This window comes from Thalassophryne amazonica, chromosome 4, assembly GCF_902500255.1.
Source record: "Thalassophryne amazonica chromosome 4, fThaAma1.1, whole genome shotgun sequence".
Lineage (NCBI taxonomy): Eukaryota > Metazoa > Chordata > Actinopteri > Batrachoidiformes > Batrachoididae > Thalassophryne > Thalassophryne amazonica.
Window position 1 is genome coordinate 43,527,279 of NC_047106.1, and position 288,358 is coordinate 43,815,636.

Below are 288,358 nucleotides of genomic sequence, written 5' to 3' on the forward strand. Positions count from 1 at the left end.
TGCCTAAGGGAAGCATATATAAAGTGAATAAAATTGGTCCTAGCACAGAACCTTGTGGAACTCCATAATTAACTTTAGTCTGTGAAGAAGATTCCCCATTTACATGAACAAATTGTAATCTATTAGACAAATATGATTCAAACCACCGCAGCGCAGTGCCTTTAATACCTATGGCATGCTCTAATCTCTGTAATAAAATTTTATGGTCAACAGTATCAAAAGCAGCACTGAGGTCTAACAGAACAAGCACAGAGATGAGTCCACTGTCCGAGGCCATAAGAAGATCATTTGTAACCTTCACTAATGCTGTTTCTGTACTATGATGAATTCTAAAACCTGACTGAAACTCTTCAAATAGACCATTCCTCTGCAGATGATCAGTTAGCTGTTTTACAACTACCCTTTCAAGAATTTTTGAGAGAAAAGGAAGGTTGGAGATTGGCCTATAATTAGCTAAGATAGCTGGGTCAAGTGATGGCTTTTTAAGTAATGGTTTAATTACTGCCACCTTAAAAGCCTGTGGTACATAGCCAACTAACAAAGATAGATTGATCATATTTAAGATCGAAGCATTAAATAATGGTAGGGCTTCCTTGAGCAGCCTGGTAGGAATGGGGTCTAATAAACATGTTGATGGTTTGGATGAAGTAACTAATGAAAATAACTCAGACAGAACAATCGGAGAGAAAGAGTCCAACCAAACACCGGCATCACTGAAAGCAGCCAAAGATAACGACACGTCCCTGGGATGGTTATGAGCAATTTTTTCTCTAATAGTTAAAATTTTGTTAGCAAAGAAAGTCATGAAGTCATTACTAGTTAAAGTTAATGGAATACTCAGCTCAATAGAGCTCTGACTCTTTGTCAGCCTGGCTACAGTGCTGAAAAGAAACCTGGGGTTGTTCTTATTTTCTTCAATTAGTGATGAGTAGAAAGATGTCCTAGCTTTACGGAGGGCTTTTTTATAGAGCAACAGACTCTTTTTCCAGGCTAAGTGAAGATCTTCTAAATTAGTGAGACGCCATTTCCTCTCCAACTTACGGGTTATCTGCTTTAAGCTACGAGTTTGAGAGTTATACCATGGAGTCAGACACTTCTGATTTAAAGCTCTCTTTTTCAGAGGAGCTACAGCATCCAAAGTTGTCTTCAATGAGGATGTAAAACTATTGACGAGATACTCTATCTCCCTTACAGAGTTTAGGTAGCTACTCTGCACTGTGTTGTTATATGGCATTAGAGAACATAAAGAAGGAATCATATCCTTAAACCTAGTTACAGCGCTTTCTGAAAGACTTCTAGTGTAATGAAACTTATTCCCTACTGCTGGGTAGTCCATCAGAGTAAATGTAAATGTTATTAAAAAATGATCAGACAGAAGGGAGTTTTCAGGGAATACTGTTAAGTCTTCTATTTCCATACCATAAGTCAGAACAAGATCTAAGATATGATTAAAGTGGTGGGTGGACTCATTTACTTTTTGAGCAAAGCCAATAGAGTCTAATAATAGATTAAATGCAGTGTTGAGGCTGTCATTCTCAGCATCTGTGTGGATGTTAAAATCGCCCACTATAATTATCTTATCTGAGCTAAGCACTAAGTCAGACAAAAGGTCTGAAAATTCACAGAGAAACTCACAGTAACGACCAGGTGGACGATAGATAATAAATAAAACTGGTTTTTGGGACTTCCAATTTGGATGGACAAGACTAAGAGACAAGCTTTCAAATGAATTAAAGCTCTGTCTGGGTTTTTGATTAATTAATAAGCTGGAATGGAAGATTGCTGCTAATCCACCGCCCCGGCCCGTGCTACGAGCGTTCTGACAGTTAGTGTGACTCGGGGGTGTTGACTCATTTAAACTAACATATTCATCCTGCTGTAACCAGGTTTCTGTTAGGCAGAATAAATCAATATGTTGATCAATTATTATATCATTTACCAACAGGGACTTAGAAGAGAGAGACCTAATGTTTAATAGACCACATTTAACTGTTTTAGTCTGTGGTGCAGTTGAAGGTGCTATATTATTTTTTCTTTTTGAATTTTTATGCTTAAATAGATTTTTGCTGGTTATTGGTAGTCTGGGAGCAGGCACCGTCTCTACGGGGATGGGGTAATGAGGGGATGGCAGGGGGAGAGAAGCTGCAGAGAGGTGTGTAAGACTACAACTCTGCTTCCTGGTCCCAACCCTGGATAGTCACGGTTTGGAGGATTTAAGAAAATTAGCCAGATTTCTAGAAATGAGAGCTGCTCCATCCAAAGTGGGATGGATGCCGTCTCTCCTAACAAGACCAGGTTTTCCCCAGAAGCTTTGCCAATTATCTATGAAGCCCACCTCATTTTTTGGACACCACTCAGACAGCCAGCAATTCAAGGAGAACATGCGGCTAAACATGTCACTCCCGGTCTGATTGGGGAGGGGCCCAGAGAAAACTACAGAGTCCGACATTGTTTTTGCAAAGTTACACACCGATTTAATGTTAATTTTAGTGACCTCCGATTGGCGTAACCGGGTGTCATTACTGCCGACGTGAATTACAATCTTACCAAATTTACGCTTAGCCTTAGCCAGCAGTTTCAAATTTCCTTCAATGTCGCCTGCTCTGGCCCCCGGAAGACAATTGACTATGGTTGCTGGTGTCGCTAACTTCACATTTCTCAAAACAGAGTCGCCAATAACCAGAGTTTGATCCTCGGCGGGTGTGTCGTCGAGTGGGGAAAAACGGTTAGAAATGTGAACGGGTTGGCGGTGTACACGGGGCTTCTGTTTAGGGCTACGCTTCCTCCTCACAGTCACCCAGTCAGCCTGCTTTCCCGGCTGCTCGGGATCTGCCAGGGGGGAACTAACGGCGGCTAAGCTACCTTGGTCCGCACCGACTACAGGGGCCTGGCTAGCTGTAGAATTTTCCACGGTGCGGAGCCGAGTCTCCAGTTCGCCCAGCCTGGCCTCCAAAGCTACGAATAAGCTACACTTATTACAAGTACCATTACTGCTAAAGGAGGCCGAGGAATAACTAAACATTTCACACCCAGAGCAGAAAAGTGCGGGAGAGACAGGAGAAGCCGCCATGCTAAATCGGCTAAGAGCTAGTAGCTACGCTAAGCTAGCGGATTCCTAAAAACACGCAAAGTGAATAATGTGTAAATAATTTAGAGGTGATTCAGCAGAAGGAGTGCTTTAGTTAAGGCACGTAAAGATTACACTGGGAAACAATTCGTAATCTAGATAACTAGATCAATCTAACTGCGCAGATTAAACAGCTAACAGATACAGAAAAACACCGCTGTGCTCCGGAACAGGAAGTGATACAATACCGCAGTGAGAGCCAACCACCAGTAGAGTGGCTACTGGTGGTTGGCTACCATATGCGGCTAAAGGTCTGGCAAGGCTTCAAAAATCATCCGTACATTGTCTGTATCTTCAGTGAACCTCGGTCCATACCTTTAGCAGTCCCGCAGAAGATATGGATGTACGTACCCGTAGCCACTTCGAAAATAGTAACCATAACTTCTGTGGATTATGGCGTAAGTGTTATGTGTTACTGACAGAGAAAATGGATCAATATTCGGCAAAGCAACACAATCATGTATCACTGAATCACAAAGAATTGATTTGCATTATTTCTGTCGAAATAATGTGCTTAGATTAATTAATTATTGAAAAAATAAAACATTGATTCATCATGCTCCCTGTTTACAGAAACTACATAAAACACACACACACACAAAGAAAATTACTCTGTTCACTGTCTACAGTCTGGAATTTTCATACAATTGGAGTTTTTCAAGCCTGAAATCTCACATCTACTCAAAAGACTGAGGAGCAAGCTAAGAGTTAGCACACCTGATGCTATCAGCTCTCCACCAGGCCTGTGGACTGAACCCACCTGAGAGTGTGGCATGGCTTTATGAATTCAATAATATTCTGAAATCTTTACGGCGGTCGGATACTGGCGTGAAGTTAGACAGTAGATAGTAGTTCATTATTCAGACAGTAATTTGCGATAAAGCAGTTCTGGTTGTATTATGGGCAAAAAATGTTTTTAAAATGGAAATAAACGTGCCCTGTTGAATTCTACTTTTAAAATATCCAAAATAAAACAATAATTTAGCCACAACTTTAGTGAAAAAAAATGCTGCAAAAACAATTATGAAAAGAGCTTATAGTTACACATCAAAAAACGAGAAATAAAAGAATGACAAAAACAATTTAAAAATAAAAAAAACTGTCAAGATAAGTGACTACTGTACAAATAATATTTTGAAAATTCAGATTTTCTGTCCTGAATAACTGTCCACACTTAAGCAGTAATAGCTTAAGTGTGGACCCCTCAATTTCACTGTATTTAATGATATGATGAACTACTGTCTGGAAAATGAATCACTGTCCAGAATCTGAATAACTGTCCACACTTAAGCAGTAATAGCTTTTACATGGGCAAGTGCATTTTGGCGCCACATGCCCAGATATGTTGAGTGCCCTTGCCCCATGCCCACCAAACTTCATTTCACCCCCTCACACCCCCTCAATTTCACTGTATTTACTGCTTAAGTGTGGACAGTTATTCAGATTCTGGACAGTGATTCAAATTACAGACAGTAGTTCGTCATATCATTAAATACAGTGAAATTGAGGGGTGGGAGGGGGTGAAATGGAGGTTGGTGGGCATGGGGCAAGGGCACTCGACATATCTGGGCAGGTGGCGCCAAAATGCACTTGCCCATGTAAAATCTATTACTGCGTAATTGTGGACCATTATTCAGATTCTGGACAGTGATTCAAATTCCAGACAGTAGTTCATCATATCATTAAATACAGTGAAATTGAGGGGTGGGAGGGGGTAAAATGGAGTTTGGTGGGCATGGGGCAAGGGCACTCAACATATCTGGGCATGTGGCGCCAAAATGCACTTGTCCATGTAAAACCTATTACTGCTTAAGTGTGGACAGTTATTCAGTGCAGAAAATCTGAATTTTCGAAATACAGTATTATTTTTTACAGTAGTCACTTGTCATCTTGACTATTTTTTATTTTTAAATTGTTTTTGTCATTATTTTATTTCTTGTTGTTTTTGATTTGTAACTATAAGCTCTTTTCATAATTGTTTTTGCAGCACTTTTTTTTTCACTAAAGTTGTGACTAAATTATTTTTTATGTTGGATATTTTAAAGGTAGAATTCAACAGGGCACGTTTATTTCCATTTTTAAAAACATTTTTTTTTTTTTTTTTGCCCACAATACAACCAGAACTGCTTCATCGCGAATTACTGTCTGAATAATGAACTGTCTACTGTCTAACTTCACGCTCGTCGGCTATCCTCAGACTCCTGAAGCTTTGGGGGCTGTCAGCAAGGGAAACTGCAGCGGTTAGTAACTTTTTTATGTTTTGCTGGAATAAGAGCAAATAACTTAATAACTGCAAAATCAAACAAAAAACCCCAGAGCTCCAAACTGTAACTCTTTCAACTATTTCGATGTATTGTTGCATTGCATTGTGGGTAACGACAAAACGCAGAAAGAAGTAGGCTACCGGGGGCATAGACATTATGACCGGGGGTATTTTATTTTGAAAATTGCTTGAGCTGCTGCCCCCGCGACCCGACTTCGGATAAAGCGGAACTGCCACGAAATTGACTTCCTGTCTCGCTCCTCTGCTCTGTGTACTTTAGGCTAAGTGCAACAGATTGCTTTTCGCAACAAAAAAAGTTGTGCACGCAATTAATTTAGATTAATTAATCACAAAGTATGTCATAATTTAGCTTCATTATTTATGGCTAACAGCCCTAATTTGCATAACTTGGGTCAGTGTTGAACGTGCGCTAACCCCTTGTTAGGAAACTGTCCATTAGTTTTAAATAGATAATATTAATGTATTAATATCAGTCACATTCCTCTGCACACAGAAAAACCTCTTTGCACAACCAGCAGTGGTTAAAATCTTAAATACTTGTCACTGTTATTGGTACAGTCGTTGTCAAATCATAACTTAATTATTTTGTGTAGTTTAACAACACTCACCACAGCTCACAAACGCGCGCCCCCTCCTCCTCATTCATCTTTACTGTCAGAATAACCCGCAGATAGAAGATAAATCCAGTCCTGACTCGACTCTTCAGCAAAACAGAAAGTGAAATTAAGTCTAAGTTATATGGCGCCTCTGTCAGCAGGTGGCGCCAAAGTTGCGTTACTATGACGACAGCTTTGAAGTTTAGTGTTGTGAAGTTTGGTCACCTGAACGAGTAAATATGGTTCTAGTTATTATCATTTAAACTGTATCAAAAAGAAAGAAATAAACAAGAAAACATGTCATACATCCTTAAGTTGGTCAAATGTATCTTCCCACTTAGGTGTTTAGTACAAATATGTAGGACCAAGGTCACCATTCTTTATTTTAACTTTAAGCGATGCAATATAAAAGCCACAAAGAAGGTTAGGCTATGATAAGAGATGAACTTTTTAATAAAAAAAGTGTAAAATGGCGCTGACTGATATTGATACATATTCTGAACTGTCCAATAGGTGGCAGCACAACACATGATGTCGTGTCTTTCTTTTCATTTGGACTGTGGAACAATTGTCCAAAACATGGGTGCTTCCAAGTAGTGATGGCAATTTCGAAGCCTCATGAACCAATGAGCCACTGCAACACAACTGGCTGAAAATCGACACACTGCTTCGACGTGTTTGATACAGTTTGAAGGGTGACATCTGCTGGTTAAAGCAGTGGGCTTTTGACTAGAAGATCCTCTGTTCATATCACCATCAGGCTAGAAAATCACTAAGAGCCATTGAACAAGGTCCTTAATCTGTAAATTGCACCTGGTCTGCAGCTGAGCATCATTGTAAAGCACTTTGACTATGAACATGCAACATAACTTCAGTCCATAGATTTTTGAGTAGATTGATCAAAGGACAAGTCAAAGAGAACATGGTCTGATAAATACATTTTTTGTTTATCTCTCAACAACCAAGAAGCCTACAAGGATTATCTTAAAGCACTGTACTGGTCCTTCACGGTAAAGAAGGAGCTGAGCTGGAAGGCGAGGCTCTCAATTTACCAGTTGATTTACACTCCTATCTTCACCTATGGTTATGAGCTTTGGGTAATGACTTAAAAAACAAGATCATGGATACAAGAGGCTTACACTCCTAGAGAAGCTCAATTAAGCTCGGAGTAGAGCCACTACTTTCTCGCATCAAATGGAGCCAGTTGAGGTGGTTTGGGCATCTGGTAAGGATGCTCCCTGGTCATCTCCCTCAGGAGGTCTTCCAGGTATGTCCAACCAGGAGGAGGCCCTGGGGAAGACTCAGGACATGCTGGAGAGATTATATTTCCCAACTGGCTTGGCAACCCTTGGGATCACCCTGGAAGGGTTAGAGGACTTGGTCGAGCATATGGAAGTGTGGGATAAGCTGCTTGCTCTGCTGCCACTGCGACCTGGATAAGTGGTTGAAAATTAATGAATGAATATACTAATCAGCATAATATTTGTGATTGAGTGGTATGAATGACTTCATAATGAAGTTACACCAAAATCATATGGTGAAGTTATACAGTCAAAAACACCATTACAGACAGATGCATATTTAGTTGTACATTTATATTGTGGCGTGTAGAGTGTGCAGGGTATGCAACAGCCTTCTGATACCTTCAACAGCTTGAATACTGACAATTTTAAAAGTCAGAAACTTTCAAATAAATGATTGATGCCTCTGACAGGTTGAAGAAATCATGCAGCAGCAGAAATGCATTAAAGGTTTCATACTGTTCATATTTATGCAGAAAATGTGTTTGACAGCAAACACACCTCTGTATTGACCCAAAACAGTCAATAACAGCCAAAGTAGCATTGTAATGATCACACTCACCGTTTTAAGACAGACAGCTTTGAGTAGCTGGAAAAAAAAAAACTCAAAAAATTTCATGTGTGCTTGGAATAATATGAGTTGTCTGTAGGATATGCAGAAGATTTGAGGTGTTGTTGCAGGAATGAGGAGCACAACAGCTTCATGTCAAGAATTAGTGTTGGATGCTGCTGCTGTCATACCCCAAATGCATTTGTGTAATGCACTTTAGACTGTGCACTGTCACAAGTCGCGATAGTGGTCTAGGTTTGTAACATTCACATTTTTAATACAAATTGATCAAATGAACAAAAATGCATGAATCACATGAAATTAAAGCAGCAGTTATGAAAGGAAATGTCAGTGAAATGCACATGCACAGTAATAAAAACTAAGGACGTGTTTTTCTGTTTTTCAGTAGCAATGATTTAAAAAAAAAATCACTGGCAAAATTTTGACAGTTTTTGATTGCGGATGAAGTTTGAACTTGGGATGGGAGTTAATTTCTTACTTTTGTGATGACTCATGCAGAATATGTTCACTTGTAAGTAGGAAGCATTTAAATATGGATGAAGTATCTTTGAATCCATGTTTGTGCAACAGCCCACAAAGTGCACTGGGATTCAACCTCCTGACTGTAACACTTTGAAACCAGTGAAGCAGAGTGCAGAGCAAAAGTGAGACCTTTTTGTCTGTGATCATGTGTAAACATTTATTTAATCTCCTGCATTTTGGAGCCTTGATTTGGAATGTTCCATTTGTAATGGCTAGACTCTTACAACCCCAATTCCATTGAAGATGGGATGTTGTGTAAAAAGAGAATACAATGATTTGCAAATCCTCTTCAACCTATATTCAGTTGAATACACCACAAAGACAAGATATTTAATGTTCAAACTGATAAACTTTATTGTTTTTGTGCAAATATTTGCTCATTTTGAAATGGATGCCTGCAACACATTTCAAAAAAGCTGGGACAGTGGCATGTTTACCACTGTGTTACATCACCTTTCCTTCTAACAACACTCAATAAGCGTTTTGGAACTGAGGACACTAATTGTTGAAGCTTTGTAGGTGGAATTCTTTCCCATTCTTGCTTGATGTACGACTTCAGTTGTTCAACAGTCCGGGTCTCTGTTGCCATATTTTGCACTTCATAATGCGCCACACATTTTCAATGGGCGATAGGTCTAGACTGCAGGCAGGCCAGTCTAGTACCCGCACTCTTTTACTACGAAGCCACACTGTAGTAACACGTGCAGAATGTGGCTTGGCATTGTCTTGCTGAAATAAGCAGGGACATCCCTGAAAAAGACATTGCTTGGATGGCAGCATGTGTTGCTCCAAAACCTGGATATACCTTTCAGCATTGATGCTGCCGTCACAGATGTGTAAGATGCCCATGCCATGGGCACTAATACACCCCCATACCATCACAAACTGGCTTTTGAACTTTGTGCTGGTAACAATTTGGATGGTCTTTTTCCTCTTTTGTCCGGAGGACACGATGTACATGATTTCCAAAAACAATTTGAAATGTGGACTCATCAGACCACAGCACACTTTTCCTCTTTGTGTCTGTCCATTTCAAATGAGCTCAGGCCCAGAGAAGGCGGCGGTGTTTCTGGATGTTGTTGATGTATGGCTTTCGCTTTGCATGGTAGAGTTTTAACTTGCACTTGTAGATGTAGTGAGGAACTGTGTTAACTGACAATGATTTTCTGAAGTGTTCCTGAGCCCACGTGGTAAAATCCTTTACACAATGATGTTGGTTTTTAATGCTGTGCCGCCTGTGGGGTCTAAGGTCACGGGCATTATTACAGAGATTAGAGCATGTCATAGGTATTAAAGGCATTGCGCTGCAGTGGTTTGAATCATATTTGTCTAATAGATTACAGTTTGTTCATGTAAATGGGGAATCTTCTTCACAGACTAAAGTTAATTATGGAGTTCCACAAGGTTCTGTGCTAGGACCAATTTTATTCACTTTATACATGCTTCCCTTGGGCAGTATTATTAGACGGTATTGCTTAAATTTTCATTGTTACGCAGATGATACCCAGCTTTATCTATCCATGAAGCCAGAGGATACGCACCAATTAGCTAAACTGCAGGATTGTCTTACAGACATAAAGACATGGATGACCTCTAATTTCCTGCTTTTAAACTCAGATAAAACTGAAGTTATTGTACTTGGCCCCACAAATCTTAGAAGCATGGTGTCTAACCAGATCGTTACTCTGGATGGCATTTCCCTGATCTCTAGTAATACTGTGAGAAATCTTGGAGTTATTTTTGATCAGGATATGTCATTCAAAGCGCATATTAAACAAATATGTAGGACTGCCTTTTTGCATTTACGCAATATCTCTAAAATCAGAAAGGTCTTGTCTCAGAGTGATGCTGAAAAACTAATTCATGCATTTGTTTCCTCTAGGCTGGACTATTGTAATTCATTATTATCAGGTTGTCCTAAAAGTTCCCTAAAAAGCCTTCAGTTGGTTCAGAATGCTGCAGCTAGAGTACTGACGGGGACTAGCAGGAGAGAGCATATCTCACCCGTGTTGGCCTCCCTTCATTGGCTTCCTGTTAATGCTAGAATAGAATTTAAAATTCTTCTTCTTACTTATAAGGTTTTGAATAATCAGGTCCCATCTTATCTTAGGGACCTCGTAGTACCATATTACCCCATTAGAGCGCTTCGCTCTCAGACTGCGGGCTTACTTGTAGTTCCTAGGGTTTGTAAGAGTAGAATGGGAGGCAGAGCCTTCAGCTTTCAGGCTCCTCTCCTGTGGAACCAGCTCCCAATTCAGATCAGGGAGACAGATACCCTCTCTACTTTTAAGATTAGGCTTAAAACTTTCCTTTTCGCTAAGGCTTATAGTTAGGGCTGGATCGGGTGACCCTGGACCATCCCTTGGTTATGTTGCTTTAGACGTAGACTGTGTTTCATAATTATTGTATGGCCTTGCCTTGCAATGTGGAGCGCCTTGGGGCAACTGTTTGTTGTGATTTGGCGCTATACAAGAAAAAAGTTGATTGATTGATTCAATGTGGGTTTTTGGCCTTGCCGCTTACGTGTAGAAAGTTCTCCAGATTCTCTGAATCTTCTGATTATATTATGGACTGTAGATGATGGAATCCCTAAATTCCTTGCAATTGAATGTTTCTGGATGTTGTTGATGTATGGCTTTCGCTTTGCATGGTAGAGTTTTAACTTGCACTTGTAGATGTAGTGACAAACTGTGTTAACTGACAATGATTTTCTGAAGTGTTCCTGAGCCCACGTGGTAAAATCCTTTACACAATGATGTCGGTTTTTAATGCAGTGCCGCCTGAGGGGTCGAAGGTCAGGGGCATTTAATGTGGGTTTTTGGCCTTGCCGCTTACGTGTAGAAAGTTAGACAAAGTGACAAAGTTTTTTTATTCGGCACACAAAATATTCAAATAGAAAAAAATGAACAATTCCACAAACAAACACAGACAAAACTAGTGAGTCCGAAAGGGTGTGGGCTGAAGCAAAGCTTATTAGCGCCCACCCCTGCTAGTACAAGTCCAACAATTCTAATCAGTCATATTTACATAAATACAAATTCACTACTACATGTCGACACACAGACATACACATCAATATATTATTCACTTATATTTATATAGTACCAGATCACAAGAAAATCGAATCAAGGCACTTTACGCCAGTAAGGACTAACCTTACCAAGTTAGTAAGTTCTCCAGATTCTCTGAATCTTCTGATTATATTATGGACTGTAGATGATGGAATCCCTAAATTCCTTGCAATTGAATGTTGAGAAACATTGTTCTTAAACTGTTTTTTCACGCAGTTATTCACAAAGTGGTTATCCTTGCCCCATCTTTGCTTATGAACGGCTGAGACTTTTGGGAATGATCCTTTAATACCCAATCATGACACTCGCAATTAGTGTCCTCAGTTCCCCAACACTTATTGAGTGTTGTTAGAAGGAAAGGTGATGTAACACAGAGGTAAACATACCACTGTCCCAGCTTTTTTGAAACGTGTTGCAGGCATCCATTTCAAATGAGCAAATATTTGCACAAAAAACAATAAAGTTTATCAGTTTGAACATTAAATCTCTTGTCTTTGTGGTGTATTCAATTGAATATAGGTTGAAGAGGATCTGCAAATCATTGCATTCTGTTTTTCTTTACATTTCACACAACATCCCAACTTCATTGGAATTGGTGTTGTACATTATTGCGTAGTACTGCAGGAACATACTCGGCTTTGTATGTGCATGCTGCCTGCTGCTTTTCAAACAGATGGGATTTTAGGTTTTAAAAAACACAAGGATTTTTGATATGATGTTCCTATATCCATGGTCCGTATATTAGTCTGGAAGTCTAGAGGTTGGAAGGCTTGGAACCAAAGGATCCTGGGTTTGAGTCCCCATCAGCAAGAAAAATCTCTAAGGTCACTTGGGCAAGGCCCTTTTCCTTAGAATGCTCCCAACATACAGGTAAGCACCTTGCATGGCAGTGTGTGTGTGTGTTGTGCTTCGAACAGTGACTGTAAAGGACTTTGAGCATGTGCATCAGATGGAAAAGTGCAATAGAAATGCAGTCCGTTTCCCAATGCAAGAATATTTCACCTCAAGGAGCTTTGGCGGCTGCTCATCGCTCTCATACTCATTAACTCACTGGAAAACCTCTTGATTGAGTCTGCTGATTAATTGTGCCAGGCTTGGTTTAAATTATACTGTGTCCAGAACACAATCATGACTTATTAAACAAAGGCAAAATCCAATCCCTTTGCATCGTGTCCCTACTTTGTGCTCAGATTGTGGACCATGCAGATTGCAACCTGGAACTGGACACACCCAAAATGTACTTGCACTATACACTTTAGATCATGTGTATTGATCATAAAGACAGGGCCCTCAGCCTGACACATATTCCGGTGCAGTTTGACCCCTTCAAATTTTTGCCTCTTATTTGGATTTTTTTCCTGTCCATCCTTCAATTACCTTGACTCCTTCCTTCTCCCAAAGTTTATTTCTGTTACAAATCTCCTTGCACAAGAGAGCAAACACATCAGACGTCTCATCGTGAAGGATAGACGACGCGCCTTTACCCTCTGACCATGAACGCATCAGTGTTACTCTCATGTGACCCTGATTGTCAGTGTTGACACTTTATGTTGGAACCTCGAGGAGCGCTTACTCTTGCACAAGTGAATAACATCCTTCAGACTGCCGAGCAGCAGTAAGAAAACAGGAACTTGACCATAAATAATAGTTCACAGAATTCAGGAAATTATAGTTTTCCTCGAGGCTTATAGATCATCTGTAAAACACAGGCAGCAGTTTGTGCAGCACAGTGGCGATCACATTTAACCGGTTTATTATTTAACTCTCAGCTCTAAATGTACTTCTGGCTCAGTGTTTTTTTCTTGAGGTTTTGTGTGATTCTTGAATATTTTCAGCTACACTGTGAAGATTTTCTTCATCACGTGAGGGTTTTTTTTTTTTTAACTGAAATCTGAAGTGACGATTTCAAATGGGAGCAAGGTTCAGTGAAACCTTTTGTGATCATCAATGACTTCAGAAAACGTTCAGGTATCCTGTGCTGATCATACAGGTTATCCCAATCAGGAACACACTTCTTACACATCCAGTCAGATCAAACTGGCTTTTTTTTTAATTTTGGCTTCCTCCATCCCCTCCTGGGATTTGATTTATGGAGTTGAACACGATGGACGCAGTTGAACTGTAGCAAAGCCACTTATCAAAGAAATGAGGCACATACATGAAGATGGCAAACTTCATAATGCTGCTGTCTGGGGATTTCTTCAAGCAGACTATCACAGAAGAAATTTAACGTTACGAGCCAATCCCATAATGCAAAGTGTACTTTGTGAGCCTGTTGGGATAAAGTGAAGAGCAGCTGCTCGATGACTTTAAAACGATTATAGTGTGGTGCTCTCTGAGGTACCAAAATATGTTTGACTATTGAACTTCACCTTTAAAAATGACACTATATATTATACAAATAATGAATGTTTATGAGTGCAATGGTAAGAATATTTCATGAGATGAAAGATGGAATGTTTCATTCAACTCCATCTTTCTCCTCATGAAATACAACCCCAATTCCAATAAAGTTGGAATGTTGTGTAAAATGTAAATAACAGAATACAATTATTTGCAAATCCTCTTCAACCTATATTCAATTAAATACACCACAAAGACAAGATATTTAATGTTCAAACTGATAGACTTTATTGTTTTTGTGCAAATATTTGCTTATTTGGAAATGGATCCCTGCAACACGTTTCAAAAAAGTTGGGACAGTGGTATATTTACCACTGTGTTACATCACCTTTCCTTCTAACAACACTCAATAAGTGTTTGGGAACTGAGGACAATAATTGCGAGTGTCACGATTGGGTATTAAAGGATCATTCCCAAAAGTTGCATTTGGGAACTGAGGACACTAATTGTTGAAGCTTTGTAGGTGGAATTCTTTCTCATTCTTGCTTGATGTACGACTTCAGTTGATGAACAGTCCGGGATTTCCGTTGTTGTATTTTGTGCTTCATAATGCGCCACACATTTTCAATGGGTGACAGGCCTGGACTGCAGGCAAGCCAGTCTAGTACCCGTACTCTTTTACTACAAAGCCACGCTGTTGTAACACGTGCAGAATGTGGCTTGGCATTGTCTTGCTGAAATAAGCAGGGAATGTCCCTGACAAAGACGTTGCTTGGATGGCAGCATGTGTTGCTCCAAAACTTGGATGTACCTTTCAATCAATCAATCAATCAACTTTTTTTTTATATAGCGCCAAATCACAACAAACAGTTGCCCCAAGGTGCTTTATATTGTAAGGCAAGGCCATACAATAATTATGAAAACCCCAACGGTCAAAACGACCCCCTGTGAGCAAGCACTTGGCTACAGTGGGAAGGAAAAACTCCCTTTTAACAGGAAGAAACCTCCAGCAGAACCAAGCTCAGGGAGGGGCAGTCTTCTGCTGAGACTGGTTGGGGCTGAGGGAAAGAACCAGGAAAAAGACATGCTGTGGAAGGGGGCAGAGATCGATCACTAATGATTAAATGCGGAGTGATGCATACAGAGCAAAAAGAGAAAGAAACAGTGCATCATGGGAACCCCCCACAGTCTACGTCTAAAGCAGCATAACCAAGGGATAGTCCAGGGTCACCTGATCCAGCCCTAACTATAAGCCTTAGCGAAAAGGAAAGTTTTAAGCCTAATCTTAAAAGTAGAGAGGGTATCTGTCTCCCTGATCTGAATTGGGAGCTGGTTCCACAGGAGAGGAGCCTGAAAGCTGAAGGCTCTGCCTCCCATTCTACTCTTACAAACCCTAGGAACTACAAGTAAGCCTGCAGTCTGAGAGCGAAGCGCTCTAATGGGGTAATATGGTACTACGAGGTCCCTAAGATAAGATGGGACCTGATTATTCAAAACCTTATAAGTAAGAAGAAGAATTTTAAATTCTATTCTAGAATTAACAGGAAGCCAATGAAGAGAGGCCAACACGGGTGAGATATGCTCTCTCCTGCTAGTCCCCGTCAGTACTCTAGCTGCAGCATTTTGAATTAACTGAAGGCTTTTTAGGGAACTTTTAGGACAACCTGATAATAATGAATTACAATAGTCCAGCCTAGAGGAAATAAATGCATGAATTAGTTTTTCAGCATCACTCTGAGACAAGACCTTTCTGATATTAGAGATATTGCGTAAATGCAAAAAGGCAGTCCTACATATTTGTTTAATATGCGCTTTGAATGACATATCCTGATCAAAAATGACTCCAAGATTTCTCACAGTATTACTAGAGGTCAGGGAAATGCCATCCAGAGTAAAGATCTGGTTAGAGACCATGCTTCTAAGATTTGTGGGGCCAAGTACAATAACTTCAGTTTTAGCATTGATGGTGCCATCACAGATGTGTAAGTTGCCCATGCCACGGGCATTAACACACTCCCATACAAGCCCGGCGCCAGAAAAAAATATTAAGGGGGCGATGAGTTTATCACAGGGGGCGGGGTCGCACCCCCCTCCAAAAAAGTGCGCACCGGAGGGGACGTGCCTCTGAGCGTGCGTAATGAATTGGGTGCGCTCCTGGAAAGCTCATGTATTTAGGCTACACCGTTGTAAGAGACTGACTGAGTAAAGCCCAGGTTACACATAGATGGTTTTGTCGGCGTGCAGTACGTAGACCGAAGTTCACGGTAGTTCCGGCTGTTTTCGCAGTGGAAAGGGGCGGAGCATTTCGTTGCGTTTTGAGCGCCGTACTAGCCGCAAATGCGCGGATAAAATGCCGCTAAATCCGCAGAATAAAGCGGCGTTTTGACGCCATAGCATCCAGCACACGTCAGGCAACCGGGATTAATACCCAGTTCTATCCTTTACAATCGCAGGTTAAGACGCGCGTGAGAACGGCGGTGTTCTGCTGCCGCCAGTAATGCCCTGTGTACTGCTGGATTTATCCAGGCAAATCCTGCGTTACTCCAGGAACTTTTGCATATAGGCACCGCCCCCAGACTATAATAGGCTGAAGCAGCTGTCACTGCAGGGGGAGGGAGCTCATCTCTCAGCCTTTTATTCTCCTTTCCTTTTCTCCTCCTCAACGTGTTGCTCGTCTCCACTACAGGGCTCTCCTCTCTTCTGAACCAGACCTCTTGGTAAGTCCTTGCCGCTGCCAATTTTCTTTTAGGAGGCATACTGGAGCTTCTCTGCAAAAATATCTGGGGCTGGCCATGAGTGAGAGGCCTGCATGCAGCACGCTAGCGTTTTTATATTGACCGCCGACTATCGGCCGTTTGGAATGCCGTTAACTGGGAGGTGGCGTTTAGAACGACGTACTGTCCGCTAGCGCCGCCGTTTTGTCTGCCTCTGTCGCCGGTTAAAACGCCTTTGAGGATGCCGATGTGGGCTCTCTCACCGTTTTACACGCCGTTGGTTAGGGATACAACGCCGGCCGCCAATTACGGCGGTGTAAACTGCGGCACTACAGGAAGGGGCAGGATGACACAGTGATTAAAAAGTATCAAACGCACTACAGGAAGGGGCAGGATGACACAGCGATTTAAAAAGTATCAAACGTCATTGTTCACGTTGTCTCCATTGTCACGCGAATTCTCCGGGAGCGTTCCCGGAATTATTCGACATGTTGAATAATTTTTGTTTTTGACGATTCCCGGTAAAGCCGGAACTAAGCCACGCCCCCTAGTGCCGGCGTTGACAACAACGTTTGATCCTTAAGACGGCCAAAAACTCTTCCGGGATGCTTCCGGGAGCTCTTACCGTCTATGTGTAAACGGGGCTTTAGAGTAAAGAGTGATGACAGTATTTTTTTAATTATTATTTGAACGTATAGACCCTCGGTCAAGTGATCTCCTGCATACCACAAAACCAAACCAACAACTGATCTGAGAAACGACACAAGACAGTAGATTAACCCCACATACAGCCCTCCATCACAAGCGCAATTGGGCATGTGCACCACTCCGTGACTTGTCGTCGTTAGCAGCATTAACACCCTCCCCAAGTGAGTCGTGCTGCGTGATCTGCCTTTTGCTTGGTGGACTTGACGAATCCCAGGAACTCCAGCTCTGACACTGCTTGAATAAATCGAGCATGCTTTAATTTGTCCACCTTGCCATAATCGCTGGACTCAGGATCCTTGCCCTCTGCCGCAGACAAGCGCAACCCTCAACCTATCAAATCGCTTGAACACAGACACACGCCATATCCTTTTGTTTTAAAATGAATTACTTTAGTTAATTAATTTGGTTTATTTGTTAAATACATGATATTATTGAATAACTAATATTTTCTATATTTTCCAGTATTTCTTTTTCTGTCTTTTTTATTTTTAGTTTTTGATAACTCTCATATCCGAGGGCACCGGGTCTGCTCCCATACCATCACAGATGAACTTTGTGCTAGTAACAGTGTAGCGCATGGCCTCGATTTGCCCTAATTAAAAATACATTAATGCTGTCTCAACAAAAACCTGAGTTTTGAAATACAGACAAAGACTGTGTTTTTCCTCTCAGCTGAGAAATTCCTAAGTCATCTGGAGATCTTAAGATAAGCTTGGAGACATCCCCCATGGGCCAACACTGGAATTCACAGCAAAACAAAACTGTAATTCAAAGTTCTTCAGTGGGGAGCCCTTGCCTTTTTATCATTGAATTTTCGGTCATTATGAATGACATGGCATTATAATGACTTCACCTCAGAATCTGTGTTTCTCCAGGCCAGGAGAACCCAAATTTTATGACCTCACGCCAAGGCCAGACCCTGTCAAGACTGCAAGACGATATCACTTCCACAACACAGGGCCATAAAACTTTGTCTTGATAACAGTTATTATTTTTAGGTCTAACTGAAGAGAGACAGTCTTTTAAAATAACAGAATCGCATCAGTATTCTTTGATTCACATATATAAAATCTTCTAATGGTGTTTGTATTGATTAATCAAACAAAATGCTTTGCATATAATCATTCCATTTAAGTGATATGTGTTCCTTAACTGATGTGTGATCTTTCTGCATTATCAATATTGTTGATGGTGAAATATTCTGGTTTATCCAAAGGATGTGTTTAAGTGACGATTAATAATGTGTAACCATTCGAGTGTCTTAGGCCAAATAGTATTTCAAAATAGTTAATGTGTTTAAATAGTTGAATCATTTCTGTCTGCCCTTTTTTGAAGACATGAAGCTTTCTGTAAAGTTACATACCCTAAATGGGTGTAGTTTGGTGATGTCAGTCCCCCTTAAAAGTTAGAACAGAGTGCTGCTCGCACCTTCTCCCTGTTCTCCTCTTCTCTCTTCCTTTCTTAAACACTTAATTTTTATTCTTGGGCCAAGGCCCATTGCTAAGCTAAGCTAAGCTAAGCTAATGGTACCAAGTGGCATTCATTCTTTGTTCATTTTTGATAATTTTTAACAAAGTTTTAACCTGACGCTTTAAGGTGGAGTCAAGTCTTTTGAATTTTTAAGAGAACGTCCGAGCTGAACTTTTCAAACTAATAGCGAATTTACAGATAAGCGACTCTCCTTTTCTGTCGGCCACTTTGTTTTTTTTCACAAATTCACAAAGATTTTTAATCTGGCTCCAACAAATTTTTAAAAGCTACCAGAAACCATTTTCAACAAACACCTTCCACCTCTGGGCTCCTGCAAGCTGACGACGGTGCTGATTTAAAACCATCAACCAACCTGCCGGTAAAGTCAGCCACAAGCCTTTGGGATTGCCTGGGGAGATCGCCGAGTTAACCCCTTAACCCAAGTGAGCATGACGGACGGACGGACGGATCCATCCAAAACACCTTTCCAACGGACCAGCTAAGTGACCCAGTTAAAGGTTCCAGAAAAAGGGTTTGTTGTCAATGGATACAAAGTGGCTCCTCCTCATTATTATTTTTCCTTTTAAGCATATCCATGTTTGTTTAATATTTTTCTTAATAATTGGCTTCAAATTTCATCTCTAAATTCTAATCAGATTTATTGACTTAAAGTCTTTAAGCTTCATTTCTCTTTTGTTCACGTCTCATGAGTAAGAAAATTGTTTCCATGAATAAACTTATTTAATCACTGTCCACGAAAATACCACTAAACTGTTCATTATTTGTAAATAAATTGTAAATATTTCTGCTGTGGTTCATTTTGTGTTCAGAAAGAAACCTTTGGGTCAATCGTATTGTGAATTCAGACGTTCAGATCAGAGACTGATTTAATTAAATAGAGACTGATTAATTCGAGACTGATAAATTAATGAATGTTTAAATTAAAGTACCTATGCTATAAATAGGCGGTGCCCCGAGTAATAATTAAATAAGTATTAAACCCTAAATTGTTAATTATTTTGGTGACTCATCAGATGGGGCCTAATCCGATCTAATTCAAATTCGGAGTTTAACTGCTTATTCACTACATTCTTATGGTGCTTGCGTGTGACGTTTTATTTAATAATTTGGTTACAATCTTTATGGTCCCCCGTTGCGAGGCTTTGTAATTTTGTTACATCATTTGGTGCGTCTGTGTGAGGCCTGAATCTTTGTAAATTATATTACAACAGTCAGGATGGTCTTCTTCCTCTTTTGTCCGGAGGACATGACGTCCATGATTTCCAAAAACGATTTGAAATGTGGACTCATCAGACCACAGCACACTTTTCCACTTTGCGTCTGTCCATTTCGCATGAGCCCGAGCTCATGCGAAATGGATAGATATTATTCATTGAATATTATCTGTTCTGTGAATAAACTGTATGTTAAATGAAAAGTACTGTTTAATTTCATTTGTTCATTTAATTATTTATGTACATCTTGATAGCCATATGATCTTGACATGCTATCATTGGAAAGCTCCATGATTACACTTCAACAGATTAGCTTTAACTCTAGTTTTTTCAGGGTTTTAGAGGCAAAAAAAAAAGATGAAAAAAGCCAATGCTAAACTCATATAATACAAGTTAGCGGTAGTGCCAGCCAGGGGCACTGCCAGGGATTTTGGGCCCCATAAAAATAAATCTTACTGCCCCCCCCACACACACACAAGTATTTTGTCAGTAAAATTGTATTAGGTGCCTCTCTGGGCCCCTGACAATCATGGGCCCCCAGAATCCTTATCCTTTTTCTCCCCTTTTCAGCAACCCTGGTGCCAGCTAAATGCTTTAGCGTTCTATTGGTTTAGCATTATCACAGTGAATCCCCCGTCACACATAGCAAGAATTTGCAGGAACCATGGCTGACACGGCAAATATTGCCATAATCCGACACAGTTAGGAGGAAAAGAGGCATGGCCAGCTATGTCAGAATGCATCCGGAGGACCTCATCCACACCTACATGATGGCATCCAAAGTGCATGTAGACAACAGGCAGATGACACAGACTGCCGTCAGACGGCCATAAAAGGTGCTGAAGACTGGTTGATGTCCAAATGTTTGGATGGCAAACAAGGGACCGGACTGGGAGTGAGCACTGCATTCCTCATGTGCTGGTGCACGTGAGTATGTGGTGTGCACATGGGCTGCAATTATCACTCAGCCATGTGTATGTGCATTGGCGGCGCCAGGACATTTTTGTTGGGGGGGCTGAGGGAGAGCTGGGGTAAAAGTTGGAGGGGCTCCACAAAATGTCGTCCAAATGAACAATATATAGTAAATTGCTTTATAAATACCAAGGTATATGTTTTAGTCACCCGTGTTTCTCTAAAATGTGGTATCAATGCACACACACATCACTTAGAATGATTGCAAGTTCAGTAAACTTGCACATAGGTATATAAACTGAATTCATTGAAATGGTGCTCAAGACAATGCATGGAATCAACCTTACACAAATCGTCTATCAAAGATCTATTGCCAATTTAACACTGAGGTTTTGGCCGAACAACGATAAACAGCTTCTGTATATTCTGTGTTAGTGCGCGGCTGTGGCTGACGTGCTTGATGAATTCCTGCGCAAAAAGTAGTTCCCAGATAATTGTGATATATTCCTGTGAGATAATAAGTATATCTCATCTAAATCAGTTCTAACATTATACAAGAGTATATTTAGGAAACCTAAATTTTTGGAGTATGGAGTTAAATTTGTCTTGATATCCTTTGATTTGTACATCTGCTTTGTGATCCGCAAACACAAATTTCTGATTTGTAACTTGTGTGTGGGTTTTTACAAATAAATGTTTATTTGCAAAACTGAAAATTCTGCTTGTGAACGGTGATTCAGCATTGGTGGATCACCGAACACACATTCAATCATCACTTTGCTCAGTTATGCAATATTGAGACATTCTCAGCGCAAAACTGCAGTTGAGATCTACAGATATGTCAGTCGCTATTCACATTATTGGCAGAATTATTGGGGGGCTTAAGCCCCCCCAAGCCCCCCCTTGGCGCCGCCACTGTGTGTGTGTATGTATGTATGTATGTATGCATAACGCTGCATGAGCCACTAAGCATGCAGACTGAACCTTTCCAGGGAACTTTCTTTTTTCTTTTTTGCTCACTTCGGAACACAACTCTGGACATCGCGAAAGTTGGATTATCAGGTGGAATTAATTTTTTGATTTTGGGTGAGAGGATCTTAACCACAGGCTGCGGTCCCGGCTTCATGTCCAGGTCCGCACTATGAAACACCTCTGGACCACTGTTGGAGGTGAGATTCATGTTTATTTATGCTGTCACGGACTGGCACAACAGTTCCATGTCATATCTCCTACAGAGTTAGAAGGTGATCATTTATTACAGTGTGAGATCCGTCCAGCTCCGAGCCTGACGCGTGCAATGACACGTTACTGCGCATGAGACCATGGAGAGGCACAGCTGCCCGTGTTATGATGGAGACAATAGTTCACATTATTTAAGTTGCCCATGGGAAGGAATGGACAAATATCTGTACTGCAAGGTCTATTGTGGTATAACAGCCTGTTCAGATTTGTACCTGTTCCCATACATTTCAACAGTTCTTTTGCACTCCAGGGGGGTGGGGGGTGGATATTATTATACGTGGCACGTACAGGTCATACCTGCAGGCTTTACTGTGCCAGCTCTATCTCGAGGTTCCCTCGTATGCGCTCAAATCATTTTGGATCCCGTTTTGCCGCCATCAGAATATGTAAATTGCAATCAGATGGTGCTCAGATTGCACATGGACCACCGTCGGATAGGTGTCTCATCTCGGCAGTGCCCGGAGGGTTTTGAATATGTGCATCACACTCCGGGTCGCCAGCCAATTTTGACCAACTGTGTGGACTCTCGCAGATGGCTGTCAGAGTATTTTGGAACTGAAATCCGACACTTTTTGGATGTGCATCAATTCATCATTCTGATGCCATTCTGCTTGACTCTGGCTATGTGTGATGGGGATATTAACATTGCAGTTAGCAGATTAGTGGTTATTGAAGCTAACATTTATGTTTGTTGTGCCCTTCACTAATTGTAGACTACTTTTATCAACATGGTTAACACTTTCCACAAATGCCAACGAACAAACGCCTGAGTACCCGTTTACAATGGGGTACTCAGGTCAAAGCAGTTTGTCTTTTGTTCAAGGTAATGAGTTGTTCACGTTGTCAGGAGAGTCGTCAGGACAGGCGTCAGTCCCATCGTTAGGAGGGACAGCTGCCCTGTCATTAGGAGGGTGCTAACTAGAGCACAATAGGTGCTAATTAGAGCAACTGTTTAGTCACTAGCCTATAGCAGTCTGCCTCTCAGTAGGAGGGGTCTGATTAGGTTTAAAACTCCAGCTTTTGCTAGCTTCTGTTATTCTTCTCTACAAGAGTCAAGACAGAAGTCAGACTACCAGAGCAAGAATTTAGCTGAGGAAGCTTCTGCGATTAGAAGCGAAACATCCTCGCATCAAGCAACCCAGTCCAGTCAAAGATTCAAGCTTCTCTACTATGGAAACCATCTGGACAACTGAGAGCCTTCACAGAAACCTTCCACAAAGAATCTCTAATTAGCCAATAGCTCATTTTACTTGGCTTATTCTGTTTACTTTTGCAGACTGTTAGCAAAAAGGAGGCAGAACTAGAGAGGTGGACCTCTATGGTTCAACATGGGGAGGCTGAGAGCTTCACTGGAGGGCATGAGTGTGTGAATAAGTGTGTGAGCACATGACACGATAACCGAGACATGAACACGTAACAGCGAGTGATCTGGATTTATTTAAACATGAAAGTGTGAGCAGCAGGGAAGGAGGGACAGCAACCACGGGTCAGCTAGCAGCTACAGAGTCAGACAGGTTAGTTTTAATGTGTGTGACGTGGATCCATCAGAACTGTGTTGGTCAGTTTTAGAGACGAGAGAGGGGAGCATGCACTCTCAGCAAAACAACCTGTACAACATAACATCTGATACCCACAGCCACTATACAAAGAGATTTTTTTTTTTTAAATACAAAAGTACTCTTAAATAACACTGTATACAAATGTATGATTTCCAGCCATCAAAGATGTACCTTTTATACACAGAGTGCTGGTTGGTAAACTGATTAACATCATCAGGAAACACAGCGATGTCAATAATTCATCAGAAATTCTTTGAGTTCCAAGAAAAAAGGTGCAGTTTCTGCTGCAAACTCCAATGAGGGGAGGAAAAAACAACAAAGTCCCAAACCGATCTCCTTAATATCAGCTGTGGTTTCTTTGAATGGTAGAAACTTCTGGTATGCTGAAGAGGTGAATGTGAAGATCATCTCCTCCTTTTGGTGCTGCACTACAAATCCTGAGAAAAACTTCACCATGAGTCTGCATCCCCCCGACACCCCATCCCCCTAAATTAATGACTTAAACAACATACAAGCACAGTAACAAGACCAGTGCAGGCAAACAATACCACAGTCATGATAACATGATGATTGCACGGTGACTTCTGTTACGTTTTGTCACAAGGGTGCAGCATCGCCACACTAATCGGCAAACTCGATTTACCGACTCAGAAACAAACCACAGCTTTGTGACTGACGCTGCTGCTGATTGCAGTTCATCTGAAACTGGTCCTTGTCCACATTACATTCAGGAGTAGAATCATAATTTGTTTAATAATGTTAAATTTTACTTGATTATTTTTTATAGTTGATGCTACAAAGAAGAGAACAAAAGAGGAAATATGCTGCTGAAAAAAAAAAACAAGTAGTTTGTGAATCTGTGATATATCTGATATATGCTAAAATACAAAAATAGATGATTTTGAAAACAAAATGCAAATTTAAATATATAAAAATATATAATTAAATGTTATATGTACATGATCAATGGTTGTGTGTGTGGCCCATGGTTTCTGGATATTTTGCTGTTAAAAATGACACTTGCATAAACTTCCTCAGCTGACGAAATCCTTGCACCGATGTTGGGTAGATTTCCATCCGGAGCAAGCTGTGCTCTGCCGACAATTCGCTCTGTTAGCTCTGACGAATGAGACGTGGCACAGGTCGGGTCTGTAGCTGTGCAGGTCAGCCGGAGGTTAACGAGTTACCATACGGAGCATTTGTCCACAGGGTGCATTGGGGAACCTCTGGGACAGTGGAACACACGGGCGAACTCGTCAAACTGAGAAACGCTGCCGATCACTCTGCAAGGAGGCAAATGGAAGTGTGAGGTAATTCTAATGTTTGCAGGTATGTGATGATTACAACAGCTTCATATTGTTGACCCAATCTCCTGCACCCAATCCTCAAATGTAAATGCAACACCTGAATATGATCAAAAATTCTTGTTCCAAAAAGTAATTGTTCTTAGAAATTGTGGAGCTCATATTGACACACTGGTGCATGTATGCATGCATTATACCTGTAGTGTTCTGGCGCATGTTTGTCCGTTAGCAGCTGCAAGTAGATTGACTGAGATCTTCTCTTCATACACCAGTTCTGTAAAGGCACCACAAAATGTCAATGCAGTAACACTGAGCCAGTGACTGTGTCTCACCTCAGGGGTTGCGCATCATTCTAATGCCGCGTTCACACCGGACGACGCATGACGCCACAAATTTGCATCCCTCGTCTGGTGATGGACGCGCCACCATCGCCCGGTGTGTTGCTCTGCTTTCGCTGTGAAAATTCGCCCCAATGCGTCATCAAATAGGAAGAGCTTCCATTCCGCTTGCCGTCAAGTCAACATGCCGGACCGTGATCACACGGAGCAAGCTGCTGTGCTCTATTTGTTGTGGAAAGCTGACAAACATCGCCAGCTGTGCTGTCCCTGGGTTCACAACACCCTCATGAGACGTTCCCAATTCGGGGAGTTTCATTATTTGCTGCAGGAGCTGCGTCTGGTTGATGGCCGCTTTCAGCAGTACTTCCACTTTCCAGGACCCAGTTTGAGGACCTCCTGTCCCGTTCGCACGCACATGTGAACAATTAAAAAATAACTTTCTGCCACTGCAGTTCCTCGCTCTCCCCTTCAACTCTGTCAGAATTGTGTTATAAACCAGTCACCATTTGTTTTATTATACATCTGTGTAGTTAATAAAATTATCTTCACGGACGATTCGTTCGCGTGCGCACATGAAAAAAACTGGCTACTGCCGCTGCTGCGGTGCTGCTGCTCGCTCTCCCCTCAAACTCTGTCAATTGTGAAATAAAGGACAAAAGGGACATAAGTCCTGCTCACAGGCTGGCTGCCAGAGACAGGACATGTCCACATCAAGTATAAACTCCAGACATCTCCACGTCACTACATATTCAGTCCCTGATTAGTCATCGCGACACGACAAGATGAAAAAGTTCAGATTTTTCAACTTGGGGAGGAGGGCAATGCGACACAATATCATGCCACAAACGGACCAATCGCTCAAAATCGCTTCATTCGCGTCCATTGCGTCGCATGCTGTGGCTTGGACTTTTGTGGCGCCACAGTGCTTCCTTCCATAGGGATTACATGGCAATCTGTCGCCACCGTCACTCCTGTGTCGTCCAGTGTGAACGCGGCATAAGGCTGTGGACTATGAAGATCTGGCCTTCCGACACAGTGAGGCCGAACCAACTATTCTAATTAGCCAGTATAGCCCACGGAAAATTTTGCTATTGCATTATAAGTGGTTCATGCCCTAGCAACCTTGACAACTGCCTGTGACAAGCTAGCGTAGTGGGCGTAATCTGCATTTTAAACATTTTTCAAAATATTTTTACACTTTATTCAAACATTATTTATTTATATTTGTACATATCAAGTCTGAAATTGTATTTTTTATTTTTATTTTTTTTTACTAATTTAGTCTTGGTGAGGGGTGGAAATCTCACAAAGAATATACCTGTTGTACCATTAACTTTTGGGCAAGAGAAAGCTGCATTCAGCAGCCGCATTCCAAGAAGCCTTTGAAGTGGCTCAGCTATGCCGCGGCACCATGATGAATTCAGCCCCTGAACTGAGAGACAGCCAGTGTCAATACAAACTGATTGTAGGATTTCTCCACAGTCTGGCCAAAAGCAGGCATACACAACTGGACAAAAAGAGTTTTTATGGACAAAAATGGTCACAGTTAGTCTCAATGTGATGCTCACTGTGTTTTATTTTTAGTTTTTTAGACTTAAAAAACAAAACTGAGGAATTGGATGCTTTTGGGCAGCACGGTTGCCTTACAACAAGAAGGTTCTGGGATTACTTCCAATCTGGGCCTTTCTGTGTGGAGTTTGTATGTTCTCCCTGTGTTCACTTGAGTTCCATCCAAGTGCTCCAGCTTTCCCCCCACACTTCCAAATTTATTTATTTATTTGTTTGTCTGTCTGTTAGCAGGATTACATCATAACTACTGCATGGATTTTGGCAAATTCTTCACCACAGATCGATATTAGGCCATGGAAGACTCCATTAAATTTTGGAGGTGATCCGGATCCGGATTCTACATCAAGATTTCACTTTATATTAGCTTTTAAGGATTACGTCAAAACTACTTCACAGATTCTCACCAAATTTGCACCACAGATAGATATTAGGGCATGGAATAATCCACTGAATTTTGGAGATGATCTGGAGTGTGATACTGGATCAGGATTTCAATTTGTATGCTTCACTTTGTCAGATTTTGAGGATTACATCAAAACTACTTAACTGATTTTCACCACACACTAGTGTTATGCCTTGGAAGACTCCATTAAATTTCTGGATCTGGATCCGGATGCTGGATTTCACTTTGTAGACTTTTAAGGATTACGTCAAAACTACTTCATGGATACCACGCAACCACCACAACAAATAACTAAAGTGCTGTTTGTATTAAATACCTCTTTACTTCTAAAATATACACCTGGACATAGTGGCCACACAACACAATCTTTGTCACATCGGACCATGAAACATTCCTCAATGCTTTATTGTCTCTTGGGTCAGCTGCAAACTTTATTTGAGCTTCAGCGTTTTGAATTTGAAGCAGCAGCTTCTTTCGTGCATGGCACTCTCTCTTTATGATCATAAAGTATATCTCACTTAAGGGTAGATGATGGCATCATTGTTCCAGTAGCTTCCAGTTCATGCCAGGCCTGTGCCTTGTTGATTGGAATGTGACAGTTTGGGTTTCTTCCAGACCTCAGCACAGCGGCTACACTTCCCAATAACATGTACTTGCAAACAGTTGTTTTGAACTGATGATGCTGGAATCTGTAGTTGTTTCGAGATGGTTCCAAGAAACATTCTTGGCTTGTGTAAATCTACTTCTTCCTCAGATCTGAGTTCCCTTTGTGCTGTGCTCTGAGTGGTGTCAAACCCTTTTTGTGTTGGCACAGAAAACCTACCAGCTGCAGTCAGTCACGATCAATAATAAGAATTTAAGTGATCTTGGCATATTAACAGACACCTTTGAACTTTCAGCAACACTGAATTAATAATCTAAGCAGGTGTAAATTATATTTGTGACCTTGTATGTATAATTTTGACTGATTTCAGAAAAGCCAAAATACATGACAACTTGTGCTCCAACTTATTGCTTTTTATCTATTAAAGAGATATATTGTACAATCATTCTGCCCTAGAAAAGAGAACAGTGAAAAGGAATCTTTACAACTCCAGCATTTCCATGATCTTCCTGGAAAAAAGAGCCTTAGCTTTTGCATTTTGTATGAAAATTTCAGTGATTGTTGTAATGATCTTGCAGTCATTAATATTCTGCTTTATAAAAGCCATCCATTGACTAACGTGTCCTTCAGTTAATAAAATATTCCAAGTAATATTTCCAACACAACCCTCTTTATGGACATCGTATTCTTGCATATTGAGCATAACTTGTTGTAAGTTCACTGCTAATACTAGCCATTAGAAAATTAAGGTAATTTTGCACAGTCTGTTTTTCATATTCACAAACATCAAGTGTAGGAGTGCTGGATCAACAAAAGCGATCAGTTTTTTTGAAATCAGCTTTCTGCAGGCTGGTTTGAATGTGGTGATGTCTTCTGCTTTGTGTGGCTCCAGCCCCTATGGTGTCATAGAGGCTGGAGGTGGATATAAAGGTTGAGATTGCTGTTAAATCCCTTCTTTGATTTGGATGTATAACTGTATCATCAATAGAATTTGTGTCAAGATGACGCAAATTGTATTATATGTAGGACCTATACGCCGGATATTAATTAATCAGGCTTGAAAATGAGGGGCCAAAGAGCACAACAAAGAGTGTGAGGGAACCAGTAAATTGTACGCATTGTGAAATTTACCAGAAGGACTTTGTTGATACTAAGCGAGTTGTTGAGCAGTCATAATACTACGGAGCCCTGGAAGTGTCATCGCAAAATGTTTTGCATGTGGAGAGAATGTGCACACGTTTTATTATACGTATTGTGCGCTCATTTTATTATATTGTGTGCACGTTTTATTATATTGTGCGCTCATTTTATTATATTGTGCGCTTGTTTTATAATAATGTGCACACGTTATTATATTGTGTACACATTTTATTATATTGTGCGCTTGTTTTATAATATTGTGCACATTTTATTATATTGTGTGCATGTTTTATTATATTGTGCACACGTTTTATTATATTGTACACTCATTTTATTAAATTGTGTGCACAGCTCTTTAGTTTGGGATTTTTGTGCATTGTTGTCATTCACCCTAGTGACGTTTCAAATCCTGTGAAACTTTGAAGAGGCTGCCGTGCTGCAAGATCTCAGTAACATTGAGAACTGCATTGAGACGCTCTGATCGGGCTTCACTTTAACCGCTGCACATGGACAACACCATTAACATTGCAACATAAAACTATTTTTATATTGTAAGATAAGATAAGAAAGCCTTTATTCATCCCTCAATGGGGAAATTTCAGAGTCACATCACAGCATAGAACAGTAGGAACAGAAGGGCATGCAATAAAACAGACAAGTATCTCTTAAAAACAAGAACTAAAAAAAGCACTGAGTGCCGGGTAACGCTAAGGCTACCATTGTTCAGTTCAATGCTGCACTGCCAGGATGATATACACTGTCGGGATGTAAAAGTGATCAGATAAAGTGTGAAGCGTGAAATGTATGGCTGGTGCCCACGATGTGTATTGGGAATGAAGCAGTCTGTGGCAGCGGTGTGAGCGGAAGTGTAAGGAGCGGGGATACTGGGCAGAGGCGCTGAAGACAGAGCAGGGGGAGGAGGAGGAGGGGTTGTGTAGAACCTCAGGAAGTGCTTGTTGAGGTCATTAGCCCATTGATGGTCACCTTCCGCCTGTTTGGGAGGGGGTTTGAACCCAGAGATGGTCTTCAAGCTGCTCCACACCCCCCGGATGTTCTGGTGTTGGAACTGCTCCTCCAGCTTCCTCTTGTAGGCGGTCTGAGCTTTGCGAATTTCCCTCCTCAGTTCTCTGTGTATATTCTTCAGGGCCTCTTGGTTCCCTGACTTAAAGGCTCTCTTCTTCTCCTTCAGCAGAGTCTTTATATCAGGGTTAATCCATGGTTTGTTGTTCGAAAAACACCGCACTGTCCAGGTATGTACGGTGTTTTCAAAGCAAAAGTTGATGCAGTCCGTGATGCATTCTGTCATGGTGTTTATGTCCTCCTTGTGAGGGTCACAGAGTTCGGACCACACAGTTGTGCTGAAACAGTCTCTAAGTGCCGCCTCGCTCTCTGCAGACCACTTCTGTACAATCTGAGACTCAGCAGGCTGCCTTCGCACAAGGGGGACATATACTGGTGCCAAATAGATGAGACTGTGGTCTGATCTACCCAGTGGGGGAAGGGGGGGAGAGGTGTATGCCTCCTTCACACTGGCAAAAAATAAGTCCAGTGTTTTATTGTCTCTGGTGGGACAGGTCACATACTGAGTGTGTGTGGGGAGGACAGAGGCAGGGTTGGAGTGGTTGAAGTCACCAGTGGTGAGGAACAGGGCCTGTGGGTGTCTTGACTGCAGATCACTGATGCAATTTAGCAGATGCTCACAAGCGATTTCAGGGTTAGCAGATGGGGCTACATACACAGCTATCACCATAACTTGTGAAAACTCCCGAGGCAGATGATATGACCTAATGCTAACAGCAAGAAGTTCTATGTGTTTGTTGCACATCTGCATCTTAACAGTACAGTGTTCTGCTTTGGACCATTTTTCACTCACATAAACTGAAAGTCCTCCTCCTTTCCACTTCCCACTCTCCTCCGTCCTGTCCAAGCGTAGCAGATGAAAGTTGTTGATGGCTACAGCAAAGTCTGGTATGGTCGGGGTGAGCCAGGTCTCCGTGAAAATCATCAGTGCACTGTCTCTGTATTCCTGCTGGTACCGTGTGAGTGCAGTCAGCTCGTCACACTTTCCGGTAATAGAGCTTACGTCACCGGTGATCACAGAGGGAAGTGCAGGACAAGGGCAATGTTTCTTCTCTTGGATCCTGCGTCCGGCCCGACATCCACGACGAAACTGCGTAATATGTCCGAGGGGATGTTGTTTTCTTCTTTGTCCCATGGGAAAAGCCGAGCGGCTCCTCTCAGGGCAATCAGCTGTTCTTTTGTGTAGACAATAGGCACGCGGCATGCGGGGGGTGTCCCGCTACGCTCGCTTCCTGATCATGTCGTTCTGGGTGAAAGTGAAGTTTGCTCTTTAACGTCTTGATTATTGTTCTTTACAACACTGTTTGTCCTCTTTGTTCCAGACTAATATATATATAATATGTCTGAAATTCAGTTTGCGTTTATTAAATTCCATGCAGATTAAACGTAGCAGACATGGATTATTTGTTATAATTGTTTTAGCAAGTTTTCAGGGTATCATGCAACAGTCTCTTATTAACATGTCGAAAAGCGTAAAAAAATTACATTTTTGTAGTATAATATTCATTTACAATTGTCATCATGTGGATTCTCTATGTTGTTTGACTGCAGCGACTCTCTGGCGCGCAAGGGATTATGGGATACGTCAATAGGGCGAATGTATGGAGCTAAACCCAGGCCAAAAGTTTTGTAATCTGAAAATAAAAAGATTGAAAAAATAAATTTTGAAACTGAAAATTCAATGTTTGTTCTTGAATTTTAGAATCATTTAAAAAGTATTATCAAAATAAAAATAAGTGTAAGATATATATTTTTCAGTTTAAATAAATTTTTGATTCAGCTCTGTAATTATTTTGATCAAATAATTTATTTTCATTCATATTTCTTTTTTTCACCTTCAGATCTTTTTTTTCACTTTCAGATCTTATTTTTTCAGTTTCAAACTTTTGGCCCCGTTCTGGCATGGGAGGGCGTGGCTTTGATTGAATTGTGGAATTGTGAGTGACAGGAGAGCAATCAGCCCTCACATGATGTTGCTTTCAGGAAACGTGGGTACTTTGATAGATAATGACTTAACACTTTCTCTCCACTATATTGTCTTGATGCCTGTAAATAAAGTAATGCTAAAGACAAAGATGTCTATTACAAGTAATTCTAGACCACTCTTGGTCATTTTTGATGTTTAAAAACTGGAAAATATGCAAGATTGTAAAGTTTAACACCTATACCTAAAAAACTGATGTGTCCCAAATCCACACAAGACCGTGAACACAGCGCAGCATCACCTCTTAAAAATGAGGCAGGTCGCTCATTTTACAGGCTGCCAGCAGTTATTGTCCATCAAGCAGTGGAGTGTTACAAGCTTTATAAGTGACACACAGAGAGACCTGGCTCAGCAGATCTGAAGGAAGCTTTAATATGGCCAGAACCACGCGGACCGCCAGTAAATCCAAATCCAAAGCCGCCTGGAAGAGCGCTCCGCCTACCGGCGGTGTGAAGAAGCCTCACCGTTACAGGCCCGGCACTGTGGCACTCCGTGGCTACCAGAAATCCACCGAGCTGCTGATGCACAAGCTGCCCTTCCAGCACCTGGTGAGAGAAATCGCTCAGGACTTCAAGACCGACCTCCGCTTTCAGAGCTCCGCTGTGATGCTCTGCAGGAGGCCAGCAAGGCTGACCTGGTCGGCAGCTTGTGGATCAGCAGCTCGGTGGATTTCTGGTAGCGGTGGATCTCTCTCAGCGCCTCATTGCCGGGCCTGTAATGGTGAGGTTTCTTCACACCGCCGGTAGTCAGAGCGCTCTTCCGGCATTGGCTTTGGATTTACGGGCAGTCTGCTTGGTTCTGGTCATATTAAGTTTACGCTGTGAAACTGCCGGCCACTTTGTTACATCATCATTAAATTCACTATCCGGTACAACATATGGATCCACTGAACCAACTGCTACACATCGATCACAATAAACAGCTTAATCTCGAGGGTTTAAAGCCTCGTAATAAGCTTTCATTCTATTTTCTTTCACGCGCCAGCTGCATAGTAATCCACAATGGAGACAGGAGCAGAGTCATTATCTATCAAAGTACCCACATTTCCTGAAAGCAACATCATGTGAGGACTGATTGCTCTGCTGTCACTCACAATTCCATGCCCCTCTCAATTGAAGCAACGCCCTCCCATGCCAGAATGGGGCCAAAAGTTTGAAACTGGAAAAATAAGATCTGAAAGTGAAAAAAAGAAATATGAAAGAAAATTAATTATTTGATCAAAATAATTAGAGCTGAATCAAAAATATATTTAAACTGAAAATATATATCTTGTACTTATTTTTATTTTAATAATACTTTTTAAATGATTATAAAATTCAAGAACAAACACTGAATTTTCAGTTTCAAAATTTATTTTTTCAATCTTTTTTATTTTCAGATTACAAAACCTTTGGCCTAGATTTAGCTCTATACGAATGTAGTTTTAGTGCATTGATACCCAGTGGTGGGCGAAGCTAACCAAAAAGTTAGCGTCGATAACAGCTAATCAGCTAACTGAAAAGTTATCTTTTATAAAAAGATTAAAATTATTTGACCAAAATTTATCGGAAGATAATTGATTTGATGATGGTTTTCAGAATTATCTGAAAAACTAATCCAATAATGAAAGCATTAGCTTTGATAATAAGCGGTTAGCGGAATTGTGCCCACCACTGTTGATACCTGGGAAAGTCAGATTAAAATAGTTATTAATGAACGCCCGATTTTTCGTATATAAGTTGCAACACCTCCCAAACAATAATAATAATAATAATAATAGTAATAATAGTAATAATAATAAACTGCTCTGGAAAATGTTAACAGAATCACTATCCAAAATCAATACAGCACACACCTTACTAATATACATATTGGTGTCAGTGCAGAACTGCTTCATGATTTCTTTTTGATGAGCTGCACTGGCTGAGGGCCATATTCCTTGAATGCTTGCAAAAAAATGTCATGGACACGGCTGTGAATTATAATTACCTGTGCAAAAGCGATGAACAGCAGCTGCTCATGAGTATATTTAAGCCCTGGCAGGGGTCTCTCTGGACCGTGTTCCCTCACCCACTTCTGATACGCCTGTAGGGATGGAGATGGGGAGCAAGGTGTGAATAATGAGACACAGAAGATACAAATCAAATTATATCCTTCACCTCATGTCCAAAAGAGCAAATGATTTTTTTGGTACCTGTAGACAAAACTATGAACTAAAAATTAACAGAAAGTGTAGAGCTATGAGGGCTGTCCATTGAAGATTCCCCCGACCAACTTCCGGTCAGTGTGGGAGGCTGAAATTACACATGTATAATAAATAACACATTTCTATGGGTCATGTCATGTGGTATTTTGCAGCCTTGAACACCATCCGGCAAGGAGAGACATGCCACACCGCTCAGTTTTGATGGCCTTCTGCAATTTCTGCAGCATTGTAGCATAGTATGTCCCGGTAATTGTGGTACCCTTTGCCAGGAAATCCATCATCACTACTCCATGCTGGTCCCAAAAGACCGTTAACATGACCTTGCCTGCAGGGGGTGGACACGTGTCTTTATCGGAGATGATGAGCCATAATGCTTTCATTGCTTTGGCTGGGCTTTAGTCTCAGGGTTATAGTGATGGACCCGTGTTTGATTAGCCTGCCAAAGAAGTCCTCCTAGTTTTCTTGGCACATGGCCAAAAGTGCCTGGTAGCATGTGACTCATTCCTGCTTCTGGAAAGGTGTGAGCAAACGGGGAATCCATCGTACAGACAACTTCCACATGTGCAAATAGTCATGGATGTTTTTTTCCACAGACCCCAAACTGATCTTGACATTTTAGGTTAGTTGGTGAATGGTTATATGGTGATCCATGAAAAAAATGGTGGCATCTAGCTGGTGTCTTCATCAATGGCAAGACTGTGGTTGCCCGGAAATGGGAATCGTTTCCACCGATGTCCAACCACAACTGAACTGACAATGGCAGTCTTGACTACATCATATGATGTGGCATCCTAACCTGCAGGGCCAAAAAAGGTCACGAGGGCCCCCCTACTAGCCAGGGGCTATCCCTCAGAGCTGGATTTTAGCTCAAAAAGGGTTAAAGACTTTATGACCTCAGGTTTGGAAGTCATCTATATTCTTTCTGAGTTTAGTTCTAATTATGCTTCACAAAGTGTGTTTGTTTGTTGTAGCATATGGGGTAGAAATACAGATAATACACAATATTCTAAGGAAAATGACATCACAAAGTAATCTACTGAAAGTAGCCTCTTATTATGTTAATGGGTTGCGTAGCCCAGTCAAAAGGATAAGTAAAATGAAAAAAGGGAGTGGGAATATTTTTCTTACAGGAGACCCATTTGACAGATAAAGAACATGAAAAGCTAAAGAGGAATAGGTACAATCAGGAGTTTTCATCATTTTATAAATCAGGACATAGAAGAGGGGTGTCTATATTTGATTTTAAATTAGTTTTGACATGGCTAAGATGATCAAAGACAAAGAGAGCAGGTATATTTTAGGGCCCCTTCACACATAGTGTGAAGTTTGGTTGACGTCTGGTCAAAAATGGCGAAACAGTGGGTGGAGTAAAAAAAATAAAAAATTAAAGAAGAAACATACCACTCATGGGACAAGAATCCGTGCAGTCCAAAAGCTCTGATTGCCAGTCAGAGACTTTACCAATGAGCTACGGAGCTGTCCTTTGAAAGCTGCAGGAATCTGCCTCATATCAGGAAGGACATGGAAGTATTACAAAAAAAATTACACACCATATAAAAGCACTGCATTTATCAAACGAGCAATACAAATACAGTGGGGGAATAGAGAGGTCTGCATTTTTATCGTAGGTACACTTCAACTGTGAGAGACAGAATCTAAAAAAAAAAAAAACAAATCCAGAAAAATCACATTGTATGATTTTTAAATAATTAATTTGCATTTTGTTGCATGAAATAAGTATTTGAGCCCCTAGAAAAACAGACCTTAACAATTGGTATAGAAACATTTGTCTGCCATTACAGAGGTCAGACATTTCCTGCAGTTCTTGACCAAGTTGCACACACTGCAACAGGGATTTTGGTCCACTCCTCCATACAGATCTTCTCCAGATCTTTTAGGTTTTGAGTTTCAGCTCCCTCCAAAGATTTGCTATTGAGTTCAGGTCTGGAGACTGGCTTGGCCACTCCAGGACCTCAAAATGCTTCTTACGGAGCCCCTCCTTAGTTGCCCTGGCTGTGTGTTTGGGGTCATTGTCATGCTGGAAGACCCAGCCATGACCCATCTTCAATGCTCTTACTGAGGGAAGGAGGTTGTTTTCCAAAATCTTGCAATACATGACCCCATCCATCCTCCCTTCAGTACGGTGCAGTCATCCTGTCCCCTTTGCAGAAGAGCACCCCCAGAGTATGATGTTTCTACCCCTATGCTTCACTGTTGGGATGGTTTTCTTGGGGTTGTTCTCATCCTCTAAACACAGCAAGTGGAGTTGATTCCAAAAAGCTCTATTTTGGTCTCATCTGACCACATGACATTCTCCCATGCCTCCTCTGGATCATCCAGATGGTCACAGGTGAACTTCAAATGGGCTTGGACATGTGCTGGCTTGAGCAGGGGTACCTTGCTGCCCTGCAGGATTTTAAACCATGACGGCATCATGTGTTACTAATGTAATCTTTGTGACTGTGGTCCCAGCTCTCTTCAGGTTCATTGACCAGGTCCTCCTGTGTAGTTCTGAGCTTTCTCAGAATTATCCTTACCCTACGAAGTGAGATCTTGCATGGAATCCCAGACCGAGGGAGATTGACAGTCATCTTGTGTTTCTTCCACTTTCTAATAAATAATCATAACAGTTTTTTTCTTCTCACTAAGCTGCTTGCCTATTGTCCTGTAGCCCATCCCAGCCTTGTGCAGGTCTACAGTTTTGTCCCTGGTGTCCTTAGACAGCTCTTTGGTCTTGGCCATGGTGGACAGGTTGGAGTGTGATTGATTATGTGCACAGGTGTCTTTTATACAGGTAACAAGTTCAAACAGGTGCAATTAATACAGGTAAAGAGTGCAGAATAGGAGGGCTTCTTAAAGAAAAACTCACAGGTCTGTGAGAGCCAGAATTCTTGTTTTTTGGTAGGTGATCAAATGCTTATTTCATGCAATAAAATGCAAATTAATTATTTAAAAATCATACAATGTAATTTTCTGGATTTTGTTTTTTTAGATTCTGTCTCTCACAGTTGAAGTGTACCTACGGTAAAAATGACAGACCTCTACATTCTTTGTAGGTGGGAAAACCTGCAAAATTGACAGTAGATCAAATACTTATTTCCCCCACTGTATGATCCATCTGTTTCTCTGTACATGGCCCATGGTCACTGACATACAGTCATGAAATAATATGAATGAGAAGCAGTGTGCTCTGATGTCCACAACTACTGGTCCGGTGTGTCCAGTTGGCCGCGCATGTGTTCTGCCTGACATGCATGTCTTGTGGATGGCGCATGGCAGCATGTGGAACAGAGCTCACATGGATGACGTTACGGTCAGATCGCCCGCTGCGTGTTCTGATCTGAAGATCCATTTCAACCTGGAGGCTGTCATTGTCCGCTCCATGCATGCACTTGCTCGTATGCTTGTCGCCACAGCGATACATGTTTTTAATATATATCCACATAAGTACAGCAATCAGACACACGCGCCTCACAGTGGACAGTTGTTAGTCCATGTCTGTCCAAACACAGTAGGCATTGTCCAGTTGGAATGTCCAGAATGACAGATCACCACAGCCACTTCTGTCATAACCACACCTCCTGTCAGTTCTCAGCGCACACACCAAAGCCACAGTCGTGTGGAACTTAGACAAATTTCTCTGCCAGTACGACAGTGGTCATCTGTAGGCTGTTGTCATGCCAAGATTGCGGCTGGCCACACATTTTCTTTGTACCATGCGAGTGGTGTTAGATGTTCGTGTGTGTCACCTGGATTTTGGCCGAAACCTGCAGCGAGAGGGTGCGATGGGTTCGCACAGTGCACACTTTGTCTTTCAGCCACTGGTGTGTGCAAATAGTTGTAGCAATAGGTGTACGAGGCATTAGAGGCAGGGACCATTTCACACGGTTTGCACACGATTCCTGCGTCATGTGTACTAAGTGCGCACTTCGTCCAAACTTTGTCCAAACTTCGCACTATGTGTGAAGGGGCTCTTAGTGATTGGCAGATTGGATGGTGAATTGGTGTCACTTTTAAATGTCTACGCGCTTCCAGGTTCAGATTGGGATTTCTTTAAACAGATTTTTGAGTTGGTAACAACACAAGGAGAGGGGATGTTGATTGGAGCAAGTGATCTCAACCAGAGGCTTAATCCACAACTGGACTCATCAGGGAAAGTGCAGCAGAAAAATACTATCGGCAAAAATATCACAAAAAAAAAAGAAAAAAAAAAAAGATATCACAATTGGGAATTTTGGATATCTGGAGGGAACTCAACCCCTCTATCAGAGATTATACCTATTTCTCAGCATCACACTCTTTGTATTCTAGGACTGATTATTTTTTAATATATGCTAGGGATAGGTATAGAAATTGTGATATTGGGGTGAGGGACTTGTCTGATCACTGCCCAGTATATATAAAGATAACCATGGGAAGAGAAGTGAAAAAACAATTTGGAGACTGAACTCAAGCTTGTTAATTGGTCAAATGAAAGATGAAATTGAAAAAGAGATTGGTGAATATGTCAAACAAAATGACAATGGAGAAGTATTTCTGTCAGTATTGTGCGATGCATGCAAAGCAGTTATGAGAGGGAAATTGATAGCTAGATCTGCATATAGGAATAGAATTAAATAGGAAAGACTTAAAACTTTAAAAACTGATTTGAAAAGACCGGAGAAAGAACATAAAAACTCAACTGATAGTAAAATATTGGCTGAAATCAAAAAGAAAAAAACAGAGATTAATGACATTTTGATGCAAGAAATCCAGGAAAAAAAAACGATATACACAAAACAGAGGTATTGTGAGGCTGGGAGTAAATCCGCAGATGATACCCAGCTTTATCTATCCATGAAGCCAGAGGACACACACCAATTAGCTAAACTGCAGGATTGTCTTACAGACATAAAGACATGGATGACCTCTAATTTCCTGCTTTTAAACTCAGATAAAACTGAAGTTATTGTACTTGGCCCCACAAATCTTAGAAACATGGTGTCTAACCAGATCCTTACTCTGGATGGCATTACCCTGACCTCTAGTAATACTGTGAGAAATCTTGGAGTCATTTTTGATCAGGATATGTCATTCAAAGCGCATATTAAACAAATATGTAGGACTGCTTTTTTGCATTTACGCAATATCTCTAAAATCAGAAAGGTCTTGTCTCAGAGTGATGCTGAAAAACTAATTCATGCATTTATTTCCTCTAGGCTGGACTATTGTAATTCATTATTATCAGGTTGTCCTAAAAGTTCCCTAAAAAGCCTTCAGTTAATTCAAAATGCTGCAGCTAGAGTACTGACGGGGACTAGAAGGAGAGAGCATATCTCACCCATATTGGCCTCTCTTCATTGGCTTCCTGTTAATTCTAGAATAGAATTTAAAATTCTTCTTCTTACTTATAAGGTTTTGAATAATCAGGTCCCATCTTATCTTAGGGACCTCGTAGTACCATATCACCCCAATAGAGCGCTTCGCTCTCAGACTGCAGGCTTACTTGTAGTTCCTAGGGTTTGTAAGAGTAGAATGGGAGGCAGAGCCTTCAGCTTTCAGGCTCCTCTCCTGTGGAACCAGCTCCCAATTCAGATCAGGGAGACAGACACCCTCTCTACTTTTAAGATTAGGCTTAAAACTTTCCTTTTTGCTAAAGCTTATAGTTAGGGCTGGATCAGGTGACCCTGAACCATCCCTTAGTTATGCTGCTATAGACGTAGACTGCTGGGGGGTTCCCATGATGCACTGTTTCTTTCTCTTTTTGCTCTGTATGCACCACTCTGCATTTAATCATTAGTGATCGATCTCTGCTCCCCTCCACAGCATGTCTTTTTCCTGGTTCTCTCCCTCAGCCCCAACCAGTCCCAGCAGAAGACTGCCCCTCCCTGAGCCTGGTTCTGCTGGAGGTTTCTTCCTGTTAAAAGGGAGTTTTTCCTTCCCACTGTAGCCAAGTGCTTGCTCACAGGGGGTCGTTTTGACCGTTGGGGTTTTACATAATTATTGTATGGCCTTGCCTTACAATATAAAGCGCCTTGGGGCAACTGTTTGTTGTGATTTGGCGCTATATAAAAAAATTGATTGATTGATTGATTGATATAGGCTTAAAAAGGAGCAAACATTGAGAAACATTTACAAAATACAAGATCCACAAACTAATTCTGTGGTGTACAAGACAGATCAAATTCACAAATGTTTTGAATTTTAGTATGATAGGCTGTACTCCCAGGCACATAATAACAATGAATCCCAAACTGATGTTTTCTTAAATGGCTTAGATCTACCACAAATAACAGAAGAACAAAATAACTAATTGATATCATATATCAGATCATATCAGAAATAACAATGCAAGAAATAAATGCAGCAATTTCTAAACTCAAAAACAATAAAAGCCCAGGGACTGACGGATATATATTAGCATAGTATAAAACTTTTTAAAAAAACTTTGATCCCTTTATTACATAGAACTTTTAATTGGATAATGAAAGGAGGAGCTATTCCTGATGCTTGGAGGGAAGCAATCATTTCCTGAATTGCAAAGAAAGGCAAAGATGCGACAAATTGTTCAAACTATAGACCGATAAGTGTACTTAATATCGAGTACAGACTATTCACAACTATTCTAGCAAGGCGTATTGAAAAAAGTCTGCCAGATATTATAAGTTTAGACCAAACAGGATTTATAAAGTGTAGACAAACACATGATCATATTCACAGAACACTGCATATTATGCAACATATCAGTGAAAACAAACATTAATAATGCGAATGGATGCAGAAAAGGCATTCAATTCGGTAAGGTGGGAATTCTTATTTAGAGTAATGAAGAGATATTAAAAAAGTAATTGATGAGGTGATGAAAATTAAGATACTAATTCAATCTGAAATTATGTACCTTGGGAAAGTCGAAACTTTGAATTTAAAAGAAGGGGATGATTATAAATTTATAAGCATTATGCTATTGGCTAGTAAAAAAGCAATATCCAGAAGCTGGTGAAGTGATCTGCTGCCTAAAGTGGAAGAATGGTTTGATGTAATGTTAAGAATTTGTATTATGGATAATTTAACGGTGTCACTAAGGGCCCTGTCCCACTGGAGAGAGGATTAATTACGCATGAATTGAGTATACAAATTGCGGGCGTTCCTTGTCGTCTGCAATAAAAATGGCCAAAAATGACAAATGTCCCAGTATGAATTACGGATATATTAATAATATATAGCAAATATATGATGAACAATCACGGTTATATAACGCATGTAGTGAGGAAACTGATCCGACACATTGAGATTATCACGGCAGTATTACGGGTGTATTATGAATGCATCGCGTACGTGTTGCACGTGCACGGCATCTGCATTGGGGTCATAAAATAAGCGCACTCGCTCCTTTTGGCATCACTATTCACACCAACAATACAGCCTCTGGAGCATTTGCTGGACTTGGACAAGTTGATCACAGAGTTAATGTTCATGTTGTCATGTGAGGGTTAACTGTTCATGAGTTAGGGGAGTGGGAGGGGGGAAGCCGCTCGGGGTGTGAGACGGTGATTTTTTTTTGAGAGTGTCACAGACTTCAGCGTGAGTTGTGGCTAAACAGCAACACTTCCTTTTGTTGGTGTTATATAAAAGTCCTGGATTGCAGCAGCTACGTCTTTGTGGCTCTCCACAGCTGGACTTTCTGCCACATATAGTACTTTGGGTTTACGTAACGTGTTTGTTATGCATTCACAGATTGTCCGCAAATCAGCTGCAAAGCAGATGTAATAAAAACACTTTATTCATGGCCAATTTGTATGCATTCGCTACAACTTATTTTAGTTTGTGATGTGGACATGATAGGCATGATATATATTTGTTTTACACACTGTCCCGGTCCGCTGCCAAGCTGCAAATCCCCGTCAGTTGCCCCGTCAGATATCAGCGGTTAACAGCAGATATACAGCGCATAGAGTGAGTATGTATTATGTATGAATTGAGTATGTATTGAGTATGTAAGGTGGATGTCATCCGCATCCAGATTTTTGAGCTACTCAAAAATCTGGGCTACTCAAAAATCCTGGCTGCGGACATGTGTGCCTCTGCGGATGATCACGGGCGTGTTCGGATGACGGCCGACTCATACAGGCATGTTACACGGATATTGTGGATGTTTGGCGAATATGGGCCAATTTTGTGCGCAATCCATACGCAAATCCTCCTGAACGCCAGTGGGACAGGGCCCTAAGAATGGAAGTTGAAAAACTTAACAGTATCTAGGAAGGATGGTTAAAATATATTAGACAACACAGAAATTATTTTGTTTAGGATTGGTTGAGATGTCTGTAGGGTTAAATATCAGTATATGTAGATATAGACAGAAGTTCATGTATGTATGTATAAGTATGAAAGTCGGGAAGGATAGCAATTTGAGGATCATTACTTCGATCAACTGAAATACCACACCCTGGTTCAAAGCTACAAGTTTGTTTGTTGTTTATATTTGCTGTTGTTTTATTACTATTATTATTATTATTATTATTATTATTATTATTATTATTTTCAATAATATTATTTTTTGTCTTCTGTAATTGTACAAGGTGAAAAAGATGAATTACCAAAAAAAAAAGAGAGAATTGTACACAACAAAAAACGGCAGGTGATCGCTGATGTCACTAATAAGTAATCCACACGTTAAATTCCCAACAATAACGTTTGTTAATATATTGAGTGTCTGTGTTCGTAGTAATCCTGGTTGGGTGTGTTATTGCTGGATATAATCCCATACAGAACACAGAATCTCAGAATTTCGCTATATGTATATCGCCATGAGGATTTAGAAAATCTATGTTAAAGTCTCCGCAAACAAATAAAAGCTTATTGTTTCTAATTGAGGTGTACATTTTGGATGTACATTTCAGTGTCTATATTCGACCCGGGAATTCTGTAAATACAACTTATAATTATGATTTTTGATTTTTCACAAATAATCTCTACAGTAACACATTCCATGACACCATCCAAAGAAAATGACATATTTGGAACAATTTCACAGTAATGATTAGATCTGACTTAAAGAGCCACACACCACCTCATTTATTTGCCCTATTTCTGGCAAAAAAAAGAGATAACCCTCAAGTTGGACAGAATCAACATACTCTTCTTTTAACCATGTCTCAGTAACTGCAATAAGTGAAAAATATGTATTAGCAATTATGAAACAGTCCAGGATTTTGGAAAAATTCATGGAAAAGCTTCTGCTATTAAAATGTAAAATAGAGAGTGCACCATTTATGAAGGAATATTGCTTAAATTGTTCCTCAGTAAAATAATTACAGTGGTGATTTCTATATTTGAGAAAGAAACAGTCCAGAACAATATTATTTTCAATGTTATGAAATCTGTGGTTGGTGTCATCAAAATTTTTTAAATTGATCTCCTGTGCAGGAGTAAATTTTGAAGAGTCAGTTGCCATCCCAAAAGAACTGTAATCCACAATCCAAATATGCAGTTAAGTCTAACTACACGGTGTAAACCTGAACATGTCACAGAATTTCTCAAGATTTTGTCCCTTAACGAATGAAACATCCTTACTTAAAATGTTCTAACGGACTCAAATTCTTGATGCATGACCTCTGGCATTTTCAGGTGCATTGTTTGGTTTGATAAAAACCTTGCAATTTGTGACCCAGACTGAATTAATTTTGCCCTGTTTTCTAAGTAGCCTAGCTTTCCTGGTGATGTCTGCATTACTCTCGGTAAGATGCTCATTTATATAAACAATTGTACCTTTCAGCTTCCTTCCGTGTTTGAGTAATTCAATTTTATGCCTTCTGTTTGCAAAATGGATGATGATAACTGGAGTAGATGTCTTATCCCGAGTCGGCAGACTGTGACATGCTTTGATATTTTCATTATTAATGACAATATGTTTACTGTTGAGAAATGCAGTCACCTGTTCCTCCGTGGTTTCCTCGTATGCACCATCATCAGAACTAACTCCTGTAACAGCTTGTGAAAAGTTCCTTGGTTTAATTTTTAGCCAAGAGATGATGACATCATTTTTACTTTTAAAGTATGACAGAAGAGGAAGGAGTGAAAATGTAAAAGTGACAAATCACAGCCCTTGCAGTCTCTGTCCTTAAGGGCCCGGTCCCACTGGGGAGAGGATTAATTGAGCATGAATTGAGTACACAAATTACAGGCATTCCTTGTCGTCCACAACACAAATGGCTAAAAATAACAAATGTCCCAGTATGAATTATGGATATATTATTAATACGAGGTCTGTTAGAAAAGTATCCGACCTTATTATTTTTTTTTAAAAAACCATATGGATTTGAATCACGTGTGATTGTGTCAGACAAGCATGAACCCTCGTGCGCATGCGTGAGTTTTTCATGCCTGTCTGTTGCGTCATTCGCCTGTGAGCAGGCTTTGAGTGAGGTGTGGTCCACCCCTCTCGTCTATTTTTTATTGCGAATAAATGTCTGAACGATTTGGAGCTTTGCCGCATCAATTTTTTTCCAGAAACTGTGAGAGACCTCCAGGTGGACACCGTTCGAAAAATTAATATGGCTTTCAGGGACGATTTTATGGGGATTAAACAGATTACGGGGTGTTACTGCCGCTTTAAGGACGGCCCACAACTGCTGAGAGCATGGCGCGCTCCCAGCCCCCATCGACAGGCTGACACCCCACATAAACAACCAGATCATTTCCAATGTGAAAGCTTTGTTGATCCGGGACCTCGTCTGACTTTCACAAAAGACAGAAGATGTGGACATCAGCACTTTTTCCGGCACATTCCACCATTACAGGAGTTTTTTTCATGGAAAGAAAAGCGGAGGGACGCACCACGGCTCCGTTCATTACGCAGGACAAAACCACCTCGGTGTTGGTCTCTCAGGACGGCTTTCAGGTGGATTTCAGATGGATTCCGGTTGCTTTCCAGTCGTGTGAATATCCGATTGTGATTGTGCATGAGCTGGACATGCCAGAACATGTCCCGTGAGGCTTCATCACGGCGTTGCTTTGTTTTGATTGGAGTAAACAAGCAGTGAACAGGGCAAGTGGTGATGTCAATGGATCGCATCAGAGCACAGCTCGTCTGAACGATTATAACAAGAAGTTAAATCTGTTATAAACACAGGAATAAATACTGTAACAGCTGCAGACAAGAAGGAAAAAACACACAACTGTTTTATCATGCCTTGACTATGTAAACAAGTCAAATAATTAGCTTTTTAGACCGCTCAAAATGCTTTGTGCAGCTTGTTAGCCGTTCGCGCGCGCGAATAGCCCAGCTGCAGCTTCCTCTGTGATTCTGGAGGTGATTAGAGCCGTTTTCAACAGCCAGTTTGCAGAATAAAATGATTAATCCACCACGAAATAATTATTTTATATACGTAGCATCCAGCACAGAGCACATGGCAGCCGGTAAAATAAAGAACGGCGTCCAGCTGTGAACACAGCGAATCTGATTTGCATACGCCACAAATCAGATGCAAAGCAGACATAATAAAAACGCTTTATTCGTGGCCAATCTGTATGCAGTCGCTACAACTTATTTTAGTTCGTGATGTGGACATGATGTGGCAAATCCCTGTCAGCTGCGGATATCAGCAGATGACGGCGAATATACAGCGCATAGATTGTGTATGTATTGAGTATGTATGGAGTATGTAAGGCGGATGTCATCCGCAGCCAAAATTTTGTGCAGCTCAAAAATCTTGGAAACGGAAAAATGTGCCTCTGCGGATAATTGTGGATGTGTGCGGATGTCAGTCGACTCATACAAGCATGTTTCACGCATATTGCGGATGTTAAGTGAATATGAGCCAATTTTGTGCGCAATCCATACGCAAATTCTCCTAAACACCAGTGGGACCGGGCCCTTAGCAGGTGCGCATCAGGGTTCGCAGCCACACAGAGGGCTGTGATCGAAAGCAGTTTGGTTTGTCACACCCAGGGATATGTGTGAAACATACTACCATATTAGAGTTCAAGCAGCAAGCAGCATTTTGTTAACAATCGCCGGCCTTGAATTATGCCCTGGCTCGTTTAAGTGCCAGGACTGAACATGATTTGAAAAAGTAAACGGCTGGGCTTTTAATCAAGGAAATACGGTACCCACTTTCCTCAAATCAGTGAGTGTCAGTGCTGAACTTCATTTTGTACCTCTTTTAGGACTGGGCACATCCAGTCTGCTCTGTCTGGTACATGTGAGGGGTTTTTAATGGCAATACAATGTCTAATGTGAGTGAAAATCCTTTATACGAAATCTGGTATACGCAGTGTTTAACACATGGAAAACTATACAAAAGCATTGGGACTTTTGCTTTTGTCCAGTGAGTATCAGGTTTATACGATGATGGTTTAGGCAAGTTTTACTGTTGGAGGTCTTCAACTGGCACTCTTCTCTTGTTTTGGAACCAAAAACACAAGCTGTTTGCTCCACTCTGCTGTTCTGCTTCAGATTTCTTCCAGTAAAAATAACAAAAAATTATGGAGTTTTCCTTATCACTCCCACCACTGAGGTTGGTAAGTCTATGTAAGCCTTAACTGTGTATAGTGTTTTGAGATGAATTATGATTTGCCACTGTATAAATGAACTGAATCAGTTTTGTTGAAATGTTCAGCTAATCTTTATCAAACTTGGATCAGATCGAATGATCAGTTTTATTTAATAAAACTGGATTCTGGAATTGGATTCTGGATCTACCTTTTCTCTTAATGACATTACGTTTTTATCAGAACCTAATCCATTGATTATGATGTAACCTCTCAGCTGTATACGACATGACGTATATGACATAAGATGTAGTCAAATTTTGTGCAGTTTTTTTAACAGTTAAGTAAGCACTTGGATAGGCGTCATGGGATTTACTGCAATAATGCTGATCCCAAAGCAAAATTAAAAATGAAGAATTTTCTAGTCTTGGATATCCTGCACTCATAGAGTGCTTTTCTAGTTCAGTTTGCACTTCTGTACACTGATCACTTCCACACAAAATGCTGAATATGGAAGTAACTGGTGAGTAGAGAAATGCAAACTGTGGAAATGTTTTGTTGATTACTGAGGCAGTTATTTAATTTCATACATGCAAAGCTTATTTTTCTGAAAATCAGAGAGGCTTGATACATTTTGAAAATTTACACCAGATTCCAACATGCAAGGAAATGTAAATGTCTTCTGACTTACATAATACGACAGTTTGAGTCCTCCCATGTCTGCTATGTTCTCTCCCAGTGTCAGGCGCCCATTAACCTGCAAGCACAGAAAATAAAGCCAAATTTCTGAAACAAAAAAAGGTTTGTTTTTTATGATACTACGATACCTTTTATGATCAGACAGATAATGTGGTATACTTTTCAATATAATTGGAGAATTTTAAAATGTTGACTCCTACCTAGAAATAACACCACTCTGAGATAGCCACCATGCATTTTGTATACGACCTGCTATGCAGAGCTTCACTTTTTCCATATTTTGTTATGTTACAGCTTATGCCAAAATGGAGTAAATTAATTTTTTCCTTTTAAAATTCTGCTCACAACACCCCATAATGACAAAGTTTTTTTTTTAATTTTGCAAATTTATTAAAAAAATTAAAATCTAAAAACCAACAACAACAAAAAAATCACCTAAACATACATATTCACACCCTTTGCTCAATACCTTATTGATGCATCTTTGGCAGCAATTATACGAGCTCTGTTAGAAAAGTATCCGACCTTTTTATTTTTTGCAAAAACCAGATGGATTTGAATCACGTGTGCTTGCATGAGCCAACCTTGAACCTTCGTGCACATGCGTGAATTTTTTTCACGCCTGTCGATTGCGTCATTTGCTTGTAAGCAGCCTTTGTGTGAGGATGGTTGTAGAGATGGTTGTCGGATTTTCTTTGCAAGGAAAATGGCGGAACGACTGGAGCAGCGCGACTGCATCAAATTTTGCCAGACGGCTTTCGGTGACAATCCTCTGGGCATCACACAGATTAAGGAGCAGGTTTAAAGACGACTGCACAACGGTGGAGAGCGAGCCACGCTCCGGTTGGCCATCAACATGCTGAAATAACCGGATCATTTCCAAAGTGAACGCTGTGGTGATGCGGGACCGTTGTGTGACTATCCGAAAAATTGCGGAAGAGGTGGACATCAGCACTGTGACAGAAGATTTGGCCATGAAAAGAGTTGCAGCGAAATTCATGCCGATGGCTTCGGCATGAAGCTGCTGACACAGCAAAAGTGCCTCCGTGTTGAAGTCTCACAGGACATGCTGGGACATGCCCAATCTGAATCATCCGAATGGTGGAAGAGGTGGACATCATTTTTTGGAGTCCTAGCATGTCCTGTCCAGGTGTATGCCTTTCAAAATCATGTCCAATCAAATGAATTTACCCCAGGTGGACTCTAATTAAGCTGTAGAAACATCTCAAGGATGCTCAGTGGAAACTGAAGCTCAGTTTTGAGCTTCATGGCAAAGGCTGGGAATACTTACGTACATGTGATTTCTATTTTTTAAAATTTTTTAATAAATTTGCAAAAATCTAAAAAAACTTTTTTCACATTGTCATTATGGGGTATTGTGTGTAGAATCTTAAGGACAAAATTAATTTAATTCATTTTGGAATAAGGCTGAAAAAGAGAAGTGCTGTGAATACTTTCGGGATGCACCGTATTGAGGATGGACTGTAAGTATAATAATTAAAATAAATAAATAAAAAATAGAATGGTTGTCTGCGTGGGTGGTTGCCATCCAGGACCTAAAGTGGTTTGGTGGTGTTGTGGATGCAGCAAATGCGTGGATGTGCATGCTCCCAGACTTGACTTTACTTGACTTGATTGTAAGTGTTGTTTAATCCGCTTAAGTGGTAATGATCAGGTCAAAATTGGCTTCGGACATATGGACTATAAGGGGAAACAAACTGAACCCCTAGAGTTGTGGTTGTCTAATGTAAACAAAATGATGCAATGCCACAGGTCCAGATTTGTAATGTCTGACTGGGTAAAAAAGGAACATTATGTCGGTTTTAGATTACAACAATTCCAGCATGACTGATCAAAGGTTTTCATTTGCAGCAAACATCAACCCATCATTTTGGTAGGAAAACTGCATGTTTAGGCAGGAACTTGAGCACTGTGTGTTGAAACCTACCCTCTGGTTATAAACTGTGAAATTATCGTAGAGCTTGACGATGCATTCAGCCTTCTTCTGGAACTTTCTGTAGGAATCTTCAGTCCACCACTGTTTGAGGTTGCCATGGCGGTCGTATTGGCCCCTAGGGACATGGACCATTACACCACAAAGATTAAGGGGCCAAAGGGCAGGAAGTAGTGTGAGTGGAAGACAACAAAACACAACACAAGCCACAACTTTCTTTAACTGTCCACAGAGCTGCACAATTACGCTGGTTTTGTTACCAGACTATTTGTAGTCTGTATCTTCTCTGGTACTCTTGGGGACAATATTTTGGTTCGCATTTGGATGAATTAAAATTTTGCTTTGAAATTTCAAAAGGATTTCTGCTTTACAATCCAATCAAACAAGCACACAGTTACCCATCAAACAACTTTCAGAAACAAAAGTTAGAGATTGTGGCCTCAAATTGTTTTTACACTTTAGCAGATACTCTAGAAATTGATTGGAATTTTGCAACTGACCAGATAAACCTGTCTCTTTCTGTCAAACTGATTAGTTTAATGCAGTGAAGGAGTTATAATTCAAAAGTGATGACATTCTTACCCCAGTCGTCATAGCCATGTGTTAGTTCATGACCAATGATGGCGCCTATTCCCCCATAGTTCAAAGACCTGCCAGCAGGAAGTAAAACAGCTCATTACGATAAACAAACAAACAAATAGCCTTTTCCTCCACATGAACTAGAACTTATTTCTAACACCTTGGCCTTTGTGACTGACAAAGTCTCAAAGGCTTCTGAAGAAGATTGTAAATCATTCAAAGTTTAGCTTTTTGGAATCCTTATGATTCGACAAATATTGGTGGTATACTTTCAACATGATTTGAGCAATTTTTAATTTGGACCCCTGTGTAGCAACTGATTATATCCACCACCCTGGGATGGTTTCATGCATTTTTGATTGAGCTATGGTGTATTGGGGCTGGATTGTAAGTGTTGTTTTGTCACCTCAGGTGGAATGATAAGGTCAAAACTTGCTGTGGACTCACTGGTTTTAGTCATTATTCTCCACAGTTTTATGAGTGAAGTCTCTTGTGTATTGCAGCCAGAAATATTCCATAAACACTGTCTTATCACCTCAATTTAACACAGACAATTCAGGCATCTGTTTCAATGCCTGTTGCTCTGAAGGGAACAGAACTGTTGCCACCACACCTCCTCTCCCAAGGGAGCAGGTGCAACGTAATGACTCAGTCCATCTCGTTCCGAATCCCACAGATCCTATGTGGAATTCAACCGGCTCAGTCGGTGTTTCACACAGCAAACTGGAATCCAGATACGGACATCTGTGGCATAGATTAGATGTTCCAACAAGGGGAAGTCTACATGCACAGACAGAACTGTGGACTTTGTGGATGTTTAATATGAACCGTCAGCTATATTTAATTGTAAAATGCAGATAAAAATCAATGAAATGATTCTGAGATGTCTCTTTAAATCAGGACGTCTTTATATTTGCTTGCCTCTACTGGTGGTTGGCTCTCACTGCGGTATTGTATCACTTCCTGTTCCGGAGCACAGCAGTGTTTTGCTGTATCTGTTAGCTGTTTAATCTGCGCAGTTAGATTGATCTAGTTAACTAGATAACGATTTGCTTCACAGTGTAATCTTCACGTGCTTTAACTAAAGCACTCCCTCTGCTGAATCACCTCTAAATTATTTACACATTATTCACTTTGTGTGTTTTTAGGAATCCGCTAGCTTAGCGCAGCTACTAGCTCTTAGCCGGTTTAGCATGGTGGCTTCTCCTGTCTCTCACGCACTTTTCTGCTCTGGGTGTGAAATGTTTAGTTATTCCTCGGCCTCCTTTAGCAGTAATGGTACTTGTAATAAGTGTAGCTTATTCGTAGCTTTGGAGGCCAGGCTGGGCGAATTGGAGACTCGGCTCCGCACCGTGGAAAATTCTACAGCTAGCCAGGCCCCTGTAGTCGGTGCGGACCAAGGTAGCTTAGCCGCCGTTAGTTTCCCTCTGGCAGATCCCGAGCAGCCGGGAAAGCAGGCCGACTGGGTGACTGTGAGGAGGAAGCGTAGCCCTAAACAGAAGCCCCGTGTACACCGCCAACCCGTTCACATTTCTAACCGTTTTTCCCCACTCGGCGACACACCCGCCGGGGATCAAACTCTGGTTATTGGCGACTCTGTTTTGAGAAATGTGAAGTTAGCGACACCAGCAACCATAGTCAATTGTCTTCCGGGGGCCAGAGCAGGTGACATTGAAGGAAATTTGAAACTGCTGGCTAAGGCTAAGCGTAAATTTGGTAAGATTGTAATTCACGTCGGCAGTAATGACACCCAGTTACGTCAATCGGAGGTCACTAAAATTAACATTGAATCGGTGTGTAACTTTGCAAAAACAATGTCGGACTCTGTAGTTTTCTCTGGGCCCCTCCCCAATCGGACCGGGAGTGACATGTTTAGCCGCATGTTCTCCTTGAATTGCTGGCTGTCTGAGTGGTGTCCAAAAAATGAAGTGGGCTTCATAGATAATTGGCAAAGCTTCTGGGGAAAACCTGGTCTTGTTAGGAGAGACGGCATCCATCCCACTTTGGATGGAGCAGCTCTCATTTCTAGAAATCTGGCCAATTTTCTTAAATCCTCCAAACTGTGACTATCCAGGGTTGGGACCAGGAAGCAAAGTTGTAGTCTTACACACCTCTCTGCAGCTTCTCTCCCCCTGCCATCCCCTCATTACCCCATCCCCGTAGAGACGGTGCCTGCTCCCAGACTACCAATAACCAGCAAAAATCTATTTAAGCATAAAAATTCAAAAAGAAAAAATAATATAGCACCTTCAACTGCACCACAGACTAAAACAGTGAAATGTGGTCTATTAAACATTAGATCTCTCTCTTCTAAGTCCCTGTTAGTAAATGATATAATAATTGATCAACATATTGATTTATTCTGCCTTACAGAAACCTGGTTACAGCAGGATGAATATGTTAGTTTAAATGAGTCAACACCCCCAAGTCACACTAACTGCCAGAATGCTCGTAGCACGGGCCGAGGCGGGGGATTAGCAGCAATCTTCCATTCCAGCTTATTAATTAATCAATAACCCAGACAGAGCTTTAATTCATTTGAAAACTTGACTCTTAGTCTTGTCCATCCAAATTGGAAGCCCCAAAAAACAGTTTTATTTGTTGTTATCTATCGTCCTCCTGGTCGTTACTGTGAGTTTCTCTGTGAATTTTCAGACCTTTTGTCTGACTTAGTGCTTAGCTCAGATAAGATAATTATAGTGGGTGATTTTAACATCCACACAGATGCTGAGTATAACAGCCTCAGCACTGCATTTAATCTATTATTAGACTCAATTGGCTTTGCTCAAAATGTAAATGAGTCCACCCACCACTTTAATCATATCTTAGATCTTGTTCTGACTTATGGTATGGAAATTGAAGACTTAACAGTATTCCCTGAAAACTCCCTTCTGTCTGATCATTTCTTAATAACATTTACATTTCCTCTGATGGACTACCCAGCAGTGGGGAATAAGTTTCATTACACTAGAAGTCTTTCAGAAAGCGCTGTAACTAGGTTTAAGGATATGATTCCTTCTTTATGTTCTCTAATGCCATATACCAACACAGTGCAGAGTAGCTACCTAAACTCTGTAAGTGAGATAGAGTATCTCGTCAATAGTTTTACATCCTCATTGAAGACAACTTTGGATGCTGTAGCTCCTCTGAAAAAGAGAGCTTTAAATCAGAAGTGCCTGACTCCGTGGTATAACTCACAAACTCGCAGCTTAAAGCAGATACTCCGTAAGTTGGAGAGGAAATGGCGTCTCACTAATTTAGAAGATCTTCACTTAGCCTGGAAAAAGAGTCTGTTGCTCTATAAAAAAGCCCTCCGTAAGCTAGGACATCTTACTACTCATCACTAATTGAAGAAAATAAGAACAACCCCAGGTTTCTTTTGCACTGTAGCCAGGCTGATAAAGAGTCAGAGCTCTATTGAGCCAAGTATTCCTTTAACTTTAACTAGTAATGACTTCATGACTTTCTTTGCTAACAAAATTTTAACTATTAGAGAAAAAATTACTCATAACCATCCCAAAGACGTATCGTTATCTTTGGCTGCTTTCAGTGATGCCGGTATTTGGTTAGACTCTTTCTCTCTGATTGTTCTGTCTGAGTTATTTTCATTAGTTACTTCATCCAAACCATCAACATGTTTATTGGACCCCATTCCTACCAGGCTGCTCAAGGAAGCCCTACCATTATTTAATGCTTCGATCTTAAATATGATCAATCTATCTTTATTAGTTGGCTATGTACCACAGGCTTTTAAGGTGGCAGTAATTAAACCATTACTTAAAAAGCCATCACTTGACCGAGCTATCTTAGCTAATTATAGGCCAATCTCCAACCTTCCTTTTCTCTCAAAAATTTTTGAAAGGGTAGTTGTAAAACAGCTAACTGATCATCTGCAGAGGAATGGTCTATTTGAAGAGTTTCAGTCAGGTTTTAGAATTAATCATAGTACAGAAACAGCATTAGTGAAGGTTACAAATGATCTTCTTATGGCCTCAGACAGTGGACTCATCTCTGTGCTTGTTCTGTTAGACCTCAGTGCTGCTTTTGATACTGTTGACCATAAAATTTTATTACAGAGATTAGAGCATGCCATAGGTATTAAAGGCACTGCGCTGCGGTGGTTTGAATCATATTTATCTAATAGATTACAATTTGTTCATGTAAATGGGGAATCTTCTTCACAGACTAAGGTTAATTATGGAGTTCCACAAGGTTCTGTGCTAGGACCAATTTTATTCACTTTATACATGCTTCCCTTAGGCAGTATTATTAGACGGCATTGCTTAAATTTTCATTGTTACGCAGATGATACCCAGCTTTATCTATCCATGAAGCCAGAGGACACACACCAATTAGCTAAACGCAGGATTGTCTTACAGACATAAAGACATGGATGACCTCTAATTTCCTGCTTTTAAACTCAGATAAAACTGAAGTTATTGTACTTGGCCCCACAAATCTTAGAAACATGGTGTCTAACCAGATCCTTACTCTGGATGGCATTACCCTGACCTCTAGTAATACTGTGAGAAATCTTGGAGTCATTTTTGATCAGGATATGTCATTCAAAGCGCATATTAAACAAATATGTAGGACTGCTTTTTTGCATTTACGCAATATCTCTAAAATTATAAAGGTCTTGTCTCAGAGTGATGCTGAAAAACTAATTCATGCATTTATTTCCTCTAGGCTGGACTATTGTAATTCATTATTATCAGGTTGTCCTAAAAGTTCCCTGAAAAGCCTTCAGTTAATTCAAAATGCTGCAGCTAGAGTACTAACGGGACTAGAAGGAGAGAGCATATCTCACCATATTGGCATCTCTTCATTGGCTTCCTGTTAATTCTAGAATAGAATTTAAAATTCTTCTTCTTACTTATAAGGTTTTGAATAATCAGGTCCCATCTTATCTTAGGGACCTCATAGTACCATATCACCCCAATAGAGCGCTTCACTCTCAGACTGCAGGCTTACTTGTAGTTCCTAGGGTTTGTAAGAGTAGAATGGGAGGCAGAGCCTTCAGCTTTCAGGCTCCTCCTGTGGAACCAGCTCCCAATTCGGATCAGGGAGACAGACACCCTCTCTACTTTTAAGATTAGGCTTAAAACTTTCCTTTTTGCTAAAGCTTATAGTTAGGGCTGGATCAGGTGACCCTGAACCATCCCTTAGTTATGCTGCTATAGACTTAGACTGCTGGGGGGTTCCCATGATGCACTGAGTGTTTCTTTCTCTTTTTCCTCTGTATGCACCACTCTGCATTTAATCATTAGTGATTGATCTCTGCTCCCCTCCACAGCATGTCTTTTTCCTGATTCTCTCCCTCAGCCCCAACCAGTCCCAGCAGAAAACTGCCCCTCCCTGAGCCTGGTTCTGCTGGAGGTTTCTTCCTGTTAAAAGGGAGTTTTTCCTTCCCACTGTAGCCAAGTGCTTGCTCACAGGGGGTCGTTTTGACTGTTGGGGTTTTTACGTAATTATTGCATGGCCTTGCCTTACAATATAAAGCGCCTTGGGGCAACTGTTTGTTGTGATTTGGCGATATATAAATAAAATTGATAATTGACAATTGATATTTTCACAATTAAAGTTTGAGTAAACCTACGTGACATAATTTTGGAATGGGGGTTAGTGCTATCTCTGTTAGCAAATATTCTCCATGAGTCAACTGTGAACAGCCACTCACAGTACTCGTGTACTACGAGCATTTTAACAATGATTACCTGTCTCTGTTCATGGAATTTGAAATACAGCTATCTAAATTTTAATGGTTGTTGTTTTTGTGTTGGTTGCTGGTTTTGATCACAGTTGCCATAAAGCATGTTGTATGGATCCCCATTTAGTATTAGCACAGGCTGGATGCCCTTTGTGATTTCAAGATGTACATGGAAATTGGGGGATTGAACCCTGGAGCTTCTTACTACTGATGTTCCATCTTAATTTTAAGGTTTTAATGGTTATCAGGTTCTCTTGTAAGTGAAAGTAAAGCGCCTTTATTCTCATTGTACACACACACACACACACACACACATATATATATATATATATATATATATATATATATATATATATATATATATATATATATATATATATATATACAGTGAAATTTGTCCTCTCCATTTAACCCATCTAACTGCAGTTAGGGCCCTGTCCCACTGGCGTTTAGGAGGATTTGCGTATGGATTGTGCACAAAATTGGCTCATATTCGCTTAACATCTGAAATATGTGTGAAACATGCTTGTATGAGTCGGCTGACACCCGCACACGTCCGTAATTATCCGCAGAGGCACGTTTTTCCGTTGCCAGGATTTTTGAGCTGCACAAAATTTTGCCTGCGGATGACATCCGCTTTACATACTCCATACATACTCAATACATACTCACTCTATGTACTGTATATCTGCCGTTAACCGCTGATATCAACAACTGACAGGGATTTGTGGCTTGGCAGCGGACGGGGACAGTGTGTAAAACAGATATATATCATGCCTATCACGTCCACATCACAAACTAAAATATGTTGTAGCGAATGCATACAAATTGGCCATGAATAAAGTGTTTTTAGATCCACAAGACGTAATAGCTGCTGCAATCGGGTCTCCTCCAGGACTTTTATTTAACACCAACAAAAGGAAGAGTTGCTGTTTAGCCACAACTCACACTGAAGTCTGTTTTCTGTGACACTCTTGAGAGAAAAAAAAAAACACAGTCTCACACCCCCAACGGCTTCCCCCCTCCCGCTCCCCAAACTCATGATCAGTTAGCCCTTGCATGAAAACATAAACATTAACTCTGTGATCAACTTGTCCAAGTCCAGCAAATGCTCCAGACGCTGTATTGTTGGTCTGAATAGTGATGCCGAAAGGCCCGAGTGAGCTTATTTTATGACCCCAATGCAGATGCCATGCACGCACAACACGTGCGTGATGCATTCATAATACACCCGTAATACTGCCGTGATAATCGCAATGTGTCGGATCCGTTTCCTCACTACATGCATTATATAACTGATTGTTCATCATATATTCGCTATATATTATTAATATAACCATAATTCATACTGGGACATTTGTCATTTTTGGCCACTTTTGTTGCGGACGACAACGAATGCCAGTACTTTGTGTACTCAATTCATGCGCAATTAATCCTCTCCCCAGTGGGACAGGGCCCTTAGACACAATCCAACCACTAGGAGCAGTGGGCAGCCACAGTCTGGCACCTCCACAGACAAACTCCAGATGTAGAGACTCTGCCTTGGTCAGGGGCAGAGAAAGGAGTAGACCCTAAATAAGCATATTTTGATTTTGTTAGGATCACTGGTTCAATTTCCAATCAGATAGGACATTCACCAAGGTGCCCATGCTGAGTGCCTTGCATGATAGCAAGGTGACATCAGTGTGTGTGTGTGTAAGAATTTGAAAAGTGCTTTCAGCATCTGCATCAGATAGAAAAGTGCTGAAGAAATACACATCATTTATCTACACTGGTAAAACACATTGTCTGGCAACACACTATCAGTAGTTTTCATTTCTAATTTTGTTTTGCAGTTTGACAGTATGTGGTTAATGTGCATATCCACTGTGCCCACTTCAGAACAGCACAGCGGCCAATTTGACTAAAAGGTAATATCTCCCTAAATACCAACAGAAATGGCCATTTGGCTTTATTTTAATTGTATTATCCCATAGCTCCCATTGCTACAGCCAATCAGCTGAACAAGTTTATAGTTAAACTACAAGCTGCACATTTTCTTGTTCATAAGTCCAAAAAAAAAAAAAAAAAAAACCCCATCAGATTATCGCTTTCACTTAACACCAAATCAGCTCTGGGACCCTTTCAATTCCAATGCAAAACAAATCATTATTTATAAAAATGGTGATGGACAGTGAAGCTCTTCTAAGTTGCTCTAACTGTTGAGTTTTATATCAGGCAGAAGGCCGCCTGCACATCTTCCCACAGATAGCAGCGGGTCGACGCACCTCTCCTTGACCCCGGGCCGAGCCTGAGTGTTGCCTGTGCAGTACATGCAGATATGGAGAATGATGAGAGGGCACTCTCGGGGCTATTCACTTGGCTACGTCTGAAAATGACTTTCTGACAGATAGTCGATACTCTGCCGCGCACTGGCCCCAGACGCGCTCGCTAAACCAAGCGGCTGATTGAAGCTTCATTAGAATCTGTCTGATAGTGCAGAGGTGTGTGTGTGAGAGTTTATGGGAGGTTAAGACTACTGCAGTAATAACTTTAAAGGAGCAGGTACACACACACATACACACACACACACACACACGTTAATACAGTCATAATTTAATATTGATTACCATACATGCCAGAGTGTAGCTTAGTGGTATGCAGCTCTAACGAAGATGCAGCAGTGTTGGCTCGTGTTTGATGCACAACCTGCTTCATGTGATTATCTCATATTTGTGCAGCTGCTTGGGAGAGTTGGTATAAATGATTTTGCTGCAGCTGTTATACTGGGCACTGGGTGTAATTTTAGAGTAATACTCACGGTTGGCAGTGGCAGGTTCTCTCCTCAGTGAATAAACTTAGATAAAAGAGCATTTTCAGTGGAAAAAATATTTGTTTGCTACTTCATTCATCTCAGGTCTTCTATAGCTGGTGTTGATGAGAATGAAATATTTTGTTACAGACTTTTTTCTTTTCAGTTTTTGTATTTGGGTTCGTAACTGATTTTCACACAGGGCCACATTTTGATGGTGGATGCAGTAGGCTGCAAGACCATTTGGGACATGTCCAAGCGCACTTTGATATTTAAATATTTGGAAATAGAGCCTCAAAGATGAGTGCTCCTGGATCTATTATTCATGGCTGTATTGTAGTAAGGATATGCAACAGTGAGCTGTCACATAAGCAGATGCAAGTGAAAGGATTTCTGGCACATTAATGAATTAGTGTGAGACTGCAAGGGTGTACAGCTGACAACAACCACCAAAGCTCCCTGAGGTGAAGCAGTACAGCTGCAAAGTGAGAATTTCATGCATTTATTTTTTGCCATCTACTCAACTTAATGGTTGTTTTCAATTAATTTTTATTGTGTATTTTATGCATGTAATGTCACCTGTCTATGACATTTGGGGGGGGGGGGGGGGCTAAATGTAAAATTTGGTTTTTCCTCCATCCTTCTACTCTGTTTTGTTTTCTTTGCCTACAGTGGAATACAGTGTGGCACCATTTTAATATTACACTATTGCAAATGGCCGCCGATGACATGTACAGGCAGAGTGTGTGTGCTTTGTGAAGCCACTTATGTACAGGGATTAAAGTTCTCTGTCACTACAACAGATTTCTGTCAATTGGGCTGCCAAAAGGCTGGGTTCATGCTGACACTATCCTGACACTGTCCTGATGCAAAATCAAGGCTGGACACAAGATACAAAATTCAACCGCATTCAAAACATTCAAAAATCGATTTTTAGAATAATGTCTCTGTTTTGTTTCTGTTTTTTTCTCCTGGCAGTGAGTCCCTGTGTCTGTGGGAGATATGTGTTAGTGTCTCACAGTACAGTGATATTGCAGTGAACAAGAGTAGTGTTATACAAAAATATTTTTAAAGTTTTCTTTCAAAGTCAGCTCTGAGTGTCTTTGTGAGTGTCCTCGCTGTGGTTAAACTAAAAACACAGCTGCAGACCCGCGACACATTAACAACAAATACTAAAGCTCCCCCCCCCCCCGCCCCAAATATGCCTAAAATCTCTTTCTGAGGATGGCATAATGTAAAATGTGCTCATAAAACCTTATTACCTCTCAATCAGGTCACGCTTTTCATATAAATAAAAAAATTCTAGATTGTTCCTGCTCAGAGACTGCAAACCAGGAGCAAATCCAGATGGAAAGAGGGTGTTGTGGGGGGGGGGGGGGGGGGGGCGTATCCTCCACAACACCCCCTTAATTAACTCCACTTTTGAAGACATTTTTCATACTACTACTACTGTTACTACTACTACTACTACTACTACTTATATTTCATTCAGCTACTCCCTTGTTTTGCACTTGGGGTTGCCACAGGCAATTCAAGGTGGATCTGCATTTTGAATTGGCATGTTTTACGCCAGATACCCTTCTTGACGCAACATCGAGAAATGTGGCAGGGGTTGGGTTTGAACTGAGAACCTTCCACACTGAAACCAAGTGCACTAACCACTTGGTCACCACACCTGCCATTAATACTACTTATAATTAAAATAATAATTACACAAAACACATTAAGCAATATAGCTAAACTGGGGGGGGGGGGGGATCATGGTGAGAAAATACTAATCAAAAAACCTCCCAGGATGCATCCCTGGACATCAGCGGCCCCCAGACTCCCTGCTAATGAAGGTCCACTTTCACCAAAAAAGACACCCCATTTTACATCCTGGCTACAGGCCTGAGATTTTAATTGGTAAAGAATTAAGTAAAAGCTGTTCCCTTAAAATGTGTTTATCCTGAAGTATTTAAATAATGTGTAGGTTAAAGTCTTTCTATAATATGACGGCTGCATTAGAAAAGAGCAGCAATGGTTAGTGAGTGAAATTTCATGTTTTCTTGGTTGTCTCCACCTTGTTTTACCTTAAACCAGTGGTGTCCAAAGTATTCCAGAACAGGGCCAAGAGGGTGCAGGTTTTCTTTGCAGCCACTGACTCCAGCAGGTAATTTCACTTATTAACATCACTTTGAGCAGGTGAGATGAGTTCATCAGTGAAAGAGGATCTGCACCCACTTGGCCCTTTCTGGAATATTTTGGACACCACTGCCTTAAATGCTAGGATGCAATCACAAAAGGGTTTCTACAACAAGGTAGATGGTGAACAGTTTAACATTTGGCCATGAAAAAGATTATTTATTTATTTGCTTTAATTCCTGTATGACTGTTCTGTTCTTTAAACAGTACTGGCTTTTAGGACAGGTTTTCTTTTTGGGGGGGGGGGGGGGGGGGGTGTCTAAGGTGATAGAAGATAATGTGCCAGCTCTGCATCTGATCACACTTCACTGCAGACACTGGACGGAAAAATGCCAACTGGCTTGTTAGATGGAAATTAGCAATGTCACATGCTGGGCTTTGTCCTGTTTTGCAGCAGGTGTAAGATCGAGACCTAAAGACTGTATGAAAAGCAACTTGTGGAGATCTGAAATAGGTATTAATCAGTCAGTTTTAATCACAAATAAGGGTTGATGGATTATTGCAAATTTATGGGGCAGTAATTGACAGGAAAATAGTCCATAAATGCTGTAACAAATATAATTATATATATATATATATATATATATATATATATATATATATATATATATATATATATATATATATATATATATATATATAAATAAAATAAAAATTTGGTTTTGGCAATCAGCTTCTTAAATGTGAGGATTTGGTACTTGCTGATGTATTTTATTTTAGGTAAATGGGGATTTGAGTCTATTTAACCAGTTCTACATCAAGAAAATGTAACGTTTCAGACATTTTAAAAAGTAAAGCAATTTAATAAGTAACTAATAAATAAAAATAAAAGTAAAATGCGACTACTTTTCACGTTTAAAAACAAAGAATTTGCTTTAGGTGCAAAATTGTTGCATATTTAATCAGATTTATACAGTCATTTTGTTATCAAAAAGCATTACGGTTACTGCAAAACTAAGGTGCAACTGAATTCAAATGAAACTGATATGGGCACAGCAAGGTGACTCATGAGCAGCATTTATTCCAGTGAGACAATATGTATAAATGAAATAATAATAATAAAATGAAATGGTCATGCATTCTGATAATGTAATTCCAATGAAATAAATTGAATAAACATTAAATTGTTCTTTTGAGAAGGGGGGGGGGGGGGTTCAGAAACTAATAATGGTTTCAGCTCTAGAGCAGATGCTTTTGCAGCCTGATCAATTTTAAACACATTGTACTTTATCACTTGCCACAAATCAAATGCACGTCTGAAAAATGAATCAACTCTGGTTTATGATTGTGGAAGGGTTTGTGTGGCATTAATGTGATTTGCATTCATCCTGCTGTTCCTCCACTGCGGCTTACTGAGGCTCACCTACAAGAACTGAAATAAACAGCAGAGTGACAGCGAAGAGATCAACTTTAATGCAACATCAAACTGCTTGATGTGCTCAAATTTAGGGATGCGACCTCTCAGTGACACCTGTTCCATTAACAGGACCGTGTTCAGTAATTGAGCTCCAGGCGGGTAATTAAATTCACTGAATCAGGTGTAGTGAAACATAAAGGAAATAAAAGTTTGCATTTAATTACTTTTGTTGTTGGGGTTGCAAAGATTTTGCTTCCGCCCAGTTAATGGCAGATACAGGAGGAAGTCTACTTACTGTGGAAACTCAGGGTTATATAGAGTTGGCTGAAGGATACCAGCAGGAAAAACTGGAAAAAAGATAAAGACACAACATGACAGATGTGGTCACATCCAAGTACTCTTACTGCCAGATACATATTTCAGTCTGAAAATGACAAGAAGTTGTGACAAGGAATGACCGGAAAGATTCCTTGAAGCCTGACTTCAAAATCCTTGTCATCCTAAATCTTACGGTGCAGCTGCAATACAGGATGCTTGACAGGTCCACTTTCATTTCTTCTTTTCTTTTCGAAAGCCATCACACATTCAGAGCAAATTTCAAAGACTGTACAAAATGTAAGCAGAAAGTGCGCAAAGTGGCTTTTCCTGCTCACATGCCCTCCTGGACACAGTGTTATTACTATAGCAAGTGATGAAGCACCTGGAACACCCTGTCAGCGTCACGGGCACATTACGTCAGATAAGACTGTGTGTGTATATTTACACTGGGTTGTGCTTGAAAAGCCTTTCTTCTAAAATATAATATACGAGGGCTGTCCATAAAGTATAGGTCCTTTTTATTTTTTTCAAAAACTATATGGATTTCATTCATATGTTTTTACGTCAGACATGCTTGAACCCTCGTGCGCATGCGTGAGTTTTTCCACGCCTGTCGGTGACGTCATTCTCCTGTGAGCACTCCTTGTGGGAGGAGTCGTCCAGCCCCTCGTCGGAATTCCTTTGTCTGAGAAGTTGCTGAGAGACTGGCGCTTTGTTTGATCAAAATTTTTTCTAAACCTGTGAGACACATCGAAGTGGACACGGTTCGAAAATTAAGCTGGTTTTCGGTGAAAATTTTAACGGCTGATGAGAGATTTTGAGGTGATACTGTCGCTTTAAGGACTTCCCACAGAGCGAGACGTCGTGCAGCACTCTCAGGCGCCGTCGTCAGCCTGTTCAAGCTGAAAACCTCCACATTTCAGGCTCTATTGATCCAGGACGTCGTGAGAGAACAGAGAAGTTTCAGAAGAAGTCGGTTTCAGCATTTTATCCGGATATTCCACTGTTAAAGGAGATTGTTTTAATGAAAGACGTGCGGGCGGATTGCAGCGTCGGCTCGCAGCCACCGCGACGCTCCGCCACAGGAAAAACACCTCCGTTGGAAGCCTTAAGGACAAGTTGGAACATGTCCAGCTGTTAAACAATTTCTCATATACTCACTCCACTGAAAGCCATCAAAAGCCGCCTGGATGTTACAAATGGTTATCAACACGGAGGTGTTTTTCCTGTGCCGCCGCACCGCGCCGGCTGCGTCCCGAAGCGCGGACCCGTCCGCACGTCTTTCATTAAAAAAAATCTCCTTTAACAGTGGAATATCCGGATAAAATGCTGAAACCGACTTCTTCTGAAACTTCTCTGTTCTCTCACGACGTCCTGGATCAATAGAGCCTGAAATGTGGAGGTTTTCAGCTTGAACAGGCTGACGACGGCGCCTGAGAGTGCTGCACGACGTCTCGCTCTGTGGGAAGTCCTTAAAGCGACAGTATCACCTCAAAATCTCTCATCAGCCATTAAAATTTTCACCGAAAACCAGCTTAATTTTTCGAACCGTGTCCACTTCGATGTGTCTCACAGGTTTAGAAAAAAGTTTGATCAAACAAAGCGCCAGTCTCTCAGCAACTTCTCAGACAAAGGAATTCCGACGAGGGGCTGGACGACTCCTCCCACAAGGAGTGCTCACAGGCGAATGACGTCACCGACAGGCGTGAAAAAACTCACGCATGCGCACAAGGGTTCAAGCATGTCTGACGTAAAAACATATGAATGAAATCCATATAGTTTTTGAAAAAAATAAAAAGGACCTATACTTTATGGACAGCTCTCGTATATTTGTATTTCTTGATGATTGATGTAAAATGATATATTCAGTGACTTGGAAATATTATACAAATAATGAATGTTTATGAGTGCAATGGTAAGAATTTTTCATGAGGTAAATGGTAAAAATAATCCCTGTGGACAGTCCTCGTATATACGAGGTTTGTTAGAAAAGTATCTGACCTTTTTTATTTTTTGCAAAAACCTGATGGATTTGAATCACGTGTGCTTGCATGAGCCAACCTTGAACCTTTGTGCGCATGCGTGAATTTTTTCACGCCTGTCGATTGCGTCAGTTGCTGGCAAACAGCCTTTGTGTGAGGTTGTGTGTTGTGCTCACAGGCGGATTTTCATTGCAAGGAAAATGACGGAACGACTGGAGCAGTGCTGCTTCATCAAATTTTTCCAGAAACTGGGTGACAGCCAGGTGGAAACCATTCAGAAGATTCAGACGGCTTTCGGTGACGATGCTATGGGCGTCACACAGATTTAGGAGCGGTACAACCGGTTTAAAGACGTCCGCACAACGGTGGAGAGCGAGCCGCTCTCCGGTCAGCCATCAACATGCTGAAATGACCAGATCATTGCCAAAGTGAACGCTGTGGTGATGCGGGACCATTGTTTGACTATCCGAGAAATTGCGGAAGAGGTGGACATCAGCACTTTTTCGTCACATTCCACTGACAGAAGATTTGGCCATGAAAAGAGTGGCGGTGAAATTCGTGTCGAAGCTGCTGATGGCGGAGCAAAAGCACCTTCGTGTTGAAGTCTCACAGGACATGCTGGACTCCGAAAAATGATGCCCACCTCTTCCACAATTTCTCAGATAGTCACACGACTGAAAAGCCACCGAAAGCCGTCTGAATCTTCTGAATGGTTTCCACCTGGCTGTCTCCCACTTTCTGGCAAAATGTGATGCAGTACCGCTGCTCCAGTCGTTCCATCATTTTCCTTGCAATGAAAATCCGTCGAGAGCACTACACACGTCCTCACACAAAGGCTGCTTGCCAGCCAATGACATAATCGACAGGCGTGAAAAAATTCACACATGCGCACGAAGGTTCAAGGTTGGCTCATGCAAGCACACGTGATTCAAATCCATCAGATTTTTGAAAAAAAAAAAAAAAAGGTCGGATACTTTTCTAACAGACCTCGTAATAATATAATTCCTAATTATTATCATGATGAAGGTGACACATACATTTCAACAGTTCCTTTGCACTCTGGGGGAAGGGGGTGAGTGGATATTATTATACTGGCACATGCAGGTCATACCAGCAGGCATACTGTACCAAATCTATCTTGAGGTTCCATCATATGCGCTCAAATAGTTTTGGATCCCGTTTTGCCACCACAGGAATATGTCAACTTCGGTCAGATAACACATGGACCACCATCGGATAGGTGTCCCATCTCGATGGCGTCAGGAGAATTAGGAACATGTGCGTCACACTTGGGGTCACCGATAGATTTTGACCAACTGTGTTGACTTCCGCAGGTGGCTGTCAGAACGTTTTGGAACTGACATCTGACACCTTTCGGATGTGCGCCAATTCATAAGTCCAACGCCACTCTGCGTGATTCCAGCTATGTGTTACTGGGGTATTAGTCTTACCCCATGTTCTTATCTAAACGTGATACCTGACGTAAATTTTAGGCCTAAGACAGAAAATGCTTGCCACACGGACACACAGATCAGATCTGGGGCCTCATGTACAAAGGTTGCAGTTGCACAAAAACGTGGCGTACATCCTTCTTTATGCTAACGTTCAGATGTATCAAAAGTGAAATGACCGTAGAAATGTGTTGTGCCCCATGTCAAGTTAATGGCTGTCGTGTCATATAAAAGTTTCTACAGCTATTGTTCGTCTGGCAACAATTAGAGGTGATGCTGGCAAACTGTTAATAATGTGAAAACAAGAAGTCATCAGAGTGATGTGCACATCACAGATGCACTTATGAACAATTAACACACCCACGTGTGGACCTTAAAAAAATCTTGCAGAACACCCAACTAGCCCTAATATCCAAATACAATAGTCATTTACAAATTACTTAAGTTAACAAGAAAAAAATACATATATGCTGCTATCTGTTGGACTTTGGAGTAATTTATAAAGAGTTTGAAAAACACTTTCCAGACGGAATATGATATTGATTTAAAATGTCATCGTCACTCTCTCGTGACGATGGCAGAGAAGAGAACACTGTTATAAACTGCTGGACATTATGGATGATGCCAGTCACCCTCTACACACTTTCATCAGTAACCAGAGGAGCTTCTTCAGCCACAGACTGCTCCTTCCCAAGTGCAGGACCAACAGACTGAAAAAATCTTTTGTCCCTCAGGCCATCAGACTGTACAATTCCTCACTCAAGGGGAGGAGGAGGAGCAGGAAGACAGAGGATGGGAAGGAGAGGAACAGTAGTAGCCAGTAAACCAGTAGCGAGCAGTGTTTCTGGTATTTATATTTGTGTATTCATATTTGAAAATTGGTTTTTACTTTCACTTTTGATACTCCGTGTGCTTCTTAGCCTGTGTGCTGCTATACAATGCTGCTGAAACCTCAATTTCCCTGAGGGAGTCTTCCCAAGGGATTAATAAAGTTGTGTCTAATCTAATCTAAAAATTTTCATTCATTCAGGAGACCAAGCAGCTCATCACACACTTCCCTATCCCCGGCAAAGTCCTGAAAGTCTTCCCGGGTGATCCTGAGGTGTTCCAAAGCCAGCTGGGAAATATAATCCCTCCACCATGTCCTGGGTCTTCCCTGGGGCCTCCTCCCAGTTGGACGTGCCTGGAAGACCTCCCTAGTGAGACGACCAGGGAAGGTTAGTTCATCTGGTGAGGATGCCTGAACAACCTCAACTGGCTCCTTTCAATGTGAAGAAGCAGCAGCTCTACACTGAGTTCCTCCCGTATAGTCGAGTATCCCACTCTGTCCAGGAGTGTAAGGCCAGATACCCGACAGAGTAATCTCATTTCTGTCACTTGTATCTGCAGCCTTATTCTTTCAGTCATTACCCAAAGTTGATTGCCATAGGTGAGGATAGGGGCGTAAATCAACTGGTAAATTGAGAGCCTCGCCTTCTAGCTCAGCTCCTTCTTCACCACAATGGTCCAGTAGAATGTCCGTGAAACATCAGTGTCTATCGATCTCACATTCCAACTTACCCCCACTCATAAACAAGACCCCGAGATACTTAAAGTCCTCCAGTTTGGGCAATAACTCTCCCCTGACCCAGAGGGGACAATCCACAGTTTTCCGCTTGAGGACCATGATTTCAGATTTGGAGGTGATGATTCTGATCCCAGTCGCTTCACACTCAGCCTCAAACCTGCTCAGTGAGCATGGGAGATAAATGTCTGATGAAGCCAACAGAAGTACTTCATTTGCAAAAAGCAGAGATGCAACTCTGAGGTCACTAAACTAGACAACATCTGGTCCCTGACTGCACCTTGAAATCCCATCCATGAACACCACAAACAGGATTGGTGACAAGGGGAAGTCCTGGCGGAGTCCAGCACCCACTGGAAATGGGTCCGATGCAACGCAGAGAATGTGGACACAACTCCTACTTTGGTCATATAGTGACCAGATCGTGCGTTGCAGCAGTACCAGTACCTCATTCTCCTGCAGTGCCACCCAACAGGACACCTCAAGAGACCCAGTCGTATGCCTTTTCCAAGTCCACAAAACACATGTAATCACATTTTTACATTTTTATTTATTTATTTTATCTTACAGTAAAATCATACATTTTCTATTGGTGCACATACATTAATCCAATAGGTAAAACTGACACAAAATGTGAAGCCAACAAGCATCATCTGAAGGAGATGGGAAGCAGGGGGTCAAACCAAAGTAAACACATTGATCATTGAAATTATTTTCCATGTACAATTTTATTTCTTAATATTTCTTACTCTTTCAATGCTCACTACTTCGAATAAACTCAAATAAACTGTTGAATGGAAACTACTGTTTAATTTAATTTGTTCTTCTGAATTATTTCTGTTCATCCTGATAATCTTAATCATCTGATCTTGGCATGCTAAACCTTTTTGGCAACTTCCATTTTTATGCTTCAACAGCTCTTCAGGTCTGTTTTTTTAGGGGTTTAGAGAGAAGAAAGTGGAAGGGGGTTTCAAAATTTATATAATAAAAGTTAGCAATAGCTTCAGCTAAATGTGTTAGCGGTTTATCGGTTTAGCTTTATGACAGTTAACTTCTCTGCTAGAGGATCAGCCGCAATCAAAGCTAATGTTTAGGTTAGCTGTGCCCCTACTGTCAAAACTAGTTAATTGTAAAAGGTAAAAAAAAAAGAAAATAAATTAAATTATTAATAATAACACATTCATATATCACCCCTTTATTGACTTCTTAATCCAGCAGTTATGACTATTATTACCAACTCAATTAATGACAGTTATCTCCACTTGTCACTTTACACAATCAAATGTATTAATATTTAACGAGGTGCAGAAACTCAGCTCCTTTTTTCTGTATTCAGAGTAAAAGTCAGAGTGAAGGGAGGTTCCAAATATAAGTGTATGATATTAAAATATAGAATTTAGGATAACATACTGTAAATAACCAAGGTAATAAAACCTGATTTGTCACTAACAAATTGTATGAAGCAAACAACTGACAGTATCTTGCCTTGTTTTAATTAAACCTCAGTCTTTGATTGCAGACATAAAACAAAAGCACAGAGGCACAGTTAAAGAAGGTGATATCAATATGATGAGAGTAAAACATATGAAGATGAATACAAAAGGCAAAGGGCACAAATGGATGCGAGAAGAATTAATGATCCAGGTGGTTGTGATGACTGTGTTTGTCCAACTCCCTCTGTCCTCCAGCATCAACGTGCGAGCGCACAATTGATTGTTTTCCGAGAGATTTAATCCATCGGGCAGGCAGACACAGACAGCAGGGAGGGAAGACATCGCAGAGCTAGATTTGTTAAACCTGCGTATACGGGAAGGTGTTACTGCTTGTTTTTCCTCCAGGGGGGTATTAAGTATGTGAGGTGGAGCTCGGAGTAGAAAGTGAGCGATGGGTCGGAATATGATATGAGGAGTCTGATGCCTTTTCACCCCCCCAGCATTGCAGAGGTTTTATTCAACTTGTTAAAAATGCACAACAACGCGGTGCAATTGTGTGAAACTTCTGCATGTTGCACTTCACAGTGCAGAATGGCAAGTGGGAAATGCTGTGTTAAGACAGATGACTGAGAGACACAAACGGCGAGGACAATGAAGACTCACACTCACCCATTTGGTTCTTGTTAGGGAGGTAGTACGCATTAAGGGCCTGAGGGGGGAGCAGCCACCTGAGAGGAAAAAGTGTCACACAGGATTTTAAAGAAGACACTCACACGCAGATCACCCATAAATCCCCCCTGCCCCCCCCACCCCGGATTTATGCCCCCCCTCACAGTTCCGTAGGAACACTTGCAGGATCCGAGCACTGCAAAAAAAGCAAAATCTTACCAAGTATATTTGTCTAATTTCAAGCCAAAACATCTATTTTCCACTCAATATAAGACAAAATCATTTATGTACGTAAAATTTCAGTAAGTTATACTGTTTCTAGGTAATCATTTATTCATTTTCTCTCACTTATCGCTTGTTTTTAGATAATGCATCTTAAAAACCGTTTTAAAAGGGAAGATCATCATTTTTCAACCACAGCTCTTTTAGATGTTTTGGGGGGAGGTTCATCTTTTCACGCCAAATAAAAATTAATGTTATCGGTACACGTTTAATTTAGAATGGCGCAGCAAGCAGAAGTGTGATTACAAGAAGACTGAAAAAGAGATGTTTCATTGTGTAAAGAACAATGAGGTTGGGCACCAACTTTCATTTCACAGCGACATCTTTGTCTCCCTTCTTCTGCTCCTCTACTTACTCACAGTAGTCATTCCTGTGACTATAGGTCCCTCTGCTGGTCACATGTGGTATCACAGTTGATTCACTGCATATCAACACCCCCCCCCATGCACCCCTTCTTTGAAGCTGTGAACAAACATACCTTAACACGCATGAATGCTATTGACATTATAAACATTAGTATTCACAGTTTCATCCTTACTTTGTTTTTCTCCAGCTTGTATTTGTTGATGAGTTCACAATGCTTTCAAATAGTGCAAAGTCCTTTTAAAAAAATGAACTTCAAAGCCACAAATCACATTTTTCCATATCCAGTTAATTTTTTTTCAAACAACATGAGAACCCCATGCATTCAGTCCACTGATTCACAGAACAAGTCTGGTCTATTGATCTGACGCTCAGATCTCCTCAGTACAGGTGACTCTGAACTTCACTTGTGTCCACCTGCACATGTCCATCTGTATTCAGGTCTGGCACTCTGTCTGCATGTGACACAGAAGTTATTCCATCCACATCTTCGCATTCTGTCTCTTTGAAAGTGTCTTTGGTTTTCAGACGGCTGTGAAGGTTCCTCATGAGCACTTGTTCTCCCTCAGTCTTACATTATAAGATCTTGTTCCTACTTCCTGGAGAACAGTAGTTTTTCTGTTCCAAGCATCCTGGTCTTGGATTCTCATTATATCTTTGGCAAGTGGTCTGAGAGTTTTAGTTGACTTGTCATAACACTGTTTCTCTTTCCATTTCATGTTCTCCAGTTCTGGCTATATTGCTGTATTCTTGATTTCTGTATAGGGGTTGTATTTAGGGTTGTACACAGCGCATTTTGTGATTCATCAACAATTCTGCTGGGGATAAACCACATTGAAGCAGGGCAATTCTTTAGCTTAGAAGACCTAAATAAGGATCTGACTGGGTGGCTTCGGAAGTTGTTTGATGATATTCACTCCCTTTTCAGCTTTGCCATTTGCCTGTGCATGATAAAGATGGGTGTGACATGATGGAAACCATATTGTTTGTCAAACTGCTGCCACTCTTTGCAGTTGTAGCAAGGACCACTGTCACTTACCGCAGTCTTTGGTATCCCATGCCGGGCAAAGATGGACTTAACATGTGTAATGACACTGTTGGCAGTGATTTCAGGGAAGTTTAAATAGTAATCAATTACTAACAAATAGTCTTTTCCATCACAATCAAACACATCGGTTCCAGTTTTCTCCCAAGGTGCAGTGGGAAGATCTGGAATCATCATAAGCTCTATCGCCTGTTTACTCTGGTACTTGTTACATATTTCACACTTTCCTATCATGCTTTTGATGTCCTTATTGATTCCAGGCCAGCACACTTCTTCTTTTGCACTTCTCTACGCCAAGGTGTCCCTCGTGTAACCGCCTAAGTATCTCTGGCCTGAGGCTGTGCAGAATGACAATTCTCTCTTTTCTCAGTAACAGTCCTTTTGCCACACTTAGCTCTGATCTGATAATATTTTGAACAGGACCCCTTGGGCTATTCACTGTGGCTGTTTTGCATCATTGTTTGCAGCTCCATATATTGAACTGATTTGTCACATATTTATTTTCCTTTCACATCCGACACTGGCAGAGACTCAACTGTCATGTTAACATGATTTTCAATTTCTTTTCCAGTGGAGCTCACGTGACCCATCTCTCATGATAGGTGCTTGCCTGGTGTGTATATTAGCTCAAAATCATACCTTTGCAGTTTCATGATGAGTCGCTGAATCCTATGCGACATCTCATCGAGACTTTTTTGATTAATGACACGAAAGGACGATGATCTGTTTCGACTGTGAAGGTGGGAAGTCCATGAGCTAGTCCAAGACACTCCTTCTCTATTTGAGTGTATGTCATTTCAGTCTTAGTCATGAATCTAGAAGCATAAGCAACTGGCTTCCAACTTTCTCCTTCTGTCAGCAGCAAGACAGCTCCCCCCAAGCCCCTCCTTTGAAGCATCTGTTGAGATCTTCATTCTCTTAGTGGGATCATATTATGCAAGCACAGGGGCATTAGTCTGTTGTTGCTCATTTCTCGTTGTCTGCTTCAACTCTTTGGAATCGTGGTGTAATTCTCTCAGTGCTGATGTTCTCACTGATAGGTTGGATATGAACTTTCCATTAAAGTTGATCATCCCATTACTCTGACCACTCCTTTCTTGTCTGTAGGGCGCGGCATGCTTAGGATAGCTTTTATTTTCCTTTCATCTAGCTCTATGCCTTCAGCAGACAACTTGCCTCCAAGGAATGCTATTTCTTGCACACCAAACTGGCATTTGGCACAATTTAGCTTCAGTCCATTTTCACGTTCCCTGTGGAGCACTTTTGTCAGTCTTTCATTATGCTCCTGTAGTGTGGAGCCCCAGAGTACCACATCATCCACAGTGAATCTCTTCCAGGCCCTCCAGCAGGTTATCCATAGCACAGTGATAAATTTCAGATGCTGAGATTATGCCAAATGGCATTCTAAGAAATCTGTACCTCGCAAAAGGTGAACTGAATGGGCAGTATCTTGAAGTTTCATCATCCATCTTGAGTTGCTAGAAACCCTGTGCTGCATCTAGCTTTGAGAAGTATTTGGCACCAGCCATCTCACTTGCAATTTTGTCACATTTTGGTATCTGGTAGTGCTCACATTTTATATTTTGATTTAAATCTCCTGGATCCATGCATATTCTCAGTTCTTTGTTACCTCCACCAATGAAGTTGGGCGGTGGTCATGTTTTCACCCGTTTGTTTGTGAACAGCCTGTAACTCACAATTTTTCATATTTCATTATGAATTTTTTTTTTACAGATGATTCATATCTTGATAGGCAAGAACCTATTCAGTTTTAAAGGTCGAAGGTCAAAGTCAGGAAAAATCTTGGAAAATTGGAGAAATCCCTATCCTTTAACATTGAACAAATTTTCAAAAATTAGTAATTGTCAAAAAAGATAGAATTTCCTTCATGTTTGAGAGCATTATGTAGGATGGTCCCCTTTATGGACTGACAAAGTATGAACCAGATCTGATGTGGATTACAGATTTTGTGGCCATTTAAATAATATGCATATGTTGTGTACATGAACGAGCGAAGCTCGTCAGCATGTCACCATGTCATTTAGGTGTCACCATGTCACTTTATTTTGAGTAAATGCTTCAGGGGAGCATTAGCATGGCAACAACCTTTCAGCTTGTGTGTGTGTCAGACCCCCTGCCTTTTTAAGCATTTTTCTTTATTTGCCTCTCACATGCCTGGAAAAGCTCCTCGCCATCTAACCATGTCCTTTAGGTCCTTCAGACTTTTTTCAGTACAATGGTTCTTGGGAGCATGAGCATGACTAAAATCTTTCAGCTACTGGAGGGGCTCTGCCCCCCATACTCCCCATCTTTTTAAGCATTTTTTTTTTTGCTTTTCAGCTGACCCCACCCACCCTAATTACAGCCCTCTTAACCCCTTGTCACTCGAAGCATTTTTTAATGTAGATGTAAATTAATATTCAAAGTTTTCAGCTAGTTGACAGTAGGGCTGTAAAATATGGCAAAATTATCGTATCTCAATATTGTCATATAAATTGTAATGTAAATGTCACTTATACACATGCTGCCCATATTCTTGAGCCGCTTAGGTGGGCAGGGGGAGTTCCCATGAGATAAAAAGCTTTTCAACCTACCATTCCTGGTTCTCAAGACCAGGCACCTAAGTGGCTCTACTCTCTCTCTTTTTTTAAAAAAAAGATATTTAGGTGTACCTTAGTAAACACTAGTCGAGTTCCACCTTAGATTTGGAATGTATAACAGAAGATATACCTTACTGAATTTTCATATCAATATGATATACGATATGACTATGATTTGACACAAAGTGCAGCAACAGTGAAAATTAAACATTCTTAAACAAAATAGTAATAATGCCACACTCATTTTGCACTCATCATAATGTTAGGATACTGTGCCCTCCAAAAGTATTGTAACACTGGGAATTTCACACATTTTAATTTGTTTATGCCATTTAAATACAAGAAATGCTAACAAATAAAGAATAAAAATTTCTAAAATTATCTTCCTCAAACTCGAACTCAAAGCAAGCAGTTTTCTTTAGACAATTCAGGGGATGGAAACACGAACACTTCCAAGTCACTGAATATGTCTTGGACTTTATTTACATCAATTAAGAAGAAATACAAAAGTTTCTTTCACCAAAACATAAATAAATGGTAAATGGACTGCATTTATATAGCGCTTTTCCATCTGCATCAGACGCTCAAAGCGCTTTACAATTATGCGTCACATTCACCCCGATGTCAGTGTGCTGCCATACAAGGCACTCACTACACACCGGGAGCAATAGGGGATTAAAGGCCTTGCCCAAGGGCCCTTAGTGATTTTCCAGTCAGGTGGGGATTTGAACCCATGATCTTCTGGACTCAAGCCCAACACCTTAACCACTAGACCATCACCTCCCCCTTTTTTTACATCTTAGATCATTTTATTCTGTGGCGCTCCTCTTGCGGTGTTGTGATGAAACAGGCAGATCCTGGCAAAACATCAAATCTAGGCTTTCATCTCAAATGTACTTTCTGTCAAATTGTAGCTGAACGTTCGGGTCTTCTTTTTAAGAAAATCCTCCTCTACACCACTTCATCAGGAAGCTGGATTTTATAGTTTTAATTAATTTATATCAAGTTGTAGAGATTTGCTTTCAGTTTGAGTTAAGGAAGATAATTCTAGAAAAAAATGTATTTGAAATGGAATAACCAAATTAAAATGTGTGAAATACTAAGTGTTCCAATACTTTTGAGGGCAACTGAGAAACACTGAGGAGCAGCATCTTACATCTCATATATAGTGCAGCAGATAAGAGAATATTTAGAGTGGAATCCTGCAAATGGTGATACAAGCATAAAATTTGGCACAAATAATCCATAGACATGGACTCGTAGAAAAAACTGATTGGCCACTTGAATTTTGAATAGGCAGCCAGGTAGGGATCAACTGAAGAATTACACAGGGTCAAAATTAAAAGATGCTCCAGTCATATAGAAAACTACACCACATTATTTGCCTGATCATAAAGATTCCAAAAAAGTATAGTTTGGACTATTTGTGACTGAATGTTATGGACTTATGAGGTAAAAGCAGAATGGTGACAAAGGTCAATTTCAGTTTGTACAGGGGTCAAAAGTTAAAGTTGCTCCATTAAGTTTGTGCCAGCTGTATTTGTCTGAAGTTGATGCTTGCATCACCATTTTAAGGATTGTTTCAGTTATCTGCTGCACTAATAATCAATCAATCAATCAATCAACTTTTTTCTTATATAGCGCCAAATCACAACAAACAGTTGCCCCAAGGCGCTCCACATTGCAAGGCAAGGCCATACAATAATTATGAAAAACCCCAACGGTCAAAACGACCCCCTATGAGCAAGCACTTGGCCACAGTGGGAAGGAAAAACTCCCTTTTAACAGGAAGAAACCTCCAGCAGAACCAGGCTCAGGGAGGGGCAGTCTTCTGCTGAGACTGGTTGGGGCTGAGGGAAAGAACCAGGAAAAAGAGATCGATTACTAATGATTAAATGCAGAGTGATGCATACGGAGCAAAAAGAGAAAGAAACAGTGCATCATGGGAACCCCCCCACAGTCTACGTCTAAAGCAACATAACCAAGGGATGGTCCAGGGTCACCCGATCCAGCCCTAACTATAAGCCTTAGCGAAAAGGAAAGTTTTAAGCCTAATCTTAAAAGTAGAGAGGGTATCTGTCTCCCTGATCTGAATTGGGAGCTGGTTCCACAGGAGAGGAGCCTGAAAGCTGAAGGCTCTGCCTCCCATTCTACTCTTACAAACCCTAGGAACTACAAGTAAGCCCGCAGTCTGAGAACGAAGCGCTCTAATGGGGTAATATGGCACTACGAGGTCCCTAAGATAAGATGGGACCTGATTATTCAAAACCTTATAAGTAAGAAGAAGAATTTTAAATTCTATTCTAGCATTAACAGGAAGCCAATGAAGGGAGGCCAACACGGGTGAGATATGCTCTCTCCTGCTAGTCCCCGTCAGTACTCTAGCTGCAGCATTCTGAACCAACTGAAGGCTTTTTAGGGAACTTTTAGGACAACCTGATAATAATGAATTACAATAGTCCAGCCTAGAGGAAATAAATGCATGAATTAGTTTTTCAGCATCACTCTGAGACAAGACCTTTCTGATTTTAGAGATATTGCGTAAATGCAAAAAGGCAGTCCTACATATTTGTTTAATATGCGCTTTGAATGACATATCCTGATCAAAAATAACTCCAAGATTTCTCACAGTATTACTAGAGATCAGGGAAATGCCATCCAGAGTAACGATCTGGTTAGACACCATGCTTCTAAGATTTGTGGGGCCAAGTACAATAACTTCAGTTTTATCCGAGTTTAAAAGCAGGAAATTAGAGGTCATCCATGTCTTTATGTCTGTAAGACAATCCTGCAGTTTAGCTAATTGGTGTGTATCCTCTGGCTTCATGGATAGATAAAGCTGGGTATCATCTGCGTAACAATGAAAATTTAAGCAATACCGTCTAATAATACTGCCCAAGGGAAGCATGTATAAAGTGAATAAAATTGGTCCTAGCACAGAACCTTGTGGAACTCCATAATTAACTTTAGTCTGTGAAGAAGATTCCCCATTTACATGAACAAACTGTAATCTATTAGACAAATATGATTCAAACCACCGCAGCGCAATGCCTTTAATACCTATGACATGCTCTAATCTCTGTAATAAAATTTTATGGTCAACAGTATCAAAAGCAGCACTGAGGTCCAACAGAACAAGCACAGAGATAAGTCCACTGTCCGAAGCCATAAGAAGATCATTTGTAACCTTCACTAATGCTGTTTCTGTACTATGATGAATTCTAAAACCTGACTGAAACTCTTCAAATAGACCATTCCTCTGCAGGTGATCAGTTAGCTGTTTTACAACTACCCTCTCAAGAATCTTTGAGAGAAAAGGAAGGTTGGAGATTGGCCTATAATTAGCTAAGATAGCTGGGTCAAGTGATGGCTTTTTAAGTAATGGTTTAATTACTGCCACCTTAAAGGCCTGTGGTACATAACCAACTAACAAAGATAGATTGATCATATTTAAGACGAAGCATTAAATAATGGTAGGACTTCCTTGAGCAGCCTGGCAGGAATGGGGTCTAATAAGCATGTTGATGGTTTGGATGAAGTAACTAATGAAAATAACTCAGACAGAACAATCGGAGAGAAAGAGTCTAACCAAATACCGGCATCACTGAAAGCAGCCAAAGATAACGATACATCTTTGGGATGGTTATGAGTAATTTTTTCTCTAATAGTCAAAATTTTGTTAGCAAAGAAACTCATGAAGTCATTACTAGTTAAAGTTAATGGAATACTCAGCTCAATAGAGCTCTGACTCTTTGTCAGCCTGGCTACAGTGCTGAAAAGAAACCTGGGGTTGTTCTTATTTTCTTCAATTAGTGATGAGTAGAAAGATGTCCTAGCTTCACGAAGGGCTTTCTTATAGAGCAACAAACTCTTTTTCCAGGCTAAGTGAAGATCTTCTAAATTAGTGAGACGCCATTTCCTCTCCAACTTACGGGTTATCTGCTTTAAGCTACGAGTTTGTGAGTTATACCACGGAGTCAGACACTTCTGATTTAAAGCTCTCTTTTTCAGAGGAGCTACAGCATCCAAAGTTGTCTTCAATGAGGATGTAAAACTATTGACAAGATACTCTAACTCCCTTACAGAGTTTAGGTAGCTACTCTGCTCTGTGTTGGTATATGACATTAGAGAACATAAAGAAGGAATCATATCCTTAAACCTAGTTACAGCGCTTTCTGAAAGACTTCTAGTGTAATGAAACTTATTCCCCACTGCAGGGTAGTCCATCAGGGTAAATGTAAATGTTATTAAAAAATGATCAGACAAAAGGGAGTTTTCAGGGAATACTGTTAAGTCTTCTATTTCCATACCATAAGTCAGAACAAGATCTAAGATATGATTAAAGTGGTGGGTGGACTCATTTACTTTTTGAGCAAAGCCGATAGAGTCTAATAATAGATTAAATGCAGTGTTGAGGCTGTCATTCTCAGCATCTGTGTGGATGTTAAAATCGCCCACTATAATTATCTTATCTGAGCTAAGCACTAAGTCAGACAAAAGGTCTGAAAATTCACAGAGAAACTCACAGTAACGACCAGGTGGACGATAGATAATAACAAATAAAACTGGTTTTTGGGACTTCCAATTTGGATGGACAAGACTAAGAGACAAGCTTTCAAATGAATTAAAGCTCTGTCTAGGTTTTTGATTAATTAATAAGCTGGAATGGAAGATTGCTGCTAATCCTCCACCCCGGCCCGTGCTACGAGCATTCTGATAGTTAGTGTGACTCGGGGGTGTTGACTCATTTAAACTAACATATTCATCCTGCTGTAACCAAGTTTCTGTTAGGCAGAATAAATCAACACGTTGATCAATTATTATATCATTTACAAACAGGGACTTAGAAGAAAGAGACCTAATGTTTAATAGACCACATTTAACTGTTTTAGTCTGTGGTGCAATTGAAGGTGCTATATTATTTTTTCTTTTTGAATTTTTATGCTTAAATAGATTTTTGCTAGTTATTGGTGGTCTGGGAGCAGGCACCGTCTCTACGGGGATGGGGTAATAAGGGGATGGCAGGGGGAGAGAAGCTGCAGAGAGGTGTATAAGACCACAGCTCTGCCTCCTGGTCCCAACGCTAGACAGTCACAGTTTGGAGGATCCCAAAAAATTGGCCAGATTTCTAGAAATGAGAGCTGCTCCCTCTAAAGTGGGATGGATGCCGTCTCTCCTAACAAGACCAGGTTTTCCCCAGAAGCTTTGCCAATTATCAATGAAGCCCACCTCATTTTTTGGACACCACTCAGACAGCCAGCAATTCAAGGAGAACATGCGGCTAAACATGTCACTCCCGGTCTGATTGGGGAGGGGCCCAGAGAAAACAACAGAGTCCGACATTGTTTTTGCAAAGTTACACACCGATTCAATGTTAATTTTAGTGACCTCCGATTGGCGTAACCGAGTGTCATTACTGCCAACGTGAATTACAATCTTACCAAATTTACGCTTAGCCTTAGCCAGCAATTTCAAATGTCCTTCGATGTCGCCTGCTCTGGCCCCCGGAAGACAATTGACAATGGTTGCTGGTGTCGGTAACTTCACATTTCTCAAAACAGAGTCGCCAATAACCAGAGTTTGATCCTCGGCGAGTGTATCGTCGAGTGGGGAAAAACGGTTAGAGATGTGAACGGGTTGACGGTGTACACGGGGCTTCTGTTTAGGGCTACGCTTCCTCCTCACAGTCACCCAGTCAGCCTGCCTTCCCGACTGCACGGGGTCTGCCAGGGGGGAACTAACGGCGGCTAAGCTACCTTGGTCCGCACCGACTACAGGGGCCTGGCTAGCTGTAGAATTTTCCACGGTGCGGAGCCGAGCCTCCAATTCGCCCAGCCTGGCCTCCAAAGCTACGAATAAGCTGCACTTATTACAAGTACCGTTACTGCTAAAAGAGGCCGAGGAATAACTAAACATTTCACACCCAGAGCAGAAAAGTACGGGAGAGACAGGAGAAGCCGCCATGCTAAAACGTCTAAGAGCTAGTAGCTACGCTAAGCTAGCGGATTCCCAAACAGGGAATCCGACACTAGACAGGCTGTGGAGCAGCACAGGTAACGCACGACAACAGTGCTAAAATAAAATAAAAATCCACTAGACAGGCTGTGGAGCAGCACAGGTAACGCACAACAACAGTGCTAAAAAATAAAATAAAATAAAAATAAAAATCCACTGGACAGGCTGTGGAGCAGCACAGGTAACGCACGACAACGGTGCCAAAACAAAACAAAAAACCACTAGACAGGCTGTGGAGCAGCACAGGTAACGCACGACAACAGTGGTAAAAAATAAAATAAAAATCCACTGGACAGGCTGTGGAGCAGCACAGGTAACGCACGACAACAGTGCTAAAAAAAATAAAAATAGAAATCCACTGGACAGGCTGTGGAGCAGCACAGGTAACACACGACAACAGTGGTAAAAAATAAAATAGAAATCCACTGGACAGGCTGTGGAGCAGCACAGGTAACACACGACAACAGTGGTAAAAAATAAAATAGAAATCCACTGGACAGGCTGTGGAGCAGCACAGATAACACACGACAACAGTGCTAAAAAATAAAATAAAATCCACTGGACAGGCTGTGGAGCAGCACAGGTAACACACGACAACAGTGGTAAAAAATAAAATAAAAATCCACTAGACAGGCTGTGGAGCAGCACAGGTAACACACGACAACAGTGGTAAAAAATAAAATAGAAATCCACTGGACAGGCTGTGGAGCAGCACAGGTAACACACGACAACAGTGGTAAAAAATAAAATAAAAATCCACTAGACAGGCTGTGGAGCAGCACAGGTAACACACGACAACAGTGCTAAAAATAAAATAAAAATCCACTGGACAGGCTGTGGAACAGCACAGGTAACACACGACAACAGTGGTAAAAAATAAAATAAAAATCCACTAGACAGGCTGTGGAGCAGCACAGGTAACACACGACAACAGTGCTAAAAAATAAAATAAAAATCCACTGGACAGGCTGTGGAGCAGCACAGGTAACACACGACAACAGTGCTAAAAACAAAACAAAAATCCACTGAACAGGCTGTGGAGCAGCACAGGTAACGCACGACAACAGTGCTAAAAAATAAAATAAAAATCCATTGGACAGGCTGTGGAGCAGCACAGGTAACACACGACAACAGTGCTAAAAAATAAAATAAAATCCACTGGACAGGCTGTGGAGCAGCACAGGTAACACACGACAACAGTGCTAAAAAATAAAATAAAAATCCACTGGACAGGCTGTGGAGCAGCACAGGTAACACACGACAACAGCGCTAAAATAAAATAAAAATCCACTGGACAGGCTGTGGAGCAGCACAGGTAACACACGACAACAGTGGTAAAAAATAAAATAAAAATCCACTGGACAGGCTGTGGAACAGCACAGGTAACACACGACAACAGTGGTAAAAAATAAAATAAAAATCCACTAGACAGGCTGTGGAGCAGCACAGGTAACACACGACAACAGTGCTAAAAAAAATAAAATCAAAATCCACTGGACAGGCTGTGGAGCAGCACAGGTAAAAATCCACTGAACAGGCTGTGGAGCAGCACAGGTAACACACGACAACAGTGCTAAAAAATAAAATAAAAATCCACTGGACAGGCTGTGGAGCAGCACAGGTAACACACGACAACAGTGCCAAAAAACAAAACAAAAATCCACTGAACAGGCTGTGGAGCAGCACAGGTAACGCACGACAACAGTGCTAAAAAATAAAATAAAAATCCACTGAACAGGCTGTGGAGCAGCACAGGTAACGCACAACAACAGTGCTAAAAAATAAAATAAAAATCCACTGAACAGGCTGTGGAGCAGCACAGGTAACGCACGACAACAGTGCTAAAATATAAAATAAAAATCCACTGGACAGGCTGTGGAGCAGCACAGGTAACACACGACAACAGTGCTAAAAAATAAAATAAAAATCCACTGGACAGGCTGTGGAGCAGCACAGGTAACGCACGACAACAGCGCTAAAATAAAATAAAAATCCACTAGGCAGGCTGTGGAGCAGCACGACAACAGTGCTAAAAAATAAAATAAAAATAAAAACGAAAGCGTTAGCAAGCTAGTTAGATTGCCAACGCTGATGAAGGTTAGCTGATAAAAGTGCTCCGTCGCGATGCTTCGACCGTTAGAGGTCTTCTTTAGGCGTTGGAGCACGGTGAAAAAGTAAAAAAAAGTAAAAAAGTCTTGACAAAGACTGTTAATTCAAAGAACTCAAACAGCTCAGTTCAAACAGCCAACAGATACAGCAGAACACCGCTGTGCTCCGGAACAGGAAGTCAAGACCTAATAATGTGACATGTTCCAGACAAACAATGTGTGAACAAAACATAATAAGCCCACAGAGCATGAACCAGCTGCTGTCTGTTAGCTTAAACATGTGTATGTAAGGCAACCCGAATTAAACGAGAAATGCTGCTTTTAACAACCTGGACCTCATTTCTGGCATAAAATGTAAATTTGGTGTGATTAGAAGTTCATAGTTCCAATGACGTGTTCAGCTCAAATCTGAAGCAAATGTTTTTCTTCTTCTACTAATGTGGATTAGAACTTTTTGTGATACACAGCACTAAGTACTGCACAGGAGGAACCTAGCAGTCAATGTGACTCACTGATTTGAAAATGCAGCTCTTTCAATGAGACGTGTGGTGCCGTGACATGTCAATCATCTGTGTCCAATCAGATTTCAGGGGAGTACAGTGAAACCCCAGCCTCCGCTCTAGCTCCACCCATGCCAGGAAGTGTTCAACATTTCCTCCTTCACTGTGACTGAAAAGTTGGCACTTCCTGTTTGAGTGTGAGCTTGTCACTGAGTTCCCAGGAGATTCCATGAGATCTCGTCTGTCAAGCCAGGAAGTGTTTGACATTTGAACAGTTCCTGTTTGACTGTGGATTTGAAAATTGGCACTTCCTGTTTATGATGCCCTGTACAATGAGTGAGCTTTGTGTCGCTTCGCTCATACAACATTGAAAACCCCATTATGTCCCATGATGCACTGTTTCTTTCTCTTTTTGCTCTGTATGCACCACTCTGCATTTAATCATTAGTGATCGATCTCTGCTCCCCTCCACAGCATGTCTTTTTCATGGTTCTCTCCCTCAGCCCCAACCAGTCCCAGCAGAAGACTGCCCCTCCCTGAGCCTGGTTCTGCTGGAGTTTTCTTCCTGTTAAAAGGGAGTTTTTCCTTCCCACTGTAGCCAAGTGCTTGCTCACAGGGGGTCGTTTTGACCGTTGGGGTTTTACATAATTATTGTATGGCCTTGCCTTACAATATAAAGCGCCTTGGGGCAACTGTTTGTTGTGATTTGGCGCTATATAAAAAAATTGATTGATTGATTGATTGATCATATCTTAATCAAACATGCCCCAATCACTGTCATATTTGAAAGTGAGGTGCAGAGTGGCACTCAATATAGTCTGACAAAATTTGATCTGGATCTGTTGCTCTTATTTATAAATCTAGGTTTAGCTTATTAGCTGTTGGGGGTTACAAATATCACTCGTTTGAGCATCTGATTTTCCGCTCTGCTCAGGATATTACACATTGCCAAGGTCAGAAGAATAAAAATCAGTCGTATTACTTTGTCACTGTATATAGGCCTCCTGGCCCATATTCTGAATTCTTAGATGAATTTGGTGTGTTCATCTCTAACTTGTCAAGTAGTGTAGATAACATTCTGATCATTGGTGACTTTAACATTCATATAAATAAGCCTTCTGATTCCCTCTGCAAATCATTTATGGAAATTGTGGCTGCATTAGGATTTCGGCAATGCATTCGGGATTTGACGCACATTAGTGGAAATACCCTGGATCTGGTTCTCTCACGTGGTATTGCTGTCACGAATATTGACATCATGCCTCTTACATCAGTGGTGTCTGATCACTCACTTATTAAGTTTACAGTTTCACTGCCGTGTTTAGAGGAACAACAACCTTATATATCATTACGGCGATGCATCAACTCCTCAACTAAGACTGAACTCGAAGCTAGACTGCCTGATGTCTTAGCTTCACATCTGTCAAATACCCAGTCAGTAGACAGACTTGTGGATAGTTTAAACTCAGTGCTCAAAACTACACTTGACATGATTGCACCACCTGTGTTGAAACCACGCTCCCCCAAATCACAGTCATCTTGGTTCAATGATTATCTGCATGACCTCAAGCATAAAGCAAGAGGTCTAGAGCAGAAATGGCGCAGTTCAAAATTAGATGTATTTCACCTTGCGTGGCGTGATGCTATCTTAGACTATAAGCATGCATTATTGGCTACAAAGCGGACTTACTACTCTGATTTGAGCAACAAAAACAAGCATAACTCAAAGTTCTTGTTCGACACGGTGGCAACACTTCTATCGGCGATACTGGGGCTGTATTTACTTGGTATCGGATCAATACCAAAATTCCCAGTATCACCCACCTCTAATGAAAAGTCACCTACTGCATGGAAGCTATATATATATATATATATATATATATATATATATATATATATGTACACACAGTTGTGTTCAAAATTATTCAACCCCCACTGCAGTATCGTCTTATAGCAAGTCTGACATTTATTTTTTATCTTATTCATAATCAGATCAAATAAGGACATGTAAAATAGACAAATGCAACTTAAATTACAACATTTTTTTTAATATACGAACAAATGTCCTTTTTATGATTTCCTCACTGACAAAATCATTCAGCCCTCCTAAAGATGACCTTAAATTATCTTACCTTAAATTATTTCATTAGAACGGAAGTTTCAGTCAGGTGTTGAAAACACTGGCAGATGTTAACAGAACCATTACGAGTAACAATTAAGCAGATTTAAAAGGAATGCAATACTCTACTCCTTCTACACAGTTAATGGTGTCTTTGCTACATGGTGAAGTCCAGGGAATGGTCAAAGAAGTCCAAAGAGGAGGTAATTTCTCTTCATAAGCAAGAATATGGATATAAAAAGATAGCAAAGACAGTAAACATTTCAAAAGACAATTGGAAGTATAATTTGCAAGTTTAAAGCTCAAGGCACAGCAGAAAGACAGTGCTAAACTGCCTGATATCTTATCTTAGCCAGCCTTGTGGATAGTTTAAACGCAGTGCTCAAAACTACACTCGACATGACTGTGCCACCTTTGTTAAAACCACGCCCCCCAAAACACAGTCACCTTGGTTCAATGAAGACTTGCGTGACCGCTAGAACGGAAATGGCGTAGTTCAGAAACAGAAGTATTCCACCTTGCGTGGCGTGATACTATCTTAGACTATAAGCATGCATTACTGCCTACAAAGTGGACCTATTACTGTGATTTGATCAACAAAAACAAGCATAACTCAAAGTTCTTGTTCGACACAGTGGCAACACTTAAGGACAACCACCTGTAGTTCGCTCTCCTTTTACAGCACAAGATTTCCTGGATTACTTTGAGAAGAAAATAGAAGACATCAGGTTAAACATATCCCGGCATGCCTTAATCCAGCCACTACACCCTGCTATTGATGTGGGCGCCACTACTTAGGTATTACCTAGATTTACAGAATTTGACAGTATCTCACTAGGCATGCTGACAAAACTCGTAATGTCAACAATAAGCCCAACCTGTTTATTTGATCCTATACTAACAAAACTGTTTAAGGACCTGTGGCCCACTCTTGGGCCGACTGTGCTGGAAATTATTAATCTTTCTTTAACTTCTGGATCTGTTCCTACTTGTAAATGTTTCAAATCTGCAGTGATTAAACCATTACTTAAGAAACCTAATCTTGACCCTAGTGTATTGACAAACTATCGGCCGATATCAAATCTATCATTTTTTCTCTAAAATTTTGGAAAAAGTGGTGTCACGGCAGCTCCTAGACTATCTTACTGAGAATAATCTCTTTGAGCCACTGCAGTCTGCTTTTAGAAAATATAATTTCACAGAGATGGCTCTCACTAAAGTGGTGAATGATCTTCTGCTTACAATGGATTCGGACACCACTACGGTTCTGTTGCTGTTAGATCTCAGTGCTACATTTGATACAGTGGATCATCATATTCTACTTGATAGGCTGGAAAATCATTTTGGGATTACTGGGAGTGCCCTTGCATGGCTGACGTCATACTTGACCAGTCGTTCTCACTGTGTTTTGTACAGTAACACTACCTCTAACCTTAGTGACGTGAAATTTGGGGTTCCACAGGGGTCTGTCTTAGGCCCCCTGCTTTTCTCCCTTTATATAGCACCCCTTGGGCACATATTGCGGCATTTTGGGATTACCTTTCACTGCTATGCAGATGATACTCAGTTATACATGCCGATAACTGCTGGTAATCTCGTTCACATAAAATCCTTAGAAGACTGCCTTGCAGCAGTGAGAAGTTGGAAAACTTCCTACTTTTAAACTCTGATAAGACTGAAATGATGGTTCTTGGTCCAGTGAGACATCGGCATCAATTTGACCAGTTAACACTCAGCCTCGGCTCGTGTGTCATACATCACACTGACAAAGTGAGGAACCTTGCGGTAATTTTTGATCCTTCGTTGTACTTTGTCCTCCACGTTAGAAATATTATTAGGACTGCTTTCTTCCACCTGCGAAATATAGCGAAGATTCATCCCATCCTGTCTATGGCTGATGCCGAGACCATGATCCATTCACTTATCTCTTCTAGATTGGACTACTGCAATGTTCTATTTTCTGGTTTACCGCAGTCTAGCATTAGGGGGTCTCCAATTGGTTCAAAATGCTTCAGCCAGACTTCTGACATGAAGCAGAAAGTTCAACCACATTACACCCATTTTGGCATCCCTTCACTGGCTTCCTGTCCCAGTGAGATCAGATTTTAAGGTTCTGCGACTAACCTATAAAATTATTCATGGACTGGCACCTCCCTACCTAGCTGACCTAATTAAACCTTACGTACCAGCCTGGGCTTTATGTTCTCAGGGTGCAGGATTAGTTTGTGTCCCTAAGGTGAATAAGAAGTCTGCGGGTCACAGAACTTTCTCTTATCGTGCCCCTGTTCTGTGGAATGATCTCCCTGTGTCAATAAAACAGTCAGATTCTGTGGAGACTTTCAAGTCCAGACTTAAGATGCACTTATTTTCCCTTTCATATGGCTAGCATACTGGTACAGTTTTGTTTTACGCTTTTTACTCTTTTAATTTATTTATTAGTAATTGGAGCGGGCCGCGGCCTCAACTTTACCTAAATTCTGGGTCTTTTAGTGAAGTTTAGGGCTCGTGGCCGGCGATCACCTTAGTATTTCTCTGTTTTCTTGTTGTTTAATGCTGGCAAATTATACAGTATTTTTTTGTCTTTCTGATGCCTGATTCTGTTTTTTTTCCTCTCTGTTTAAGGTGCAGCTCCATCCATAGATGGAAGTTGTATTCGTATTTGCGATCCTCCTGTCCTGTGCGCCAATAGCATTTCTTATATAATCGTCCATGAATTGTTCTGTGAATTGTTCTGTAATTTATGTTTGTAGCATGGCCCAAGCAGAGGGTCACCCCTTTGAGTCTGGTCTGCTTGAGGTTTCTTCCTCAGAGGGAGTTTTTCCTTACCACTGTTGCTCTGGGGGTTGGTAAGGTTAGACCTTACCTGTGTGAAGCGTTTTGAGGCAACTCTGTTGTGATTTGGCGCTATACTTGTATAAATGAAAATAAATTGAAATTGAAATCTATCCAGATTGAGGATTTTGTTTTGAATTTGAATTTAATTTAATACTGAAAAGCCCATTTGGTGTACATTTTGCATTATATCTCAATCAAAAGTGCCTCAATCACTCATTTTTTTTCTGTTATGGATTTACCAACACCACCAAAATTGGGTTGTTTGTCTATCTTCCAGTTATCAGTCAGAAACCAAGTTCCAAAAAGCAATGACAAATTCTGCGTAGCAGAGTGAAAACCGAAAAAGTAAAAAAAAAAAAAAAAAAACTGACAACACCACAAAAAACTATGAATTCAGTGCATGAACTAAACATACTACTGACATTTGATCACATCTAGTTTAGCTTATGAAAAGCCACTTCAAACTAAACTTTGACCTTGAAATTTTTTCCAAAGTAAATATTTATGAAATTCTGAACTAGTGTTGTTGGAGGTTTGCACTCTACGAATGCAGTGCTCAAGTTTTTGTACTTTTTTTGTCCATACACCTTTGAGTTTCCCCACTAATATCGATAATATTGATACCAAACCTGGTATTTATATTGAACGATCCTCGTGTAAAAAGATCGATACTCAAGCTTTTTTCTCTCCCGCACGCACTGACTGCTGCGCAGGCAGATTAATTAAAGTCTACTCTCTGTCTGTAAGAGCAGCGCTGCGCTGTGTCACACAACATGGAGCAGCGCACCCTTGTATTGTGGTTTGTCAGCCCTCTACCTCAGGAGATTTTGTTTTAAGTTGTGTTGAGTGATATTTGTTTAAACAAAATTGTTGATTGTGATAATAAAGTATTTTTGTTGTTACATACAATTCTATCCTAGGTCTTTTGGATCTATGAAGCTTAAATATGAAAAAGTATCGGTATCGGTTGTATTGATATGTGAAGTTATATGTTTCACCACAAGAGGGCAGTATGACCCCAGCAACTGCTTATATTACCTGGTAATATAAGCTTATATTACCAGGTAATATAAGCAGTTGTACACGAGTGAGTCCGACAGTTACCAGTTACTGATACTCGGTGTGTATGCCTTGTCATTACATGGTACCAGGATAAATATCTCGAACCGACGACAAAGATGAACTTTATTCGACAACCTGAAGAGTTAAAGTTGACGGGCAATGTCAACGATAACTGGAAAGCATTTAAACAAGTTTTGAACTTTATTCGCTATCTATCGGTCTTCGAAACGAGGAAAGGAAGATAGCACTACTGCTAACAGTGGCAGGGCGAGCTGCATTAGATGTGTACAACACATTTTCTTCACAGAAGATGAAAAGGATAAGTTCGATGTTGTGATGAAGAAATTCGAGGATTATTGCACACCGAGAAAGAATGAAACGTACGAGAGGTATGTGTTCAGGAACAGGCTTCAGAAAGAGTCAGAATCGATTTGAACAGTATGTCACAGACCTATGCCTGAAAAGTCAGTCATGCAACTTTGGAACATTGTGTGATTCAGTGATAAGGGACCAAATTGTAATCAGGGTCCAAAACAACAAATTGCGGATGCAATTATTGAAAGAGACAGACTTAACGCTAGAGAAGGCAATACAGATTTGCCAAGCATCTGAGAGTGCAAAGGCACAACTAAAGACTTTCAGCAGCAAAGAAAGTGAGACTGTTGGGGTCGATGCAGTGCAGCGAGCGAAACCAAAAGCAACGTCGCATGCAAAGAAAAAGGATGCAAACCCAGGCAAGAGAGCGGGAACTGTGAAAGGTGTGGAATGCAACACGTGCCAAAACAGTGTCCAGCCTTCGGGAAGGAATGCCGCAAGTGTGGAGGAAAGAACCACTTCACAAAGAGCTGCTTCTTGAAGAAGAGGGTGCAACTCGTGGAGAAGAAGAGTGACAGCGAAGAGGAGCCGTTCTTCGTGGATGCAATCGAGGGTGAAAAGAGTTCTTCAAGTGATGAATGGATTGCTTGCTTGGATGTGAATGGCACAGACGTCTCACTGAAGCTCGACACAGGTGCGCAGGTAAACATCCTGCCAATGAAAGCCTTTTAGAGACTGAAAAACAAAATGAAAGTAAAAGACAAAAAGATTAATCTGAGAACATATGATGATAAGCCAATACCCACTGAGGGAGTGTGCAGAGTTACACTGTCAAGCAAAGGTCAGAAAGTGAATGCTTTGTTTGTACTTGTTGAGGGAAATAGGCAAGCAATTTTGGGTTTGAAAACCTGTGATCAGTTAGGTCTGATTAAGAGAGTGAATGTCATTGACACAGACAAGGTGACAGGACGAAAAAACACAGAGGCTACTAGAAGTAGGCCCAAAAGCACTGACTGGGTGAAGGAATACAAAGAGGTGTTCAAAGGCGTAGGCCGCCTACCAGGCAAACATAAAATTAGGCTTAAGGAGAATACAGAGCCAGTCATACATCCAGCAATAACAGTGCCAGTAGCTCTTAAAAAGAGGCTGAGGGAAAAATTAGACTCTCTGATAGCAGAAGGAGTTGTCAGAAAAATTGAATAGCCTACAGAATGGGTTAACTCCTTGGTTATCATAGAGAAGCCAAATAGAGATCTGAGATTGTGCATAGATCTGAAAGATCTAAATAAGGCGATACAGCGTGAGCACTACAAGCTACCGACAAAATCTGACATAACCAGCACAATGAGTGGAGCAAGCTATTTCACGAAACTAGATGCCTCATCTGGGTTTTACACAAATAGTGCTTGATGAGGAAAGCTCTAAATTGTGCACATTCAATACGCCATTTGGAAGGCATTGCTTTCTACGATTGCCGTTTGGGATTAGCTCAGCCCCTGAGGTTTTTCATAGAACCGTGCAGCAACTGTTTGATGGAATAGAAGGGGTAGTAGTCTTTATCGATGACGTGGTAGTCTGGGGAAAAACAAAAGCAGAGCATGATGAGAGATTGGCCAGAGTTCTCACACGGGCGCAAAAATCAGGTTTGAAACTGAATAAGAGTAATTGCCAATTTGGGGTGCAGGAGATTATGTACCTTGGTGAGAAGTTATCTGGGGCAGGCATGCAACCAGATCCGGAGAAAGTGCGGGCTATAGCAGAGCTGCCAGTACCGCAGGACAAAAATGACTTACAGAGAGCCTTAGGGCTAGTGAATTACTTGGGGAAATTTATCCCAAATCTATCAGCTAACACAAGAGCTCTCAGAAGCTTGTTAGAGACCAATACAATGTGGCAGTGGATGGCAGAGCATGCCAGAGAATGGGAGTGGCTTAAAAGCAGTCTAACATAGGAGCCAGTGCTAAAATTCTATGATCAGGACAAGCCATTGAAAGTGTCCACAGACGCATCCAAAGCAGGCCTAGGAGCTGTGCTTTTGCAAAAACATGATACAGAGTGGTATCCAGTCTCATACGCATTGCGCACCATGACAAGCGCAGAAAGAAATTACGCGCAAATAGAGAAGGAGACTCTAGGTGCAGTGTTTGGATGTGAGAAGTTTGTAGCGGAAAGCTGTGATCAAACAACCAACATCTTAAGCTTGCATTAAGATGAGGCCATGGAGTTCCTTCAAACAAAGATAAACTCCATAGAGCAAGGCCTGGTATATCTCCAGGTGTCAAAGAGGAGACCTCTAAGCCAGGCATGGCTTGGATCTGTCAACAAACCCCACCATATTCAGGATTTAAGATTACTCAAAGAGCATTCCTCACTGAGCTGTGAATTCTCTTATCAGTACCCCCAAACCAGATGTCTCAACTCCCCTCTTACCATAAAGAACCCTCCACAGGAAAACATACTTTCTTCACCAAAAGTCCTAAAAAGAGGTTTTTCGCACTAGACTCAAAAGAAAACAGCTCACTGAAGGATTACTCTTGATTCACTGATTATTGCAAAGGTTTTCTGGTTGAAATTAACCCAGTATTACCCCTTTCACCTTCATGCTAGATAAATCCGAATCTAACCCTGGAACAAGCCTGACCCCCGTGGGATGATTTGGGAAGGACAGGTTATTGATTCCTGCAGACTCAAAATCCTAACATTTTAAAAAGGAAATTCCATTGTATTGTTGTAACAAAAGAACAAAAGGAAAAAAAGAGACAAGGAAACATGTCACTCTTTCTTTTCTATTTATGCATGAAAGTATTATATTTGATGTGTTATACTCTGTTCACTGGGGAATGTTTACTTAGTGTGTTCTTTTACATATGTGTGTGTGGTATATAATTCCAAGTAAACCAGTTACAAGATTTATTCTACAGGACTTGATTTGGTTTCAAAGCGGAATGTTGGAGCCATGCTGATTTATATATATATAAAACTAGACAAAGGAAACCAGAAACTACGTTACCCAGAATTCTTGGGGGTGGAGCTTATTAAACCTTTAAAAGAGCTCGCGCCCAGGAATTTGCTCTCTTTGCTCTTTGCTCTTGCTCTTACACTCTTTTTTCTCGCTCTTTTCCCTCTCTTCACTTTTCTGCATCTTGCCGTGCGCTTCTTGAGTCTAAAGACATGCCTGGCTGTCAACAAAATTTGACTGTTAAAAGCCACGTGCTACTTAAACTCCTTTTTGTTTAGCACAATTACTTTTTCGACAGATAACTTTTGCAACCTTTGTCAAGTTAAACACGCCAGCACATTTAACTTCCTTTTTTGAACTTTCAAATTAAGACCTTATTCTTCTTCAAACTCCAAATTCCTTTCACGAATGTTTTTCTTCTAAAGTCAGCTATTTTTACATCGAGCTTTGATTTGACCAAGCTTCCAAAAAGACGATGACGAAAGACGAATTTCTGATTTTTGATAGAGAATAAAGACGCTCAAACCTTTATTCTGACAAGCCAGACCCCAGAGCACTGCAGAAAAAAACATCCAGGTCAGCTGAGATGTTCAACAGCGACTTGAACTGCCGCTGCGAAACCACAGCACAATAACAGAAATCATCCCCGCCGCTGATGAGACTGAGCAGCAGAGCCTCTTTGTCAAGGTCCCTTACGAAGCTGTGTGGCGGACAGAGCGTCGACTCAACCAGACAATTCCAGCATCGGACCCACTGCACTGCGCAAAGTAAGACCGGGCTATGTAGTCAGATTCCAGAGTGGCTTTATTCAACTCTATTCAAAATCATTAATCTTCTCTCAGGTTAATAATACAGGTTAATAATAAGTAAATTACCTGTTAAATTCGGACGAATCTTACTCCTAAAACTCCCGCTACGAAACCAAATTATCTGAACATCATATAATCATTGCTCATTGAAGGTCGTCATCATTAAATTGATCACTGTGATATGTCCTGTTATTTAACTCCTGCCAGAGTTAAATAAATATCTTAAACATGTGAAGTTGTCTGTGATTTTTGTATGGTTTTACAGAGGGTGTCGGATCTGACCTACGGAGCTTATCCTTTAGAAACTGAGACTGATTCATTAATTGATTAGTGTCAATTTAATTAATGCTTAAACTAAAAGTACCTATACTTTGAACTAAGTGGTGCCCCGAGGTAAAATTATCCACGAGTGATAATTTTCAATATTCCAAAACATTATTATATTCATCCTGTGACTCTGTTCCTACAAGTTTCACAAATACGTGTATGGATGATCAGTAATACTAGAAACCGATCACAAACCACTGATAGCTATCTCACAGAAGCCACTGGGTGATGCACTACTGCGCATCCAGCGTCTAATGGTAAGACTACAGACATATGACCTGACATTTGAGTTTACACCAGGCAAGCACTTAGTTGTAGCCGATGTGCTGAGTAGGGCTAGCTTGCGCAACACCAATAGCACGACAGAAGAAGCTGTGCAAATCCATGTCAACTCTATTAGGGTACACATGCCAGTGTCAGATGCAAAATGGGCAGATATAGTGAAAGAAACAAAAAAGGATGAGAAACTAAAAAGAGTAATGGAACAGATACATCAAACAGGACAGGTTAAGCTTGACAAGCCTTACCAACACTTTAAAGGTAAACTGTCTGTGTTAGATGGGGTTCTGTTAAAGGGTACAAAGATAGTCATACCTACCTCCATGAGAGCTGAAATGGTCAAATTAGTGCATGAGGGGCATTTGGGTATTGAGAAGTGCAAAAGACGTGCACGTGATGTGTTGTTTTGGCCTAGCATGCACAAGGACATTGAGGCATATGTGCAGCGCTGCGAGACCTGCCAGCGCCACATATACCAGCAGCCAAAGGAGCCTATGAGGCTGCATGACAAGCCTCAAGAGCCGTGGAGAAAAGTGGGCATGGATCTATTCCAGCTAAAGGGCAAGGACTATCTGTTAGTCATGGACTATCATTCAAACTACCCTGACTTTGTAGGGTTGAGTGACACAACAGCAGAACGGGTGGTTGCACATACAAAGACTATGTTTGCACGCCATGGAATCCCATTGACTGTTGTAAGCGATAACGGGCCACAATTCATGAGCCAGTGCTTCAAAGACTTTGCAGACACATATGGGTTCAAACATGTGACCTCAGGCCCTCTGTACCCACAGTCAAATGGGTTAGCAGAGAAAGGAGTGCAAATTGTGAAGCGCATCTTGAAAAAGGCTGCAGACAATGCAGAAGACCCTCATCTGGCAATTCTGAATTACCGAGCATCACCACTGAAGAATGGACTTTCACCAGCAGAAATGCTCATGAACTGGAAACTCAGGACGCGACTTCCATCAACATCTCATCAGATGGAAAAGAGAGATGTGAGGCGTGATGAGAGGCAAACTGAACTGTACAACAGAACAGCACGGCCTCTGAGACCACTTGCACATGAGGACATAGTGCGAGTGAGATGTGATGGAGAATGGGGACCGCTGGCTAAAGTGGTCAAAGAAACAACTCCCAGATCATACGAAGTCATCACAGAGCATGGGAAAACAATGAGGCGAAACCGACGTCACTTACTGAAAGTGCCTGACAGAAATGAGAGTCATGGACAGTGACACAAGCGACATGCCAATTCCAAGCCAGACAGACAACCAGAAATGGCAAACAATCAGAACTTAGAGACAGACAGGAACTAACAGATTGAGGTGACACAGAGTAGAAGCTCACAAAGACAAACTGTGAGACCAAAGAGATTGATTGAGGAAATGTAGTGAAGTGCACTGAGACAATGTATAAAAGTTGAAAAAAGAAAGAAAGAAAAGTGTTCCAACTGTTGAAAAAATATGTGAGTTGTAAACAGAGAAATTGTTGAAGTTATGATTCAATGTACAAGGTTGACACAGAGGTATAGAATAGAATAGAATAATTCTTTATTGTCCACCGATGTGGAAAATTGTCTTTGGCTCACCAGCACAAAAAAGACAAAAAAAACCCAGTCATAAACATTCATACAAACACATGAATAAAACAAAAATAAGATACATAAAATACATGGAAGTAAAAGAAGAAATAGAATAAGACCTAGTAAGATAAATAAAACGTACAGTAAGATCTAATAAAATCAAATAAAACAGAAGTAAAGCAGTTCAGGTTTAATTTAAATTTAAAAAAATTTAAAAGAAGGAACAAACGGTATACAAATCAAAAACATGGAGGACCTTACGAAATACAGACCTGAATAGACAATATGACGTCTGTTGGTAATTGACCAACAAAAAAAAAATCTGATCAAACATGGAAATAGATGATAAATATATGACATAGACACTAATATTGATGAAAGATATTTGACTTAAAAACGATTGGTTGTGAGTATTATACGGTTAGAACAGCTAAATAGTGAAAAAATTGCAGAAGATACCATGTCACTCTTACATATAAACAGTCGAAGCTTGTATTGTAAAATGTCGCAAATAAAAGATTATTTAAATCAGTTTAAAAATAGATTTAGTATTGTTGCAATCACTGAATCTTGGCTTAATGATGATCTCATGGCTGATGTTCAAATAGAGGGATATGAGCTGTATTTTGTGAACAGAAGAGATAAAAGGGGCAGTGGTGTTGCTCTGTACATAAAGGCAGATCTGATATGTACAATTGTAGAAGAAATGACAACTGTGGATGACATCATAGAAATTGTAACAGTGGAACTTGTACATGAAACATCTAAAAATATTTTAATCAGTTGTGTATACAGAGCACCAGACACTTGTGTTGTGAAATTTACAGATAGAATAATAGTTATTCCATCAAATTAAAAACAAAACGCTTTTTATATGTGGAGACTTTAACATTAACATAGAGAGCTCCAGTTGCCAAAGAATAAGTGATTTTGTGAATTCAATGTATAGTTTGGGGTTATTCCACTTGATAACAAAACCAACCAGAATCACATCGCAAAGTGCAACGGTAATCAGCAATATATTTACAAATAGAATAGATGAAATTATCAGGAATGGGATCTTGATGACAGATGTTAGTGATCATTTACCAGTCTTTTCAATATTTAAATATAAAAATAGGTACAAGAAAAAAACTGTTATAAACTTTAAAAGAGACAAGTCAGTAAAAGCCTTAGAGGCATTAAAATATGATCTTAAAAATCAAAATTGGGAAGAAGCTTATGTCAGTGATGTTAATGTAGCATATAACTCATTTATGAAAATATTAATGAAATCATATAATAAAAACTGTAAATTAATAGAAATTAGTAAGAAAAGAGTAAATAAACCATGGCTGACAAAGGGAATAAAAAATGCTTGTGCAAATAAAACTATTTATACAGGTGCTTTTTAAAAATGCAAACAAAGGAACAGAACACAGATACAAAAATATAAAAATAAACTATTGACAATAATTAGGAAACAAAAAAAACATTATTATAGTGAATTAAATAAGAGTAAAGATATATGAGGGCAACATGGGGAATTATAAAAGTGTGACTGAAAGTGATGGAATGAAAGCAACTTTTCCAAATTACTTTGTCAAAGAAAAATAAAGAGATATATGGCATAAAAGAAGTGGCAAATGGGTTTTAATGATTATTTTTCAAATGTAGGATCAAGTCTGGTGGGAAATAAACCAATAGTAGAAGATACATTACATACACTTGTAAATACGGTCAATAGTATTTTCCTGGACAATGTGGAAAAAGATGAAATAAGAAATATTGTAAAAAACTGTGTAAGCAAAAGATCAACTGACCATGAAGATTTAGACATGATGACTGTAAAAGTATAATAGAAACTGTTATTGAACCATTTACTTATATTTGCAATCTGTCTCTGTCAACAGGGATTTTTCCAGATGAAATGAAAATTGCCAAGGTAGTCCCATTATATAAAAATGGAGACAAACATAAATTCTCTAATTACAGGCCAGTATCATTGCTTCCACAGTTTTCTAAAATTATGGAAAAAGTTTTGTGACAAGGTTGGATAAATTCACTGAGAAACATCATATTTTAAATAATGCTCAGTATGGATTCAGAACAAAACATTCGACAGCTATGGCAATTATGGAATTAATAGAGAAAATATCAACAACAATAGAAAATAAGGATTATTTTGTAAGTATTTTTATTGACTTGAAAAAAGCTTTTGATGTTATTGACCACTCAAGATTGCTTCACAAGTTACAACAATATGGAATAAGAGGTATTGCACATCAGTGGGTAAAAAGCTACTTAGAAAACAGAAAACAGTTGTTCAGATAAATAATATCAAATCAGAATTGTGTAATATTGCTTATGGAGTACCACAAGGATCGGTACTTGGACCCAAACTGTTATTTTGTATATCAATGATTTTGTGAATGTATCTAATGTGCTTGGTAGCATTTTATTTGCTGATGATACAATGCTGTTTTACTCTGGATCAGATATACAGGAAGTAGCACAAGTGATAAAACAGAACTGGAAAGGTTAAGCATTGGTTTGATATAAACAGACTGTCACTAAATATTAATAAGACAATTTCATATTGTTTAATGACAGAGCAAAAAAAAAAATAACGTGTCATTACAAATAGATGGAATGGATATACAAAGGGTAAAAGAAATGAAATTTTTAGGAGTCATAATTGATGAAGATCTTACATGGAAGTCACACATAAATTACATAAAAGGAAAAATAGCGAAAGCCATTGCTGTTTTGCATAAAGTAAAATATTCATTAAATAGTTATGGTTTATTAACATTGTACAATTCATTGATTTTCCCATATTTAACTTATTGTGTAGAAATCTGGGGATCAACATATACAACTTATATACAACCTTTGTTTATTCTGCAGAAAAGGGCTTTAAGGGTGATTAGCAACAGTGGTTTTAAAGATCCATCTAAAAAATGTAACCTGTCAGAGATGTAATCTATTTAATAATGGTCATAATTATGAAATAAGTCAGTGGTATGTGACAAGTTTAAAGAATACAATCTGTTAAATAATGTTGAAAATGACACTGGATATTGAAAGATTGTATTGTAAAAAGGGGCAGAAAATATAAGACTTGTTCTTCTCTCTGCTCCTTTTCATTCTGGTAATGGAGATGCTTTATTTCTGCTTTTCTGTTTTTTTTTCTTTTAAATGAATGAAATAAATAAATAAATGAAAAAAAATGAAAATGAAATTTGTGGAGTGGTCACTTTTTTGAGTTCATTATGGTGACGGCATTTGGTATAAAAGATTTTTTGAAAGTACCTTTGGCCAGAGGAGCTCTGTAACGCCTCCCAGACTTCAAGAGCTCAAACTGACAGGACAGAGGATGAGAGCTGTCTGCCAGGACTCTCTGAGCTTTCCTCCTCCTCCTGTCAGTGTAATGTGGGCCAGAGTCTTCTGGGGTTTTCCCACAATTTTCCCTGCCATTTTTACAATTCTATTTAATTTGTCCTTACATTTACAACTCAAGTGACCCAAACCAAACACAAAGATGAAATGTAAAATACTCTCAATATGTGCAGAATACACAAGCTCTAAAATCTGCGGATTAACACCAAGACAACTCAATCTTCTGAGACGACTGAGTCGCTGTGAACATTTCTAAAGATAAAATCAGTGTTTTCAAAGAAGCTCAAGTGACTATCAAGAACTGTACCAAGATATTTAAAAGTTTCAACCGTTTCAACAAGCTGGCCATCGAGTGAAACTGGCTGAACGGTCAGTTCTTGCTTTGTGTGAAAAACAAGCTCCTTTGTCTTAGACACATTGATTTCCAGCTGGCTGTCGAGACACCAAGCTTCAGGAGCCTAGTGTGAGCGAGATAGCAGGCTTCGCCAGAGGAGTCACACTCTGTAGCAGGCCGACTAGGGCCATGTCATCCGTGTATTTAATCAGTTTAAAGTTTGTGTCATTAACTGCAAATTCGTTTGTAAAAAGAGAGAAGAGCAGAGGTGAAAGAACGCTACCCTGTGGGCAGCCAGTGCTTATGATGAGCTCTCCTGACAGAATGTTGTTAGCACAAACTCTTTGAGGGCGACAAGACAGAAAGTCTCTGATCCAGAGCATCAGGCCCTTTTCAACATTTAAATCAGCCAGCCTTTTCAGAAGAATATGTAATTTCATAGAATTAAAAGCTGTACGGAAGTCTACAAACAAAACCCGAGCATATGCTTTAGCAAGTGAAAGCTGCTTTGAGATCATGTCCAGCAAGATCAATCCGGCATCATCAGTACCTCTGTCCCTCTTATAGGCAAACTGCAGAGGGTCTAGTTCACTGACCACTGTGGTGGTCAGGACGTCAACTAAAACTCTCTCCATAGTTTTACATAATATGGAGGTTATGGCAATGGGCCGAAAATCTTCAAGTTTGCTTGCCCCTGGCTTTTTTGGTATAGGCCTTATTATGGAGAATTTCCAAGATTTGGAATATTTGGAAATATGTAAACGGAAGAAATGGATTTTATTTTGTTTAATGAAACTTAAGAAACAGTATATGGTTGACAAAGAGATATGAAGTCAAGCAATGGATTTATTTTGAAATTATGTCAACAGTCATAAGTTTATAGTTTGGACATCTTTACTTGGAAAAAAAAGATTATTGATATGTGAAGTTATATGTTTCACCACAAGTGGGCAGTATGACTCCAGGCCATGACCTGGTAATATAAGCAGTTGTACACGAGTGAGTCCAGCAGTTACCAGTAAACGTTATGACTGATACTCGATGTGTATGTCTCGTCATTACATCGGTATTGATATTGGCGATACTGGGCCTAAATTTACTTGGTATGGGATCGATGCCCAAATTCCCGGTATCGCCCACATGTACAACGAACACCTTTCTTCTTCTGCTCCTCTACTTACTCACATTAGACATTCTTGTACCTACATAGGTCCCTCTGCTGGTCACATATGGTATCACAGTTGATTCACTGCATATCAACACAGGAGGGACACACTCTGTCAGACCCAGCGCCTCCTCGGCACTCATCTTATTTTGCCTCAGTGGACACAAACTCCAGGGGAGGGCAGCTCTGCAAAGGTAAGCAGTTACCTGGATAATCGGTCCATTTTAAAAAGTTTATTTGTATTTGGTGATATAAAGATGCACCTTTTGTTGGGAAAGTGTAAGTACACGGACCCACAACAGGGGGCGCAAATGAACGGACAATGGAATAGGTCAAATAACAACACTTTACTGTTGCGAACGTGCACAACAAATACAACGGATTACAATAATGGACAAAATTCAATTTACAAAGGTGTCGTGTGGGCAGGCTCGAAGATAGGAGACGCCTCTTCGAAGTAGAACCGGAACCACACGATTTCCTCCACCACCAGACCCCGGGAATACTGGAGCCGCCAAGTCCCGAATTCCCAGGTGGCCACTGCCTCCGCGTGTCGGACCTGGTACTGCTGGCGAGGAACAAAGAACAGTTAAATGAGGGCGCGTTTGCACCCAGCAATCCGCACGGCAGGAAAACTACCTCCACCTCTCGTTGGAAAAGGAGTCTGTTATATAACGCACAAAGTCACAAAAGATTACTGTCACACAGTGAGCTGAGAATATTACCTTCCAGGTAGAACGATATCTCGGCAAAGAGGTGGAGACGTTGTCCTGCTGATATACTCCTGCCGATCAGATGATTGGTAACAGCTGTTGCAGGTGATGCGTGACAGCTGTCACCCTGGCTGCTCCTGTGAGGCGGCTGCGCCCTCTGGTGCCTGGAGCCCGCACTCTAGACAGGTCGCCCTCTGGTGGTGGGCCAGCAGTACCTCCTCTTCTGGCGGCCCACACAACACCTTTAACTCCTCAGGGAAGCGGTCTGTACAACCAGACACTTCTGATGCCTGGTTCTGCTGGAGGTTTCTTCCTGTTAAAAGGGAGTTTTTCCTTCCCACTGTCGCCAAGTGCTTGCTCACAGGGGGTCGTTTTGACCGTTGGGGTTTTTACGTAATTATTGTATGGCCTTGCCTTACAATATAAGGCGCCTTGGGGCAACTGTTTGTTGTGATTTGGCGCTATATAAATAAAATTGATTGATTGATGTTTTTGCCTGTTCAGTGGTCATTTAACCTTTTAATGTCCAGTTCAAGCGTTTGGCAGAGCATAATGATACATCTGCTACACTCTACTGAAGCATATGAGGGCATTAAAGGGTTAAGAAGAAGCAATTTATTCTAAATAATGATGCACTGATTATATTCATTTTGTCTTAAGTGAAAACATAGCCCCAAACATCTAAAAATAGACCTTAGGTTGAAAAATGGTGACCTTCTTTAAGTGAAAGAGTTTTGGAAACTTTTTTTTTTTTTTTAAAGTTGTATCTGAGACAAAACAAGCTTTTTCATAAACTTATTTTTTAGCTGCTGTTATTTTTAAAAGATGTAAAAAGTTATTAATGCCAGTAAGAAAAAAGGAAAGGAAAGAAAAGAAAAAACTAGATCTGCCAACAGGTACACACAGGATCCAAGCCCCCTAAGTGGACCACCTCCCGAACCCCCGCAAGGGCCATCTAATTCATAATGACGCAGCTGCAAAATGTGAGCCTGACCCACAGAGCCACGTGGGCGATGGCGCTGTCATGCCAACTTTGCAGTCAAGAGGACTAAATTTATCTAAGATGTCCATACTTTTCCAGTGTGGACACTGAATTACAGCCTTTTCTCTCACCATGTGCGTAAGGTGCTGTGCATCCTGGCAAACTATGCTGTAAAGCAGTCTGCCACTCTGTATTTATCAATACTCAAAATCTAATTTACCTTCACTTCTGTTCAACAAAGTGTTCGACCCAATAGCAACAACAATGATAGAAATATGCTCATATGCAAGGTTGGGTAGGATTACTTTGAAATGTAATCCAAAAGTAATCAGATTACAAATAATCCAAATGTATGTACATACATACATGCAATCCACATGTATTCTTTCAAAGTAATCCTATCCAACCTTGCTCATATGGTACACATAAAGGTCAGATCTGACTGGGCCAATGGATTAATTTGAATGTTTTTGCAGCCGTGAAGGATGTAATAAAATTATTAGCATTATTTATTTATTTGTCTGTCTGTCTGTATGTTAGCAGGATTATGCCAAAACTACTGCACAGATTTTGATGAAATTTTCATCACACATAGATAGATATTAGGACATGGAAGATGCCATTGAATTTTGGAGGTGATCTGGATTCTGGGTCAAGATTTCACTTTATATAGGCTTTGAAGGATTGTGTCAAAACTACTTCATGAATTCTCACCACATTTGCACCACAGATAGATATTAGTGCATGGAAGACTCCACTGAAATTTGGAGGTGATCTGGATCCGGATGGCAGATGCCAGAAATCTCAGATTGCTGTTGATTTAAATATAAGAATCACATTATCAGTCACTTAAAAGTGCTCCTTGTGAATAAGGTTCAACCTGACCCGTCCCCTGAGCAAGCACATTGGGAATAGTGTCCATTCAGTAAAAAGACTTCCTCAGGAATTTTGATTATAGCAGGGAACCTCAAGCACACCAGACTTGGTGTGGTGACTGTCCTTGCACATATCCTGCACCTCCCTCATATACTTCTCTGCCATGCCAGACTTCCACATACAATTGCCACAACTCTCTCTTGGCGCTCTGCCGTATGTTTTTGCGTTTGGTAAGCATTGCTTTTGCAACCGCTGTTTCCTGCCCCACGCCTTGGCTTGAACCCCTGACTAAATGAGTTTCCACAGCGAATTTCCAGATCTTATTTCAAGAATGAATTTTCACTTGTTCCACTGGCTGAATTTTTTTTTTTTTTTTACTTATCACTTAAAACTACTTTGTTTTGTTGCATTTTTCTTCTCATAAGAAGAAATGGAAACTTCATTTTGAATAATAATAAAAAACAAAAACTAGTGTAAGGAAGAGTTAGAACTTTTTTTAAACAAACAATACAGCATCTTAAAAATTTTATGGTGAGTCAAAAAATGCTTTTTAATCTGAGATCTGACTCAAGATGTTTACAGACTCGTAATATATTTAGATTCATTGTGGCTGGAAGACTGAAGAAAAAGAAAGAAAGAAGAGAATTCAGTAGGTTCTCCCTACTGACAGTTTATTGGCTGCTTTTACATGCTAACACATTTGGGAACCTTCATTTTTGTGAAATGGAGGATGACACATCCTGCTAATCACAAAAGAAGGTGAAAGAACATGAATCTCCATCACCAAGAAGCCAAATTACAAATAGAAATAAAATCATGACTGTTGACCCAGTGCAATGTGGTGCCTCACCACAGATGACACTAAATCCTACACATTGTAGCTTTTAGGGATTTGTGTTATAGTAAGTGCACATTAGATATTCTATCCAGGAATTAGACGAATATACCTCATGAGCGTTTATGTTTTTTTGCAGTGAACTAAACTGGTTGTTCCTTCATGGTAATCTACTTAAAACCACACCAATCACACACACCACACACACAGAAGCTATAGACTGTCTTTGTTGTCTTAGAAGCTATAGGATGTCTTTGTTGTCGGAATGACAACCTGATACTGTGTAGATAGCAGGGAGACAATTGAAGCAGTAGAGCAAAATTTATTCACTTTTTAATTATTTTCCCACAGAAAAAAAGCAGACTGTGTTATGAAAGTTTATATTTCTGTGATAATGGCAGACTATGTGATTTAACTCTTCAGGGTCTAGACTGTGGGTTCAGGATACAGTTGTTTTGAGAACCTCAGAATACTAATGTGCCTGTAATGCATTAACATAACAGGCACTCAATTTAGCAATAGTGGAGTGTAGTTTTATTTTTTTAATGGATTGTGTATCCCTCAGCACACTACTGTAGCCTGGCTGCTTTACCTACAGTCAGTCAAATACAAACAATATCGTACTGTATGTCTGTTGGAAATATGCACTTCCCAAAAACTGATGACCATGCAAGAACTCCACAGTGAGGGAAGCCACAATAGTCCAGTCAAGTTATTCAGTTTAAAGGCACCAACCCACCACTAACTGCAAAAAAAACCAAAAAGGTTTCATGTGGTATTCTCCTCCGATATACCCCAGGAATAACGTATTAAATAAAAATAGAGAAAATAGAAGAGGTGGAAGGGCCCAAAATATACAAATTTATGTTAATTAGGTATGAACATCAAAGGAACTGTTGTGTGGGCCGCTGAAGAGGAGGTACTGCTGGCCCACTACCACCAGATGGCGCCCTGCTTGGAGTGCGGGCTTCAAGCACGAGAGGGCGTCGGAGCCGCTGGGAGTGACAGCTGTCACTTATCACCACCAGCTGTCACTCGTTCAACTCATCACCATATAAGCCGGACTGCAACTCCACCTCCTTGCCGAGAAATCAGCTACCGTTCCAGGTAACCTTCTCTGCTGTGATTTTCTGCATATTTGTTCTGTGTGCAGCCATTTTCCTGTGGCTACAGTCTGAAGCTGCATTGGGGATAGTGTGAGTGCGACGTCTTCGCCTCTCACTCCTTCCAGGGAAGTGACTGACAGAGCTGCACGGGTGATTCTGTTTCTGGAGGGAGGTTCTCCCTCCCGGAGGAACTAAGCTTTACACGATTGCTGGGTGTGTATTCACACACCCACCATTAACTGTTTCTGTTTTCTGCCAGCAGTACCGGGTCTGACTGCTGAAGACAGCGGCCACCTGGGGCGCAGGGCTTGGCGGCTCCGGTGTTCTTCAGATCCGTTGGTGGTGGAAGCTGTGTGGGATCCGGCTCTTCTCTCGCCAGACGTCTTCTATCTTCGAGCCTGCCACACGTCACCTTGTGTATAATTGACAATCCACATTATTGTTATTGTCTGTATTTCGTTGTGCGATTCACAACATTAAATTGTTACTTTTGGCTTATCCATTGTCCGTTCATTAACGCCCCCTGTTGTGGGTCCGTGTCACGACACCTTTCCCACAGGAACCAGTCAAACAACTGGAACTCTTGAATACTTTCCAGTAGGTGGTCAGGAGCTGGAGGCAGGTCTGTTTGAACTGGAATGAACTTGCCATCTTTTTCTTCCACCTATATTCAGTGGCATTTAGCCTTTCTCCTTTTCATTCACATATTTGATGGAAAACAGTGAGTGCTACTTTGCTGCAAATGAAGTTGGTGGCAAAACCTGTGCCTGAATCTCTTTTGAACACCTGACAATCTTTTCTTTAAATCACTGGCAACTAATTTTATCAAGGCTGTCATTTTTTCCTCCATTGTACCTGGACACAGTTGCTTTCTCCCCAACTTCAATAATTCGATCATGTTCAGTGTCTGGGCCAGTCGGAAAGATTTCTGCATGTTTCCTGAATTCAGAATCATTGAGCAGCATAATTAGCTAATTAACCAAAAGGACATCTAATTTCAGTTTCTAATATTTCTAACAACACTACAGGTGAATTTGGAAAGCATTTCAGTCCTTCTTTTGATGACAGATACATGATTTCCAGTTGTTTGACTGGTTCATTTTGTGTTGATACTTAAATAACATAAATTAGCATATTTTGGGCCCCTCCATCCCTTCTGTTGTTCTCTATTTTTAATATGTCATTCCTGTTATGTGTCGGACGCAGCTCGGAGAACCGACCAGCGTTTGAAGGACCCAGTATGAAATAAGCAGAGCACGGTACAAAGGCTAACTGAATTTAATACATAACAGTGATACAAAAAATAACAAAAGAAAGTGCGGTCTGGCGTGGTGCGCTCCCAGCAGCGCTAACGGTCCGGAGCCAGAAGCTGTTCGGACCCAAGGACCCCGCCGACACCCCCCAGGTGGCCGCAACAAACCGAGTCTGTGAAAGAAGGAACCATTATGTGAGTCCACACTCTACACACAGAGAGAACACTTAAAGGTGTACAAACAGCAAACACTTCCTGGCTTGATTACTAATCAGCTTCCCAACCTGCAGGCATGGAACATCCAGTTCACAAAACTCCACTGCAGTGGAAGCCGATACATGACTAACATACAGCTCAATATAATAAGGTGTGAGGGACACCACATTTACTGACTGTATAAATGTTAGTCACAAAATCTAACGTACCTCAGGAAGTGTGCTGACGAGCGTGAGACCTCACCCCCTCCTCTTTCACAGACCGTGCATCAAACCCTGGACGTTCTCTGCATCCACTGATGATGAGATGGCTCCCGAGACGACGATCTCACCCGTCTGGTCACAAGGTCGAGTCTCTGGCAAATACACACTGTATACTCCAGTCTTAAATGCCACCATGTTCCAATCCATATAGATGCACCACAGCTGTGAGTCCTGACGAGCCGCAGGTGATCAGGGTGAGGTCCTGATAACCTCAGCAACACAGCCACTCAGTCCCAAATGCAAGCCACCTGGAAGGAAAAACAAAAGACAGAAACAAAAAGGCAGCCAGGCCCCCCAGCCATACAACAATTCCAGTCCCACATAAAACATTTTTTTACAATTAGTGGTGGTCAAGTCTCAATATAGAATAGAATACTTTGGAGGTGGGGGTGGTGGTGGTGTTAAACGAAATATAACTGAACTACAAGACATCCATGACAGTTCTGAAGCATTTTTGGGCTTCTGTGGCTGTGACGGGAGAAATTGCACAATGCTACTTTTATCTGTTGCCAAACCATCACAGGCCCGTGGTGGAATTGCACAGAGAATTTTCATGCAAGTAAATGGATCAATCAAGGCTTGAATTGCTCATGTGCCTTCTGGTAAACTGTCGCTAAACTTTCACATCTTTTTAAACAAATCCTTCTCTGTAACACTGCACAATGAAAGTGTGTCAATGGTGGCGAAACAGATAAATGTTGCACAATGCACAGTTTAGCCATTTACAGACACAGAAGCCTATAGGTCCTTCTGAGGGCCTGAAGGTCTTAGGTGCCTCAAGGGGCGGCAACCCTCGAACACCGTGGTGGACACAGGTGGTCAGGGAAGACGTCCAACTGAAGAAGGAATCCTTCAGGGATATGTTATGTTGGAGGACTCCGGAGGCAGTTGCAAGATACCGGCATGAAAGGTAGCAGTCTCTGCTGTGGGGGAGGCAAAGCAGGGGGTGTGGGAGCAACCCTGGAGAAGGACTTTTGGTCAGCACCAAGGTGCTTCTGGTGGACCGTGAAGCACCTCAGGAGGGGAAATGGGGAACCATCCAAGCTGTCCACAGTAAGGATGGGACTCTGGTGACCTTAATTAATGATGTAATCTGGCGCTGGAAGGAACACTTTGAGGAACTCCTGCATCAGACCAGAGCGCCCTCTTTTGTAGTGGCAGAGCTGGAAGCTGATAGAGGATTTTCATCAATTTCTCTGGTGGAAATTATGGAGGTAGTCAAACAACTCCACAGTGGCAAGGCCTCGGGGGTTGATGAGATCCGTCCAGAAATGCTGAAGGCTCTGAGTGTGGAGGGATTGTCTTGGATGAGACGTCTCTTCAACATTGTGCTGAGGTCTGGGACCTTACCTAAGCAGTGGCAAACTGGGGCGGTGGTCTCCATATTTAAAAAAGGGGACCAGAGAGTGTGTGCTGATTACAGGAGCATCACACTACTCAGCCTCCATGGTAAAGTCTACTCCAGGGTGCTGGAAAGGAGGGTTCAGCTGATAGTCGAACCTCAGACTGAAGAGGAACAATGCTGGTTCTATCCTGGTCATGGAACAACTGACCAGCTCTTCACTCTACAAGGATCCTGGAGGGTGCCCATCCAGTCTACATGTGTTTGTGGACTTGGAGGAGGCGTATGATCAGGTACACTGGGAGATACTGTGGGAGGTGCTGCAGGGGTATGGCGTAATGGCAGTACGCCGGATTTGTTTCCGGTGGAGGATGGCCTCTGCCAGGGCTGCGCCTTGTCATCAATCCTGTTTGTGTTTTCACAGACAGGATATCGAGGTGTAGTCGGGGAAGAGGAGGGTTTCCAGTTTGGTGGGCTCAGGGATGTGCAGATGATGTGGTCCTGTTGGCTTCATCGGCCTGTGACCTCCAACACTCACTGGAATGGTTCGCAGCTGAGTGCGAAATGGCTGGGATGAGGATCAGCACCTCTCAATCTGAGGCCATGGTTCTCAGCAGGAAACCGATGGATTGCCTACTGCAGGTAGGGAATACGGCCTTGCCCCAAGTGAAGGACTTCAAGTACCTCGGGATCTTGTTCACGAGTGAGGGGACAATGGAGCATGAGATTGGCTGGAAAATTGGTGCAGCAGTATGGTGTTGCATTCGCTCTACCGCACTGTTGTGCGGTAGAGCGAACCACCTGGTTGAGAGCCAACCACCAGGCCTCTACTGGTGGTTGGCTCTCACTGCGGTATTGTATCACTTCCTGTTCCGGAGCACAGCGGTGTTTTTCTGTATCTGTTAGCTGATTAATCTGCGCAGTTAGATTGATCTAGTTATCTAGATTACGATTTGTTTCCCAGTGTAATCTTTACATGCCTTAACTAAAGCACTCCTTCTGCTGAATCACCTCTAAATTATTTACACATTATTCACTTTGCGTGTTTTTAGGAATCCGCTAGCTTAGCGTAGCTACTAGCTCTTAGCCGATTTAGCATGGCGGCTTCTCCTGTCTCTCCCGCACTTTTCTGCTCTGGGTGTGAAATGTTTAGTTATTCCTCGGCCTCCTTTAGCAGTAACGGTACTTGTAATAAGTGTAGCTTATTCGTAGCTTTGGAGGCCAGGCTGGGCGAATTGGAGACTCGGCTCCGCACCGTGGAAAATTCTACAGCTAGCCAGGCCCCTGTAGTCGGTGCGGACCAAGGTAGCTTAGCCGCCGTTAGTTCCCCCCTGGCAGATCCCGAGCAGCCGGGAAAGCAGGCTGACTGGGGACTGTGAGGAGGAAGCGTAGCCCTAAACAGAAGCCCCGTGTACACCGCCAACCCGTTCACATCTCTAACCGTTTTTCCCCACTCGACGACACACCCGCCGAGGATCAAACTCTGGTTATTGGCGACTCTGTTTTGCGAAATGTGAAGTTAGCGACACCAGCAACCATAGTCAATTGTCTTCCGGGGGCCAGAGCAGGCGACATTGAAGGAAATTTGAAACTGCTGGCTAAGGCTAAGCGTAAATTTGGTAAGATTGTAATTCACGTCGGCAGTAATGACACCCGGTTACGCCAATCGGAGGTCACTAAAATTAACATTAAATCGGTGTGTAACTTTGCAAAAACAATGTCGGACTCTGTAGTTTTCTCTGGGCCCCTCCCCAATCAGACCGGGAGTGACATGTTTAGCCGCATGTTCTCCTTGAATTGCTGGCTGTCTGAGTGGTGTCCAAAAACTGAGGTGGGCTTCATAGATAATTGGCAAAGCTTCTGGGGAAAACCTGGTCTTGTTAGGAGAGACGGCATCCATCCCACTTTGGATGGAGCAGCTCTCATTTCTGGAAATCTGGCCAATTTTCTTAAATCCTCCAAACCGTGACTATCCAGGGTTGGGACCAGGAAGCAGAGTTGTAGTCTTACACACCTCTCTGCAGCTTCTCTCCCCCTGCCATCCCCTCATTACCCCATCCCCGTAGAGACGGTGCCTGCTCCCAGACTACCAATAACCAGCAAAAATCTATTTAAGCATAAAAATTCAAAAAGAAAAAAAAAATATAGCACCTTCAACTGCACCACAGACTAAAACAGTTAAATGTGGTCTATTAAACATTAGGTCTCTCTCTTCTAAGTCCCTGTTGGTAAATGATATAATAATTGATCAACATATTGATTTATTCTGCCTTACAGAAACCTGGTTACAGCAGGATGAATATGTTAGTTTAAATGAGTCAACACCCCCGAGTCACACTAACTGTCAGAATGCTCGTAGCACGGGCCGGGGCGGAGGATTAGCAGCAATCTTCCATTCCAGCTTATTAATTAATCAAAAACCCAGACAGAGCTTTAATTCATTTGAAAGCTTGACTCTTAGTCTTGTCCATCCAAATTGGAAGTCCCAAAAACCAGTTTTTTGTTATTATCTATCGTCCACCTGGTCGTTACTGTGAGTTTCTCTGTGAATTTTCAGACCTTTTGTCTGACTTAGTGCTTAGCTCAGATAAGATAATTATAGTGGGCGATTTTAACATCCACACAGATGCTGAGAATGACAGCCTCAACACTGCATTTAATCTATTATTAGACTCTATTGGCTTTGCTCAAAAAGTAATGAGTCCACCCACCACTTTAATCATATCTTAGATCTTGATCTTCCCACTGTAGCCAAGTGCTTGCTCACAGGGGGTCGTTTTGACCGTTGGGGTTTTACATAATTATTGTATGGCCTTGCCTTACAATATAAAGCGCCTTGGGGCAACTGTTTGTTGTGATTTGGCGCTATATAAAAAATTGATTGATTGATTGATTGATCATATCTTAATCAAACATGCCCCAATCACTGTCATATTTGAAAGTGAGGTGCAGAGTGGCACTCAATATAGTCTGACAAAATTTGATCTGGATCTGTTGCTCTTATTTATAAATCTAGGTTTAGCTTATAGCTGTTGGGGGTTACAAATATCACTCGTTTGAGCATCTGATTTTCCGCTCTGCTCAGGATATTACACATTGCCAAGGTCAGAAGAATAAAAATCAGTCGTATTACTTTGTCACTGTATATAGGCCTCCTGGCCCATATTCTGAATTCTTAGATGAATTTGGTGTGTTCATCTCTAACTTGTCAAGTAGTGTAGATAACATTCTGATCATTGGTGACTTTAACATTCATATAAATAAGCCTTCTGATTCCCTCTGCAAATCATTTATGGAAATTGTGGCTGCATTAGGATTTCGGCAATGCATTCGGGATTTGACGCACATTAGTGGAAATACCCTGGATCTGGTTCTCTGGTATTGCTGTCACGAATATTGACATCATGCCTCTTACATCAGTGGTGTCTGATCACTCACTTATTAAGTTTACAGTTTCACTGCCGTGTTTAGAGGAACAACAACCTTATATATCATTACGGCGATGCATCAACTCCTCAACTAAGACTGAACTCGAAGCTAGACTGCCTGATGTCTTAGCTTCACATCTGTCAAATACCCAGTCAGTAGACAGACTTGTGGATAGTTTAAACTCAGTGCTCAAAACTACACTTGACATGATTGCACCACCTGTGTTGAAACCACGCTCCCCCAAATCACAGTCATCTTGGTTCAATGATTATCTGCATGACCTCAAGCATAAAGCAAGAGGTCTAGAGCAGAAATGGCGCAGTTCAAAATTAGATGTATTTCACCTTGCGTGGCGTGATGCTATCTTAGACTATAAGCATGCATTATTGGCTACAAAGCGGACTTACTACTCTGATTTGAGCAACAAAAACAAGCATAACTCAAAGTTCTTGTTCGACACGGTGGCAACACTTCTATCGGCGATACTGGGGCTGTATTTACTTGGTATCGGATCAATACCAAAATTCCCAGTATCACCCACCTCTAATGAAAAGTCACCTACTGCATGGAAGCTATATATATAATTATATATTATATATATATATATATGTACACACAGTTGTGTTCAAAATTATTCAACCCCACTGCAGTATCGTCTTATAGCAAGTCTGACATTTATTTTTTATCTTATTCATAATCAGATCAAATAAGGACATGTAAAATAGACAAATGCAACTTAAATTACAACATTTTTTTAATATACGAACAAATGTCCTTTTTATGATTTCCTCACTGACAAAATCATTCAGCCCTCCTAAAGATGACCTTAAATTATCTTACCTTAAATTATTTCATTAGAACGGAAGTTTCAGTCAGGTGTTGAAAACACTGGCAGATGTTAACAGAACCATTACGAGTAACAATTAAGCAGATTTAAAAGGAATGCAATACTCTACTCCTTCTACACAGTTAATGGTGTCTTTGCTACATGGTGAAGTCCAGGGAATGGTCAAAGAAGTCCAAAGAGGAGGTAATTCTCTTCATAAGCAAGAATATGGATATAAAAAGATAGCAAAGACAGTAAACATTTCAAAAGACAATTGGAAGTATAATTTGCAAGTTTAAAGCTCAAGGCACAGCAGAAAGACAGTGCTAAACTGCCTGATATCTTATCTTAGCCAGCCTTGTGGATAGTTTAAACGCAGTGCTCAAAACTACACTCGACATGACTGTGCCACCTTTGTTAAAACCACGCCCCCCAAAACACAGTCACCTTGGTTCAATGAAGACTTGCGTGACCGCTAGAACGGAAATGGCGTAGTTCAGAAACAGAAGTATTCCACCTTGCGTGGCGTGATACTATCTTAGACTATAAGCATGCATTACTGCCTACAAAGTGGACCTATTACTGTGATTTGATCAACAAAAACAAGCATAACTCAAAGTTCTTGTTCGACACAGTGGCAACACTTAAGGACAACCACCTGTAGTTCGCTCTCCTTTTACAGCACAAGATTTCCTGGATTACTTTGAGAAGAAAATAGAAGACATCAGGTTAAACATATCCCGGCATGCCTTAATCCAGCCACTACACCCTGCTATTGATGTGGGCGCCACTACTTAGGTATTACCTAGATTTACAGAATTTGACAGTATCTCACTAGGCATGCTGACAAAACTCGTAATGTCAACAATAAGCCCAACCTGTTTATTTGATCCTATACTAACAAAACTGTTTAAGGACCTGTGGCCCACTCTTGGGCCGACTGTGCTGGAAATTATTAATCTTTCTTTAACTTCTGGATCTGTTCCTACTTGTAAATGTTTCAAATCTGCAGTGATTAAACCATTACTTAAGAAACCTAATCTTGACCCTAGTGTATTGACAAACTATCGGCCGATATCAAATCTATCATTTTTTCTCTAAAATTTTGGAAAAGTGGTGTCACGGCAGCTCCTAGACTATCTTACTGAGAATAATCTCTTTGAGCCACTGCAGTCTGCTTTTAGAAAATATAATTTCACAGAGATGGCTCTCACTAAAGTGGTGAATGATCTTCTGCTTACAATGGATTCGGACACCACTACGGTTCTGTTGCTGTTAGATCTCAGTGCTACATTTGATACAGTGGATCATCATATTCTACTTGATAGGCTGGAAAATCATTTTGGGATTACTGGGAGTGCCCTTGCATGGCTGACGTCATACTTGACCAGTCGTTCTCACTGTGTTTTGTACAGTAACACTACCTCTAACCTTAGTGACGTGAAATTTGGGGTTCCACAGGGGTCTGTCTTAGGCCCCCTGCTTTTCTCCCTTTATATAGCACCCCTTGGGCACATATTGCGGCATTTTGGGATTACCTTTCACTGCTATGCAGATGATACTCAGTTATACATGCCGATAACTGCTGGTAATCCTCGTTCACATAAAAATCCTTAGAATACTTGCCTGCCGCAGTGAGAAGTTGGAAAACTTCCTACTTTTAAACTCTGATAAGACTGGAAATGATGGTTCTTGGTCCAGTGGAACAGCGGCATCAATTTGACCAGTTAACACTCAGCCTCGCTCGGTTGTCCATACATCACACTGGACAAAGTGAGGAACCTTGCGGTAATTTTTTGATCCTTCGTTGTACTTTGTCCTCCACGTTAGAAATATTAGTAGGACTGCTTTCTTCCACCTGCGAAATATAGCGAAGATTCATCCCATCCTGTCTATGGCTGATGCCGAGACCATGATCCATTCACTTATCTCTTCTAGATTGGACTACTGCAATGTTCTATTTTCTGGTTTACCGCAGTCTAGCATTAGGGGGTCTCCAATTGGTTCAAAATGCTTCAGCCAGACTTCTGACATGAAGCAGAAAGTTCAAACCACATTACACCCATTTTGGCATCCCTTCACTGGCTTTCCTGTCCCAGTGAGATCAGATTTTAAGGTTCTGCGACTAACCTATAAAATTATTCATGGACTGGCACCTCCCTACCTAGCTGACCTAATTAAACCTTACGTACCAGCCTGGGCTTTATGTTCTCAGGGTGCAGGATTAGTTTGTGTCCCTAAGGTGAATAAGAAGTCTGCGGGTCACAGAACCTTTCTCTTATCGTGCCCCTGTTCTGTGGAAATGATCTCCCTGTGTCAATAAAACAGTCAGATTCTGTGGAGACTTTCAAGTCCAGACTTAAGATGCACTTATTTTCCCTTTCATATGGCTAGCATACTGGTACAGTTTTGTTTACGCTTTTTACTCTTTTAATTTATTTATTAGTAATTGGAGCGGCCGCGGCCCTCAACTTACCTAAATTCTGGGTCTTTTAGTGAAGTTTAGGGCTCGTGGCCGCGATCCACCTTAGTATTTCTCTGTTTTCTTGTTGTTTAATGCTGGCAAATTATACAGTATTTGTTTGTCTTTCTGATGCCTGATTCTGTTTTTTTTCCCTCTCTGTTTAAGGTGCAGCTCCATCCATAGATGGAAGTTGTATTCGTAGTTTGCGATCCTCCTGTCCTGTGCGCCAATAGCATTCTTATATAATCGTCCATGAAATTGTTCTGTGAATTGTTCTGTAATTTATGTTTGTAGCATGGCCCAAGCAGAGGGTCACCCCTTTGAGTCCTGGTCTGCTTGAGGTTTCTTCCTCAGAGGGAGTTTTTCCTTACCACTGTTGCTCTGGGGGTTGGTAAGGTTAGACCTTACCTGTGTGAAGCGTTTTTGAGGCAACTCTGTTGTGATTTGGCGCTATACTTGTATAAATGAAAATAAATTGAAATTGAAATCTATCCAGATTGAGGATTTTGTTTTGGAATTTGAATTTAATACTGAAAGCCCATTTGGTGTACATTTTGCATTATATCTCAATCAAAAGTGCCTCATCACTCATTTTTTTCTGTTATGGATTTACCAACACCACCAAAATTGGGTTGTTTGTCTATCTTCCAGTTATCAGTCAGAAACCAAGTTCCAAAAAGCAATGACAAATTCCTGCGTAGCAGAGTGAAAACCCGAAAAAAGTAAAAAAAAAAAAAAAAAAAAAAAACTGACAACAGCACACAAAAAACTATGAATTCAGTGCATAACTAAACATACTAACTGACATTTGATCACATCTAGTTTAGCTTATGAAAGCCACTTCAAACTAAACTTTGACCTTGAAATTTTTCCAAAGTAAATATTTATGAAATTCTGAACTAGTGTTGTTGGATGTTTGCACTCTAACGAATGCAGTGCTCAAGTTTTTGTACTTTTTTTGTCCATACACCTTTGAGTTTTCCCCACTAATATCGATAATATTGATACCAAACCATGGTATTTATATTGGAACGATCCTCGTGTAAAAAGATCGATACTCAAGCTTTTTCTCTCCCGCACGCACTGACTGCTGCGCAGGGCAGATTAATTAAAGTCTACTCTCTGTCTGTAAGAGCAGCGCTGCGCTGTGTCACACAACATGGAGCAGCGCACCCTTGTATTGTGGTTGTCAGCCCTCTACCTCAGGAGATTTTTGTTTTAAGTTGTGTTGAGTGATATTTTGTTTAAACAAAATTGTTGATTGTGATAATAAAGTATTTTTGTTGTTACAATACAATTCTATCCTAGTCTTTTGGATCTATGAAGCTTAAATATGAAACAGTATCGGTATCGGTTTGTATGGATATGTGAAGTTATATGTTTCACGCCACAGAGGGGCAGTATGACCCCAGCAACTGCTTATATTACCTGGTAATATAAGCTTATATTACCAGGTAATATAAGCAGTTGTACACGAGTGAGTCCGACAGTTACCAGTTACTGATACTCGGTGTGTATGCCTTGTCATTACATGGTACCAGGATAAATATCTCGAACCGACGACAAAGATGAACTTTATTCGACAACCTGAAGAGTTAAAGTTGACGGGCAATGTCAACGATAACTGGAAAGCATTTAAACAAGTTTTGAACTTTATTCGCTATCTATCGGTCTTCGAAACGAGGAAAGGAAGATAGCACTACTGCTAACAGTGGCAGGGCGAGCTGCATTAGATGTGTACAACACATTTTCTTCACAGAAGATGAAAAGGATAAGTTCGATGTTGTGATGAAGAAATTCGAGGATTATTGCACACCGAGAAAGAATGAAACGTACGAGAGGTATGTGTTCAGGAACAGGCTTCAGAAAGAGTCAGAATCGATTTGAACAGTATGTCACAGACCTATGCCTGAAAAGTCAGTCATGCAACTTTGGAACATTGTGTGATTCAGTGATAAGGGACCAAATTGTAATCAGGGTCCAAAACAACAAAATTGCGGATGCAATTATTGAAGAGACAGACTTAACGCTAGAGAAGGCAATACAGATTTGCCAAGCATCTGAGAGTGCAAAGGCACAACTAAAGACTTTCAGCAGCAAAGAAAGTGAGACTGTTTGGGGTCGATGCAGTGCAGCGAGCGAAACCAAAAGCAACGTCGCATGCAAAGAAAAAGGATGCAAAACCCAGGCAAGAGAGCGGGAACTGTGAAAGGTGTGGAATGCAACACGTGCCAAAAACAGTGTCCAGCCTTCGGGAAGAATGCCGCAAGTGTGGAGGAAAGACCACTTCACAAAGAGCTGCTTCTTTGAAGAAGAGGTGCAACTCGTGGAGAAGAAGAGTGACAGCGAAGAGGAGCCGTTCTTCGTTGGATGCAATCGGAGGGTGAAAAGAGTTCTTCAAGTGATGAATGGATTGCTTGCTTGGATGTGAATGGCACAGACGTCTCACTGAAGCTCGACACAGGTTGCGCAGGTAAACATCCTGCCAATGAAAGCCTTTAGAGACTGAAAAACAAAAATGAAAGTAAAAGACAAAAAGATTAATCTGAGAACATATGATGATAGCCAATACCCACTGAGGGAGTGTGCAGAGTTACACTGTCAAGCAAAGGTCAGAAGTGAATGCTTGTTTGTACTTGTTGAGGGAAATAGGCAAGCAATTTTGGGTTTGAAAACCTGTGATCAGTTAGGTCTGATTAAGAGAGTGAATGTCATTGACACAGACAAGGTGACAGGACGAAAAAACACAGAGGCTACTAGAAAGTAGGCCCAAAAGCACTGACTGGGTGAAGGAATACAAAGAGGTGTTCAAAGGCGTAGGGCCGCCTACCAGGCAAACATAAAATTAGGCTTAAGGAGAATACAGAGCCAGTCATACATCCAGCAATAACAGTGCCAGTAGCTCTTAAAAAGAGGCTGAGGGAAAAATTAGACTCTCTGATAGCAGAAGGAGTTGTCAGAAAAATTGAATAGCCTACAGAATGGGTTAACTCCTTGGTTATCATAGAGAAAGGCCAAATAGAGATCTGAGATTGTGCATAGATCTGAAAGATCTAAATAAGGCGATACAGCGTGAGCACTACAAGCTACCGACAAAAATCTGACATAACCAGCACAATGAGTGGAGCAAGCTATTTCACGAAACTAGATGCCTCATCTGGGTTTTACACAAATAGTGCTTGATGAGGAAAGCTCTAAATTGTGCACATTCAATACGCCATTTGGAAGGCATTGCTTTCTACGATTGCCGTTTGGGGATTAGCTCAGCCCCTGAGGTTTTTCATAGAACCGTGCAGCAACTGTTTGATGGAATAGAAGGGGTAGTAGTCTTTATCGATGACGTGGTAGTCTGGGGAAAAAACAAAAGCAGAGCATGATGAGAGATTGGCCAGAGTTCTCACACGGGCGCAAAAATCAGGTTTGAAACTGAATAAGAGTAATTGCCAATTTGGGGTGCAGGAGATTATGTACCTTGGTGAGAAGTTATCTGGGGCAGGCATGCAACCAGATCCGGAGAAAGTGCGGGCTATAGCAGAGCTGCCAGTACCGCAGGACAAAAATGACTTACAGAGAGCCTTAGGGCTAGTGAATTACTTGGGGAAATTTATCCCAAATCTATCAGCTAACACAAGAGCTCTCAGAAGCTTGTTAGAGACCAATACAATGTGGCAGTGGATGGCAGAGCATGCCAGAGAATGGGAGTGGCTTAAAAGCAGTCTAACATAGGAGCCAGTGCTAAAATTCTATGATCAGGACAAGCCATTGAAAGTGTCCACAGACGCATCCAAAGCAGGCCTAGGAGCTGTGCTTTTGCAAAAACATGATACAGAGTGGTATCCAGTCTCATACGCATTGCGCACCATGACAAGCGCAGAAAGAAATTACGCGCAAATAGAGAAGGAGACTCTAGTGCAGTGTTTGGATGTGAGAAGTTTGTAGCGGAAAGCTGTGATCAAACAACCAACATCTTAAGCTTGCATTAAGATGAGGCCATGGAGTTCCTTCAAACAAAGATAAACTCCATAGAGCAAGGCCTGGTATATCTCCAGGTGTCAAAGAGGAGACCTCTAAGCCAGGCATGGCTTGGATCTGTCACAAACCCCACCATATTCAGGATTTAAGATTACTCAAAGAGCATTCCTCACTGAGCTGTGAATTCTCTTATCAGTACCCCCCCAAACCAGATGTCTCAACTCCCCTCTTACCATAAGAACCCTCCACAGGAAAACATACTTTCTTCACCAAAAGTCCTAAAAAGAGGGTTTTTCCGCACTAGACTCAAAAGAAAACAGCTCACTGAAGGATTACTCTTGATTCACTGATTATTGCAAAGGGTTTCTGGTTGAAATTAACCCAGTATTACCCCTTTCACCTTCATGCTAGATAAATCCGAATCTAACCCTGGAACAAGCCTGACCCCCGTGGGATGATTTGGGAAGGACAGGTTATTGATTCCTGCAGACTCAAAATCCTAACATTTAAAAAGGAAATTCCATTGTATTGTTGTAACAAAAGAACAAAAGGAAAAAAAGAGACAAGGAAACATGTCACTCTTCTTTTCTATTTATGCATGAAAGTATTATATTTGATGTGTTATACTCTGGTTCACTGGGGAATGTTTACTTATGGTGTTCTTTTACATATGTGTGTGTGGTATATAATTCCAAGTAAACCATTACAAGATTTAGTCTACAGGACTTGATTTGGGTTTCAAAGCGGAATGTTGGAGCCATGCTGATTTATATATATATATAAAACTAGACAAAGGAAACCAGAAACTACGTTACCACCCAGAATTCTTGGGGGTGGAGCTTATTAAACCTTTAAAAGAGCTCGCGCCCGGAATTTGCTCTCTTTGCTCTTTGCTCTTGCTCTTACACTCTTTTTTCTCGCTCTTTTCCCTCTCTTCACTTTTCTGCATCTTGCCGTGCGCTTCTTGAGTCTAAAAGACATGCCTGGCTGTCAACAAAATTTGACTGTTAAAAAGCCACGTGCTACTTAAACTCCCTTTTGTTTAGCACAATTACTTTTTCGACAGATAACTTTATGCAACCTTTGTCAAGTTAAACACGCCAGCACATTTAACTTCCTTTTTGAACTTTCAAATTAAGACCTTATTCTTCTTCAAACTCCAAATTCCTTCACGAATGTTTTCTTCTAAAGTCAGCTATTTTTACATCGAGCTTTGATTTGACCAAGCTTCCAAAAAGACGATGACGAAAGACGAATTTCTGATTTTTGATAGAGAATAAAGACCTCAAACCTTTATTCTGACAACCAGACCCAGAGCACTGCAGAAAAAAAACATCCAGGTCAGCTGAAGATGTTCAACAGCGACTTGAACTGCCGCTGCGAACCACAGCACAATAACAGAAATCATCCCCCGCCGCTGATGAGACTGAGCAGCATAGCCTCTTTGTCAAGGTCCCTTACGAAGCTGTGTGGCGGACAGAGCGTCGACTCAACCAGACAATTCCAGCATCGGACCCACTGCACTGCGCAAAGTAAGACCGGGCTATGTAGTCAGATTCCAGAGTGGCTTTATTCAACTCTATTCAAAAATCATTAATCTTCTCTCAGGTTAATAATACAGGTTAATAATAAGTAAATTACCTGTTAAATTCGGACGAATCTTACTCCTAAAACTCCCGCTAACGAAACCAAATTATCTGAACATCATATAATCATTGCTCATTGAAGGTCGTCATCATTAAATTGATCACTGTGATATGTCCTGTTATTTAACTCCTGCCAGAGTTAAATAAATATCTTAAACATGTGAAGTTGTCTGTGATTTTTGTATGGTTTTACAGAGGGTGTCGGATCTGACCTACGGAGCTTATCCTTTAGAAACTGAGACTGATTCATTAATTGATTAGTGTCAATTTAATTAATGCTTAAACTAAAAGTACCTATACTTTGAACTAAGTGGTGCCCCGAGGTAAAATTATCCACGAGTGATAATTTTCAATATTCCAAAACATTATTATATTCATCCTGTGACTCTGTTCCTACAAGTTTCACAAATACGTGTATGGATGATCAGTAATACTAGAAACCGATCACAAACCACTGATAGCTATCTCACAGAAGCCACTGGGTGATGCACTACTGCGCATCCAGCGTCTAATGGTAAGACTACAGACATATGACCTGACATTTGAGTTTACACCAGGCAAGCACTTAGTTGTAGCCGATGTGCTGAGTAGGGCTAGCTTGCGCAACACCAATAGCACGACAGAAGAAGCTGTGCAAATCCATGTCAACTCTATTAGGGTACACATGCCAGTGTCAGATGCAAAATGGGCAGATATAGTGAAAGAAACAAAAAAGGATGAGAAACTAAAAAGAGTAATGGAACAGATACATCAAACAGGACAGGTTAAGCTTGACAAGCCTTACCAACACTTTAAAGGTAAACTGTCTGTGTTAGATGGGGTTCTGTTAAAGGGTACAAAGATAGTCATACCTACCTCCATGAGAGCTGAAATGGTCAAATTAGTGCATGAGGGGCATTTGGGTATTGAGAAGTGCAAAAGACGTGCACGTGGATGTGTTGTTTTGGCCTAGCATGCACAAGGACATTGAGGCATATGTGCAGGCGCTGCGAGACCTGCCAGCGCCACATATACCAGCAGCCAAAGGAGCCTATGAGGCTGCATGACAAGCCTCAAGAGCCGTGGAGAAAAGTGGGCATGGATCTATTCCAGCTAAAGGGCAAGGACTATCTGTTAGTCATGGACTATCATTCAAACTACCCTGACTTTGTAGGGTTGAGGTGACACAACAGCAGAAACGGGTGTTGCACATACAAAGACTATGTTTGCACTGCCATGGAATCCCATTGACTGTTGTAAGCGATAACGGGCCACAATTCATGAGCCAGTGCTTCAAAGACTTTGCAGACCACATATGGGTTCAAACATGTGACCCTCAGGCCCTCTGTACCCACAGTCAAATGGGTTGCAGAGAAAGGAGTGCAAATTGTGAAGCGCATCCTTGAAAAAGGCTTGCAGACAATGCAGAAGACCCTCATCTGGCAATTCTGAATTACCGAGCATCACCACTGAAGAATGGACTTCACCAGCAGAAATGCTCATGAACTGGAAACTCAGGACGCGACTTCCATCAACATCTCATCAGATGGAAAAGAGAGATGTGAGGCGTGATGAGAGGCAAACTGAACTGTACAACAGAACAGCACGGCCTCTGAGACCACTTGCACATGAGACATAGTGCGAGTGAGATGTGATGGAGAATGGGGACCGCTGGCTAAAGTGGTCAAAGAAACAACTCCCAGATCATACGAAGTCATCACAGAGCATGGGAAAACAATGAGGCGAAACCGACGTCACTTACTGAAAGTGCCTGACAGAAATGAGAGTCATGGACAGTGACACAAGCGACATGCCAATTCCAAGCCAGACAGAACAACCAGAAATGGCAAACAATCAGAACTTAGAGACAGACAGGAACTAACAGATTGAGGTGACACAGAGTAGAAGCTCACAAAGACAAACTGTGAGACCAAAGAGATTGATTGAGGAAATGTAGTGAAGTGCACTGAGACAAATGTATAAAAGTTGAAAAAAGAAAGAAAGAAAAGTGTTCCAAACTGTTGAAAAAATATGTTGAGTTGTAAACAGAGAAATTGTTGAAGTTATGATTCAATGTACAAGGTTGACACAGAGGTATAGAATAGAATAGAATAATTCTTTATTGTCCACCGATGTGGAAAATTGTCTTTGGCTCACCAGCACAAAAAAGACAAAAAAAACCCAGTCATAAAACATTCATACAAACACATGAATAAAACAAAAATAAGATACATAAAATACATGGAAGTAAAAGAAGAAATAGAATAAGACCTAGTAAGATAAATAAAACGTACAGTAAGATCTAATAAAATCAAATAAAACAGAAGTAAAGCAGTTCAGGTTTAATTTAAATTTAAAAAAATTTAAAAGAAGGAACAAACGGTATACAAATCAAAAACATGGAGGACCTTACGAAATACAGACCTGAATAGACAAATATGACGTCTGTTGGTAATTGGACCAACAAAAAAAAAATCTGATCAAACATGGAAATAGATGATAAAATATATGACATAGACACTAATATTGATGAAAGTATATTTGACTTAAAAACGATTGGTTGTGAGTATTATACGGTAGAACAGCTAAATAGTGAAAAAATTGCAGAAGATACCATGTCACTCTTACATATAAACAGTCGAAGCTTGTATTGTAAAATGTCGCAAATAAAAGATTATTTAAATCAGTTTAAAAATAGATTTAGTATTGTTGCAATCACTGAATCTTGGCTTAATGATGATCTCATGGCTGATGTTCAAATAGAGGGATATGAGCTGTATTTTGTGAACAGAAGAGATAAAAGGGGCAGTGGTGTTGCTCTGTACATAAAGGCAGATCTGATATGTACAATTGTAGAAGAAATGACAACTGTGGATGACATCATAGAAATTGTAACAGTGGAACTTGTACATGAAACATCTAAAAATATTTTAATCAGTTGTGTATACAGAGCACCAGACACTTGTGTTGTGAAATTTACAGATAGAATAATAGTTATTCCATCAAATTAAAAACAAAACGCTTTTTATATGTGGAGACTTTAACATTAACATAGAGAGCTCCAGTTGCCAAAGAATAAGTGATTTTGTGAATTCAATGTATAGTTTTGGGGTTATTCCACTTGATAACAAAACCAACCAGAATCACATCGCAAAGTGCAACGGTAATCAGCAATATATTTACAAATAGAATAGATGAAATTATCAGGAATGGGATCTTGATGACAGATGTTAGTGATCATTTACCAGTCTTTTCAATATTTAAATATAAAAATAGGTACAAGAAAAAAACTGTTATAAACTTTAAAAGAGACAAGTCAGTAAAAGCCTTAGAGGCATTAAAATATGATCTTAAAAATCAAAATTGGGAAGAAGCTTATGTCAGTGATGTTAATGTAGCATATAACTCATTTATGAAAATATTAATGAAATCATATAATAAAACTGTAAATTAATAGAAATTAGTAAGAAAAGAGTAAATAAACCATGGCTGACAAAGGGAATAAAAAATGCTTGTGCAAATAAAAACTATTTATACAGGTGCTTTTTAAAAATGCAAACAAAGGAAACAGAACACAGATACAAAAAATATAAAAATAAACTATTGACAATAATTAGGAAACAAAAAAAAACATTATTATAGTGAATTAAATAAGAGTAAAGATAATATGAGGGCAACATGGGGAATTATAAAAAGTGTGACTGAAAGTGATGGAATGAAAGCAACTTTTCCAAATTACTTTGTCAAAGAAAATAAAGAGATATATGGCATAAAAGAAGTGGCAAATGGGTTTAATGATTATTTTTCAAATGTAGGATCAAGTCTGGTGGGAAATAAACCAATAGTAGAAGATACATTACATACACTTGTAAATACGGTCAATAGTATTTTCCTGGACAATGTGGAAAAAGATGAAATAAGAAATATTGTAAAAAACTGTGTAAGCAAAAGATCAACTGACCATGAAGATTTAGACATGATGACTGTAAAAAGTATAATAGAAACTGTTATTGAACCATTTACTTATATTTGCAATCTGTCTCTGTCAACAGGGATTTTTCCAGATGAAATGAAAATTGCCAAGGTAGTCCCATTATATAAAAATGGAGACAAACATAAATTCTCTAATTACAGGCCAGTATCATTGCTTCCACAGTTTTCTAAAATTATGGAAAAAGTTTTTGTGACAAGGTTGGATAAATTCACTGAGAAACATCATATTTTAAATAATGCTCAGTATGGATTCAGAACAAAACATTCGACAGCTATGGCAATTATGGAATTAATAGAGAAAATATCAACAACAATAGAAAATAAGGATTATTTTGTAAGTATTTTTATTGACTTGAAAAAAGCTTTTGATGTTATTGACCACTCAAGATTGCTTCACAAGTTACAACAATATGGAATAAGAGGTATTGCACATCAGTGGGTAAAAAGCTACTTAGAAAACAGAAAACAGTTTGTTCAGATAAATAATATCAAATCAGAATTGTGTAATATTGCTTATGGAGTACCACAAGGATCGGTACTTGGACCCAAACTGTTTATTTTGTATATCAATGATTTTGTGAATGTATCTAATGTGCTTGGTAGCATTTTATTTGCTGATGATACAATGCTGTTTTACTCTGGATCAGATATACAGGAAGTAGCACAAGTGATAAAAACAGAACTGGAAAAGGTTAAGCATTGGTTTGATATAAACAGACTGTCACTAATATTAATAAGACAAATTTCATATTGTTTAATGACAGAGGCAAAAAAAAAAATAACGTGTCATTACAAATAGATGGAATGGATATACAAAGGGTAAAAGAAATGAAATTTTTAGGAGTCATAATTGATGAAGATCTTACATGGAAGTCACACATAAATTACATAAAAGGAAAAATAGCGAAAGCCATTGCTGTTTTGCATAAAGTAAAATATTCATTAAATAGTTATGGTTTATTAACATTGTACAATTCATTGATTTTCCCATATTTAACTTATTGTGTAGAAATCTGGGGATCAACATATACAACTTATATACAACCTTTGTTTATTCTGCAGAAAAGGGCTTTAAGGGTGATTAGCAACAGTGGTTTTAAAGATCCATCTAAAAAATGTAACCTGTCAGAGATGTAATCTATTTAATAATGGTCATAATTATGAAATAAGTCAGTGGTATGTGACAAGTTTAAAGAAATACAATCTGTTAAATAATGTTGAAAAATGACACTGGATATTGAAAGATTGTATTGTAAAAAGGGGCAGAAAATATAAGACTTGTTCTTCTCTCTGCTCCTTTTCATTCTGGTAATGGAGATGCTTTATTTCTGCTTTTCTGTTTTTTTTTCTTTTAAATGAATGAAATAAATAAATAAATGAAAAAAAATGAAAATGAAATTTGTGGAGTGGTCACTTTTTTGAGTTCATTATGGTGACGGCATTTGGTATAAAAGATTTTTTGAAAGTACCTTTGGCCAGAGGAGCTCTGTAACGCCTCCCAGACTTCAAGAGCTCAAACTGACAGGACAGAGGATGAGAGCTGTCTGCCAGGACTCTCTGAGCTTTCCTCCTCATCCTGTCAGTGTAAATGTGGGCCAGAGTCTTCTGGGGTTTTCCCACAATTTTCCCTGCCATTTTTACAATTCTATTTAATTTGTCCTTACATTTACAACTCAAGTGACCAAACCAAACACAAAGATGAAATGTTAAAATACTCTCAATATGTGCAGAATACACAAGCTCTAAAATCTGCGGATTAACACCAAGACAACTCAATCTTCTGAGAAGACTGAGTCGCTGTGAACATTTCTTAAAGATAAAATCAGTGTTTTCAAAGAAGCTCAAGTGACTATCAAGAACTGTACCAAGATATTTAAAAGTTTCAACCGTTTCAACAAGCTGGCCATCGAGTGAAACTGGCTGAACGGTCAGTTCTTGCTTTGTGTGAAAAACAAGCTCCTTTGTCTTAGACACATTGATTTCCAGCTGGCTGTCGAGACACCAAGCTTCAGGAGCCTTAGTGTGAGCGAGATAGCAGGCTTCGCCAGAGGAGTCACACTTCTGTAGCAGGCCGACTAGGGCCATGTCATCCGTGTATTTAATCAGTTTAAAGTTTGTGTCATTAACTGCAAATTCGTTTGTAAAAAGAGAGAAGAGCAGAGGTGAAAGAACGCTACCCTGTGGGCAGCCAGTGCTTATGATGAGCTCTCCTGACAGAATGTTGTTAGCACAAACTCTTTGAGGGCGACAAGACAGAAAGTCTCTGATCCAGAGCATCAGGCCCTTTTCAACATTTAAATCAGCCAGCCTTTTCAGAAGAATATGTAATTTCATAGAATTAAAAGCTGTACGGAAGTCTACAAACAAAACCCGAGCATATGCTTTAGCAAGTGAAAGCTGCTTTGAGATCATGTCCAGCAGATCAATCCGGCATCATCAGTACCTCTGTCCCTCTTATAGGCAAACTGCAGAGGGTCTAGTTCACTGACCACTGTGGTGGTCAGGACGTCAACTAAAACTCTCTCCATAGTTTTACATAATATGGAGGTTATGGCAATGGGCCGAAAATCTTCAAGTTTGCTTGCCCCTGGCTTTTTTGGTATAGGCCTTATTATGGAGAATTTCCAAGATTTGGAATATTTGGAAATATGTAAACGGAAGAAATGGATTTTATTTTGTTTAATGAAACTTAAGAAACAGTATATGGTTGACAAAGAGATATGAAGTCAAGCAATGGATTTATTTTGAAATTATGTCAACAGTCATAAGTTTATAGTTTGGACATCTTTACTTGGAAAAAAAGATTATTGATATGTGAAGTTATATGTTTCACCACAAGTGGGCAGTATGACTCCAGGCCATGACCTGGTAATATAAGCAGTTGTACACGAGTGAGTCCAGCAGTTACCAGTAAACGTTATGACTGATACTCGATGTGTATGTCTCGTCATTACATCGGTATTGATATTGGCGATACTGGGCCTAAATTTACTTGGTATGGGATCGATGCCCAAATTCCCGGTATCGCCCACATGTACAACGAACACCTTTCTTCTTCTGCTCCTCTACTTACTCACATTAGACATTCTTGTACCTACATAGGTCCCTCTGCTGGTCACATATGGTATCACAGTTGATTCACTGCATATCAACACAGGAGGGACACACTCTGTCAGACCCAGCGCCTCCTCGGCACTCATCTTATTTGCCTCAGTGGACACAAACTCCAGGGAGGGCAGCTCTGCAAAGGTAAGCAGTTACCTGGATAATCGGTCCATTTTAAAAAGTTTATTTGTATTTGGTGATATAAAGATGCACCTTTTGTTGGGAAAGTGTAAGTACACGGACCCACAACAGGGGGCGCAAATGAACGGACAATGGAATAGGTCAAATAACAACACTTTACTGTTGCGAACGTGCACAACAAATACAACGGATTACAATAATGGACAAAATTCAATTTACAAAGGTGTCGTGTGGGCAGGCTCGAAGATAGGAGACGCCTCTTCGAAGTAGAACCGGAACCACACGATTTCCTCCACCACCAGACCCCGGGAATACTGGAGCCGCCAAGTCCCGAATTCCCAGGTGGCCACTGCCTCCGCGTGTCGGACCTGGTACTGCTGGCGGGAACAAGAACAGTTAAATGAGGGCGCGTTTGCACCCAGCAATCCGCACGGCAGGAAAACTACCTCCACCTCTCGTTGGAAAAGGAGTCTGTTATATAACGCACAAAGTCACAAAAGATTACTGTCACACAGTGAGCTGAGAATATTACCTTCCAGGTAGAACGATATCTCGGCAAAGAGGTGGAGACGTTGTCCTGCTGATATACTCCTGCCGATCAGATGATTGGTAACAGCTGTTGCAGGTGATGCGTGACAGCTGTCACCCTGGCTGCTCCTGTGAGGCGGCTGCGCCCTCTGGTGCCTGGAGCCCGCACTCTAGACAGGTCGCCCTCTGGTGGTGGGCCAGCAGTACCTCCTCTTCTGGCGGCCCACACAACACCTTTAACTCCTCAGGGAAGCGGTCTGTACAACCAGACACTTCTGATGCCTGGTTCTGCTGGAGGTTTCTTCCTGTTAAAAGGGAGTTTTTCCTTCCCACTGTCGCCAAGTGCTTGCTCACAGGGGGTCGTTTTGACCGTTGGGGTTTTTACGTAATTATTGTATGGCCTTGCCTTACAATATAAGGCGCCTTGGGGGCAACTGTTTGTTGTGATTTGGCGCTATATAAATAAAATTGATTGATTGATGTTTTTGCCTGTTCAGTGGTCATTTAACCTTTTAATGTCCAGTTCAAGCGTTTGGCAGAGCATAATGATACATCTGCTACACTCTACTGAAGCATATGAGGGCATTAAAGGGTTAAGAAGAAGCAATTTATTCTAAATAAATGATGCACTGATTATATTCATTTTTGTCTTAAGTGAAAACATAGCCCCCAAACATCTAAAAATAGACCTTAGGTTGAAAAATGGTGACCTTCTTTAAGTGAAAGAGTTTTGGAAACTTTTTTTTTTTTTTAAAGTTGTATCTGAGACAAAACAAGCTTTTTCATAAACTTATTTTTTAGCTGCTGTTATTTTTAAAAGATGTAAAAGTTATTAATGCCAGTAAGAAAAAAGGAAAGGAAAGAAAAGAAAAAACTAGATCTGCCAACAGGTACACACAGGATCCAAGCCCCCTAAGTGGACCACCTCCCGAACCCCCGCAAGGGCCATCTAATTCATAATGACGCAGCTGCAAAATGTGAGCCTGACCCACAGAGCCACGTGGGCGATGGCGCTGTCATGCCAACTTTGCAGTCAAGAGGACTAAATTTATCTAAGATGTCCATACTTTTCCAGTGTGGACACTGAATTACAGCCTTTTCTCTCACCATGTGCGTAAGGTGCTGTGCATCCTGGCAACTATGCTGTAAAGCAGTCTGCCACTCTGTATTTATCAATACTCAAAATCTAATTTACCTTCACTTCTGTTCAACAAAGTGTTCGACCCAATAGCAACAACAATGATAGAAATATGCTCATATGCAAGGTTGGGTAGGATTACTTTGAAATGTAATCCAAAAGTAATCAGATTACAAATAATCCAAATGTATGTACATACATACATGCAATCCACATGTATTCTTTCAAAGTAATCCTATCCAACCTTGCTCATATGGTACACATAAAGGTCAGATCTGACTGGGCCAATGGATTAATTTGAATGTTTTTGCAGCCGTGAAGGATGTAATAAAATTATTAGCATTTATTTATTTATTTGTCTGTCTGTCTGTATGTTAGCAGGATTATGCCAAAACTACTGCACAGATTTTGATGAAATTTTCATCACACATAGATAGATATTAGGACATGGAAGATGCCATTGAATTTTGGAGGTGATCTGGATTCTGGGTCAAGATTTCACTTTATATAGGCTTTGAAGGATTGTGTCAAAACTACTTCATGAATTCTCACCACATTTGCACCACAGATAGATATTAGTGCATGGAAGACTCCACTGAAATTTGGAGGTGATCTGGATCCGGATTGGCAGATGCCAGAAATCTCAGATTGCTGTTGATTTAAATATAAGAATCACATTATCAGTCACTTAAAAGTGCTCCTTGTGAATAAGGTTCAACCTGACCCGTCCCCTGAGCAAGCACATTGGGAATAGTGTCCATTCAGTAAAAAGACTTCCTCAGGAATTTTGATTATAGCAGGGAACCTCAAGCACACCAGACTTGGTGTGGTGACTGTCCTTGCACATATCCTGCACCTCCCTCATATACTTCTCTGCCATGCCAGACTTCCACATACAATGCCACAACTCTTCTCTTGGCGCTCTGCCGTATGTTTTGGCGTTTGGTAAAGCATTGCTTTGCAACCGCTGTTTCCTGCCCCGCTTGGCTTGAACCCCTGACTAAATGAGTTTCCACAGCGAATTTCCAGATCTTATTTCAAGAAATGAATTTTCACTTGTTCCACTGGCTGAATTTTTTTTTTTTTTAACTTATCACTTAAAACTACTTTGTTTTGTTGCATTTTTCTTCTCATAAGAAGAAATGGAAACTTCATTTTGAATAATAATAAAAAACAAAAACTAGTTTAAGGAAGAGTTAGAACTTTTTTTAAACAAACAATACAGCATCTTAAAAATTTTATGGTGAGTCAAAAAATGCTTTTTAATCTGAGATCTGACTCAAGATGTTTCCATGACTCGTAATATATTTAAGATTCATTGTGGCTGGAAGACTGAAGAAAAAGAAAGAAAGAAGAGAATTCAGTAGGTTCTCCCTACTGACAGTTTATTGGCTGCTTTTACATGCTAACACATTTGGGAACCTTCATTTTTGTGAAATGGAGGATGACACATCCTGCTAATCACAAAAGAAGGTGAAAGAACATGAATCTCCATCACCAAAGAAGCCAAATTACAAATAGAAATAAAATCATGACTGTTGACCCAGTGCAATGTGGTGCCTCACCACTAGATGACACTAAATCCTACACATTGTAGCTTTTAGGGATTTTGTGTTATATTAAGTGCACATTAGATATTCTATCCAGGAATTAGACGAATATACCTCATGAGCGTTTATGTTTTTTTGCAGTGAACTAAACTGGTTGTTCCTTCATGGTAATCTACTTAAAACCACACCAATCCACACACACACACACAGAAGCTATAGGATGTCTTTGTTGTCTTAGAAGCTATAGGATGTCTTTGTTGTCGGAATGACAACCTGATACTGTGTAGATAGCAGGGAGACAATTGGAAGCAGTAGAGCAAAATTTATTCACTTTTTAATTTATTTTCCCACAGAAAAAAAGCAGACTGTGTTATGAAAGTTTTATATTTCTGTGATAATGGCAGACTATGTGATTTAACTCTTCAGGGTCTAGACTGTGGGTTCAGGATACAGTTGTTTTGAGAACCTCAGAATACTAATGTGCCTGTAATGCATTAACATAACAGGCACTCAATTTAGCAATAGTGGAGTGTAGTTTTATTTTTTTAATGGATTGTGTATCCCTCAGCACACTACTGTAGCCTGGCTGCTTTACCTACAGTCAGTCAAATACAAACAATATCGTACTGTATGTCTGTTGGAAATATGCACTTCCCAAAAACTGAGTGACCATGCAAGAACTCCACAGTGAGGGAAGCCACCAATAGTCCAGTCAAGTTATTCAGTTTAAAGGCACCAACCCACCACTAACTGCAAAAAAAACCAAAAAGGTTTCATGTGGTATTCTCCTCCGATATACCCCAGGAATAACGTATTAAATAAAAATAGAGAAAAATAGAAGAGGTGGAAGGGCCCAAAATATACAAATTTATGTTAATTAGGTATGAACATCAAAGGAACTGTTGTGTGGGCCGCTGAAGAGGAGGTACTGCTGGCCCACTACCACCAGATGGCGCCCTGCTTGGAGTGCGGGCTTCAAGCACGAGAGGGCGTCGGAGCCGCTGGGAGTGACAGCTGTCACTTATCACCACCAGCTGTCACTCGTTCAACTCATCACCATATAAGCCGGACTGCAACTCCACCTCCTTGCCGAGAAATCAGCTACCGTTCCAGGTAACCTTCTCTGCTGTGATTTTCTGCATATTTGTTCTGTGTGCAGCCATTTTCCTGTGGCTACAGTCTGAAGCTGCATTGGTGGATAGTGTGAGTGCGACGTCTTCGCCTCTCACTCCTTCCAGGGAAGTGACTGACAGGAGCTGCACGGGTGATTCTGTTTCTGGAGGTGGAGGTTCTCCCTCCCGGAGGAACTAAGCTTTACACGATTGCTGGGTGTGTATTCACACACCCACCATTAACTGTTTCTGTTTTCTGCCAGCAGTACCGGGTCTGACTGCTGAAGACAGCGGCCACCTGGGGCGCAGGGCTTGGCGGCTCCGGTGTTCTTCAGATCCGTTGGTGGTGGAAGCTGTGTGGGATCCGGCTCTTCTCTCGCCAGACGTCTTCTATCTTCGAGCCTGCCCACACGTCACCTTGTGTATAATTGACAATCCACATTATTGTTATTGTCTGTATTTCGTTGTGCGATTCACAACATTAAATTGTTACTTTTGGCTTATCCATTGTCCGTTCATTAACGCCCCCTGTTGTGGGTCCGTGTCACGACACCTTTCCCACAGGAACCAGTCAAACAACTGGAAATCTTGAATACTTTCCAGTAGGTGGTCAGGAGCTGGAGGCAGGTCTGTTTGAACTGGAATGAACTTGCCATTCTTTTTCTTCCACCTATATTCAGTGGCATTTAGCCTTTCTCCTTTTCATTCACATATTTGATGGAAAACAGTGAGTGCTACTTTGCTGCAAATGAAGTTGGTGGCAAAACCTGTGCCTGAATCTCTTTTGAACACCTGACAATCTTTTCTTTAAATCACTGGCAACTAATTTTATCAAGGCTGTCATTTTTTCCTCCATTGTACCTGGACACAATTGCTTTCTCCCCAACTTCAATAATTCGATCATGTTCAGTGTCTGGGCCAGTCGGAAAGATTTCTGCATGTTTCCTGAATTCAGAATCATTGAGCAGCATAATTAGCTAATTAACCAAAAGGACATCTAATTTCAGTTTCTAATATTTCTAACAACACTACAGGTGAATTTGGAAAGCATTTCAGTCCTTCTTTTGATGACAGATACATGATTTCCAGTTGTTTGACTGGTTCATTTTGTGTTGATACTTAAATAACATAAATTAGCATATTTTGGGCCCCTCCATCCCTTCTGTTGTTCTCTATTTTTAATATGTCATTCCTGTTATGTGTCGGACGCAGCTCGGAGAACCGACCAGCGTTTGAAGGACCCAGTATGAATAAGCAGAGCACGGTACAAAGGCTAACTGAATTTAATACATAACAGTGATACAAAAAATAACAAAAGAAAGTGCGGTCTGGCGTGGTGCGCTCCCAGCAGCGCTAACGGTCCGGAGCCAGAAGCTGTTCGGACCCAAGGACCCCGCCGACACCCCCCAGGTGGCCGCAACAAACCGAGTCTGTGAAAGAAGGAACCATTATGTGAGTCCACACTCTACACACAGAGAGAACACTTAAAGGTGTACAAACAGCAAACACTTCCTGGCTTGATTACTAATCAGCTTCCCAACCTGCAGGCATGGAACATCCAGTTCACAAAACTCCACTGCAGTGGAAGCCGATACATGACTAACATACAGCTCAATATAAAAAGGTGTGAGGGACACCACATTTACTGACTGTATAAATGTTAGTCACAAAATCTAACGTACCTCAGGAAGTGTGCTGACGAGCGTGAGACCTCACCCCCTCCTCTTTCACAGACCGTGCATCAAACCCTGGACGTTCTCTGCATCCACTGATGATGAGATGGCTCCCAGAGACGACGATCTCACCCGTCTGGTCACAAGGTCGAGTCTCTGCCAAATACACACTGTATACTCCAGTCTTAAATGCCACCATGTTCCAATCCATATAGATGCACCACAGCTGTGAGTCCTGACGAGCCGCAGGTGATCAGGGTGAGGTCCTGATAACCTCAGCAACACAGCCACTCAGTCCCAAATGCAAGCCACCTGGAAGGAAAAACAAAAGACAGAAACAAAAAGGCAGCCAGGCCCCCCAGCCATACAACAATTCCAGTCCCACATAAAACATTTTTTTACAATTAGTGGTGGTCAAGTCTCAATATAGAATAGAATACTTTGGAGGTGGGGGTGGTGGTGGTGTTAAACGAAATATAACTGAACTACAAGACATCCATGACAGTTCTGAAGCATTTTTGGGCTTCTGTGGCTGTGACGGGAGAAATTGCACAATGCTACTTTTATCTGTTGCCAAACCAATCACAGGCCCGTGGTGGAATTGCACAGAGAAGAAATTTTCATGCAAGTAAATGGATCAATCAAGGCTTGAATTGCTCATGTGCCTTCTGGTAAACTGTCGCTAAACTTTCACATCTTTTTAAAACAAATCCTTCTCTGTAACACTGCACAATGAAAGTGTGTCAATGGTGGCGAAACAGATAAATGTTGCACAATGCACAGTTTAGGCCATTTACAGACACAGAAGCCTATAGGTCCTTCTGAGGGCCTGAAGGTCTTAGGTGCCTCAAGGGGCGGCAACCCTCGAACACCGTGGTGGACACAGGTGGTCAGGGAAGACGTCCAACTGAAGAAGGATCCTTCAGGGATATGTTATGTTGGAGGACTCCGGAGGCAGTTGCAAGATACCGGCATGAAAGGTAGCAGTCTCTGCTTGTGGGGGAGGCAAAGCAGGGGGTGTGGGAGCACCCTGGAGAAGGACTTTTGGTCAGCACCAAGGTGCTTCTGGTGGACCGTGAAGCACCTCAGGAGGGGAAATGGGGAACCATCCAAGCTGTCCACAGTAAGGATGGACTCTGGTGACCTTAATTAATGATGTAATCTGGCGCTGGAAGGAACACTTGAGGAACTCCTGCATCAGACCAGAGCGCCCTCTTTTGTAGTGGCAGAGCTGGAAGCTGATAGAGGATTTTCATCAATTTCTCTGGTGGAAATTATGGAGGTAGTCAAACAACTCCACAGTGGCAAGGCCTCGGGGGTTGATGAGATCCGTCCAGAAATGCTGAAGGCTCTGAGTGTGGAGGGATTGTCTTGGATGAGACGTCTCTTCAACATTGTGCTGAGGTCTGGGACCTTACCTAGCAGTGGCAAACTGGGGCGGTGGTCTCCATATTAAAAAAGGGGACCAGAGAGTGTGTGCTGATTACAGGAGCATCACACTACTCAGCCTCCATGGTAAAGTCTACTCCAGGGTGCTGGAAAGGAGGGTTCAGCTGATAGTCGAACCTCAGACTGAAGAGGAACAATGCTGGTTCTATCCTGGTCATGGAACAACTGACCAGCTCTTCACTCTCACAAGGATCCTGGAGGGTGCCCATCCAGTCTACATGTGTTTTGTGGACTTGGAGGAGGCGTATGATCAGGTACACTGGGAGATACTGTGGGAGGTGCTGCAGGGGTATGGCGTAATGGCAGTACGCCGGATTTGTTTCCGGTGGAGGATGGCCTCTGCCAGGGCTGCGCCTTGTCATCAATCCTGTTTGTGTTTTCACAGACAGGATATCGAGGTGTAGTCGGGGAAGAGGAGGGTTTCCAGTTTGGTGGGCTCAGGGATGTGCAGATGATGTGGTCCTGTTGGCTTCATCGGCCTGTGACCTCCAACACTCACTGGAATGGTTCGCAGCTGAGTGCGAAATGGCTGGGATGAGGATCAGCACCTCTCAATCTGAGGCCATGGTTCTCAGCAGGAAACCGATGGATTGCCTACTGCAGGTAGGGAATACGGCCTTGCCCCAAGTGAAGGACTTCAAGTACCTCGGGATCTTGTTCACGAGTGAGGGGACAATGGAGCATGAGATTGGCTGGAAAATTGGTGCAGCAGTATGGTGTTGCATTCGCTCTACCGCACTGTTGTGCGGTAGAGCGAACCACCTGGTTGAGAGCCAACCACCAGGCCTCTACTGGTGGTTGGCTCTCACTGCGGTATTGTATCACTTCCTGTTCCGGAGCACAGCGGTGTTTTTCTGTATCTGTTAGCTGATTAATCTGCGCAGTTAGATTGATCTAGTTATCTAGATTACGATTTGTTCCCAGTGTAATCTTTACATGCCTTAACTAAAGCACTCCTTCTGCTGAATCACCTCCTAAATTATTTACACATTATTCACTTTGCGTGTTTTTAGGAATCCGCTAGCTTAGCGTAGCTACTAGCTCTTAGCCGATTTGCATGGCGGCTTCTCCTGTCTCTCCCGCACTTTTCTGCTCTGGGTGTGAAATGTTTAGTTATTCCTCGCCTCCTTTAGCAGTAACGGTACTTGTAATAAGTGTAGCTTATTCGTAGCTTTGGAGGCCAGGCTGGGCGAATTGGAGACTCGGCTCCGCACCGTGGAAAATTCTACAGCTAGCCAGGCCCCTGTAGTCGGTGCGGACCAAGGTAGCTTAGGCCGCCGTTAGTTCCCCCCTGGCAGATCCCGAGCAGCCGGGAAAGCAGGGCTGACTGGGTGACTGTGAGGAGGAAGCGTAGCCCTAAACAGAAGCCCCGTGTACACCGCCAACCCGTTCACCATCTCTAACCGTTTTTCCCACTCGACGACACACCCGCCGAGGATCAAACTCTGGTTATTGGCGACTCTGTTTTGCGAAATGTGAAGTTAGCGACACCAGCAACCATAGTCAATTGTCTTTCCCGGGGGCCAGAGCAGGCGACATTGAAGGAAATTTGAAAACTGCTTGGCTAAGGCTAAGCGTAAATTTGGTAAGATTTGTATTCACGTCCGGCAGTAATGACACCCGGTTACGCCAATCGGAGGTCACTAAAATTAACATTAAATCGGTGTGTAACTTTGCAAAAACAATGTCGGACTCTGTAGTTTTCTCTGGGCCCCTCCCCAATAAGACCGGAGTGACATGTTTTAAGCCGCATGTGCTCCTTGAATTGCTGGCTGTCTGAGTGGTGTCCAAACAATGAGGTGGGCTTCATAGATAATTGGCAAAGCTTCTGGGAAAACCTGGTCTTGTTAGGAGAGAACGGCATCCATCCACTTTGGATGGAGCAGCTCTCATTTCTGGAAATCTGGCCAATTTTCTTAAATCCTCCAACCGTGACTATCCAGGGTTGGGACCAGGAAGCAGAGTTGTAGTCTTACACACCTCTCTGCAGCTTCTCTCCCCCTGCCATCCCCTCATTACACCCCATCCCCGTAGAGACGGTGCCTGCTCCCAGACTACCAATAACCAGCAAAAATCTATTTAGCATAAAATTCAAAAGAAAAAAAAAATATAGCACCTTCAACTGCACCACAGACTAAAACAGTTAAATGTGTCTATTAAACATTAGGTCTCTCTCTTCTAAGTCCCTGTTGGTAAATGATATAATAATTGATCAACATATTGATTTATTCTGCCTTACAGAAACCTGGTTACAGCAGGATGAATATGTTCAGTTTAAATGAGTCAACACCCCCGAGTCACACTAACTGTCAGAATGCTCGTAGCACGGGGCCGGGGCGGAGGATTAGCAGCAATCTTCCATTCCCAGCTTATTAATTAATCAAAAACCCAGACAGAGCTTTAATTCATTTGAAAGCTTGACTCTTAGTCTTGGTCCATCCAAATTGGAAGTCCCCAAACCAGTTTTATTTGTTTATTATCTATCGTCCACCTGGTCGTTACTGTGAGTTTCTCTGTGAATTTTCAGACCTTTTGTCTGGACTTAGTGCTTAGCTCAGATAAGATAATTATAGTGGGCGATTTTAAACATCCACACAGATGCTGAGAATGACAGCCTCAACACTGCATTAATCTATTATTAGACTCTATTGGCTTTGCTCAAACAGTAAATGAGTCCACCCACCACTTTAATCATATCTTAGATCTTGTTCTGACTTATGGTATGGAAATAGAAGACTTAACAGTATTCCCTGAAAACTCCCTTCTGTCTGATCATTTCTTGATAACATTTATCATTTACTCTGATGGACTACCCAGCAGTGGGGAATAAGTTTCATTACACTAGAAGTCTTTCAGAAAGCGCTGTAACTAGGTTTAAGGATATGATTCCTTCTTTATGTTCTCTAATGCCATATACCAACAGTGCAGAGTAGCTACCTAAACTCTGTAAGTGAGATAGAGTATCTCGTCATAGTTTTACATCCTCATTGAAGACAACTTTGGATGCTGTAGCTCCTCTAAAAAAGAGAGCTTTAAATCAGAAGTGCCTGACTCCGTGGTATAACTCACAAACTCATAGCTTAAAGCAGATAACCCGTAAGTTGGAGAGGAAATGGCGTCTCACTAATTTAGAAGATCTTCACTTAGCCTGGAAAAAGAGTCTGTTGCTCTATAAAAAAGCCCTCCGTAAAGCTAGGACATCTTTCTACTCAATCACTAATTGAAGAAAATAAGAACAACCCAGGTTTCTTTTCAGCACTGTAGCCAGGCTGACAAAGAGTCAGAGCTCTATTGAGCTGAGTATTCCATTAACTTTAACTAGTAATGACTTCATGACTTTCTTTGCTAACAAAATTTTAACTATTAGAGAAAAAATTACTCATAACCATCCCAAAGACGTATCGTTATCTTTGGCTGCTTTCAGTGATGCCTGTATTTGGTTAGACTCTTTCTCTCCGATTGTTCTGTCTGAGTTATTTCATTAGTTACTTCATCCAAACCATCACATGTTTATTAGACCCCATTCCTACCAGGCTGCTCAAGGAAGCCCCTACCATTATTTAATGCTTCAATCTTAAATATGATCAATCTATCTTTGTTAGTTGGCTATGTACCACAGGCTTTTAAGGTGGCAGTAATTAAACCATTACTTAAAAAGCCATCACATTGACCCAGCTATCTTAGCTAATTATAGGCCAATCTCCAACCTTCCTTTTCTCTCAAAATTCTTGAAGGGTAGTTGTAAAACAGCTAACTGATCATCTGCAGAGGAATGGTCTATTTGAAGAGTTTCAGTCAGGTTTTAGAATTCATCATAGTACAGAAACAGCATTAGTGAAGGTTACAAATGATCTTCTTATGGCCTCGGACAGTGGACTCATCTCTGTGCTTGTTCTGTTAGACCTCAGTGCTGCTTTTGATACTGTTGACCATAAAATTTTATTACAGAGATTAGAGCATGCCATAGGTATTAAAGGCAACTGCGCTGCGGTGGTTTTGAATCATATTTGTCTAATAGATTACAATTTGTTCATGTAAATGGGGAATCTTCTTCACAGACTAAAGTTAATTATGGAGTTCCACAAGGTTCTGTGCTAGGACCAATTTTATTCACTTTATACATGCTTCCCTCAGGCGTATTATTAGACGGTATTGCTTAAATTTTCATTGTTACGCAGATGATACCCAGCTTATCTATCCATGAAGCCAGAGGCACACACCAATTAGCTAAACTGCAGGATTGTCTTACAGACATAAAAGACAGGATGACCTCTAATTTCCTGCTTTTAAACTCAGATAAACTGAAGTTATTGTACTTGGCCCCACAAATCTTAGAAACATGGTGTCTAACCAGATCCTTACTCTGGATGGCATTACCCTGACCTCTAGTAATACTGTGAGAAATCTTGGAGTCATTTTTTGATCAGGATATGTCATTCAAAGCGCATATTAAACAAATATGTAGGACTATGCTTTTTTGCATTTACGCAATATCTCTAAAATCAGAAAGGTCTTGTCTCAGAGTGATGCTGAAAAACTAATTCATGCATTTATTTCCTCTAGGCTGGACTATTGTAATTCATTATTATCAGGTTGTCCTAAAAGTTCCCTAAAAAAGCCTTCAGTTAATTCAAAATGCTGCAGCTAGAGTACTGACGGGGACTAGAAGGAGAGAGCATATCTCACCCATATTGGCCTCTCTTCATTGGCTTCCTGTTAATTCTAGAATAGAATTTAAAATTCTTCTTCTTACTTATAAGGTTTTGAATAATCAGGTCCCATCTTATCTTAGGGACCTCGTAGTACCATATCACCCCAATAGAGCGCTTCGCTCTCAGACTGCAGGCTTACTTGTAGTTCCTAGGGTTTGTAAGAGTAGAATGGGAGGCAGAGCCTTCAGCTTTCAGGCTCCTCTCCTGTGGAACCAGCTCCCAATTCAGATCAGGGAGACAGACACCCTCTCTACTTTTAAGATTAGGCTTAAAACTTTCCTTTTTGCTAAAGCTTATAGTTAGGGCTGGATCAGGTGACCCTGAACCATCCCTTAGTTATGCTGCTATAGACGTAGACTGCTGGGGGGGTTCCCATGATGCACTGTTTCTTTCTCTTTTTGCTCTGTATGCACCACTCTGCATTTAATCATTAGTGATCGATCTCTGCTCCCCTCCACAGCATGTCTTTTTCCTGGTTCTCTCCCCTCAGCCCCAACCAGTCCCAGCAGAAGACTGCCCCTCCCTGAGCCTGGTTCTGCTGGAGGTTTCTTCCTGTTAAAAGGGAGTTTTTTCCTTCCCACTGTAGCCAAGTGCTTGCTCACAGGGGGTCGTTTTGACCGTTGGGGTTTTACATAATTATTGTATGGCCTTGCCTTACAATATAAAGCGCCTTGGGGCAACTGTTTGTTGTGATTTGGCGCTATATAAAAAAATTGATTGATTGATTGATTGATTGTGACCAAAAGGGAGCTGAGCCAAAAGGCGAAGCTCTTGAACTACTGGTCAATCTTTGTTCCTACTCTTACCTATGGTCATGAGGGTTGGGTCATGATCGAAAGAACTAGACTGGGAATGACTCAGGATCCCCCAGTCAGAGGTGGTCAATGTGGCCCGAGAAAGGGAAGTCTGGGGTCCCCTGCTAGAGCTTAGCTGATCTGGGATAAGCGGTTGAAGATGAAGATGAGACTACGAGGGCTGTCCATAAAGTATATGTCCTTTTTATTTTTTTCAAAAACTATATGGATTTCATTCATATGTTTTTACGTCAGACATGCTTGAACCGTCGTGCGCATGTGTGAGTTTTTCCACGCCTGTCGGTGACGTCATTCGCCTGTGAGCACTCCTTGTGGGAGGAGTCATCCAGCCCCTCATCGGAATTCCTTTGTCTGAGAAGTTGCTGAGAGACTGGCGCTTTGTTTGATCAAAATTTTTTCTAAACCTGTGAGACACATCGAAGTGGACACGGTTCGAAAAATTAAGCTGGTTTTCGGTGAAAATTTTAATGGCTGATGAAAGATTTTGAGGTGATACTGTCGCTTTAAGGACTTCCCACGGAGCGAGATGTCGTGCAGCGGTTCCAGGCGCCATTGTCAGCCTGTTTCAAGCTGAAAACCTCCACATTTCAGGTTCTATTGATCCAGGACGTCGTGAGAGAACAGAGAAGTTTCAGAAGAAGTCGGTTTCAGCATTTTATCCAGATATTCCACTGTTAAAGGAGATTTTTTTTAATGAAAGACGTGCGGACGGATTGCAGCGTTGGCTCACAGCCGCCGCGACGCTCCGCCACAGGAAAAACACCTCCGTTGGAAGCCTTAAGGACAAGTTGGAACATGTCCAGCTGTTAAACAATTTCTCATATACTTACTCTACTGAAAGCCATCAAAAGCCGCCTGGATTTTACAAATGGTTATCAACACGGAGGTGTTTTTCCTGTGCCGCCGCACCGCGCCGGCTGCGTCCCGACGCGCGGACCCGTCCGCACGTCTTTCATTAAAAAAATCTCCTTTAACAGTGGAATATCCGGATAAAATGCTGAAACCGACTTCTTCTGAAACTTCTCTGTTCTCTCACGACGTCCTGGATCAATAGAGCCTGAAATGTGGAGGTTTTAAGCTTGAAACAGGCTGATGACGCTGCCTGAGAGCGCTGCACGACGTCTCGCTCCGTGGGAAGTCCTTAAAGCGACAGTATCACCTCAAAATCTCTCATCAGCCGTTAAAATTTTCACCGAAAACCAGCTTAATTTTTCGAACCGTGTCCACTTCGATGTGTCTCACAGGTTTAGAAAAAAGTTTGATCAAACAAAGCGCCAGTCTCTCAGCAACTTCTCAGACAAAGGAATTCCGACGAGGGGCTGGACGACTCCTCCCACAAGGAGTGCTCACAGGCGAATGACGTCACCGACAGGCGTGAAAAAACTCACGCATGCGCACAAGGGTTCAAGCATGTCTGACGTAAAAACATATGAATGAATCCATATAGTTTTTGAAAAAAATAAAAAGGACCTATACTTTACGGACAGCCCTTGTATATTTGTATTTCTTGATGATTGATGTAAAATGATATATTCAGTGACTTGGAAATATTATACAAATAATGAATGTTTATGAGTGCAATGGTAAGAATTTTTCATGAGGTAAATGGTAAAAATAATCCCTGTCATGTGACATACAAACCACCAATCAAATGACAAGGATATCTTCAGCAGTTATATAAATTAAATATATCCCACTTGCTGTACTTTCTTAGCCCACCAGCAGGCCACTGTCCACACTTTGGGAATCCCTGTTTTATATGTCTACACAACAGTAACATCTGGATTGTTTCATACAGAATTCATTGTGGTAGTGTGCAGAGGCAAAAAAAAATAAAAATAAAAATAATAATAATAAATAAATAAATTGTCACTGCCCAAATAGTTATGGACTTGACTTTATAAATCAAATGGACTTCCTCCTGCATGTATACCTCGATTTGGTATCTATTGCTTTAATTTAAGGGCACTCCAAAAACACAGTGTGCACAGCGTTAGACATCTGAAAACTGTTAGTGACACAAAATGTAAGTACAGTGGCTGTGGTGTGTTGCAGCTGGCTGAGCCAAAGTTGTATTAACCTTCTTTAATTGCTTTGTGTAGCGTGTCAGTGAGCTACGACAGCTATTGTAATGTGCAGAGTGAGCTGATATAAAACTGCACTCACGCTGTCTTGTCCACTTCTTCATGGATCTTCTTGACTGACAGCTTGATGTTAAATTTGATACTGTTGAGGATGTTCTTGAAGTAGGTCTTTTCATCCACGTCAAACTGCAGAAGGAGTGAAGGCACAGACACTTTACTGGATATTTATTAGAAGAAATGAATGTTTTTGTATGTGTGTGGAGTCTGGTGGGAGGGGAGGACAGAATAGAAGTCAGAATAATTGGACTGTGGGGAACTTGACACAACATGATTAGATAGTCTCATTATAATTTGGTTGAGCAAGTAGCTCGGCGGATAAGGAGTTGGGCTACCAATATGCAGACCTCATGCTACCTATCGGTGTACTTGGAAAACACATTTAATCTGCATTGTCTATGTCCACCCATTTGCAAATCGGTACCAGCCTTGGCTGGCCAAGTAACCTGACTCAGACTTGCGTCCCTTCCAGGAGGAGCCGTAAACTCTCATCTGCTTCATGCTACAGAATCTGAAGATCAGCACAGGCACCAACAGGCCTCAGGGACTAAGTAGGACTTCTTTATCATATAATATGGACTACTTTGCAAAATGTTTTGTGAGATTTATGTAATAGCACAACTGGAGACCCCAGTGCAGACAACCACAGCAAAGGTAGACAAAACGCTGGTTTGTTACAGTCACTGCTGACAAGCTGTGCAAGTGTACACAATAACAAAGGTCTGCACCCAACAACTGTCCATGATATAGCAGATGAGGAGATTGTTCGCTGAATTAGGCAGTGGTCAGGTACTTGGGAAATCAGTCCAACAGGCAACCATGCTCTTAATGGGAGCAGCAGAATAGTTAATCCAAAAACACAGACAGAGGGTCAAAACACAGATCAGTCCTACCAGGCGACCAAGTCCAAAACAGAAGGGGGGGGTTGATTTTAGCACAGAGAAATAACGCAAGACAGCAGACAAGAAGCTGCTAGACAATCTGGTGACGGATTAACACACTGTGAGAGGCTATAAAGGCTGCCAAACAATTATTCACAGAAGTGCAGAAACACATGAACACATGTCAAATCTACCTACGGGTACAAATAAAGTCACCTGAACCTGAACCCAAAAACCAGTGAACAGGAAGCAAAGCCACAGGGAGGAGATGTCAGAGTAAAAGTACAAGAACTAACTGACATGGAATCACAAGAGGGCAGAGAATATCACAAGACAACAATGAATCCACACAGAATAACAGTACACTGGAGATGGCACTAGATTAGAATAAAAGAACAGAAATATGACCATGATATTTTGACAACCCCCCCCCCAACATCATGAAAAATAACAAAAATCTCCCACATAATAGCCATGTGTGTGTGTGTGTGTGTGTGTGTATGGGCATTTTCTTGTTGCAGAATTACATTTTTTTTTTCCAGGAAGAACCTGCGTCAAGCGTGAACGCAGGTTTTCCAAAGTGTACACATATCCACTGGAGTGGATAGTGTTGCCATGTTCCAAAAATTCTGTGGGGACTCTTCCATTGCACCGGCACTTGATGATCTGCATCTGCGGCTGTTATGCGGCTCCCCCTACAGGCCTAGTCATGCAGACTCATTGTGGCTGGTTTATTGCTCTTCACACTTCCTAACCCACCTCCTGACTGTCCTGACATCCACACAGGTGTTACCATAGACAACAGACATTCGTCAATGACTGTCTGCCGTGAGGAATCCAATAAGAATACATTGTTTCAAGCACACGTCCATGTATTCACCGTTATTTACTGACTACTGTGCGCATATGTTACATCAAAGGCAGGCAGAACTTTTCAGCTGACTCACATCTATAATCCACCCCCATCACAAAAAACAAAAAAAACAACAACAACAAAAAAATACACTATTTTTGACTTTTAAAGTAATAAAACCACATAATTTCTTTTAGGTATTATTTGTGATTTATGATAAAGTCAGGATTTTTTTTTTTTTTTTGCCTTGTTTATTGTCATTGCACATTTGTTCACTCTGTGAATTATATCTTTGATTGCAGATTTTACATTTGTTTTTTGCAAAAAAGTCAATAAAGTTCAAATCATAAAAAAAGAAAGTCAGGATGTAAATTTCTGATTTTTAAAATTATTTTATTATCGAATAATTATCAGCAGCTGCCTTTGTGCTGTCATGTAAAAAAAAGCATAAGAGGTTTGGAACTTTATAATGAACTAGTTTCTTATTACAAAATAATAATAATAATAATAAAAAAAAAGAAACAATAAAAATTCTAGGGTGCCTAAAACCTTTGCACAGTATTGAGCTGATTGGTCTAAGCAGCGTTTCTGAAGCTTGTTTACTCCCGCACATGACATATTTTTTGTTCTGTCTGAAAACAATCCATTTACTGTGATGGAAAAGGGGGTCCAGAGACAAAGAGAGAGGGAGGGATGTTGGGAAATTGAATTTGTGTGTTTGATGCGAGCGCCGAGGACGGGATAGCACTGAGTGAAATACGAGGCATATGACTCACCCCATATTCTTGATCTATGAGCTCAGGTTTGAGCAGGAAATCTGGATATCCTGTCATCACCATCATGTGCTTTAGCTGAGAGAGAGAGAGAGAGAGATATATAAGGAGGAGAGGATGATGGAATTAAGTAACTAAGCCGACCAACATCACCCCCACATTTACTTGCAGTAACTAATAACCACCCAAATCATTCAGATATGCACATTTGTTTGAAAGCCAGCGTGCAGCCATCCACAGCCTCGTCAGCTAATCAAGCAAAGCCAGTGTAATAGGATTACATGGAAGCGCTTGATATTCAGCATAGCCCACTAAAAGGATTATAACCTCAGATTGTAAAATTATTAGGAGGGATATCTTGCAGTGCAGGCCGAAATCGGCAGCAGAGACAGATCCGGATGAGTCAATCCTCACTTCTCAATGTCAAGCCCTTGATGTATTCTATCACAAACTTCCATCTATCCTATCAATCAATCAAATTCTGGAAAGAAAGAATTAAATCCCTTTCAAATACTAATCACATCTGCCAGCCAGTCATAAATGTCATCCAAAGGCTGGGTTTGGCTCCAAACCTTTGCTCGGGCTGCATCCTTGGTGGTTTCATCCATCCAGTCCAGTTCCTGCAAGCGGAGGTCTAAGGAGTGTTTTATGTCCTCCACCAGCTCCTGTACCTGGAGGAAGTTCACATCATGTTAGAAGAAGTTGTCACTTGTTTGAGCTGCTAAATCCAAATTATTCAAACACCAGAAATAAACTACAGTACAGGAGAATTAATCAAATTCTACAACTTGATATATTGAACTTCATATACTGAATCAGAGTGAATGAGTTTGCGAGTGTCCTGGATAGAAATAAGATCCAGGCTTTCAATGACTTCCTTGGACTTGGCCATCAGATTGAGAGTTGCTGGGGAACAGTTTATAGAGTCATGAGGTTGCTGAACAGAGGTGTGTGGCGATGTGGCTATCTTGGTACAAGAATGAAGGTCCAGCTTTTTAGGGCGCTGCTGCTACATGATTTACAGTACAGTTGTGATACTGTCTGTTAATCTGTAGGTAGTAGGGCTCTTTGGAGGATCCTGGGGACGGTGGGAATAACTTTGTGTCTAACAAACACTTATGTGGGGGGAACAAAGTGAAGAGTATCACTTGCATTGTGAGGGAACATCAGCTATGACAGTTTGGCCATGCTCTGCTTTTCTATAGGCATGATCCAGCATGTAGGTGCATCTGTATTGAGGACCACAGTGGCCGAAGAAGGCCAAGGGAACATCCACATTTCACCGTCTTTGGCATACAGATGGTTGCTTTCAAGAGGTGGGATTGGCCCAGTTGTCTGCCTTTCTGGTTGTCATACTTGCCCTGGGGCGTTCCTGTAAATATACCAGATGTGGCAATGCATGGCACCAGCATATTGTCCCAAGTCCAACCTCCAACACTACATCTCATCTTTCTCATCTTCAACCACTTATCCGGGATCGGGTCACGGGGGCAACAGCTCCAGCAGGAGACCCCAGACTTCCCTTTCCCGGGCCACATTAACGACCTCTGACTGGGGGATCTTGAGTCGTTCCCAGGCCAGTGTGGAGATATAATGTCTCCACCTAGTCCTGGGTCTTCCCCGGGGTCTCCTCCCAGATGGGCGTGCTTGGAACACCTCCATAGGGAAGCACCCAGGGGGCATCCTTACCAGATGCCCGAACCACCTCAGCTGGCTCCTTTCAACATGAAGGAGCAGCAGCTCTACTCTGAACTCCCCACAGCTGACTGAGCTTCTCAACCTATCTCTAAGGGAGACACCAGCCACCCTCCTAAGGAAACCCATTTTGGCTGCTTGTACCCACAATCTAGTTCTAGTTTCATGACCCAACCCTCATGACCATAGGTGAGAGTAGGACCAAAGATTGACCAGTAGATCAAGCTCCCTTTTCATCACAACACTACAGTAGAGTGAATGCAACACCACCCCAGCCGGGCCTCGCCTCCACGCACAGCCTTGGCTCCGGAACCACTCTCCTTTATAGAGGTTGGTCCTCCAACATTACATAACATTCAAATTGTAATTATGCCAAATAACAAGTGTGTATCTGTCATATAATGAGTGAATCATCAATCCTATCAATTCCTGAGTTTTCTTCTTCCTCATCTTCTTCTTTTTCTTCCATATTTATATGGGAGAAAGTATTGAAGTATTGAACCCAACAACCCTATGGTTATTGAATTACCTGTACAAAGCTGTAGATGCACAGTAAAATCACCAGTGTTAATTTTACACTGGTGATTTTACTGTGTGGCTGTGAAATTATGTCAGATTTGTAGCTGGTAAAACCCCAGAATACCAGCAACAGGTGTACTGTACCTTGCTTTGACTGGAGGACTTGTTGCTTGAGATGCACTTGTGTCATTTGCCCAAGAGTTATACTAACCTTGGATCAAAGTACTCATACTTATTAAGGTTGGAGACTATACTAGTATACATTGGGCAGAGATGGGGTACACTCTCGACAGACCTGTAGATCATTGCAACTTCCGAGATTTAATTCCTATCTATACAAAGGTAAGCAGCATCACATCTGGGGGCAATGTAAAATACCAATCATAGGATTGAACAAGTTTTCTTTATCGATGGACTGGATGATAACACAATGACTTCAGTTCTTTAACATTATTTGGACTACATGCATGTCCATGGTCTTGTTTAGCCAGGAGAGAAAATCTTATTTAGAGCTCAGTTTAACTTCTTTAGCAACCAATTCACCAAGTTAAGCCCAAATTATACCCAATTAAGCCCTTATCACCATGTGTCCTATTTACACTAATATTAAACAGCAAAACTACAACTGATGCAGTGTGCTCAGATCGACCAGGTCGTTATTGTAAATAAGAATTTTTTCTTAATAACATACCTGGTTAAATAAAGGTAAAATCAAAGAATCAAATGTGCTTGGATTTTAACCCCGATATTTTGTAGCAAGAAAGATTTGAGTGCACATGGTAAGAGGAACTGCATCTGTTTGTCGGATCAGGTGTGTAAGGTAGAGATGATGAAGGACTTAAAGAAAGAAATGTGAGGTTACAGAGGTTAGAGCTTCCATTGGAAATAATATCTCCATGTCATAGAATGGACATGAGAGTTGGATCACAGTGCACAGAAGAAAAATCATGAAAGAAAGATAAACATGAAAGAGAAAAGCACCAAAGATGATGGAAGGGCAGAGGTGGGAAACTAGAGAAAGATTGTCTGAGGTCCACAGCAAAAGGGAACCAAAACAGCAGTGGTCATGAACACGATGTGTTTCATGGATTTTCGCCTTTGAAAGCTGAGTGGTTTCACATTATCAAGACTTCTCTTCAAGTACTTACAGTGCATCCAGAAAGTATTCACAGTGCTTCACTTCTTCCACATTTTGTTTTGTTACAGCCTCATTCCAAAATGGAGCAAATTATTTTTCCCCTCAAAATTCTACTCACAACACCCCATAAGGACAACATGAGAAAAGTTTTTTGTTTAAATTTTTTGCAAATTTATTATTATTAATAATAATAATAATAATAATAAACTATTAACAGCAAACGGGATGAGTTCATCAATTAAATCACCCGGGGGAGTTTGTGGTTACAAAGAAACCTGCACCTTCTTTGCCCTTTCTGGAGTCAGGCATCAGGTAGAAACTAGTAATAGTTCTTGCTTTACACTGTGTGCCAGTTTGTGCCAAGTGGAAAACAGAGCCACTGCAATGTCCATGGATTAGACTTCAGGTTAAATTTAAGAATTGACATGAGGATTTATTTCATTTTTAGTAATAAATCTGACAGGACAAAACTGAATCACAATGATTTTGTTTGCACAAAAACTGGATGGTCTGATAACACACCTAGATGTGTACTCAGTCCATGAGTACTAGGCACTACTACTAACAGTGGCAATTGTTTTTTAAATTGTAAATTGCCAGAGTGGAGTAGAAACGGAACAATCAAGATGTTCTTGAGATGTAGACTCTTACCTTTCACTCAAGGACTTAAAAAAACCCACTCACATTAATTATTTAAGAAATATGGCATTACACAATCATGGTACTGTACGGTCAATCTGTCTGGAGTAAGTAGTTCTCAAAAACTGACTGTGCAAGAAAAAAAATAAAGAACCTTTATTTAAACAGGTTAGTCCCATTGAGACTGAGATTGCTTTTACAAGAGAGACCTAGGCAATTTTGAAAGTTTCCAATTCACCTAACCTGCATGTCTTTAGATGTGGGAGGAAACTGGAGCACCCAGAGGAAACCCACGGACAGACACGGGGAGAACATTCAAACTCCACACAGAAAGACCCACAGGTGGGAATCGATCCCATGACCTTCTTGCTGTGAGGCAATAGTGCTAACCACTAAGAGAAGGAGACTAGTGAGGTAAGACACCTGGAGAGCTCTACCTATCAATCTACACTACAAGCATATCTTTGTTGTTTCATCTCAACTGCACTGTGGTTGAGTGCGGAGGCAAAACTACAAACACAGTGACTGTCTTATGGACCTGACTGTGAATATCAGGAATTGAAGTCTGACATCCTCAGATATCTTCTCACATTTGTCTTTTGATCTCAGACCCAGATGTCTTGAGTATGGAAGAAAAAAAAAAGAAAATGCTTTTTTACTTTGGGAGCTGACTGGAAAAGCTTTTCTTTGTTGCCGAACCTGTCATCTTCCAGTTGGTGAAAAACGGTAGCTGCCTTTCAAGGAAGCTGGTTTATTACATCAGTGCAGCTAATGGAATCACAACATTTCATATGTAATACTTCTTGAAGCTTCCAAACTTTCCTGGACAGGAGCCTTATTATGAAATCGTTCCACTGGCCATTTACTCGACCCCTCAAACCCACCTTGGCCTTGCTCTGCGAGGAGAAGTGCTGCTGGACAAACAGGGCTCCCAGTGCCATGCCGAAGTGTTTGTTGGCCTGGGTGAGGCAGAGTCTGCCCAGCTCCAGCTGCTGCTCTGTGCCGTCAATCTCCCGAGAAAACTCGTGGATGGTGCTGCGGAAGGCGGTCGACAGATGTTCACTGAGTGCTGCCACAATGCGCCACAGCATGTAGTTGTGGAGAACTCTGTGAGAAAGGAAGAACGGCTTCATTCTGATGTCAGAGATTTAACTGTTGTTTTAATCAATGTTACCTCACAGTTTTTGGAATCAAAGATTAGATGCAGTAAACTGTATGTTTTAACAAGCACTTTGCTCATTATCTACCCTGGGTACATGAATTTGTGTTAGTATGTGAGCTGAACACATTTATCAAATACACAAAAAAAGTGATGCTTTCTCTGTGTAATGTGGACTTGTGTCAGGAAGGGCATCCGGAGTAAAAGTTGTGTCAAATCAACATACAGATATCCCTCGGATCTGCTGTGGTGACCCCGAGTGAAAACAGGAGAGCAGTTGAAGGGACTTACTATTACTAAAAAAAGTGATGCATTATATTAAAGGTAATTTTACACATCTCATCAAATCATCAAGGGCCTCTTACAAAGCGTGTGCATGCACAAAAATGTGGCGTATGTCTCTCTCCATGCTAACGTTCAGACGTATCAAAAGTGAAATGACTGTAGAAATGTGCAGCGCGCCACATCAAGTTCATGGCTGGCATACGCACATTTCTGCAGCTGTTGGTCCACAGGTGACATGCAGAGGTGACTCTGGGAAACTGTTAATAGTGTGAAAACATGAAGTCATCAGAGTGATGTGCACATGACACATGATGATAATTGGCTGATTTCGATTACCAAGGGCAGTGTTACTGGGGTTGTGAGCAGAACTGCAGCAGCCCTAGAGTGCAATACGGTGAGGAGCCAGGGATTTTCTGTGGCCACACAAGTGTTGACCATGCTGAACTTCTGGCAACAGGAGCATTCCAGCGGGAGCTGGCCAATCAGTCAGGAGTGTACCTGTCAATCTTCAGCCGAGCCATGCCAGCTGTGTGGGACAGAATCACCCAAATGCCATCCAGGTACATCACATTCCAACATTAAAGCACAATTTGCAACGAGAACTGGTTTCCTGAATGTAATCAGGATCATTTCTTAATAACATTTACATTTACTCTGATAGACTACCCAGCAGTGGGGAATAAGATTCATTACACTAGAAGTCTTTCAGAAAGCGCTGTAACTAGGTTTAAGGATATGATTCCTTCTTTATGTTCTCTAATGCCATATACCAACACAGTGCAGAGTAGCTACCTAAATTCTGTAAGTGAGATAGAGAATCTCGTCAATAGTTTTACATCCTCATTGAAGACAACTTTGGATGCTGTAGCTCCTCTGAAAAAGAGAGCTTTAAATCAGAAGTGCCTGACTCCGTGGTATAACTCACAAACTCCCAGCTTAAAAAAGATAACCCGTAAGTTGGAGAGGAAATGGCGTCTCACTAATTTAGAAGATCTTCACTTAGCCTGGAAAAAGAGTCTGTTGCTCTATAAAAAAGCCCTCCGTAAAGCTAGGACATCTTACTACTCATCACTAATTGAAGAAAATAAGAACAACCCCAGGTTTCTTTTCAGCACTGTAGCCAGGCTGACAAAGAGTCAGAGCTCTATTGAGCCGAGTATTCCTTTAACTTTAACTAGTAATGACTTCATGACTTTCTTTGCTAATTAAACTTTAACTATTAGAGAAAAAATTACTCATAACCATCCCAAAGACGTATCGTTATCTTTGGCTGCTTTCAGCGATGCCAGTATTTGGTTAGACTCTTTCTCTCAGATTGTTCTGTCTGAGTTATTTCATTAGTTACTTCATCCAAACCATCAACATATCTATTAGACCCCATTCCTACCAGGCTGCTTAGGGAAGCCCTACCATTATTTAATGCTTCGATCTTAAATATGATCAATCTATCTTTATTAGTTGGCTATGTACCACAGGCTTTTAAGGTGGCAGTAATTAAACCATTACTTAAAAAGCCATCACTTGACCCAGCTATCTTAGCTAATTATAGACCAATCTCCAACGTTCCTTTTCTCTCAAAAATTCTTGAAAGGGTAGTTGTAAAACAGCTAACTGATCATCTGCAGAGGAATGGTCTATTTGAAGAGTTTCAGTCAGGTTTAGAATTCATCATAGTACAGAAACAACATTAGTGAAGGTTACAAATGATCTTCTTATGGCCTCAGACAGTGGACTCATCTCTGTGCTTGTTCTGTTAGACCTCAGTGCTGCTTTTGATACTGTTGACCATAAAATTTATTACAGAGATTAGAGCATGCCATAGGTATTAAAGGCACTGCGCTGCGGTGGTTTGAATCATATTTATCTAATAGATTACAATTTGTTCATGTAAATGGGGAATCTTCTTCACAGACTAAGGTTAATTATGGAGTTCCACAAGGTTCTGTGCTAGGACCAATTTTATTCACTGTATACATGCTTCCCCTAGGCAGTATTATTAGATGGCATTGCTTAAATTTTCATTGTTACGCAGATGATACCCAGCTTTATCTATCCATGAAGCCAGAGGACACACACCAGTTAGCTAAACTGCAGGATTGTCTTAGAGACATAAAGACATGGATGACCTCTAATTTCCTGCTTTTAAACTCAGATAAAACTGAAGTTATTGTACTTGGCCCCACAAATCTTAGAAACATGGTGTCTAACCAGATCCTTACTCTGGATGGCATACCCTGACCTCTAGTAATACTGTGAGAAATCTTGGAGTAATTTTTGATCAGGATATGTCATTCAAAGCGCATATTAAACAAATATGTAGGACTGCTTTTTTGCATTTGCGCATTATCTCTAAAATTAGAAAGGTCTTGTCTCAGAGTGATGCTGAAAAACTAATTCATGCATTTATTTCCTCTAGGCTGGACTACTGTAATTCATTATTATCAGGTTGTCCTAAAAGTTCCCTGAAAAGCCTTCAGTTAATTCAAAATGCTGCAGCTAGAGTACTAACGGGGACTAGAAGGAGAGAGCATATCTCACCCATATTGGCCTCTCTTCATTGGCTTCCTGTTAATTCTAGATAGAATTTAAAATTCTTCTTCTTACTTATAGGTTTTGAATAATCAGGTCCCATCTTATCTTAGGGACCTCATAGTACCATATCACCCCAATAGAGCGCTTCGCTCTCAGACTGCAGGCTTACTTGTAGTTCCTAGGGTTGTAAGAGTAGAATGGGAGGCAGAGCCTTCAGCTTTCAGGCTCCTCTCCTGTGGAACCAGCTCCCAATTCAGATCAGGGAGACAGACACCCTCTCTACTTTTAAGATTAGGCTTAAAACTTTCCTTTTGCTAAAGCTTATAGTTAGGGCTGGATCAGGTGACCCTGAACCATCCCTTAGTTATGCTGCTATAGACTTAGACTGCTGGGGGGTTCCCATGATGCACTGAGTGTTTCTTTCTCTTTTTGCTCTGTATGCACCACTCTGCATTTAATCATTAGTGATTGATCTCTGCTCCCCTCCACAGCATGTCTTTTTCCTGGTTCTCTCCCTCAGCCCCAACCAGTCCCAGCAGAAGACTGCCCCTCCCTGAGCCTGGTTCTGCTGGAGGTTTCTTCCTGTTAAAAGGGAGTTTTTCCTTCCCACTGTTGCCAAGTGCTTGCTCACAGGGGGTCGTTTTGACCGTTGGGGTTTTTACGTAATTATTGTATGGCCTTGCCTTACAATATAAAGCGCCTTGGGGCAACTGTTTGTTGTGATTTGGCGCTATATAAATAAAATTGATTGATTGATTGATAATCAGAGCTATTGACTGCACACATATTGCTATAAAGGCACTATCACATGATGAATTTGTTTTTGCTAATAGGAAACATTTTCATTTCATCAATGTTCAGATCATATGTGATGAGCAAATGCATTGGGTTGGGTTGCGAACAGGCCAGAGGCTGGCACAGTGAGTGATGGGTGGCTGCTTATTTTGAGTAAATAGTTTCTGCGTGTAATTGTTCCAAATGAAAACCAGCGCAGGCACATTTGTATATGTGCGCCTTCAAATATATTTTTGTTCTTATTATTAATGATTGTCTTTTCTTGATGTTGAAACTAGAGCTGCAAAGCTTCTTAACAGGCCCCGATTGTCTCCCTGTGTTCAGTAATTGCAAAAAAATTTGTGTGTAATGTTGTGAATGTCACACACCTAATTTTTAAATTTCAGTGCGTGTGCGCTGCTCTGTGCCCACAATGTTTATGGCCTTTACACACATATGCTCCCACTAACTTCATTTCTGTTTCATATTCATTCTGTTTGATGGTATCAAATAAGCTGTCCCTGCGTGTCTCCACATCATCTTCATCATCTGTAGCTCAGACTCGGTATAATTTCTTTTCTGAGTTCATGTTGACTGATCTGACGGAGAGGGGAATCCGAGCTCCCAGGGCCTATTTACATGTATTATCATATTTAAATAGAAGCATGGAATCGGTGGAGTTTGGTATGTCTGCATTGGTGCTCAATTTCACGTTCACTGGGATGTACAGACAGAACGTGCTTGGATCCATGCGTACGCACACTTTGATACATCTGGATATTTTTGTGCATACAACAGGTTCTGGGTTTTAGCGTACACCATGTTTCAGGAGGAAATCCAGACAAGTCTTTGGACATGAGGCCCCAGGTGTCTGAGAACTGGATATTAAAATTTGTTAAACAACCAACAACAAAAACCAAATCATCTCTTTAAGAAGTGACCTTTTTGTTCCTGTTACACTTATCCATCCATCCATCCATCCATCCATCCATCCATCCATCCATCCATCCATCCATCCATCCATCCATCCATCCATCCATCCATCCATCCATCCATGATTGGATTCACCTGTGTAAGGAGGTCAAGGGTCAATGAGCTTATCAAACCACTTTTGTATTCCAATAATTAGTGCTAAATGTATTCAAATCAATAAACATGACAAGGGTGCCCAAATTTATGCACCTGCCTAATTTTGTTTAAATAATTATTGCACACTTTCTGTAAATACTAGAAACTTCATTTCAATTCTCAAATCTCAGTGTGTTCATCTGCTATATGATATATTTAACTGAAATTTCTGATCCAGACAACCAATGATTTATAAAGGAAAATCCTGAAAATTATCAGGGGTGCCCAAACTTTTGCATCCAACTGTATGCTTTGTGGTAGTGGGAGAGGGAGGCAGGGTAGGTGGGGGGCTCTGGTGTTGTTTATGAGTCAAGCTGTGGATGCAAAGAAGTTGATTTTTGTGTCTTGAGGTTTGGTCCTGATGAACCTCAACCTCCTGCAAGAGGGGAGGGTGACAAAAAGTTTGTGTGCTGGATGGGAGGGATCGGCCACAATCTTCCTTGCTCACCTCAGGGCCCTGGAGGCGTACAGGTCCTGTAGGGATGGCAGATTGCAGTTGATCACTTTCTCTGCTGCGTGGATAATACACTGCAGTCTGTTCCTGGCCTTAGCAATGGCAGCAGCATACTAGATGGCGATGGAAGAGGTGAGGATGGACTTAATGATGGCAGTGTAAAAGTTCACCATCATTGTTTTTGGGAGGTTGAACTTCCTTAGCTGCTGCAGAAAGTACATCCTCTGTTGTGCTGTCATGGTTAGAGAGCTGACGTTCAGCTCCCACTTGAGGTCCTGGGTGATGGTGATCCCCAGATAACTGAAGGACTCCACAATGGCGACTGAGGAGTCCTACAGGATGATGGGGTTATCCAGGACTGGGTTCTTTCTGAAGTCAACAACCATCTCCACTGTCTTGAAGGTGTTAAGCTCCAGACTGTTCTGTCTGCACCAGGACACCAGGTGATCGATCTCCCATCTGTAGGCAGACTTGTCCGCATCAGAGATGAGTGCGATGACTGGAGGTCATTTTATCACCTTTTGTATTAGACCACAACATTTTTAGGTGAGCAAAAGTAATGGAAAAAAATAATCTTAAAGTAAATAATATTTAGTATTTCTTGGCATAACGGTTGCTTACAGCAACTGCCACAAGCCTGTGACCCATGAACATCACCAAACTGTTACATTTTTCATTTGTGATGCTATTCCAGGCTTTTACCACAGCTTCTTTCATTTCTTGTTTGTTTCTGGAGTTGTTTAACACATCTAGATATAAATACCAGGAAAGAAAAGCTGAAATTCTGAACTCTTATCTCAGCTTTTGATCTTAAACCCAAATGTCTTCAGTGAACAACAAAAACAAAGAAATTGGCCTTGTTGTTCCAATACTGTTAATAGGAGGGGACGAGGAGGGGACTATATATAAACTGTATTTTTCTTCAGAACAGTGCATTTGTTGGTGACTGTAATCTTGGTGAAAACAACGCTCAGATGCTTGATTAGTAACAATGTTTAAATATGGTTTGGGTTAATGATGTTGGCCAGATCAAGAACACTCTTTGGGAGTTAGATGTATCTCTGTCATAGTCAGCAACTGAAGGAAGACTTCACCAGAGCAAATAGAGACTTTAGAACAAGCGATCAAATATCCAAAATCCTCATAAGCAAGGCAAGATTAGTTTGCATGAAAAGTACCCACTGGTATAATCTAGCTACGAAGCTAGAAAATCATGCATTTTGTGATACAAACATGCCCTTTGGCATGTTGATACATCTTGACCTACTTATTATTTTAGGACATGGTGACAGGCTGAAAATGTCCCCTGGTGGCAAATGGCACCACCTACATTTATATACCATACTGTGCATAAGTTAACCAAGGAAAGATATAGACCTTGCCATTGCATTCATTGCAAATTCAAACATAAGTCACTATTATTATCATGGCTATAAAAATAAAATATATATCTTGCAGAAAAGATAATACAAATGGCAAATACTGGTGGCAGTAGCACCACCTACATTGATATATGATATAGAAGTTAGATAATTAAATAAAGATTTAGATATTGCCATTATATTCACTGTAAATTTAAATATCTGTTACTATAATTGCTGAATTCTTTAAAAAAATGAAACATGTCTTGCAAACAGAATCATACAGGAGTTAAACTCTGGTAGCAAGTGCCATCACACACATTGATATCCTTAATCAAGCTCAGATATAAAGAGAAAATTGGCATTTGCAAGAAAATGACGATCAATACTATTTTCTTCTCAGTGAAATTGATATATCTCTTGCATCCTGTTGGTTGTTTTTGTTTAATGAGGCTTAACGTCACACTCAGCACTAATAGGTTAAAATATAAGTATAAAAAAGGAACTTAGCTATAAACAAAAGGCTGGGCCCCCATTTAACTATGTAGAAACATCACAAAATGATGCAAAACTTCATCAAATCAGAGTCTTTAATTTACCAAATATTTAGAAGTCAGTTTGCAGTGGTGGGCATAGTTCTGCTAATCCGCTAATTAGCAAAGTTTTTGTTAGCAGTTTAGCTTTTCAGATAACTTTGAAAACCATCAGCAGACCAATTAGCTTCCGCTAAATTTAGTTCCGCTAACTTTTAGTCTGCTTAGGTTTTTTTTTTTTTTTTGCTGGTATAGTTCGTAAAGCTGAATGATCAAAAACATTTGTAAACCCTAAAATCATACATGTTGGTTCCTGTCTGTTACATGTTTTGGAGCAGTCAAAGAGCTGTGAGGAGCTGAGCTCAACTCTACCCCAGCAGAATGGGCCTGGCTACCAACCTGCTACAAAAAAGTAATTTACATTCAACATACAGTGCCCAAACATGTGGCAGAAAACATTAAATGCAAAACAGGTTTCACTTATGGTTTTGATTTATAAACAAAACTAATTCCGAACAGTTTATCTACATTAATGTCAACTCTGTCATTTTTATAAAGTAAGAATATAACACATATCTTTTAGTTTTCAAGTAATGCACTAATTCTGAAGGTTTGAGCAATAACACATGCAGATGCCAAAAGACATTATGGGGAAATGACCCTCAGCTCATCACTGGTTGGTTGGTTTATTTATTTGTAAAAACCAACACACAAGTTACTGTAACATGTGTGTTGGTTTTTACAAATAAATGTGTATGTTGTGTGGGCCGCCAGAAGAGGAGGTACTGCTGGCCCACCACCAGAGGGCGCCCTGCCTGAAGTGCGGGCTTCAGGCACGAGAGGGCGCTGCCGCCACGGACACAGCCGGGAGTGACAGTTGTTACTCATTACTTCCTGACAGCTGTCTCTCATTCTTCATCACCTCACTCCATAAAACCCAGACGTCATCTCCACCTCATCGCCGAGATATCGTACTTCATTGAAGGTAATATCCTCAGCCATTTGTGTTTATCTATAATCTGTACATTGTGAGTGTTTGCAGGCGTACCGGTCCCTTGTTTTGTGGAGGCTGAGTGAGTGCAGGACAGCACTCTTTTCCTCTGAGGGATCACTGCAAACTCATCAGCATATTGAGTGAGAGGTGGAGGTGGCATTCCCACCGTTGTTGTTACTGGGTGTACACACACCCACACTTGACTGTCTTTGTTCTCGCCAGCAGTACCAGATCCGACAGTCGGAGACGGTGATCACCTGGGAATTCGGGACTTGGCGGCTCCAGTATTCACCAGGTCGGTGGTGGCAGAAATCGTGTGGTTCCGGCCCTTCTCAGGACAGACGTCTTCTATCCTCGAGCCTGCCCACACGTCACCTTTGTAATTTGACTGTAATCACATTCTGAGATTGTCTGTATATTCGTTGTGCACATTTCACAACATTAAATTGTTATATTTTGGATCATCTATTGACCGTTCATTTGCGCCCCCTGTTGTGGGTCCGTGTCACTACACTTTCACAACAGGATATCTCGGCCAGCGTCATGGACTCCGAGGGGCGTCACCCGGCTGTTGAACGACCAATGGGAGAGCAGGGAGCGCAGGCGTCTGCAGGAGGCGTGATTGGTGAGCTGCAGCACATTCTCACCACCTTTACGGCTCGGTTGGATCAAATGACTGAGCAAAACATCCTCCTGAACCGCAGGGTGGAGGCTCTCTCCGCGCAGATGGCAGCGAGCACTCAGGGCGCTGCTGCAGCTCGTCCTCCTGCCGACCGTGTGCAGGATATAAACGTTCCAGTGGTGGTTCAACAACCCCTCCCACCATCCCCTGAAGCATACATAAGCCCTCCTGAGCCGTACGGAGGTTGTGTGGAAGACGTGCGCGGACTTTCTTATGCAGTGTTCGCTCGTCTTCGCACAACGTCCCGTCATGTACGCGTCAGATGCTAGTAAATAGCTTATGTGATTGCTCTGCTTCGGGGTAAAGCACGCGCCTGGGCTACGGCGCTCTGGGAACAGAACTCACGGTTGTTATCAGCATACACTGGGTTTGTGGGGGAGTTCAGAACAGTGTTTGATCACCCTAACAGAGGAGAGACCGCTTCAACTGTGCTGCTGTCAATGAGACAGGGACGTGAGAGCGCAGCCGCTTATGCAGTCAACTTCCGCATCGCGGCTGCGAGGTCCAGCTGGAATAACGTTGCGCTTCCGCTCCGCCTTCATAAACGGATCTGTCGTTGGTTCTGAAGGAGCAGCTGGTAGCTAAGGAGGAACCGCGGGATTTAGATGGGCTTATCGATCTCGTTATACGGTTAGACAATCGGTTGGAGGAACGCCGTCGGGAGCGAGGCTAAGGACGTGACCGGATACGCGCCGCCCCTCTCCCTTCCGGGTTCGAAAAGGGGCCGCCCTCCCCACGCTCCACAGCCGCAGCGCTTTGTGGGGCAACAGCTCCCCCTGCTGACGTTGTTAGGGAAACGCACAGGGCCAAAATGAGGAGGTTGATCCGTGGAGAGTGTTTTCTCTGCAGCTCAACTGAGCACACACAGAGAAACTGCCCCAAATGGCCAAAACGACAACACTCGCCCTTAGAGACTGGGCTAAGGGGGGGTCAAAACATTCAAGTGAGACACACACCAGATTGCCACACGACTCCCAGTCACAATCCTGAGCGGGGATTTAACCCTTCAAGCCCCAGCACTGGTGGACACGGGGTCAGAGGGAATCTGCTAGACAGCAGATGGGCAAGGGAGGTAGGGCTCCTCTGGTGGCGCTTCCTTCGCCATTGCAGGTGCGGGCACTAGATGGCACCCTCCTCCCTTTACTCACACACAAGACACAACCAGTAACTCTGGTGGTGTCTGGAAACCATCGGGAGGAGATTGAGTTTTTTGTAACTCCTTCTACCTCCCGCGTGATTTTGGGCATCCCATGGATGTTGAAGCACAATCCCCGGATTGATTGGCCGTCTGGGGTGGTGGTTCAGTGGAGCGAAACCTGCCATCGGGTGTGTTTAGGAATCCTCGGTTCCTCCCTGGTTTACAGGCTAAGGAGGAGGTCAAAGTCCCTCCCAATCTGACGGCAGTGCCGGTTGAGTACCACGATCTTGCTGACGTCTTCAGCAAGGATCTGGCACTCACCTTCCCCCGCACCGTCCGTACGATTGTGCCATTGATTTGGTTCCAGGCGCTGAGTTCCCGTCCAGCAGGCTGTACAACCTCTCACGACCTGAGCGCGAATCAATGGAGACCTACATCCGGGACTCATTAGCTGCCGGGCTGATCCGGAACTCCACCTCCCCGATGGAGGCAGGTTTCTTCTTTGTGGGCAAGAAGATGGCGGACTCCGTCCATGCATTGATTACAGGGGCTGAATGAGATTACGGTTCGCAATCGGATACCCGTTGCCATTGTTGGATTCCGTGTTCACCCCCCCTGCATGGAGCCAAAATCTTTACTAAGCTGGATCTTAGTAATGCGTATCACCTGGTTCGGATCCGGAAGGGAGGACGAATGGAAGACGGCATTTAACACCCCGTTAGGTCACTTTGAGTACCTGGTCATGCCGTTCGGGCCTCACCAATGCCCCCGCGACGTTCCAAGCCGTTGGTTAACGACGTCTTGCGGGACTTCCTGCACCGATTCGTCTTCGTATATCTGGATGATATTCTCATCTTTTCTCCGGATCCTGAGACCCATGTCCAGCATGTACATCAGGTCCTGCAGCGGTTGTTAGAGAACCGACTGTTTGTGAAGGGCGAGAAGTGCGAGTTTCACTGCACGTCTTTGTCCTTCCGGGGTTTATCATCTCCTCTAACTCCGTCGCCCCTGATCCGGCCAAGGTTGGCGGGCGGGTGAGAGATTGGCCCCAACCAACAAGCCGTAGGAAGCTGCAACAGTTCCTCGGCTTCGCTAATTTCTATAGGAGGTTCATTAGGGCTACAGTCAGGTAGTTAGCCCCCTGACAGCCCTGACCTCTCCAAAAGTCCCCTTCACCTGGTCGGATCGGTGCGAAGCCGCATTCAAGGAGTTGAAACGACGGTTCTCTACTGTGCCAGTTTTGGTGCAGCCCGACCCTAGCCGCCAGTTCATGGTTGAAGTGGACGCCTCTGACTCAGGGATAGGAGCCGTGCTGTCCCAGAGCGGAGAGACTGATAAGGTTCTTCACCCGTGTGCCTACTTTTCACGCAGGTTGACCCCGGCGTGAACGGACTATGACGTCGGCAATCGAAACTCCTTGCGGTGAAAGAGGCTCTTGAGGAGTGGAACACCTGTTGGAGGGAGCGTCTGTGCCATTCACCGGTTTTCACTGACCATACGGAACCTGGAGTATATCGGGACCCAGCCAATCGCTGAACCCCAGGCAAGCCCGCTGGTCACTGTTCTTGTGGGCGTTTGACTTCCGGATCACCTATCGCCCCGGGACCAAGACCAGAGGGTCGATGCCTTGTCCCGGGTACACGAAGAGAGGTCAAAACTGCACTGTCGAATCCACCGGAGCCCATCCTGCCGAGTCCACTATCGGGCCACCCTCACCTGGTACTGGATAGAGACCGTCCGGGAGGCCCGGCACGAGCCCGACCCCAGGAACAGGTCCGAAGAACCGTTTATACGTCCCACCAGAGGCCAGAGCTGCAGTCTTGACTTCTGTCACGTTCCAAGCTCTCCTGTCATCCAGGGGTGCGAAGGACCGTGGCAGTTGTCCGCAGCGCTTCTGGTGGGCGTCTATGGAGGGCCGACATCCGGGAGTATATCCAGGCCTGCACCACCTTGCCAGGGGCAAGGCAGACCATAAAAGGTCCCAGGGACTTCTCCAGCCATTACCGGGTGCCTCATCGCCCCTGGTCCCACATCGGCCTGGATTTCGTCACGGCCTCCCGCCGTCCCAGGGTAACACCATCATCTTCACGATAGTGGACCGATTCTCCAAGGCGGCCCACTTCGTGGCCCCCCCGAAGCTCCCACAGCCCAGGAGACAGCAGACCTCCTGGTCCACCACGTCGTCCGTCTGCATGGGATACCCACCGACATCGTCTCTGACCGTGGTCCCCAGTTCTCCTCACACGTACTGGAGGAGCTTCTGCAGGGAACTGGGGGCCACCGTGAGCCTCTCGTCCGGAGTACCATCCACAGACGAACGGACAGGCAGAGCGGGCCAACCAGGAACTGGAACAGACCCTTCGCTGCGTAACATCCGCGCACTTCCGACGGCCTGGAGTAACCATCTGGCCTGGATCGAGTATGCGCATAACAGCCAGGTGTCTTCTGCCACCGGCCTCTCCCCATTTGAGGTGTGTTTGGGGTACCAGCCCCCATTATTTCCCGTGGTGGAGGGAGAGGTCGGTGTGCCCTCGGTCCGGGCCCATCTTGGAGGTGCCGTAGGGTGTGGCGCACATGCCCGTTCTGCCTTGTTGAAAGCCCGGACGAGGGCCAAGACCCATGCAGACCGCCGGCGGTTCCCGGCCCCTGCATACCAGCCCGGGCAGGAGGTGTGGTTGTCAACGAAGGACATCCCCCTGCAAGTACAGTCTCCAAAATTGATGGACAGGTTCATCGGCCCCTTCCGTATCCTCAAGGTCCTCAGCCCTGCCGCGGTGAAGCTCCAGCTCCCAGTTTCACGGCGGATCCACCCGGTCTTCCATGTTTCCAGGATCAAACCTCACCACACCTCGCCCCTCTGTGCTCCCGGTCCGGCGCCGCCTCCTGCCCGGATCATTGATGGGGAGCCGGCTTGGACGGTGCGCCGGCTCCTGGACGTCCGTCGAATGGGCCGGGGTTCCAATATCTGGTGGACTGGGAAGGGTATGGACCCGAAGAACGCTCCTGGGTGAAGAGGAGCTTCATCCTGGATCCGGCCCTCCTGGCCGACTTCTACCGCCGACACCCCGACAAACCTGATCGGGCGCCAGGAGGCGCCCGTTGAGGGGGGGGGGGTCCTGTTGTGTGGGCCGCCAGAAGAGGAGGTACTGCTGGCCCACCACCAGAGGGCGCCCTGCCTGAAGTGCGGGCTTCAGGCACGAGAGGGCGCTGCCGCCACGGACACAGCCGGGAGTGACAGCTGTTACTCATTACTTCCTGACAGCTGTCACTCATTCTTCATCACCTCACTCCATAAAACCCAGACGTCATCTCCACCTCATCGCCGAGATATCGTACTTCATTGAAGGTAATATCCTCAACCATTTGTGTTTATCTATAATCTGTACATTGTGAGTGTTTGCAGGCGTACCGGTCCCTGTTTTTGTGGAGGCTGAGTGAGTGCAGGACGGCACTCTTTTCCTCTGAGGGATCACTGCAAACTCATCAGCATATTGAGTGAGAGGTGGAGGTGGCATTCCCACCGTTGTTGTTACTGGGTGTACACACACCCACACTTGACTGTCTTTGTTCTCGCCAGCAGTACCAGATCCGACAGTCGGAGATGGTGATCACCTGGGAATTCGCGACTTGGCGGCTCCAGTATTCACCAGGTTCGGTGGTGGCAGAAATCGTGTGGTTCCGGCCCTTCTCAGGACAGACGTCTTCTATCCTCGAGCCTGCCCACACGTCACCTTTGTAATTTGACTGTAATCACATTCTGAGATTGTCTGTATATTCGTTGTGCACATTTCACAACATTAAATTGTTATATTTTGGCTCATCTATTGACCGTTCATTTGCGCCCCCTGTTGTGGGTCCGTGTCACTACACTTTCACAACAGGGTAGTTGTAAATATGTCATGTGTTTTCATTTGTAAAAAAAGGCATTTGCAAAACTGAAAATTCAGTTTAAGTGTGATTCACAAATAGCGAGCGTGTCATATTTAGGAGCTATTCACACTGCCATCCAGTAGATGTCAGTATTCTATGCATTTTGACCCATCTACTGGATGGCAGTGTGAATAGCCCCCAAATATCACATGCTCGCTATTTGTTGCGCTGACAGAATTTTCAGTTTTGCAAATGCCTTTTTTTTTTTTTGCAAATGCTCAAGCAGCATGTCTGTCATGCCTTCGTCACTATTGAGCAATTCAGCTTTCAGTGTAACTGGCATATCACAATCAAGACCTTTGTATCCATTTATAACATCTGTAAGATATATATGATCTGCTCCCTTATCAGATCTAGCTGACCTTGCAAGACATTGCAACTTATCTGTCCTCTTTTCCTGACACAGTACACATAACAGACACCCTCTCTACTTTTAAGATTAGGCTTAAATCTTTCCTTTTTGCTAAAGCTTATAGTTAGGGCTGGATCAGGTGACCCTGAACCATCCCTTAGTTATGCTGCTATAGACTTAGACTGCTGGGGGGTTCCCATAATGCACTGAGTGTTTCTTTCTCTTTTTGCTCTGTATGCACCACTCTGCATTTAATCATTAGTGATTGATCTCTGCTCCACACCACAGCATGTCTTTTTCCTGGTTCTCTCCCTCAGCCCCAACCAGTCCCAGCAGAAGACTGCCCCTCCCTGAGCCTGGTTCTGCTGGAGGTTTCTTCCTGTTAAAAGGGAGTTTTTCCTTCCCACTGTTGCCAAGTGCTTGCTCACAGGGGGTCGTTTTGACCATTGGGGTTTTTACGTAATTATTGTATGGCCTTGCCTTACAATATAAAGCGCCTTGGGGCAACTGTTTGTTGTGATTTGGCGCTATATAAATAAAATTGATTGATTGATAACGTCCAATCAGTCTTATCTTTTTCATCCATTCTGGGAGAATACTGTTGACACAAACACAGGAACACCGATCAGAAATGAACAGCCTAGAATCAGGGTTGGGAGGGTTACTTTAAAAATGTTTTCCGATACAGTTACTAGTTACCTGTTGAAAAATGTAGTCAGTAATGTAATCCAAGTACCATAATATTAAAGTAATGTAATTTGATTACTTTCAATTACTTCAGGATTACTCCAATATCAAATATGCTAATACAGACAAAAGAAACTAAATAGAAATAGTCTTGACCAAATAGTACAGTTTATTAAGCAAAAATAAAACTGTTTCTTTTACATGGCATGCTGTGTTTTACTTCACATTATGAATTAAGAGCGCCACAATGTTTTAAACACACCCATTGTTCACCTGCTAAATTTTCAACAAAAAATGCCAAACAAATGAAGGATAATGAAAACTCAGGCGTGTGCGGATGAATTTGTAATTAAAAGTGGCTTGCAGAACAATATACAAAGCAAAAAAAAATTCTACTACTTGTTCAGTAAACATAAAATTATCTTACTTTAGTCTTTCACATGGCATTCGCACCATGTTTAACATATCGGTCCACTTATTGAACTTTCAGAATAAGAACAAAAGCATAATGTGACAATGTGACATTGTGACAAAGTTTTTATTCGGCACACAAAATATTCAAATAGAAAAAAATGAACAATTCCACGAACAAACACAGACAAAACTAGTGAGTCCGAAAGGGTGTGGGCTGAAGCAAAGCTTATTAGCGCCCACCCCTGCTCGTACAAGTCCAACAATTCTTATCAGTCATATTTACATAAATACAAATTCACTACTACATGTCGACACACAGACATACACATCAATATACTATTCACTTATAATTATATTTATATAGTACCAGATCACAAGAAAGTCGAATCAAGGCACTTTACGCCAGTAAGGACTAACCTTACCAACCCCCAGAGCGAGCACTAGGCAACTGTGGTGAGGAAAAACTCCCTATAAGGAAGAAACCTCAAGCAGACCAGGCTCTTGGGGGTGACCCTCTGCTTGGGCTGTGCCATATATACCTATATACATACTTATATACTTTACAAACATAAATATATACATAAATATATACATACATACATATACACAGTTACTTATATACATATACGAGGGCTGTCCGTAAAGTATAGGTCCTTTTTATTTTTTTCAAAAACTATATGGATTTCATTCATATGTTTTTACGTCAGACATGCTTGAACCCTCGTGCGCATGCGTGAGTTTTTCCATGCCTGTCGGTGACGTCATTCGCCTGTGAGCACTCCTTGTGGGAGGAGTCGTCCAGCCCCTCGTCGGAATTCCTTTGTCTGAGAAGTTGCTGAGAGACTGGCGCTTTGATCAAAATTTTTTCTAAACCTGTGAGACACATCGAAGTGGACATGGTTCGAAAAATTAAGCTGGTTTTCAGTGAAAATTTTAACAGCTGGTGAGAGATTTTGAGGTGATTCTGTCGCTTTAAGGACTTTTCACAGTGCGAGACGTTGCGCAGTGCTCTCAGGCAGCGTCATCAGCCTGTTTCAAGCTTAAAACCTCCACATTTCAGGCTCTATTGATCCAGGACGTCGTAAGAGAACAGAGACGTTTCAGAAGAAGTCGGTTTCAGCATTTTATCCGAATATTCCACTGTTAAAGGAGATTTTTTTAATGAAAGACGTGCGGACGGGTCCGCGCGTCGGGACGCAGCCGACGCGGCGCGGCGGCACAGGAAAAACACCTCCGTGTTGATAACCATTTGTTAAAATCCAGTTGGCTTTTGATGGCTTTCAGTGGAGTGAGTATATGAGAAATTGTTTATCAGCTGGAGATGTTCCAACTTGTCCTCAAGGCTTCCAACAGAGGTGTTTTTCCTGTGACGGAGCGTCGCGGCGGCTGCGAGCCGACGCTGCAATCTGCCCGCACGTCTTTCGTTAAAAAAATCTCCTTTAACAGTGGAATATCCGGATAAAATGCTGAAACCGACTTCTTCTGAAACTTCTCTGTTCTCTCACGACGTCCTGGATCAATAGAGCCTGAAATGTGGAGGTTTTAAGCTTGAAACAGGCTGATGACGCTGCCTGAGAGCGCTGAGCGACGTCTCGCACTGTGAAAAGTCCTTAAGCGACAGAATCACCTCAAAATCTCTCACCAGCTGTTAAAATTTTCACTGAAAACCAGCTTAATTTTTCGAACCATGTCCACTTCGATGTGTCTCACAGGTTTAGAAAAAAATTTTGATCAAACAAAGCGCCAGTCTCTCAGCAACTTCTCAGACAAAGGAATTCCGACGAGGGCTGGACGACTCCTCCCACAAGGAGTGCTCACAGGCGAAGGACGTCACCGACAGGCATGGAAAACTCACGCATGCGCACGAGGGTTCAAGCATGTCTGACGTAAAAACATATGAATGAAATCCATATAGTTTTTGAAAAAAATAAAAACGACCTATACTTTACGGACAGCCCTCGTACATATACACCTACCCATATCTATATATCTACATACGCATATACATACCCACACATTCAAATATACAATGAGTCCCACTTATAAATTGAACATTCCATATAAATCAAATTATATTTGCTTCTTTATGATACTTAGACATGATGTTCTTTTTGAGTAGTTTCTTAAATCTTACTAAGGTACTACTCATTCTAACCTCTGTTGAACATTTGTTCCATTTCCTCACCCCAACCACAGACACACAAAAACCCTTTACATTTGTTCTTACTGGTGGTAATGAAAACCATTAAGTAACTCCTGTCAGTAAGGAGGCGTGATCGCCATTTTAATTCCGGGCAAGTAAGTGATTTGCGTGCATAGAAGTTCAAGAAACAGGTGGAATATGCCGGAAAGCTGCGCTTGTTGGCAAAGCCACAAACAGAGGAACAAGGGAGACAATATTTCCTTCCATAAGTAAGTGGTTTTGGTTCTTCTTGTCACTTTGTCCGTGATATTTGGATGATAAACAGCTGTATGACTCCTGCCGTCCCTTTGTCACCCGATGACACGGACCATTAACTCTTCACTTATGTCTAGTTGATATTTTCCACTGCTAGACCAATGCCTAGTTAAAATACTTGTCGTTAGTGATTAAAATTGTTCGACAAGACTGGGAATTTTTTTTAATTTACACCTTAAAATAATGAGATTATAATGACCCGTGCTGTGCCGCTCACAGTCACATCCACACATAGAGATGTGTACCCACACCACTGACTTCATGACTGAAACTCGGTTAATAAAGAATAATTGTGTAAAAATATTTTTTATATATATATATATATATATAAATGTATTGTAATGGTTTTAGGAGCCGCTCTGCGTTGAACAGCAGCTGCAGCAGGACGCCTCAGCTTAGCAGCTTGAACAGCGCAGATCCGTGTAACTTTCAACACTAATATTTGAGAATGTGTGTGTGTGTCAGAGTAAGTTTAATACTTTCCTGACATAATTTAATGTAATTTAATTTTACTGGCTCGATATCCAGGTCAAAATGGCATTTTTAAACACGTATTTTGCGAGCATTTTTCTGAGTGTGTTCAGTCGCAGATCTCCATTGAAAATGCATTATCATCCGGGTACTTCATCAATATTTTGCCCGGTTAGGAGACGTCATGCTGTCCACATTTTCGTTTCAAAGAAAAAAAAAAATTATATACAGATAATATCATAAAATGCATTAAAATTGTAACTAATGTGAACTGTGAACTAATCCCCATTTTTACTAAATATACCTGTAATCTGAATACGTCTTTTTTTCTGTAACTGTTGCAGAATACAGTTACCTTTTTTTGTATCCTAATTACATAACGCCGTTACATGTATTCCGTTACTCCCCAAGCCTGCCTAGAATGAGATCCAACTAATCGCCTACAGTGATTTTCAGGACCCAGAATGATACCTATCATCACAGACTGAACTAATAATTCAACTAAATAAACTAAATAACTAAATAAACCAAGAGAGTTCCAGAACTGGACGTACAAAGCAAAAACAGTGAAACTGCCAGTGTTGCCTGCAGTGATTTCAGTCTGGTCATTCAATTTGAACTGAAGCCAACATATGCTGAAATCTGCAGGGTTTATATCATGAAAGGATCCCATTAAAATGGGTTCACTCACTGTCACACAGCGTCCTTGGTGCATACATCTGAAATTATTAACCTTTATTTAACCAGGGTTAGTCCCATTGAGATCGAGACCTGTTTTACAAGGGAGACCTGGACAGTTATAAAGTTTCCAATTCACCTAACCTGCATGTCTTTCAATTAATTAATTAATTCTAGGAGAAAAAACACCGAAAAAGTCTAATCATATTATTTGACATATTTTGTAATATTTTCTAAAATGGTTTTAGCAACCTTGTCAACTAGATTGAGATATATTTACTTTATGTAATGTGATATCATGTAATGCACCATGTGCTGCCATCTGCAGTTCAAAAGAAATTTATCACTTGAGTTACTCTGTATTTTGGAAATAGAGTTTAGCACTGCTTAGTTTGCACACCTGGTCCACAGTTGACCATGACATTTTTTTCATATAGATCACATGGTCACATGAGGAAGGTCAAAGGTCAAATCTAAAAAAAGATATCCAGAGGGAGATGAATATAGACTAAGTATATTATGTACATACAATCAGCAATTATCCTTATTAACAATCGGCTATTAACAGATGAGCAGATGAATTTATGGATGGACAGACAAACAGACAGAAAAGATAAAGACATATAAAAATGCCAAAGTAAGATTCACAAGCACATAATATACAGTGTGAGAGCAAAATGTGCACCTTAAAATGAACTATATGTTGTGTGGGCCGCTGAAGAGGAGGTACTGCTGGCCCACCACCACCAGAGGGCGCCCTGCTTGGAGTGCGGGCTCCAAGCACGAGAGGGCGCCAGACCCAGAAGAAGTGACAGCTGTCACTCATCCTCTGCACCAGCTGTCACTCGTTCATCATCACCACCATAAAAGCCGGACTGCAACTCCACCTCCCCGCCGAGAAATCGACTACCATTACCGAGGTAATTTCTCTGCTGACTAACACTGTGTGTAATAACTTGAACTTCTATTGCAGCCGTTTTCCTGGAGTGTTGCCTTATCTAGAGGATTGGCGTTTGGTGTGACAGCGACGGCTTCGCCTCACACCCCATCTCAGATAAGTGGTTGACCAGGAGCTGCACGAGTGTGTGTGAGGTGTGAGGTGGAGGTGCTCCCTCCTAACTGTGTTCGGACTGAGAATTACTGAGTGTGCGGATTCACACTCACTCATCATATTTCTGCTTTCTGCCAGCAGTACCAGGGTCGACAGCCGAAGACAGAGGCCACCTGGGGATTCGGGACTTGGCGGCTCCGGTGTTCTTCAGACCGTTGGTGGTGGAAGCCGTGTGGGACGCGGCTTCTCTCTCGTCGGGGGTCTCCTATCTTCGAGCCTGCCCACATGTCACCTGGATTTACATTAACTGTGCAAATTACTGTACGTTTCGTTGTGTATTATCACAACATTAAATTGTTACCTTTTTGGCTTATTCATTGTCCGTTCATTTGCGCCCCCTGTTGTGGGTCCGTGCTACGACACCTTCCCAACACTATAGCCATTATTTTGTAACAGTACAGCATGTACGGGGGTGTCTAAATGTACGTGGCATCACTTGCCACCAGGTGCCACTACCAGCCTGTCACTGTCTGAAAATATTCAGTAGGTCATGCTCAGTTACCATTTTTGTATCACAAATTGCATGATTCACCTGATATTGCCAGTTTATCATAGACTAGTAACTTTTCAGGTAGACCTGTATGTTCATGTTGATATATATAGTCAGTCTAACAGGACTTCACGGCGTATAAACATACAGAAAGAAAACTGTAAAACACCACATAACCCTTAGACTGGAGTAAATCAGGTCAAACCACCTTCAGATCACCATGACTGCCAAAGTGACCACTTTATTAGGGACAACTTTTAACTAGCAAAGTGGCACTATATAGATTCAGGATTGTGTACACCTGTACATAGACATTTTGCATGTAGTAGCTTTTCCATATGAAGTGATCTAACTAATGAAGCCTTCAGAGAGTGAGCGGCACCTGTCACCTCACCGAAAGGGTCATTACCTGCAGAATGGAATGTGTGCACATGACACCCTTTCATCAGTCTAAGAAGCCCAATTAAATTCCATTTGGCTCATATGAGCCTTCACTGAGTTCTTTGAGTAAAACCTACTGCTGAACCTGTGAAACACCCCCCTTTAATTTTTCAAGTAGCCATAGTTACACCACTGCTGCACAAACCACACACCCTGTAAGAAGATGTTTTAGCACACCACAGTCAAAAATGTGAGTTTTAGGCAGTCAACGGTGGGATGCAATTTTAAATTTAATGAATGTTGTTATTGTGCATTTGCCAGACATCAATTCCAGATGTTTCCACACCTACAGATATACATTTTTTGGAATTCAGTCCTGCTTTGGTTATTGAACCACCCACTCTACCAACTGAAATCCAGCTGTCCAGACAGCTTTGTATTGGTAAATAAATAAATAAACAAGTGAATAAAATCTCTGATGAAACATTTAATATATTCTTAATGGTTTGAACCAGCTATGACTCACACTAGAGTGATGTATACACACAAGGGGAAAAAGTGTTGTAGGTAACTACAGTGCAGTCTTTAGTTTCTTGTGTCTCTGTGTTTTTTTTAAAAATAAGCAGAGCACGCATAGCACATTGAAATTTATTGAGGAAGGAGAATACATTGACTCTAATGCTAATAAAGAATCATAATACTTGTTTTTAGTGTAGTGGTAAAACATTTCTTCCAAAGTCGACAAAGCTGGTAAAGCATCTCTAAGAGTTTAATGCTACAAGGTACAAATAAATAATGACAGTCTGATCGAGGACGTGTGCCCAAGGATTAAAATGATTGAACCACTCCAACCTGTGGAGTTGTAAAGATAAATGAATAACTCTATTAAACTGAAGGTACAACATTAATTATTATGTTATTTCTTTGCTTTAAAGATGCATCAAGTGAGCATGTTTCACATCTTACACCTGTGTATTTAGAATGACTGAAGGTTTGCTGTCATTTTATAGATTCATTTCATATTAAAATTTTTCATTCATTTCATATTTTATAGATTTATTTCAATGTCAGGGCAGGGTCAGCACTGATCCTTTGTAATCTGGTACAATTTGCCACATGGACTGGTTGTTGGCAGTGAAAAACAAGACCTGTCGAAGGTGAAGTAGTGTGTTTTATTTCTGTGTTTTTCCATGTTTTGTACCTTTATGTTCATTCATTCATTCATTCATTGTATTTTTCTGTCACTTATCCGGGTTTGGGTCGGGGTGGCAGCAGATGCAGCAGCTCCTCCCGCACTTCCCCCTTCCTTCATCAAGCCGTGTAACTCCTCTGGTAGGGGGGGCCAAGTGTACCCAAACCAGCTGGAAAATAGAGTAATTTCATATGTCCATATAATCCCACTCAAGCATGAAGTCACAATACAGTTTAAAGCTTTTCAAATAGGTATGATCCAGTGTGAACAAAATTAACAAGACGCGTTAATCCTAGCAGCTCTACCTGAGACACAGCGATTAGTTGACAATTTATTGATGATCAAGGCGACCACCTGGGTCCCTCAGTTACTCATCCTGCCGAATCTCGTTTCCTCTTTATGTCAACTAAATTCACTTCACAAGATGTTTGTCGGTAGGACCTCAGGGTGCTGTTGCCAAAGCGTATTTGATTTAAAATCTGTCATGCATTGGGAAGCTAGAAAAACACACACACACACACACACACACACACACACACACACACACACACACACACACACACACACACACACACACACACACACACAGGAAAACAATAAAAACATGCCCTGAGGTCTGCATGGAGCCTAGCAGTGGGGGGGGGGGGGGGGGGGGGGCTTCGTCCCTGCAGGGCAGATTAGAAGCATGCACCCAGTGGGGGCACGAGGACGCACCAGCACTGTGTCGTCTGACGGAGACGGCACAGCGTGAATGCAGAAATGAATGATATGTTGTCTGTCATACTGCTCAACTGTTTCCTCACCCCTCTGCTGCCTCGCCTCTCTGGGAGTCACACGAGGTTTGTGGAAGTTGTTCTCTAAATGTTGGGCCCTCTTTATGTCTCACTCTTGACTCTTGTTCACTGTCTCTGACTTGTGGTTTTGGGCCAGATGGAGCAGGATTACAGTGATACAAAATGCACAGTTTTATCTGATCCTGGAAATGGGTTGTAGATTTTATGGTGGTGTAGTTAATGATGATAGAAAGATGTTCAGCAGGACTTTTCATTATACCATAAAGTTATACAAGGTCACCTACAGGCAATCCCTCCAGGAATTCACAATTTTTTATGAACAATTTTCCTCCCATCAATTTTTCCCCCTCATTAAAAGTGATATTAAGGCAATATTACTTGCTGGAGAATCCAAAAGAAAATACTTTAAATCATAACATTACAGTATTGTGCCCAAACACATTTGACCAGTAGGTGTCAGGATGATGATGAGCTGATGTGGCGATCCCTGATGGAGCAACCAGAAGAAGAAAACTTTCCGCCACGTTCATGGCATGTTGTAAATTTGGAAATGATGTGCTCCATCTCTGAAAAAATGATTTGAGTGTGTGGTTGGTGGGATTTCTTTTGCTCACAAACTGTGACAGAAATTCAGTGCTCAGATTTGTTTGACTTGACGCCACAAGAATCCTCTATCATGACTGCTGCAACAATAATATTACAAATGCCGTTTAATACATTTAACAAATTTGCTTTTGTCTGTGATATGTATACATTCTTTATATATTAGTGAAGTTTACACTGTTACAGTTTTTGCAAAGACTTCTGCAATAATTGAAACTCTCTACATCCAGGCTACAAATAGTAAAACAGTAACACTCGCATATAATCAGGGGTGCACATAACTGGTACTCATCGTGCTTGTATGTGCAAAAAAATCATTGATGCACAGCAGAGGGAAACACTTTTCCTACAACCTGTCATTGCTTTCCTCTTATGAAGCGTTTCCCTTGTGTTTTCTGCTGCTCATCATTTAGTATTAGCATGCACAAACACCAAGAGTACCAGTTATGTGCATGCCTGCATATAGATTCAGATGGACCAGTGAATTTTATTTGTGATAACTGAAATCCGCTATATGTGAAAAACAGTCAAAATCCGCTATATGTATAAAACTGACAAAATCCATTATTTGTATCTAACGGATTATTTACAGTCAGGAGGCGCCAAACGATCTATGGGGAATCCCAGCTCCATTTAGGCTTATGTATTTCCTTTATTAAACACCTGCCCTTGAATCAGGACCTGCCTCATTTGGTCCAAACTGGGTCAAAACTTCAAATAAATAAATAAATAAATCCTGCCTTAAATATGAACCAGGCATTATATGCAGGGATGACATTTGCTTGAGTCCCTCCTTTTTCTACGTCCGCTGCGGAGTGGTACTTTAAAATCCTAAAGCCTGCTTTATGCTTCTCCAGTTCTGTAACACCGTGACCATGTAAGGAACAGTGCCTTTTTCTGGATTAATTTTGTCCCTCAACGAGCTCCACTTCTTTATATAATCATCAACCTCTAAACCAACATTACAAGTATGTGCAATTTGCCCTCAGTGAATTGCGCGGGATTTGAGTGTCTTTATAGTTTTTAGACTCCGTGTTGGTCATATTTTCTAACTTTTCTGCCAAATGTTTTTGATCCATGATCAAAATGTAATCAGCGTGGCCACTGCAAAAACTATTAAAATATGATGGGAGAGGAATGAGTGAAACAGGAAAAATGAGCAATCACAGCCCTTACGGTCTCCGTCATTAGGGCCCCTTCACACATAACAAGATTGAAGCCGACTAGCGCACGAACGAGAAATTGCATGCCAATCGTGAAAAATTGGAGCCGCCTCTAATGCCTTGTACACCTGTCGCTACAACTATTCACACACACACAAGCGGCTGAAAGACAGAGAGTGCCCTGTGAGAGCCCATTCGATCCCTCTCGCTGCAGGTGTCGGCCAAATTCCAGGTGACACACACGAACATCCAACACTGCTCACTGGACACTTACAAAATGTGGTGCCATTCATGCTGTCAGCACGGAAATAGTGAGAACGTGACCACTTTTGAGCTGGCTGTGGAATTTTTCTAAGTGCCCCCCACGACTGTGGAGTTGCCAAGCAACAAACGTGCCGTGCCAGAGTCGGCTCCCCCCACAATACATGTGGCGTGCATGTGTTTTGCCCCCACTCCCCCCGCAACACGTGGCGTACGTGTGTTCCGCGCGCCCCCCTGCACACACCCCCTGCAACATATGTGGCGTGCGGGGGGGAGCGATGGGGAGCAACAGATGTGGAGCGGCCAGCCAGCACACAGCACAGTGAGGCGCCTCTCAGCTGATCGCTGGCCAAAGACTCACTGACTCAGTGCACACCACGTGTCACATTAAAAACACAGAGACCACAGCCAGGACAGGTGTAGAAATAATTACTACAATAACTACATACACAATTACATGCCAAAATAACTAAATAAAAAATATCACATAACAGAGAAACAGAGAGTGACACTTTGGTCTTTGTGCTGAACAGACAGGGTGTGTGGCTGGCTGCCAACAGCAGCAGCTGTTGAGATCTCCGGTCGTGGATGTCACAGCTGTAGAACACATACCATGTTTTGATGGACATGACCTTACGACTGTCCACCATGATGCATGTGTGTGTGCTCCCTGTCGTCACATGGAAATACATAACACATATATCGCTTTTGCGATGGGCTGGAGCGCGCACACAGCATGCACACTGACAGGCTGTCCCAGGTGAAATGGACTGTCAGACCACGTGGACATGCAGCAGGCGATCTGAATGTCACGTCTGTCTGACAGGACATGTGTGTCCTCTGAGTGGCGTGCCGCAGGACTATGACAAGCTAACAGTGCGACAAATACGCCACTTTCAGTCATGTATCACCAAAAATATGCCATAACAAATGTCGTTTTGGCAGTGATTACGGCACTAATTAAAGATGACGAAAACTTCCTCTTCATCTACATCATCTAATATCAATTAAAAAAAAAAAATACATTTATCTCCTTGTTGATTTTAGGCATTTTATGCTCCTGTTATAAGATAGTGATTGTAGCACAATGTTAAAGCTTCCATCTGTTAATTAGAGCTTTTGTAAATTGCAGGTTCGAATCTCGCGAGTGGCATTTATTTTTTATTTAACTAGGGTTATTTAACCACAGGGTACTGTATTGGGTCCCCTTTTATTTATTATTTATATCAACCCAGTGATTTTCACTAATTATACACCAATATCTAATCTAATCTATCAGTGTCTGGTGATTGTAGTAATTATTTATATACCCGGCTGGAGATAATAAGACATAATGAGAGAGCACAAGCAGCATTTCGATAATAATTGCTGGCGTTGAATTACACCCTGCCTCATTTAGGCACCGGGTCTGAGCACGGTTTGAAAAAAATATCGCCTGGGCTTTTAGTCAAGGAAATACGGTATTCACTTTCCTCAAATCAGCTAGTGTCAGTGCTGAACTTCATGTCGTACCTCTGTTGTGAATGAGCATGTCCAGACTACTCTGTCCAGTACATGCGAGGGGTTTTTAATGGAAATACATTACAATGGGGTGGGACGTTTTGTCTGATGTGAGCGAAAATCTGTTATGCACAATCTGGTACATACGGTGTTCATGACATGGAAAACCATACAAATCATTGGGATGTTTGCTTTTGTCCGGTGAGTGCGAGTATCCGGCTTATACGATGACGGTTTAGGTGTGTTTTACTGTACACTTATCTGACACATTTTCCATCTTGCTTATCCATGCAAGAAGCTGTAACAACTTATGTATGTGATCCTTGTAAAGACAATAGCAAAGCCCAAATATGCTCCTTCGGACATCCATATGTATTGTTTTTGGAGTTCAGTAAGTGAAAACATAGTTTTTAGGATTTACACAGTGTGTACATAGTATTAAGTGCCATCTAGTGGTACGTTTGTAGACTGCAAAATGATGGTCCTGGTCATGACTTTGTTTCCCTTCATGCTTTTGCTTCTCTGAAGATGGGGATTCATGCTATCTTGCCTTCTCTTGTGATAAGCAATATGTATGATCCTCCAGCTCACAAAATGAGGTTTCACGTACTAATGACTAGTAAACAATGTATAGGGCAGCAAGTACCAGTTAATCTTTTTTTTCTTCAGTTTTGTGGTTGTATTGCACAAATGTAAACAGTGGGATGTTTCCCTTCTGGACAACTGTATGAACATGGCAGTGCAACAAGTATGTGTAACCAAGTATTTGTGGCCTCCATGAGGGGCCCGCTCCCATGTAGATATGAAAGGCTTATTCTAATCTCATCAAAACAAACCGATTCATTATTGCACGTAATTATCCACTGATGAACAGATATTATGCGAGCAATATTCCAATTCTGATAAAAAAAAAACGCCCCTAAATTTTACAGACTGTAGCTTTGATGTTCTTTTATGTCCCTCCCTGAGCCTGGTTCTGCTGGAGGTTTCTTCCTGTTAAAAGGGAGTTTTTCCTTCCCAATGTCGCCAAGTGCTTGCTCACAGGGGGTCGTTTTGACCGTTGGGGTTTTTCCGTAATTATTGTATGGCTTTGCCTTACAATATAAAGCACCTTGGGGCAACTGTTTGTTGTGATTTGGCGCTATATAAATAAAATTGATTTTATTTTATTTTATTTATTATTCCCCATGTTGGGCTAAAACAAAGGCCCAATGTGGCACACGGGTATGCAATCAGATTTGTGTCAAAATAATCAAATAAAACTTTTTAAATATAATGCCTGATCTTTTTATCTTCTTACTTGGATATGAGCCAATGAGGAAATAACAACCATGAAACAAATGAACATCCAATTGACTAATTACCTTTGGTCCCTTAAAACCAGGGAGAACCAAACTTGGGTCCCAGCTCGCTTCAGGTCACTGACCAGGTCCTCCTGTGTAGTTCTGAGCTTTCTCAGAATCATCCTTACCCCACAAAGTGAGATCTTGCATGGAATCCCAGACCGAGGGAGATTGACAGTCATCTTGTGTTTTTTTCCACTTTCTAATAAATAATCATAACAGTTGTTGTCTTCTACCAAGCTGCTTGCCTGTTGTCCTGTTGTCCATCCCAGCCTTGTGCAGGTCTACAGCTTTGTCCCTGGTGTCCTTAGACAGCTCTTTGGTCTTGGCTATGGTGGACAGGTTGGAGTGTGATTGACTGAGTGTGTGAACAGGTGTCTTTTATACAGATAACAAGTTGAAACAGGTGCAATTAATAGAGGTAAAGAGTGCAGAATAAGAGGGCTTCTTAAAAAAAATTAACAGGTTTGTGAGAGCCAGAATTCTTGCTGGTTGGTAGGTGTTCAAATATTTATTTGCAGCAGTAACATACAAATAAATTATTAAAAAATCATACATTGTGATTTCCGGATTTTTTTTTTTTTTTTAGATTATGGCTCTCACAGTTGACATGCACCTAAGATGAAAATTTCAGACCCCTCCATGATTTCTAAGTGGGAGAACTTGCAAAATCGCAGGGTGTTCAAATACTTATTTTCCTCTATATATATATATATATATATATATATATATATATATATATATATACAAGGTCTATTAGAAAAGTATCCAACCTTATTTTTAAAAAGAAAATTTGAATCACGTGTGCTTGCGTGAGCCAACCTTGAACCTTCATGCGCATGCGTGATTTTTTTCACGCCTGTCGGTTGCGTCATACGCCTGTGAGCAGGCTTTCAGTGAGGTGTGGTCCACCCCCTCGGCGGATTTTCATTGTCAGGGAAATGGCTGAGAGACTGCTGCTTTGCTTGATCAAATTTTTTTTAGAAACTGTGAGGCACATCCATGTGGACACCATTCGAGAAATTCAGGTGGTTTTTGGTGAAAATTTTATGGGCTTCAAAGACATTAAGGGATGTTACTGTCGCTTTAAGGACACCCTCAGCAGCTGTGGGGCGCGCCGCGCTCCAGCTGCCATCGACAGGCTGAATGACCATTTCATTTCTAAATGGATCGCTCTGTGGATCCGTGACCATCGTGTGCACTTTCTCTGGTTATCACAAGAGCTGGACATCACCCATTTTCCTGCAGATTTCACTTTTAACAAGAGATTTTGTCGTGGAAAGCCGAGCGGACGTGTCGCGCGTCATGATGGATTCGCTGCTGGACCGACACAAAACCACCTCCGTTTTGGTCTCACAGGACGGCTTTGAGATGGTGTTCAGACAGCTGTCGGTGGTTTTTCAGTCGAGTGATTATCCAAGAAATTGTGGATGTGCTTGGACATGCCAGAACATGTTCTGTGACGCTTCATCACGGCGTTGCTTTGCATGTCGTGACTTACCAGTCGAGTGAGTATCAGAGAAATTGTGGAGAGGTGGACATGTCCCAGCTTGTCCTTCTTGCACTCCAAAACAGAGGTGTTCTTTGTCTTGCTTGCCGTCGTGACGCGCGAAGCATCCGCTCGTTTCCATGACAAAATCTCCTTGTAACAGTGGAATGTGCCATTCATTTCCAAACTGGACGCTGTGTTTTATCCAGGACGTCGTCTGGACTAGCACAGGAATTGTGAAAAGACGTGGACATCAGCACTTTTTCGGCAAATTGAGACAGACGTGCGGAGGAATTCCGCGCGTCACGGTGGTGCCACGACGCGCAAAGCAACGCCGTGATGAAGCGTCACAGAACATGTTCTGGCATGTCCATGATGCATGTGTGTGTACTCCCTGTCGTCACATGGAAATACATAACACATATATCGCTTTTGCGATGGGCTGGAGCGCGCACACAGCATGCACACTGACAGGCTGTCCCAGGTGAAATGGACTGTCAGACCACGTGGACACGCAGCAGGCGATCTGAATGTCACGTCTGTCTGACAGGACATGTGTGTCCTCTGAGTGGCGTGCCGCAGGACTATGACAAGCTAACAGTGCGACAAATACGCCACTTTCAGTCATGTATCACCAAAAATATGCCATAACAAATGTCGTTTTGGCAGTGATTACGGCACTAATTAAAGATGACGAAAACTTCCTCTTCATCTACATCATCTAATTTCAATTAAAAAAACAAACAAACATTTATCTCCTTGTTGATTTTAGGCATTTTATGCTCCTGTTATAAGATAGTGATTGTAGCACAGTGTTAAAGCTTCCATCTGTTAATTAGAGCTTTTGTAAACTGCAGGTTCGAATCCCGCGAGTGGCATTTATTTTTTATTTAACTAGGGTTATTTAACCACAGGGTACTGTATTGGGTCCCCTTTTATTTATTATTTATATCAACCCAGTGATTTTCACTAATTATACACCAATATCTAATCTAATCTATCAGTGTCTGGTAGCACTTTTTCGGCAAATTGAGACAGACGTGCGGAGGAATCCCGCGCTTCACGGTGGTGCCACGACACGCAAAGCAACGCCGTGATGAAGCGTCACAGAACATGTTCTGGCATGTCCAGGCACATCCACAATTTCTTGGATAATCACTCGACTGAAAAACCACCGACAGCTGTCTGAACGCCATCTCAAAGCCGTCCTGTGAGACCAAAATGGAGATGGTTTTGTGTCGGTCCAGCAGCGAATCCATCATGACGCGCGACGCATCCGCTCGGCTTTCCACGACAAAATCTCTTGTTAAAAGTGAAATCTGCAGGAAAATGGGTGATGTCCAGCTCTTGTGATAACCAGAGAAAGTGCACACGATGGTCACGGATCCACAGAGCGATCCATTTAGAAATGAAATGGTCGTTCAGCCTGTCGATGGCAGCTGGAGCGCGGCGCGCCCCACAGCTGCTGAGGGTGTCCTTAAAGCGACAGTAACATCCCTTAATGTCTTTGAAGCCCATAAAATTTTCACCAAAAACCATCTGAATTTCTTGAATGGTGTCCACATGGATGTGCCTCACAGTTTCTAAAAAAAATTTGATCAAGCAAAGCAGCAGTCTCTCAGCCATTTCCCTGATAATGAAAATCCGCCGAGGGGGTGGACCACTCCTCACTCAAAGCCTACTCACAGGCGAATGACGCAACCGACAGGAGTGAAAAAAATCACGCATGTGCATGAAGGTTCAAGGTTGGCTCACGCAAGCACATGTGATTCAAATCCATATGTTTTAAAAAAAAAAATAAGGTCGGATACTTTTCTAATGGACCTCGTATATATATATATATACTCAACAAAAATATAAACGCAACACTTTTGGTTTTGCTCTCATTTTGTATGAGATGAACTCAAAGACCTAAAACTTTTTCCACATACACAATATCACCATTTCCCTCAAATATTGTTCGCAAACCAGTCTAAATCTGTGATAGTGAGCACTTCTCCTTTGCTGAGATAATCCATCCCACCTCACAGGTGTGCCATATCAAGATGCTGATTAGACACCATGATTAGTGCACAGGTGTGCCTTAGACTGTCCACAATAAAAGGCCACTCTGAAAGGTGCAGTTTTGTTTTATTGGGGGGGGATACCAGTCAGTATCTGGTGTGACCACCATTTGCCTCATGCAGTGCAACACATCTCCTTCGCATAGAGTTGATCAGGTTGTCAATTGTGGCCTGTGGAATGTTGGTCCACTCCTCTTCAATGGCTGTGCGAAGTTGCTGGATATTGGCAGGAACTGGTACACGCTGTCGTATATGCCGGTCCAGAGCATCCCAAACATGCTCAATGGGTGACATGTCCGGTGAGTATGCCGGCCATGCAAGAACTGGGACATTTTCAGCTTCCAAGAATTGTGTACAGATCCTTGCAACATGGGGCCGTGCATTATCCTGCTGCAACATGAGGTGATGTTCTTGGATGTATGGCACAACAATGGGCCTCAGGATCTCGTCACGGTATCTCTGTGCATTCAAAATGCCATCAATAAAATGCACCTGTGTTCTTTGTCCATAACAGACGCCTGTCCATACCATAACCCCACCGCCACCATGGGCCTCTCGATCCACAACATTGACATCAGAAAACCGCTCACCCACACGATGCCACACACGCTGTCTGCCATCTGCCCTGGACAGTGTGAACCGGGATTCATCCGTGAAGAGAACACCTCTCCAACGTGCCAAACGGCAGCGAATGTGAGCATTTGCCCACTCAAGTCGGTTACGACGACGAACTGGAGTCAGGTCGAGACCCCGATGAGGACGACGAGCATGCAGATGAGCTTCCCTGAGACGGTATCTGACAGTTTGTGCAGAAATTCTTTGGTTATGCAAACCGATTGTTTCAGCAGCTGTCCGAGTGGCTGGTCTCAGACGATGTTGGAGGTGAACATGCTGGATGTGGAGGTCCTGGGCTGGTGTGGTTACATGTGGTCTGCGGTTGTGAGGCTGGTTGGATGTACTGCCAAATTCTCTGAAACGCCTTTGGAGATGGCTTATGGTAGAGAAATGAACATTCAATACACGAGCAACAGCTCTGGTTGACATTCCTGCTGTCAGCATGCCAATTGCATGCTCCCTCAAATCTTGCAACATCTGTGGCATTGTGCTGTGTGATAAAACTGCACCTTTCAGAGTGGCCTTTTATTGTGGGCAGTCTAAGGCACACCTGTGCACTAATCATGGTGTCTAATCAGCATCTTGATATGGCACACCTGTGAGGTGGGATGGATTATCTCAGCAAAGGAGAAGTGCTCACTATCACAGATTTCGACTGGTTTGTGAACAATATTTGAGGGAAATGGTGATATTGTGTATGTGGAAAAAGTTTTAGATCTTTGAGTTCATCTCATACAAAATGGGAGCAAAACCAAAAGTGTTGCGTTTATATTTTTGTTGTCTGTGTATATGGACTCACACACACCAGCTTCCCACGCACTCATACTACACAGCCTCAAGAGTGACGGATGAATGGCTGGAGCAGACGTGGACAGAGGTGGTGTAGCAGTTGTGTGAGAGGAACCCTGGTGTTGTCATTATGCGTTCCCCTTCATTGGAGGCCTGCTCATCTGGCTAATGGGATTGGCTGCAGTCACTGCAGAGCATAGACTGGCTTACACAGAGCGAGAGAATAATGGAAAGATGGATAGTGGATTAGGGCATTAAAGGATGGAGGTGTGACTTCTGTTGTCTGCAGACTAGTGTAATGGAAAAAGCATCAATATGAGAGCGAGTGAAGACTGGAAAAAAGAACAATGCAGAGATGGAGGAAGTCCTAAAGACAGAAAATGCCACTATTTGCTCAATGCCTTTAAAGTTGGCAAATATGCACCCCCTCTGATGAGACATTTAAAATGGACAGATTAAAGGAGATTTGATGGATAGATGGAGGCGCCAGTAGCAGCTGCATGTTATTGAGATGCATCAAACACACTGAAGAGGTCGTAAACTGAGGGGATGGAATCAAATCTGGTGCAGCAACAGTTTGGAAAGAAGGAGAAACGGGTGTTAGAAAAAGAAACAAAAAAGTAAAGACTGTTTTTGTATAAATTTCTAAATTATTTTTTTCTTGGATACAAGAGAACTCATCCTGGTGGGAACTCAGCCCCAGGCATGAACTGGGTCCGGGGCTAACCTTACACCTAACCCTAACCCAACCCGTGCTGAGTTCTCCCAGGGGATGTGTTCTCTTGTTAAGCCCCTTTCACACCAGGCCTATGAGTTGCGTAATGCTGCGTACCAACTACGCGATCTTATGCTGCCCTACGCTGGCCTATGTGGCAATACACTGAGGGACACAAAGGTGACAGCGATATTATGGGTGTCCAGATGCTGGAGAATTGCAGCTTTTTCCGGAGGACTTAACCACCTCACGATCTTCTTCTGCTTGTGTTCTTACAGCAGTCTAACAGCAGCGATGTGTTCTGGACAGCAGGCAGGGGTGGACTGAGAGTTCGAAAATTACGTTTATATACCAGCAAGGGCTACATACATGGCAGTAGGCATACAGTAAGCAACTGTACAAAGCTACATACCCTTTATGCCAGACCTATGTATATGTACGCAACCGTACGTGTAGTTACACCAATTGCATATGCGGTAGGTACACGGTGCCTACGCACAGGGTACGCAACCATACGCCATTGTACGCCAGCCTATGCATAACCTATGCAGGGACTATGCCAAATCTGCATGTAGCAATATTTTTTTTCATGAGTACGCAGCCTAATTCTGGCGTACTCAATATGCAGCACAACACAACTTATTGTAGGCCCAGTGTGAAAAGGCCTTTACCTTTTTCTTCTGCTTTGAATCATTCTGTGCATTCTTGTAATTTTTTTTTCTCATTATTGCAAAAATTTTGCTGATAATTTAATGAAATACAGTAAGAGGTGACTTAATTGTGATTAAAAATCCAAAAAGACCCATCATGATGATGATGAATAAAAATCCAATAAAAATCTATTGGTTGTGTTTTCTCGCCACAGTGGTTACAGGAATCAGGGAGTGAGAAATGTTTTCTTCAACATTGCAGATTTTTGGATTGCAGAGTGAACCGCTATTTATCTTGGACAATGGCACGTTTGATGCAAGAATGCCTGTTGTTTCCAAAAGGCCCTAATTTTCCAGGAGCACTACAAAACAGAAGGGGATTAGAGGTTTTTCGTCTAAAACACAACTGATTTTCTAAGATATGGAAAATGAAAAACACACAGTGTGGTGCTGTATGGTAAATCTCTGTCAAGTAGGCACTTCACAGAAATTCAGTGGACATGCTGAAAGGAGATTGGTGAGGGAAGCCACCAAGCTACACCCATGATAGCTCTGAGAGATTACAGGCTTCTATGGATGTGAGTGGAGTAACTGTACATCGTGCAAGTTTTGCCTATTGACAAAATGTGAAATATCTTGGGTGCCTCCTGTCTGCAAGTAAGTAGAAGTCAAAGGAAATGTGAGTTACTTTTTATTTTAGTTTACATATTTTTTTGCATTATCCATACTGTCCCAACTTTTTCTGATTTAGGATTGTATTTATTGGGCATTTTGACTCATGTACTTTTTAAAAATACGACTGGGATCTGATTTTCTAACTGGGCTTTCTGACTCGTGTGGCTTGTGAAAAACATGGGTTGGGTTTTGTTTTTAAGCCCAACTGATATTCTTTTCTGTATACATCACTTTGGTATGCAGGGCTGTGAAATGAAAATTGTGAAATCTGAGGAAAATTTGCAGGGGGTCGAACCGGGGTTTAGGGCCCGTGGGGCCCCAGAAACTAAACTAATTTTGTATCTAATGATACATTTTCAGCATCTCCTTGAAGAAAAAAAATCTCAAAAGAAGTGCATATTTAAATGATCCTAGACTCAACCTTTCATTTGAACTGTCAATGATAATGTTGAAATAACAGAACGTGGAAGTAGGACCTGGAATGATTTTCCTTTTAACTGTAAACCAAATTATGCATGAACTCAGAACAATTAAACTACATGAAATTCATGAAGACTGAAAAGACTGTTAAAGCATTTCAAAAACCACACCTAAAGCTGGTAGAATATTTTGAAAATCAGGGTAAAATCAATAACATACCTTATAGTAAAAAAGTCACGTATTGTTGTGTAAATTCCTGTAAATCCACAGTGTCTTTTTTCCCATGAAAAAGTCTACATTAATAAAAACTAATTTATATTCTTGTGTAAATTCATGTAAATCCATTCAAAGCCACAATATCTTTTTTCCAGTGAAAGAAAGTCAAGATTAGTAATAAAAAAGTCACATAATCTTGTCTAAAATCCTGTTTGAACAACACAATGTTTATTTTCCAGGGAGAGAAAAATTCTTACCGTGTTTTGTGATGGCACAGTTCACTTTTCCCGCTTCTTTTCTCTTTCAGGTGTGTTCATGAAGCCAGCGAAAATTCCACGGATTCTGGTCCTTATCAAACGTTATCAAACTGTCTTTCTCACCATCTTCACTCTGACTGATGTTGCTCTGTGACAGACATGCTGCAAAATTCTTCTTTTAAAAACTTGAGAGCTCTAAAAGTTTGCGATGTCCACATGCTACGTTTAGCTGAAGCGTCTTACAGGAGCCACACAGCGTCGCTGCAGCAACCAACCAGTCCTGCTTTACGACAACTGTCGCAACAGCTACGCTTTGAGTGGCATTTTTCCTCCACGGATCCGAGGACACATATTTGTATCTGTAACACACAGATCAGTGTCTGCGTACTTATAAAACTTGCACAATGTCGTAAAAAAAGGAAACGCTTTGCGATAGGCATTTTAAAAACTTAGTGACGATCACAATTACAGAGTACAACACTAACACCCCCACCCCCCCCCACCCCCCCCCCCCCCCACCCCGAGATGAAATCCGCAGAATTCCTCGCATCCGCTGAGTTTTCACAGCCCTGGGTATGAATCATAGCCAGCTCATACCAAGAAGAACATCTACAATTTCTAATATGGCAACAGTGATTTGTTTTCCCCTTTTATTTTCCCGTAAAGTAAAGCGATGACACATTAAGCCACCATTAAAAAAAACTATGCAAACCAAGACTGTGATTGTAACTAAGACGCCAACAAGGAAAAGACCTGGAGAGACACAAGTAGTGCAGCAGATAAGAGAATATTTAGAGCGGAATCCTGCAAATGGTGATAAAAGCATCAAATTCGGCAGAAATACTCCTCAGACAATCCTCTTTTGAAAAAACTGATTGGCCACTTGAATTTTCAGTTGGCGTTCAGGTAGAGGTCAATTGAAGAATTACACCGGAGTCAAAATTAAAAGATGCTCCAATCATATTGAAACCTATGCCACATTATTTGCCTGATCATAAAGTTTCCAAAAAGGTATGGTTTGGATGGTCTGTGACTGAATTCTATCGAGTTATGGGATAAAAACAGCAAGAATGGTGACAGACTCTGGTGAGATTATCGGCTCCTTCTTATCTCAACCCACAAAGACAATAAACTGACAGACTTACACATGGACAAAACTGAAGCATGCTCCATTTTTCCCTTTACCTCCCTTCCTGCTCCCCCATCACTCACCCCATCCCGGCCACCGCTCACGCCACCCCTTCCCCCTCTGGGGGTTGCGCAATTTTTAGCTGCGGCAGGTCCCCGTTCCCCCCAAGCTAGTGGCAGCGCGACTCCAGTTGCAGCGGCCTTCACCCACTTTACCTCAATTCGGATGATGGACTGCTTCAAGTTTAGTACACATAAACAATGTCAAATGTATATGTGTTGTCTTTAATTTTGATGTGTGCCATTATTACGGTAAACAAGTAATAATTGTGGATTAATTGCTGTATCTTGTCTGAGGTAATTGGAGTGTAAACATAATTGCCCTTTTTTGGGATCAGTACAGTTGTCTGAAGTCTGAAGTCTGAAAGGTCAATGTCGGTTTGTACACGGGTCAAAAGTTAAAGTTGCTCCAATTTTGTTAAAAAGTGATGCAAGCTACGAGTTGAGTTAACACGGTTTTAAAAAAGGAATAGTTTGGACCATATATCATCCTTACTTATCACGTTACGGGGTAACATATGTCACATGTCATAGAATCCAATAGACATAAACCTTGTTTGACCTTTTCTTTGGAGACCAAGCATTCAACACTGTCAAAACTATTCCATTTATTAATCCTATTAGTTCAACCAATAATGTGCATCACTTTTACCAAAATTTGAGCAACTTTAACTTTTGACCTCTGTACAAAATGAAACTGACCTTTGTCACCATTCTTGCTGTTTTTATCACGTAACTCCATATAATTCAGTCACAGATAGTCCAAACTATACCTTTTTGGAATCTTTATGATCAGGCAAATAATGTGGAATATTTTTCAATATGATTAGAGCATCTTTTAATTTTGACCTCTGTGTAATTCTTCAATTGACCCCTACCTGACCACCGACTGAAAAGTCAAGTGGCCAATAGGTTTTTCAAAAGAGGAGTGTCTAAGGAGTATTTCTGCCGAATTTGATGCTTTAATCACCATTTGCTTGATTGTTTCAGTTATCTGCTGCACTAAAGACAAAGACATAAGACAGTCCAAGCTTAACAGAGGAGGCGGTCAGGCTGGTAGCAGCATTCACATTTATATCATACAGGGTTTGCATGAACAGTCCTGGGACACACTGGGTATTGAAAATGTGAGTTCCAAGATCCAGCACTGAGTCCCAGCACCTCGAGGCGGCAAAGCCACCTTGCATGAGACCCAAATTCAATCAACACACTTGTCCTTATTTCCTCAAGCAGCTCTCGCCTGACTGCCTCTGACACCAAGTCCTCCCAAAGAGGCACATAATTTGGCAAAAGTCAGGAAAAGATGCGTGTAGCATTTTATATTCTGTAGTTTATCATTCTTATCATGGGAAATTTTTGTCTTGCGGCACAGTGTCACGATTTAAAGTTATAATCCTATTATCCGTTCTAAACCAGGCTTCACAATTTGTGACAATGAGATTATTGTCAGTAAAATCCTGCTCACAAAATACCAGTCAGGCATAAAGGAAGAGGTGGAAAAGGAATAAAGGATGAAAACAAAACAGCAGCAGGATCATCTACCTTTCTTTTGCTGTCTCTCAACTTTCACCTCTTCAGAGTCCACTTTAACAAGTATCCAAAGTTGTCCAGCGTGTTTGTTTTGTGAGTGTCAGCTCCTGCCAGCCTTCTCAGCTGTATGATATCTGGACGTGCATGCTTGGACTACATGTGTACATCACCAAGTGTCAGAATACAGCAGAATATCACAGTTTTTCTGTGATCCATTAGTGGCCTTTAAAGGAACAAAAGTGTCTGCTCTATTGCACAATGAAGTAACGGGTCAAAATGTGCCACGACCCCGGACTTTATGCTCTAAGCTGAAAAATGGGACGTGACCCTGTGCTTCTTTTCTTGCTTTTAGCAGCACATCTAATATTTTCCTGCACGTCTTTCTGTGATGTAGCAGACAAAAACATCTCGTCCGTTGTGAGTACCTCAGTATGGTGTACGTTGACTTTGTACTGGACAGCATAGATGTACCTGTTACCGCACTGTCATCAGGCTTTGAATGAGCTTTGATGTAGCCGAGTGTATAAATGACTACTGTTTCATGACACAGCTTCACCAGGAGGAGACAGATTGTGATCAACACTTATAATTCACTGCACATAGTGTGAATTGCAGATCTAAAGTGTCAAACCAGGAGGAACTCGCTATCCACTCACTGATGTCATGGCAGTGTTCCACGTGTTTCAAAACACTGAATTGTTTTATGTCAGAATTGTTTCATTTATTGCCCTCAGCCTGTGAGATCAAGAGATACCAGGGAAGAGCTTATGGAGTCATGAGGTCATAGGTCCGAGGTATTTGGTAACACCGATAATGAAGGAGAACATCACTTTGACCAGATGGAATCAGTTAATCAGTGAAATCACCTGGTGGAGTGGGTGGTTGCAAAGAAAACCTGCACCCTCTCGGCCCTTTCTGGAATGAGTTGAATACCCCTGGCCTAGGTGGTTGCCATTCAGGACACAAGATGGTTCCCTGGTGTCGTGGATGCAGCAAAGTGCTCAACCCGCGCGTGCTCTCAGACTTCACAGATTTTTGAGCCTTCTGAAATGGACAATTGGCTTCTGAAGCAAATGTTTCAATAAATGCTTTCAGCATTTCCCAACAGTGAACAATTTTCTGAAATGGTTTCCTTTGCAGTTTTCAGTCTTCTGAAATGGTGAATCATATTGTGTTGCATGTTTCCGTTAATTATTTTTTGAGCATTTCAAAACAGTAATTTTCATAAGAAACTGTTTAATTTAGGGCTTTGGGCATTTTGAAACATCATCTTCTGAAGCAACACTTTTATTAGCTGCTTTGAGCATTTCCTACCAATGAACAATTTTCTTCAAAAAACAAAAGTTAAATTTAGACATTTCAGCCTTTTGAAATGATGAATCATTTTCTGACGCATTTGTTTTGCAGTTCTGAGATGCCATAGTTTTGAGTTTTGAGCCAGTTTGAGCAGTTTCATAAAGACTTGTTTGTGCCATCATAATGTGTGAATTACTGCAGGAGGTTTTTAAACGTCTCAGCTCGTTCAGCCTTCGCCTTATCCTGCTCTTAATACTCACTTAATACTCACTCACTTAATACTCTACTTCTTTGCAGCTGGAATTACAGGTAACTCATCCTATTTTATGCATTTTGCATCGACAGACAATACGTATAAAATATTGTGGTGATCACAGCTCGTAAATGCAACCAGTTAACCAGACAAATAAAAACCCTGCACAGCTTCACTCAATCAAACTACAGTTTTACAGCTGTTATTTCATCTGACGTTTTAAATGTGAACAGAGGTTAATGACAACATCTGAACTATATGAGTGGCAAACGCTTTGTATCTATAATATAATAGCCAAGTGGCCTTTGTGTGTGTGTGTGCGTGTATGTGTGCGTACGTGCGTGTGTATGACTTCAATCACGGAGAAACTGGGGAGAGCTGACATTTGCTGTTTGGTATGCTTATGTGTTTTGGGTCAAGGATGAACGCTCCAAAAACGGAAAGTTGATAGGACTGTTGTGTTTTTGTAGTTCAATTGGTTTAGTCACTTTAGTTAAGTGTCATATAGAAGTGATAATAAAATAAAATAATAATAATAATCTGTTATAATAACCAAGTGGGATCTGTGTGTGTACGCATGTGTGTGCATGTGTATGGCTTCAATCATGGAGAAACTGGGAAGAGCTGACATTTGCCATTTGGTATGCTTATGTATTTTGGGTAAAGAATGAACACTGTGAAAATGGAAAGTTGATAGGACTAATATTTTTGGAGAAATTGGCGATATTAGCTAACAACAGTGAAGAATGGATGTTGTGCTGCAATGCACCAGGGGCGTTTTGAGTTTGGGGGTCTTAAATGTTGGCATTGTGGTTCATGTTAGTTTAACAGTGTTGTTAATGTTTTGATTTATTGTGTTTTGTAGTTCAATCAGTTTAGTCAGTTTAGTTAAGTGTCATGTTGCTTTTACCAAGCATGAAAAGGATAGTGTGATTGATGTCTTCTGCTACCGCCTCTGTTTGTGGGTGTGTAAGAATAAGTGTGTGCATGCGTGCGTGCAATTTCGAACACAGACAAACTGGGCAGAGCTCACATTTGCCGTTTGGTATACTTATGTATTTTGGGTCAAGGATGAACGCAGCAAAAACGAAACTATTTTTGGAGATCCTACGGATATTAGCTAACAACACTGAATAACAGACACTGGTAATTACATTTTGAACTCAGACACCATTCCACCAGGGGGTGGTAACTCATCTATATATTAAAATGTGCCTGCGTGATTTCATTTAGTAAATTCAGTGTAAGTACACAATATTATTGTAAATACATTAAAAATACATGGATGGCACAAGAAAGTGAAAACACTTATTTCCATTGTGGTCCATTTAAAAATCAAATGACAAAGCAAAAGTTATAATAAAATATTGTAGTAATAATAATAATAATTGCATATACTGTATATGATAAGAAGAACCTAAATAATTTATAAATACATACATAAATACATACATTTAATGGCAGGATGCAGAGCTGCCCAATGTAGGGCCCGTGGGGTATTTGGAGCACCACGACAACTGCTCAACTGTCTGCATATTAATAAATTACTGTTAAGAAGATTAAATTGTAGTGTATTTTGTGTAGAAATCTGAGCTTTTTACTATTAATCCTACCTCTTTGTTGTTTATACGGATGTTTGTTACCACTTGCTGTTATTCCGCCAACAGCTCCACTGAAGTAGGTCAGATCGCTGCCAAACTTTACCAAGGAATGGATTATTATCATGGCTTTCCAGATTGGGTATTTTCAAGTTGAAATTTTGTTTGCCACTGTCAAGCTCAAACACATTATTTTATTTTATTTTATTTATTTATGTGTTGCCCTTGGCCCTTCATTCATATTAAAGGGTGTAATCCTCTTTATTTTCCACAAAGCTGACAAAATTTAGTTGGTGTGCAAATCTGTGTTGTGGCTGGGGTGCCTGGCGTGCCTGGCTGGCTTTTGTTTGTCTTCTGTTCTCTGTCTTTTGTTTTTCCTTCCAGATGGCATGCGTTCAGGACTGAGTGGCTGTGTGGCTGAGTTATTAGGACCTCACCCTGAACACCTGAAGCTTGTCATGTGCAGCTCGTCAGGACTCACAGCTGTGGTGCATCTTTATGGATTGGGGCATGGTTGCATTTAAGTCTGGAGTACACAGTGTGTATTTGCCAGAGACTCGACCTTGTGACCAGACGGGTGAGATCGTCGTCTAGAGAGCCATCTCATCATCATGGATGCAGAGACCGTACCAGATTTGATGCCATGGTCTGTGAAAGAGGAGGGGGTGAGGTCTCACGCTCGTCAGCACACTTCCTGAGGTACTTTAGGTTTTGTGACTAACATGAGTACAGTCAGTAAATGTGGTGTCCCTCACACCTTATTATATTGAGCTGTTATGTTAGTCGTTTAATCAGCTTCCACTGCAGTGGAGAATTGAACTGGGTGTTCCATGCCTGCAGGGTGGGAAGCTGATTGGTAATTAAGCCAGGAAGTGTTTGCTGTTTATGTACACCTTTGAGTGGTCTCTCTGTGTGTGGAGTGGTGGACTCACATGATGGTTTCTTCTTTCACAGACTCGGTTGGTCGCGGCCACCTGGGGGGTGTCGGCAGGGTCCTTGGGTCCGAACTGTTCTGGCTCCGGACCGTTTGTGCTGCTGGGAGCGCACCGTAATTCCACCTCGCCAGACCGCGCACTCATTTGTGATTATTCAGCACTCACTGTTATGTTATTAAATTCTGTTATCCTTTGAACCGTGCTCTGCTTATTTTATACTGGGTCCTTCAAACGCTGGCCGGTCCTCCGCCCGCGTCCGACACATAACAATCTGCTTGTTATAAAATAATTTATTTCTGTGGTAAATTACAGCTAATTTTATTGCTGGTAAAGTATTTATTTGGGGGGATTCCATGACAGATACTACATGTTGGCCGTGTAGCGGCTGCACTCTGCGTTGTTATTGTAGCGGCTGCACTCTGCATTGTTATTGTACAGCTTCCATCAGGATATTTACCTGATGGATGCTGTACATCTCCATGAATCATTCTTTCTTTTTATGAAATGGTTATGGTGCACTGAACAAAACAGCAGAATCTCAAAAATCAACCTTTATTCAGAAATGTCTTAATTAGCAACTTTTAATAGATTTGGCTGCAAATTTGGCTTCAGTTTGTTTGCAAAACTCAGTAAGTCCATCACTTTTATGTATGCTAATGCTGCATTTACTCACAGGCAGTACGTGTTATGAATGTCATATTTGCGTCATTCTTGGCACGTTCCTGACATTCTTAATGTGACTTAACGCATCTGAATACGCTGAATAGTGCATGTTGGTGCGTGATATTCGTGATTTTTGTCATAGGTATTAAAGGCATTGCGCTGCGGTGGTTTGAATCATATTTGTCTAATAGATTACAGTTTGTTCATGTAAATGGGGAATCTTCTTCACAGACTAAAGTTAATTATGGAGTTCCACAAGGTTCTGTGCTAGGACCAATTTTATTCACTTTATACATGCTTCCCTTGGGCAGTATTATTAGACGGTATTGCTTAAATTTTCATTGTTACGCAGATGATACCCAGCTTTATCTATCCATGAAGCCAGAGGATACACACCAATTAGCTAAACTGCAGGATTGTCTTACAGACATAAAGACATGGATGACCTCTAATTTCCTGCTTTTAAACTCAGATAAAACTGAAGTTATTGTACTTGGCCCCACAAATCTTAGAAGCATGGTGTCTAACCAGATCGTTACTCTGGATGGCATTTCCCTGATCTCTAGTAATACTGTGAGAAATCTTGGAGTTATTTTTGATCAGGATATGTCATTCAAAGCGCATATTAAACAAATATGTAGGACTGCCTTTTTGCATTTACGCAATATCTCTAAAATCAGAAAGGTCTTGTCTCAGAGTGATGCTGAAAAACTAATTCATGCATTTATTTCCTCTAGGCTGGACTATTGTAATTCATTATTATCAGGTTGTCCTAAAAGTTCCCTAAAAAGCCTTCAGTTGGTTCAGAATGCTGCAGCTAGAGTACTGACGGAGACTAGCAGGAGAGAGCATATCTCACCCGTGTTGGCCTCTCTTCATTGGCTTCCTGTTAATTCTAGAATATAATTTAAAATTCTTCTTCTTACTTATAAGGTTTTGAATAATCAGGTCCCATCTTATCTTAGGGACCTCGTAGTACCATATTACCCCATTAGAGCGCTTCGCTCTCAGACTGCGGGCTTACTTGTAGTTCCTAGGGTTTGTAAGAGTAGAATGGGAGGCAGAGCCTTCAGCTTTCAGGCTCCTCTCCTGTGGAACCAGCTCCCAATTCAGATCAGGGAGACAGATACCCTCTCTACTTTTAAGATTAGGCTTAAAACTTTCCTTTTCGCTAAGGCTTATAGTTAGGGCTGGATCGGGTGACCCTGGACCATCCCTTGGTTATGTTTCTTTAGACGTAGACTGTGGGGGGGTTCCCATGATGCACTGTTTCTTTCTCTTTTTGCTCCGTATGCATCACTCTGCATTTAATCATTAGTGATCGATCTCTTTTTCCTGGTTCTTTCCCTCAGCCCCAACCAGTCTCAGCAGAAGACTGCCCCTCCCTGAGCCTGGTTCTGCTGGAGGTTTCTTCCTGTTAAAAGGGAGTTTTTCCTTCCCACTGTGGCCAAGTGCTTGCTCATAGGGGGTCGTTTTGACCGTTGGGGTTTTTTATAATTATTGTATGGCCTTGCCTTGCAATATGGAGCGCCTTGGGGCAACTGTTTGTTGTGATTTGGCGCTATATAAGAAAAAAGTTGATTGATTGATTGATTGATTTTCGTGGAGCATGTTTTTGGCTGTCAAAAAATCTTCCACGAATGTCACGCACCACCCTCATTTCACCTCTTGTCGTGGAGGTCGCAACTGAGCGTGTTGATCCATTTTGATTAGTGATGATCCTTAATAGAGTGTGACAGCGTTCTTCACTGATGTGTGCACAATTAAACCCTGCTGCACTGCATTCAGTTTCATTGCTGCAGTATGCTGAAGAAGGACAGAGATGCCAAGTCGGCTAAAAGCCTTGTTCCAGTGCTCCTCAGCGCACTCTTGCAGGTGTTCCACCTGCTGCTGTGCCTGATGTCTGGGAAAACAAGTGAGACGAGAGCCGCGTGGAGCCACACATCTGGCTCTCTCCGTCTCCTCCTCCTCCTCTCTGTGCCACTCCATGGCGCAGAACCCAACTAAGCATGCAGTCACAAAGTTCTTCTGGTGTGGATTTAAAGGAGCAAACTGGAACGATCTGAATTGTTCATCAGCTGATGGATGAATATGGGTGTGTGTGTGGAGACAATTCGCCTCATTCACAACGTGACAGAACTTAACAATAGCGCGCAACGGCGCAGAACATTATTCTTGACCGTGCGTAATGGTTGCTGATAATTCTCCACCAACATGTGGTAACAGGTTGCAGCAGTTCCTGAGGAGATCTGACACCTCTGCCTCAAATCATCACATTCGTGATCAGCAGCCAAGAATGTCACTTCGTGGCATTCGTGATGTGCCGGCGTTATGTGTAAACGCAATGTCAGAGAAGCTCTCGTGGGTGCCGCAATCTTTGCGTCACGTGACTGAGATACATGCCACTGAGTGGTGCGCTGTTCACTATGTGGTTTTGCACACAAACTGGGATAGCACTTACAAGGTTCTGCATGCAAACCACATCTTGACTTGCATTTACCACAGGATTTATGGGGTGTTGCAGCAGAATTGATTCTGTTATTGTATACGAGCCTCAGTAAGCTTTCACTTGCAATGGTTATCTCATTTTCTGTGGGTGTGGCGTATATGGGGTTTTGTGCCTGAACTCTTCATATGCACAGCAACTCCTGCCGGCCTCCATTACAGCTGCATGAAATCTTGCGGGTGAAGTGCTTGTGTAGGGTTGTAAGTTTATGTTGCATTTTGATGGAAACTGGGAACTTGGAATTTCCAATTTCCGACTTGGAAAAATACTATGTAGCGTCTAATGCATCTGTGACAAAACACTGACTCATTCCCACTGACTCATTTTGGCAAACCAAGGAAAAATGTTGTGACTGTAACTAAGGTTAGTATTGAAACTGACAGTGTGTTTGTGTTGTCTCACCTATGTGGTAGATATCCACCAAATCTTTAGTGTGAAATTTGTTGGAGGTATTCGTAATGGGATTTAAGGTCACCTATGTTTACTACCTCTGTCCATCGCTTTGTTTCTACTTCAATTTAATGTTTGTCTCTGGAAATTTTAGTTGCAACTGAAAGTCAACCATGTTTCATGGACTACTTGATGATGACGCTGACAAAGTTTGATATTTGAGGGTAGGACACCCCTCATGTGATCTGTTGTCACCACAGAAACTGTCTTGCAGTCTTGTTGCTGTAATTTAATCCATGTTGGTTTCCAGACAAGATGAATTTCGATGATATTTGTGATACAAGATTGTGAATTTGGTGTGAAGAAAATCCTTTTTATGACTGAAATGACTTTAGGAGAGAATATTCACAGCTCTTGCTTAAAGCTTAAGTTCTTTCTCTCTCTTTTTACAACCCAAATTGTATTAAACCTTTTTTTTAGCTTCTTTGAGTTTGTTACATTTGCGTGAAATTTAAATGTATTATCTCTCTTGCTGACATGTATCACTCCGTCCAAAAGGGCACTTCCTCCATTCATTTTGACCTGAGGCCATCAAATATGGCCATCGGGTATTGTGAAGGCTTTGCGTTCGTCCATCTGTCTGTGCTCAGCATGACTCCAGTCCTTTTACTGCCAGGGTCTTCAAATTCACAGGTAACATTCTTGGGACATAGACCTTGGACAAGTTCAAAGATGGCTAACCTTGACCTATTTTAAGAGGTATTTTAAGAGGTTATAAAGTCACATTCTGTTTCAATCTGTTCAGTTTTGTTTTTGAGTGGCAGGGGTGACAGCCAATCAGAGTAGAGCTGCACTGTGACATCAGTGTCTGGTCTCTCCAAAATTGCTTCATTTTGTGTGTTTATATGCATGTTTCTCATATATTATGAAAAAGGTAGTGAGAAATAAACACTTCTAAAACTGAAAATGCTGTTTTTGGAACCTAATAACACCTCTGAATGTATTTACAAGACATTTCACGGATGTTAGCATGGCAATGTCACAGGCTGGTAGCTAGCTGCAAAACTCTGTTTCATTTGTGTGTAAATATAACTTATTTGTCATATATTATGTAAAAGCTTGTGAGAAATAAACACTTCTAAAATGAAAAGCTGTTTTATAAACTGATAACAGCTCTTGAGTCATTTACAAGACATTTTGCAGACGTTAGTGTGCATGCTACCTTTCGCTAACTCAAAACTAACTTCCATCCATCCATCCATTTTCTTCCGCTTTATCCGGAGTCGGGTCGCGGGGGCAGCAGCTCAAGCAAAGCCGCCCAGACCTCTCGATCAATACACACCTCCCCCAGCTCCTCTGGGGGAACCCCAAGGCGTTCCCAAGTCAGCCGAGAGATGTAGTCCCTCCAGCGTGTCCTGGGTCTTCCCCGGGGCCTCCTTCCAATGGGACGTGCCCAGAACACCTCTCCAGCGAGGCGTCCAGGGGGCATCCGGAAAAGATGCCCGAGCCACCTCAACTGACTCCTTTCGACATGGAGGAGCAGTGGCTCGACTCCAAGCTCCTCCCGAGTGACCGAGTTCCTCACCCTATCTCTAAGGGAGCGCCCAGCCACCCTGCGGAGTAAACTCATCTCGGCTGCTTGTACTCGCGATCTCGTTCTTTCAGTCATGAGCCAAATCTCATGACCATAGGTGAGGATTGGAACGTAGATCGATCAGTAAATCGAGAGCTTTGCCCCCCTACTCAGCTCTCTCTTCACCACGATGGTCCGATACAGCGACCGCATCACTGCAGATGCTGCACCAATCCGTCTATCGATCTCATGCTCCATCCGTCCCTCACTTGTGAACAAGACCCCGAGATACTTAAACTCCTCCACTTGAGGCAAGGACACTCCACCGACCTGAAGAGGGAAAAGCACCTTTTTCCGGTCGAGAACCATGGCCTCGGATTTGGAGGTGCTGATTTTCATCCCGGATGCTTCACACTCGGCTGCAAACCGCCCCAGTGCACGCTGAAGGTCCTGATTTGCCGAAGCCAACAGAACCACATCATCCGCAAACAGCAGAGACGAGATTCTGTGGTTCCCAAACCAGATCCCCTCTACACCCTGGCTGCGCCTAGAAATTCTGTCCATAAAAATAATGAACAGAACCAGTGACAAAGGGCAGCCCTGGCGGAGGCCAACGTGCACTGGAAACAGGTGTGACTTACTACCGGCAATGCGAACCAAGCTCCTGCTGAGGTCGTACAAGGACCGGATAGCCCTTAGCAAAGGACCCCGTACTCCCAGAGCACTCCCCACAGGGTGCCCCGAGGGACACAGTTGAACGCCTTCTCCAGATTCACAAAACACATGTGGACTGGTTGGGTGAACTCCCATGAACCCTCGAGCACCCGATGGAGCGTGTAGAGCTGGTCCAGTGTGCCGCGACCAGGACGAAAACCACACTGCTCCTCCTGAATCCGAGGTTCGACCATCGGTCGAATTCTCCTCTCCAGTACTCTGGAATAGACCTTACCGGGGAGGGTAAGTAGTGTGATCCCCCTATAGCTGCCACCTTATCGTGGTGGGGGAGTTTGCGTACCCGGATGACCCTAGGAGCTATGTTGTCGGGGGCTTTGTGCTCCCTGTAGGGTGTCCCAAGGCAAACAGGTCCTAGGTGACGGGTCAGACTAAGGGCAGTTCAGAACCTCTATGACCAGTAAAAAATCAAGGACCGAGACGTCGCCCGGTATGGTGGAGCCAGGGCCCCACCCTGGAGCCAGGCCTGGGGTTGGGGCTCGCGTGCGAGCGCCTGGTGGTCGGGCCTTAGCCCATGGGGCCCGGCCGGGCTCAGCCCGAAAGAGCGATGTGGGCCCACCCTCCTGTGGGTTCACCACCTGCAGAGAGGGCCATGGGGGTTGGGTGCAGAGAGGATTGGGTGGTGGTTGAGGGCGGGTGGCCCGGCGGCCCGGTCCATGCTCACAGCCCCTGGCTGTTGGGACTAACTTCCTGTGAAGTTAAATTTGTCTCATTAATACCTGCAAATGCACAGAGGGTGATCTCCAAATATACCTTGATGTGCACAACCTCCGCTCTTAAAATGTGAATATATTTATGATTGATTGATTGATTGATAGAGGGGCTTTATTTAACATGTACAAATTCTATGTAAGACAGTAGGATCTTAATAATTAATTAAACAACAACAAATTATAAAGAACACAATGCACACATGGCCGAGGGCATTTTAGCACTGCATTATCTTTGTAAAATATATACATGCAATATAACACTTGATTAATAGCTTATTTCCTATTTTTTCTTTTTAACCATGTTTGCCATGCATTATACCATGTACAAAGTAGTACAATAAAAAAACAAGTTGAGTGGCAGTATATCAGCCACATAGCTGTAGGCAGATGTTTGGATTGCTAATTTTGCTTTAGTGGTACTTATTGGAACATGGAATGAGTTCACATTTTTTAACATGGCAGAAGGGGTTGTTTTGGGATGATCCCTCATATGCTTCATTCACATTTGGCTTACAGCCAACAGCAAACTGTTTTCTCTTTTTCCATGTCCATGTGGAAACAATGAAACACCCGGTAAACAGTGACAATGTTTGCAAAAACTGAATGTTGTTTTATCTTAACGATGGAGAAAGACAAGCATAGACAGACATTAGTGTTGAGAAACACGGTTTCTAAGTGGGTAAACAGGAAAAAGTTGTGTGATATTACAAAGAGAAATCAAGATATAATGTTGCAAAAAGTTAACTTTTTAAGCAGCAATCAGAAGCAGAGTTTCCTGTATGAATACGTAAACATTATGCAAAAACACTGAAACGTTGTTGTGTGTTTCATTTAAGTAACCAGTTCCTGCTGCAGGCAACAGCGATTCTGCTATGATGTCCGGAATGACAGATTTTCTACAGCCAGGATGTGAATGCAGCATAATAAATGCCATTCTATACAGGGTTATCTTGGTTTTCTAGGTTAGTTATATGAAGATAATTCCACTCCACAGAGGAAGGAGAACGTTCAGGAAGTGAAGTTTTTCTTTGCTTTGAAAGGATCACGCAGAATGAGGTTCACATTTGTGACGTTACCTCAGTCTGCAGACAGTTTCCTGGTATTGGTATGTGTGTGTTTGTGTGATTCAGTGTAAGTGGTGAGTAATGGGCCGTAATGGAGATGCCCCTTGGAGTGATATATCCAGCCGTTTTTAACTAACTTCTCATGAGATGTGCTAATAGGCAATGCCCCACAGGTAATTGAATAGCTGATCAATTTGTGTGTTTATTGGAGAAGTAGTTCTAAGACGCAAGTATACAGCCTCAATAAAAGTGGATTTACTGGACAGCATAAGCCACCTAAAAATAGTCCAACGTGTGCATCAGTCAGAGAAGTAGTGCGTAGACACAGGTTGATGGTATGTGGCATTTATGTGCCCTGATTATTTGTTCTTTCAGACATTACTTCCTGTTTGTGGAGAAACTCTGCTGAAGGAAATACTCAAAGCTCAGACATTACATTGCTGTTAACGTAACCTCTTAAGCCCTAGAGCCTATTTCACCAAAATCACATACCCATACATTATGATTTATTTCTCAGGTTGTACAAGGTCAAAAATGCAAAAGTTTGGATCAGCTAAAAGACAGGTCCTAGGGGATGTTGTGGATGCAAAAAAAAAAAAAAAATTGAAAGTAAATACTACTTGGTAGGAGTAAATGAGTCTCCCCTCCCCCAAAAATGAATTCCGATTTATGTCTTTATTTGCTTGGCGTTTCAGCTGTGGTTAGTTGATATGTGATTGAAGTGGATTGAAGGGCAAATCCCCAAATTTGGGGACTCTAGGGTTTAAGAGGTTAACTGATAGATGCACAACAGATGAGTGTAACACAAAATTTTAATTTAATGAAGTTGAACAGCAGATGAAATGAACATAATAAGGTTTTAGCTGATTAGTGAGTGGGCAAATACATGTTTAAAATCAACTCATGTAAACAGTCAGGGTGTTTGTGAATGTCCTTAGCTCCAGGCTTTAGATGACTTCCTGGACTCATCAGATTATCTTCATCAACTTTTCATGAGAAAATACTCCTCCGCATTCAGATGATGTATGTGGAAGAATATTTTCTCATGAAAAGTTTAATTAATGTACATATACTTTTAAATGTGTATTGTCTTTTTTTTTTTTTATAAATAGGTATGTTCATTTATTAAACAAGGCACAGTTACCTCCTCTTTAATCATTATAACTTGTGGAACTGTGTTTCATATTAAACATACTTCGACTGAAATATCTGTACAATTTGCTCTTTATACTCTACAACTTTCCTCAAACTTACTTTACAGTTAGTTACTTGAAGTCCACTTTTAAGACACTGTAAATGCATTAAACAAAGAACTGTATCGGATTTCATTAATTGTGGCGTATCGAATCGTCCATTAAAAAAGTATCATCCCTGAATCGTATTATAGCCCATATAAAGTACTGTGCAAAGGTTTTAGGCACATTTAATACAAAAGTATGAAGACCTGATAAATATTCATAAATAAATCAAATCTGCAATGAATTAGAACTTTGACGATCAATATGACAACTGGGTTCTATTTACGTGTGATTTTTTGGTATATACCTCGCACCAGAGTATAAGTTGCAGGACCTCAAAATGATTTTCAGGAAAATTCCACTTAAACTATGAGTAACTGTGTTTTACAATCATTACCCGAGGCCATCAAATATGGCCATCAAGGACTGCGAAGGCAATATGTCCGTCCATCCGTCAGTCTGTGCTCAGCATAATTCCAGTCCTATTACTGCCAGAGGCTTCAAATTTACAGCAAACATTCTTGGGACACAGACCTTGGAGACGTTCAAAGATGGCTAACCTTGACCTATTTTAAGAGGCTAAAAAGTCACATTTTGTTTTAATCTATTCTGTTTTTGAGTGGCGGGGGTAAGAGCTAATCAGAGTAGAGCTGTACCGTGACGTCAGTGGCTGGTTTTTCCAAAACAGTTTTGTTTTGTTTGCTTCGTTTATATGCATGTTTCTCATATATTATTTAAAGGCTAGTGAGAGTTAAGCACTTCTAAAACTGAAAACACTGTTTTTGGAACCAAATAACACCTCTGCAGTCATTTACAAGACATTTTGCGGACATTAGCATGCATGCTAACTTTCGCTAGCTCAAAGCTAACTTCCTATGGAGTTAAATTTGTCTCATTAATACCTGCAAATGCACAGAAGGTGATCTACAAATATTCCTTGATTTGCACAATGTGAACAAATGATGATTTAATTTGAACAGGTACAAATTGTATATAAGACAATAGCATCTTAATCATTAATTAAACAACTGTAAATGATAAAAAAAACACAATGCTCATACTGCCGAGGGTATTTTGCACTGCATTATATTTTTAGTATTGCTTGATCATTTGCAACTGTATTTGTGTGGTATTCTACTGACCAGTGCACTTACAAAGAAATTAGTATTATTATTATCATTATGGAATAAAAATATAGCTCATATATTCACTTTTGTTGGAATTGATTTGGTGTTGACATGCCAATAAAAAAAGGGGGGGTGGAGGGAAGGGCATCAAATATTACTTTTATTATAACTCTGGGATGCCTATAACCTTTGCACAATACTCTTCTCCAATAATCTTGATATGTTTGGAATGTTTTATAAGACATGTGTGTGTGTGCGCGCTCAAAGAATGTCGTTCAACAGCTCTACTGTTACATTTAACATGCTTAAACTAATTTTATTTCTTTACTCCAAGATGACTTGTAATCACAGTTTCAAATTATGACACAAGAACAGCACAGATATGAATGCGATCATAAAATAATGCAAACTTTTGTCTGTGTAGGGAAATTAAAGGAGAGCCGAGGTGAGAGAGCAGGAACGCATGAGGAGGAGGATGACAAGAGCTGCAGACGTGACAGAGGCAGAGATGGATAGAAAACAATGTAATGATGCAGACGGAGAGTAGGGGGAGCAGAGCGCTGTCGAGGGATCAGGGTGGAATTAGAGGATAGAAAGGGTTATCACACAAAGGTGAGACAGCGAGGGGAGCAAAGGAGTATGAGGAAGGAAGACCTTGAAGGTGGGAGAGGAAGTGAGTTCAAAAACAAGAAAGTCTGAAAAGTTCAAAGTGTTAGTCTGTCTGCCTTTTGTGGACCCCGATGTGCAAAATTAGAGAGTACAATTTAAAACATCGTCACTCGCAGTGCAATTTTGTAAAGTGCTAGTTTTTGTGAAAGCTGAAGTCTCGGGTCAGACAAGGCCGCTGTGTTTGTACCATTGATTTTTCCTTTGCCAATTTATAATGTGAAGATGCTGTTGATGAGCACCAGCTGGTCATTTTGGCCTGTAGAACTGACTGAGGTTTTTTCGTTGCCTACACTGACCTCTCATACCCACAATTCTGTGCACACCACATGTATTCCACATTGAAAACGGTGGCAACAACTAGTGTTGTTATGGTAACATATGCTCTGGAATGGGATGTTCAGTTTTGATGTTCAAATTTAAGGGCTGCTGCTGCAGTGCAGGAGGTGAGTGTTATATTATTTATGTCATCACTGGGTTAATGTCATGGACATAGTGTTGCTGGAACTAGAATATTTTAAATACAAAACAAGTTTGTTTCATTCACACAGATAAAGAGATCAACAGTGCCCATCAGTCTTGGTCTGTTGCGCAGTACAGAAGCAGGAAAAATGTTTGAAAAGGGCATTAATTCCTTGTCTAAATGCTCAGAATCTATTTTATGAAGAAAAATCATCAGCAATGTGCATCAAGAATGGACAGCTTGCAGATTAGCAACAGCAGATGATGTAAACAATGTTAGCCCAGTGGAAGTTTGCACCAGTGTCGCAGACTGAACGGTCCAACCCCTAAAAATCGGTCCGCCCTGCTTCCGCTGTCCATGCATCATTTGGGACCACAGCAGCTCGTCTGAGACAGACTCTCTTCACCCAAAGTGATCAAAGGGAATAATGTGATCTGTCTTTTATTATGCAATAATGCTAAATTTATGTTGAAATGATTGTTGTGCAAAAGCTTCAGATATCTGTGGCTGAGATAGATGATGACTGAAGTGCAGTTTATGCAGAAACAAGGTGATAATTGGTGAACCGCGGGTGACGCACAGAAATGATGCATGTGCAATGAAGGCAGGGCGGGCTGATTCTTAGGAGGGACTGTAGGGGAGGGGATGGTCTAGTGGTTAAAGCATTGGGCTTGAGATCAGAGGATCCTTGGTTCAAATCCCATCCTGACATTGGGCAAGGTCCTTAATCCCCTAGTTGCTCCCGGTGTGTAGTGAGTACCTTGCACGGCAGCACTCTCACATCGGGTGCAGTCCATTTGTGCACAAATGCAGTCCATTTACTATTCGGTCTGCGACACCGGCACAAATATGGCAATGCCACTGATGTTCGGGCAGCCTTATTGAGATAAATTAGATACATGACAAAGCATGGCTCTCTAAAGCTCAACAGTAGGGGTGCAGCCAGGAATTCTCTTTTGTTTTTTGCTTTTTTGTGGGGCTGGGATTCCCACAATTTTCTGACAAAGTCTGACTTCTGTCTTGACTCTTGTAGAGAAGAAAGAGTCAAGACAGAAGTCAGACTACCAGAGCAAGAATTTTAGCTGAGGAAGCTTCTGCGATTTGAAGCGAAACGTCCTCGCGTCAAGCAACCCAGTCCAGTCGAAGATTCAAGCTTCTCTACTATGGAAACCACCTGGACAACTGAGAGCCTACACAGAAGCCAAATTCACAGGATAATTGGCAGCCCCACTGCAACCCATCTGCATGCATACATGGTCTTCCTGAAGCGCGCTGGACACTATGTGGACTATAGGGATTAGCGGGATAATTGGGAACAAGCATTTTGGACTGTTCAAAATTTCGATGCCGAAAGATTTTATCGGGAACCCAACCTGGTCATCGGCAAGCTTGCAGCAGTTTTACTGGGCAATCTGCAGTGTTCCGGTAACTCTGCTGTAAGCTGACGGCATTATCTTAAAGCTCACTGTGGGGGCGTGCCAAACAGGTGGCGAAATGTTCCATCCTGTAAACACGTGATGGGCTTGGTGAATCCACTGATGCTTTCAAGTGATCATGTGGTGTCTGTGGCGCGAAGTTGCCGGGCTAATCAGGAGGCAAGTGTGCCAATAATACTGAGCCAGTGAGGTGAGGTTCACTTGATGTTGCCATATATATATATATATATATATATATATATATATATATATACACACACACACACACATATATATATATATACGAGGAAAGTATCCGACCTTTGGCCAGGGAAAAAAAACTGGCATACCTGGAGCGTTGGAAACCTAATCACCCTCAAAGTAGTCTCCTTGGGACTCCACACACTTCTCCCAGCGGTGTCGCCACTGTTGGAAGCATTCCAAGAAAGCCTCTTTTGAAATGGAGTTTAGCTCCGCTGTCGTTACAGCCATAATGTCCTCTCTCATTTCAAATCGCGTTCCTTTCAATGGCCTCTTGAGTTTGGGGAACAGCCAGAAGTCGCAAGGGGCCATATCAGGAGAGTAAGGAGCCTGTTGAACCACAGTAGTCTGTTTTTTTTTGTCAAAAAAGTCTCAATTAAGTTCGAGGAATGTGCTGGAGCATTGTCGTGATGGAGGCGCCAATTTCCTGTGGCCCACAACTTCGGTCTCTTGCGCCGCACAGCATCACGTAGGTGACGGAGGACATCTCTGTAGTACTCCTTCATGATTGTTTGACCCTTGTGGTGTACCACACCGCGGGAGTCAAAGAAAACAGTCAGCATCACTTTGATGTTGCTGCGCGCTTGGCGAGCCTTCTTTGGTCTTGGTGACGTGGAATGCTTCCACTGTGATGACTGGAATTTGGCTTCCTGGTTGTACCCGTACACCCAGGACTCATCACCAGTGATTATGGTGTTCATGAAGTCGGCGTCACTTTTTGTGGAGTCCAGCATGTCCTGTGAGACTTCAACATGGAGGTACTTTTGCTCCGCCGTCAGCAGCTTCGGCATGACTTTCGCCGCCATTCTCTTCATGCCCAAATCTTCGGTCACAATGGAATGTGCCGAAAAAGTGCTGATGTCCACCTCTTCCGCAATTTCTCTGATAATCACACTTTTCCACAGCCAGTGGGTTAATTTAGTGTTTGCAGCACTGTGCTACAGTGAATCATTTCTGAAGCAGTTTGTTTTTGTATTTCTAGGTGTTTGAAACAGAATTTCATTTATTTAAGTGTTAAATCTCGTTCAAAGTTTCAAATCCTTTTTTTCAGTTGTAATATGTGGAATATTTCTGTAGGGGTCTGAATCCACTCCTTTTAAGTGTGCCTTGGCTCAACATAGAACATTGTAACAGTCAAAGTTTCAAACCGTCAAATCAAGTCAAACCAAGTGAGGTCAGGGAGTCAGAAACAGGTTTGAAGGAGATGGCAATGAAAGCCTGAGATAGCGGATGATTGAAATATGCAGTGGAATCTGGTATTAAAGCCATCAGCCATCAGCACGGATAGATGGAGAAGAAGCTCACAGGGAAGATTGGTAAACACAGGGGGAAGAGACAGTGCATCAACCTTGGATTGTGAAAAATGTAGCGGGGTTAATAGATGTGTCGATAGCAACTGTAACCGTTCTCATACAAAGAGGATTATTGTTCAACTACTGATGTGATCCTAACTCAATATGTGTGCATGGTGAAGAGTTCTGATTAAAAACTCAGACACCACAGATTAGAAATACAAAACAGGATGTGGAGGGCAGAGAAAAAATTGGCATTTTAATACAACAAAGATGTTGCACTGATGGGAGCCAAACTAACTGACTGCAAAAAGATTGCATCTTTTGTTGTGGCTAATACCTCATAAGAAACACAAAGGCTTCAAGGAGAGGCCTTTTTAATTTGGAGAGTGAAAAAAGTATTCAAATGAACACACTCAGCCAAGCTCAGCTCACCTCAGCCAAGGAGGCAAATAATCATATATACGAGGTCTATTAGAAAAGAAACCAACCATTTTATTTTTTTAAAAACTATATGGATTTGATTCATATGTTTTTATGTCAGCCAAGCTTGAACCTTCGTGCGTATGTGTGAGTTTTTCCACGCCTGTCGGTGACATCATTCGCCTGTGAGCACGCCTTGTGGGAGGAGTGGTCCAGCCCCCTCGTCGGATTTTCATTGTCTGAGAAGTTGCTGAGAGACTGGCGCTGTGCTTCATCAAAATTTTTTCAAAAACTGTGAGGCACAACCGAGTGGACACCATTCGAGAAATTCAGCTGGTTTTCGGTGAAAATTTTAATGGCTGATGAGAGATTTTGGATTGTTTCTATAGCTGTAAGGACTTCCCATGGTGCGGGACGTCGCGCAGCGCTCCGAGGCGACGTCGTCATCCTGTTTCAAGCTGAAAACCTCCAAATTTAAGCCTCTGTTGACCCAGGACATCGTGAGAGAACAGAGAACTTTCAGAAGAGGTCAGAATCAGCAGTTTATCTGGACATTCCACTGTTAAAGGAGATTTTTTTAACGAAAGACGTGTGGACGGATTGGCGCGTCGGCTCGCAGCCGGCGCGGCGTGCCCGCCACAGGAAAAACACCTCCGTGTTGATAACCATTTGTAAAATCCAGGCGGCTTTTGGTGGCTTTCAGTTGAGTGAGTATCTGAGAAATTGTTTAACAGCAGGGCATGTTCCAACTTGTCCTTAAGGCTTCCAACGGAGGTGTTTTTGAAAAAATTTTGATCAAGCACAGCGCCAGTCTCTCAGCAACTTCTCAGACAATGAAAATCCGATGAGGGGGCTGGACCACTCCTCCCACAAAGCGTGCTCACAGGCGAATGACGTCACCGACAGGCGTGAAAAAACTCTCACATGCCCATGAGGGTTCAAGCTTGGCTGATGTAATCACACGTGATTCAAATCCATATGTTTTAAAAAAAAAAAAAAAAAAAAAAGGTCGGATACTTTTCTAATAGACCTCGTAAATATCATGTTTTCAGTGGTGCTTGTTTGTGTGTTAGCAGGATTACTCAAAAACTACCAAGCTGATTTACGGTGAACTTGGTCCAAGGAGGAAACTTTCAACTTTAGGAGCAGATCCAATTTAGAGGGAGAACCCGATTTTTTTTTCTCTCATAACATTCTGAGATTTGTCAACATTTTAATGAAATTCTCAAGAGATAATACAAAGATCTTTTTTGAAAACAAACAAACAAAGAAAACATGTAGAGTGCTAATATCAAAGAAAAAATTAGATCATGGGTGGATCCTGATAACGATCCAGATTTTGGGGGTGGGAGCGGGGTGGGGTTAGAGATCACTAATATCTAAAAAATCATATAACAAATTCAAATAAAATTCATATAAAATATGCACATTGAAACATATTCAAAGAAGGGGTGGAGCCAGGATTGTCTTCAAAAAAAAAAAAAAACTTTTAAAACACTTCAAGTGTTGGCCAAGGTATATGCTCTCTGAGTGACTTTATACTTTGTCATATATTACTCGTGATATTAATACATTTCTGTAGGGAATACTTACTCAATCAATTCAATCAATTTTTTTATATAGCGCCAAATCACAACAAACAGTTGCCCCAAGGCGCTTTATATTGTAAGGCAAGGCCATACAATAATTATGTAAAACCCCAACGGTCAAAACGACCCCCTGTGAGCAAGCACTTGGCTACAGTGGGAAGGAAAAACTCCCTTTTAACAGGAAGAAACCTCCAGCAGAACCAGGCTCAGGGAGGGGCAGTCTTCTGCTGGGACTGGTTGGGGCTGAGGGAGAGAACCAGGAAAAAGACATGCTGTGGAGGGGAGCAGAGATCGATCACTAATGATTAAATGCAGAGTGGTGCATACAGAGCAAAAAGAGAAAGAAACAGTGCATCATGGGAACCCCCCAGCAGTCTACGTCTATAGCCACATAACTAAGGGATGGTTCAGGGTCACCTGATCCAGCCCTAACTATAAGCTTTAGCAAAAAGGAAAGTTTTAAGCCTAATCTTAAAAGTAGAGAGGGTGTCTGTCTCCCTGATCTGAATTGGGAGCTGGTTCCACAGGAGAGGAGCCTGAAAGCTGAAGGCTCTGCCTCCCATTCTACTCTTACAAACCCTAGGAACTACAAGTAAGCCTGCAGTCTGAGAGCGAAGCGCTCTATTGGGGTGATATGGTACTACGAGGTCCCTAAGATAAGATGGGACCTGATTATTCAAAACCTTATAAGTAAGAAGAAGAATTTTAAATTCTATTCTAGAATTAACAGGAAGCCAATGAAGAGAGGCCAATATGGGTGAGATATGCTCTCTCCTTCTAGTCCCTGTCAGTACTCTAGCTGCAGCATTTTGAATTAACTGAAGGCTTTTTAGGGAACTTTTAGGACAACCTGATAATAATGAATTACAATAGTCCAGCCTAGAGGAAATAAATGCATGAATTAGTTTTTCAGCATCACTCTGAGACAAGACCTTTCTGATTTTAGAGATATTGCGTAAATGCAAAAAAGCAGTCCTACATATTTGTTTAATATGCGCTTTGAATGACATATCCTGATCAAAAATGACTCCAAGATTTCTCACAGTATTACTAGAGGTCAGGGTAATGCCATCCAGAGTAAGGATCTGGTTAGACACCATGTTTCTAAGATTTGTGGGGCCAAGTACAATAACTTCAGTTTTATCTGAGTTTAAAAGCAGGAAATTAGAGGTCATCCATGTCTTTATGTCTGTAAGACAATCCTGCAGTTTAGCTAATTGGTGTGTGTCCTCTGGCTTCATGGATAGATAAAGCTGGGTATCATCTGCGTAACAATGAAAATTTAAGCAATACCGTCTAATAATACTGCCTAAGGGAAGCATGTATAAAGTGAATAAAATTGGTCCTAGCACAGAACCTTGTGGAACTCCATAATTAACTTTAGTCTGTGAAGAAGATTCCCCATTTACATGAACAAATTGTAATCTATTAGACAAATATGATTCAAACCACCGCAGCGCAGTGCCTTTAATACCTATGGCATGCTCTAATCTCTGTAATAAAATTTTATGGTCAACTGTATCAAAAGCACCACTGAGGTCTAACAGAACAAGCACAGAGATGAGTCCACTGTCCGAGGCCATAAGAAGATCATTTGTAACCTTCACTAATGCTGTTTCTGTACTATGATGAATTCTAAAACCTGACTGAAACTCTTCAAATAGACCATTCCTCTGCAGATGATCAGTTAGCTGTTTTACAACTACCCTTTCAAGAATTTTTGAGAGAAAAGGAAGGTTGGAGATTGGCCTATAAATAGCTAAGATAGCTGGGTCAAGTGATGGCTTTTTAAGTAATGGTTTAATTACTGCCACCTTAAAAGCCTGTGGTACATAGCCAACTAACAAAGATAGATTGATCATATTTAAGATCGAAGCATTAAATAATGGTAGGGCTTCCTTGAGCAGCCTGGTAGGAATGGGGTCTAATAAACATGTTGATGGTTTGGATGAAGTAACTAATGAAAATAACTCAGACAGAACAATCGGAGAGAAAGAGTCTAACCAAATACCGGCATCACTGAAAGCAGCCAAAGATAACGATACGTCTTTGGGATGGTTATGAGTAATTTTTTCTCTAATAGTTAAAATTTTGTTAGCAAAGAAAGTCATGAAGTCATTACTAGTTAAAGTTAATGGAATACTCAGCTCAATAGAGCTCTGACTCTTTGTCAGCCTGGCTACAGTGCTGAAAAGAAACCTGGGGTTGTTCTTATGTTCTTCAATTAGTGATGAGTAGAAAGATGTCCTAGCTTTACGGAGGGCTTTTTTATAGAGCAACAGACTCTTTTTCCAGGCTAAGTGAAGATCTTCTAAATTAGTGAGACGCCATTTCCTCTCCAACTTACGGGTTATCTGCTTTAAGCTACGAGTTTGTGAGTTATACCACGGAGTCAGGCACTTCTGATTTAAAGCTCTCTTTTTTAGAGGAGCTACAGCATCCAAAGTTGTCTTCAATGAGGATGTAAAACTATTGACGAGATACTCTATCTCACTTACAGAGTTTAGGTAGCTACTCTGCACTGTGTTGGTATATGGCATTAGAGAACATAAAGAAGGAATCATATCCTTAAACCTAGTTACAGCGCTTTCTGAAAGACTTCTAGTGTAATGAAACTTATTCCCCACTGCTGGGTAGTCCATCAGAGTAAATGTAAATGTTATTAAGAAATGATCAGACAGAAGGGAGTTTTCAGGGAATACTGTTAAGTCTTCTATTTCCATACCATAAGTCAGAATAAGATCTAAGATATGATTAAAGTGGTGGGTGGACTCATTTACTTTTTGAGCAAAGCCAATAGAGTCTAATAATAGATTAAATGCAGTGTTGAGGCTGTCATTCTCAGCATCTGTGTGGATGTTAAAATCGCCCACTATAATTATCTTATCTGAGCTAAGCACTAAATCAGACAAAAGGTCTGAAAATTCACAGAGAAACTCACAGTAACGACCAGGTGGACGATAGATAATAACAAATAAAACTGGTTTTTGGGACTTCCAATTTGGATGGACAAGACTAAGAGTCAAGCTTTCAAATGAATTAAAGCTCTGTCTGGGTTTTTGATTAATTAATAAGCTGGAATGGAAGATTGCTGCTAATCCTCCGCCCCGGCCCGTGCTACGAGCATTCTGACAGTTAGTGTGACTCGGGGGTGTTGACTCATTTAAACTAACATATTCATCCTGCTGTAACCAGGTTTCTGTAAGGCAGAATAAATCAATATGTTGATCAATTATTATATCATTTACCAACAGGGACTTAGAAGAGAGAGACCTAATGTTTAATAGACCACATTTAACTGTTTTAGTCTGTGGTGCAGTTGAAGGTGCTATATTATTTTTTCTTTTTGAATTTTTATGCTTAAATAGATTTTTGCTGGTTATTGGTAGTCTGGGAGCAGGCACCGTCTCTACGGGGATGGGGTAATGAGGGGATGGCAGGGGGAGAGAAGCTGCAGAGAGGTGTGTAAGACTACAACTCTGCTTCCTGGTCCCAACCCTGGATAGTCACGGTTTGGAGGATTTAAGAAAATTGGCCAGATTTCTAGAAATGAGAGCTGCTCCATCCAAAGTGGGATGGATGCCGTCTCTCCTAACAAGACCAGGTTTTCCCCAGAAGCTTTGCCAATTATCTATGAAGCCCACCTCATTTTTTGGATACCACTCAGACAGCCAGCAATTCAAGGAGAACATGCGGCTAAACATGTCACTCCCGGTCTGATTGGGGAGGGGCCCAGAGAAAACTACAGAGTCCGACATTGTTTTTGCAAAGTTACACACCTATTTAATGTTAATTTTAGTGACCTCCGATTGGCGTAACCGGGTGTCATTACTGCCGACGTGAATTACAATCTTACCAAATTTACGCTTAGCCTTAGCCAGCAGTTTCAAATTTCCTTCAATGTCGCCTGCTCTGGCCCCCGGAAGACAATTGACTATGGTTGCTGGTGTCGCTAACTTCACATTTCGCAAAACAGAGTCGCCAGTAACCAGAGTTTGATCCTCGGCGGGTGTGTCGTCGAGTGGGGAAAAATGGTTAGAGATGTGAACGGGTTGGCGGTGTACACGGGGCTTCTGTTTAGGGCTACGCTTCCTCCTCACAGTCACCCAGTCAGCCTGCTTTCCCGGCTGCTCGGGATCTGCCAGGGGGTAACTAACGGCGGCTAAGCTACCTTGGTCCGCACCGACTACAGGGGCCTGGCTAGCTGTAGAATTTCTGCACCACATCCATGGTTAAACTGACCAGGGGTTACTTCTAAAGTCCCATTCATGACTAGTGTTAAATATGGATATGGGTGGAGCCTTCTGTCTGCAATATGTGATAATTTTGTCCATACTTTTGTCCATTTTATGAAAGCTTACAGATATAGCACATGGGACAGTGCAGTACCACTGGAAATTATGAGGGCAGTGTGGCCAATAGTTCCAAGTGGGACATAAGTCTAGGTAAAAACGCACCATGAAGACATTTAACAATGGCAAAACATTTTGATGACAATTTTGTATGTATAATCTTGTTATGAGTATTTAATGGCCTCACAGAGGGCCGCCATTTACACCGCTTCCCACGCTTTTGTCTCTTCTGGAGTGGATCCATTATTACAACCTCTTTGACTGTGACCACATTTGATGTCAGAAGCTTTGGAGCCTGTGCAGTGGTATTTGCCTACACTGTACATTTCTGCATGGGTACCTTGCGAGAGGAATTTGGGATTTAGGACATAGTCAGGACTCAAAGATTTGATCAACTGACCTTTCGGTTGGAAGACAACCATTTTACAATGAAGGCAATTCACCTTTAGATCTTTGTGGATTCAATGGATACCCTGATTGCAGTGCTTGAGAAGCTGAGTGAGGAATCTTAGTATTTGAGTTTGCAATAGTCCTGGATCAAGACTAAGATCCAGGCTTTCAATGACTTATTATAGTTAGCCATCAGGAAATTTATCTGTATGCAGCAGAAGTGTTGCACTTGCAGACATTCATTTATCTCAGCATTGTCATTCATGTTTCTGGGTCCTTGGCCTTTGTGATGGACACATGCCTGAAAAGAGTTTACAGAGTCATGAGGTATTTCTTGAAGTCAGTATATTCGCAGGAAAGTGAAGGTTCATGTCTTTCATGTTGTGGTGCTTCTTGTCTTACAACATGGTTGGATTCCAACCAGTGACCTGACGCAACAATGGGATGTCTTTGGATGTCACTGGAATACAACACAGTGCTGCACAGATAAATGCTTTTGCAAGTGTATTTCTGTCACCAACCAGAAGTGTAACCATGGACCAACAATCCTAAAGAACAATGAAGAGCAGGAATATTCTCCAAACATCTGTGAAAGGAGAGAGTGTAATGCACAATATAGTGATTTGGAAAATCTGAAATGAGTTGCATGGGCCATAAAATTACTACACTGATTGCAGCCACGATGTCACAAACTGGAGAGCCGCGAAATCTCCAAAATAAGCGAGTAAGTTATGCTGCCAGACAGACATCTAAGACATAGAGGATAAACAAGTAATCCACAAGCCATCATTGAGCCACTCAGCCATTCCGGAGAAGTGTGTGTTGTGTATTTGTGCAGAGCACAGTGACTATTGGCGAGCTGTCAGCGGCTGTAACACACATGCTCACGTGCAGTGGCCCTTTAAAACCTCCTCTTGAGTCTGTCAAGAAGAAGAAGAAGGGGAAAGAAAGTGTATTTGTCTGTCAATGTGTGTCTGCAGGTGGTAGAAAGGTGTGGGCGGAGATCAATAATAATCAGTTGTAGTTCGGCTATCGCTTCATCCAACAGCGGCTCAAATCAGGTGCGCACACATACCCACACATGAGAATGTGCACACCAGTAAATGCACAAACGCACTTTAAAAAAGAAGAAACAATCCATATATGTCATGACACTGTAAAGCAGCCCAAACTGTAGTGACAGCTCGAAGCCAAGCCAACACACTCAGAACGTGAAGCCACGGAGACAAAAGAGCTTATTCACACTCAAAAATACAGTGCACAACCAAATACACAAGAGTCTGATTTCATTTGTTTTTCACTCCCCTCATTGTCTTTCACATCTCCACACCTCATCCAGTATGCTTCCTCACGTTCCTTACCTCTTTGAAGTTGTCTTGATTATATCAGACACTTTCTGGATGTAATCAGTGGCTAACACCACAATCTCTTCATCTTCGGAGAAGTTATCATGGAAGATTCTGTCCAGCAAACGTTTCCAGTGAAGCTGTAATGAGAGGGAAGAACTGTCTCTCAGATATCATCATCCACATTTGAATGCATTGTTAAAAACTGGGAGGAAACTATCCAAAGGTATACTAAGTTAAAACCAGGTGAAAGGTGTCACACCAAGGGTTTACCTAGCTGCGGCAGATAGATGGCTTGAGTGTTTGGGGTGGACCAGGTGTCTGCCTGGGTGTTTGCTATCTAGGACCTGGTGCAATTCCGTGGTGTGTGCAGCAATGCATGGCATTGGTGCAAGCTCCTACAGCTGATCTGACCTGGAAATTAAGACTGTATGATGGATGGAATGGAGGAACGTGGTGCACTGAGTAAATCCATTTTTTACCCGAGGCCAACAAATATGGCCATTGGGTATTGCAAAGGCTTTTCATCTGTCTGTCCATCCATTTGTCTGTGCTCAGCATAAGTCCAGTCCTATTACTGCCAGGGTCTTCAAATTGACAGGGAACATTCTTGGGACACAGACCTTGCACAAGTTCAAAGATGGCTAACCTTGACCTATGTTAAGCGGTATTTTAAGAGGCTAAAAAGTCACATTCTGTGCCTAATTTTACGGTATGATCTTGCGGGAGTTAGCATGGTGACATCACTTCCTGGTGTTGCTAGCTGCTAACTTTGCTTCATTTTTGGCTAGACATAACACCTTTCTCATATATGATTCAATTCAATTCAATTTTTTTTTTATATAGCGCCAAATCACAACAAACAGTTGCCCCAAGGCGCTTTATATTGTAAGGCAAGGCCATACAATAATGATGTAAAACCCCAACGGTCAAAACGACCCCCTGTGAGCAAGCACTTGGCTACAGTGGGAAGGAAAAACTCCCTTTTAACAGGAAGAAACCTCCAGCAGAACCAGGCTCAGGGAGGGGCAGTCTTCTGCTGGGACTGGTTGGGGCTGAGGGAGAGAACCAGGAAAAAGACATGCTGTGGAGGGGAGCAGAGATCGATCACTAATGATTAAATGCAGAGTGGTGCATACAGAGCAAAAAGAGAAAGAAACAGTGCATCATGGGAACCCCCCAGCAGTCTACGTCTATAGCAGCATAACTAAGGGATGGTTCAGGGTCACCTGATCCAGCCCTAACTATAAGCTTTAGCAAAAAGGAAAGTTTTAAGCCTAATCTTAAAAGTAGAGAGGGTGTCTGTCTCCCTGATCTGAATTGGGAGCTGGTTCCACAGGAGAGGAGCCTGAAAGCTGAAGGCTCTGCCTCCCATTCTACTCTTACAAACCCTAGGAACTACAAGTAAGCCTGCAGTCTGAGAGCGAAGCGCTCTATTGGGGTGATATGGTACTACGAGGTCCCTAAGATAAGATGGGACCTGATTATTCAAAACCTTATAAGTAAGAAGAAGAATTTTAAATTCTATTCTAGAATTAACAGGAAGCCAATGAAGAGAGGCCAATATGGGTGAGATATGCTCTCTCCTTCTAGTCCCCGTCAGCACTCTAGCTGCAGCATTTTGAATTAACTGAAGGCTTTTTAGGGAACTTTTAGGACAACCTGATAATAATGAATTACAATAGTCCAGCCTAGAGGAAATAAATGCATGAATTAGTTTTTCAGCATCACTCTGAGACAAGACCTTTCTGATTTTAGAGATATTGCGTAAATGCAAAAAAGCAGTCCTACATATTTGTTTAATATGCGCTTTGAATGACATATCCTGATCAAAAATGACTCCAAGATTTCTCACAGTATTACTAGAGGTCAGGGTAATGCCATCCACAGTAAGGATCTGGTTAGACACCATGTTTCTAAGATTTGTGGGGCCAAGTACAATAACTTCAGTTTTATCTGAGTTTAAAAGCAGGAAATTAGAGGTCATCCATGTCTTTATGTCTGTAAGACAATCCTGCAGTTTAGCTAATTGGTGTGTGTCGTCTGGCTTCATGGATAGATAAAGCTGGGTATCATCTGCGTAACAATGAAAATTTAAGCAATACCGTCTAATAATACTGCCTAAGGGAAGCATATATAAAGTGAATAAAACTGGTCCTAGCACAGAACCTTGTGGAACTCCATAATTAACTTTAGTCTGTGAAGAAGATTCCCCATTTACATGAACAAATTGTAATCTATTAGACAAATATGATTCAAACCACCGCAGCGCAGTGCCTTTAATACCTATGGCATGCTCTAATCTCTGTAATAAAATTTTATGGTCAACAGTATCAAAAGCAGCACTGAGGTCTAACAGAACAAGCACAGAGATGAGTCCACTGTCCGAGGCCATAAGAAGATCATTTGTAACCTTCACTAATGCTGTTTCTGTACTATGATGAATTCTAAAACCTGACTGAAACTCTTCAAATAGACCATTCCTCTGCAGATGATCAGTTAGCTGTTTTACAACTACCCTTTCAAGAATTTTTGAGAGAAAAGGAAGGTTGGAGATTGGCCTATAATTAGCTAAGATAGCTGGGTCAAGTGATGGCTTTTTAAGTAATGGTTTAATTACTGCCACCTTAAAAGCCTGTGGTACATAGCCAACTAACAAAGATAGATTGATCATATTTAAGATCGAAGCATTAAATAATGGTAGGGCTTCCTTGAGCAGCCTGGTAGGAATGGGGTCTAATAAACATGTTGATGGTTTGGATGAAGTAACTAATGAAAATAACTCAGACAGAACAATCGGAGAGAAAGAGTCTAACCAAATACCGGCATCACTGAAAGCAGCCAAAGATAACGATACGTCTTTGGGATGGTTATGAGTAATTTTTCTCTAATAGTTAAAATTTTGTTAGCAAAGAAAGTCATGAACTCATTACTAGTTAAAGTTAATGGAATACTCAGCTCAATAGAGCTCTGACTCTTTGTCAGCCTGGCTACAGTGCTGAAAAGAAACCTGGGGTTGTTCTTATTTTCTTCAATTAGTGATGAGTAGAAAGATGTCCTAGCTTTACGGAGGGCTTTTTTATAGAGCAACAGACTCTTTTTCCAGGCTAAGTGAAGATCTTCTAAATTAGTGAGACGCCATTTCTTCTCCAACTTACGGGTTATCTGCTTTAAGCTACGAGTTTGAGAGTTATACCATGGAGTCAGACACTTCTGATTTAAAGCTCTCTTTTTCAGAGGAGCTACAGCATCCAAAGCTGTCTTCAATGAGGATGTAAAACTATTGACGAGATACTCTATCTCCCTTACAGAGTTTAGGTAGCTACTCTGCACTGTGTTGTTATATGGCATTAGAGAACATAAAGAAGGAATCATATCCTTAAACCTAGTTACAGCGCTTTCTGAAAGACTTCTAGTGTAATGAAACTTATTCCCTACTGCTGGGTAGTCCATCAGAGTAAATGTAAATGTTATTAAAAAATGATCAGACAGAAGGGAGTTTTCAGGGAATACTGTTAAGTCTTCTATTTCCATACCATAAGTCAGAACAAGATCTAAGATATGATTAAAGTGATGGGTGGACTCATTTACTTTTTGAGCAAAGCCAATAGAGTCTAATAATAGATTAAATGCAGTGTTGAGGCTGTCATTCTCAGCATCTGTGTGGATGTTAAAATCGCCCACTATAATTATCTTATCTGAGCTAAGCACTAAGTCAGACAAAAGGTCTGAAAATTCACAGAGAAACTCACAGTAACGACCAGGTGGACGATAGATAATAACAAATAAAACTGGTTTTTGGGACTTCCAATTTGGATGGACAAGACTAAGAGACAAGCTTTCAAATGAATTAAAGCTCTGTCTGGGTTTTTGATTAATTAATAAGCTGGAATGGAAGATTGCTGCTAATCCACCGCCCCGGCCCGTGCTACGAGCATTCTGACAGTTAGTGTGACTCGGGGGTGTTGACTCATTTAAACTAACATATTCATCCTGCTGTAACCAGGTTTCTGTTAGGCAGAATAAATCAATATGTTGATCAATTATTATATCATTTACAAACAGGGACTTAGAAGAGAGAGACCTAATGTTTAATAGACCACATTTAACTGTTTTAGTCTGTGGTGCAGTTGAAGGTGCTATATTATTTTTTCTTTTTGAATTTTATGCTTAATAGATTTTTGCTGGTTATTGGTAGTCTGGGAGCAGGCACCGTCTCTACGGGGATGGGGTAATGAGGGGATGGCAGGGGGAGAGAAGCTGCAGAGAGGTGTGTAAGACTACAACTCTGCTTCCTGGTCCCAACCCTGGATAGTCACGGTTTGGAGGATTTAAGAAATCCAAATATGATGTAAAAGCTAGTGACAAATAAATACTTCTCAAACTGAAATGCTGTTTCTGTAACTTCATAACACCTCTGGAAGGATTTACAAAACATTTAGCAGACATTAGCGTGGTAATGTCACTTCTTGTTTTGCTAGCTGCTAACTTAGTTTTTGGTTCGAAATAACACCTTTCTCATATATTATGTAAAAGCTAGATAGAAATAAAGACTAAAACTGAAAAGGCTGTTTCTGGAACCTAATAACACCTCTAAACTGATTTACAAAACAATTCTCAGACTTCTGCTAATGCTTACTTCTATGGAGTTAAATCTCTCATTAATACCTGCAAATGCACAGAGGGTGATCTACAAATATTCTTTGATTTGCATAACTTCCACTCTTGTCAAAAGCTCATATATGCGCACATGCCTTGCAGACGCTGTTAAAATGTACATTTTTTTTTGATTGATTGATTGATTGATTGATAGGCTTTACTGAACATGGACAAATTGTACGTAAGACAATAGGATCTTAATAATTAATTAAACAACTGCAATTTTTAAAGAACACAATGTTCATATGCCTAAGGGTGTTTTAGCATTGCACTATATTTTAACATTAAACCTTCAATAAATTGGGTCACCGTGGTCGGGTCAGTATAGAGGTCGTGCATTCACATTTTGTGTGGGATTTTACAGCACATAAAGCAGGTATACATGGGTGGTGATGTCCTAGAGGCTAGAGTAGTGGACTTGCGACCAGAGGATTCTTGGTTCTATTCAAAAAAAAAATCTCTAAGGTGCTCATGAAAATTCAGTAAGGTATATCTTCTTTTATACATTCAAATTCTAAGGCAGAACTAGAAAACAGTGTATACTAAAGTACGAGGTCTATTAGAAAAGTATCCGACCTTATTATTTAAAAAAAAAAAAACATATGGATTTGAATCACGTGTGATTACATCAGCCAAGCTTGAACCCTCGTGGGCATGCGAGAGTTTTTTCACTCCTGTCGGTGACGTCATTCGCCTGTGAGCACGCCTTGTGGGAGGAGTGGTCCAGCTCTCTCGTCAGATTTTCATTGTCTGAGAAGTTGCTGAGAGACTGGCGCTGTGCTTCAATCAAAATTTTTTCAAAAACTGTGAGGCAGATCCGAGTGGACACCATTCGAGAAATTCAGCTGGTTTTCTGTGAAAATTTTAACGGCTGATGAGAGATTTTGGATTGTTTCTATCGCTGTAAGGACTTCCCACGGAGCGGGACATCGCACAGCGTTCCGAAGCGACGTCGTCATCCTGTTTCAAGCTGAAAACCTCCAAATTTAAGCCTCTGTTGACCCAGGATGTCGTGAGAGAACAGAGAACTTTCAGAAGAGGTCGGACTCAGCAGTTTATCTGGACATTCACTGTTAAAGGAGATTTTTTTAATGAAAGACGTGCGGAAGGATTGGCACGTCGGCTCGCAGCCGGCGCGGTGCACCCGCCACAGGAAAAACACCTCCGTTGGAAGCCTTAAGGACAAGTTGGAACATGCCCTGCTGTTAAACAATTTCTCAGATACTCACTCAACTGAAAGCCACCAAAAGCTGCCTGGATTTTACAAATGGTTATCAACACGGAGGTGTTTTTCCTGTGGCGGGCGTGCCGCGCCGGCTGCGAGCCGACACACCAATCCGTCCGCACGTCTTTCATTAAAAAAATCTCCTTTAACAGTGGAATGTCCGGATAAACTGCTGAGTACGACCTCTTCTGAAAGTTCTCTGTTCTCTCACGACGTCCTGGGTCAACAGAGGCTTAAATTTGGAGGTTTTCAGCTTGAAACAGGATGACGACGTCGCCTCAGAGCGCTGTGCGTTTTCCCGCTCCGTGGGAAGTCCTTACAGCGATAGAAACAATCCAAAATCTCTCATCAGCTGTTAAAATTTTCACCGAAAACCAGCTGAATTTCTCGAATGGTGTCCACTCAGATGTGCCTCACAGTTTTTGAAAAGATTTTGATGAAGCACAGCGCCAGTCTCTCAGCAACTTCTCAGATAATGAAAATCCGACGAGGGGGCTGGACCACTCCTCCTACAAGGCATGCTCACAGGCGAATGACGTCACAGACAGGCGTGGAAAAACTCACGCATGCGCACGAAGGTTCAAGCTTGGCTGACGTAAAAACATATGAATCAAATCCATATAGTTTTTTTAAAAATAAAACGGCAGTTTCTTTTCTAATAGACCTCGTATATCTAAATATCTAGTCAAGCCACTTAGGTGCCTGGTCTTGAGAACCAGGAATGGTAGGTTGAAAAGCTTTTTTATCCCATGGGAACTCTCATGTGTAAGGTCTTTATCTCTAGGTTGCTCCCGGTGTGCAGTTGAGTGTCCTACCAACAGTTTACCTCTGTCCAAAATTGCCTTTGAATGCATCAAAGATGTTTGAGTCTGAAGGTGAGTGCTTTAGGCTGTTTCTCCCCATGTGGAAAGGTATAAAAAGAAGAATAGTATTTCTACATTTTTTTCTACTTTGCATTTTACTGTTGAAAAAGGCTCTACACATCTTGAAAACTGTGTTTCTTGAATCTTTTGATTCTTGCAAAAGCCACATTTTGAGTGACCCGGTGTCACAGTGTTGCCTGAGTTATATTTTGATATCACTGACTGAAAAAAATAACATATAAAACATTCTGAAGCAGTTTATCTCTGTGTGAAAATGTTTTCTGCTTCTCTTTCAGTCTTTTCTTTCTTTATGGGGTCTGTGAAAACTAATATCAGACTCTGGCTCTCACCACATGCCCAGTTTCCATCACTCCAGCTCTCCTCCTACAACTGTGAAACATCCAGAGGATTCACTGTCTGTGTTTCTGCTTCCTCGTATTCTCATCCTGTCTGTAAAATTTCCAATCCCCTGCCAACATCTCTTCATTATCACCCACTGGGATCATTTTTATTTTTTTGTTCATGAACACGTCATGATATGACTAATAAAATATTAACACAGCAACAATAACATTTGGCACAAAAACACGTATTTGTCCTGTGGCTGTCACCTTTTACTTATTTCAGTATACAGTGAATCTGGAAAGTATTCACAGCACTTCACTGTTTTCACATTTTGTTATGTTACAGCCTTATTCCAAATGGATGAAAATTCATTATTTTCCCCCTCAAAACTATACACACAATACCCCATATGACAATGTGACAGTGGTTGACAGTGCATGTCAGAGCACAAACCAAACAGGAAGTCAAAGGAATTGTCTGTAGACCTCTGAGATGGGATGACCTCAAGGCACAAATTTGGGGAAGGGGACAGAAAACATTTCTGCTGCTTTGAAGGTCCCAATGAGCACAGTGTGCTCCATCATCCATAAATGGATGAACTTTCGATCCACCAGGACTCTTCCCAGGGAGGTGACCAAGAACCCGTTGGTCACTCTGTCAGAGCTCCAGCATCCCTCTGTTGAGAGAGGAGAACCTTCCAGAAGGAGAACCATCCCTGCAGCAATCCACCAATCAGGCCTCTATGGTAGAGTGGCCAGAAGGAAGCCACTCCTCAGTAAACGGCACATGGCAGCCATCTGGAGTTTGCCAAAAGGCATCTGAAGGACTGGCAGACCATGAGAAACAAAATTCTCTGGTCTGATGACACAAAGATTGAACTCTTTGGCGGTGAATGCCAGGCGTCATGTTTGAAGGAAACCAGGCACCATCCCTACAGTGAAGCATGAGGTGGCAGCATCATGCTGTGAGGATGTTTTTCAGCGATAGGAACAGGGAGACTAGTCAGGATTGAGGGAAAAATGAATACAGAAATGTACAGAGACATCCTGGATGAAAACCTGCTCCAGAGTGCTCTCGACCTCAGACTGGAGCGGCGGTTAATCTTCAGCAGGACAATGACCTGATGCACACAGCCAAAATATCAAGGAGTGGCTTCAGGACAACTCTGTGAATGTCCTTCAGTGGCCCAGGAAGAGCCCAGACCTGAATCTGATTGAACATCTCTGGAGAGATGTTTGGAGGAAATCAGGCACCATCCCTACAGTGAAGCATGGTGGTGGCAGCATCATGATGTGGATGATGAAAACCTGCTCCAGAGCACTCCTGACCTCAGACTGGGGCAACAGTTTCTTTCAGCAGGACAATGACCATCAGCACACAGCACCTTGGGTGCTTAGGATAACACTGTCTAGTGTGAGTCCAAAAGAAATGTAGTTTGTCCAAGTTTTTTAGAGTTTTTGTGTGAATGTGTTTCAAGCTAACCTGCTAAGCTAATTGGTCAAGTGTAAGAAATGCAACATGGATAGAAATTAATCCAAACCAATTATGGTGCAAGATACCACTTGAATACAAGATTTTACTACATTTATGAAATGTTTTTCATGCATCTGCAAATTACTGGACTTTATTTACATTTATGAATATTAAGGGCTTATTACCAAGTACCAGTACTGCAATTGTAAACCTGTATTAGATAAATGACATTTAAGGTTTGGACTACATGTTAAGCGTAGTTAGTTCATAGATTGTTGTTAAAAATAATTTAAGATAAAACATTTGCATTTAAATAAATAGTGTGATTCATTTGATTCAAGATAATAATTAAAAGGTTAAAAAGCATAAATAGGGTAAAAACAATAAAAATGTGATTTAAAACAAGGTATATATTTCATTGCATTTTTGTGGAATTGTAAAACTTGTAAAATCAGATTGTAAATTGTGACTAGTACAGCTTTATTAAGGGCCTCTTCATACATAGTATGAATAAGTGCAAATCAGGGCAACTCACGGCAGAACAGCTTGTATGAGCGAACCACGTAAATACTGAGCTGACGGGCAGGCATGAACGATCCAGCTGTGATGGTTTTGTGTACGTGACGGTGTTGTGCACGAGCATGGAAGAAACCGTGGCAGTGGGAACACAGTGCGAGCAGCATGTGTAACCACATCACGCAGCTGCTGTTAAAAAAAATTAATACATGCCATCCACAGGATTCAAACCTGCAATTTCCAAAAGCTCTGATTGCCAGCCAGAAACTTTACCACTGAGCTACCATCGCTGTCCTATAAATGTAGAAAAACGCCTGAAATCAACAGCGAGATAGATGTATTAAAAAATAAAACCACACACTATAAAAACAACACCGCATTTTATTGAATCCCTCTTATCGAGCGAACAATACAAGTATGAACCATCTGTTCCAACCCAGTCTCATGGCAAGTCATGATTCAGCAGCACAAAATACGATTTTTCATCACGGTGTTGCTTTGCACCATGCGGCTCCACCGCGACGCGCGGAATTCCTCCGCTCCTCTTTCCATGACAAAAACTCCTGTAACAGTGGAATGTGCCATTCATTTCCAAACTGGATGCTGTGTTTTATCCGGGACGTCCTCTGACTAGCACAGGAATTGTGGAAGACGTGGACATCAGCACTTTTTCGGCACACTGAGACAGACGTGCGGAGGAATTCCGCGCGTCGCGGTGGAGCCACATGGCGCAAAGCAACACCGTGATGAAGCCTCACAGGACATGTTCTGGCATGTCCAGGCTCATCTACAATTTCTCGGTCACACGACTGAAAACCCACCGACAGCCATCGAAAGCCATCTCAAAGCCGTCCTGTGAGAGCAACACGGAGGTGGTTTTGTCCCGCGCCATGAACAGCACGGTGGCGCATCCGTCCTCTTTCTTTCCATGAAAAAACTCCTTTAACAGTGGAATGTGCCAAAAAAGTGCTGATGTCCACGCCTTTTTCCTTTTTTGTGGAAGTCAGATGCCGTCTCAGATCAACAAAGCCTTCATGTTGGAAATGATCTGGTTGATTCAGCCTGTCGATCGGCACTGGGAGCGCGGCGCGCTCTCAGCAGTTGTGGGCCGTCCTTAAAGCGGCAGTAACACTCCTTAATCTGTGTAATCCCCACAAAATCGTCCCTGAAAGCCATATTAATTTTCCGAACGGTGTCCACCTGGAGGTCTCTCACAGTTTCTGGAAAAAAAATTGATGCAGCAAGGCTCCAAATCATTCAGACATTTATTCGCAATAAAAAACAACGAGAGGGGTGGACCAGTGCTCACACAAAGCCTGCTCACAGGTGAATGACGCAACCGACAGGCGTGAAAAAACTCACGCATGCGCATGAAGGTTCAAGCTTGGCTGATGAAATCACACGTGATTCAAATCCATATGGTTTTTGCAAAAAATAAAAAGGTCCGATACTTTTCTCACAGACCTCATATACATTAATCTATTGGTTTGTGATATTGTGACAAAAAGCACCTAATTTTCATCACGGCAGCACAAATTCATTCTAATTCATTTCGTGATGGCTGCACGAAATTAAAAGTGAAGCGGGGGGGGGGTCAGGTGGTTATGGTTAGAGTGGGGGGAAGGAATAGAATTAGGTTATAGTTGAGGTTAGGGTTGGGGGCAGGAATAGGGTTAGTAATAGTGAGTTTAAAAAAACCTGTCACGAAAATTTGACTCATTTCGTCATGGGAGCATGAAAAAAAAAAGTGAGACTGGGCTGTCTGTTCTTCTGCAGATGACCCATGGTCACAGAGGTACAGTCATGACACAAATGGGGCAGTGCGCTCTTATCATGTCCACATCTCCTTCCCTGGTGTCCCCAGCCGGCCCCTCGCGTGTCCTGCCTAAGACACATGTCGTGTGGATGGCGAGCTGCAGGACAGACACTGTGTCATGTGGAACAGAGCTCACGTGACGTGACATTCACACCCGCTGCGTGAACCCACCTGGACCCACCACATGGACCCACCTGGTCCATATCACCTGGGGCGGCCTGTCAATGTGGTGCTGTGGCTCGCTCGCTGCAGCCTGTCGCAACAGCGATTTATGTTTTATGTATGTTCACGTGAGGACAGCAAGCAGACACACGCGTCACAGTGGACAGTTGTAAGTTTATGTCCGTCCAAGCCGTGACATCCAGAACCACAGATGTCAACAGCAGCTGCTGTTGTCGGACACGCCCCCTGTCAGTTCAGTGCACACACCAATGTGTCACTCTCTGTTATGTGATCATTATTTTTTAGTTATTTGTTATGTAATTGAGTATGTAGGTAGTGTAGTACTTATTAATATACCTGTCCTATGCACTGACCTGTCATTTGTGTCTCTGGTCATCAGCTGGGAGGCACCTCCCCGTGCTGTGTGCACTCTGACCTGGCTGTCTGGCCCCGCATGTGTTCATGTCCCCCTCCCTCGCCACGCCACGTGTGTGTGTGGGGGGGGGGGCACGTGCACATGTGCGAGACACATGCACCACATGTGTGCTGCTTTTTGCAACGCCACACTCGTGGGGGCACTTAGACAAATTTCACATCCAGCCTCAAAAGTGATTGTCTGCTGACTGTTTTCGTGCTAACAGCACAAATGGCCACAAATTTTCTAAGTGTCAAGTGATCCGTGTTAGATGTCCATGTGTGTCAGCTGGAATTTGGCTGACACCTGCAGCGAGAGGGATCAAATGGGCTCTCACAGGGCACACTCTGTGTTTCAGCCACTGGTGTGCGCAAATAGTTGTAGTGACAGTGTATGAGGTGTTAGAGGCAGCTCCAATTTTGCACAAATTGCATACATTTCCTGATTTGTGCGCAGTTTGACCACATTCGTACTATGTGTGAAAGGGTCCTAAGCTATGGCCACATGGATTTTTGGGACTTGTTATGACCGTTTTGTTATTATTTGAATTACTGCTGTTGAATGTAAAAATAAGGAACAATCCTCACTGTGAAGGAAACGCAGCTAAATGCATGTGCTCTCTATTCTTATTCATCACAGGCAAGCCGGTTACTTCACCCACATACATATGCCCTCTGAACCCCAGAGGAGCAACTGTATGAATGTTATTTGTAATGCCAACCCTGTTTGAGCTCAAGCACAACAACCAAAAATCAAAACATCCAGGAGTGTGACAAACATCTTTATAGTTGCCTACTTTCCAAGAGGTCAGGATAAAAGTTTGAAAAGAACATCCACGAAAGCTGTTTTTCAGTCATAATTCTGTTTCTAATTGAGCTCCAACAGCAACAAAAAGCAGGTGTAAAATTGACAGTTTACAGATTAGACGTGGTTCCAGACTGCTTGCATCCCAGGCGGATTGGACTTGACATCGCCAGATTCTCGTTTTTCTTCGTTTCCTCTTACATCCCGTTTTCATTTATTCCTTCAATTTCCTCTGCAGGGTGCACGGCGTGGTGTGTGTGTGTGTGCGCGCGCACGCTACTGTGTGTAGCATTTCAGAACTCATATCTCCCGCCCTAAACACACACACACACACACACACCACACACACACACACACACACACACACACACACACACACACACACACACACACACACACACACACACACCCACACACACACACAGACAAATCTTCCTGCTCAAAAAGCTCAGTTGGAGTTCAAATCTTAATCCATCACATAACATTCTACCAAAATATATGCATGTGTACACATAGTAGCGGGTTTTGGTTTGGGCGAACTGGCATTTTTTCATGACACTTGGGGGGGGGGGCACCAGCACTTAAAAAAAACAAACATTCATCTGCGCCGCAAAGCAGTTACTGTATCACTGTGTGAGGAACTGGCAAATTGCTGCTCCTGCTTCCTGAGGTGCACAGAACAGAAGTAGTGTGTGAGAGGTTCGGTGCAAGGTTCTAAACCCTCTTTACAAATAGGCAGGCTGGCCTTTCTGCAAACTATTTTTTCCATGAGTGGGCAGTTTGTCCTACCTGGTGAAATTCAAACCCGTTCTTACATCCTGTCTGTCCGCTTTCAAACGTCTTTTATTTTATAAACTGGCTGCCTGCCTCGTCCTTCCTTCATTTTTGGCACTGGATGAGCCGCAATGAAATGTGGTGCAGAGTTCTGGTTCTGTGCTGCGTCTTAAGTGGACTTTACCCTGCGAGAGGAGACACTGTGAAATCAGACAGCACGATCTCGCTGAGTGGGGCAGGATGCTCCATCTGGAGCCAAAGCGCAGCAGGCTCTTTCCTCCAGTGCACTCTGCTCTGCTTGTAGTCTGTGGTCTTTTGATGTCAATTTCAATTGCAGTTTCAGGAGTACTTCTAAAATATTAACAATAATAATAAAATAATTTAAAAAAATGGCTATTTGTGCAAAATATTGTGGGTTTGTTTATTTTTTGGGGGGGCGGGGGCTAGGAGGGGGGTCTTGCCCCGGGAGTAATTCAGTGTAGAACCACCACTGTGTACACACACCCACACACACTTATTGTGTATGCTCATATGTACTGCACTACGCAAAAATGTGAGGTACAATTTAAAAAAAAAAAACCCATACAGCAAAAATGCTGCAAAACAAAAATCACAAAATTTGTAAAATATCAAATACTTCACAGTAAAAAAGTGCAAAACATTAACAACAAAGAAAAACAAATATCTCACATTGCTACCCTTTAACTTTCAAAATGAATTATTTTACATGGTGTTACAAAAACATCATACGAGGTCTGTCCGTAAAGTATAGGTCCTTTTTATTTTTTTCAAAAACTATATGGATTTCATTCATATGTTTTTACGTCAGACATGCTTGAACCCTCGTGCGCATGCGTGAGTTTTTCCACGCCTGTCGGTGACGTCATTCGCCTGTGAGCACTCCTTGTGGGAGGAGTCGTCCAGCCCCTCGTCGGAATTCCTTTGTCTGAGAAGTTGCTGAGAGACTGGCGCTTTGTTTGATCAAAGTTTTTTCTAAACCTGTGAGACACATCGAAGTGGACATGGTTCGAAAAATTAAGCTGGTTTTCAGTGAAAATTTTAACAGCTGATGAGAGATTTTGAGGCGATTCTGTCGCTTTAAGGATTTTTCACGGTGTGAGACGTCGCTCAGCGCTCTCAGGCAGCGTCATCAGCCTGTTTCAAGCTTAAAACCTCAACATTTCAGGCTCTATTGATCCAGGACATCGTGAGAGAACAGAGAAGTTTCAGAAGAAGTCTGTTTCAGCATTTTATCCGGATATTCCACTGTTAAAGGAGATTTTTTTAATGAAAGACGTGCAGACGGGTCCGCGCGTCGGGAAAAACACCTCCGTGTTGATAACCATTTGTAAAATCCAGTTGGCTTTTGATGGCTTTCAGTGGAGTGAGTATATGAGAAATTGTTTATCAGCTGGAGATGTTCCAACTTGTCCTCAAGGCTTGAAAACTTCTCTGTTCTCTCACGAAGTCCTGGATCAACAGACCCTGAAATGTGAAGGTTTTAAGCTTGAAACAGGCTGATGACGCCGCCTGAGAGCGCTGCGCGACGTCTCGCACCGTGAAAAGTCCTTAAAGCAACAGAATCACCTCAAAATCTCTCATCAGCTGTTAAAAGTTTCACTGAAGACCAGCTTAATTTTTCAAACCATGTCCACTTCGATGTGTCTCACAGGTTTAGAAAAAATTTTGATCAAACAAAGCGCCAGTCTCTCAGCAACTTCTCAGACAAAGGAATTCCGACGAGGGGCTGGACGACTCCTCCCACAAGGAGTGCTCACAGGCGAATGACGTCACCGACAGGCGTGGAAAAACTCACGCATGCGCACGAGGGTTCAAGCATGTCTGACGTAAAAACATATGAATGAAATCCATATAGTTTTTGAAAAAAATAAAAAGGACCTATACTTTACGGACAGACCTCGTATTGATCACTTTATTGCTAATTGTAATCCTGCTAGTTGTCTTGTGGACTTGCGATTTGCTGTTCCTGTAACAAGTTCCTGTAATAAAAGGTATATTACTTTCTTTAATATACTACCATCTTTAATAAAATAGATTCGATTTTCTTTTTCTTTTTTAAATTAACATTTAGAAATTTTACTTTTTATTTTTTTAAACAGACATATGAATGAACGACAGACATTAAAAAGGTTCTGAATGATTTTTGTGCCATAGGTGTCAGACTTGCACCACAGTTCAAGACATAAACAAAGTTTCCCTCCTTGACCACTCCTCCTCAAACTCCCCGCTCCTCCCCTACAATGAGTAGAATAAACAGTAGTTGGAGCCTTTTCATACATGTAACAGCGCTCTCTGTGGGAAAAACCAAACATATGTGGACCCTGTGACATTGTTTTAATGCATTTCAAGAAACTTGCTGCTATTTACCATCTTGGGAAAAAAAAATTACCAGCTATCCTGTGAACAGTATTTTTAACCCGCCTCTCACCCAGGACTGCTGGGATAGGCTCTGGTCCACTTGTGATACTTAATTGGAAATAAGCAAGTATCGAAAATGAATGAATGAATTTGTACATGTGGCCAGACTGAGAAGATAAACAAGGGACAGAAAAGCTCAGAGCACAGATGGAGTGTTGCTTCATTGTGTGCACTGAAAGCCATTAAATCACCAAATCTTTACATTTAAAATAGTTGTGGGCTGCTATATTAACATGTAAAATGCCCTTCAAAGCACCTTAAAAAAAAGTTAATACAGAAACATTCGGGTGTTAAGACCATTGCACTGTGGTTTTGTGTGTGAGTGTGAGAGAGAGAAAGACTCACGCTTGGAGCGATGCGCTGTAGCTGCCTGAGGGTGATGCGGTTGTACATGGTGCTGATGTCCTTTCTTTGGTCATCATATTCTGATACAGTGATCTGTGGAAAGGACAACAGAAGCGATGTCCCTGAACACTTTGTGACACACGCACACACACACACACACACACACACCACACACACACACACACACACACACACACACACACCCACACACACACACACACACACACACACACACACACACACACACACTTACATTAGCCAGACGGGTCTCCAACTGTATGATCTCTTTGGACTTTTGTGTGGCATTGTGAGCTGCTCCCAGCATGCTCAGCAAGCGCTCCATCAAGGCCTTGTATGCCGCCAAGATCTGAATAGTCGGAGAAACGCAATTACACCACAGACAGGAGGTGCTACCCACTGACGCTGTGACATGTGGACAGACGCGGACAGGATAACAAAAGCACAGTGTGTGACAGAGGAAAACAGCTGGACGAATGTAGAGACAGGTCAATGGGACAGATGGAGGAAGGGTGGAGCAAAGGAGTCATAAAGGAACAAAATACACGACTGAAGGAGGGGTGGGAGGGAAAGAAAGAAGGAAAACGTGATAGGAAGAGAGGAGGGAATGAAGGAACTTAGGAAGGGAGAGAAGCAGAGAAAAATAAAAGGCTGTGACGGATAAGAACAGAGATAAGGAAACAGAGGAAAGAGGGAAAAGATTGAGAGGAGGGAAGCATGTTCACCTTAACACTGTCCTCATCCTGTCCCAGGTACAGGCTTCTCTCCGGCAGTGTGAGTCCTTCCTGATCAATCTATAACACACACACAAGAGAACATCAACAGCATGTTTAACATTTACAGTTAAAGCACATTTAATAACATTTTCATTATCTAAATACAGGACAGATACGCAAGGACTTAAACTTAATGCTCAATATGAATTTGAAGATTTTTTTTTCTTATGGACAGCACGGTGGATTAGTGGTTAGCACTGGTGCCTCACAGCAAGAAGGTTGCGGGATCACTTCCCATCCTTTCTGTGTGGTGTGTGCATGTTTTCCCTGTGTCTGTGTGGGTTTCCGCCTGCAGTGTCTGCTCCCTTCTCTGCCCCTGAAGAGAAAGGAGCAGACCCTCACATATTCCCTAACATATTGCCCAGAAAATTCTTGACTCAGCAAGATGCTGTCATGAAACCGCCACGACAACCAGGATGCATCAATAAATCATAAATGTGAACACATTAATGATGCATTACGACGTACAGCACCACGATGTGGTGTCCACCTTCAGTAAGTCATCAAAAGGACTCAGTTCGGCATGCATCATGATAAACACTGTGAAGATGGAAACCCCTCTTCAGCTTGAACAAGGACTCAAGGAGTGCATACCTCTCTCAAGACCCAACAATCATTCAATTTTGCATTGAGATTAACCACATTATTAGGATATGTGTGTCAGACAGGTTTCATCAAGACACAATTAACTGTTTTTTGGGGGAAATGTATCAAAATGTTGCTAAAATGACCCATATCAATACAGTATGTTAAAGAAAGTAACATGATCCGGAATCCATATCTGGATTGTGATCAACATCAAGATTTAATGGGCAATTCCTCTCAGTAAAACTGATAATTATACCAACTTTCACAGTGATAAAGTGAGCACTTATAATAATTCTGCCCATAATCAAGTCAAGTCAGGTCTGGGAGTGTGCGCTGGTGCCATGCTTCACCACATCCACTGGATAAAACACCTTGGCTGCTAGATGGCACCCATCCAGGCAGACAACTGGTCCATCCCCAGATCCATAATCGCATTGGAAAACTTAAAATACCATGTCTGTTTCTGCAGACTTTTCACCTCACTAATAATAAAAGCAACAATATGAATAATTATGGAATAACAGACAAAGAAATTCTTCTGCACATTTGTAAACACATTCGTGTTTACAAATGTGCAGTCAGTACTCAAAGATCCCTTTACTCACCCTGATGGCATTCCTGGAGGAATTTTTGTCATCCACATTGACTGTGAGGGAGAAAAACACAGCAGTGCTATACATCCCCTGTGTCCTATACAACAACTCATTGAAGTCTGGCCTGGGGGCGCCCTCCCTCTCCAGCCAGCAGCACTTGGAGGAGCCCCCACCAGGTCCCACCCCCCACAGCTGTCTATCACCTCCATCATGGGGTCAGATCCCAACTTGTCGATCTCCTGGATATTGACGCATGATCGATAGAACTCCTTAACCTTGCGCTCAGCTGAGGACTCACCGCGCCTCCGTATGGGCTCCAGTAAAAGGCGCTGTAATTTCTCCTCATTGTGTTCCCCTATAGCAGTAATAATACCGTAGCTGAGCTTGTCCTCTGGGATTCCATGGCGCCTCAGCCAGCCACCACAGGCAAAGGAGTAGAAGTCCTGGCAGGGCTGGATGGTTGGATCAATATTGGCTTGAACAAAGCGCGCCGCCCGCAGCAGTGAGCGCTTGCGCTGGCAGTCCTGCCGACATTGTGGGTCCTGCTGGGCATCTAAGGAAATGTACTTGAGTGCCAGCATGCTGCCCAAGATGACACACATGCCTGCTGCAAAGACCAGCGCAGAGAGAAGGCAGATTTCCCTCCGACTCCATCGAGGAATCCCGCCGCTGCCACTGTGCTGCTTGGATCTTTGTTTCTACCATTTGACCAAGTACCTCCACGACCACGCCCAATATGGCGGTCCAGGCTTCCACCAAGGTGAAGAGTCATGCCATTGCTGAGGATGTCACTACTATAGCGACTGCCATACTTCACTTCCTGGAACTCATCGTAGTGGGCGGTTAATGAATATGTTTTCTCCATGTCAATGGACAACTACCTGGTTGATGGTGAATGGATGAAGAGTTTAGCAAGGAGGGGATGAAAAAGTAATTATTTGTGTTCAGAGTGCAGCCATGTGGCTGTTGTGACAAAGTAGTGCGCCCACTACAGGGCAAAAGACTGAACTACTGCCAGAGAACCTTTGACCTCCTTTAGGCAAGTGTGCTTTATTCTCTTCCAATCAGCTGGCAGCTGGCAGGGCACTGGGCTCCCATTGTGCATGTTAAATCCTTGAGTCGTGCTTTCGTTCTTCTCATCTCTGTTTCACCTTCACACTCGGCTGCAAACCGCCCCAGTGCACGCTGAAGGTCCTGATTTGCCGAAGCCAACAGAACCATCATCCGCAAACAGCAGAGACGAGATTCTGTGGTTCCCAAACCAGATCCCCTCTACACCCTGGCTGCGCCTAGAAATTCTGTCCATAAAAATAATGAACAGAACCAGTGACAAAGGGCAGCCCTGGCGGAGGCCAACGTGCACTGGAAACAGGTGTGACTTACTACCGGCAATGCGAACCAAGCTCCTGCTGAGGTCGTACAAGGACCGGATAGCCCTTAGCAAAGGACCCCGTACTCCCAGAGCACTCCCCACAGGGTGCCCCGAGGGACACAGTTGAACGCCTTCTCCAGATTCACAAAACACATGTGGACTGGTTGGGTGAACTCCCATGAACCCTCGAGCACCGATGGAGCGTGTAGAGCTGGTCCAGTGTGCCGCGACCAGGACGAAAACCACACTGCTCCTCCTGAATCCGAGGTTCGACCATCGGTCGAATTCTCCTCTCCAGTACTCTGGAATAGACCTTACCGGGGAGGGTAAGTAGTGTGATCCCCCTATAGCTGCCACCTTATCGTGGTGGGGGAGTTTGCGTACCCGGATGACCCTAGGAGCTATGTTGTCGGGGGCTTTGTGCTCCCTGTAGGGTGTCCCAAGGCAAACAGGTCCTAGGTGACGGGTCAGACTAAGGGCAGTTCAGAACCTCTATGACCAGTAAAAAATCAAGGACCGAGACGTCGCCCGGTATGGCGGAGCCAGGGTCCCACCATGGAGCCAGGCCTGGGGTTGGGGCTCGCGTGCGAGCGCCTGGTGGTCGGGCCTTAGCCCATGGGGCCCGGCCGGGCTCAGCCCGAAAGAGCGATGTGGGCCCACCCTCCTGTGGGTTCACCACCTGCAGAGAGGGCCATGGGGGTTGGGTGCAGAGAGGATTGGGTGGTGGTTGAGGGGGGTGGCCCGGCGGCCCGGTCCATGCTCACAGCCCCTGGGTTGGGACTAACTTCCTGTGAAGTTAAATTTGTCTCATTAATACCTGCAAATGCACAGAGGGTGATCTCCAAATATACCTTGATGTGCACAACCTCCGCTCTTAAAATGTGAATATATTTATGATTGATTGATTGATTGATAGAGGGGCTTTATTTAACATGTACAAATTCTATGTAAGACAGTAGGATCTTAATAATTAATTAAACAACAACAAATTATAAAGAACACAATGCACACATGGCCGAGGGCATTTTAGCACTGCATTATCTTTGTAAAATATATACATGCAATAACACTTGATTAATAGCTTATTTCCTATTTTTTCTTTTTAACCATGTTTGCCATGCATTATACCATGTACAAAGTAGTACAATAAAAAAACAAGTTGAGTGGCAGTATATCAGCCACATAGCTGTAGGCAGATGTTTGGATTGCTAATTTTGCTTTAGTGGTACTTATTGGAACATGGAATGAGTTCACATTTTTTAACATGGCAGAAGGGGTTGTTTTGGGATGATCCCTCATATGCTTCATTCACATTTGGCTTACAGCCAACAGCAAACTGTTTTTCTTTTTCCATGTCCATGTGGAAACAATGAAACACCCGGTAAACAGTGACAATGTTTGCAAAAACTGAATGTTGTTTTATCTTAACGATGGAGAAAGACAAGCATAGACAGACATTAGTGTTGAGAAACACGGTTTCTAAGTGGGTAAACAGGAAAAAGTTGTGTGATATTACAAAGAGAAATCAAGATATAATGTTGCAAAAAGTTAACTTTTTAAGCAGCAATCAGAAGCAGAGTTTCCTGTATGAATACGTAAACATTATGCAAAACACTGAAACGTTGTTGTGTGTTCATTTAAGTAACCAGTTCCTGCTGCAGGCAACAGCGATTCTGCTATGATGTCCGGAATGACAGATTTTCTACAGCCAGGATGTGAATGCAGCATAATAAATGCCATTCTATACAGGGTTATCTTGGTTTTCTAGGTTAGTTATATGAAGATAATTCCACTCCACAGAGGAAGGAGAACGTTCAGGAAGTGAAGTTTTTCTTTGCTTTGAAAGGATCACGCAGAATGAGGTTCACATTTGTGACGTTACCTCAGTCTGCAGACAGTTTCCTGGTATTGGTATGTGTGTGTTTGTGTGATTCAGTGTAAGTGGTGAGTAATGGGCCGTAATGGAGATGCCCCTTGGAGTGATATATCCAGCCGTTTTTAACTAACTTCTCATGAGATGTGCTAATAGGCAATGCCCCACAGGTAATTGAATAGCTGATCAATTTGTGTGTTTATTGGAGAAGTAGTTCTAAGACGCAAGTATACAGCCTCAATAAAAGTGGATTTACTGGACAGCATAAGCCACCTAAAAATAGTCCAACGTGTGCATCAGTCAGAAGTAGTGCGTAGACACAGGTTGATGGATATGTGGCATTTATGTGCCCTGATATTTGTTCTTTCAGACATTACTTCCTGTTTGTGGAGAAACTCTGCTGAAGGAAATACTCAAAGCTCAGACATTACATTGCTGTTAACGTAACCTCTTAAGCCCTAGAGCCTATTTCACCAAAATCACATACCCATACATTATGATTTTTTCTCAGGTTGTACAAGGTCAAAAATGCAAAAGTTTGGATCAGCTAAAAGACAGGTCCTAGGGGATGTTGTGGATGCAAAAAAAAAAAAAAATTGAAAGTAAATACTACTTGGTAGGAGTAAATGAGTCTCCCCTCCCCCAAAAATGAATTCCGATTTATGTCTTTATTTGCTTGGCGTTTCAGCTGTGGTTAGTTGATATGTGATTGAAGTGGATTGAAGGGCAAATCCCCAAATTTGGGGACTCTAGGGTTTAAGAGGTTAACTGATAGATGCACACAGATGAGTGTAACACAAAATTTTAATTTAATGAAGTTGAACAGCAGATGAAATGAACATAATAAGGTTTTAGCTGATTAGTGAGTGGGCAAATACATGTTTAAAATCAACTCATGTAAACAGTCAGGGTGTTTGTGAATGTCCTTAGCTCCAGGCTTTAGATGACTTCCTGGACTCATCAGATTATCTTCATCAACTTTTCATGAGAAAATACTCCTCCGCATTCAGATGATGTATGTGGAAGAATATTTTCTCATGAAAAGTTTAATTAATGTACATATACTTTTAAATGTGTATTGTCTTTTTTTTTTTTTATAAATAGGTATGTTCATTTATTAAACAAGGCACAGTTACCTCCTCTTTAATCATTATAACTTGTGGAACTGTGTTTCATATTAAACATACTTCGACTGAAATATCTGTACAATTTGCTCTTTATACTCTACAACTTTCCTCAAACTTACTTTACAGTTAGTTACTTGAAGTCCACTTTTAAGACACTGTAAATGCATTAAACAAAGAACTGTATCGGATTTCATTAATTGTGGCGTATCGAATCGTCCATTAAAAAAGTATCATCCCTGAATCGTATTATAGCCCATATAAAGTACTGTGCAAAGGTTTTAGGCACATTTAATACAAAAGTATGAAGACCTGATAAATATTCATAAATAAATCAAATCTGCAATGAATTAGAACTTTGACGATCAATATGACAACTGGGTTCTATTTACGTGTGATTTTTTGGTATATACCTCGCACCAGAGTATAAGTTGCAGGACCTCAAAATGATTTTCAGGAAAATTCCACTTAAACTATGAGTAACTGTGTTTTACAATCATTACCCGAGGCCATCAAATATGCCATCAAGGACTGCGAAGGCAATATGTCCGTCCATCCGTCAGTCTGTGCTCAGCATAATTCCAGTCCTATTACTGCCAGAGGCTTCAAATTTACAGCAAACATTCTTGGGACACAGACCTTGGAGACGTTCAAAGATGGCTAACCTTGACCTATTTTAAGAGGCTAAAAAGTCACATTTTGTTTTAATCTATTCTGTTTTTGAGTGGCGGGGGTAAGAGCTAATCAGAGTAGAGCTGTACCGTGACGTCAGTGGCTGGTTTTTCCAAAACAGTTTTGTTTTGTTTGCTTCGTTTATATGCATGTTTCTCATATATTATTTAAAGGCTAGTGAGAGTTAAGCACTTCTAAAACTGAAAACACTGTTTTTGGAACCAAATAACACCTCTGCAGTCATTTACAAGACATTTTGCGGACATTAGCATGCATGCTAACTTTCGCTAGCTCAAAGCTAACTTCCTATGGAGTTAAATTTGTCTCATTAATACCTGCAAATGCACAGAAGGTGATCTACAAATATTCCTTGATTTGCACAATGTGAACAAATGATGATTTAATTTGAACAGGTACAAATTGTATAAGACAATAGCATTAATCATTAATTAAACTGTAAATGATAAAAAAAAACAATGCTTACTGCCGAGGGTATTTTTGCACTGCATTATTTTTAGTATTGCTTGATCATTTGCAACTGTATTTGTGTGGTATTCTACTGACCAGTGCACTTACAAAGAAATTAGTATTATTATTATCTATGAATAAAATATAGCTCATATTCACTTTTGTTGGAATTGATTTGGTGTTGACATGCCAATAAAAAAAGGGGGGGTGGAGGGAAGGGCATCAAATATTACTTTTATTATAACTCTGGGATGCCTATAACCTTTGCACAATACTCTTCTCCAATAATCTTGATATGTTTGGAATGTTTTATAAGACAGTGTGTTGTGTGCGCGCTCAAAGAATGTCGTTCAACAGCTCTACTGTTACATTTAACATGCTTAAACTAATTTTATTTCTTTACTCCAAGATGACTTGTAATCACAGTTTCAAATTATGACACAAGAACAGCACAGATATGAATGCGATCATAAAATAATGCAAACTTTTGTCTGTGTAGGGAAATTAAAGGAGAGCCGAGGTGAGAGAGCAGGAACGCATGAGGAGGAGGATGACAAGAGCTGCAGACGTGACAGAGGCAGAGATGGATAGAAAACAATGTAATGATGCAGACGGAGAGTAGGGGAGCAGAGCGCTGTCGAGGGATCAGGGTGGAATTAGAGGATAGAAAGGGTTCACAAAGGTGAGACAGCGAGGGGAGCAAAGGAGTATGAGGAAGGAGACCTTGAAGGTGGGAGAGGAAGTGAGTTCAAAAACAAGAAAGTCTGAAAAGTTCAAAGTGTTAGTCTGTCTGCCTTTTGTGGACCCCGATGTGCAAAATTAGAGAGTACAATTTAAAACATCGTCACTCGCAGTGCAATTTTGTAAAGTGCTAGTTTTTGTGAAAGCTGAAGTCTCGGGTCGACAAGGCCGCTGTGTTTGTACCATTGATTTTTCCTTTGCCATTTATAATGTGAAGATGCTGTTGATGAGCACCAGCTGGTCATTTTGGCCTGTAGACTGACTGAGGTTTTTTCGTTGCCTACACTGACCTCTTACCCACAATTCTGTGCACACCACATGTATTCCACATTGAAAACGGTGGCAACAACTAGTGTTGTTATGGTAACATATGCTCTGGAATGGGATGTTCAGTTTTGATGTTCAAATTTAAGGGCTGCTGCTGCAGTGCAGGAGGTGAGTGTTATATTATTTATGTCATCACTGGGTTAATGTCATGGACATAGTGTTGCTGGAACTAGAATATTTTAAATACAAAACAAGTTTGTTTCATTCACACAGATAAAGAGATCAACAGTGCCCATCAGTCTTGGTCTGTTGCGCAGTACAGAAGCAGGAAAATGTTTGAAAAGGGCATTAATTCCTTGTCTAAATGCTCAGAATCTATTTTATGAAGAAAAATCATCAGCAATGTGCATCAAGAATGGACAGCTTGCAGATTAGCAACAGCAGATGATGTAAACAATGTTAGCCCAGCGGAAGTTTGCACCAGTGTCGCAGACTGAACGTCCAACCCCTAAAATCGGTCCGCCCTGCTTCCGCTGTCCATGCATCATTTGGGACCACAGCAGCTCGTCTGAGACAGACTCTCTTCACCCAAAGTGATCAAAGGGAATAATGTGATCTGTCTTTTATTATGCAATAATGCTAAATTTATGTTGAAATGATGTTGTGCAAAGCTTCAGATATCTGTGGCTGAGATAGATGATGACTGAAGTGCAGTTTATGCAGAAACAAGGTGATAATTGGTGAACCGCGGGTGACGCACAGAAATGATGCATGTGCAATGAAGGGGGCGGGCTGATTCTTAGGAGGGACTGTAGGGGAGGGATGGTCTAGTGGTTAAAGCATTGGGCTTGAGATCAGAGGATCCTTGGTTCAAATCCCATCCTGACATTGGGCAAGGTCCTTAATCCCCTAGTTGCTCCCGTGTGTAGTGAGTACCTTGCACGGCAGCACTCTCACATCGGGTGCAGTCCATTTGTGCACAAATGCAGTCCATTTACTATTCGGTCTGCGACACCGGCACAAATATGGCAATGCCACTGATGTTCGGGCAGCCTTATTGAGATAAATTAGATACATGACAAAGCATGGCTCTCTAAAGCTCAACAGTAGGGGTGCAGCCAGGAATTCTCTTTTGTTTTTTGCTTTTGTTGGGGCTGGGATTCCCACAATTTTCTGACAAAGTCTGACTTCTGTGACTCTTGTAGAGAAGAAAGAGTCAAGACAGAAGTCAGACTACCAGAGCAAGAATTTTAGCTGAGGAAGCTTCTGCGATTTGAAGCGAAACGTCCTCGCGTCAAGCAACCCAGTCCAGTCGAAGATTCAAGCTTCTCTACTATGGAAACCACCTGGACAACTGAGAGCCTACACAGAAGCCAAATTCACAGATAATTGGCAGCCCCACTGCAACCCATCTGCATGCATACATGGTCTTCCTGAAGCGCGCTGGCACTATGTGGACTATAGGGATTAGCGGGATAATTGGGAACAAGCATTTTGGACTGTTCAAAATTTCGATGCCGAAAGATTTTATCGGGAACCCAACCTGGTCATCGGCAAGCTTGCAGCAGTTTTACTGGGCAATCTGCAGTGTTCCGGTAACTCTGCTGTAAGCTGACGGCATTATCTTAAAGCTCACTGTGGGGGCGTGCCAAACAGGTGGCGAAATGTTCCATCCTGTAAACACGTGATGGGCTTGGTGAATCCACTGATGCTTTCAAGTGATCATGTGGTGTCTGTGGCGCGAAGTTGCCGGGCTAATCGGAGGCAAGTGTGCCAATAATACTGAGCCAGTGAGGTGAGGTTCACTTGATGTTGCCATATATATATATATATATATATATATATATATATAAACACACACACACACAATATATATATATATACGAGGAAAGTATCCGACCTTTGGCCAGGGAAAAAAAACTGGCATACCTGGAGCGTTGGAAACCTAATCACCCTCAAAGTAGTCTCCTTGGGACTCCACACACTTCTCCCAGCGGTGTCGCCACTGTTGGAAGCATTCCAAGAAAGCCTCTTTTGAAATGGAGTTTAGCTCCGCTGTCGTTACAGCCATAATGTCCTCTCTCATTTCAAATCGCGTTCCTTTCAATGGCCTCTTGAGTTTGGGGAACAGCCAGAAGTCGCAAGGGGCCATATCAGGAGAGTAAGGAGCCTGTTGAACCACAGTAGTCTGTTTTTTTTTTGTCAAAAAAGTCTCATTAAGTTCGAGGAATGTGCTGGAGCATTGTCGTGATGGGGCGCCAATTTCCTGTGGCCCACAACTTCGGTCTCTTGCGCGCACAGCATCACGTAGGTGACGGAGGACATCTCTGTAGTACTCCTTCATGATTTTGACCCTTGTGGTGTACCACACCGCGGGAGTCAAAGAAAACAGTCAGCATCACTTTGATGTTGCTGCGCGCTTGGCGAGCCTTCTTTGGTCTTGGTGACGTGGAATGCTTCCACTGTGATGACTGGAATTTGGCTTCCTGGTTGTAGTACACCCAGGACTCATCACCAGTGATTATGGTGTTCATGAAGTCGGCGTCACTTTTTGTGGAGTCCAGCATGTCCTGTGAGACTTCAATGGAGGTACTTTTGCTCCGCCGTCAGCAGCTTCGGCATGACTTTCGCCGCCATTTCTTCATGCCCAAATCTTCGGTCACAATGGAATGTGCCGAAAAGTGCTGATGTCCACCTCTTCCGCAATTTCTCTGATAATCACACTTTTCCACAGCCAGTGGGTTAATTTAGTGTTTGCAGCACTGTGCTACAGTGAATCATTTCTGAAGCAGTTTTTTTGTATTTCTAGGTGTTTGAACAGAATTCATTTATTTAAGTGTTAAATCTCGTTCAAAGTTTCAAATCCTTTTTTTTCAGTTGTAATATGTGGAATATTTCTGTAGGGGTCTGAATCCACTCCTTTTAAGTGTGCCTTGGCTCAACATAGAACATTGTAACAGTCAAAGTTTCAAACCGTCAAATCAAGTCAAACCAAGTGAGGTCAGGGAGTCAGAAACAGGTTTGAAGGAGATGGCAATGAAAGCCTGAGATAGCGGATGATTGAAATATGCAGTGGAATCTGGTATTAAAGCCATCAGCCATCAGCACGGATAGATGGAGAAGAAGCTCACAGGGAAGATTGGTAAACACAGGGGGAAGAGACAGTGCATCAACCTTGGATTGTGAAAAATGTAGCGGGGTTAATAGATGTGTCGATAGCAACTGTAACCGTTCTCATACAAAGAGGATTATTGTTCAACTACTGATGTGATCCTAACTCAATATGTGTGCATGGTGAAGAGTTCTGATTAAAAACTCAGACACCACAGATTAGAAATACAAAACAGGATGTGGAGGGCAGAGAAAAAATTGGCATTTTAATACAACAAAGATGTTGCACTGATGGGAGCCAAACTAACTGACTGCAAAAAGATTGCATCTTTTGTTGTGGCTAATACCTCATAAGAACACAAAGGCTTCAAGGAGAGGCCTTTTTAATTTGGAGAGTGAAAAAAGTATTCAAATGAACACACTCAGCCAAGCTCAGCTCACCTCAGCCAAGGAGGCAAATAATCATATATACGAGGTCTATTAGAAAAGAAACCAACCATTTTATTTTTTTAAAAACTATATGGATTTGATTCATATGTTTTTATGTCAGCCAAGCTTGAACCTTCGTGCGTATGTGTGAGTTTTTCCACGCCTGTCGGTGACATCATTCGCCTGTGAGCACGCCTTGTGGGAGGAGTGGTCCAGCCCCCTCGTCGGATTTTCATTGTCTGAGAAGTTGCTGAGAGACTGGCGCTGTGCTTCATCAAAATTTTTTCAAAAACTGTGAGGCACAACCGAGTGGACACCATTCGAGAAATTCAGCTGGTTTTCGGTGAAAATTTTAATGGCTGATGAGAGATTTTGGATTGTTTCTATAGCTGTAAGGACTTCCCATGGTGCGGGACGTCGCGCAGCGCTCCGAGGCGACGTCGTCATCCTGTTTCAAGCTGAAAACCTCCAAATTTAAGCCTCTGTTGACCCAGGACATCGTGAGAGAACAGAGAACTTTCAGAAGAGGTCAGAATCAGCAGTTTATCTGGACATTCCACTGTTAAAGGAGATTTTTTTAACGAAAGACGTGTGGACGGATTGGCGCGTCGGCTCGCAGCCGGCGCGGCGTGCCCGCCACAGGAAAAACACCTCCGTGTTGATAACCATTTGTAAAATCCAGGCGGCTTTTGGTGGCTTTCAGTTGAGTGAGTATCTGAGAAATTGTTTAACAGCAGGGCATGTTCCAACTTGTCCTTAAGGCTTCCAACGGAGGTGTTTTTGAAAAAATTTTGATCAAGCACAGCGCCAGTCTCTCAGCAACTTCTCAGACAATGAAAATCCGATGAGGGGGCTGGACCACTCCTCCCACAAAGCGTGCTCACAGGCGAATGACGTCACCGACAGGCGTGAAAAAACTCTCACATGCCCATGAGGGTTCAAGCTTGGCTGATGTAATCACACGTGATTCAAATCCATATGTTTTAAAAAAAAAAAAAAAAAAAAGGTCGGATACTTTTCTAATAGACCTCGTAAATATCATGTTTTCAGTGGTGCTTGTTTGTGTGTTAGCAGGATTACTCAAAAACTACCAAGCTGATTTACGGTGAACTTGGTCCAAGGGGAAACTTTCAACTTTAGGAGCAGATCCAATTTAGAGGGAGAACCCGATTTTTTTTTCTCATAACATTCTGAGATTTGTCAACATTTTAATGAAATTCTCAAGAGATAATACAAAGATCTTTTTTGAAAACAAACAAACAAAGAAAACATGTAGAGTGCTAATATCAAAGAAAAAATTAGATCATGGGTGGATCCTGATAACGATCCAGATTTTGGGGGTGGGAGCGGGGTGGGGTTAGAGATCACTAATATCTAAAAATCATATAACAAATTCAAATAAAATTCATATAAAATATGCACATTGAAACATATTCAAAGAAGGGGTGGAGCCAGGATTGTCTTCAAAAAAAAAAAAAAAACTTTTAAAACACTTCAAGTGTTGGCCAAGGTATATGCTCTCTGAGTGACTTTATACTTTGTCATATATTACTCGTGATATTAATACATTTCTGTAGGGAATACTTACTCAATCAATCAATCAATTTTTTTATAGCGCCAAATCACAACAAACAGTTGCCCCAAGGCGCTTTATATGTAAGGCAAGGCCATACAATAATTATGTAAACCCCAACGGTCAAAACGACCCCTGTGAGCAAGCACTTGGCTACAGTGGGAAGGAAAAACTCCCTTTTAACAGGAAGAAACCTCCAGCAGAACCAGGCTCAGGGAGGGGCAGTCTTCTGCTGGGACTGGTTGGGGCTGAGGGAGAGAACCAGGAAAAAGACATGCTGTGGAGGGGCAGAGATCGATCACTAATGATTAAATGCAGAGTGGTGCATACAGAGCAAAAAGAGAAAGAAACAGTGCATCATGGGAACCCCCCAGCAGTCTACGTCTATAGCCACATAACTAAGGGATGGTTCAGGGTCACCTGATCCAGCCCTAACTATAAGCTTTAGCAAAAAGGAAAGTTTTAAGCCTAATCTTAAAAGTAGAGAGGGTGTCTGTCTCCCTGATCTGAATTGGGAGCTGGTTCCACAGGAGAGGAGCCTGAAAGCTGAAGGCTCTGCCTCCCATTCTACTCTTACAAACCCTAGGAACTACAAGTAAGCCTGCAGTCTGAGAGCGAAGCGCTCTATTGGGGTGATATGGTACTACGAGGTCCCTAAATGGGACCTGATTATTCAAAACCTTATAAGTAAGAAGAAGAATTTTAAATTCTATTCTAGAATTAACAGGAAGCCAATGAAGAGAGGCCAATATGGGTGAGATATGCTCTCTCCTTCTAGTCCCTGTCAGTACTCTAGCTGCAGCATTTTGAATTAACTGAAGGCTTTTTAGGGAACTTTAGGACAACCTGATAATAATGAATTACAATAGTCCAGCCTAGAGGAAATAAATGCATGAATTAGTTTTTCAGCATCACTCTGAGACAAGACCTTTCTGATTTTAGAGATATTGCGTAAATGCAAAAAAGCAGTCCTACATATTTGTTTAATATGCGCTTTGAATGACATATCCTGATCAAAAATGACTCCAAGATTTCTCACAGTATTACTAGAGGTCAGGGTAATGCCATCCAGAGTAAGGATCTGGTTAGACACCATGTTTCTAAGATTTGTGGGGCCAAGTACAATAACTTCAGTTTTATCTGAGTTTAAAAGCAGGAAATTAGAGGTCATCCATGTCTTTATGTCTGTAAGACAATCCTGCAGTTTAGCTAATTGGTGTGTGTCCTCTGGCTTCATGGATAGATAAAGCTGGGTATCATCTGCGTAACAATGAAAATTTAAGCAATACCGTCTAATAATACTGCCTAAGGGAAGCATGTATAAAGTGAATAAAATTGGTCCTAGCACAGAACCTTGTGGAACTCCATAATTAACTTTAGTCTGTGAAGAAGATTCCCCATTTACATGAACAAATTGTAATCTATTAGACAAATATGATTCAAACCACCGCAGCGCAGTGCCTTTAATACCTATGGCATGCTCTAATCTCTGTAATAAAATTTTATGGTCAACTGTAGCAAAAGCACCACTGAGGTCTACAAGACAAGCACAGAGATTGTCCACTGTCCTAGGCCATAAGAAGAATCATTTGTACCTTCACTAATGCTGTTTCTGTACTATGATGAATTCTAAAACCTGACTGAAACTCTTCAAAGAGACCAGTCCTCTGCAGATGATCAGTTAGCTGTTTTACAACTACCCTTTCAAGAATTTTTGAGAGAAAAGGAAGGTTGGAGATTGGCCTATAAATAGCTAAGATAGCTGGTCAAGTGATGGCTTTTTTAAGTAATGGTTTAATTACTGCCACCTTAAAAGCCTGTGGTACATAGCCAACTAACAAGATAGATTGATCATATTTAAGATCGAAGCATTAAATAATGGTAGGGCTTCCTTGAGCAGCCTGGTAGGAATGGGGTCTAATAAACATGTTGATGGTTTGGATGAAGTAACTAATGAAAATAACTCAGACAGAACAATCGGAGAGAAAGAGTCTAACCAAATACAGGGCATCACTGAAAGCAGCCAAAGATAACGATACGTCTTTGGGATGGTTATGAGTAATTTTTTCTCTAATAGTTAAAATTTTGTTAGCAAAGAAAGTCATGAAGTCATTACTAGTTAAAGTTAATGGAATACTCAGCTCAATAGAGCTCTGACTCTTTGTCAGCCTGGCTACAGTGCTGAAAAGAAACCTGGGGTTGTTCTTATGTTCTTCAATTAGTGATGAGTAGAAAGATGTCCTAGCTTTACGGAGGGCTTTTTTATAGAGCAACAGACTCTTTTTTCCAGGCTAAGTGAAGATCTTCTAAATTAGTGAGACGCCATTTCCTCTCCAACTTACGGGTTATCTGCTTTAAGCTACGAGTTTGTGAGTTATACCACGGAGTCAGGCACTTCTGATTTAAAGCTCTCTTTTTTAGAGGAGCTACAGCATCCAAAGTTGTCTTCAATGAGGATGTAAAACTATTGACGAGATACTCTATCTCACTTACAGAGTTAGGTAGCTACTCTGCACTGTGTTGGTATATGGCATTAGAGAACATAAAGAAGGAATCATATCCTTAAACCTAGTTACAGCGCTTTCTGAAAGACTTCTAGTGTAATGAAACTTATTCCCCACTGCTGGGTAGTCCATCAGAGTAAATGTAAATGTTATTAAGAAATGATCAGACAGAAGGGAGTTTTCAGGGAATACTGTTAAGTCTTCTATTTCCATACCATAAGTCAGAATAAGATCTAAGATATGATTAAAGTGGTGGGTGGACTCATTTACTTTTTGAGCAAAGCCAATAGAGTCTAATAATAGATTAAATGCAGTGTTGAGGCTGTCATTCTCAGCATCTGTGTGGATGTTAAAATCGCCCACTATAATTATCTTATCTGAGCTAAGCACTAAATCAGACAAAAGGTCTGAAAATTCACAGAGAAACTCACAGTAACGACCAGGTGGACGATAGATAATAACAAATAAAACTGGTTTTTGGGACTTCCAATTTGGATGGACAAGACTAAGAGTCAAGCTTTCAAATGAATTAAAGCTCTGTCTGGGTTTTTGATTAATTAATAAGCTGGAATGGAAGATTGCTGCTAATCCTCCGCCCCGGCCCGTGCTACGAGCATTCTGACAGTTAGTGTGACTCGGGGGTGTGACTCATTTAAACTAACATATTCATCCTGCTGTAACCAGGTTTCTGTAAGGCAGAATAAATCAATATGTTGATCAATTATTATATCATTTACCAACAGGGACTTAGAAGAGAGAGACCTAATGTTTAATAGACCACATTTAACTGTTTTAGTCTGTGGTGCAGTTGAAGGTGCTATATTATTTTTTCTTTTGAATTTTTATGCTTAAATAGATTTTTGCTGGTTATTGGTAGTCTGGGAGCAGGCACCGTCTCTACGGGGATGGGGTAATGAGGGGATGGCAGGGGGAGAGAAGCTGCAGAGAGGTGTGTAAGACTACAACTCTGCTTCCTGGTCCCAACCCTGGATAGTCACGGTTTGGAGGATTTAAGAAAATTGGCCAGATTTCTAGAAATGAGAGCTGCTCCATCCAAAGTGGGATGGATGCCGTCTCTCCTAACAAGACCAGGTTTTCCCCAGAAGCTTTGCCAATTATCTATGAAGCCCACCTCATTTTTTGGATACCACTCAGACAGCCAGCAATTCAAGGAGAACATGCGGCTAAACATGTCACTCCCGGTCTGATTGGGGAGGGGCCCAGAGAAAACTACAGAGTCCGACATTGTTTTTGCAAAGTTACACACCTATTTAATGTTAATTTAGTGACCTCCGATTGGCGTAACCGGGTGTCATTACTGCCGACGTGAATTACAATCTTACCAAATTTACGCTTAGCCTTAGCCAGCAGTTTCAAATTTCCTTCAATGTCGCCTGCTCTGGCCCCCGGAAGACAATTGACTATGGTTGCTGGTGTCGCTAACTTCACATTTCGCAAAACAGAGTCGCCAGTAACCAGAGTTTGATCCTCGGCGGGTGTGTCGTCGAGTGGGGAAAAATGGTTAGAGATGTGAACGGGTTGGCGGTGTACACGGGGCTTCTGTTTAGGGCTACGCTTCCTCCTCACAGTCACCCAGTCAGCCTGCTTTCCCCGGCTGCTCGGGATCTGCCAGGGGGTAACTAACGGCGGCTAAGCTACCTTGGTCCGCACCGACTACAGGGGCCTGGCTAGCTGTAGAATTTCTGCACCACATCCATGGTTAAACTGACCAGGGGTTACTTCTAAAGTCCCATTCATGACTAGTGTTAAATATGGATATGGGTGGAGCCTTCTGTCTGCAATATGTGATAATTTTGTCCATACTTTTGTCCATTTTATGAAAGCTTACAGATATAGCACATGGGACAGTGCAGTACCACTGGAAATTATGAGGGCAGTGTGGCCAATAGTTCCAAGTGGGACATAAGTCTAGGTAAAAACGCACCATGAAGACATTTAACAATGGCAAAACATTTTGATGACAATTTTGTATGTATAATCTTGTTATGAGTATTTAATGGCCTCACAGAGGGCCGCCATTTACACCGCTTCCCACGCTTTTGTCTCTTCTGGAGTGGATCCATTATTACAACCTCTTTGACTGTGACCACATTTGATGTCAGAAGCTTTGGAGCCTGTGCAGTGGTATTTGCCTACACTGTACATTTCTGCATGGGTACCTTGCGAGAGGAATTTGGGATTTAGGACATAGTCAGGACTCAAAGATTTGATCAACTGACCTTTCGGTTGGAAGACAACCATTTTACAATGAAGGCAATTCACCTTTAGATCTTTGTGGATTCAATGGATACCCTGATTGCAGTGCTTGAGAAGCTGAGTGAGGAATCTTAGTATTTGAGTTTGCAATAGTCCTGGATCAAGACTAAGATCCAGGCTTTCAATGACTTATTATAGTTAGCCATCAGGAAATTTATCTGTATGCAGCAGAAGTGTTGCACTTGCAGACATTCATTTATCTCAGCATTGTCATTCATGTTTCTGGGTCCTTGGCCTTTGTGATGGACACATGCCTGAAAAGAGTTTACAGAGTCATGAGGTATTTCTTGAAGTCAGTATATTCGCAGGAAAGTGAAGGTTCATGTCTTTCATGTTGTGGTGCTTCTTGTCTTACAACATGGTTGGATTCCAACCAGTGACCTGACGCAACAATGGGATGTCTTTGGATGTCACTGGAATACAACACAGTGCTGCACAGATAAATGCTTTTGCAAGTGTATTTCTGTCACCAACCAGAAGTGTAACCATGGACCAACAATCCTAAAGAACAATGAAGAGCAGGAATATTCTCCAAACATCTGTGAAAGGAGAGAGTGTAATGCACAATATAGTGATTTGGAAAATCTGAAATGAGTTGCATGGGCCATAAAATTACTACACTGATTGCAGCCACGATGTCACAAACTGGAGAGCCGCGAAATCTCCAAAATAAGCGAGTAAGTTATGCTGCCAGACAGACATCTAAGACATAGAGGATAAACAAGTAATCCACAAGCCATCATTGAGCCACTCAGCCATTCCGGAGAAGTGTGTGTTGTGTATTTGTGCAGAGCACAGTGACTATTGGCGAGCTGTCAGCGGCTGTAACACACATGCTCACGTGCAGTGGCCCTTTAAAACCTCCTCTTGAGTCTGTCAAGAAGAAGAAGAAGGGGAAAGAAAGTGTATTTGTCTGTCAATGTGTGTCTGCAGGTGGTAGAAAGGTGTGGGCGGAGATCAATAATAATCAGTTGTAGTTCGGCTATCGCTTCATCCAACAGCGGCTCAAATCAGGTGCGCACACATACCCACACATGAGAATGTGCACACCAGTAAATGCACAAACGCACTTTAAAAAAGAAGAAACAATCCATATATGTCATGACACTGTAAAGCAGCCCAAACTGTAGTGACAGCTCGAAGCCAAGCCAACACACTCAGAACGTGAAGCCACGGAGACAAAAGAGCTTATTCACACTCAAAAATACAGTGCACAACCAAATACACAAGAGTCTGATTTCATTTGTTTTTCACTCCCCTCATTGTCTTTCACATCTCCACACCTCATCCAGTCATGCTTCCTCACGTTCCTTACCTCTTTGAAGTTGTCTTGATTATATCAGACACTTTCTGGATGTAATCAGTGGCTAACACCACAATCTCTTCATCTTCGGAGAAGTTATCATGGAAGATTCTGTCCAGCAAACGTTTCCAGTGAAGCTGTAATGAGAGGGAAGAACTGTCTCTCAGATATCATCATCCACATTTGAATGCATTGTTAAAAACTGGGAGGAAACTATCCAAAGGTATACTAAGTTAAAACCAGGTGAAAGGTGTCACACCAAGGGTTTACCTAGCTGCGGCAGATAGATGGCTTGAGTGTTTGGGGTGGACCAGGTGTCTGCCTGGGTGTTTGCTATCTAGGACCTGGTGCAATTCCGTGGTGTGTGCAGCAATGCATGGCATTGGTGCAAGCTCCTACAGCTGATCTGACCTGGAAATTAAGACTGTATGATGGATGGAATGGAGGAACGTGGTGCACTGAGTAAATCCATTTTTTACCCGAGGCCAACAAATATGGCCATTGGGTATTGCAAAGGCTTTTCATCTGTCTGTCCATCCATTTGTCTGTGCTCAGCATAAGTCCAGTCCTATTACTGCCAGGGTCTTCAAATTGACAGGGAACATTCTTGGGACACAGACCTTGCACAAGTTCAAAGATGGCTAACCTTGACCTATGTTAAGCGGTATTTAAGAGGCTAAAAAGTCACATTCTGTGCCTAATTTTACGGTATGATCTTGCGGGAGTTAGCATGGTGACATCACTTCCTGGTGTTGCTAGCTGCTAACTTTGCTTCATTTTTGGCTAGACATAACACCTTTCTCATATATGATTCAATTCAATTCAATTTTTTTTTTATATAGCGCCAAATCACAACAAACAGTTGCCCCAAGGCGCTTTATATTGTAAGGCAAGGCCATACAATAATGATGTAAAACCCCAACGGTCAAAACGACCCCCTGTGAGCAAGCACTTGGCTACAGTGGGAAGGAAAAACTCCCTTTAACAGGAAGAAACCTCCAGCAGAACCAGGCTCAGGGAGGGGCAGTCTTCTGCTGGGACTGGTTGGGGCTGAGGGAGAGAACCAGGAAAAAGACATGCTGTGGAGGGGAGCAGAGATCGATCACTAATGATTAAATGCAGAGTGGTGCATACAGAGCAAAAAGAGAAAGAAACAGTGCATCATGGGAACCCCCCAGCAGTCTACGTCTATAGCAGCATAACTAAGGGATGGTTCAGGGTCACCTGATCCAGCCCTAACTATAAGCTTTAGCAAAAGGAAAGTTTTAAGCCTAATCTTAAAAGTAGAGAGGGTGTCTGTCTCCCTGATCTGAATTGGGAGCTGGTTCCACAGGAGAGGAGCCTGAAAGCTGAAGGCTCTGCCTCCCATTCTACTCTTACAAACCCTAGGAACTACAAGTAAGCCTGCAGTCTGAGAGCGAAGCGCTCTATTGGGGTGATATGGTACTACGAGGTCCCTAAGATAAGATGGGACCTGATTATTCAAAACCTTATAAGTAAGAAGAAGAATTTTAAATTCTATTCTAGAATTAACAGGAAGCCAATGAAGAGAGGCCAATATGGGTGAGATATGCTCTCTCCTTCTAGTCCCCGTCAGCACTCTAGCTGCAGCATTTTGAATTAACTGAAGGCTTTTTAGGGAACTTTTAGGACAACCTGATAATAATGAATTACAATAGTCCAGCCTAGAGGAAATAAATGCATGAATTAGTTTTTCAGCATCACTCTGAGACAAGACCTTTCTGATTTTAGAGATATTGCGTAAATGCAAAAAAGCAGTCCTACATATTTGTTTAATATGCGCTTTGAATGACATATCCTGATCAAAAATGACTCCAAGATTTCTCACAGTATTACTAGAGGTCAGGGTAATGCCATCCACAGTAAGGATCTGGTTAGACACCATGTTTCTAAGATTTGTGGGGCCAAGTACAATAACTTCAGTTTTATCTGAGTTTAAAAGCAGGAAATTAGAGGTCATCCATGTCTTTATGTCTGTAAGACAATCCTGCAGTTTAGCTAATTGGTGTGTGTCGTCTGGCTTCATGGATAGATAAAGCTGGGTATCATCTGCGTAACAATGAAAATTTAAGCAATACCGTCTAATAATACTGCCTAAGGGAAGCATATATAAAGTGAATAAAACTGGTCCTAGCACAGAACCTTGTGGAACTCCATAATTAACTTTAGTCTGTGAAGAAGATTCCCCATTTACATGAACAAATTGTAATCTATTAGACAAATATGATTCAAACCACCGCAGCGCAGTGCCTTTAATACCTATGGCATGCTCTAATCTCTGTAATAAAATTTTATGGTCAACAGTATCAAAAGCAGCACTGAGGTCTAACAGAACAAGCACAGAGATGAGTCCACTGTCCGAGGCCATAAGAAGATCATTTGTAACCTTCACTAATGCTGTTTCTGTACTATGATGAATTCTAAAACATGACTGAAACTCTTCAAATAGACCATTCCTCTGCAGATGATCAGTTAGCTGTTTTACAACTACCCTTTCAAGAATTTTTGAGAGAAAAGGAAGGTTGGAGATTGGCCTATAATTAGCTAAGATAGCTGGGTCAAGTGATGGCTTTTTAAGTAATGGTTTAATTACTGCCACCTTAAAAGCCTGTGGTACATAGCCAACTAACAAAGATAGATTGATCATATTTAAGATCGAAGCATTAAATAATGGTAGGGCTTCCTTGAGCAGCCTGGTAGGAATGGGGTCTAATAAACATGTTGATGGTTTGGATGAAGTAACTAATGAAAATAACTCAGACAGAACAATCGGAGAGAAAGAGTCTAACCAAATACCGGCATCACTGAAAGCAGCCAAAGATAACGATACGTCTTTGGGATGGTTATGAGTAATTTTTTCTCTAATAGTTAAAATTTTGTTAGCAAAGAAAGTCATGAACTCATTACTAGTTAAAGTTAATGGAATACTCAGCTCAATAGAGCTCTGACTCTTTGTCAGCCTGGCTACAGTGCTGAAAAGAAACCTGGGGTTGTTCTTATTTTCTTCAATTAGTGATGAGTAGAAAGATGTCCTAGCTTTACGGAGGGCTTTTTTATAGAGCAACAGACTCTTTTTCCAGGCTAAGTGAAGATCTTCTAAATTAGTGAGACGCCATTTCTTCTCCAACTTACGGGTTATCTGCTTTAAGCTACGAGTTTGAGAGTTATACCATGGAGTCAGACACTTCTGATTTAAAGCTCTCTTTTTCAGAGGAGCTACAGCATCCAAAGCTGTCTTCAATGAGGATGTAAAACTATTGACGAGATACTCTATCTCCCTTACAGAGTTTAGGTAGCTACTCTGCACTGTGTTGTTATATGGCATTAGAGAACATAAAGAAGGAATCATATCCTTAAACCTAGTTACAGCGCTTTCTGAAAGACTTCTAGTGTAATGAAACTTATTCCCTACTGCTGGGTAGTCCATCAGAGTAAATGTAAATGTTATTAAAAAATGATCAGACAGAAGGGAGTTTTCAGGGAATACTGTTAAGTCTTCTATTTCCATACCATAAGTCAGAACAAGATCTAAGATATGATTAAAGTGATGGGTGGACTCATTTACTTTTTGAGCAAAGCCAATAGAGTCTAATAATAGATTAAATGCAGTGTTGAGGCTGTCATTCTCAGCATCTGTGTGGATGTTAAAATCGCCCACTATAATTATCTTATCTGAGCTAAGCACTAAGTCAGACAAAAGGTCTGAAAATTCACAGAGAAACTCACAGTAACGACCAGGTGGACGATAGATAATAACAAATAAAACTGGTTTTTGGGACTTCCAATTTGGATGGACAAGACTAAGAGACAAGCTTTCAAATGAATTAAAGCTCTGTCTGGGTTTTTGATTAATTAATAAGCTGGAATGGAAGATTGCTGCTAATCCACCGCCCCGGCCCGTGCTACGAGCATTCTGACAGTTAGTGTGACTCGGGGGTGTTGACTCATTTAAACTAACATATTCATCCTGCTGTAACCAGGTTTCTGTTAGGCAGAATAAATCAATATGTTGATCAATTATTATATCATTTACAAACAGGGACTTAGAAGAGAGAGACCTAATGTTTAATAGACCACATTTAACTGTTTTAGTCTGTGGTGCAGTTGAAGGTGCTATATTATTTTTTCTTTTTGAATTTTTATGCTTAAATAGATTTTTGCTGGTTATTGGTAGTCTGGGAGCAGGCACCGTCTCTACGGGGATGGGGTAATGAGGGGATGGCAGGGGGAGAGAAGCTGCAGAGAGGTGTGTAAGACTACAACTCTGCTTCCTGGTCCCAACCCTGGATAGTCACGGTTTGGAGGATTTAAGAAATCCAAATATGATGTAAAAGCTAGTGACAAATAAATACTTCTCAAACTGAAAATGCTGTTTCTGTAACTTCATAACACCTCTGGAAGGATTTACAAAACATTTAGCAGACATTAGCGTGGTAATGTCACTTCTTGTTTTGCTAGCTGCTAACTTAGTTTTTGGTTCGAAATAACACCTTTCTCATATATTATGTAAAAGCTAGATAGAAATAAAGACTAAAACTGAAAAGGCTGTTTCTGGAACCTAATAACACCTCTAAACTGATTTACAAAACAATTCTCAGACTTCTGCTAATGCTTACTTCTATGGAGTTAAATCTCTCATTAATACCTGCAAATGCACAGAGGGTGATCTACAAATATTCTTTGATTTGCATAACTTCCACTCTTGTCAAAAGCTCATATATGCGCACATGCCTTGCAGACGCTGTTAAAATGTACATTTTTTTTGATTGATTGATTGATTGATTGATAGGCTTTACTGAACATGGACAAATTGTACGTAAGACAATAGGATCTTAATAATTAATTAAACAACTGCAAATTTTAAAGAACACAATGTTCATATGCCTAAGGGTGTTTTAGCATTGCACTATATTTTAACATTAAACCTTCAATAAATTGGGTCACCGTGGTCGGGTCAGTATAGAGGTCGTGCATTCACATTTTGTGTGGGATTTTACAGCACATAAAGCAGGTATACATGGGGTGGTGATGTCCTAGAGGCTAGAGTAGTGGACTTGCGACCAGAGGATTCTTGGTTCTATTCAAAAAAAAATCTCTAAGGTGCTCATGAAAATTCAGTAAGGTATATCTTCTTTTATACATTCAAATTCTAAGGCAGAACTAGAAAACAGTGTATACTAAAGTACGAGGTCTATTAGAAAAGTATCCGACCTTATTATTTAAAAAAAAAAAAAACATATGGATTTGAATCACGTGTGATTACATCAGCCAAGCTTGAACCCTCGTGGGCATGCGAGAGTTTTTTCACTCCTGTCGGTGACGTCATTCGCCTGTGAGCACACCTTGTGGGAGGAGTGGTCCAGCTCTCTCGTCAGATTTTCATTGTCTGAGAAGTTGCTGAGAGACTGGCGCTGTGCTTCAATCAAAATTTTTTCAAAAACTGTGAGGCAGATCCGAGTGGACACCATTCGAGAAATTCAGCTGGTTTTCTGTGAAAATTTTAACGGCTGATGAGAGATTTTGGATTGTTTCTATCGCTGTAAGGACTTCCCACGGAGCGGGACATCGCACAGCGTTCCGAAGCGACGTCGTCATCCTGTTTCAAGCTGAAAACCTCCAAATTTAAGCCTCTGTTGACCCAGGATGTCGTGAGAGAACAGAGAACTTTCAGAAGAGGTCGGACTCAGCAGTTTATCTGGACATTCCACTGTTAAAGGAGATTTTTTTAATGAAAGACGTGCGGAAGGATTGGCACGTCGGCTCGCAGCCGGCGCGGTGCACCCGCCACAGGAAAAACACCTCCGTTGGAAGCCTTAAGGACAAGTTGGAACATGCCCTGCTGTTAAACAATTTCTCAGATACTCACTCAACTGAAAGCCACCAAAAGCTGCCTGGATTTTACAAATGGTTATCAACACGGAGGTGTTTTTCCTGTGGCGGGCGTGCCGCGCCGGCTGCGAGCCGACACACCAATCCGTCCGCACGTCTTTCATTAAAAAAATCTCCTTTAACAGTGGAATGTCCGGATAAACTGCTGAGTACGACCTCTTCTGAAAGTTCTCTGTTCTCTCACGACGTCCTGGGTCAACAGAGGCTTAAATTTGGAGGTTTTCAGCTTGAAACAGGATGACGACGTCGCCTCAGAGCGCTGTGCGTTTTCCCGCTCCGTGGGAAGTCCTTACAGCGATAGAAACAATCCAAAATCTCTCATCAGCTGTTAAAATTTTCACCGAAAACCAGCTGAATTTCTCGAATGGTGTCCACTCAGATGTGCCTCACAGTTTTTGAAAAGATTTTGATGAAGCACAGCGCCAGTCTCTCAGCAACTTCTCAGATAATGAAAATCCGACGAGGGGGCTGGACCACTCCTCCTACAAGGCATGCTCACAGGCGAATGACGTCACAGACAGGCGTGGAAAAACTCACGCATGCGCACGAAGGTTCAAGCTTGGCTGACGTAAAAACATATGAATCAAATCCATATAGTTTTTTTAAAAAATAAAACGGTCAGTTTCTTTTCTAATAGACCTCGTATATCTAAATATCTAGTCAAGCCACTTAGGTGCCTGGTCTTGAGAACCAGGAATGGTAGGTTGAAAAGCTTTTTTATCCCATGGGAACTCTCATGTGTAAGGTCTTTAATCTCTAGGTTGCTCCCGGTGTGCAGTTGAGTGTCCTACCAACAGTTTACCTCTGTCCAAAATTGCCTTTGAATGCATCAAAGATGTTTGAGTCTGAAGGTGAGTGCTTTAGGCTGTTTCTCCCCATGTGGAAAGGTATAAAAAGAAGAATAGTATTTCTACATTTTTTTCTACTTTGCATTTTACTGTTGAAAAAGGCTCTACACATCTTGAAAACTGTGTTTCTTGAATCTTTTGATTCTTGCAAAAGCCACATTTTGAGTGACCCGGTGTCACAGTGTTGCCTGAGTTATATTTTGATATCACTGACTGAAAAAAATAACATATAAAACATTCTGAAGCAGTTTATCTCTGTGTGAAAATGTTTTCTGCTTCTCTTTCAGTCTTTTCTTTCTTTATGGGGTCTGTGAAAACTAATATCAGACTCTGGCTCTCACCACATGCCCAGTTTCCATCACTCCAGCTCTCCTCCTACAACTGTGAAACATCCAGAGGATTCACTGTCTGTGTTTCTGCTTCCTCGTATTCTCATCCTGTCTGTAAAATTTCCAATCCCCTGCCAACATCTCTTCATTATCACCCACTGGGATCATTTTTATTTTTTTGTTCATGAACACGTCATGATATGACTAATAAAATATTAACACAGCAACAATAACATTTGGCACAAAAACACGTATTTGTCCTGTGGCTGTCACCTTTTACTTATTTCAGTATACAGTGAATCTGGAAAGTATTCACAGCACTTCACTGTTTTCACATTTTGTTATGTTACAGCCTTATTCCAAAATGGATGAAATTCATTATTTTCCCCCTCAAAACTATACACACAATACCCCATAATGACAATGTGACAGTGGTTGACAGTGCATGTCAGAGCACAAACCAAACAGGAAGTCAAAGGAATTGTCTGTAGACCTCTGAGATGGGATGACCTCAAGGCACAAATTTGGGGAAGGGGACAGAAACATTTCTGCTGCTTTGAAGGTCCCAATGAGCACAGTGTGCTCCATCATCCATAAATGGATGAACTTTCGATCCACCAGGACTCTTCCCAGGGAGGTGACCAAGAACCCGTTGGTCACTCTGTCAGAGCTCCAGCATCCCTCTGTTGAGAGAGGAGAACCTTCCAGAAGGAGAACCATCCCTGCAGCAATCCACCAATCAGGCCTCTATGGTAGAGTGGCCAGAAGGAAGCCACTCCTCAGTAAACGGCACATGGCAGCCCATCTGGAGTTTGCCAAAAGGCATCTGAAGGACTGGCAGACCATGAGAAACAAAATTCTCTGGTCTGATGACACAAAGATTGAACTCTTTGGCGTGAATGCCAGGCGTCATGTTTGAAGGAAACCAGGCACCATCCCTACAGTGAAGCATGATGGTGGCAGCATCATGCTGTGAGGATGTTTTTCAGCGATAGGAACAGGGAGACTAGTCAGGATTGAGGGAAAAATGAATACAGAAATGTACAGAGACATCCTGGATGAAAACCTGCTCCAGAGTGCTCTCGACCTCAGACTGGAGCGGCGGTTAATCTTTCAGCAGGACAATGACCTGATGCACACAGCCAAAATATCAAAGGAGTGGCTTCAGGACAACTCTGTGAATGTCCTTCAGTGGCCCAGGAAGAGCCCAGACCTGAATCTGATTGAACATCTCTGGAGAGATGTTTGGAGGAAATCAGGCACCATCCCTACAGTGAAGCATGGTGGTGGCAGCATCATGATGTGGAGATGAAAACCTGCTCCAGAGCACTCCTGACCTCAGACTGGGGCAACAGTTTTCTTTCAGCAGGACAATGACCATCAGCACACAGCACCTTGGGTGCTTAGGATAACACTGTCTAGTGTGAGTCCAAAAGAAATGTAGTTTGTCCAAGTTTTTTAGAGTTTTTGTGTGAATGTGTTTCAAGCTAACCTGCTAAGCTAATGGTCAAGTGTAAGAAATGCAACATGGATAGAAATTAATCCAAACCAATTATGGTGCAAGATACCACTTGAATACAAGATTTTACTACATTTATGAAATGTTTTTCATGCAATCTGCAAATTACTGGACTTTATTTACATTTATGAATATTAAGGGCTTATTACCAAGTACCAGTACTGCAATTGTAAACCTGTATTAGATAAATGACATTTAAGGTTTGGACTACATGTTAAGCGTAGTTAGTTCATAAGATTGTTGTTAAAAATAATTTAAGATAAAACATTTGCATTTAAATAAATAGTGTGATTCATTTGATTCAAGATAATAATTAAAAAGGTTAAAAAGCATAAATAGGGTAAAAACAATAAAAATGTGATTTAAAAACAAGGTATATATTTCATTGCATTTTTGTGGAATTGTAAAACTTGTAAAATCAGATTGTAAATTGTGACTAGTACAGCTTTATTAAGGGCCTCTTCATACATAGTATGAATAAGTGCAAATCAGGGCAACTCACGGCAGAACAGCTTGTATGAGCGAACCACGTAAATACTGAGCTGACGGGCAGGCATGAACGATCCAGCTGTGATGGTTTTGTGTACGTGACGGTGTTGTGCACGAGCATGGAAGAAACCGTGGCAGTGGGAACACAGTGCGAGCAGCATGTGTAACCACATCACGCAGCTGCTGTTAAAAAAAATTAATACATGCCATCCACAGGATTCAAACCTGCAATTTCCAAAAGCTCTGATTGCCAGCCAGAAACTTTACCACTGAGCTACCATCGCTGTCCTATAAAAGGTGTAGAAAAACGCCTGAAATCAACAGCGAGATAGATGTATTAAAAAAATAAAACCACACACTATAAAAACAACACCGCATTTTATTGAATCCCTCTTATCGAGCGAACAATACAAGTATGAACCATCTGTTCCAACCCAGTCTCATGGCAAGTCATGATTCAGCAGCACAAAATACGATTTTTCATCACGGTGTTGCTTTGCGCCATGCGGCTCCACTGCGACGCGCGGAATTCCTCCGCTCCTCTTTCCATGACAAAAACTCCTGTAACAGTGGAATGTGCCATTCATTTCCAAACTGGATGCTGTGTTTTATCCGGGACGTCCTCTGACTAGCACAGGAATTGTGGAAGACGTGGACATCAGCACTTTTTCGGCACACTGAGACAGACGTGCGGAGGAATTCCGCGCGTCGCGGTGGAGCCACATGGCGCAAAGCAACACCGTGATGAAGCCTCACAGGACATGTTCTGGCATGTCCAGGCTCATCTACAATTTCTCGGTCACACGACTGAAAACCCACCGACAGCCATCTGAAAGCCATCTCAAAGCCGTCCTGTGAGAGCAACACGGAGGTGGTTTTGTCCCGCGCCATGAACAGCACGGTGGCGCATCCGTCCTCTTTTCTTTCCATGAAAAAACTCCTTTAACAGTGGAATGTGCCAAAAAAGTGCTGATGTCCACGCCTTTTTCCTTTTTTTGTGGAAGTCAGATGCCGTCTCAGATCAACAAAGCCTTCATGTTGGAAATGATCTGGTTGATTCAGCCTGTCGATCGGCACTGGGAGCGCGGCGCGCTCTCAGCAGTTGTGGGCCGTCCTTAAAGCGGCAGTAACACTCCTTAATCTGTGTAATCCCCACAAAATCGTCCCTGAAAGCCATATTAATTTTCCGAACGGTGTCCACCTGGAGGTCTCTCACAGTTTCTGGAAAAAAAATTGATGCAGCAAGGCTCCAAATCATTCAGACATTTATTCGCAATAAAAAAACAACGAGAGGGGTGGACCAGTGCTCACACAAAGCCTGCTCACAGGTGAATGACGCAACCGACAGGCGTGAAAAAACTCACGCATGCGCATGAAGGTTCAAGCTTGGCTGATGAAATCACACGTGATTCAAATCCATATGGTTTTTGCAAAAAATAAAAAGGTCCGATACTTTTCTCACAGACCTCATATACATTAATCTATTGGTTTGTGATATTGTGACAAAAAGCACCTAATTTTCATCACGGCAGCACAAATTCATTCTAATTCATTTCGTGATGGCTGCACGAAATTAAAAGTGAAGCGGGGGGGGGGGGTCAGGTGGTTATGGTTAGAGTGGGGGGAAGGAATAGAATTAGGTTATAGTTGAGGTTAGGGTTGGGGGCAGGAATAGGGTTAGTAATAGTGAGTTTAAAAAAACCTGTCACGAAAATTTGACTCATTTCGTCATGGGAGCATGAAAAAAAAAAGTGAGACTGGGCTGTCTGTTCTTCTGCAGATGACCCATGGTCACAGAGGTACAGTCATGACACAAATGGGGCAGTGCGCTCTTATCATGTCCACATCTCCTTCCCTGGTGTCCCCAGCCGGCCCCTCGCGTGTCCTGCCTAAGACACATGTCGTGTGGATGGCGAGCTGCAGGACAGACACTGTGTCATGTGGAACAGAGCTCACGTGGGTGACGTGACATTCACACCCGCTGCGTGAACCCACCTGGACCCACCACATGGACCCACCTGGTCCATATCACCTGGGGCGGCCTGTCAATGTGGGTGCTGTGGCTCGCTCGCTGCAGCCTGTCGCAACAGCGATTTATGTTTTTATGTATGTTCACGTGAGGACAGCAAGCAGACACACGCGTCACAGTGGACAGTTGTAAGTTTATGTCCGTCCAAGCCGTGACATCCAGAACCACAGATGTCAACAGCAGCTGCTGTTGTCGGACACGCCCCCTGTCAGTTCAGTGCACACACCAATGTGTCACTCTCTGTTATGTGATCATTATTTTTTAGTTATTTGTTATGTAATTGAGTATGTAGGTAGTGTAGTACTTATTAATATACCTGTCCTATGCACTGACCTGTCATTTGTGTCTCTGGTCATCAGCTGGGAGGCACCTCCCCGTGCTGTGTGCACTCTGACCTGGCTGTCTGGCCCCGCATGTGTTCATGTCCCCCTCCCTCGCCACGCCACGTGTGTGTGTGTGGGGGGGGGGGCACGTGCACATGTGCGAGACACATGCACCACATGTGTGCTGCTTTTTGCAACGCCACACTCGTGGGGGCACTTAGACAAATTTCACATCCAGCCTCAAAAGTGATTGTCTGCTGACTGTTTTCGTGCTAACAGCACAAATGGCCACAAATTTTCTAAGTGTCAAGTGATCCGTGTTAGATGTCCATGTGTGTCAGCTGGAATTTGGCTGACACCTGCAGCGAGAGGGATCAAATGGGCTCTCACAGGGCACACTCTGTGTTTCAGCCACTGGTGTGCGCAAATAGTTGTAGTGACAGTGTATGAGGTGTTAGAGGCAGCTCCAATTTTGCACAAATTGCATACATTTCCTGATTTGTGCGCAGTTTGACCACATTCGTACTATGTGTGAAAGGGTCCTAAGCTATGGCCACATGGATTTTTGGGACTTGTTATGACCGTTTTGTTATTATTTGAATTACTGCTGTTGAATGTAAAAATAAGGAACAATCCTCACTGTGAAGGAAACGCAGCTAAATGCATGTGCTCTCTCTATTCTTATTCATCACAGGCAAGCCGGTTACTTCACCCACATACATATGCCCTCTGAACCCCAGAGGAGCAACTGTATGAATGTTATTTGTTGTAATGCCAACCCTGTTTGAGCTCAAGCACAACAACCAAAAATCAAAACATCCAGGAGTGTGACAAACATCTTTATAGTTGCCTACTTTCCAAGAGGTCAGGATAAAAGTTTGAAAAGAACATCCACGAAAGCTGTTTTTCAGTCATAATTCTGTTTCTAATTGAGCTCCAACAGCAACAAAAAGCAGGTGTAAAATTGACAGTTTACAGATTAGACGTGGTTCCAGACTGCTTGCATCCCAGGCGGATTGGACTTGACATCGCCAGATTCTCGTTTTTCTTCGTTTCCTCTTACATCCCGTTTTCATTTATTCCTTCAATTTCCTCTGCAGGGTGCACGGCGTGGTGTGTGTGTGTGTGCGCGCGCACGCTACTGTGTGTAGCATTTCAGAACTCATATCTCCCGCCCTAAACACACACACACACACACACACACACACACACACACACACACACACACACACACACACACACACACACACACACACACACACACACACACACACACACACACACACACACACACAGACAAATCTTCCTGCTCAAAAAGCTCAGTTGGAGTTCAAATCTTAATCCATCACATAACATTCTACCAAAATATATGCATGTGTACACATAGTAGCGGGTTTTGGTTTGGGCGAACTGGCATTTTTTCATGACACTTGGGGGGGGGGGGCACCAGCACTTAAAAAAAAACAAACATTCATCTGCGCCGCAAAGCAGTTACTGTATCACTGTGTGAGGAACTGGCAAATTGCTGCTCCTGCTTCCTGAGGTGCACAGAACAGAAGTAGTGTGTGAGAGGTTCGGTGCAAGGTTCTAAACCCTCTTTACAAATAGGCAGGCTGGCCTTTCTGCAAACTATTTTTTCCATGAGTGGGCAGTTTGTCCTACCTGGTGAAATTCAAACCCGTTCTTACATCCTGTCTGTCCGCTTTCAAACGTCTTTTATTTTATAAACTGGCTGCCTGCCTCGTCCTTCCTTCATTTTTGGCACTGGATGAGCCGCAATGAAATGTGGTGCAGAGTTCTGGTTCTGTGCTGCGTCTTAAGTGGACTTTACCCTGCGAGAGGAGACACTGTGAAATCAGACAGCACGATCTCGCTGAGTGGGGCAGGATGCTCCATCTGGAGCCAAAGCGCAGCAGGCTCTTTCCTCCAGTGCACTCTGCTCTGCTTGTAGTCTGTGGTCTTTTGATGTCAATTTCAATTGCAGTTTCAGGAGTACTTCTAAAATATTAACAATAATAATAAAATAATTTAAAAAAATGGCTATTTGTGCAAAATATTGTGGGTTTGTTTATTTTTTGGGGGGGGCGGGGGGCTAGGAGGGGGGTCTTGCCCCGGGAGTAATTCAGTGTAGAACCACCACTGTGTACACACACCCACACACACTTATTGTGTATGCTCATATGTACTGCACTACGCAAAAATGTGAGGTACAATTTAAAAAAAAAAAACCCATACAGCAAAAATGCTGCAAAACAAAAATCACAAAATTTGTAAAATATCAAATACTTCACAGTAAAAAAGTGCAAAACATTAACAACAAAGAAAAACAAATATCTCACATTGCTACCCTTTAACTTTCAAAATGAATTATTTTACATGGTGTTACAAAAACATCATACGAGGTCTGTCCGTAAAGTATAGGTCCTTTTTATTTTTTTCAAAAACTATATGGATTTCATTCATATGTTTTTACGTCAGACATGCTTGAACCCTCGTGCGCATGCGTGAGTTTTTCCACGCCTGTCGGTGACGTCATTCGCCTGTGAGCACTCCTTGTGGGAGGAGTCGTCCAGCCCCTCGTCGGAATTCCTTTGTCTGAGAAGTTGCTGAGAGACTGGCGCTTTGTTTGATCAAAGTTTTTTCTAAACCTGTGAGACACATCGAAGTGGACATGGTTCGAAAAATTAAGCTGGTTTTCAGTGAAAATTTTAACAGCTGATGAGAGATTTTGAGGCGATTCTGTCGCTTTAAGGATTTTTCACGGTGTGAGACGTCGCTCAGCGCTCTCAGGCAGCGTCATCAGCCTGTTTCAAGCTTAAAACCTCAACATTTCAGGCTCTATTGATCCAGGACATCGTGAGAGAACAGAGAAGTTTCAGAAGAAGTCTGTTTCAGCATTTTATCCGGATATTCCACTGTTAAAGGAGATTTTTTTAATGAAAGACGTGCAGACGGGTCCGCGCGTCGGGAAAAACACCTCCGTGTTGATAACCATTTGTTAAAATCCAGTTGGCTTTTGATGGCTTTCAGTGGAGTGAGTATATGAGAAATTGTTTATCAGCTGGAGATGTTCCAACTTGTCCTCAAGGCTTGAAAACTTCTCTGTTCTCTCACGAAGTCCTGGATCAACAGACCCTGAAATGTGAAGGTTTTAAGCTTGAAACAGGCTGATGACGCCGCCTGAGAGCGCTGCGCGACGTCTCGCACCGTGAAAAGTCCTTAAAGCAACAGAATCACCTCAAAATCTCTCATCAGCTGTTAAAAGTTTCACTGAAGACCAGCTTAATTTTTCAAACCATGTCCACTTCGATGTGTCTCACAGGTTTAGAAAAAATTTTGATCAAACAAAGCGCCAGTCTCTCAGCAACTTCTCAGACAAAGGAATTCCGACGAGGGGCTGGACGACTCCTCCCACAAGGAGTGCTCACAGGCGAATGACGTCACCGACAGGCGTGGAAAAACTCACGCATGCGCACGAGGGTTCAAGCATGTCTGACGTAAAAACATATGAATGAAATCCATATAGTTTTTGAAAAAAAATAAAAAGGACCTATACTTTACGGACAGACCTCGTATTGATCACTTTATTGCTAATTGTAATCCTGCTAGTTGTCTTTGTGGACTTGCGATTTGCTGTTCCTGTAACAAGTTCCTGTAATAAAAGGTATATTACTTTCTTTAATATACTACCATCTTTAATAAAATAGATTCGATTTTCTTTTTCTTTTTTAAATTAACATTTAGAAATTTTACTTTTTATTTTTTTAAACAGACATATGAATGAACGACAGACATTAAAAAGGTTCTGAATGATTTTTGTGCCATAGGTGTCAGACTTGCACCACAGTTCAAGACATAAACAAAGTTTCCCTCCTTGACCACTCCTCCTCAAACTCCCCGCTCCTCCCCTACAATGAGTAGAATAAACAGTAGTTGGAGCCTTTTCATACATGTAACAGCGCTCTCTGTGGGGAAAAACCAAACATATGTGGACCCTGTGACATTGTTTTAATGCATTTCAAGAAACTTGCTGCTATTTACCATCTTGGGAAAAAAAAATTACCAGCTATCCTGTGAACAGTATTTTTAACCCGCCTCTCACCCAGGACTGCTGGGATAGGCTCTGGTCCACTTGTGATACTTAATTGGAAATAAGCAAGTATCGAAAATGAATGAATGAATTTGTACATGTGGCCAGACTGAGAAGATAAACAAGGGACAGAAAAGCTCAGAGCACAGATGGAGTGTTGCTTCATTGTGTGCACTGAAAGCCATTAAATCACCAAATCTTTACATTTAAAATAGTTGTGGGCTGCTATATTAACATGTAAAATGCCCTTCAAAGCACCTTAAAAAAAAGTTAATACAGAAACATTCGGGTGTTTAAGACCATTGCACTGTGGTTTTGTGTGTGAGTGTGAGAGAGAGAAAGACTCACGCTTGGAGCGATGCGCTGTAGCTGCCTGAGGGTGATGCGGTTGTACATGGTGCTGATGTCCTTTCTTTGGTCATCATATTCTGATACAGTGATCTGTGGAAAGGACAACAGAAGCGATGTCCCTGAACACTTTGTGACACACGCACACACACACACACACACACACACACACACACACACACACACACACACACACACACACACACACACACACACACACACACACACACACACACACACACACACACACACACACACACTTACATTAGCCAGACGGGTCTCCAACTGTATGATCTCTTTGGACTTTTGTGTGGCATTGTGAGCTGCTCCCAGCATGCTCAGCAAGCGCTCCATCAAGGCCTTGTATGCCGCCAAGATCTGAATAGTCGGAGAAACGCAATTACACCACAGACAGGAGGTGCTACCCACTGACGCTGTGACATGTGGGACAGCGGACAGGATAACAAAAGCACAGTGTGTGACAGAGGAAAACAGCTGGACGAATGTAGAGACAGGTCAATGGGACAGATGGAGGAAGGGTGGAGCAAAGGAGTCATAAAGGAACAAAATACACGACTGAAGGAGGGGTGGGAGGGAAAGAAAGAAGGAAAACGTGATAGGAAGAGAGGAGGGAATGAAGGAACTTAGGAAGGGAGAGAAGCAGAGAAAAATAAAAGGCTGTGACGGATAAGAACAGAGATAAGGAAACAGAGGAAAGAGGGAAAAGATTGAGAGGAGGGAAGCATGTTCACCTTAACACTGTCCTCATCCTGTCCCAGGTACAGGCTTCTCTCCGGCAGTGTGAGTCCTTCCTGATCAATCTATAACACACACACACAAAGAGAACATCAACAGCATGTTTAACATTTACAGTTAAAGCACATTTAATAACATTTTACATTATCTAAATACAGGACAGATACGCAAGGACTTAAACTTAATGCTCAATATGAATTTTGAAGATTTTTTTTTCTTATGGACAGCACGGTGGATTAGTGGTTAGCACTGGTGCCTCACAGCAAGAAGGTTGCGGGATCACTTCCCATCCTTTCTGTGTGGTGTGTGCATGTTTTCCCTGTGTCTGTGTGGGTTTCCGCCTGCAGTGTCTGCTCCCTTCTCTGCCCCTGAAGAGAAAGGAGCAGACCCTCACATATTCCCTAACATATTGCCCAGAAAATTCTTGACTCAGCAAGATGCTGTCATGAAACCGCCACGACAACCACAGGATGCATCAATAAATCATAAATGTGAACACATTAATGATGCATTACGACGTACAGCACCACGATGTGGTGTCCACCTTCAGTAAGTCATCAAAAGGACTCAGTTCGGCATGCATCATGATAAACACTGTGAAGATGGAAACCCCTCTTCAGCTTGAACAAGGACTCAAGGAGTGCATACCTCTCTCAAGACCCAACAATCATTCAATTTTGCATTGAGATTAACCACATTATTAGGATATGTGTGTCAGACAGGTTTCATCAAGACACAATTAACTGTTTTTTGGGGGAAATGTATCAAAATGTTGCTAAAATGACCCATATCAATACAGTATGTTAAAGAAAGTAACATGATCCGGAATCCATATCTGGATTGTGATCAACATCAAGATTTAATGGGCAATTCCTCTCAGTAAAACTGATAATTATACCAACTTTCACAGTGATAAAGTGAGCACTTATAATAATTCTGCCCATAATCAAGTCAAGTCAGGTCTGGGAGTGTGCGCTGGTGCCATGCTTCACCACATCCACTGGATAAAACACCTTGGCTGCTAGATGGCACCCATCCAGGCAGACAACTGGTCCATCCCCAGATCCATAATCGCATTGGAAAACTTAAAATACCATGTCTGTTTCTGCAGACTTTTCACCTCACTAATAATAAAAGCAACAATATGAATAATTATGGAATAACAGACAAAGAAATATTCTTCTGCACATTTGTAAACACATTCGTGTTTACAAATGTGCAGTCAGTACTCAAAGATCCCTTTACTCACCCTGATGGCATTCCTGGAGGAATTTTTGTCATCCACATTGACTGTGAGGGAGAAAAACACAGCAGTGCTATACATCCCCTGTGTCCTATACAACAACTCATTGAAGTCTGGCCTCTGGGGGGCGCCCTCCCTCTCCCAGCCAGCAGCACTTGGAGGAGCCCCCACCAGGTCCCACCCCCCACAGCTGTCTATCACCTCCATCATGGGGTCAGATCCCAACTTGTCGATCTCCTGGATATTGACGCATGATCGATAGAACTCCTTAACCTTGCGCTCAGCTGAGGACTCACCGCGCCTCCGTATGGGCTCCAGTAAAAGGCGCTGTAATTTCTCCTCATTGTGTTCCCCTATAGCAGTAATAATACCGTAGCTGAGCTTGTCCTCTGGGATTCCATGGCGCCTCAGCCAGCCACCACAGGCAAAGGAGTAGAAGTCCTGGCAGGGCTGGATGGTTGGATCAATATTGGCTTGAACAAAGCGCGCCGCCCGCAGCAGTGAGCGCTTGCGCTGGCAGTCCTGCCGACATTGTGGGTCCTGCTGGGCATCTAAGGAAATGTACTTGAGTGCCAGCATGCTGCCCAAGATGACACACATGCCTGCTGCAAAGACCAGCGCAGAGAGAAGGCAGATTTCCCTCCGACTCCATCGAGGAATCCCGCCGCTGCCACTGTTGCTGCTTGGATCTTTGTTTCTACCATTTGACCAAGTACCTCCACGACCACGCCCAATATGGCGGTCCAGGCTTCCACCAAGGTGAAGAGTCATGCCATTGCTGAGGATGTCACTACTATAGCGACTGCCATACTTCACTTCCTGGAACTCATCGTAGTGGGCGGTTAATGAATATGTTTTCTCCATGTCAATGGACAACTACCTGGTTGATGGTGAATGGATGAAGAGTTTAGCAAGGAGGGGATGAAAAAGTAATTATTTGTGTGTTCAGAGTGCAGCCATGTTGGCTGTTGTGACAAAGTAGTGCGCCCACTACAGGGCAAAAGACTGAACTACTGCCAGAGAACCTTTGACCTCCTTTAGGCAAAGTGTGCTTTATTCTCTTCCAATCAGCTGGCAGCTGGCAGGGCACTGGGCTCCCATTGTGCATGTTAAATCTCTTGAGTCGTGCTTTCGTTCTTCCTCATCCTCTGTTTCACTCTTCTTTTTCCATTTGTGCTCTGCTCTTCCTTCTTTCCAACCGGTTACAGGTCACCTGTCGATAAAAATAGAAATGAGATCAGAGAGTGCTGTAAGAGGAATGAGACGGGAAACATAACAGGCAAGAAAGACAAAACTGAAACAATTCTTGCTCCTTTTTGTAGTAAATTGTTTTGATGGTCAAAAAAGGTTGTTGGTTTTATTTACTCATAGACACCAGTGTCCCAAGGAGACTTGTGGATTTGGATGGATCACAGGAAACAAGGTCAACAGATCACAGGGAAGAGTGGAGCATCGGCTCCTAGTGGAAAGTTGTGTCAGTCACCGTAAGTTAGACGGTGTCAGTCCAAAATTGACTGACAGCGTTTTATTATTGCAGAGCGACAGGGATAATTTATGGCTTATAGAGACACCTCCCTCCACAGCGGGGACGGCTTTGGCTGATCCTCCGTGGAGATTTTAAAGAAATAACAAGCTATCATATTACAAACAGCTGCCAGAATATAAATCACATGCACATACAACCACTTAGTATATGTGAAGAGGATACACTAAAGTGCACAACACACCCGACCCACAGCATTTAGAGTTCACGAGACGTGCGGGCGCTCGATATATTTTATAGCTGTTTACATTCACCTTTGGTATCACGGATCCATTCCTCATGTAGCCTGTCGGCAGTATCACCCACCTCAGAGAGAGTGACTGATAAATTGCATTTTGGATGCAGCCCCGAGTCAAGTTCACCTGCTCTTCTGAGTGTGTGTTTGTGTGTCTGTGCGTTTTCAGTGAAGTGAACTTGCTGAAAACTGTGAAGTCGATCTGTGAAAATTGATCCCGTTATCTCCTCTGAGAATAGCAAACTCCGCCGCTGATGTCTTTACCAACACTTTCCCTCACTTTATGGGAGTGCAGTATGTAGATAAGGAAGAACATAAAGCTGGAAGTGAGACACAAAGGACTGAAAACAAGTGGCAGCATTGTGTTCTGTGAAAACTAACAATATGAAATGAGAATGTTGGTGGTGAATAGAGTGAAGTTTAAAGTTCTTATTGTGTATCCATGTTTTGAATTGTTACGACTGCCTGTCCTCTCAGAAAGTCCTTGTTTTAAAAATATGTTTTTATATCAAAATTGCTTTCTGTTCCCATTCAAAAAACTACAATGGATCTCATCCCACAATTTTGAATCCAATAAATTGAGATGTTGGTGATCAGATCATTCTTTTCCATTTGTGATTTCAGAATGAGGTCACTTCTCCTTAGTGATTACATGCCCATCTTCTTTGGCAGTTGAACACAAATCAGCCCATCAAGCTGAGTATTGAATCCTATTGACTACATATGATGCCCTGAGAGTGTCTTGAATGTTCACCTTCAAAAATCAGAGTGGATCATAACAGTAAATTTGGCATTTTACACCTTGAAATGGGTCCTGGTACAGCTACTGCCAGATGCAGTAGCTGTACTTGTCCTGAATCACTGAAATTTGTGGCTAATTTTAGGTGATATTCTTATTGTACTAATAACTCCTGATTGAGTGCATGCACCACTGAGGGAATGTCTGGTTCTACTGTCTAAAATCACAGTTAGCTGGGAATATAACATTCTCTGGTGTAAGAGTAGTTAGTCACTAGGCTCTACTGACTAGAGTCAACAGTGAGTACAGCTTTGAAAGTAATCCCATTTTAAATCAGGAAGAAACAGGAAAAAAAGAGAAACACTGAAGAAAGTCAAGTATATTGTTGCATATTGTGTCATTATTCATTCAGCTTATCATCCATCAATCTTTTGCCTCCTTACACAAGCACACACTGTTTGCAGGTGTATCTACCTGTTTTGTTTTTTGCTTCGGCTTGTAAATATATAGTATTTTGTATGTAAGTAGGTATGTGTAGGTGTATATTTATGTTTGTGTATATATATGTGTATATATGTATATGTGTATGTATGTTGATGTGTATATGTATGTGTATGTGTATATATATGTATATATATATATATTGATATCGGTTTAGGTGTGTAGGAATTTATGTGTATATGTGGCAAAGGGTATTACTGGTTGTGGGGAAGAAGGGGTAGGGATAAATAAGCTGATGCTTCACCCTACCCCTTTTCGGACATGTTGGGTACACAGTAGGAACTTTTTTGTTGTTGTCTTTACTGATCTATCTTGTAATTGTTGTTGTATCAAATGTTCGAAATAAACAGTTTTCATTCATTCATTCATTCATTCATTCATTCATCTACGGAAATGTTGATGTAATTTACTATCAGCTTCTTGCACTTCCTCATGAACAGGAAAGCGCTCGTTCCTTTCCTATAATTTATTATAATGCAAATATTATTGGATTGCTTATCAAAATGTATGCATTTTCTCCTCTGAGGTTCTCTCTCCATCTGTTTCAAGTGCACTCACACTTGCCTTGTGTCAGGACTGTTTTAGCATGACAATAAATTATGATGCACATGCACGCGCGGACACACAGTCACGCACTTATGCTGAGTGGACCACCGGTCTGTGAGTGGGAGACTAATGGATTAGATCTTGTGGGTACGATCATATAGAAAGGCGTGTGTGATAAATGACTATTTACCAAACATGACAGGCCCTAATATCAGAGACATATTCTAATAGTCTCTCACACACACACACACACACACACACACACACACACACACACACACACACACACACACACACACACACACACACACACACACACACACACACACACACACACACACACACACACACACACACACAGTTAAAGAGAATACATAAAAAATGCATCCCTGGTGTTATGTAGCACCTTGGCAAGTGCTGTCTAGCACTCTCCAAAGGTCCTAAACAATAAACAGCCACTTTTATTGCCGGCCTGTTCATTCTGTTTTTCTCCCCACTAATAGCACACCCTCAATAAAGATCAATTAGTCATCAATAATTGGAGGCCACTGAGAGGTCACTCTCAGTGATGTTAGAGACTGTAATGAGGGATCACAATTTTACTAACACACATGTTAGAAGCTTTATTCAGAGACCCTGAGGTGTTTGGCAACATCCAGATCTTTGCAGGAGAATGAATGTTCAAAATTGAAGGTCCTGGTGCTTCTTATCTTACTGTATGGTTGTGAGACTTGATCACTAACCAGTGAAATAAGGTAAGAATTAGATGTCTTTGGTACAAGAATTCCTCAGAGGATTCTTGAGTACTGCTGGAAAGACTTCAGGTGCCTTGAGACTTGCACAAATTTGATTCACGCGTGCCAGTGAGTAAACTCGTCATAAACTGTGCATGAGCTGTGCGTGGCTGTGTGCCAGTATGCAAAAATTTTTTGAAATGTTCAAAAATTCTGGCACGCATTAATTTTGTGAACTAGACATGAACGTTGCACAACCTATTCAAAAACACTGCGTGTCACTGCGTGTCAATATGTCTCATTGCCACAGTGCATCTGAACAATTATGATGAGATGTTACAGCTATAATAAACATAATTTTACAGATACATTATCTACCTCATAAGAAGGAATGAAAATGCAACTATATATATTATAAATAATTACATATGAGATGCTTCCAAATGCATTCTCCGCTGCATGACGCGCACAAGACAGGCTACAGCTGCAGATAATTTCTCTGTGATTTTGAGAGCAACGAGAGATGTTTTCATCATCCCAAGTTCTGAGAGCAAATGCGTCATCGGCTACAAAATTATTATTTTATTTCATTTTTATATAGCATGGCACCAAGCTGGACAAAAGCGGGTCGCAGTGGCATGACAAACTGTGCGACAGTGCTGGGGTCAAATTTGTGCATCAAGGTGGCTTTTGTGTCAAGTTTTTATAGTTTAAAGCAGAACTAATTGTTCTATGAGTCAACTGATGTACCCCCCCACCAGCCCCTGGATTTGTGGGTCCTAATGATTTAAAGTTTCAGTCATGAAAATTCAGTAAGGTCCATCCATCCATCCATTTTCTTCCGCTTTATCTGGAGTCGGGTTGCGGGGGCAGCAGCTCAAGCAAAGCTGCCCAGACCTCCCGATCCACACACACCCCCCAGCTCCTCCGGGGGAACCCCAAGGCGTTCCCAAGCCAGCCGAGAGATATAGTCCCTCCAGCGTGTCCTGGGTCTTCCCCGGGGCCTCCTCCCAGTGGGACATGCCCGGAACACCTCTCCAGCGAGGCGTCCAGGGGGCATCCGGAAAAGCTGCCCGAGCCACCTCAACTGACTCCTTTCGACGTGGAGGAGCAGCAGCTCGACTCCGAGCTCCTCCCGAGTGACCGAGCTCCTCACCCTATCTCTAAGGGAGTGCCCAGCCACCCTGTGGAGGAAACTCATCTCGGCTGCTTGTGCTCGCGATCTCGTTCTTTCGGTCATGAGCCAAATCTTATGACCATAGGTGAGGATCAGAACGTAGATCGATCGGTAAATCGAGAGCTTTGCCCCCCTACTCAGCTCTCTCTTCACCACGACGGTCCGATACAGCGACCGCATCACTGCAGATGCTGCACCGATCTGTCTATCGATCTCACGCTCCATCCGTCCCTCACTCGTGAACAAGACCCCGAGATACTTAAACTCCTCCACTTGAGGCAAGGACACTTCACCGACCTGAAGAGGGCAAAGCACCTTTTTCCGATCGAGAACCATGGCCTCAGATTTGGAGGTGCTGATTTTCATCCCGGACGCTTCACACTCGGCTGCAAACCGCCCCAGTGCACGCTGAAGGTCCTGATTTGACGAAGCCAACAGAACCACATCGTCCGCAAACAGCAGAGATGAGATTCTGTGGTTCCCAAACCAGACCCCCTCTACACCCTGGCTGCGCCTAGAAATTCTGTCCATAAAAATAATGAACAGAACCAGTGACAAAGGGCAGCCCTGGCGGAGGCCAACGTGCACTGGAAACAGGTTTGACTTACTACCGGCAATGCGAACCAAGCTCCTGCTGCGGTCGTACAGGGACCGGATAGCCCTTAGCAAAGGACCCCGGACCCCGTACTCCAGGAGCACTCCCCACAGGGTGCCCCGAGGGACACGGTCGAATGCCTTCTCCAGATCCACAAAACACATGTGGACTGGTTGGGCAAACTCCCATGAACCCTCGAGCACCCGATGGAGCGTGTAGAGCTGGTCCAGTGTGCCGTGACCAGGACGAAAACCACCACACTGCTCCTCCTGAATCCGAGGTTCGTCCATCGGTTGAATTCTCCTCTCCAGTACTCTGGAATAGACCTTACCGGGGAGGCTGAGGAGTGTGATCCCCCTATAGTTGGAACACACCCTCCAGTCCCCCTTAAAGTATATCTTATATATTATATTCCAATTCCAAGGTGGTACTATGCTAGTATATAAAGGTATATCTAAATATCTAAAAAGGAAGAGTGAAATAGGAGAGTAGAAAAGAGTAGAGTAGAGCCACTTAGGTGCCCGGTCTTGAGAACCAGGGATGGTAGGTTGACTACAGTTGCTTTTATTTTTTAAACTTCAACATGTTTTTCCTCTCCGATGCTAACTAATTTGTCAGGATTGTCTTAGGGAAGATTTATGCAAAACTGCTTAAGTACGACATTTACATTTTAATATGAGAATATATGCTTCTTAAAAATATTGCATATCTTATTTTGTGCAATAGAGAGCTCCCCGTCTGTCAGGGGGTTGTTACAGTGCTTTTTATGGCTCCATGAAAATAGAACATTACACTTACTTTTACTGTTACAATTTACTTAATAACTTAAACATGGGACTGGAATATAAATTACATCTCATTCAAGTTGAAACCATTTCCTTATTTTAATTAAGTGGATGTTTACATTTGTAAAACGTCACATAGGATTGAATAAAAATGTTTGTTTTTGGTTTGTATCTCCAAATAGAGTATCACAATAAGAATAATGCTGTAATTTGGGTACAGGAGAGATATGGTGTTCTTCTCTATAAAAAATAAAAAAAAAAATACAAAAAACATATACATATATTGGCATCAGCCAAAATGAGTTTGCTAATATTCATAAGAATCCAATATCATGCATCAGTAGCTGATTTGTTTCCACATCTTTTTCTGACATTAATGTGGGGGATTGACGTTTCGGATAATGTGCTTCCAGGGGCGGAGTTGCTTTTTGTTCACTGATTTGCTCATGGGCAAGTGGACTCTCAGTAGCAATCGTTTCTCAGAGTCATGGACCTATTTGTTTACTGTACAACCTGCACTACCAACTGAGGTATAACTGCGCCAGCACAGTGACAATAAATTGAATCCCTAACATGAGTAAATCAGTTCAAATGCACATTATGAGCACCAGCAGAAGCTGTAACATTATTCAGATTTATCACAAAATTTTTGTAATTTAACACATCAACACATTCACATTTTTCCCTTGGGTCCGATAAAGCAACCACTTTTGCCTCAGAGTGAGATGTCAAGTCACTGGGGGCCAACGTCAACCGGCAAAGTTGCCAACGAATGCTGGAAAACACATTACAAAGACCATAAAGATAAAAAAAAAAAGATAGACAGAGAGAGAAAACTGTCTGAAAAATATGTCTCAGGAAGAAAAGGCATTAAACACCTTTTGCAGCTGATCTGTAACAAAGTTGGCTTCCTCAAAATCTTAACAGGAAGAAAAAAAAAGCACATTATGACTCTCTTACTGCTATGTTGCCCGCCAATACATGTTAGTTATCCAAACATAAATTCACTGAGAATGCTGCAGTTTGTGGCGGTGTTTGGAGGTACTCAGAAATAAGAGGTTGGAGGCAGTTCTTGGCTTTTATCTCCTTCGGGGTGAGTTACGTCACCTGCAAGACCTCTGTAAATGGGTTTATTATACCTTAATCACAGTGGTCACAGAGCCTGACCCAAAAGCACGGCGGCACTCGGTGGGCTCAGTCAGTCCCCTTGTGCCTTATCACTGGTCACCAGAGGCTGCAGTAGAGTGCTACAGTGCATTTACACATTTAGACACACAGCAAACCAGCACCCATTTATGCTGCCAGTATCAACATGAAATTACTCCACAGCCTTCCAGCACCAGATTCATGGCACATACACTTGGATATATTACAACTATTTCTGCGTTATTATGTGCAATTTCATGAGTGAACATTAAAAGAAAACACCTAATAATTTAATTTTTCACTCCAGACACTTTTTTTTTTTTTTTTTTTTGTAGTTTGATATCTCCAGTTGCTCAGGTTCCCACAGCACAGGATTCAGTAGAGAGCTGTACTGAGATTTGGCACATTTTACACAAAAAGCCGTTCCTGACACAACTCCAGTTCAACATGGAGAAAAAGTGTGAAGCTCCTGATGTTCCTCATCAGCCAAGTACTAATCAGAACCTGCTCTGCTAATATTGTGAATATTCTGAAGTGTAACGGGATTGGGTTGGCTGCACAAAAACCACACCAGACTACATAAAATCTGGATCTATTTTAAAACTAATATTAGTATATCATCCTGACAGCAGGGAGTGGGGTAACACTATGTCACCCACATTTGTATTGAAATGGTATCATGCTAAATTAAGTTTAATCAAGAAAATCAGGGCTATGCCAAGCGGAACAGGGACTATACATACTGTGTGCGCGTGTCTTCATCTAAGTAATGAAGCACTTGTCTGTTTTGATTTTACTATTTATTTTTTAAACAACAGAACTTAAGGAACACAGTGGATGAAGCTGAACATGTTAACAGAGAGCTGCCAAACTTTTTGCGGAGGCACAACTCATGCGTAAAGTTGAAAAGACAAAGCTGACTGCAACGCGCTAAAACGAAAATGAGTCCACCTTAAAAATGAGTTCGAAATATTAATTGGCACTGCTTTGGTGCATTTTTACTGAGTTTTTCTTCGCATTATGGGTTAAAACGAGTTGAAATAAAGTTCACTGTTGTGCCGACAGCACCAAAGAAGCAAAGAAAAGCAACAAAACCGAGATATTATCCACGATTAATTGGCTTTACGCGCACAGCTTGGAAGAAAACGTACGTCACTGAACAGTAAATCAGTTATTCGTATGTAGGCGCACCGCTGCGCTCACCGCGCATCCATCCAAACGATATTTTTTACGCGTTACAACAGAAATAACTTATAACCGACCGAAACTTCCAAACAGAATTCTGAGAACATAATGACAAAAACTAAGCAATCACGTGGAATTTCGGGAGTCTTTATAGCAGAAAACGCGTATCACACACAGGCTGGTGAAAAGCAGGTTTACCTATTCAGCTCATTACAGCAGAATGATGGCAACTTGTGCCCATGAACCTTACCTGCAAACAGTCAAAAGAAATTTCCGCGTGGAATGGAAAAAGTGTCTAGTTGCTTGTGTGTAAGTGTAAGAGATTCACGCCGCTGATGGTCCCGCTGATTATGTGGTCTCCTCCTCCAGAGGACTGCGCACACCGGGAACCGCGCAGCTGTGTGCTGCCGCTGCAGCGCACAGCCTGAGAGAGAGAGAGAGAGAGAGAGAGAGAGAGAGAGAGAGAGAGAGAGAGAGAGAGAGAGAGAGAGAGAGAGAGAGAGAGAGAGAGAGATTGCGCACACGCAGTCGTACACACTGATCAGGTATGTGCCTTTCCATATTTCTTCGAATAATTATGTAACAAAATATTTATCACGGATCAAGACTAAGATCCAGGCTTTCATTGACTTCCTAGACTCGGCCATCAGAAGTATATATCTGCATAGCGTGAAAGTGTTGGAATTGTGGAGACATTCGCAACAGTGCTCTCCAAAATATTGGACCAATTGGTATTTCACACATTTTAATTTGTTTATACCATCTCAAATACAAAACAAACAAACAAACAACAACAAAAAACAAACAAAAAAAGTAAAATTATCTTCCTTAAACTCAAACTCAATCAAATCTCTACAACTTGATATGAATTTATTCAAAATATAATAGCCAAAATGATGGGTTGCATAAGTAATGGAACGCTTTGGTACAACCCCAGTTCCAATGAAGTTGGGACGTTGTGTAAAATGTAAATAAAAACAATACAATAATTTGCAAATCCTCTTCAACCTATATTCATTTGAATACACTACTAAGACAAGATATTTAATGTTCAAACTGATAAACTTTATTGTTTTTGTGCAAATATTTGCTTATTTTGTAATGATGCCTGAAACACCTTTCAAAAAAGCTGGGACAGTGGTATATTTACAACTGTGTTACATCACCTTTCCTTCTAACAACACTCAATAAGGGAACTGAGGACACTAATTGTTGAAGCTTTGTAGGTAGAATTCTTTCCCATTCTTGCTTGATGTACGACTTCAGTTGTTCAACAGTCTGGGATCTCTGTTGTCGGATTTTGCGCTTCATAATGCGCCACACATTTTTAATGGGCAACAGGTCTGGACTGCAGGCAGGCCAATCTAGTACCTGCACTCTTTTACTACGAAGCCACGCTGTTGTATCACGTGCAGAATGTGGCTTGGCATTGTCTTGCTGAAATAAGCAGGGACGTCCCTGAAAAAGACGTTGCTTGGATGGCAGCATGTGTTGCTCCAAAACCTGGATGTATTGTACCTTTCAGCATTGACGGTGCCATCACATATGTGTAAGTTGCCCATACCATGGGCAACTTACCATTTTCAAATGAGCTCGGGCAGCGGCGTTGTCTGGATGTTGTTGATTTATGGCTTTTGTTTTGCATGGTAGAGTTTTAACTTGTATTTGTAGATGTAGTGACGAACTGTGTTAACTGACAATGGTTTTCCGAAGTGTTCCTGAGCCCACGCGGTAAGATCCTTTACACAATGATGTTGGTTTTTAATGCAGTGCTGCCTGAGGGATCGAAGGTCATGGGCATTCAGTGTTGGTTTTCGGCCTTGCCGCTTACGTGTAGAAAGTTCTCCAGATTCTCTGAATCTTCTGATTATATTATGGACTGTAGATGATGGAATCCCTAAATTCCTTGCAACTGAACGCTGAGTAACATTGTTCTTAAACTATTCAACTATTTTTTCATGCAGTTGTTCACAAAGTGGTGATCCTCACCCCATCTTTGCTTGTGAACAGCTGAGTCTTTTGGGGATGCTCCTTTTATACCCAATCATGACACTCACCTGTTTCCAATTAGGTGTTCTTTAAGCATTCATCAACTTTCCCAGTCTTTTGTTGCCCCGTCCCAACTTTTTTGAAATGCGTTGCAGGCATCCATTTCAAAATGACCAAATATTTTCATAAAAATTCTGTCAGTTTGAACATGAAAATATCTTGTCTTTGTGGTGTATTCAACTGAATATAGGTTGAAGAGGATTTGCAAATCATTGTATTCTCTTTTAAATTACATTTTACACAACATCTCAACTTCATTGGAATTGGGATTGTGTAATACCTGTAAATAATCAGTTTAATTGCCAGTTTTCTTCAGTCAAGTCAGGGGATGGATACATGAACATTTCCAAGTCACAGATCATGTCCTGCATTTTATTTACATTATGAAGCAATACAAACAGTATGGCACTCTGTGGTAAATCTGTGTGGAGTAGACAGTTCTCAAAAACTAACTGTGCAAGAAGGAGAAGAGTGAAGAAAGCCGCCAAGGCACCCAGACAACCCAGAAGAAGTTACAGGCTTCTGTGGTTGTGATTGGAGAAATTGTGCACAGTGCATGTTGCATTTGTATCACAAGTTATTCAGCTTCATGATGAAGTGGTACAGAGGAGGATTTTCTTTCACCAAAACATCAAATCTAGGCTCAGATGTACCTTCTGGCAAATTGTAGCTGAACTTTCAGTTTTTTTTTTTTAAGAAAATCCAAATTAAAAACAAATTATAATGTGTGAAATACCAAGTGTTCCAATAATTTTGGAGGGCACTGTATCTCAGCAGTGATATTCATGTCTTTTGGCCCTTGGCCTTTGCCGTCCGGGGACACCTGGGAAGAATTTACAGAGTCATGTGTGATGCTGATACCTTTGCCGGAGAATGAAGGTCCAGGTCTCGTACTTCCTGTCTTATTGCATGATTGTTAACTTTGATGTGAGCTAGTGACCTAAGGTGACAACTGAATACCTTTGGTACTCTGTCTTTTCACAGGATCCCTGGGTACCACTGGAATGACTTTGTGTCAAACAGTTGCTCCTCATCTGAGTGTTAGTTACAAGATTTTGGCCATGTGATGCCTTTTGCTGGGCATGATCCAACACACAGGTGCCTCAGTATTGAGAACATTAGCAACTGGACACGGCCAAAGAGACACCCACAGTTCACCTGGTTGTGGCAGATAGATGGTTTTTACCAGCTGGAGTTGTGGAGTTGTTTGCCTCATTGGATAATATCCAGGATCCAGGATCCAGGCAGGTCCATAGTGTGCTGGATACAGTGATGCAAAGCACCGGACCCTATGGTCCCAGAGCTGCCTTAACAAGTAACAGTGTTCCTTAGTCAACCAAGTCACACGGATTGTCGTGATTCAGCAGCATGAAATATACATTAATCTATTGGTTCATCATATTGTCACAAAAAGTGCAAAATTTTCATCATGGGAGCACAAATTCATTCTAATTCATTCCGTGATGGCTGCATGTAATTAAAAGTGCAGCAGGAGAGTCGGGGTGGTTATGGTTAGGGTTAGGGTTCAGAGGTACACCGGTGTCCGTGTTTATCCCTGGATTCTATATCATGAAGCGAATGAGAGTCTACACTACTTCCCCTGAAGGGGATATCAGTCCTTCACAGATAACTTCCCCGGCCAAGATGCAGTATCCATTTATATTTTGGGGTGACTGAGACACTGCAGATGAAGTGTCCTGTCCAAAGACACAGACAGGTAGCATGCTCGGGAATCAAACCTAGATCTACTTGGTATTGGGAGGTAATTCCTATCTCACTTGGGTACTTGTTTTGCACCTGCTGATGAAACTAAAAGTGTTTGGTATCTGAAAATCTATAATATTTTGCCAGTGTTACTCCCTCCTTCTTCCATCAAGGGGCTAAATAATTAAATGGTTGCTAATTTGTTATTTACGCAGTAACACTGATACAAATATCTATATTAATCAGCAATAGTTTTTGTTAATATTTATAAAATGTCCCCAGTTATTAATTAAGCTGGCAACAAAGCATTCACTCTTATTGTGTAAAAAAAGGAGATTTAAATTATATAACGCAATTATACCAGGCCAGAGAGAGCACATCTACTCCATCCCAAATGAGTGAGGCTATTCCATTGATTGATATTATTGGCTGCAACATTTTATGGAATTACCACATCAGAAATTCTATTTTAATAAATCATCAAGCTTAAACAACAGCTAAACATTAGCTATGAAAACATTAATCTCCATGTAGCCTGAAAGTCACACAAACCAAACTAATCAAACCAAAAGGTCGACTAATATTATTATGCAAATCAGCTGAGTAACTAACTGGCCATTTCATTACCTCAATTGTTCCCTGTGAGGGAAAGCTTATGAGGGGAAACATGTCTGCTGAATTTGGAAACTGTAACAAGGCCTTTGTAAGACTTTTGTACCCTCAAATTGTTTGGGTTTTTGAGCATTTGTTGTGCACTCATCAGCAAAGGTGCAAAGGTTTAGAACTCTGCTTAACTAACTGCAGAGAAGAAGAGAAGTAACCCTTATACGAGGTCTGTTAGAAAAGTATTGGACCTTTTTATTTTTTGCAAAAACCTGATGGATTTGAATCACGTGTGCTTGCATCAATCAATCAATCAATCAATCAATCAATTTTTTTTTTATATAGCGCCAAATCACAACAAACAGTTGCCCCAAGGCGCTTTATATTGTAAGGCAAGGCCATACAATAATTATGTAAAACCCCAACGGTCAAAATGACCCCCTGTGAGCAAGCACTTGGCTACAGTGGGAAGGAAAAACTCCCTTTTAACAGGAAGAAACCTCCAGCAGAACCAGGCTCAGGGAGGGGCAGTCTTCTGCTGGGACTGGTTGGGGCTGAGGGAGAGAACCAGGAAAAAGACATGCTGTGGAGGGGAGCAGAGATCGATCACTAATGATTAAATGCAGAGTGGTGCATACAGAGCAAAAAGAGAAAGAAACAGTGCATCATGGGAACCCCCCAGCAGTCTACGTCTATAGCAGCATAACTAAGGGATGGTTCAGGGTCACCTGATCCAGCCCTAACTATAAGCTTTAGCAAAAAGGAAAGTTTTAAGCCTAATCTTAAAAGTAGAGAGGGTGTCTGTCTCCCTGATCTGAATTGGGAGCTGGTTCCACAGGAGAGGAGCCTGAAAGCTGAAGGCTCTGCCTCCCATTCTACTCTTACAAACCCTAGGAACTACAAGTAAGCCTGCAGTCTGAGAGCGAAGCGCTCTATTGGGTGATATGGTACTACGAGGTCCCTAAGATAAGATGGGACCTGATTATTCAAACCTTATAAGTAAGAAGAAGAATTTTAAATTCTATTCTAGAATTAACAGGAAGCCAATGAAGAGAGGCCAATATGGGTGAGATATGCTCTCTCCTTCCAGTCCCCGTCAGTACTCTAGCTGCAGCATTTTGAATTAACTGAAGGCTTTTTAGGGAACTTTTAGGACAACCTGATAATAATGAATTACAATAGTCCAGCCTAGAGGAAATAAATGCATGAATTAGTTTTTCAGCATCACTCTGAGACAAGACCTTTCTAATTTTAGAGATATTGCGTAAATGCAAAAAAGCAGTCCTACATATTTGTTTAATATGCGCTTTGAATGACATATCCTGATCAAAAATGACTCCAAGATTTCTCACAGTATTACTAGAGGCCAGGGTAATGCCATCCAGAGTAAGGATCTGGTTAGACACCATGTTTCTAAGATTTGTGGGGCCAAGTACAATAACTTCAGTTTTATCTGAGTTTAAAAGCAGGAAATTAGAGGTCATCCATGTCTTTATGTCTGTAAGACAATCCTGCAGTTTAGCTAATTGGTGTGTGTCCTCTGGCTTCATGGATAGATAAAGCTGGGTATCATCTGCGTAACAATGAAAATTTAAGCAATACCGTATAATAATACTGCCTAAGGGAAGCATATATAAAGTGAATAAAATTGGTCCTAGCACAGAACCTTGTGGAACTCCATAATTAACTTTAGTCTGTGAAGAAGATTCCCCATTTACTATGAACAAATTGTAATCTATTAGACAAATATGATCAAACCACCGCAGCGCAGTGCCTTTAATACCTATGGCATGCTCTAATCTCTGTAATAAAATTTTAGGTCAACGTATCAAAAGCAGCACTGAGGTCTAACAGAACAGCACAGAGATGAGTCCACTGTCCGAGGCCATAAGAAGATCATTTGTAACCTTCACTAATGCTGTTTCTGTACTATGATGATTCTAAAAACCTGACTGAAACTCTTCAAATAGACCATTCCTCTGCAGCTGATCAGTTAGCTGTTTTACAACTACCCTTTCAAGAATTTTTGAGAGAAAAGGAAGGTTGGAAATTGGCCTATAATTAGCTACGATAGATGGGTCAAGTGAGGCTTTTAAGTAATGGTTTAATTACTGCCACCTTAAAAGCCTGTGGTACATAGCCAACTAACAAAGATAGATTGATCATATTAAGATCGAAGCATTAAATAATGGTAGGGCTTCCTTGAGCAGCCTGGTAGGAATGGGGTCTAATAAACATGTTGATGGTTTGGATGAAGTAACTAATGAAAATAACTCAGACAGAACAATCGGAGAGAAAGAGTCTAACCAAATACCGGCATCACTGAAGCAGCCAAGATAACGATTACGTCTTTGGGATGGTTATGAGTAATTTTTTCTCTAATAGTTAAAATTTTGTTAGCAAAGAAAGTCATGAAGTCATTACTAGTTAAAGTTAATGGAATACTCAGCTCAATAGAGCTCTGACTCTTTGTCAGCCTGGCTACAGTGCTGAAAGAAACCTGGGGTTGTTCTTATTTTCTTCAATTAGTGATGAGTAGAAAGATGTCCTAGCTTTACGGAGGGCTTTTTTATAGAGCAACAGACTCTTTTTCCAGGCTAAGTGAAGATCTTCTAAATTAGTGAGACGCCATTTCCTCTCCAACTTACGGGTTATCTGCTTTAAGCTACGAGTTTGTGAGTTATACCACGGAGTCAGACACTTCTGATTTAAAGCTTCTGTTTTCAGAGGAGCTACAGCATCCAAAGTTGTCTTCAATGAGGATGTAAAACATCAGCCAACCTTGAACCTTCGTGCGCATGGTGAATTTTTTCATGCCTGTCGATTGCGTCATTTGCTGGTAAGCAGCCTTGTGTGAGGACGTGTGTAGTGCGCTTGGCGGATTTTCATTGCAAGGAAAAAGACGGAACGACATGGAGCAGGCCCCCGCATCAACTTTGCCAGAAAACTGGGCAATAGCCAGGTGGAAACCAATTCGGATGATTCAGACGGTTTCGGTGAATTTTCAGTCGTGTAACTATCCAAGAAATGTGGAAGAGGTGGAGCATATCACAGCAATGTCCTGTGAGACTTCAACACGAAGGTGCTTTTGCTCCGCCGTCAGAAGCTTCAGCATGAATTTCACCGCCACTCTTTTTATGGCCAAATTCTTCTGTCACAGATGGAATGTGCCGAAAAAGTGCTGATGTCCACTTCTTCCGCAATTTTCGGATAGCACACGATGGTCCTGCATCACCACAGCGTTCACTTTGGAATGATCTGGTCATTTCAGCATGTTGATGGCCGACTGGAGCAAGGCTCGCTCTCCACCATTGTGCGGACATTTTTAACCGGTTGTACCACTCCTTAATCTGTGTGATGCCCATAGGATCAACACTGAAAGCCGTCTGAATCATCAGAATGGTTTCCACCTGGCTGTTGCCCAGTTTCTGGCAAAATTTGATGCAGTAGCGTGCTCCAGTCGTTCCGCCATTTTCCTTGCAATGAAAATCCCCGAGCGCACAACACATGTCCTCACACAGACTGCTTACCAGCAAATGACGCAATTGACAGGCGTGAAAAAAATTCACGCATGCGCACGAAGGTTCAAGGTTGGCTGATGCAAGCACGTGATTCAAATCCATCAGGTTTTTGCAAAAAATAAAAAGGTCTGATACTTTTCTAACAGACCACGTATAGGCCTAAAGGTCCTTTAGTGCCATTGCTTATCCCCGCATACCATAACGTAAAGTGGATAAGAGTTTACAACGCCACTTGGATGGAACACCAGTATGTTGCAGGTCACTTTACCAGCCAATGCTGGTAACCAGTTACAGTTAGGCGGACTAAGACAATGGAGATAAAGTGTCTTGCCAAGATCACAGACAGGTACTGTGATCAGAATACAACTCAGGTCTACATATTGGGAGCCCAACTCATCCTACTGAGATGCCCCCTTGTTTTCACTCGGGGTTTCACAGCAGATCCGAGGTGGATCTGTATGTTGATTTGGCACAAGTTTTACACAGGATGATCTTCCTGATGTAGAATGGTCAGTGGTGGGTTTTGAACTGGGAACTGAAAAGACTGGGAAAAAAGAGAAAAAACTAAAAACTGAAAGCACTGCAAAAAAGTACACTTAAACAGTCTGCCTACACCACTGCCCATCCCACTGAGCTACCCACTCTGCAAAATAAAATGGGACTTGAGTTATACATCATTAAATACTATTGGTTTAACAAAGAAATAAACTTGAATAAAAACTGTTTAACTGGCTGGTGAATCAGAATGTTTCTTTGTTGCCCCGTCCTTGACAATGGTTGTGTCCCAATTCAGTGGCTGCACCCTTCCAAGGCTGCATTTGTCAGAGGCATATGTCATACATGGCACAACTAGGCTGTCTCATTTGAAAGGTTCCTTGGAAAGCAGCTGATGGATGCAGCCTTCTTTCCCCCTTAATGGTCCCGTACACAGCATGGTGTCCCTTAAGACTCCCGATCTATGCATTCACTGAGTGTCCTCTGTATTTCCTCTGTGCCTCCTCTGTGCAACCACCAGTGACCATGAATCTTGTGTGTCCTCTGTGCTTCCTCTGTGCCTCTTCCGTATGAACACCAGCAACCATGGAGTGCTGTGCATCCATGGAGCTTCCCTTGTGCTTCCTCTGTGCCACACTTCGGTGACCAGTGGTGTCTGCTTTGCAACCATATGCATCTGGCTATATACAGAGAGGAATCAAGTGCTTTTCCATCACTCTTTGACTAGTTGTCAAAGAAGAAACATTCCATGTCTGATTTGGATGCAGAATTGTGACCATCATGTTGACACGAGCCTCAGGCTGCACAGCTGTCCAAGGTGCTGAAAGTGTCGAACAGAAATGCCCCCTGTGGATCTGTGCTGCATTATATCACTCATCATCATGGAGGTCACTCACATCTGATCACAACTACTCTAAAAAAAAAAAGAAATACCTGTGTGTCAGTAGCTTATCCACTGTTTACGTTTTGATTGATTGGTTGGATGAATTTAGTTTGCCGTTGCATTTGTTCGTGGTAACCTATGCATGTTATAAATACAACAACAGTGCTTTATAATGAACTTTATTCATAAAATTCACGGGAAACTGCCCATATCTTTGTGCGTTCATTGAGCGTCCATTGGCCAACCATGGTGTCATCTGTGCCTCCTTTGTGCTTTGTCTGTGCCTCCTTTGAGTGTCCTCCAGCCTCTGCATCTCTTCTGCATTTGTTTTGAACATGCTCAAAAATTCATAACAACCATGGTGATCTTTGCATTGTGTATGCTTCCACTGAGCGTGCTTTCTAGGACCTATGCCTGTGCTGTGCTTTCCTTGAATGAACTCCTCAAGACAACTGCAACGGATATACTTTTGGAAACATAGCATTTTTGTTAACATACATTTCAGCAAACACAGCCCAATGATATTTTTCCAGTCCATCCATTTTCTGAACCTGCTTATTCCAGTCAAGTGTCACGGGGGCTGGAGCTTCATGTTTGGGCAATACCCCAGTGTTTCATTTGACTGCAATGTTAGTCTTAGTTAATTTGTCAAATCAAATCAAATCTATTTTATTTATATAGCGCCAAATCACAACAAACAGTTGCCCCAAGGTGCTTTATATTGCAAGGCAAAGCCATACAATAATTACGGAAAAACCCCAACAGTCAAAACGACCCCCTGTGAGCAAGCACTTGGCGAAAGTGGGAAGGAAAAACTCCCTTTTAACAGGAAGAAACCTCCAGCAGAGCCAGGCTCAGGGAGGGGCAGTCTTCTGCTGGGACTGGTTGGGGCTGAGGGAGAGAACCAGGAAAAAGACATGCTGTGGAGGGGAGCAGAGATCAATCACTAATGATTAAATGCAGAGTGGTGCATACAGAGCAAAAAGAGAAGGAACACTCAGTGCATCATGGGAACCCCCCAGCAGTCTAAGTCTATAGCAGCATAACTAAGGGATGGTTCAGGGTCACCTGATCCAGCCCTAACTATAAGCTTTAGCAAAAAGGAAAGTTTTAAGCCTAATCTTAAAAGTAGAGAGGGTGTCTGTCTCCCTGATCCGAATTGGGAGCTGGTTCCACAGGAGAGGAGCCTGAAAGCTGAAGGCTCTGCCTCCCATTCTACTCTTAAAAACCCTAGGAACTACAAGTAAGCCTGCAGTCTGAGAGCGAAGCGCTCTATTGGGGTGATATGGTACAATGAGGTCCCTAAGATAAGATGGGACCTGATTATTCAAAACCTTATAAGTAAGAAGAAGAATTTTAAATTATATTCTAGAATTAACAGGAAGCCAATGAAGAGAGGCCAATATGGGTGAAATATGCTCTCTCCTTCTAGTCCCCGTCAGTACTCTAGCTGCAGCATTTTGAATTAACTGAAGGCTTTTCAGGGAACTTTTAGGACAACCTGATAATAATGAATTACAATAGTCCAGCCTAGAGGAAATAAATGCATGAATTAGTTTTTCAGCATCACTCTGAGACAAGACCTTTCTAATTTTAGAGATATTGCGCAAATGCAAAAAAGCAGTCCTACATATTTGTTTAATATGCGCACTGAATGACATATCCTGATCAAAAATGACTCCAAGATTTCTCACAGTATTACTAGAGGTCAGGGTAATGCCATCCAGAGTAAGGATCTGGTTAGACACCATGTTTCTAAGATTTGTGGGGCCAAGTACAATAATTTGTACATCAGCATGGTTAACACTGCTTCACAGGTATTAGCAGCTTGGTCATATTAGGTCAGTGATGGTGCACCGCTTTAAGGCAATACTTATATGCCGGTTATAGTTTTTTAATAACTACACCCAAACTTCTTTTTATAAAAACTAACACCCATTTCACCAAACTTTGCCTGTTAGCCTGTTAGTTTTAGCATGTTTGATAACTGCAAGATCAGGGGCGTGTTTGGTCTACATACATCCTGTCCAGACCTCAACAGTCTTGCCCAGGCACCAGCTCTTTTTCAATTTATGGCTTAGCATGGAGTTTGGTGGAGTCTGGCGCAGACAGAGTGGCAACAGGTGAGCCTCCTCTCTTGGGGTTCAAACCTGTTCTTCAGAAAGGCGATGGATGACTTCACAAAGGTTTTGTCCAGTTTATATATAAGTTAGGGCTGTTCATGTTATATATTGAAAAAAAATGAAAGTTGTGAGAGACTTCGGGCCACATGTTGTTTTTGTTCCACTTGGGCTTTTATAGGTGCAGATCAAATTTGAACTCAATCAGATAAGATTTAGAGGTCCCCCAGAGCGACACATTTTCCTTTGCCTCCGATGGCAAGGCAACACCACCCTAACGGGAGAAGACTCTGATGCCATTATTTTTCTTTTACAGGTACATGTGATGGCTTCTAATCACAAAAAGTGGTGGCTGATTGGCCACC

The 288,358-nt window shown here is 41.8% G+C and overlaps 3 protein-coding genes and 1 long non-coding RNA gene across 4 annotated transcripts in view; 1 reads left to right on the forward strand and 3 right to left on the reverse strand.

The window, feature by feature from the left end:
* Positions 1 to 6,142, reverse strand: part of xaf1 (XIAP associated factor 1) — an 18,906-nt gene extending 12,764 nt beyond the window's left edge. The window contains exon 1 of the mRNA XM_034167794.1: positions 6,020 to 6,142. Within this exon, the coding sequence (XP_034023685.1) occupies positions 6,020 to 6,057 (38 nt within the window). The 5' untranslated portion in view covers positions 6,058 to 6,142. The remainder of the gene's footprint in view (positions 1 to 6,019) is intronic.
* A 17,370-nt stretch (positions 6,143 to 23,512) lies between these two features.
* Positions 23,513 to 232,699, reverse strand: LOC117508133 (endothelin-converting enzyme-like 1). Its single transcript, XM_034167795.1, is given in 19 exon segments — positions 23,513 to 24,938; positions 25,157 to 25,233; positions 34,046 to 34,141; positions 47,425 to 47,490; positions 49,381 to 49,505; positions 49,969 to 50,036; positions 62,303 to 62,354; positions 69,425 to 69,483; positions 141,791 to 141,894; positions 144,276 to 144,350; positions 144,845 to 144,943; positions 149,148 to 149,370; positions 214,039 to 214,163; positions 229,860 to 229,952; positions 230,113 to 230,226; positions 230,603 to 230,671; positions 231,847 to 231,977; positions 231,980 to 232,510; positions 232,513 to 232,699. Coding segments are annotated over 19 exon segments (2,394 nt in total). The 3' UTR covers positions 23,513 to 24,838.
* LOC117508135 lies at positions 176,290 to 187,452 on the forward strand. Its single transcript, XR_004559991.1, has 3 exons — positions 176,290 to 176,394; positions 183,194 to 183,198; positions 187,442 to 187,452. It is a non-coding gene; the product is annotated as an uncharacterized LOC117508135 (long non-coding RNA).
* Positions 232,700 to 249,556: 16,857 nt separating the features above from the next.
* Positions 249,557 to 277,031, reverse strand: LOC117508134 (endothelin-converting enzyme-like 1). The gene is made up of 6 exons (XM_034167796.1): positions 276,869 to 277,031; positions 267,439 to 268,645; positions 266,186 to 266,254; positions 265,698 to 265,811; positions 265,434 to 265,526; positions 249,557 to 249,685 (listed from the first exon to the last, which is right to left on the reverse strand). The coding sequence occupies exons 2-6, from the start codon at positions 268,294 to 268,296 to the stop codon at positions 249,557 to 249,559; spliced, it is 1,263 nt and encodes a 420-aa protein (XP_034023687.1). The 5' UTR covers positions 268,297 to 268,645; positions 276,869 to 277,031.
* Positions 277,032 to 288,358: the final 11,327 nt, after the last annotated feature.

Bases quoted from the DNA above. Each gene is read 5' to 3' on its own strand.
- LOC117508134 (XM_034167796.1), bottom strand. From the start codon at position 268,296: ATGGAGAAAACATATTCATTAACCGCCCACTACGATGAGTTCCAGGAA. The intron at 265,527-265,697 runs GTAAGTGTGTGT...TCCTTTCCACAG, and splicing joins TGGAGACCCGTCTGGCTAAT to ATCACTGTATCAGAATATGA. The intron at 249,686-265,433 runs GTGAGTCTTTCT...CTCTCATTACAG, and splicing joins TACAGCGCATCGCTCCAAGC to CTTCACTGGAAACGTTTGCT.